This window comes from Gymnogyps californianus, chromosome 5, assembly GCF_018139145.2.
Source record: "Gymnogyps californianus isolate 813 chromosome 5, ASM1813914v2, whole genome shotgun sequence".
Taxonomy (NCBI): domain Eukaryota; kingdom Metazoa; phylum Chordata; class Aves; order Accipitriformes; family Cathartidae; genus Gymnogyps; species Gymnogyps californianus.
Genome location: NC_059475.1, coordinates 6,023,845 through 6,312,202, shown reverse-complemented (window position 1 = coordinate 6,312,202; position 288,358 = coordinate 6,023,845). Strand labels below are relative to the sequence as shown.

At 37.0% G+C, this 288,358-nt stretch overlaps 1 protein-coding gene across 1 annotated transcript; it reads right to left on the bottom strand.

Annotated features, from left to right (window-relative positions):
- Positions 1-50,875: 50,875 nt before the first annotated feature.
- Positions 50,876-260,560, bottom strand: LUZP2 (leucine zipper protein 2). Its single transcript, XM_050898228.1, has 12 exons — positions 260,396-260,560; positions 166,002-166,119; positions 164,460-164,530; positions 161,283-161,364; positions 153,745-153,807; positions 121,467-121,529; positions 118,091-118,153; positions 99,040-99,114; positions 94,862-95,026; positions 64,708-64,794; positions 52,210-52,287; positions 50,876-51,524 (listed from the first exon to the last, which is right to left on the bottom strand). Exons 1-12 carry the CDS (start codon positions 260,455-260,457, stop codon positions 51,420-51,422), a joined length of 1,032 nt encoding a protein of 343 aa, XP_050754185.1. The 5' UTR covers positions 260,458-260,560; the 3' UTR covers positions 50,876-51,419.
- Positions 260,561-288,358: the final 27,798 nt, after the last annotated feature.

The following is a 288,358-nucleotide window of genomic DNA, read 5'->3' as shown; positions in this document are numbered from 1 at the left end:
CTTAACTACAGACTGCCCATTCATTCTGATATTCACAGCCTTCAACCCACACTTAAGTGCTTGAGTTGATCTTTCACTCAAGACCTAAGGTCCTGTCTTCCTTTTCAGATGTGGTTAGAAGATGAAAGGTTGGTCATCTCTCTTATCTAGTTGTTCAGTAGTTAAAGTGCCTGTCAAGCTGATTTGGGATTTGTGTTTTCAGCCTGAAAAAAGAAATTAGAACTACCCAGACAGAAAGCAAAATGAGAAACTCTGCTCCTTCCAATGCAGCCAGGCAGAAACCAAACCGCGAACAACGGAATTAAGCTGCGCTCAGTTAGAGAAAGTACAACTCTGGCCATGATACTAAAGAACTCGTTTAGGATGAAATGAGGCTTAGATCTCACTTAACACACACGCCCCAAAATGTACAAGTACTCCTAAAATCCTTAAGTCTGAGTGTCAGGACTTACAGAGGGTTAAGGACAGAGTGAGTGAAGAAGAGCTAGTGAAACTCACCACAAACTGAGTCTAAACACAAGCTGGTTTTTTGCCTTTCTACATTCCATTGGAAAGTACAGCAATAAAATAACATTTCAGGAATAGATGAATAACCATGTGTCAATAAGAACAAGATGACATGGTAGCGCCTGGAACCGGACCCTAGCCTGCTGAACACAGAAGTGGTTTTCTTGGACATAATAATTAGTTTGTGTTGTTTTGAAGAAATCCTCTTGTTTTTCCTTCTTTTGCATCTAAGAGATGATGCTGAGGTTTACATAAAGCATGTGTACAAACACAAAATTTTAACTGGGGAAAAAGGCTCAAAAGTGCTGAAAGTTCAAGATGTCCAATGGAGAAAAGCTTAAATCACTTAAACAATTTTTAATTTTTCACCAACAGTGTTTTAGTTTGACTTTATGTTGATTTTATTATAAACATTATTCATTCTGCCCCAATATGGATTTAAAATGGGGACTGCCCTGTTAACAGTTCCTGTATGTTACAGGCATAGATACCTTACTGCATGAACTACAGAAAATGAATACTTCGCATACGAATTAGATTAAACTGTGACAGTTAATATGACAGTCAAGACAGCACCCCACTAGACAGAACCCCAGGACAGTGCTCTGTATACATGAATAAACAAGACCAGTATAAGACAAAGTGAGAGGAATTCGTACAATTGAAGGTACAGAAAGTCCTACTGATCTTCATCCCTACATATAACATCAAAAGGATTACTACAGCACATGCCGATTCAATGAGAGTTAGCACAAGAGAGATTTACATGTTTCACTGTGTTTCACCTGCAAAGTCAAAGTGCTCATCTGAAGTGATTTTAAAGGAAAGAAATTTTTTTGTTACTACAAGTTTATTGGCTAGGTTCATTATCGTCATTGTTAGGCAGAATTCTCTTCAGAGTCTTACTTATTATAACAGAATCCATAAGATGAATAGAATAATTTCACTTTTAAAGATGAAAACTGAGAAAAGAAAGAATTCTAGAGTAAGACAGTTGAATCAGCCTAAATTCCCAAGTGAACTAGTACAGATTTTCCCAGCTTGCAGATACAGCTGAAGGCTCTTCAAATGAATTATGATCTCTCAAAATAAAGAGCTAAGATCAAGAATTGCTATCTTAATGCATCTACTGATTTCATACAGACTAGAACAGTAAGTATAAAACATGTATTGTAGAAAAGGAAACCACTTCTTATTTACACCAATGGCTGTTGCAGTTCCAACTCACCAGTTAGACCCATCTCCCCTCTGTTACTCAAAAAATTCTCATCTTCCATACTGCTGCATCAATATTAACACAACAGATAATGCTTCTAGAACAATGCCTTACACCATTTGTACTGGACTTTCCCCTTCCGTCATGTATTTCGTTACATTGGTTACCTCCCACTGAAGTCTCTTTTCTTGTTTTCTCCAGGCGGATTTACTTTACCCACTCAGAGAATTCTCCCCCACAATTATCATTGCCTCATGCTGGCTTGACATTCAGGCTTTCAGCAATTGCTCTTAATGAGAGAGATTAAATTGCAGTTCATTAAATAAGTTCAGTTTGTCCTAGTTGCATATTTGTCTAATCAGCTTGCATCTTGATGAGGCTTATGCATAGGTGTGTACACAAAAGCCATCACACCTATACAGCAAATGTTTTCTTTCACATGTTCCTTAAGCCTACAAGACTTTAAGTCACTGTGTTAGAAAAGTATTATAATATCTTAAAAGTCTCTCATTTCTAAGCTTTTTTTTTAGTTTGTTTTTTTTTTTTTTCCAGTTAAGACCACAGTGACTTCTGTTTAGGTTTTTGAAAAACTCTTAGTAGTTATATGCAAAAGAAGAATACTTAGTTCATTTTCCTAAACAGCGTCAATTCTAATCGACCAAGACATGTTTCATTAATACAGCTGCTCACAGGGAAGCAAGAAAAAAAGTGTTCTAGGCAGAAATGAGTTGCATTTCAAATCATACAACTTTTTACATCTGAAAACTATACCAATTAGAATATACTTATCAAAGGATAATTGTGGCACAGTAATTCTTTTTTTTCCCCAGAAGACAGATGGTAAGAAATAGGTGAAAAGTATTGGGTGCTTCGCTAGAATTACAATGTTTTGTGGGAACGCACTATGATATCTTTCCTATTCACTTCCCAAAGATCTAAATAGTTTTGGTGTATCTCCTATGACCTATTAGGTTAGCTCCTATAATTAGAAAGTAATGTTGTATAGGTTGCGTCAAGATGATAGAGGGCTTGTTCTTCTAAATTCTTAATTAAAAATAGGTTTCTTCAGTATAAGGAAGCACAGGAAATAGTAAAAAGTTCAAAACTTGAACTTTATTACCCAGTGAACTTCATCTCAGTACCTAAAAGGAAGAGTCAAGAAGTTTAAGGGTAAAACCTAGTTTATTGCACTCTTTCTTTCTCCCTGATCTGTTAGCCATACATCCCTGCTAAATCTGACTCCTATTATACAGCTTTTAGATTTTTCCCTTTAATCTGTGCGATTACCATTTGACATGGCAAGTGAGGAACGCCTAGGGAATACAGATTTATTCTCAATATCCCCAAATGCCTGGAAAGTGGAAGCAGCCAAAGCCTGTTCAGGTTAGTTACAGTCTGTACTTTGATTAGCCATATCTGATTTGTATTTCTAGATTAAGAAGAAAGTTTCATCATCGCTTGTTTTGGGTAAGCCCTCATCTTACAGGGGAAGAACACACCACAAAAAAAAATTCAATTTAACATATAAATACTGATGCCATAAGGTAACATCAGAATAACTAAAGTCAATTAATCACTGAACAACTTTATACTTTCCAGAGGTATATAACTTATCTGTGACCTGAAGAAACACTGTAAAAAGAAAAATGCAGAGCTTTATAACCACAAAAATCTAGAGAGTCTCCAAATAGTTTGCAATTAGTATAGAGGCATTAGGGTGTGTCCTTTGTGTCTCCCCCCCCCAATATTTACATTATTTAATCCATGTCCCAAATACAAGCTCAATACTGTTTCCTCACTGGGAACTGGACTCTGACCTCAGCTTATTTTATGTGTTACACTACTGCCATTTGACAGAAGTTATAGTAGCTGTGGTTTAAGAGATGCTTTGTTGCACTGATGAAAAAGTGAAAATGTTTTCACTATTTATAACTTGCACAATTTTTCAATACTGTTAAGGTTCTAATACAAAAAGGCAAATGACTGGATTCGTATAACTAATTATGGCAAAAATGAAGTTCACAAGCAAACTAGACTGTATGGGTAGAAAACAACTCAGTAGGAGTAGCACTTAATCATCTTCTGAGGCATTATCTTGCTTGAAAACAATCTAGAGTTTAAATAAATGGGCTAAAGCTTGAACAACAGCCCAGTCTCTTCTCTCACATTTCCTGTTCATCTAGTATCTAAACCCAGAACTCACTACATTCATATTTATTAGACGGTTTGTCACGCGCCAATTTTCCCCAAAATATCATTAATGAAGCACAAATTTCCATTCACATTAATTGCAAATTAACTCTTTAAATGCAGTTTCAAGATTACCCAGATACATTTTGTGCAAAGCATGGTATTCTGGTACTACTGTTACTTGTCTTCAGTGCCACTCCTCTGAAGAGTCCATAACCTTTTGCTGATGTAAGAAGAGTTTAAAAATACAATTTACTTGGTTAGTTATTTTCTGCCCATGCAACCCAAAGACACTAGCATGAATGAAGTTCTTAAAATGCCTGTTAAGTATTTAATCTTGCTTCTTTCCTTCTCACCCCACTGAGCAGAATTGCTTTTCTTTTCATTTACCATAAATATTTTATAAAATGCATTGTACTGTTTTTTCCGCAAGACTTCAGCCTGAGGAAATATGTTGTTGCAGTGTCAGTGTTGCAGTAATTTCTCCATACTAAAAAATGGACCTTCTTTCAATTCCATTATTAAAAACTCGTTCTTTGTAACTTAAAGCAAGCAAAAAAGAAAGCATTCACCACTTCCAATCTGCACTTGCTTTCTAGATTGTTTTGCAGGTACCATTGGAACCTGTTCTCAGTATGAAATGAGTAGTATCTTGCAGTTCTCCATTTTAAAAGGCATTATAGATAATTTTAAGGCCACGTCCCCCATTTTTAAGATAGTTTTGAATTTTGTGCGACTTCTCATTTTGTGTTGCCCGTGCACTTCACAGGCAAACTCCTGGCCCTTCACCCATTTCATCCATTAACAATAACATTCAACAGAAGCAGATCTAGGACAGAACACCGTTCTTGCTTGAATGTGACCCACTTCACAAATACTCTGTGCACCACAAAGCCAGCTGTTTTGTCAGTCATGGGGTACTACATAATTTCATTAACACCATGCCATCCCCCTGTTGAGGCTTAGCTTACCAGAATCATCACAGAAATAACAGTTTCTCCAAAGGGAAGGCTTAAGGTCCACTCTCTGACAGGGGCGAAGTTCATGTGTTTTTGTAAAGCTAGACCTCACTTTTCTGGTGAGAAATACATGAATAAGTATCTATAGCAAAGGGCAGAGGAAGAGCTTTAAGAAACTGACACAGCCACAACCCCCTCCAATTACTTGTTCACAACTCGTTGCAAAAAAACAAAATAGGACCCTATCACACATAACATTTTTTAATGAATTGAGCAAGTTTCTTTCAAGGAGTCAGAGCTTATATACTTCGCTTTTTACATGCCATCTTGTCACTCCTCTAGTACTGGTTTCAGATACAGTAATGTGATTAAAGCACTTCTGTAGGATAACAGCCTACTAAGTGCTCTACAAGTCGTCTTTGGAAAACTGAATGTCAGTCACATCTGACTAATTTGTCAAAACCAATGTTAGAGAAAAGGAAAGCTTGCATGAAGCTTTGTCTACTAAAATGCTGCTGCACAAAAATATTTCTCACACGGTTTTTAAAGATGTTTCCAGATTTAGAAGAAACAAACCACAACACAGATCATCTAATTTCTGGAGTACTTGATCTCCCACTGAGAAAAAGCAAGAAATATTTTGGCAAATACTCATTTAGCAGCTACCTGCAGGAGAAGAAAGTGAACCGAATTGTTAACACCAAGACAGTCACTTTGACACAGCTCCTGTGAAATCAGAGTAACAGGGCTGATGGGGGGCGGGGGGGAGGGGGGGCATGGCGGTTTGGGGTGTTAAGAAATTGAGAGAGAAGTAAAATAATTCAGACACCCAAATTCCTCAAAGGTCTGCTTTTTGTTTGTAAGGGAACTATACCACAGGGTTCTGACAGTCAGGTACACTTTAGGCAGATTACTCAGGCTTAATATTCGCAGTCCTCAATTCTCTCAAATGTTTTATGAGGCTAGAGTAAAAGCATCTCATAACCCTAGTCCAGAGCATGCAATATTTATGATGTGCTTAGGGTAATGAAATGGATTTGATGGACGTTCTGAATGCATATATAAAGCAAGGTCTGCGTTGAGGCAGGCAAAAGCTTTCACATGTCAGCTTGGTCACCAGAATATCAATAGTGTGTTCCTCCCTTTCCAGAATAAATGAAGAAATGGCAAAGTAGTTCACTCTGCTTTTTCTCCCTAAGGTGAGACAGCAAAGTTCCTTCTTTCTACTCCAAGAAGCTTCTCCGCTCCTAAATGCTTATGTCTTATCCTCTGCATCTACTGATTAAGAGTGAATGGGAACCAAACATGATTATAGGAAATCATCTCACCCAGGCATTCTTAAAAAGCATAAAACTCACACGGCTATAGAGCCAGAGAACAGCTCTTGGAGTAAAATATTGCTTCGGTATGAACTTTTTCCAGGAGCAGAATAACACAATAGAAATTTTTTTTTTTTAAGACAGTTTTCATAAAACTGGATCAGTCAACATCCATTTCTGCCACCTCTCAGACACTTCATTTGTGGAGTATTCATGATCCGAACTGCTAAACCCAAGTTCCCCATCCGTAATGGATAATACCGTACTGCAGTATAATAGGATTTGTCCTAAACATACTTAGAATAAAACCACTGCTTGTATACACTTTTTTTAAGTGATCTTTTCTTGAAGAAACTACAGTGTTCCAGAAGACATTCTCCTCTCAGACCGATGGTTAACATTAGATGTTCGCAGCAGCTTTACTACTGTTTAATGACTTGTCAAAACACCAACATTATATATATATACTTTCAGACAATAAAAAAAGCTTTTTAGTTGCTGTCCATTTATGAAGCCAGGTTGAAAAGGGCAAGGAACATGCTGGGTACCAAGTTGCTCAGTTGTATCTTGCAGAATTAGGGCTTTTTTTAAGAATTTTTTTTTTATTAAGTGACACAAAACGATGAATTACCAAATTGTGCAATATCAGGAAGCTTTCTTTTAATCATGTTGACTCTCATACTAAAATGATGATGAAACATCATAACTAATTGATGACTTTTTAAACTTTTTTTCAGGTCTTTAGGGGTACTTCACACCATGGATGAATAGAAAAGCAAGGAAAAAACTTTTAGGAGGTAGACTACATGAAAATGTACTTAAAAGCAGTCTTTCCTCAAGTGTTTATTTAGTCTCAAAGAATCCACTATGAATAGCAATAGCTCTTTTCTTGAAATGATTTTCCAACAAAAAAACGGATTTTTCAACTTCTAAGGATCAAGTTTTAGGAAGAAAAAAACCTAGATCTCAAGGTGTGGTTTTTATTGTTTTTTCTTTCAAACTGCTCAGAAAATCATGAAATAATTCCAAAAAAGTTTCATTCTCAGAATATCTACATTATAGGGAACCCTAAGTGGGTGCTTCAAAGCACTGCACTTCTTTTCAACATTGTAATTTTCCACTGCAAACCAAAATCCAATTTCTAGCAACAACTACTCATTAAGTTGTAGATATCAGTTAAAGCTCTCCGAAATTCATTGTGACAAATACAAACAGGATTTCCCCAAAACACTTTAGAAAATATATACTTTTGTGCCATAATTGCATTTTATAAACTCATTTGAGGGGAAAGGAGGACATGTTCTACATCTCAGTCACACATCAAAAATGTAAAGGAATATGAATGGCTTTCACTTTCATAGCTGGTCCAAATTTTGCAGACACAAAATAACAGCCCAGGGGCTTTTCAAAATTCAAGGGTATTTGTTCTCCTACACAGTTCCAGCCACAAAGCAGAACCTCAAATTTGAAATAAACTCCAAATTAGAGATTATTTTCTTTACTGCAGAGTACTGAATTGAGAAAGAAAAGTAACTGTCAAGCAACATTTTTCCCCCTCAGCAATCTACTGTTTGAATTTTAAAATTCAACATGAAAAATATGGCATGAGTGGCGAGGTCAATAGCGATCACATTTCTGTAGGCAAAGAACAATTTCCTATTAACTCCTCCCTTCAAAAAGAAGGAACAAAATCAGTATTCACAGGTGTTTGTGATCATCTCTGACTTTTTTCACTTACTTAGACTACGGGATAATTTAGGTTGGAAAGTATCATTGGCTGTCACTTCTAGTCTGTCATCCAGTGCTTGTTCAAGCAGTTGCCTGGCTAAGTGTAGAATAACTCCAAGGATAGCATTATTCAGCCTCTCTGGGCAGCCTGTTCTGGTGTTTCATCATCCTCATAGTGAAGAAAACGTTATACCTAACAGCAATTTACCATTTTCTAAATCATATTCCTTGTCCCTCATCACATTACAGTGCATTAGACAATGCTAAGGTCATTCCTTAGACTTCTCTTCCTGAGGCTGAAGACACCTGGCTCTCCCAGCCTCTCCTCCTGTATGACTTGCTCCAGCCCCCTGAACATCTTGGTGGCCCACCACTTGTCTTACTCCAATATGTCAGTGTCTCACTGGGGAGCCCAAAACTGGGCACGGTACTCCAGGTGCTGTTTCAGAAGTGCTGAACATAGGGGAAGAATTACACCCCTGCCATTTACCCTGGCTAATACAGCACAATATGCAGCCAGCCTTCCTCCCTGCAACAGTGCATTGATGACTTCTGTTCGACTTGTTCACCACAACTCCCAGCTCCTTTTCTACAGCAAAACTGCTTCCTACCCAGACAGTACACTGCATGTTGTTACAGGGGGTTGTATCACTTTGCATGGATGACTTCACACAGACCTTTGTTGAACTTCATGAGGTTCATGTCAGCCCATTTCTCCAACCTGCCAGGGTTCCTCTGACCAGCAGACCCCATTATGACCAGCAGACCTGCACTTTGATCGCCCTCCTTCAGTTCACTGTCTGCAAACTCACTGTTAAGGCCACTGAGAAACATTGACCCCAGTACATGTACCGGAAAAACAGCAGTAGTAACCACCTACTACTTGGGCTTTCTACCAGTGTTCTATTCCCAGTTAACATTCCTGCCATTCATGAGCTTGAAATTGTTTCCAGTAGCACTTTCCAGCTAGAGACAGTATGAAACCCAAGCCCCAAGAAATTCAAGAGTCACCTCAGTCCTTTCTGTATAGCATGAGAGGAAACTAGTATTAAATAAAACCGACACTTTAGGAAAATTAAGTTAACAGATAGTTTTGATACCCCTTCACAAGATAAGGAGAATAATCATTGAATAAACTGATGGAAAATAAATTAATACATCTCCTAATACATTTAAGGAGTTCCTTTCCTGAATGTAAAGTAGGATAAGAAGAACTACAGATGACTAACAAACAGTGAAAGATAAGGATGTTCTAGGAAGAAAAATTGAAGTTACAGACACAACTGAAACTAGAAACAAGAAAAAAGATCCCCACAGAAGAAATATACTATTTCCAGTTCTACAACAAAAGTGTTTACCTCTAATAGATCAGAATTTTAGAGATTTGAACCTTGAATACCTTAATCTTTATCTTTGGAAGTGGGACAACACATCACAGTTGCTTTATTTCATTGTATAGTTCATTATAAATTGCTGTAGATTCTGTCCTATTAAAAGGATAAGTGGAAAACAAAGGCAGATGTAAAATGTGTTCAGTCTGTTGTCTATTGTTAACTAAAACCACCTGGAGAAAAACTGAGCAGTACATCACTCCATCTGTGAGAACTACTAAGAATTCAGGTAGTGGAAAATCTCTGCTAAAAACAATGTGGCAGGGAACCTGTATCACAACTGGATATTAAATAGCTGAAAATACAGTAGTTTTCCACATGAATTATTACACAACAAAAATAAAGTTTTTCATTGTCACTGCAGATGAATAAAATCACAATCTATCATTTTGCTTAGGCTTATTTAGAATGATTCATTTAGTTCAACTTGAGAAGCATTTTATTTTATACACCTTCATTGCAATATTAACCTACTGTTTTGCATAAGCGGTAATCCCAGTCCGTATGCACCTCCTGCGAGACAGGCTCTTCCACTCTCTCTCCTGAGCAAATTGCTGATTTCCATCTTCCTGAGAAGTGCACTTCATTATAGGCTTATCATGAATTCAATCTAACCCAACAGAAGAATGAAAAGCATTGGATTCTCTATCTCCACCATAACAATGTACACTTGAACACTTCAGTGACTTGATGTCTTGTGTTCATTCAATGAAAGAGTTTGGCTTTCAATCCAAAATTATGAAGAGGCTTTTATACTTTTGAATGAAATTTATTGGTGGAAGGCCACCTGAGACAAGGCTTAGCTTTAGTTCAGAAGTAATGCTACTTTCAATGTGATGGGTATGCAATTTAATTAATGAATTCTCATCCACTCCCTAATTAACCTGTCCGGGTAAGCTTTTGATTTATCTATCTCTGATATAAAAACAGGGATTTGAAAAATACCAAGACAAAAATGCTATCTCACAAGACATCCACTAATTCCTATTTCTTGTTGGGATGCAAATCTGAAACAGTTTTTTCCCCCCTGTGTGCAGCCCCAGACTGATAATATGTCTTTTATGAGACTTATGAAATAAAAATTCACTATACTTTTTATAAATATAAAAATTTAATACTGATCAGAGACTTCTGAGCACCCAGCAGTTTTACTTATTGCCAGTATGACCCAGATAAAATTCAGCAGGGATGACTCTACATGTTTCATAATAAAAATGAAACAAACCTGACTGCAATTATTTAAAGAAACAAGGTGAAAAGTGGAGGTATGGAAAAAGAGGATAATCAACCAGCTAGTTTAGTTCACCTATACACACAGCAACACAAGTGAAGACTAATATAGCCTTTAATACAAAATAAAGATACAGACATTAGCGTGTGGACATCTTCTGAGAAGTAGCACAGATTCCACTCATGAATGGACAACCACTGACCCCCTCCAAAACTCAGACTCATGCTGACGGAGCCTCTCACAGGGCTGACGTCGCTGCTTGACAGAGCCATCATGTACACCAGTAAGAGCGATGTCCTGGTTTTGGCTGGGATAGAGTTAACTCTCTTCCTAGTAGCTGGTACAGTGCTGGGTTTTGGATTTAGTGTGAGAATAACTGTTGATAACACTCTGATGTTTTAGTTGTTGCTAAGTAGCGCTTATCTTAAGCCAAGGACTTTTCAGTTTCCCATGCTCTGCCAGCAAGCAGGTGTGCAAGGAGCTGGGAGGGAGCAGAGCCGGGGCAGCTGACCTGAACTAGCCAAAGGGGTATTCCATACCATGGAACGTCATGCCCAGTAGTTAGCTCAGTTGGTTAGAGCATGGTGCTAATAACGCAAAAAGGTTGTGGGTTCGATCCACAAATTTCCAGTATATAAACAGGGGGGAGTTGGCTGGGAGGCATGGATCACGGCTTGGGAACTAACTGGGCATCGGTCAGCGGGTGGTGAGCAAATGCATTGTGCATCACTGGGTTCTCCGCCCCCCCCCTTTTTGTTATATTCCTTTTCATTACTATTATTATATTTCATTATTACTATTGTTAGTATTATATTTTACTTTAGTTATTAAACTGTTCTTATTTCAACCCATGAGTTTTACCTTTTTTTTCCCCTTTCCTCCTCCTCACCCCACTGGGAGGGGAAGCAGCTGGGTGGTGCTGAGTGGCTGACTGGGGTTAAACCACGACAAGCGAGCACAAAGTATGACATGATCAGGAACAGGCTCCACGACAAATCATAAATAAATCAACTTAAAAAAACAGGCAATGAGATTCATCCACAGCTTCTGCTCCAGATGCTTTGCAAATTACACTGAAAATGCATTCTTTAAGGTCTATAATGAAAATTCTCTTATCTTTCCCCTCTGAACATTAAAAAAACCTGGAAATACTGTTTATTTGGTGATTTCAGTTAGTCAGTTTACAAGGAATAAGGAAAATACTCCAATAGCACAAGGCTGCATCAAAATTTGCCAACAGGTGTGTTTAAACCTTCTGGGTGCTATAATGACAAAGACCTGGCACACAGAACAGTCAAGGCTATAAAATTAAAATTTTGCACAGAAATGTTTGCATTTGCCAGCAAAGGCAAATACTCCCCTAGAGAAAAAGTAAAATTGGAGCTGATCGAAGTGTGGGGTTTGGGTTTTTTTGAGGGTGGGGGGTGGTGGTGGGGGTAGTGTTTTGTTTTTTTAACAGAATGAAGGAATTATTCTGATGTTTGCTAGGTAAGACTCATAACTGCTAAGAATTCACTCTGGATTAGGAGTGTGCTTGCAGCCTGAAAGTACACACTTGTTTAGATGAATTTTCCACCTGCCGTTTGGATACAGTCTGTCAGTCACGTACCCAGTCCTGCAATAAAACATCCCAGGCCACCTGCCGGGGATGGTACTCAGTTCTGATTCAGTATAGACAGCATTTCCTATCCCAAAAGCATTTCATGCTATTACAATTTTAATTGTAACACTTAATAAGTGTAAAAACACTCTTCTAGATTCTGCTGTTGTATATAAAATGCTGCTGCCCATCATAAGATAGTAGCTGAGGTATTTTTAAATGTAGTATCTTGATCGGCAGGCACTAGCAGAGAAGCACAGCTAAATTTATGCAGCAATCATTACTAGAAATCCACACAAATTTTCAAGATAACATAGAATGAGGCAAAATGATTTTAAAGAGGAAATCAAACAGAAAATATTCATTCAGTTAATGCAAATGAAATATCACTGCTTTCTATTCTTGGAACATAATGAATGTAAAAGGCTATCCACACAAAGTTTTGAAGGATAAGGCAAATATATATTTCTGCATGACATCTATAGAGTGTCTTGCTTCAAAACATAACTTTGTTGCGCAAAGCTGCACATCTATAATATTCATGCATGGTTTGCTTTTCACGTTAATCAAATTTCACTATCTCTACTATCACCACTGCCAGTTAGAAAACAGAGGAAAAAAAAAGTATGTTTAGGAAAGATGCTGCAGCACAGCCTGCTCTCAGGTATCATACCCCCTCACTGGAGACATCTGTGATATAGACTGTGGTCAGTTTATTACCATTTCCACATCTGCATTTTGAATGCTATTGAGAACAAACTCCACATCAATTAATATAGACATAAAACACCCTGATTTTCCAGCCTCTGTAGTGTAAGTCTTTTTTTCCTCTGAAGACTTTTACTACCTACCTATCTACTAACTTGAAGGCTTTCTTTAACCGAGAAAGGGGAGGAAAGAAAGAGAGGTCACTCCCTTCCTTCACCCCCCTACAAGAAAATCAATTCATTCACTACAAGATTTTCCTAAAACAAGTGAAACTTGTATATCAATAGCGAGGAGATCTGGGGGAAGACAGCAGAGAAACATAGCAAAGAGGACATGTAAAGCCAAGTATCAGGGACATCAAGGAGAACAAGCCAAGCCAGGCTCTGTGCAATGAGCAGAGGGCAATTGGACACAACTGAACTAACAGAAAGCAGCAAAGGCCCCAGGAAACAGGAGAGCCAACTTCTCTCCATAACTGAGGGAACACAACATGGGTTTACAACAGCAGAAATGCTAGAAACAACTCCATTACCGTCACCAGGCTGAGTATGGTGTACCTGTTTGCAGACAAGCAGCCAAAACAAGCCTCTGCAGAAGCACGCTCCCCATCAGTCCAGTACAAGGAAAGCCTGAAAACACTGAGCTCCAAGAGGCACTGCTGAAAGCAGAGGCAAAACTAAGACTCTCACTGGAGGCTCAGCTACCTCCCATTCTCCAGCCAAACTAGAGCTGCGCCCCAGCCTCCAGCTTTCATGGGCAGAGGGCAACACAGGAGGTGGGACTTCACATCAGGGGTGGCAGCAGGGAGCATTGCACCCACCTGGATAGCATAGCTCCAGGTGAGAATCAGCATGCACTCACCCTGGTTTTGTGCTGCTTGAGAGGATGAAAATGTAAAAATATAAGAAATTAAGAAATGCTCCCCAAGTCCAGCTAGGCTTGTGCTTTGTTCCCAGCACAGGAGATAACTGGTGGTGCTCAGGTGTTTGTGCAGCATACATGGATGTGGCCCCTCTGCTGTCCCTTTTCCCCCTGTACCTCCACAGCCAATGGTTTCTGTAGAGAGTGCACCCTGATGTCCCTTTCCAGTATCTCGGAATAACCCCTTTTTTGACCCTGCTGACACTGTGCCTCCACAGCGGCCTCCCAGGGCAAACAATTACTGAAGTTCGTTAAACACCATGTACTTCCTTTCACCTGTTTTAAACCGAGCCACTGTGATTTGGTGACTATCAATGCCACGTTCACCATCTCCATTGCCACCAGGGTTTCATGAACTCAGGCACTGCCCTCTCAGCCTTCTCCACTCCTCACCAGGAATCCCAACATTTCAGGCTCTCTTCCCAAGGCAGCTGCTCTGTCCCTGAAATCACGTCACTGTCCCTTTTCTGGCTCCACAGGGACCTTCCTGAGGTGAGAAGACCAGAGCTGCTCACTGTGTCCAAGTCATGAGCACACCAAGGCTTCATACAGCAGCAAAATGATAACTTCTCTCTCGTTTTTCATACCCTTTCTCCTAGCATCCAACATCTTGATAAGGAAAATATCCAATCAAATATTGTCTTCTGGATGCAGGACAGTTAATATTCCTTGTTTTTTGACTGAAAATGTAGTGTTTGTGTATCATTCTGCTCTGCTCCCTCACATGCAGTGTGACCGACCTGTGTTTAGAGCTGTGCAGCACAAAAGTATTCAGGTGCTGCTTTATTGGTTTATAAAATAAATTTCTGGTACCCCAAATGATTAGAAATAATTTTTTTCCCATATGTTAACCTGTTAACATCAATATCGTAATTTTTAATATTAACCTAAACTCTAACTAGTTTCCAAAATAAGACTACATATGACACAAACTTCTAACTATTTGAAGAACAAAACTGAAGACACAGCTGGAGAGCCATTTCAGCCTGGCATAACATACAGAGTATTCCTCTGAAGTGGGAGAGAAAGGATTCAATGCAATATTCTGTCCTGGCCAGAACGGGAGGCTGAATCCAGATCCTCCTATCTCAATCCCAGAGCTCCCATATCTTTGGGCCATAACACACACCTTTCTTTAAATCAGGGGTCACATATTCCAGCAGAAGAGACAGAAAAAATAAGTACAATTTGCACAGCAAGAGTGCTTATGTCATACTTTCACAACCAGTGAGACAGGTACAGTACAACACGAGCGCCTGAACCTTCTCAGCAAAATCCAGGTTGTCACAAAGAATTAATTGTCAGGATGTGGAATGGACCCTCGGATGCATGTGACTAAGCAATAAACCAGTTAAACCAAAATACTTAAAAGGAAGAGAAGGACTTTGCTAACCAGTAACCAGTACATATGGTTTACTTGCAGAGAAATGAATAAGAATACGTCGATTTAAATTCCCATATGGTTCGCAGGTGCAGGCACTCACAGAATGCCTTTTTCCAGGCTGTGTGCCAGAACACGCAAGCCATATAGAAATTTTGCTCACTTGTGACCAGAAACAAACAAAAAAACCTAGCCCCACTGCAATGTGTGCTTCCTGATGCATTTACACCACGTATTAATTCATTTGATGCAATGCCAAAAAGTCTTCTCTTTCTCACCTGTCATGTAAGACCAGTGCGTGGTGTAATTAAAAATAAACAGAACAGGTGGTTCTTTTCTTTTTTTCTTTTTTCTTTTTTTTTTTCCTTTGGCTTGCATTCATATGTTTAGTTTTCAATATTTTTCTACATTTCAATAAGCCCAGGAGTTTTAATAAGATTTTTAAGTCTAGTATCAGCAGGAAAAACATCAGAAAGATATAGTGAGTCCATTTTAATGAGCTAGCCACTTATGACAAAGTTACATGTATGATGCCATGTCTGAGGATGACGTCCCCAGCTAAATCTCTATCAGATGACTGTATTGGGCCCAATACAGTATGTATTGCTTTTAAGCATACTAAGACTAAGAAAAAACCCACTGTGGTTAAAGTTTCCTGGCAGTCTTCCAGGATGTCAATGTTTTAGCTTTCTACGAGCTGAAAATCTCACAGTCTAAACACCAAGTCATTACTTGGCTCCTTCAGATTTTCCCAGAGCTTGTATTTCATAGTCCCTGGAAACCATGAGTCTTCATATCATGATAGCATACATATTTTTCAATCTGTCCCGTTTGATCATAGCTATACCTTTGAACTTCCTACTCCTAAAAGGGAGTTTTCGCATCCTGAAGTTGCTATGAAATCTTCTAATAAATAAACTGCACGGAGGTGGGTTTTTTTTTAGTCTTTTAACAAACAGTTATAAATCAAAGTTAATAATTTAATATTAACCTATAAAGCTGGTAAGAAGAACTTTGTTACTTTTCAGGGATTTCTTGGTCTGACAAGTGCTATGCTATGCCGTGTTTTATTTCTTCCCTCCCTTCTCAAGAGTTTATTCTGATTCACCAAGTGGTAAAGAGAATTAAAATGTATTTGCAGCAGAAACAAGCTTTAGAGATGAAATCTATGATTAATTTTTCATAGTAGAATTTGCTTGGGCCTTGATGCCTTCTCAGCTGCTTATGACTAAAAATAGGTAAGCACAGTTCAGTTTCTGTTGTCTGTTAAGATGTCATTGTTTTCAAAATGATGTGATTATCAGCCATAAATGGCTGGAATCAGCATCACTAAGGCCTGAAGAGACAAGTTCTGAATAAAACTACAAAAGGCAATGAAATCACAATTAAGCTTAATGATAGATTGTGTAAAATTGTATCTTAAACCAGCCTGGCTTTTTCACTGAAAAGTTTTTTTGGACAAATATTGTGAAATAAAGGAGAAAAAAAAGATATAGATCTGTTCTTCCTTCTGAGAGCAGGCTTCTCATTCTGATAAATCTTTTCTTAGGATGTTTTTGTTCAGCATCTCTCTTACTTAAGGGTTAATGCTGTAGAAATACTCACAGATAATGACACTCAAATGTAACTGAATTTGTTGACAAATTGAAAGTGGTAAGTGAAAAGTGGAGAATTATAAAACAGTTTGAGAATAATGTTTGTCCTTTCTGGGATGGCCACAATGGACAAGAATTAGAGCAGTGCTCTGCTGTAAATGAAGGTAGTCTCTGAAATCCCCTGGGAAATCCATAAACATATAACTGCCTTCAAAAATTGAGATAATAACACTTCTCTAGTTGGTCCACGCTAATTTCACATAACAGTAAATCAGCTGTTTTCTATTCTAATTCTTTTCTGTACATATAATTTCTTTGCCTAAAATATTCTTGAAGGAATACATGTCCTTGTGTAATGGATGTATAACAATCCCTGCAGTTTTAAGGCAATGAAATAATTACTCATTCTGTGGAATCACTGTTTTTTTAGTCACTGGAGATTCATACTCTGCAAAGAAGATACTTTCCAAGAAAAAAATAGTGGATAAACTAGCATGGTTATAGAAGAGATTGCTAGTAAAAACATCACTATGTGCATTTGACAGAGGTAAGTAGGTTTTGACAGCACTACCTGATTCACCACTAAAGGAAATTTAAATAAACTTCTCCTAGGTTCAGATGTCACTCACTGAAAGAACACACTCATAAATAAACAGAGATTTATTATGCTTTTCTATCTTGTGGTCTGTTTTTAGGATGTGTCAAAACCACAGTCTGGAAGAGAAATATTATTATGAGATAGTACTTCACCAAGAAAAAAGATATTGCTTGTCAAAACTCTTGCTATATCTTTAAAAAAAAATCTTAGAATTTTTAAACAGAGACTGAGAAATACATGTATAAAGTTCTCCTATAATTTTGAAATCCACAATCTCAGGAAAAGAATCTATGAAAAGAAAAATAAAACAATAACCTTAAGACATTCATTGTTTAAGTGTTCCGGTTCTTGAATTATTCAGTTTACAACACATATAATTCGTAGAAATTGATGCTACATTGTTAAATTAGACCATAAATGTGGTAAGGTAGATATATTAAATCACAATAAACTCTCAGACAGAAGTTCTGAAATTTATGAGGTTACTAAAATAACCAGATGGATTTACAGATTTTCACTTTAATAGATTTCCATCCACTGTTATTGTGGGTATTTTCTAGCTTAGGTTAAAATACATTCCAGTTCTAAGTCCTTTTTTAACCAGGTTCTTAAACTTTATTTTACTCTTCTGTCTGGATCACATTTTTATATGTTTTTATACGAATTAAGTGTGGTTTCATGAGCATCCATGACACTTTAAATAAAACAAGTTCATGTAAAGTTAGCATACATTTTTTCCAGTTTTTCTAAAGGACATGTGTAAGTAAACAGCTTGAAGTAGCTGCAACCATTTTGTATGTGTATCAAACATGGCCTATTTTATACAACTGTGGTATCTAAGCCATTTGGAGAATTAAGATACAAAGAGCCTCAAGACAAAAAAATACAATTTTCATTTTGCTGTGTTCCATGGGTAATGAGCTGCTTTCTTCTTTAGAATTAATTTCTTCTCTGAAATGCAACAGGCTTGTAAACAACGTCAACCATAGTGACAAAGTATATGGCTAAACGAAAAACAAAATACTATAGTCACACCGCAAGGCAAAAGGAAGAACCATCAATGCAATTTTTATTAACTAACATTACAATAATGCTACACGGTAGAGTACATGGGTTCTCATTAGAGCAATAAAAGCTCGTCTGCAGAATATAAATTCACAGGTACATCTGTAACTTAGCCATAACTGTAAATCTGGCTGCACCCCACCATCGGCTATAACCTCCTGCCAGCTGTTCCCTCTCACAGAATACAATTTTGTTTTCCAATAGAAAGAGAGACCTCTCTACTTCTTCACCCGCTCCCTTTTCTCCATCCTTAGCAGCTGCCCTGAATGCAGGCTGGTAGTACGCAAAGGAGTTGCAGTGGGATGGGTAGGAGCACCGATGAGGAACGTGTTCCCTCCCAGCAGCACCTACGGTCAGGGATCAAACAGCCTTGGCTGTGCTCCAAGTCCAAATGTATCCCAAGAGGGTTCACACCTTCTTCTGGGTCCATTGCCATCGTCATACTTTCCTTCCACAGCAGTGAACCTACTCACCCCCATGTGTGAAAAACTGTGAAAAAAACTTTTAAGAGAACTAAAACATCAGCAAACTTACTTTAGCCACAGAACTTATTTTGGCCTACACTATGTCTGAATTTCATTTTACTTATGGATACAGGGTACAGCAGAATTTGAGGTGGAAGATTCACTGCAAAAAGTTCTTCAGAAGCCAAAGCAATGGATTTGGAAACCAAAGAACATTCATGAACTTGAAGAAAGTGAAGATGTAGAAAGAAAACTGCAGGACATAACACACCCCACACCCCCCAAAAAAACTCTCTCAGTGAATTAAAATTAATTCATCCAATAGCATTGTCAACCTAGCATGTAAAGAACAAAAAACCACGTGGCTCCAGTCATGCCAACCAAATAGATGTAAGAGCTTCGTAGACCTAATTTCTGTACTAATCTGAAATCAATCTAAAATCGGTGTTAAATGCTGTTGCTGGTAGAATGGGAACCAGTTAACTGAAGTTTTCGTTTGATGTGACACTCTGGGAAAATGCAAAGTGTTATATATTATACATTAAACAAGCATGAAAAAAAGATGCGAGGCAATGGTTAGAAGTCACAGCAAGGGATATTCCAGTTAGGGAAGGGAAAGAAATCCACAAAATGACAGGGATCCCTCAAGTGCTGAGACAGGTTTCCCCAGGAGGAATTTCTCTCTTATGCAATCTCCTTTTTGGAAACTCAAAGTTTAACTGGACAATGCCTTGAACAACCCGAGCAGCTTTCACGTTGGCCCAGCTTTGCAGATCGGGCAGGACCGGGTGACCTCCAATGGGTCCCTCAAGCCCAAATTTTCCAAGAATTCCTTGAAAATATGCTGGACTACTGCTCACTTACATTTAAAACTTAGGTCACTCTTGCCTGTATATGCAATTCCTAGAGTTCTTATAAAAGCTGTCTACATATATTGGATCCAGCATGAACTGCCAAAGAAGATAACGTAGATAATTAAAAGGTATGTTCTTCAGTTTAAATTGCATCCACAGCTGCTTGCAATTTGATTATTACAGATGAGTTTTATGGCTCATGCCAAAGCTGTTGCATTCGTAGCACTGCCTTGCAATATCAATAAATAAAAAGAGAATGCTATATATTCTCGAGTGGATGTACTTTGGTGCTTCAAGGTAAAATTAATGAGAAATATATGCATTTCTTTTGTTATGAATAACTTAATCAGCATATCGAATCACTTTAAAACTTATTTATCTGTCAGGAACAAAATTGCTTTCCATCTCCTGTTGACTGCAACCTTAATTGGGACTGGAGATGGAGTAGAAATATTTTATTAAATAGCCTATCATATAGAAAATTACAGTTTACCATTGTATTTGATGTGTAAAGCCCTGGTTGATGTGTCTTTTTTAAGCACTAGCGAATTATAAATACATTGTAGACTGCAGCTGGTATTACTTCTTCATTTAAAGAACCACTGATGTAAACATTTTGTTCTCAGTTTGTTTTTTCTGTATTCTGCTGGCACTTGCTGAGCCACTGCCAATAACAAGTTTTAGAAGCCAACACCACTCCATACTTCCCAGGAAAAAAAATCTTCATATTTTATTTCTTAATTTAATTAATGAGCCGCTACACTTTCTCGCTGGCTTGGTTACTTTTATTGTGCATTTCACCCCTTCACTGCATGCTTAGTGTGAGGGATACCAAAGGAAAACCCCTGCAGACTGAAATCGTATGTTTATACACAGAGCAGTTAGAACACAATCCATCTCTTTTATATTCTTATTTTTATTATGTCCAGGAGAAATAAAAGCCGTAGGAGGGAGGAAATACCATAAGTGCTTTTGTTCTGTACAACCGGAGGGAGGATGGGAGTCGTGAACACCCTGAACTGTGAGCGGGACACGCTCGCGTTGCTCAAGGGAGATGTCCTACTACAAGGAATCGAGAATCTTGCTCTTTCCACATAAAATAAGGTAAGTATCAGTAAAACAAATTACTTCTATGCCTAATTTCTGTCCACTTTGCCCACTTGTACCGCAGTGTAGAGATGTCAGGCAGTTGTGACCTTGCTTTGAAGTCTTGTCTGTTTTGGATATTTAAGATGAACACTCATCTTGGATATTTTGGAAACTAGATTTACAGTTGCTTCTTCTTTGAAACGTGACTTTGGAGGTTGCTACCAGACCGTTTTCTTAGAGGAGGTGGCATTTTACTCCAGAATTACTCAGCCACCTGAAGCTGGAGCCCTGGCTGGAGGCTGCTGCTAGCGCAGCTCAGCACAGGAGGGCAGCACGCAGGAGCACAACGTTGTGTCCACCCTAACTCTAACCCTCGCCCTGTGCCCTCAGCGGCACTTGGGGCCAGGATGCTGTGGAAAATGGCAGTTTTCAGGAGAGAGGTTTTGCTAATGAGACATCAATCTAGTTGGCCTGTATACGGCCCCAAGGTTATCCTTCATGAGCATGTATGCAGCACGCTCAGCCTGTGCTGACAGGAGAAACTTCTCGGGGCTGGAGTTCAGCAAGCAATTTTGTTCATTAATAAATGATTTTTTTTCTTCAATGTTCCTGAAGGACCAAAGGATTCATTTATAGGAGCATATTTTCCATGCTAGTATGAAAACTTCTTTTTAATCCCCTCATTAAAATGCACATTCTTTATACAGAAAATGAATCTGTGGGAGATTCAACTGGTAAAAGAAATGGTCCCAGGTGATCCATGAGACACACGACAACTACACCTAGTGTGATTTAAGGAGATTTTGGGGATTATATTCTGACACCTGAGATCTTTAGAAAGGAGTTTTTGTATTCGTCTGCTCTTGCAGTACCCTATCTTGCTGTCCCTTCTTCTTCTCCAGTTTAGTAGAGGTTTCACCCTCCAGAATTGATCACACTCCATTGGTCGCTTATTGTTTTGCCTTTTACTTGTGTGTCTAGACTCCATCTTGAATAGCTTGAATTCATCCTGTCCAAACCCATGTTGTGGGGCAAATGACCCTCCCTCTGAAGGGAGGTGGGGCTGTGTCCCCCTCCCACTGTCCATTGGGAGTGTGCAACCATGTGCTTTTTCCAAGAGCAGCTCCTCAACGATTTTCTTCTTCAGCCAACGGAGGAGTTGCTCCTGACTGTATTAGCTTTAGCTGTTTGCAGAGGAGAAGGCGGGGGGCAAACAAGCACAGACACCTGACAGCCTCGTCTGCAAAACACCGTACCTGTCACGCCTGACCAGGACACAAAGCTGCTGAATCCCAGAAGTCCCAAATCGTTCCTGTCGCCTCTGGAGGGGGCTAGCGCCCTAGCAGCAAAATTAGGTGTCTCAACTACCCTCTATTAGCTACTTCACTCAAGAATTGTCTCTTTCCCCTACCTTGAGCACAACAACTACCTACATCCCCCTTCTGGGAGTTTCGCTTCTGCTTTTTCTTTTTTTCCTGCCCTCCTTCCATCACTGGAAGAGAAATTGCGAAGCAAACACTTCTGCTGCTTTTCTGCCTAATCATTTCCAGCTTTTCTAAGTAAATATCAAACAAATACTGCTAACACGTTCTTTAATGTACTTTCTCCAGTCCCAAGGAGCCATCTCAGCAAAGCCCCAAGTCATTCTTGTTTTGCTTCAAAGCAGGACTTCCAGTGATTTGCTTCTGATTCATACCAAGCCCTGATGAGAAGCCTCCCTGATAATATTAGCTCTTTTGTTGGTCTCTGCTGGCACCTTCCCTCTTCCTAATCAGGTCGTTTGGGACAGACATGGTTCTTTATGGGCTGGTTGGCTCAGGTAGTAAATAAATGCACATCTGATGTAAATTGTGAAACCAATTAAAACTGTAGTGATTTACAACATTCAGGTTTGCAATGCAGTGAACCCAAGCATAAGTCTGGATGATGATTTCCAAATGCAATAAAAGTCTCCGCTAGAGAAAAGTGTTTGCCAAAGAACAGCAGTGTTGACAGCAGAAGGAGGTCACGCTTCACCACCTCTCCACCAGTCTGATTACCTTGTTGTCAAACCCGTCTCTGGCCTTTCACTTATTGGCTATTTGCATTATCTCAATTAAACCTAAGCTTTCTGGGTCAGGAGGATGGGTCCTAATTCCAAACGCATAAATGTCACTATAGCAGCAGGTGCAGTATAATATGAAAATTACCAACAGCGGTAGAAGAAATGACAGAGAGAAACATTCCCTCTCCAACAGTATTCATCCTTTGATCCTGTGTCCCCAGCCACACATTGGTTGCCACGCTTTTATATATTTAACCCCACATACTGAAAATCTGGCTGAGGTTGCTGTGCTCTTTTTAATATTCACTTCTTTTGCACAGCTTTCAGGGTAGGATCCCCAAGGTTCAGACACGTACACGGAGTGTCTCTCAGGTCTGATGCCGGCTCATGTCTGGCATCCCAGACAATTTTGCTTAAATCAGCTGAGCATCCTGTGGACATAATTTTCACACCCAACCTAGCAAAAGCTGGCACTTAGGTGAGAGAGTATCAGTCATAGTGTGCATAGTGCCAGGCTAAGCACAGCCAGATAGAAAGAGAAAACATATAAAATGCTAAAATAAAGACAGAAACAGTGACTTGAACATTTTTGGGATGATTCTGAGGCAATCGTGTCTCTGCAGGCAGCTCCTCCTGCTGTTATTTCACTTCTGCATGCAGACGTTCTCACTGGGACAAAAACTACTCCATCATGTCGCAGGCACAGCTCTTCCTCAGGAAGAGTATGTGGAAAATGACTTATCCTCATGTACAGGGTGAGATTGTGTCAAAAGAACAGTATCTGTTTCCTCTGAAAAACGTTTCTGTCTGTGTCGATACTGTCAAGAGACGTTGGATGAGGAACATGGTTCATATGCTTATCAATAACAGGTGTTACAGCCACACTTTCGGAGTCTAATCCCAAATCCAGTAAAATCCATGAGGGTTTCAGTGGACGTAAATTAAAAAAAAATAAGCTGAGAGTATATATATATATGTTATAGTTGTTTTGGAGGGTTAAACTAACAATGCAAACCTTTCATGCTGATGAGTTTATGTATTCAAGCATGCACGTAAACAGACATAAAGCAACATACAACAACTCCTTGGATAAACATCATATTTTTTATTTTAAGTCTGTTAAATGCTTTTTTATTATTAATAAGATGTAAGAACACAAAAGTTCGATAAAAATTTACGTCTTTCTATTCCACCCTAATAAATTGCCTTGTTTTTCAGTCAGTCATCCCTTTGATGACACCATTGACTTCTTAAACACATAAATATGCTGTAAGAACAACTGGGATTTGGACAACACATTGCCTCAGATGGTTTTTTTATCACCACTGTCACCTATGGGAGAGGAAAAGAAAAAAAAAAGAGATAAACTGATAGTGAGGACAATGTGACATCGCTTTATCATGTTTACAGACTTTCTCTCTGATTCATACAGTCTCCACTGTGATTATAGTAATTGATATTGGGTGTACACTGCAGAATGAACGACAGGGACTCATAAAAAGTAACCCGACCACAAAGCACAATTCTGTTACCTTTTCTCTTTTGCCTGCTTGGCAGTTTCCACTCTCAAGGAGAAAAATTTGCAGTAGTGCTATATAAACTTTTATACCTTAAGGCCTAAGCAACTGCCCAAGACTCTGCAAAACAATTCTGAAAAGCAGAAAAAATAGCACTGGTCACACAAATCTTTTATCTGTGCTATCTTTCTGCTGCTCAGCCCCCAACGGTCCATTTACAGAGAGGATGAATTGCCATCTGTTATTCTTGTCCTTTTGACATCAGTGAAATACAAAACAGACCATACCATATATTCAGACTTTCAATAACAGCTTGTTAGAGAGCATGCAATTACACATTTACATTGCATGCTTCTTAACATTACAGAGGTACACATGGACACATGACACACGGACAAAGCCCTTGTTTTGTGTTGCGCTGCACAGATCTGGGACACGGCCACAAGCATCCTCTGATGCTACTGTTCTTTTTGGCCGGCACAGCTGCCTGGACGGTGATCACTGGTGATGGGCATCCAAGAGCAGTCACCTCCTGCATGGTCGCAGGCTGCTGTGGAGGAGGGCATCTGTCCACCCCCTCAACGGCAGCATGATCAGTTAAGCTTTGATAAGTGATAATGGAGGAGAAAGAGAAAACAAAATTGGATACTTACATTGAACATGATGAACAAGAGACTTCAGTTTGACATGTAGAGTGGTTCCCTTCAACACAAAATCACTGAGAAATATCAAAAAGGCCTTTCTAAATTGCTTTTTTCCCTATTTGCATGTACTTGCACCGGCCAAAAGCCCATCTTTGTCAAGGAAAAGACTTCTACGTTCATCTGTTGCCTTCAGAAATAACTTGCTCTAGTACGAATAAATGATGTGTTTTCCAGGAGCTGAAACATTTTGTGGTCTGTTTAACACACAGAGAACAGTGCTCTGCTGTGGGATATGTGCTGATAAGACACTCAGTTATCTGACCCATCCTTAAATGGAGGACCTTCATTATGCATCCTGTCAACAGCTCTGTGCAAAAGCAAGACCGTTACACTAGATATGAGGATGATTAAGTAATCTTCAGGAACAGTAATAGATAAAAGTGATGTACCAACATTTAGGGTTTGAGCATCATTTAGAGAGAAAAATAATAGGTGTGATATTGGGGAAAGGTCAAGAAGCATTTTAGGTTTAAGATTTAATGAAAACCCATTCATGTTCCACAGAAGGCTATAAGCTGTATTATTTTCTGGAACTCAAAAGTAATATCAGTCCATTGGCCTTTTACAACTCAGGGGTTATAAAGTACTGTATAAACCAGCTGAGACCTCCTTTTAAATGTCATACTGAAATCCGCATGTGATCAGCATGGTAGGAGTAAAATTAAGAGTACAGTAGGTGAAATTAGATGCTTTGTCTTGTTAACAGCTGTTTGCATAATGGTCTGCTGATTTAAAGGCATCTGTTCTTCTGCAGCCCATCATCCACCTCTAATACCCACTATATTAGAAATCAAGCCTCCTTTGTATACACAGTTTGTGTGTCCCTCATTTTTGTTGCTTATTTCAGTGTTGCTAACTGAGGTACTAGAGAAAATACGCTGAAATTCTGATCACATACACTGGAACAACATGAAGCAACTACCGTTTTTCACTTTCAGATCAGTGGAGTCTAATGTGTCTTTGCATCTAAATAAACTATTTGCATGATAAGCAGACATCTGTATGAAATTGTTAGCACCCAGTTAGCTAATGTCCTTCTTCTGTGGCATTTCAAATGCTGAATCTTCTGTTTCATTTTAGAAAGACCAAGCTGGTGCAATAGATCTGTTAAAAATGGATTTTTATGAATATTCACCCTATTTGGACAAACAAAGGAAAAAAAAACCTGAATGGAAAAGTGCTTAGTTTGTTTTTAAAAGATTATGCAAATGCTCTCAGATCATAGTGCATATTTTTATCTGACTTTCAATTCCCTTCTCATTGCTGTATATCTTAGAATTGTTAAACAGTTTATTGCTACGTTTTTGTTTGATCATGTTCTGCTAGCTGACAGCTCCTGGTTAATTTATGGGGCTTCAGCAAGAGTTAGGGTCCCAGCTCACCAAGTGTACGTCCTGAGCTCTTCAGGTCTTATTCTGGTGATAAAAGTCACCTGGACAAAGACTTGAATTAACAGGGAGCTGAAAAGAGCTCCAGCCACTGACTTGTATTTAATCCTTAGAGGAAATGTGTTTCTCTCTAGCATGTCTGCATTTCAAACCTTTGCCTTCAAAAATTTAATTAACCTTGATAGGAGCTTAATGGCTGAATCTCTACATGCTGAGATTAGAGTGTAACAACAGGCAGTTGCTCCAGTTTTCTGGGGAGAGCAAACACCGTAGCTTTCACTTGAAATGCAGCCCTTGAAAGCAGTGACAGCACACACTGCAAACTGCATATGCTACAGACGCAGTTTTCCATAATTCCATCTCTGAGATAACTGACATTAAAGTAGGACATATCACAGAGAAAAAAAAGTACAATAGCCATTTTCAAAGGTGAAAGTGCTTTTCTGCCTGTTATTCAGAAAGAGAGATACTAAAATGAATAAACATTTTCCCACTGGGGAGATGGTAAAAAATAACAAACATGAGGTACAGAGACATCTTTTTTTTCCATCAACTGTGTTACTGCTGAAGTGTCATTTGGCTCCAAGACTTTCCCCACTGACATTTGAAAAGCTGAATTTCAGTGGGCAAGTGTTGGGTAAGTAAGAGGAAGGCAGCGACATACCCTGCGGCTGGGAATTCCCAGCCTCCACGGCAGTGCACAGGCATCAAGTTTTGAAAAGGGGAAATTCACTAAAAACAGCACGAACGTCATTTTTTTCCTTGTTTGAAGCAGTCTGCAATTGATTTGCGAACAAGTTTACACTATATATCAAATTTCCACGTTTACTCTTTCTGATCTAATGACCTTCCTTTTTTTCCTCATTTTAACCTTATTGCTGCACTGTGTTCTCCAACACAATTTAATTAAATTCACTACCCATACATTACCTTTGAGATGAAGGCCAGAGACTGACACTGACTTCCCTTCTCTAGGACGGCCTGATTCAACACGAAAAAGGGTGGCGAGACCTCATTGTTCCACTGAAGGCTCATCTTCCTCATGTCCCCCACCTTGCATGCTACCCAGTTAAAATACAAAAACAATTTACTTCTCAACAAAAGCAGAGCAAACATCTGAAACATTTGATTTAAAGTTTTCCTAAGGCCAGTATCAGACATTCAGCGTCGCAGATTTTACCTCCCACTGGACCTGGGGCTCTGCATGCAAACGTCAGAAAGCAATTCCCTTTCATTCACAAACTGAGAGTTGTTGTATTCTAGAGAAGTTAGAGTCCAGCAGCTTATGAAAGAGGATAATTCAATTTTCCTGTTTAGTGCACATTCATCAGCAATGTCCATTGCCTCCCATGCTCCAACACAACTTCACCAGAGAATTGTGTTTTCATATGTGTAAAACCGAATTTTCTACCAAAAAAAATCTGGACAGTGTTTTGCTGAATTTGGGTGGTCTTCCTCTGGTCACTAAGAAGGGCAGGCTGATGTTCAGAGCCTCGGTCAGGATGTGAGACAAGATTCCTTTTTTAACTTATTGAACAGCTCTTTTTTTTTTTTTTTTTTTCCTTCCTTCAAGCTCTGAATTAGTTTCACATCAGCTTCAAAAAGAAATAGTAATTCAAGAATGGTCTTGTTGTCCACCTTAGCACGTTGGATGGTACTTGTGAATGATTTCTTACACAGGTATGCAAATCAAAATTTATGAAATGGTGTTTTGTAATTCAAACGTGAAAGACTGATGTGTGGATTTATGTTACAGGTAAAATCTGCTCAGTTCCTGTAGTTTAAACTAGGTCAATACTGAAGCAGTTTATTAATGACACAATTAACCAGCAACCAGGGAACGAAACATTTGCAATCCATATCAGCAACACAACAGATAATCCATAATGCTAGACTTTTATAAAAAGTTTATATGCACCTGCCAGTGTCTCAGTGCCCCTTAGCATCTCACCTGAGAGGCTGTGCTGGCACATGCACCCCAGAACCTGGGGGTTACCAGCAACCCTGCCAGCAGTGCTGGGTCCCTCAGGCTGCGGATGGGGGACGTGGCATTGCATGTGCCCGTCCCGCTGCCAACGGCCCCCTGACCCACACCCACACCTCTCCTTTGCGTCAAACTCAGCAAACTGCAATTCCCTCATGCCCATTTAACCTGGTTGGCATTCATCTTCCTCTTTCTAAGGGATGACTTCTAGGCAAATGCTTTCCCAAACAGTTGGCTGTCCCGTTCATGGTTGCCTCTCAGCAGCAGCTGGGACCCAGGAGGTTTTACCAAGGGTGGGCTGCGTGACCACTCCCGCAGATTTACCAGGTTAGTTTTATAATATAGTTTATTTTTATAACCTAGTTTATTTTTTAGGCTAGTTTTACAATTTTCTTTACATAAAGTTTGATTTAAAATGTTCTTCAGCTCCCGAGCAATGCTTTGTAAAGATTGTAGGCCAGACTCAAATGGAGAAAGACTGAATCTTTTCGACCAAATAAATTAATGAATAATTCCACGAGCTGCTCTGAAGAGGAAGGGTACATGAGCAAAACGCACTGGACAGTGCTGCAAAGCAAAGTACAATACACAGAGTGAAGTGCCACATATTCTGCAGTTAGGGTGTCTTCCAGAATGATTTTGCCTGGAGAGCCTCCCGCCAGTGACAGGACAATTTATTACCAACCATCTACTGCAAAGGACAGCTCTACATATTTCCTGGTTTTAAGTATTCTCTGCTCTACGTAGACCTGATAAAAGCTTATGCTCTGGATCAGGCACCAAAACGAATAGCAGTGGGGGGTGTTCTTTTCTCCTCTTCTATTTCAAGGAAGGGGCCTACTTGGATTTGCATAAATCTGCTTTCAAGGCGTATCTGTACCACCTTGTTCTGGTCACATCTGAGTATTTTGTCCATTCACATGGTATATTCTTTGAGAAAGAGAGACACTTCTTTCCTTCCCTTCCTATTTTCGGTTTGCATGTATTTAATGAGACAGAACAAGGAGGTGGATGTTAAGGTGCTATGTCATTTTTTCCCCAATGTCCTCTATATCCATTTTCTGCCTCTTCTCAAGCTCCTTTCTACCTCTTCCTCTTTTTCTGTTCCCTCTCCTCCCTGGCCCGAAATTTTAGTCTCACCCTATCTGCCTTTGAAGTCAGCAGCTCACAGCTCTCAACTCCTTAGACTACCTCAGCCTAACTGACTTTGTAAAAGTGCCCAGAAATAAAAGTCTGAGAATAGTAAGAGGTCATAAAATAGACTGTTTCAAACCGTTGTCTGACTCTAGTAACACAAGGCATCTTTGAAGTCTTGTAAATAACTCCTCTCACCCCTTCTCTTTCTAGAAGGAACACACATGGCAAATACCCAGTTACTTTTAGGTCTTTAGAAACATGCTCCCTCCTCTCCCCTCCCTCTTTTTTCAATGAAGTAGCATTTTCCCAGGCAAAATCTTCAAAATGAGAGTCAGTATCTCCATGCACCAAGAGGAGTGCCTATGAGCCCTTGCCAAGGAGCTCTGCTCTGCGCCTGGGAACCCTCACGCTTCTCGGGTCCACGGGGCCAGAATCGTCTCCTCACATTGATCATTTACAATTTTCCACCATGATCAAAAAATTCAGTTTTGGATAGAAATTAAATAAGCATAAAGCACCAGCATTGTCAGAAATGCGAAACAGAAAAGTCTGTGACTTTAACGGTGGGAAAGACTTGACTTGCCTGCAGTTCTGAGCAGTGATGTGAGATGGTGTATTTTCTTCTGAAGTCTTCCCCCTCCACCTCTGTCTTGGGCAAACCCCTGAATGCGGCAATACTTACGTTCCTGGAGGAACCCCAGGAGTAATTAATGATTACTCTTACCTTTGTCAAATGATCCAACATTCACATAGCTTGATCATCTCTGCAGTGAGAAATACTGCACCGTACATATACTCTTTAAATGCTGGATTAGGTTTAGACTGTTAATGTAACTAAAAAAGTTCAGTTATTTCAGCGAAAATTTGGGGGCACCCGGGTGGGTGGGAGCGAGAGCGGGGCGGCCTGCCAGGAGGTACCTGTACCTAAAAGCTGCTGATGCTGGCCGGATGGATTTAGATGCCATCACATCATGTCTCACATTAAAAAAGGGTGTTCTGCAAACTTGAAAACATGTTGGCTGCTGAAGGGGTAACTCCAATTGGAATCCCACTTTATAATAATCCATTTTATAATCCCTTTATAAAAGACGAGCTTCATGCAAGGCTTCAAGAGTTTTGCCACAGCTCCCCTCTGTCTCCTGTTTATCTTTTCCTGTGAAAAGAAACTATTTTTCAACACTCGTCACCTCACTTCCACACAGTCCCTTCCACCGCCTTGTCTGAAGGCACCTCCCAGCTTCTTAATATTTATCGTGGGTCACGAGTATGCAACACAGCTAAGAAAGGGGGAATAGTTCACACAGCAATGGTTTGGTTTCTGATCACTACCCCACAGTGAGCCCTATACTATATACAGACCGACCTCTATATAGTTGATCCCTTCATACTGACTTGTGGCTCTGTAATATGTGCTCACAAAAGGCTGGACTGCCTTGGGGAACAAATCCCTCTGAAAACCCTTTCTTCTATTCTTCATTTAGCAGATGCCTCCCAGTTTAACATGTCTTTCACAACATTTTTGGGTCTGTTACAGTGCTCTGCAAGTCACAAAGAAGACATAATAATCCTTCGTCACATATAGCTCATCAGGCCCAGAGCTGCTAGTATGCTGCTTGGCTTTGCACAGAGGCTGCACAGACCGTTTGAGTTCCTGGCTCGCTCCACCTCTCTCCTTTCTCTTGCATTTTTGTTGCGAGAGGCTGCTAGGATTACCCAGCCCTGGAACTAAAATGTACACATTTTCCAAAGACTACACAAAGGCTGGATGTGAGCTTACCTCAGGTGTTTGTGAAGGCATGCAGAATATATTTGGGACTGCTCTGAGGAATAATTTAATTCCATAAAGTTACTTCTGATCATGATGAATCATATCAAAATTGGTCCATTGTGTTTTGGGTCAGTTTTTCTCGTCTGTAGTATTTTCTGCTTCTCTGAATCATTTTCAATTGTGTAATTCTCACCCACTTTCACGCATGGGGATACAACTTACTATAATGGATATCGTCCATTAGTTTAGCTATGTGAATCTTAAGTTAAAATACCAGTCCTGACTTACCAGAATCTTTACTTTGTATGCTACTCAGCAGCAACAGAAGGTAGGTTATTTATTTCAGATTCTCATGGAAACAGCTGCAGCTGTTTCAGTGGAAATCTCTATTGAATAAGACCTGAAGCTGGATCATTTCTTTATTACTCAGGTTAGACTACTTGTTCTGCACCACTGTTCGTCAGATCAAAAGACCTGTCTGTTCTGTTTTGAAGGCAGAGTGAACGATACTGAATTTTACAGTCAGACTGTGTGTTGCTTTTTAAAACGTGCAAGTTAAAAGGAAATAGTTCCATAATAAAAAAAATTTTGATCACCTTTACCAAAGCCTTCATAATACTATGAAAGTAGAAGTAGTTTAGATGTCTTAAAATGAGGGTTCAACCAAAATAACCTAATGCTACCTGTCTGCATCCTTTCCCTTGTGTTAGGTTGCAAAATCATTTTCACTAAGCACATTTGGCAAATTAAAGTTCTTCCAGAAGGTGATAAGGGGCAGAGCTCTGCTAATTATTTTAATACAGCGTAAACCTTCATGTAACTGGATGAAGAATTTGCAGAATATAAAAATGTACAGAGCATTAGAAAGAAAGCAGCTATGAAATATAGACACTACCTATGCATAGAGCCCTTAAATTTTGCACAATGGTTTTCATACCATTCAAACTCCCCTTTTACATTATTCCTAAACACAGCATTTGAACCAAAAATAGTTCTTGTTCAACACCAGTTCATTCCATTTCAAAATAAGAAACGTTACTTCAAGTCTCTTTAAAGCTCTAAAGCAGGCTATTCTAATGCTGATGATGTGCCAAATTTGATAGGATTGAACCTACTCATAAACTAATTTCATTGGCTGGCAAAGATAAGTCAAAGACATAAATATGCTTCTTTTTTAATCACCACAAATATTGCTGAATTGTAGATGCAAATCTTAAAAACATAATCTACATCCAGCTGACAGAATATTCACAGCTCAACTCTCTCATTAAACAGAAAGATGTACTTCACTGGGTAGAGGAAAGATCCTTGGATTGTAAACTCCCAGAGAATTTTCAAAAGTCTGATTTAAGTTTCACCATTTACGCTTTCATCCTCTATTACTTTCTGAAGAACATAGGAAGCCTCCTACTGCAGGATCCAACTGATGTGTCTCATTAGGCACATCTACATCAGCATTTAGTTCACATCAGGACTATAACGTTGTTGTGAATCTCCAAATCACCTGCCCTCCTGCTGCGTAGTTTACATACCTGTGTCATCTCCAAACACAACAGCTGGATTCATTTTGGATGAAACTAAATCATAGTATTTCTCCAAAGGAGGCACCTGCTGTGCCCCAACTGCCGACGGGAATTCACTCCATAGGACCAGGTAAAGATAATCCAAAAATACGGTCCCTGAAATGCATTGAGAGTGGATGAAGTCATGCCAATGTTGGCATAGTGATCTGTACTCTTGCCTTTGACAGGTGCTTGCACCAAAGCTTCAGAGAGCACATAAGGAATTTCACACTGGACCCCAGGAACGATCCACTCAATGTCTCTTATTGTAGATATGGACCTGCTTGTGACTGTGACATTCCCTAATGACAACTTCTACATCCAAGTGCACTGCACTCGTTAATGGACAGGGCAGGGAGAAGAGAGGGTGCCAGTGTGTGCATTTTTCCAGCATTTGTATACTCCACAATTTTGAGTGAAATAGGTACAATTTTTGCATGGAAAAAGAAGGAGGAATATTTGTTCCAAGTTTTACCAACTCTCTAACTCAAGAAAAGTGCCCGTAGGAGCTCATGGTTACGGAGGATAAGCAATGAATGAGTTGTATGTTTCTTAGCTGAAGGTACTGGAATCCATAATGCACAGAGCATAAGACAAGAGTTGGCTGTGGCAGGTATATTTAGACAAGTTTGAAGCAAAGAATTTACTTTATAATTTAGAACAAGATGATTAGAAAGTACAACAAAGCTTGGAAATTGGGAAGAATTTGTGAGGTAATGTAAACATTCATTATTTTCCTTTGATGATTAACTTCTTGCAAAAGCTAACTGTGAATACCAAGGCATCTGCATAAATGTGAAAAATATAGTGAGGTTTTTTTTTTCCACAAGCGCTGAGTCACTAATAGACCAAAATAATTTGATAATAAGCCAGTGAAATGTAGGATAAAAGAAATTCATCCTCTTCCTTTGCTCATTGATGACTATAACTTTTTTTTTGTCTGAGCAAATTTATGTAATGAATAAAAATCTGTAATAACATGGTAGCTGACAAGTAAATGTACATCCTCTGGTTTTAAAATGCAATTTAATAAAAAGAAAAAAAAATTACTTGGGGAGACTTAATTGTCATTTGAACTACACTATGAACATTTAACATGTAATTGATTTGGCAGTATAGTGATAGGCCATTCTCTGAAATCCTTTCCTTAGGACTCTCCCATGGTTATGAATTTTGATCTGCAGACCATACTCCAGCAAACTGTTTGATGTCCGTGTTTGTATTACGGAGAAAAGACCGTGTAAAAGGTGGCGGAATGATTAGGGTCAAGATGGTAAGAACAGCAGGGTGAGAGATAAGGGATTTGAACATCTGACTTTCCTGCCCACTGAAGTAAAAACAATCCATGATGTAACTGATCCCCAGCTCTCACCCTCTTCGCTCTTGCTAGAAATGTCAAATGGAAATAAAATATTGCCTTCATATTTCCAACTTAATTTCACCCTGGCAAGAGAAACCTAAAAACTTTATTTCAGGTCAAAACCAAACTGACATAAAGAAATATTCAAACAAATTGTGGCGATGTTGCCAGAATATTCAAAGGTGTTTAACTGTAGTGGGAGCGTCCAAACAACAGACGTAGTTTTGAAATAATGCACAAATATTTTTTCCCCTATGTAAGAAATCACTTTCTACTGCAAGCTTTCAAGTTTGGATATTTGGTTTTGGATTACCAAAAGGAAAACATTTCTGCTTCTTATGTGTATATTTAGACTTCCACATGTTTTCTCTCCTCTTCTCTGTATGTTCCTTTCCCTTTCCACCCCTAGAACTCAGCTCAAACAAACAAACAAATTATTCATTATAGCATCCAACCCAAGAAAGCCTGGTTGCCTTGGGGTCTGAATTTGAAAGCTGGTTGACCTTTGAGTACAAGAAGGTGCAAACTTCCATTTAACCTCTTCTTCTTTTGGGGCACCTCTTAGAAGAATTCTGCAGAGATTTCAGGGGAAAGAGGCACATCAAGGCCCTCTGAACAGTTTCAGATTTCTCTTCTGTATTAACTGATTATTTTCCTGATTATTATTCCAGATATTTGAATATCTGAGTCCTTGACTCCTCCAAGAAATTTGGCTGAAATGGGCCAACAGGACCAAAAATTTCTTCAGCAGATATATACAGAGACAAAAAAGCATACTTCACAAGAACCAGCTAAATACCAGGCAACTGAATACGTCTTGCTTATCTTGCCTAAAAAACTTTTTTTAAAAAATAAGAAAAATAAATACTTTCATGTTTCTAAATGCTTTAGCTGAAAAGTAAGAATGTTGAAAAAACCCTCTAATTTCTTCACTTTCCTTTTTTTTTAATCTTAAGAAATTACCAAGTAACAAAGGTAAGCTCAAAGAAACCAGCTTTGCAATACCTATGTCATAAAACAGGAGCACAAATGTTTAATGGAATGGAAACACAGACAATTTAAAATTTAAGTGAATAAATTAAATATATTTGAGGTTTGTAGACTATCTGTCAGGTAAAAATGTTTAGTGGAATTGAACCAAATGTATTCTGGTATTTACAAACAGATATTCTTTTGCATTCAATTAAACTGCTAAGTAAAATCAAAATATTCATAGTTATAATAGAAAATCCTATTTTTCCCTAAGAATTTAGTTCAAATTAAAATTTCTGTTGATACTAGGCAACCAAGAGCTTTGGAAATAGTATTAACTCTTATTTCAAGATTCAAGCAAATCTTTGACAACTGGTACCAGAGAATTATCTAAAAATGTAGGAATTTCCACAGAAAAATACTGTCTAAAAATCTGTTGCCCTGTTCTTTGAAGCATCTGATTATGATCTTTTGTCAGCAACAGTGATTTGTGATGTAATTCAACATCAAAGGATGTTGAAAAGATAATCCATAGTAGCTCTCTGTTCCTTCAAATTTCATTTCCCTCCCTGCAGGGGGTCCAGGAAATATAACCTTCAAAAAATCGAAGGTATCTTTACAGAACTCCTCGCCATGCCAGTGCTGCTGGCCCAGCCAGTCTGGCCAAGACATTAATTGTTGTGAAATGTTTGATATGTGCATTGGGAAATTGTATATAATATCTCCACAGCTGTGCATGTTCTCTCTGATAACATGCTGTCGTCCTTTTGTTAGCATTTGTACTATAGAAATAGAGCTATTTTTATATCTAGAGCTCAGAGGAAAACAGGGATAAATATAACAGATGTAACACTTATTTCCCAATATATAATCAAGATGGGCTGTTATTATAATTGTCACAGATTCTCTTTAAAAACATTTCACATTCAGTCTCAAGCACTATAGACTCTGAAGTGCTGACAGGATAAAACTTCATTATTAATGTTGCATAAATCCCGTGTAAACCAAGACAAGCTCAGCCCTCCTAACATGCCATTTTGGGGAGAAGAAAGAACAAATTCCAGGTCCTTTAACTGCCACAAAACATAAAAGTTGTGGTATCAGAAACAGAAGAGTGCATGAATTACCGCTCAGCCTGTATATCTTCAACTGCACAATTTCCTCCTCACTGGTATGTGCCATACATGGCAATTTCCCATTCTTTCCCCACTCCTTTGCTTAATTAACATGAAAAAGATGTTCCTTTCCATTATTTGAGAATATTCTTTGCTTCTATAGATGAGGCTGTAATTAACGAGACCTCAAGAAAGGAGAAAACCAAGAAATGTGAGTCCTAAATTAATGAGATATTACAGATATTATGGATTAGAGCTGTTCAACCTTGCCAGCTAGAACAATAGCAGGGAGACAATGTCTGCTTTCTTCTGCTTACATTAAAACCATTTTTAATTAAAAGAAACAGATTGAGTGGAGAGGAAAGCTTTTCTTTTATTCCCTCTCGGGTAACCTATGATTTCGGGTTTTTTTCCTTTTTCTGCTCAAGAGGATGTTTGCCTAGCATCAACGAAGCATGTTTGCCTAGCAATGCGATTAGAGGTGACAGGAGAGAGTCAGCACTCAGAATTACCAGGTTTGACTTTTTAATACATTTCATTGTAACATCAGTCACAAGCTGCCTTCCAGACCGCTGTCTTAACCCCCCAAAAACATATGGCTGGTTTTACAAGTACTCTCCCCTCTTCCCCAGCACAGGGCTAGTGGAACGCAGAAGAAAGCATCCCTCCAGCTGAGCCATCCTTTTATTTGGAGAGATACATGCTAGGACAGCAACCAATTTAAAACAGCTCTTCCCGACTACAACAGATGATGAAAGATAAAGAGAGAAGCAGGGTGTGCCTAAAACCACCTTGGAAAATGACAGGGGAGCTGCTTCTGATGTACATAGGTACTGAGAAATGACAGCGTGAATCACCTTGCGGTTCTTCTGCAGATTGAGAAACGTGAAAAAAGAATAAAATGTGTTCTTCAAACATGCCGAATGAATATGAAGAGAGACATTGCCCATACTTTGACACCTGGTTTTAAAGTCTTATTGAACAGTAATAATAAGTATCAGACTAGAAAAGCGGGGCATTCTTTTTCCCATGCAGAGAAGGATTTTTTGTTTTGACTTTTTTCTTATCTTCTCTATATTCCCCCCTTGTGCAGCATGCTCCCCGACACTTACCTCTTTGCTGTGCAACTGACAACAAGCCTGTTACGGTGGCAGGTCAAATCTATTGCTTCCTGACCAACATATCCCAAGCGTAACCTGCTCAAGACTTTTCGTAAGGCTTCCAACTCTCATAGCTGAGAATAGTGAAATTCCCTGAAAAAAAAAAACCAAAACACACAAGCTGATCCCTCTCTCAAACCCATCATACTGTGGTTTTTTTGGTGTTGTTTTAGGGATTTTTTTTTGGTTTTCCTTTCTTCCGCCCTTCTTTAAACATTTAAGAAAAAAGGATCAGGAAAAAAAACCCAAATGTCCTCCTTTTTATTTGGACTTCACAAGACTACTGAAAGGTTTAATTCTGCCTATGGCCATTGCAACACACATGCAAGAAACATCGTCTTGCAAAACATATTTCACAGACTGTGTTGGGGACAGCTTTTTTGTATTTTGTTTTGGTACTACCTGCAGCAAAATAAATCTCCAGTATATGACTAAGGCTCCTGTGTCCTACAGTGGGAAATAGGAAATATTTGCCACGGAAGTGAACTGTCTGTCTGTTAGCATATTGCTATATATACACACCCATAGCAACATGCTCCTAGCCTTGGATGAGTAGCGTTTATGGGTTTTTAAGCTTGGTTCGCTTGGTTTCAGCTAAGCTCTCAGAAAAAGGAGGCAGAGTAAAAGCGCATACATCCCACAAGTTTTGGTGCATTGGAGCTTTACTTTTTGGAGGAAGAAAATATTTAAATTTTTAAGTGAATTCAAGACCTCTTCGTGATAGGGGGTGCAGCCAACATGATAGGTTCAAGCCTGCAAAACAAGGAGGCCAGGATACTTCTGATGATTATCAGAGCACAGCATAGTGATGTTTTCACAGATTGAAGGTTGGGTACGAATATTTCACTGTACAAGAACCTGGGAAGGGGAATAATAGTGCCAGTAAAAAATTTATGACTAGAGAAAAGCCTTTAAGTGTTCCTGTAATAGCTGTTGATTGAATTTGCAGCCTGGCAAGATCATTTTCTGTTGTGGTGTCTGGTTGTTGGTGGTTTTCCTCCAAGATCACTAAGATATGCTTGTCACGTAAAATATTTCCAATCCCACTTTAAAAGCTGATTTTTGAGAGATAACAATCTTAATCACTTGGCCTATGATTGCCTCTTTAAGTCTGTGTTACTACACTACTCGCAGTCTCTCTACTATATGAAGCGTGGAAGGGTTAGTGGGTGGGTGTGCACACATGACTTAATGAATGTATTTATGAATTAAAAATAGACTGCAAAGTATAAAAGAAATGTTTATTAACTTACTTGTATGTATCTACACTTATGTTTCAAAGTTCTTTTCTATACTCCTTCTAGCTTCATGGAATATGGTAAATAGATTAACACTGAAAGATGTAATATACACCCCCCCTCTCTTTGGCACCATGAATTAATCTGTCCTTACAGGCGTCTAATTATAGGAGTAGTTGAATATTTCATGCTTTTTTGCTTGCTTTAAAAACTATGTCCTATCTTGTTAAGAACTGCGTATTCCAAACAGGGTTTTGAACTGCCAACGACACTGTTACCAACTGCTATGAGAATAGCAACACACACATTTTTTCCTCGTTACCATGATGTAGCATTCTTACCTGGCTGCATGCTAGAAGGACTAGACTTGTATCAATTGACAAAACAAACCTTTTTCCTCCAAAGTCACTGTCCCAATTATTTTCCTTGCTTTTAGTTGTGAAAATAGAAGGCAAAACAACTCCATAAAATGAATCCAAACTCATTATTTTGTATTTCAGTCATTAAAAAAAATAGGATCACTGAGTCCTTGTCTACATCTTCTCTCCTTTACTGTTCTTCATTCAACAATTAAAATTTGGATCTGTGAAAGTTTTGCAAACCCAGGGAAACAAAAAGATTTTCTTAGCCATTTTTTTTGGTTTTGCTCTGGCAGGCTTTTCTGAGTTAGTGAATTATTTTTTTCTACATAATAATTCAAATCAGTATGTTTCCCGGAGGATGTTCATTTCTTTTTTTAAGCACATTTTTTCCTAGTTAAAATGGTATTTGAAAGAGGGAGAAGGAAATGAGGAAAGGAATGAGACAGACGTATCAATCACTGAGCAGTTTTAAAGAGCACTGACTGCATTATTTCCAACAAATACATTACATCCTGATTCAGGAATAATAAGAAATTAGATCTCACGTATTATGCATGAAATAAATCCAGCTTCCACCTCCTTTTTGATCGCCCAGGTCCATCAGGAGATGAGAAGAGTGGAAAGGCATAAGAAAGCACCTTCAGTGTACTGCAGGATGCAAATGCTGAGTAACATACAAACTAAAAAATCAGACTTATTTCAACAGACTTTATAATGTAGAGTTGTCACGTGCACCAAGGATTGGCAATGAAAACATCATTTCTAGATGCAGTACCATTTGCCCCATCAAAGATAGTCCAATGATATTAAGGTTATTATACCCTGAGAACAAGACGCAGCTGGCACCACTAAATTTAGCTGAACATTAGGCCATGTGGGAATTTCTTACAGATGGCAGTCATCTCATCGGCACTGGAAAAGGTAAAAGCAATATAATTTCATTACTTGCAGTGAGCCTTTGCCTGTCACATCTGCAGAGCAATGACACCACAAGAAGATTTTTTTTAAAGTGTTAGATTTTGCTCAGATAACATATGTCTTCACTCTGCATGTGAATAACCTAAGAAATGGGACAGTTTATCAGCAGCTAAAGCCCATATATTTGAGTGTGTTAACTTTGTGGAAGTAATGGATGTTTTATTATTAGCAATCACAAATGTTGTCAGAGCTGTAAAGCCATTATTTACCTTAGCACTGTTCATTAAGAAACATTTTTAATTAAAACTACCTGGTCTCCTTCATTAGTGACATAATGGAATTAAGATGAAAAGGGGTCAGTTTGGGGATTATTTTGTGAGTATTAATTAATTCTATTAATCAACATTACTTAACAAATTCTGTCTTGGAAAGGGTAGTTAAGTTAATAGAGAATTATAGCCAAAGTGCGAATCTCACAGTTGTTTGGTTTTAAATTTGGGAATCTAAACTAGAAACCTGATTAACAGAAGGTAAATTCTACCTGCCAAATTCACATTGAATTTTTGAGTTAGTTGGTGTTCAGATTGTAAATTCTGCCGCTCCTATTAGTAAGACATAGAAAAATACCTACCCAAGTGTCCTGGTTTCGGCTGGGATAGAGTTAATTTTCTACTTAGTAGCTGGTACAGTGCTGTGTTTTGGATTTAGTGTGAGAGTGATGTTGATAACACTCTGAGATTTTAGTTGTTGCTAAGTAGTGCTTTTCCTAAGTTAAGTTTCAGTTTCCCATGCTCTGCCAGCAAGCAGATGTGCAAGAAGCTGGGAGGGAGCAGAGCCAGGGCAGCTGACCCAGACTTGCCAAAGGGATGTTATATACCATAGACCATCATGCCCAGTATATAAATGAGGGGGAGTTGGCTGGGAGGGGTGGATTGTGGCTCTGGCATTGGTCAGTTGGTGGTGAGCAATTGCATTGTGCATCACTTGGCTTTTATTTCTCTTTTTATTTTATATTCCTTTTCATTACAATTATTATTATATTATTATTAGTTAATAGTGTATTTTATTTTACTCTAATTATTAAACTGTTCTTATCTCAACCCATGAATTTTACTTTTTTCCCAATCCTCCTCCCCACCCTACTGGGAGGGGGAAGCGGCTGTGCGGTGCTTGGTTGCTGGCTGGGGTTAAACCACGACACCAAGAAATCCTGTTCTGTCTTCAGTGACCCATGATGAAGAAAAATAGAGAAATTGAGGAAGGGTCCCAAGTACGTACAGATCTCCAAAATCAAAGATCTCTGTTACTCAGGGATATAAATGTCTAAGATGTTTAATTTTTTTTTTTAAATCTGTAAATCCATATGTATTAATCTGTAACAGTAAAACCCCCATTTTTTAATGTTACCCATTAATACCCATTGTATGGTTTTAAAATAGTTTGAAATTGCATTTATAAGATCCAGTTTTGCCCACGTATCATGTAGGAGTAAATCTAACATAAAAGTTTGTGAGATGAGACGCTTCTTTTTGAAATGTAGTACATATATGTGTGTGTTTATATATATACACACATGAGGCAGAGGAATTTCCCTTCTCTTTTCTAAACGTTTTTGAAAAGTGGCAGCTTTCTTGAGGGCTCCTCTCCAAAGTGAGAGAGATGCGCGCTCTTCCAAATTATCCAAATCCTCCTGAAGTTTCTACTGAAATCAGAAAATTGGGAATCTTTTTCTTTGGGGAGGAAAGTATCATAGCACCAAATCCAGGATAACTGTCATTATGAACGCTATTTGCTTTAAAGCTACTGCTTGCTCTGAAAAGTATTTTTTTTTCATTTTCATTACAACTCTGAAAAACTGTAAGACTGTAAGCTGCTACCAACTTATTCTGGGCATGACTAAAAACATCCAAAAATTTCCAGACTATCTTTCAGTTTGAAAAACTACCACCCTGCCTAGCAGCTATCTTTAATTAGTAACCATTAGATGAATCTTAATTCATTTTTCTGTATATAAAATCAAAATCTCAGTGGTGAATTTCAAAGGAGTGGAAACATTGCTCTTTGTTTCTTCCCTGGGGTTCTACAATAGCTACAACAGTGATCCGACAGTTAAAATTCTTTGTCATAGTGAAAACAGTATTATCCCAGAGGATGCTCGGAAATCAGCTCCCGGTTTGTGTCCTGTCCTGTTTATTCTGACCAAGCAGAGTTTGAATGTAATGTGCAAGAACGAGATGTATGTACGCATTCACTGATGTAAATGAAAGAAATTATCATCAAACTACTTGACATGCCAAATGTTGAGCTTTGCTTGTCCTTATTCATAATTAGCAGCTTTGAAATAGTTCTGAACCAGTCTTAGCATTAGTTTTTCCAAATACTAAGGAATAAATAACCCATGTATATGTTTTTTGCTGTTTTATTTAACAGCTGCATTTAAACTCATTTTTTTATCTCTCTGTATCTATCTACATGTCTAGATAATATATACATCATTAGATATATATAAATACAAACATGTAAAGAGAAGAATTCTTGATGCTACACACTATATAAGAATACATTATATATACTATAATAGAATATACTGCCTACAATATAATATAAATTATGGGTGGACATATGTATTATTATAAATAACTTCTTATATAATCTACATTATGGATGTTATATAAATACTATATATTATAGTATATATGTTATATTACTATATACTAATATGTAATATATAAATTATTGTTGGGTATATAAATATAATATGTATACGTTAATGCTAATTCTAATGCTTGTACTTCCCTTCAGGTCATCACAGAACTTTTGTTCCCAGAAGCTTCCCTGAAATTATATGGTTAAGAAATAACCTGGCCCAGGGGTCCTAAAACAATCTTGAATTTTAAAACCTACTTCATGTGGGTCCTATTTCAATCAGTAATCAACTCTTTCCTGGACATCAGTAAGTCTAGATTTTGTTTGTTTTTTTTTTTTCTTTGTTTAATTTTGGCCTATTTTTAATTTTTTATTCTTTTAGATGATATCTTCCACTGCATTTCTCAAAAATTCACTAGCTTGAACGTCAGCTGTGGCTGTGATGAATGATGAATCCATAAAACCCAGAGTAAGTCAATAACGCTTTTCAAACAGCATGTTTTCCCATATCACAGGAAAGATGTAAATAAGTTCTCCTTGTTTAATAGGCACTAAAGAAAGTGTGTTGAACTCTTTTTGTTAACTTTGCCAAGGCTTACAATTCTGAAACAGGCAGTTATGCTTGGTGTAATTTTAAAGGTTTTCATAGAAAAGAATGACATGGAAACTCCTGCTTACCACATCCAATTCTGTTTAATGTTGTCTTTAATTACAAAACAAGTGCCATAGCAGTATTTGCTCAGAAGTATGCCTGCCATGGCACCCGAGATAACACTGGGGCTCAACACTAATAGTTTCTGACACGATACCTCAGCCAGGATGTCATTCTCATCCAGCACCGTCTGTGCCAAATCAGTTGTCCAAGTTCAGTGACCTGAGGAATATGAATAAACGTACCTGCAGAAAATGTCTTTTGTCAATGGGATGTGACCGCTGTATTGTGTTAGCACCTCCTGTAGCAGGATTTAATAGCAACATAATCCTTGAAACCAACACTTCAGCCGACAGGTTGACAGCAGAAAAGACAGAAAGACAGGAAGAAGAAAGTAAGAGGATATTACCTGATGCACAAAACGAAATCCTTCTGAATGTTACATCACTTTATACTACAGGTCAATATTTGACAAAGACAGATGTTTAACCAAGTGTTTCTTGATGTGCCAAAATATTATTTGCTTGTCATCGTGTTAATCAAAAGTATTCCTATTAAGTTACAGCTACAAAGTGAGACATATACATGACAAATATCCAGGTTTCCATGTATTTGCTAACTATTATATAGTTTTAATTAAATACTCTCCAATTGAGCATTGTATAGAGCAAGGCAGTATGTTTGCAACATGCATGCGTATACACCTATGTACAACATTATATCTAGAACCTTGCTCATCTGTTTTCAGGTGCACCGGTGAACTGGCAGGACTGCATGAATAAAAGAGCAGACGTGATATTAACTTAATCTCCAGTCCTTGGGAGTGGAAGAACTGCCTGTTTTAGGAGCATTCAACACTTCCAATTATAAGGTCCTCTTTTTAGAAGCTCTTAGCTTTATCTGTTTGAATTACTGTTTTTGTTTTGGACTTCTACCCCAGGTACAACCTTTCCTTTAATTTCAGCCAAAACAATTTAACTTATGTCCAACGTAAGCTCAGGGAAAACAGACCTTTTTTTTTTTTTTTCCCCAGACTTAATAGAAAAAATCCTAATGACCTTTCAGTTCTATACCTTAGTAATGACTGGAAACATATCAAGGATATACATTTTGTCACAAGTATGTTGTTGGTTTTGTTTTTTTTTTTTGCCATATCTGCAGGACTGGAAAATTTACACTTTGAAATCTGTGGCTGGTGGGATCAAAGTCCACCAAAGTGAATTTTGTCTGTGTTCACCATTTGTGATGCTACCGCAGATTATGCAGAGTTAAAACAATTTACAGAAATAAAGGCTGCCCTCATTTTCCTAGAGGAGAAGGGAGCTTGGCGAAGCTTCGGTAGTGCCAGCTGGGGGAAAGCAAGGGAAGAAAGAGAGAGCTAGTGAGCTTGCAGACAGTCTGCAGGGCAGCCAAGGAAAAGCCTGCTGCAACGCCCAGGGAGCAGCCCACAGCACGGCTCCTGGGTGACAGAAGATTTTTCTGGGTGAGCTGCAGAGGATGGCTGTCCAGATTTCCACGTTGCCCACGTATCAATGGAAAAGTGATGGGCTGAGGACAAGTGCAAAGGAGAAGACACAGCAGCAGCAAATGGACATGTTTTCAAACTCTTTCTCATTGTGTCTTATTCAGGGGATATGATTTTCTGTATTTAAAAAGCTTCTTGTTGACCACTTGTAACAACACCTCGATTTTTGGCTGTACCATTAAGGAAAGGGTGCAGGCAGATACGTCTTAAGCTCCTGTCTGAGTGGGGCTGATGTAAATGCATGCATTTAGGAGATGCTAGTACCCACAGTTTATGTAGGTACCTAAATACAGACTGAACTGCTGGTTTTGCTAATTTTGGTCTATGGTTTCTTCTGAACGTCTGTGAAGTGTCCTCTATCTGTGCATAACCAGAAGGCTTTCCCCCCACCCCACCCAACCACCACAGCCATTTCTGACAATGATTTCAAATGAACAGTCACTTCTGTTTACTTTCATTTAGTTCAACATAACTTGGTCACTAGGTACCAATACATAATTCTAATCTCTTGCAATTAGCATTAATTACAGTATGCAAATCTATAAAATTGAACTATTAATCATGATAAAATACAAAGAGATCACTACATCATTGCTGTAGTACAAGGTTGAACATGCTGTGGAAAAATAAAATTCTCGTTATGTTTCTTACTTTTCTGAATCAGCATAAAAAGAATTTTGGGACACTTGTTTCACTGTGCAAATCAAGGTGAAAGCATTGAAGTAAATCTCTAATATTATTGTACTTGAAAATACCTTACAGAAACTTAAGGAAAAATATTTTCAGTTAGAGAACACAGTTAACTGTCAGGAAAGTTTGGTTGGTGTGATAATTTATATATGTGATTTACTTTAGGTGCGAATTGTTTCATGGCTTGAATTAAGGCAAAAAATTATGTACTAAAATATTACAGTAGAACCAAGTTCGGTTTATAGATCATTAATTTGTGTAGTCTTGATTCACAGCACCTTTAAGAATATTTTGGAAGAACAAGTTAGTGGCCTCTGGGTATGACTAATAATTAAGTTTGGTTTTTTTTTTTTTTTAAGTATTCATTCAAATAAATCGATAATTCTTGCATAGCAGTGCATTTTAATATATATTTAATCACAAGTGTGACAACTGCAGTTGACTGCTTGGTCAACTTTAAAAAGAAACACTAAAAGTAAAATTAAATGGCAACAACCAAGAAGGATTGCAAACACGGACTTTGCTATCTATTTTCATCATGAAATTATTTTCTTTTGTGTTTTTAAGTGGAGCCAAAATGGGCATTTTTCTTGTAGACACATATATAGAAAATATGAATGCTCAAAATACATAAAATAGAAGACAGGCAAATAAAATAGGTATTTCTAGCTATTATTAACTGCTTTGAGACTTTTCCAGAAATCCACCCATTTCTGGAGCTTCCCTATAAGAAATCAAATTTGAATTTTTTTCAACAGGCAAAAAAATAGTGCTAATATTTCATATGCTTCTATAACATTTTTAAATCTGAAGATCTGACTTAATATGGGATAAGATAGTTTACTTTCATTTTTTGATATATTCACATTATAGAAAGTAGTGTATGTCGTGGTTTAACCCCAGGCAGCAACTAAGCACCACACAGCCGCTCGCTCACTCCCCCACAGTGGGACGGGGGAGCAAAACCCGCGCACGCAAGCAAAGCAAACCAAGGAATTCATTCACCACTTCCCATCGGCAGGCAGGTGTTCAGCCATCTCCAGGAAAGCAGGGCTCCATCACGCATAATGGTTACTTGGGAAGACAAACGCCATCACTCCGAACGTCCCCCCCTTCCTTCTTCTTCCCCCAGCTTTATATGCGGAGCATGACGTCCTATGGTCTGGAATATCCCTTTGGTCAGTTGGGGTCAGCTGTCCCGGCTGTGTCCCCTCCCAACTCCTTGTGCACCCCCAGCCTCCTCGCTGGTGGGGTGGGGTGAGAAGCAGAAAAGGCCTTGACTCTCTGTAAGCCCTGCTCAGCAGTAACTAAAACATCCCTGTGTTATCAACGCTGTTTTCAGCACAAATCCAAACCATAGCCTCATACTAGCTACTATGAAGAAAATCAACTCTATCCCAGCCGAAACCAGCACAGTGTATTATATCATTTGTACTAAAGTACTCACAGAAGTGAGACAGCTTTCCCAAAGCCACAAGGTCAGGCGGAGATACAGAACTCAGTGTATCTTATGTTTAACGTTCTAAGACAGTGAGAGCCTCCTCTTTTTCATACTGAAAGGAATTCTTGTCTAAATAGACAAGTCAGTCCTTCTGACCACTTGGTAACACATGCATCTGAACTGGACTGCCACTGTAATGTTCAGCTTTTCATAGCCCATTGCTATTAAAAAAAATACAAACTTAACAGGTTATTGTATAACTAAATAAAAAACTCCCTCTGTATATAAAATTCAGTACGAAAGGTTAACAATGGACTGGATTTCACTATTTCAATTCTTAAGCAGGGAAGCACTAAGATTTATTTTCATGCATCCTGATGATTAAAACAGAAATAAAATCTAATGAAATACATATGTTCACTCCAGCAAAATGATCTACCACGTTCTACTGCAGAAAATGACCCATTTTAAACACAAATAGGCTTAAACATTTTTATAGCTTTTCAACATGAAAATTAAAGGAATTTAGTGTTCTACTTTTATATACAACCATTGCCTTGATCTTTGTCATTTTGGTAAAGTGAACACCTCCCAGTTACAAATTTTATAATGCAAAGTAATATTTGACCATGGATGAAATTTTGCTCCAGAATTTTAATTTACGTACACACTCATATATGTATATGCATATTTACATGTAAATTTATGTATATACATATATATATAATATGCGTGTATGCTTACAAATATATATGCACATAGATAAAGATGGATAGAAAGAGAAATTAATTCACAGAAGTCTATTATGTAAAAGAAAAATTGAAATGGAAGTTGAAAGTTTGAAACAATCTAAAATCCATCTCATACTCTTACAAAAGAGAATGTTTGGCCTGCTCTTAAACTGGAAATTAAATTGCTTTTAACTGCTAAACTTTGGAATATCTAATAGAAAAACGTTTTGTCTCCTTATGTGTAATCCTTATTTGCAAAGAGAAGGATACGGTCCATGACCTGGTTGCCAGGCAAGTGCACGGAATTACAAAACATTTTCTGAAGATGTGCCGCCCTGTGCTATGATGAGTCTGCGCAGGGAAACAGACCCAGTGACACGGTTCTCTCCGAACCTGATCATAAAAGGGTTTTAGAGTATTCCAGAGAGACCAAATAAGTGCAACTGTGACTTAAATTGTATAGACTGAAGTTCATTTATGACCATGTTCTTTATAATGTTGAGTAACTACAAGTCAGAGGAAATAGCAAGGTCTGTTTAGCTTCATCCCAGCACTGGGATGTGAAACTACTCAGTCTCACAGCTGGAATGAAAGAATGGTTATTGATCCACTGAGGGAAAATATACACACCTTTGCTAGTGACAAGCAATGTTAATGCTGGGAAGCATTATTGTGAGGGGGTTTTTTCCTTTCTTTTAAAAATCTTTGATTTACCACACAAATGCTTGTACATTCCAATGTCCTCTCTAAAATATTTTTTTTTCTTTTTTTCCACATATAAATTGAAAAGAAGTTTCCTTTCAAACTGAAAAGATGTTAATATGTTTTTGAACTGTAGTTCTCTGAGATACAACCATCAAGGATAGATTTCACTTTAAATGTGTACCAACCTCTCAATACAAGACTAGAATCTTCAGAACAGCAATATTTGTTAAGCCATACCTACAAAATATATCAAATATACCTACACCATATACAGAGAAAAGATTAATTTATCCATCATTTTTCTTAATTCTGTATCATTATGTGGATTATTCTAAAAATAGTAGTTATGAAGATAAGCAGGGATTCCCCCACTCATCATCTTCAAGAAGTGAAACCGTTAATCACTCTGAAAATGAGTGGCAATCAATGTCCCGTCAGAAGGTAGTCAAGTAATCCTCAAACTAGACATAATTGATTTCTACAGCTTTAATCAAAGCAAGAGGATTAATTCTCCCCACCGACATTTATTCAGTTCTGTCTCACCTGATCTTCACCGTCACCTAGGAAAAGGGACATACAAAAGTGACAGCATCCATGCATGCAAACATACCTCAGACCACGATCCCATGGCTAGAGGAAAGTTTCTAACAATAAACCTTTTGGAAACAAAACAAAACAAAAAATAACCTCACAACACCCCACCCACCCCAATATTTTGTGTTGTTTTTCTGATGGTAAACAGATTTATTACATTAATTCTCTGGTGGTGAAATACCAATTAAATGATGCACATTCCCAGAAAGCAGAGGGCTGCTCAACTATTCACTGGTTTCATGTATGTTAAAAAAGATAAAAAAATAACAAAAGCAAGCTGGATGGTTGCTGACTTATAAAGTACATTTTTTTCATGTTGTGGACGCCAACCCCAAGCCATCCGTTGACACAGCAGTAATAAGCAGTTGTAACAATAGTAGATATGCTGTCAGCACTGCTGAATTCTTTAGAAAGGTGAAACGAATGCCAGGTAGGACAGCTTACCTCATTCCTCTGGGACACATACGTGAAGATCCATGTCCTTTCTAGACAGATGACTAAAACCGTTTCAGTGACCTTTTCAGCCCATACCTCAGATATTTCAGTTAAGGTGTGCCATATGCAAAGAAATGTTGGTTTTGACATAACCAGAAATTAGCGCCAGCTGTAGATATGGCAGGATCACAAGTCTCTCACTCACTGAAAATTTTGAAATACAGCAGACTGTCTTCAGCCAGGTTTGTGGTGGCTATAACTGAAATGCAGCAAAATGTCTACATTTTGTGGGCAAAATAGCCCACATTTGCCTGAAATAAATTCATATTGTATTTGATAGGTACGATGTGGTGATGATTGATTTTAGGATACAGATGTGAAAAGCCACATCTCTTTTCTGATTATTTTTGTGGCCAGGATTTCACTTCTTTTGACACTTAACATGGATAATCTTTTCTTTGATAGTAGTGCAACTTTGTTGAGCAGTACTTTGCCATCGTTTGGTCAGCTCATGAGTTTCTTTTCTTTTTAAAATTGTTGTAATTTCTCCAGGCAGAGAAACCTACCATTCTGCAATATCTACCTTTGAGTAGAGGAGCATATCCAAGACATCAGGGTGAAATATTATTCACGCTGTCAAGGAACAGACAGCTATTGGATGAGACTATTGAAGGATAGGTAAAATCTTAAATGCTAAAACTGAAGCAGAGTGCACCACTAAACGAAATAAAAGATTTGTCTATTTGCTTTTTAAACTGATTCAAAAGCAAGGAAAAGCAAACTAATATAAGTAAACTACTTTCAGTCTAGTAAAAGTTGTAATGTGCCGCTGTGTGTAGTAAGAGGAAGGTGGGAGTTTACACGTTACACCTGCTTAAAACACTTAATGCAAGAGGAAAGCATAAAAGCATTGCATCAGGTGATTAACTGTTCCTAAGGCACTAGTTCTTGAAAGATTTGCATCTCAACAAGATGAGGCATATGAATTCCTAAATTAGACCAACAATGACATACACATAAAGAAGCAAAAGCATTCGCTCTTCCTTCTCCTCCCTTCCTTTCTGCTTTCTTGTCCTAGGGTGTGTGACCCATGAGAAACTGGAAGAACCCTAGGAGTCACAGAGCTTACCCCAACCAAAATGGTCCTCTCTGCTGGAGTGACCAAAGGCCACCTGTAGTGGACAAAATGGGGTTTTACCATTTAAAGTATATTTAACCTGTTGAGAACAGCACAAATATAAGGGATGGAACTGACTTCCCATGACTGGTACCCAAGCTATAAAATTGTAACTCAGTTCCACCTGCAAAAATTTTTGCTTGAATCCTAAAAGCTGTGATTTCTCTATCTCCATCCCTCTAACTCTGCATTTCTGTCAACACTTCAGTGCTCAAGAATGGACTAGTTGTGATAGCAGTTAGAAAAAAAACAATCAACCAACCATCTTTTATTGTTTAAGGAAGCAGTTTTGAAATGGTATTACTGAAAGCTAAGTATACATGGACCCTCACTGTTCCATTTTTACAGTTGCTCTTATGAGTTGTATTGTACTTCAACTATGTTTACACACATATTTTTTTTCCCCATATTAACTGCCCCTTAATTCTTAACTTGATTTAAAACCTAATCTGCCATAAAGGTACATGAAATAGAACAGACTGAGAAAATACTTGAGAATGGCTATTGTTTACAAAGAAACTAATTTATAGTACGCAATTACTGATCAGGTAGAACAAGAGTTCGAAAACCAGACTGTATTACAAAGCATTTCTTCAAACATCCATTTTGGATTATTGCTGGAAGGTACTGATTGGTCTATTCTAGACTAATTTACAAACACTCATAAAATAGTGAAAAATGCATGCTTTAGAAACCTGGTACATTTCATGCCTCTGGACTAAAAAGAATATGAAGATGGAAGCAAGTGATGGGCATTTTTAACGTAGATTAGTAGTGCTTAGAGTTTTTTTTCTTTTGTACTAACAGACTCTTCAAATTTTTTCTCATTTCTTTCAGGTGATTTTTTATCTTCGGGTTTAGTCCACGGAGGGCTGTGCAACTTCTGTTGAAGGTGAAAATAGCATCAGTGTAAGCATTGCATATTTGATATGCACATACATAAGCAAATAAAAATGTTAAAAATCCATGGCAATAGTGCACACAGAGCTGTATTTCTGTTCAACTGATGTACCAGTCTTAAACTACTATAACAGAATATGGTATTCGTCAACTGCATCTAAAAAAGGATTCTGATCTCTAATAAAGGAAGCATATTTAACAATCTTTGACAGTACAAAACCATACGAGTCTGATGCTCCTTTATAATCATGGCGATTTTTATCTTTTTCTCTTGGTCTATCAAATGAAGAGTTCAGGTGTACAACTTGCTTAAGACTTTTCCGTTGGTAACATGGCTGCATACAGCTTCACGTAATTGCAGATATATAATTATCTTGGAAATCTCTCCCTTCTCCTGTTTCCAGGGCTATGGACATCACGTTATTAAATTAAGTCATTTGACTACTAGGATAGTCCAGTTCTTCAAGTATTAAACAGTTTTGCAAATTGTTACCAACCAGAAGCCATTTTGAACAGATGAATTGCAATGAGGTGCAGTCGAAGTCTGAACTGAGAAAGCAGTTCTGTCTCAAAAGCATTAGTGTGGAAGGCATAAATATACTTCAAGTAATTGCATGCTTTACAAGACCTTTTAATAAAAACATGAGAATTTCTCAGAAACAGAATACCTGAAAGTTTGTCTCTGTTTCTGCTGTCTTCAAACGAGATGTTGAATTATTGCGATTTCCCAAACACGTCTTACCAACCTGTCAACACAAATGTCAGAAATAACTACTTTGTATTTTTTCCTAAAATATTAATGGTTTTCCTAAAAAAAAAAAAAAAAAAAAAAAATCGCAGTGTTTTTTTTAGCCTAGTTGATGAAATGGAACAAAGTTCTCATAGCTAAGCGAATCCCATATTCCCATAATCCCTATAATAGTCTAAAGTGGCTGCAAGTTTAACAACATTTATCTAGCTTTTTTTTTCCTCATGTTTAAATCTCATCACAAATAGTGAAGTTTATTCCTACAGTGGTTCCATGGAAGAGACAAGTAATTATAATTATCTGTTATGGGTGAGGAAATAGTAACAAACAGCTGGAAACTAGCATTACAGTTAGGACTTCTCTATTACTATTCTCTTGTCTAAACTGCTAGATCTCTTGGGTATAACAATCCCTGAGTGGGGAAACATATAATAATTCCCCGAATGGGGAAGTCAGATGACTCTCTAGGTACAGAAAAGCTTGTTAGACTCATCGTTGTTATTTTATTCCAGCAATAATGCCATTTTCTTTGCCAATGTGCTTTTTAATATTGGGGAAAACAGTTGAACAACAGAAATAAAATTAATTACACAGTAGATTTTTGAACCAAAGAGATCTCGTGTTACGAGTCTTAAGTAGAGATTTACCCAGCACTGAAATTTCTGCTGTAATTAAATTAAAGTCCCTTCAGGAGTGGGATTAATGATGCCATAGGTGAAGAAATTAAAATGTGAAATACAGTAAAATATTGATAATCTTTGGTCATTACTTTAAAATGTGTTTACATTGGAATTTCTCTACTTGTTTTGCTATTAAAACTGATACATTTAAATGGAGTGAAAATAAATGAGGGGTTTTTTTTAAGTTTTAAGTCATCAAGACTCTTTCCAACATAACAGTAATTTTGTCTATTTTAAATTTTAATGTAACTCTTCCTCTGAAACGTTTCCTGCTTAGCATAAGCCCTTGAAGATTTTTGAAGCTAAGTCAAGCCTAGATAAAATATTTTTTACACATCAGACATAATCGAACATATTAATGAAAAAAGGTGAAAAAATCATTAGTATATGGACATGAGCTTTGCTCATAGGAATATGAATGCAAACATGCCTTCAACAAGAAACTCCCAATAATATCCACTACAAGGTTTGCTAGCATTTCTGCAACTTTTTTTTTTTTTTACATTATGGTTGATAACTTTGGTCTAGGATAGAATAAGCTATTTGTGTCTAGGACAGCAAAGGAATCATGAACAAAAAGAAAAAAAAATCTCTAAATGGTATGTTTTGAGGCATTTTTTTGGACAGACTCTTAAGAAAACAAAGTAAATCTGAATTCATCCTATAGCAGCTTAAATCGCAACACAATAAAAACTGCCTCACTCAGCAGAGAACACTGAAAATAAACACCCTAACATGCAAATTAAATGTCAAAAAATTTTATAAATATCCTTTCAGTAGAAATGACATTAGATTGGAGTTAATTAAAAAATAAGAGATTGACAAGGGGGAAGAAAATTCATTAAGTTTTTGCACTTGAGAAATTCTGACAGTCCCTTGCCTGTAACAAAGCTGATCTATGAACAGGTGTGAATACAAAAATGAAACATGTTATTAAGAAAACTATTTGGAGGGGAGACAGCTGCCTCCCTCCTGAAAGTTTCTAGAGAGATGGTGGTGCTGCCAAGGATTTTATAGTACTTCAGGGGGGCTTTAGTCATGTTTAAGCTACTGAAGTGAGCCTCTGAGATGGTGCAATTGAAGTGATTGATGGTGGGACTCTTTTTCAAATTTTTCCCACTATACACAATAGCTAATACAACTTGGATTAATACTACATTGTAGGGAATAATCAAGGTAGCATTGATAAAAAAAACCCTATTGATAAAGCACCTACTCCTCCTTTTATGAAAAAATCAAATAACAAATGGTTTATGTTCTAGATGAAGACTAAAGAGTGAGATGACAAAGAGTAGAAATTTTTAATAAAATTTTGATTATTCAAAAGCTTAAATGTGTGGTCCTGGCAGGACTTGTATTTTATATATTTACTAGTGAGCTAGATTAAAAAATATTTTCAGCTTAGTCATGTTTAGAAAAGTTTGAGGGTTTCGGAGACTTCTAGGTGAGCAGCTTGAGGACAAAAGTTGTTACAGGTCAAAAAAGGAACAGCATTTCAGGTTGTGTAATGAAGAGGACAGAAATAATGCTAATGAAAGATAAGATCATTTACAAATCCGTAATTTACTCTAACTGTACATACTAAAAAAATTCAGGTAACCTGTTTCACCAAGACAATACATAGGAGATACGAATCCAAAAATATTAATTGAAATTAATAAAAATATAGGGCAACCATTTAAGACATATACAAAAGAAGGAAAAAAAAAGGTTGCCTTAGAGAAAATAGAAACTAATGATAAAAACAATGCTTTATAAGTGACTAATCTTTCATACTCTTGTCATCATAGACTAGATAACAAAGGCCATCTTGGTAGGAAACAGCAGTGAAGATTTATGTCTATAGTATTTCACATTTGTTCACTCACAGTTGTTTTCTTTTTAGTTACACACCATATGGATCACTGTTGGAGAAAGATGGTAGAATGGGACATTTTTCTAAACAAAGCAACTCCTATGTCTTTCTGTTGTTAAAGCGTAAAGCATTCATTATTGATTCCTTGTCACAGTGAAGCCTTGTATATCATTAACAAGCAAATTACAGATTGAACAACAGCGATGACTTTCAATGTGCGATCAGTCAACAGCAGTTCAATAGCCAGAATTGTAACCAGTCACTATGGATGAGCTGTATACGTCCACTGGCTCTCGGCTTTTACTCAGTTCAGTTCCTAAAGCCGAGACAGATGGGTATAACAGCATCTCCTGCTGTAACTCTAAACTGGGTTTAACACAACCTAAACTGAATCCCGTACATATACACCCTCACACATATATACAAACACATGCATATATAGATACACACCTCTGTGTATATTTATGTGCTTATATATACGTATACACACACAGGTGTGTGTATGTATATGTGCAGGTATATGTATATATAAACACATACATTTACAAACATACACACCCCTCCTTTCCCTCAGCTAAAGACCACCTCAGACAAATGGGGAAATATAAAACCAATGCACTAGAATACCTTTCACAGCCATGAGTGACATACAGACAAAAATAGCCAAATATTAAACTCTTTTTTTTGCTAGTTCCCTCTATGCCAAGTGGTAGAAAGATTGTTTTGTTTGCTCTTCTATGCGAGCCTCTCTTTCTGTCAGATTCACTCCTGTGAGAGGTACACTAATTACAAAAATACAGAATGATAGCTTGACATGGTGGAAACTAGCAAAAAGCAGAAATAATTGCTTTCAGAAAATAAAGGGGCTGAAATGTTGTCAGCGTGGTTTTTCTATTTTATGAAGATGAGATTTTAGAAGTGCCTGCTGGAAGAGATACTGGGATTTTGCCAAGCTTTGAATCGAGATTTCAGCATATCAGGGATGCAAGGGCGAACTCGTACCTGGGTGCTTCTCCCGCAAGAGCCGGTGCTCCAGCTGCCCTGTTTGGAGGCGTGAGGGTGAGGAAGGGGAGAAGACTGGGAAGATGCCAACTCTGAGAGCCTCTATGCAGGACACTTACGTTTCCAGCTCACACACAAACCCTCTACGCCACGGAATAGAGCAGAGCGCACCCTTACCCCTCATAACTCGCTGTCTTCACTCCTTGCACCACCAAGGAGGAGGAAGGCCGGTACAAACCGATACCCCCCTCAGCGTACGCTTGTACAGAGATACATACACCTGCGCAGAAAGCAGCTTTCCCCATTTCTGTCAGAGAAGTTCAAGTGCTACTCTTCCAAAGAAGGAATATATTTTAGAAAAATTATTACTAGGAAAGCTAATAAAATGCTAAGACTGTAAGAAAAGACTAAAGACATCCAGGTAGAAACAATGGTCAGAAGGTAAAAAAAAATGAAAGACAATAAGTCCCAGAAAAAAAAGGTCTCAAGTCAGTCTTGTTAGTTTAATGCAACTCCATCGACTCCTCTTGTACCATCATAACAAAGCAGGTTGTAATTTAAAATCTTGTCAGCAATACTTCAAGGATGCTCTGTTTTTCATGCCAAGTGTAACACGACATTTCACAATATGGACTGTTTCCCCTGCTGTTGTGCAGAAAGCTGTATGGAGAGGAGTGGGAACATCACACAGAAGATGAAGGAGTTTTGTCTGCACATAATCTCTATTGGTCACAGGTAAGTTTTACATCTGTGCTGGCTTCATGGGAGGGCAGGGAACAGGCACAATGTCCTGTCACCATCTGAACAAGTCCCAGCTGACTCAGCAGGCAACGCAGTCTTATATCTCAACCTCAATGTAATGATTTAAAGTTTGGAATAAATATGAAACCATTTCTTGCCTATCCCCCTTCTTAGTGTTTCCAGAGAAGTTCAGCCAGGCTTTTAAGCTACATACCAAAAATTTAAAAAGATAGAAAAATTTCTACTACCCGGGGGAAAATGAAGGCACTGTGTCTAGATGACTGCCCTTTGTCCCGTAGCTAGTGTCTTTCCAGAGATCCAGAAGTGTGGTATGTGGCTCTAGGGTCAACATAATAATACAACATAATAACGTTGGTTATTTTCTTATTTGTGCCTGAAGTGACAGGTGGATAAAGAATGCAGATCAAAAGGCAGAGGACATGGCAGAGGTGGACAAGACTAAATACCTGCGAAGCTCTAAAGTAAGGATAAGATAATTCTACATGCATGCTTTGGTCTAGCTGAAAAATATTGATGAACAAAATATTGTGACGTTAAAAACGGTGCAAATTATTGTTAGCATGGTGAAAAGACGTCTTTTAACACAAAATCATGATAAAAATACTTCAGCGTACTGTTTTGCATTTAATGAAACTGACAGCAAAAGAATATTCTAAAATTCTAACTTCCTCACCAAAGTCTATTTTCTGCCACTGGCATTTAGAACAAAACGGGCAGTTTATCCTTAACTACATTCTGTGCTTTCTTCTGCCTTCCTTTAAGGAGACTGAGGGTGGCAGTTTCAAAGGGAGCTGGGATGGTAGACTAACTCCCAGTCCCATTCAGAAACACAATCCCCATGTTCCCTATATCAATACACTACTGCAGCTTCAAATATTTCACAAAAATCCCATGTGGCGTACAGGCATTTAAAACACAACGCAAGCTAAATGCATTTTTACACTAAATTCTCAATTCTCCAATTTCTCATTATACTTTAAACCGATGTTTTAGAGATTCAGTTAGTATTTGCTCTATTCATTGGCCACAAACAATGCTTACCTCACCAGGTTGGAAGGAGCCTTTAGACCATTTCATTGTTTTCCTCACCCAGCTAAGCTTAACACTAAAGCTTTAACTGCAACTGTCACATTTATAGGTTCATCAGAGATGAAGAAGGATTCTGCTATTGATATTTTCTTCAGTTCCTAAAGACTTCTCAATCAAGTACATTTCGTCCTAGCTTCATTAGCATGTGCCCACACAAGCAACCTCCTTTTTCTAGACTCAGGAAGCAAACCTTCAATACTTATAAACACAGTCAGTATTTATCCAAGTGCATGGTTATTAAGTAAATGATGACTAGTCCTTGAAGTAGTTTTATGACTCAGAGCAGTGAAACAAGACAGAAAGATGTATTTCTCTGAAGCTTAGAGTTCTGCCTCCTCTTTTTTCCCCCTTCCCTAGTATTTCCTTATTTTAATAAAAACTATAATAATTTAATGTGTTGTATCTAACCATTAGTGACAGATCCCAGAATATCACCAATGAATGAATTAATTTTACAGAATAAACTCTATGTTTTATGTGTGGAAGCATTCTTTACCTTGCCATTAAGTTGTTCTGACTGGAATTTCCAGTATGTCTGCCATATATTTTGTAATTATGGGCATATTTGTAAGACAAACATTATATTCATTAAATTACATATACTGAATTTTTATCATAAAACATCAAGAAGGATCTAATGTTTGAACACTCAACTTTAAAAGCTCTAACATATAGCAGTCAGAATTCCAAGTAGTGAAAGCTAAACCTTTCCCAAGGAAAAGGCTTCAGGAAAAAGAAATTCTGGAGAATTTTATTCAAGTGTGTTTGATAGTTGGCCATGCCATTTCACTGTTTTCACTGTTATTAACTCTTTTCAAATTGCATAGTTTCTTCTTATTATCTCTTTAAAATTTAGCTTGGCCAACATTTACAATTTTTATGAGTAAGCACAACAGAAGTCTTATTACGATTTTCTTCTACATGGTAGAGAAACAGACCAAATGTAGTGATGTTGAACACTTGTTACTTGCTCTACATAAACTTTAAGAAAAACATTAACTATCTATAAAATAAAATTTTCATACAAGTGCATTTTGCCTTAAGCAATACATTTTGTATATACAAGAGGAAAAAAAACATTGAGAACAGTAAGTGAGAAATTTGACAAGATAGAAAAATTGAGGTGAGGCATATGTCCTGAAATACTGTGCCACCTTTATTAATTTAGTGTGCAGTTTGATTAACAAAGTATCTTTGTATGAAATTCTGGTTATAAAATATCAGCTTGATCGGTAAAGTATGCAAAATTTCAGAAGTTACAGTATTCAGTTCACCTAGTCAATTATACAGCAGAGCTGGAGAGGTTCACAGCTGGATGTATAAATTATAAAGGTGGATCAGCGAAGTGTGCATCTTCATTTAAAAAAAACTTTCAAAAAGCCAGTTAAAATTCAGCATGTCCCTTGGCTATTAAACTATGCAATTTGATCCACAAACCGCTGAACAAGGTAACTAGAAGGGTATTCCACCGCATCAACACAGCAAATAAGTGGCTTTATTGCTCAAATAATCATCCAACGTATCACAAGTGGACAGGAAATGAAGAAGTTTAAATAAGTGATATTATATTCAGCTTTTACAGTTAGAAAATAATTCTGCTGCTGATAAAGGGTATCATACGGATTTAGTAGACCAAACATTGCAGCTTCAGCATTCCTTCGCATCACTACAGACCTTCTTTTGGCTTCAGCGGGCACTAAAGCAGATACGCGGGATGTTTGTAGAGTAAAATGGAGGAGAAAGTACTGAGCTAGTTCTGAAGAAACTAAACCAGGTACGGGAGAAAAGGACGGCACGGTTAGGTCAACTGACAAACTAGGTATCTTAGTCGTCATTAGCCAAGTTAGGTCCACAGTTTATTCAAGGACATGTTTTATCAGATTTGCTCATGAATTTATTACAGATCTGTATTTCAATCTCCTTTCACCCTCATTGTTTAGAGGAAAGATATGGAGCAAGATGTATGTGAAGCGTGCATGTACGTTTTCGTAAGACACCTCTGCAGTTTTTCATATCCTTCTCCTATTTCAGAGCACAGTGTACTGAGTGGACGGTTAAACTAAGATGATGTAACTTCTTACGACCTTCATAGTCCTCATTTAGGGAACAGAATTACTGAATTCACTTTAAGAATTTTATCAGGCTGAAAATTTGTTATAATGATGATTTCTTTTTCTCTCAGTACTCCCTTGGGAAAGCAATGGGAGAGTACAATGTGATCAAAGCTCTGCAATTGAAACTGATAGAGAAAAATGAAGCAAAATGCTGTGGTTGCTTAGAAACATGTACAAGTTTTGCTCCAATACTCAGTGTCCTTTGTCACTGAATGATTAATGAACATGCAGTGTTTGTTTACTGCAGGAAATTAAGGCAGTAAATAAAAGCACTATCACTTTTATTTATCGGAGAAGACTCTACAAGGACAAAGAGCAAGAAATCTAAGATGAAAACAGAGAACAAAGAATCACTTGATAAATTGTTTGATGTTTTAGCACTACCAAATAGGTGGTTTTAAATTACATGTTACACGCATAAGAATTATTTGATATGAAAAAGGGACAAAGTACATTCTGGTGTAAAAGCCAAAAAAAGCTCCCAAAAGCTTTTGAGAAGAGGGAAAATGGAAACGATACAGAGAAAAGAGCTCTGCAGAACTCTGGTTCTGCACAAAGACTTTCAGGAGCCAGTCATAGGGAAAACATCTCTGGACTAGACTAAGAAAAAACAGTATTGACAAGATTCCTCTAACAAAATAATCATCATCATCATCATCATCATCATCATCACTTAAATAATGGAAACTTTTAAAATAAAACGGAAGTTAAGATTTTTTTGGTCTTTGACAAATTTCAGATGATTTGAAATAATCAAGATGATGTATTACAGGATGTCGTACCTACTTCTGGCTGCTACAGGTCCCATGTCAAATTTCATGACAGCTAAGGTATCAGCAGAATCTGATTTCAAAATCAGCTAATATAATCTGGCCTGCCTGTATCCAATTTGTAAACAAATCTTCATTTGTATTCATTCCAATGTAAACTACATTAATCGTTATGAACATGCATAAAACCATAAAGAAGAAATTGCAGTAGGATTACAAACTTGAGACAGAGAGAGGGAAGCTTAGCCATACAGATTAAAAAATATTGGCTGAGACCAGCAACTAGCTATTTCCCTTTATTTTTTGCCTTAACAACTGAAACATTGCATGTTCTTCTCTAGTCAGTCTTTACTACAGTAATTCTTCCAAAACATAAATCACATTGTTTATCGGACAGACAATCAGAGGATCTTTGCAAAGCTCTGAGAAAGTGTTGCTGGAATATTAGGTTTCTAAGCAACATCTTAGTTTTAAGCATATTCATTAAGGTCCTGGTCTTTTATCTTGGCCCCAACCTTCATTTATTTTTCTTAAACAAACTGTACATGAGAACCTGTCATCCAGGCTATACTTCCCTCACTGGGAGTGTAGCAGCTGTAAAAACTTCTGATAAAAACACACGCAAACACACACAACCAAATAACGATAAAATTACAAGAAAAACTCTAATGTATTCCCAAGTCTGGAATTTTCTCAAAGCGATAGTGTTCACAGGTACAAATCACAGCTTTGTACTATTGAAGTAATATGAACCTTTAGGAAAATAAACTGCTTCTAGTTCTTTCAGGATTTAAGGTGGTATCTCTAAAGTCATCATATGAAGGTTAATTGTGGAAAGAGATATTTTTAGTTCATTCCTCAAAACTAATTAATTTGAATTCTTTCTTGTCTCTAAAAAAATATATCTGTTAACATAAGATATAAAAAAAAAATAGTAAAAGGTGGGAAGAGGTTGCTAGCCCAATGTCATCATCTGCACTGTTATTGTGTCCCATGCAGTCCGTGTTCAGATGGACAGTGCGTGTAAGAGAAAGAAAAAAAGTTTCACCTTAAACAACCAGGAAAATTACTTTACTCATCACTGTGAGCAACCCACAGGACAGTAAGTGGTCAAGGTAGGTCCTTAGACTTGTAAAATAGTTGGAACAGTTGTGGAAAATGTATTTTAATGCTTTAGTTCTCTTTGAAAATTTTACTGCTTTTGTTTAATCAGTCCTTGGCTTCACAAGAAAACTTTCCCATTTTCATAATTGAAGTTTGTGTGGTATTTAAAGTGAAATCAGAGGATTCCAACAAACTGGGATGTTTTATTCTCCCATGACAGGCTCAAAATGAGCTGTTGTTGAAAATTCAAGTGTGGAATGCTGGGAGGGAGGACAGATTTCTCATAAAACTTCATGGTTCAGTGTGGGATGGTAGCATAGAAATGGAGAAAATTCTCTGAGAAAATAATTATTTAATGTCCCTCTGGCAAGAAAATACAGTACTTTGAGGCAGCCACAATTTGAAAATTAGTATTTCTCTCACATATTATGTATATTGTGTATTACCTGAGCTATATTCGTAGATCTACTCTTTCACTTTTAGGACCGGACTGTTGCAGTTTGTCCTGCATGCCATGCTGCTGCACGATGCAGGTTGCTGCTCTTCAAAATAGCTCCTGGCTGCGTATTGCTTTGCAGCTATCTGCACAAAGAACTAACTCCTGGAATTCTCTTTGAGTCATACCAATCAATTGGTTTTGTATTAACAAAAAACAAACTGAACATTTTTTATTTCCAATTGAACATGGAAATAAATAAAAAAAATATATACCTTAAAAAGTCCCACTTAATGTAAAGAGAACATGTCTTCCCGCATCTGTAAGTTTTTTAATTACACTGGAGATTCTGTTTCTGATTGGGATAAATACCACACTATTTATGGCTTCCTTGCCTGGAGGTGTGGCTGTCCTAATAATCTTTTTTGTAACTTGGCGCTCAAAGCCATTCCTTCAACAGACACTGCAAGCACAGCGCAGTGAAATCTTTGTGTATTAGTGTGAATCTTAGATTGATTTTTTAAAAATGTGAACAGAATGGAACTATGAATATTACATAATACCCATTTTTCAGTTGGAAAATGAATTTATAGCAGCAACATATTTAAAAGCAAGATAAGACTGATAAAACTATTGCCTGCTTAATTTTCCAATAAGGAACATTATCTAGCAAGGCACAATGAATTTAAATACCCCTATGGTATGCTTTCTCTAATTTTACTACTTTTTCCTCCATACAGGAGGTTTTGTCAAATACAGACTTAACAAATCTTAAAGATTTAAAATTAAAGGAAATGTGAGTCCCATAGCATATAAAATTGGTCTTAAAATATGGTAATTGAGAGGTTAAATGATATAAAACTTAATCCTATTACTCAAATTTAGATATATAGCCTTATTTCTTTTTCTTTGAATTATAATGCTACTTGGATGAAGGTAGGGAACAGGGTAGATTTTAATTTAACTTGAAACATGAAAAATAGTTCGACTCCTCAAGACTTCTAACTCCCGTTAGAGCCTTCTGCTTTCTCAGATTTTTCATACCAAGCAGCACACCATGCTGACTAAATGGCTAAAAATACTAGTTGCTAGAAGCACAAGAAGACACCACCACACCCTAATCAAAATAAATAAATCCTTGATTTTATGGAAAAGTACATCTTTTAGGTGTCTTCCATTGCATTACTTGATACAGAAATTAAATTCTCTCTTGGTTTGTGAAACAACCTTTTTTTTTGCTCCCTGATTTAATGTATTCAATTCTGTAAAAAAAAGTTGGTTGAACCTCTTTCCACAAATATTCAGCCTAAATAAATTCAGCCTCTACCTAAAGTAGCCTATATTCCATCAAACTGTCCATAACTTTCCCAGGTGGTAACCAACCTCTAGTCATAATCTAAATGGAGTTCACTCCGACTTCAGAATTTTACATCTTACTCTTTCTTCTCCTTCAATTTTTATTAGTAAGAAATGAAGTTTACTTCATCTTTAGACGTTAAGAAAGGTGCACAAAAGCAAATTATGGACTCTTCTCCTGGATACACAATTTCTCCTTCTCTCTGCCCCCCTCCAGAGGATGTGGCAGAGGGGAAGTCACTTATAATTGATAATTAATAAAACTAGTAACATAGTTGTAATAAATGCATAATATATAATGCATAATATATACAAATTTGTTGGATACTGAATTATCTGAGATTTGTTTTCCAAACTTTTCTTCACATTGTTACACATTGCTATGCTTGCTACCAGCAAGTTACCCAGTTACCTCCACAGGAGTGTTATATTTGGAGGTAGGTAATGTGTTCAGTAGTTCTTTCAAGAGCTGTTGTGACAGGCTTTTTCCTGCCGTCTTCTGTATTTCACCTGCAAATTAGTCAAGGTAGCACTATACTTTTTGGACTATTGAGCAGACAATGCACTCTCTCAACAGATTTTCTCTCTCTCATTCTTTCTGGTTTTTCCTGTTTTATTTGTATCATTATAATTGCAGCCATAATACATGCATTGGGGATTTCTGTTAACAGCTCCCACCATGCTGTTTGAATGAGAGTTTTGCCTCAGTAAAAGTAGCAGATTTAGCTTTCTGTCAGACGTATCATAAGAAAAACACAGCTTGTGGCTTTCCTAGACTGACAGTGGACGAGATTACATACTTTCAACTATTACGCTGTCACTTCTTACATCTCCCCGAAGGTTTTGTTTTATCGAATGAAGCATCTGTGACAGCTGTGCCTGATTCTTAGTGGAAACATTATGTAAACAAGGTTCTGCATCTCACTGTAATGCAGCAACTCTTCAACCAGGAACACGCCAATTCTTGAAACAGTTAAACATCAAATCACATCTTTTCCACTGCTGCTCTTCCTGCAACAGCTCTACAAGTTCTATTAAGTAGTCTTTAAAAGAAACCCAGAGAGTATACCTGCATAGATTAACAGCGAAGAGCATTTGCTCCTCAGCACTTTAACGCAGAACATAGCTGGCTTATAAAATACATGTAGCAGCTAGACTAGGAAAAGTAAGTCACATCAATAATCGCCTAAGGCATTAATGTTTTCATACAATCCAGATCAGACCCTGATTTCTGGGTGAGCTAAGCTTACATCTTGAGAATCACACTCCTGGATGCTCTGATTTTCTTCCTTTCTCAAGGCCACGTGAAGATTCTCTTTCTCTGCTGAGGCATTTCGCTGGACATGGGAAATAAAAAAAGAAAATAAAATAAACAGTTAATATAGACAAAATTTCAACTAAGTGACATTTGAAAAATCAGGATAACGACAAAAAATCAAGAGGCCAGGTATTGCAAACTGTTAACTACTTTACACACTGCATTTTCAGCAAATTTTATAAGGGAATGTTTTAATATACAGCCTCATTAAAGCACTCCCTTGTAAAGGATTAATTCCATATAAGCAATCAAGACTTTCTACCTGAAAATTTACCACGCCAAAGTGACTTGGTGCTATATTGTTTTGTACGTTACTAAGCAAGATCATAATGAAGTACAAGTTAAATTACCTTTTCTTTTGTGCAAACATTTGGATGGGAGGGGAGTAAAGGAGGAAAAAAAAAGCATTTTCAGAACTCATATTCCTCTGACTCTTGTGGATTCTGGGAAAGATTTAGGCCCTGAGTTGAAGCCGTTTATGAACTACTTTAGCTTACTTCATCTGTCTACAGTCTCTCCCTGCTGGAACCGCACAACATTGTGAGCTGGAAAAATGTGTTTCATTTCATGCCTTTCACTTACCTCCTTACACTCAAAATGGGCCGCTATATGGGGCAGTTACTCTACAATCCAGGCTATCACTTTATATAAGCAGTGAATTTCCTTCCACTGAAATATTGGCTGTTTTAGGCATGTTTTTCCACATTTCCTGCAACTTTTAAGGTTCAAAGGGACATGAACAAGAAGAATATGCACTGCTTTTTTTTGTATAGAGCTTGCACTATATTTATACCTCAGTATTTTTTCATTTACCTCGATAGCTTCATAATTTTGCGGCCTTAAATACTAGACCATGGCATAACATAACAAGGAATTATTTCAAAAAGAAATGACCCATATAATCTGGAAAAGGTATTGCTACATTAACTGGATATCCTGATACATGTATCATTGCTTGTACATCACAACTGCATACTCTGCTGAGACATAAAGTAACTAAAACAGCTGGATGCACCATAATTTACTGATAGTCATGAGATGATCGTTATGACCACCACCTTGTTATTCTTAGTTCTGCAGAATTATTTGTTTAAAAAGCATTCGTCTTCCAGTGTCTAATTCAAAGTCCACTGAAATTCATGGAAGGAACGTAAATTACATAAGATTTATAAGTGTTTCCAAAATATACGATTGCTAAAAAAACCCCAAAACAACCAAAAGAACCCCCCAAAACCCAAATCAAAACATAATGACTTATTCTTACTCTGATACAATATATTCCCAGAAAATAATCAAATTTTAAAAATAGCATTGATGAGCCTCTCTTTTTGTTATAAGTTTCAGATCATGAAGAGTTTATAACTATCCTTAGGGATTTGGCTTCCATCAAATTGCCTGCAAGACATCTTGAAACTCCTCAGGGGAACGGGGACAGGGAACAGATCGAACCCTAATTTCTCTGCAAAGAAAAGTTAGAACTTCAGACACCAGTTTTGAAAGCTTGAACCACCCTTTCCTCGTGTCACTTATACTGCATTGAATTACTAACAAACACACAGGTTTAAAAAATAATGGAGAACAGGAGAAAACAAACCCGGCTGGTTACTATTTGCAATATACTCTCTGTTTAACAGCTCTCCAGTGAGGAACTGTTAGTTTTATAGAGCAACTGACTACTAGAAAAAGTGATGAGGAGGTGAACAGATTAAAAAAGATCAATATAAATAATTGTTTTGTTAAATAATGAATGTCATTTCATACCTGTATTGAGTGATTTGCATGTTTGGACTGAAAGAATTATTACAGTTCTGCAAACTTAAATTTCTTCCCTTTGAATAAGAAAGGCATATGTACAGTGAATGATAGTACACACATTCACCTAATTTCTTGTCTACCTGAACCAGTAAATCCACATGGGATGCCAGGAAAACCAGCCAGCTTGAAGCCTTATTAACTCAGCAGAATAAATGCCTGTGCATAGTGCCTCTCGTTTCGGAATTTGATTCCTGCGCAAGACTGTACCTTAGCAAATTATACACGCAGTGTATATACCCAATTTGTCAGCATGTTGTACTCATTTCTACAGAACAAGAGGAAGTTTGGGATTTTTAGGTGAGGCTGTCATGAAGAAAGTTCTTTCCCACTGTTCCATTTTCAAATGTTTACAGCTTTTCCTACCTCTAGGAAAGTGGAAAACGAAAATTTCCAATTCTCATCGTCTTTAATATTCAAAATAATGAAGTGCAACATTATATCCTAGAAGTCTTCCTCTCTTTTATCTCCCAAAATGAAATATAAGATTTTTCGAGATGTTTCAATTTTCATATGATTGCCTTAACCATTAGGATCAGATTCTGTAACAGCCTTTAAAAATCACTTGCCACAGCCGCACTTCTCAGACACCAGCCAAGCTAGGGAGCAGCGACAGGTCTGCTTCATTCCCTGTCTGGTTTCTGATTGATAAACATCGCATCCCTTCAGCTATTGCACAACCATCATCTCCAATTATTTTTCATATTGTTACCCTAAGCTGACATTGATCTGCACGTCATGAGTTCTAGTTTAAAACACCACCACCCTTCTCACAGCGGCCAAAGGAGGATAGCAGAACAGAGGGCAAGAAAGTGTCTTGCCAGGCCCTGGCTGGGTCCTGTAGATTTGAGTTCTGTCCTTCTGGCCAGAATGCCACAGGGCTTTCTTGCATCTTACGTAGGTACTTTTAATCTATAAAATTTTGATACTAAGACTGACTTCTTACATGGGGGGGGGGCGGGAATCAAAATAAAAATTAATATTTTTAAAGGCTTATCTGTTTGCTAATGATGTGGGAGTCTTTGAGGTAGACTTTGCAAACAAGATCCTTTGTGATTAAAAATAATCTCTCCTAATAAAAAATGAATATGCTATTATTTGTCTGAATGAAGCCTATTTACTAGACTGACAGCTTACCTAATAAAAACGCCATCAAGTGTTCCAGAGTGAAACGGTTTGGAAACAGTTTCTGAACTCCTTCCCAATTTGCTTAAAGCTTTCTGAACCCTCCCCAAAGCTTTTCAATACAGGATTTTGCATGCGAACATTTTTTCAAGGATCATCAGCCTTTTTATCTTTTTTTCTTTGAAATAATTTAGAAATTACAGCATCTTCCTGGTGAGACCTTACAAGCTTGACTAAAAACCAAGTTTGCATTTCAGATACTTTAAATAAGCAAAATTGTTTACAACGCATTTAACGTATATGCTTGCAGATGAAACTAGACTCTGTCGATGTGAGCTTTGCTTGCAGCAAAACTTGCAGAATACTTATGACAGAGAAGCAAGCCAAACTCATTATTTCTTTGAGTTCTCTTCCAAAGTCTGCACTGGAATAAACGACAGAGCCCAATTCTGCCTCATGCCTTTGATATTTCCTTCAGTTATGCTTTATATGTTTTTCATTTCTAGTACCAAACAAATTTTCTTCTCAAAGCGTGCATTATTATTATAATATCCTCATCTTAACTGCTAAATAAAACTGCAAAGTTAGGTCAACTGAACTCCATCTTTCAAACATTTTTTTGACTTCGATATGTAGTTTGATTCTTTCCTATATTATAAATAGACTTCTTCCCACATGGCTTTTTGGCATGACTGCACAACTCTTACTCTCTAGCAAGCATTTGTTCCTGTGAGATGCCAGAGTGCTATTGACAGGACTGCTTGCCAGATGACCTGCCAACACAAATATGGGTTCCATCAACGCATTTATTTCCTGTTACTTAGACTCTCACAGATTATTCTTTTCTACACTAAGGGTTTCTAGTGATATTCAATTTCCATGTTAAAAAAAAATATTTAAGGCTACTCATACTGATCTAACAAGAAGATTGCACAGCATTTTGAAAGTAAGCAAACAAACTAAGCAATTTCTGGCAGAGCGCAAGTTCCCGATACCCAAGGACCAAAATAAAAAACCCAGTTCTATGAAAGCCATGATGATTTTTCTCTAATGATGGGCAATGTGCTGATATGCATATTCATAACCTGTTTTGATAAACTTTAAATGCCGAAATATTTGGAGTTTGCCAGAAACGCAATTTTTGCTACTGAAGGCTTCACTGGCCCAATCTACAAACATTCAAAAACTACCTACAGCAAAGACTTGCTAGGCTGTCTTTGGCATGCCTGCTGCACCTGGCTGCACTTCGTGACATCCATCTGGCACGGTGAGTGAGGCCAGTCTCAGAGACACCCCCCCGGGCTGGGGGTTGCTTCCATTCAGCCGTCTCCACTGAGGTTCCTAAACAGATGGTCTGCAAAGGGGCTACAAACAGGAAACAACCAAGGTCTGAGTCATCCCTGCTTCTCAGCGCACTCAAACAGTTTGTATTCTTCTGGGAGATATCTTATTCCTTTGGGATGGAAATGGCTTGTTGTCATGTCTAAGAAATCCAAAATTGCTCAAAGATTTGTAGCACTTACTGTGAAAAACTAGAGCAGTTTGGTATGTAGCAGGTGGATGAAGTTGTCAGAGCTTTTCTGGGCAAGGTGCACAGTGCAAGAGCCAGAAATATCTCCTTTCCAAAGTCAGTTCTGTCTGACTGCTCCTGGAAACCAGCGACTGTCTGTATATCACACGTGCACACAGGCCAACTGCCACGTAATGCCTCGCATATTTATTTCTGTCAAGAAAAAGGTGTCAATCCTATCACCTTTTCCTTCCCCCCTCTTTTTTGAGTAGCACCAAGTGCAATTACGGAAGTTCACAGCGGCGTTTTGAATTGTATGATAGACTTTTAACTCACCCTCCTAGCCCTACAAATTTCAGACATTTTAAAGTAATTGAGTATCTATTATATCTTTCCACAACAGAAATTGCAGATAAATATGTATTAATATCTATGTATAATATAAAGGAAATCATTGTATCACATTTCTTTATATCCTGACTTTAAAATCTTCCACAGTTTAACTCACATGCAGAAATAAATGAGAAGTCCAATTCTAATAACAGTAGTCACCCTATATATTTCTATGATAGTGATGGTCATTGTATATGCGTGTATATATATTTGTGTTTGCAGTAAAGGTAACTAGCTTTTCTCTATTGCACAGTCAATATTATTCAACAATTAGTGGGAGAGACATAGCTCAGTTTTTATTTCTATTTAATGCACATCTACAGAGTTACATTTATATAGGGCAATTCTTCTCAAACGATTGCAAATCCTACAAAGTACCAGATCTTTAAACTTCTACATACTGTTTCTTAAGTAAACAGAATTGTCCTTGATTATTTTTTTTTATTTGCACTATATTCAAATATCTTTAAGGTGGAAAATAGCTGCTTACTGGTATACATTATACCAACACTGAGCATCGAGCACAACAATCAGAAGTTTTGCAAGTAATCTAGGACAACCTCACTACCATTAGAAAGGAAAATTGTTGGGACATCTTTAATATGGACACCAAAAGACCACATTTTCTTTTCTTCACATTTCACATGCGTTTGTGTTGGTTGTAATGGAATTTCTCCAAGATGAACATTCACAATAATCTCAAAGGGCTGAACATCCATCAGAGGGAAAGGACTTTTTCTTTCAAACAGATCATTTGGGATGATAGATATTTAGATGTTAATTTCCTGAATCATCCTTTTCAAAACATTACTACGAGTGCAGAATTTTCCCTCACACATGCAGTCGCCTCCTAGCAGTATATTTTGTTGGACATAATATCTACATTATTGTTTTAAAATTTTTCTTTGTTAAGTGTTCTGAGGTCCTTCCTCTCTTGAAAAAAACTACTCTAAAAGAAAAAAAAGAATTCAAAAAGTCTCATTTGTCAAGAGTTAGGGAAGATATCTTGAAGTTTTCAAGCACTGTTTGTAGTATTTCCTACTACATAATTCTTCCAGTTAAAGTCAATCTCCTTGTGAAAAAACTAGTTACTAACCACCTCATACCAGTGGAACTCATCTCTAATTGAACACGCTTTCTACATGAAAGCCAGTACAGCGCTTCCTGAACTCCAGAGAGCTGGAGGATGACAGTCTACTGTCAGAGACTAGAGCAAAGCACCCTCTCCTGGGGAGTCCAGCACGATGTGCAGCAAACTCACAAATGTGCTCAAACATAAGAAAGAAGCACAGAAACAGAGGATGAAAATAAGAAAAGGTCACCTTCCCCTGGTAATATACAAAATGCGTTTGCATTTACAGTATGGAGTGGAACTCCATTAACTACACTCAGGCATCTAGTGTTTAAGTTGATAGCCAAATGCCTCCAAGACAGCTGCAAGGGGCTGGTAAAGGAGGCAGGACTTGTGGGAGAGCAGTGCCCCTCTACAGAAATAGCTGGAGAGCTATTCTAGGGCATCTAAATAGGCAATGGATGCCAATTTGAAGCAATTCCCAAAATACCTAGCTACGCACAAACAAAAAGAAGCCTCATCTGTTTATCATTGTGCTCTGAATTCTGCTGTTTTTTTCTAACACAGCTTATTTTGAAAGCGTTGCATATTTCAGATAATTTAAATACATGTTTTCTAGTAGAACCTTAAACCAACATTTTCAGTTGCCTCACTTTTCCTTGTAACAACTGCAGTTTCTTGTTTGTATTTCCATGCAATTGAGGGGGAAAAAACCTCATGAAAATGTATGCACAATCCTTTTCTCAGGATCAATAAAAGCAGCTCTGTGATAATTCACTGTACCTCAGTTTTCAACATGGAGTCAAAATGATGTATTTACTTATATTTAACTGCAAACAAGATAGAGGATATCTAAGTCACATGCTTTGAGAAGATTAAGCAAAAGTAAACAAAACAAAATTCTGGTAAGATTATACAAGAGAGAGATAAAATTACCTAAATTAACTGAAAACAAAATCTAGAAATACTTTTCCTTGTACTGACCTTGTGAAACCCATAAATAATAATCTACATTAAGCTGAGGACAAAATATCACCATCTCCTTGTCACACAGCAGACATGCATACGTTTGTATGAAACATGAAACAATGAAAAACTGAAATTATTGGAGTCAGCTGTTAAGTAGGCTGTTCAGGAAAATTAAACGCTAAAGAGAACCCCATATATCACACAATTTTGGAACCTAGTGAGGCTAAACATTTACAGTCCAAATTATATTTTAATCAATAATGACCACCATAAAAGAATCTAAGTAGTTCTAGGTAGTGCTTAGTGCACACATACCCCACATGTGTGCATATATAATGATATATAATTTATAAATCTAATATATATCATGATATATAATCTTGATATAAATAATATATTAATTTAGATATAATTGCACGTGTGTGTGTGTGCACAAGTGTGAAAGAAAGAGATAGCATAAGATTGAGATTAAATATCACCAGTCTAATTATAAAATTAATTTTTTAATCAGGTCATGCTAATGTCCTGATTCTTATTCTTCCTAACTGACAAGATAAAAAGAAAATTCAATAAACTATGATATTAAAAGGTATGTTTCCAGTATTTAAGGAAAAAAAAAGTGATTATTTTATAAGTCCCACAGGGTGACAATCTCATGAGAGTTAGAGAAAGTGATGGGTTTGTTCTTTTTTGTATGTATTTTCCTATATTTTCTTCCAGAAGACACAGTTAATGTTGAAAAAACTGTTATTACACTTGCTGATGTTTAGACTTGAAGGTCACTGCAAGTTCTCTAGAGCACGCACTATTCTTTTCTGTTGGGTTTGAGGGGTTTTTTGACAGTAACCATTTTATATTTTCAAATACTCTGTGGCTAACAGAGTAGACGTTCACTTGCACAAAGGACAGTATGGAAGCAACTTCCTGGTGGTTTTTATTTTTAACAGGAGTTGAATGGCCCTTATGTCTTAGAATAATTCCTACTAAAAGCAAGAAAAAAAATCTACTTGTAGATGGCTCATGATGGCTTACAGGAAAGAACAGAAAAATTAATCAAATAAACTATTCACTGTGAAGCACTTGTTCCGTTCTAAAGTTGTACATGTCTTGAATAGCCTATGCAGTAGTTTCCAAAGTAAATGTTTATAACGCCCACGCTATCAAGTGCTCTAAATAGAAATAAAGCAGAGAAAAGAATGACAATTCTACTCCCCACTTTGCAGAGCGTGGAACAATAGGATTGACACCGATACTTTTTGAGTTTGTATAAATGTGTAATAATCTGAGAGCAGAGCATTAAAAGCTATTTGATTACCCACAACTTTTTTAGTCTCTACTGGTTCACTGTAGCAATTCTATGTTCTCTTGTTTTATGCTTCACTCTTGTGTTACTACAATCTTTTGTATGAAAAAAATTAGAAAAAGTTAAAACAATAAAAGTACTTTAACCTTTAATAAATTGGTGTACTGCAGTTTACATCTGTTACTATCTCTAAAGCTGTGAATACCTCCATATACCACCTCCCCCCAAAACATTGTTGGTCCTAAACAGCTTATGCTTAGACTAATTTTACTTCTCTTTCACATTAATAGGGTGGAGAAAATCACAACCAGCCAAAGAACAGCCCGAAGTCTAGAACTAATCAGACAGCATTTCCTTAAGGCTCTTGCAGCCATGGAAATCTTTAATCACTCCCATTAGATATATATAAGACCTAACAATAACCCAGCAAAATTTCAGTTTGGGTACATTCTGACAAGCTAGATTTGCTCTATAAGGTCATTCTGGCTGCCAGATTTTTCTAGCTTGCATTTTTTTCAGCGTGCCTCCTTATGACTTAAAACCAAACTACACAAACAAACAAAAATCGTTTAAAGTGCAGTTTGAATCCAGTGATAAGAGAACTAACCTGTATAAGTCTGAAATCTATTAGTAGTTTACTGTGGAGGATATTCAAGTGCATTCTGTGTACAGGGCAATTCTTCTACTGCCATACACTTTTGGGTGATGAGAACTTGTGCAGTGACAAGAAAGATTCTTAATAAAAAAGACATTTGTAATTTTCTGCAGATAACAGAACTGAGAACTGCAGCTAAATACATACAGAAGTCTTCTGTAATGTAAGAAAAACTATTGAAATGTGAGGACAGATGGCATTCCGACATTACTCGAAATGGCACTGCATCATAACACCACCACCAAAACCAGCTATTCAACTTTGAGGGTCACTGAACACTAATGTTTTCAAAATGAGTCCCAATTACAAAAGCACCTGTGCCCAGTAAATTTATGCTAATCCAAAGAAAAATGCAACATATTTAGCATCATGAGTCGACATAATTTCTCATTTATTACCTGTAGTAATTTAGCCTATTGTTTACCCACTCTATTTTAGTAGAGGACATAATTGCAAAGTGAATTTAAAGGACACTTGGCTTACATTCTACCAAAACCAAACAGGTCTTTCTTTGCTAAAAATATCCAGACTTGTTATTCATATAGCAAATTTAAACAAAGTATGCTAACATAAATACCAGGCTAAAATTTGTATATATGTAAGAATCTGTAAAATGAGCCCATAGAAATGGAAATTGCATCTTGTCAGTAAAATGCAATACATGATTTCAGTATTATCATCAGCAAATGGCAGCGCATTCCATAAGAGAAGCCAGTGGAATTGGTAAAATATTTGCCTTATATGATTATCTGTTGGGATTTTGTTTGTAACCAGGTAGGTGTTCCCACAGCTGTCTACAGCTTCTGTCTGACTTTAATCATTTGGCTGATATGTAAAGAGGAGAAAAATATCTTTTGAAAAACATCTCCTATTTTACGAGTGTATACCAATATATGAAAGTTTGTGCCTTAAAGAACAAAAACTAAATTACACTTCATATAATTCAGTTAGGAAATTTAACAAGTCCTATTAGATCGCTTCTACTCCATCTGTAAGCGTAGCTTTTGTTAATCCTGACTTTTATAGGTGAGAGAAATGCTTTATTGCTATACAATTTGCTTCCTTTGAAGTTAACTGGGCTAATGATACAAACATTTTCTGAAGGCTAGTGCTGCCTCTAACGATGTAGTGAAGTGTGAGCTGCATACACATTACGTATTTTGAGGACAGCTGACTGCTGTGGGAAAGCTGTAGATAACACGTTAGGGGTTTGGTCCTGCAAACTCCTAGGCACCACCATAGCAATTTCAGTGGAAGCTGAGCAGGCTCAGTGCTTTACAAAAAAGGGTGGGATTCCTATAAGACATCCCTTGCCTCTATTTTTTTTCATCCCCAAATGCAGCCTTTTTCTATGACCTTTCTGTTCTGAGATTTCCCTTAGATTAATTTCCTATTCTGCCTCAGATTTTAAAGAAAATGTTTGTGTAGTACTACAGGCTTTCAGTCCTGAGTTCAGATCTCATGGCACTACGGTTAGGTCACTGGGTTACCATGAAGTTATGCTGCAGACTTTTTTATAATTCATCTGATAGTGTGTCGTTAAGGTCCACAGACAGCCTTTACATAAATATCTCAAGAGAAGTGGATCCTAAAACCTTTATTTATATCATATAGGCATGTATATGTCGTTGGATATATTTAAGAGCATAAAAATATCATTGCTAAACTGCTTTCAAGGCACTTTATTGCACCCAATACACCTAAACCTATATTACTTAGATAAAAGGAAAAGTAGACTAACCTCTAAAACGGCCAAGGAAAGAATTACATTTATTACTGAAGGCTCTATGCAGTTGGCCTAGAAATATGACTGGATTTGCCACGTAGCACATCAAGACTTTCTTGAATTATTGTGCTGTTAAAGGACTTAGTAATAGACTTCTGGCATCCGTATCGTTAATCATTTGTATTTCAATTACAAAGATTTAATTTGCTGTTTCTCTAAGTCAAGCAAAAGAATTGGGGGCAACTTGAGAAATAACTGGGTTTGGAAATAGTAAAAGCTATATCTACTTTTCATATCCTGTAATTATTCAAAGGATCAGTTCTGTGGAATATTATCTATGCTACAGACCTGATACAAAGCACTTAGATATCAATATTTTTCTAATAATTTTTTAAAAGGCAGGATTAGCTCTACTATGTTTTGCTGCCTTACACTAACAAAAGTGTCCTTCAAATCTTATTTCTGAGTACATTTTTGAAATCCAAAAAAGAGAGAGTAAACTTCAGCATGACTTTCAGGGTCTTCTATGACTGTCTGGCAATGTATTACATGAACTTTATTTCCAGGAGATCTTTCTAAGTATAAACAAGAAATTTTAAAATTTTTTTCCACAGCCCACCTTGAAGACAAGAGTGCTGAGTATGTAACTTGAGACTGCAGAATCCCCTACAGCTCCTCTCAGTACTGCCAGAACACTCACTGCATTTCTGGATATTATACTTTCTACCTACTTGTACTGTCCCCTGCAAAGACCAATCCAGATTGATAAGCAATTTAGCAGTCAGAGTAGCTGAAGGATTACAAGGACAGAGATACAGAGCACTATCTGACTGACCTATGCAAATCAGAGCCTTAGGGTAGCTGAAAATTCATCGCCTAGATAGTGCTGCTCATTAAAAAAACCAAAACCAAACAAAAAACCCCCACCCTAAAAAGCCAAACCACCCCCCCAACCCAGAAATTAAGGACGAGATGTCAGAAAGTGTATAAAGAAAAAGGCAACCAGTGTAATACTAAAAAAAAAAAAAAGAAAGAGGCATTAGAGACAAATTATAAGTAAAAAAGAGCAAATATAGTAAGTTTTGATAATGTGTCTGCATGTGACTAACAACAGCAGATAAAGTTATTCATGCGATGTTGTCTCCATCTCGTCTCCCTGTTTTTAATTCTTGCTTGTCATATCATAGATTGAAACTTATTTGGAACAACGAAAAAGTGCGGACCTGATAACAAACAGCATGGTCAAAATAGCTCTCCTACCGTATTTTGCAGCAGACAGTGCCCCTTATTTGACAGATGAGAAAACAGAAGTACCGCATGGCAAACTGCAGGATCACTTAATTAGTGAAAATAATCGGAATAGAACTTTGTTTCATTCAGTTGCCCATGCTGCATTTTACATGGTTTACCCCACACAGGGACAATAAGTGAAATAGCAGTCCATCAAAATTAAGAATATTGTGGTAAAATACAGAAATAATTCCATCTCCAAACAAACACAAGTATTCTTTTAGGTCCTAAACATGTGAAGTAAGTGAATACCTTTTAGTCTTCCTGAGACTTCACATGCATTTAAAATATAAAGATGGGAACAGATATAAATCAGGATGGCAAGTAAACTGCAGTTTACATTCTGCATAGGAATATCAAAACTTTAGAAATATGCTATATTAAAAAATTAAAAAATTAAAAATATCCAACTGCAGAGCACAAATTGTACATCATTTGTACAAGTACTATACTGCAGAGCAGGGTGGGTCTGGACTTTCATTTGTATTATGAGCTAAGATATCTACCACATCAGTATGCCACATTTCTCTAGAGCTCCTAGCACTTTCAGAAAAAAAAAACCCAACAACTGAAACTTCTTCAATAAATAATATATACATTTTAATCTCTAAATGATGTATCTGGAGATTAGCTGGGTTTTTTAATGTCTTCCTAATAGAGATTTAGGCTTGCTTGCTGTGATTGGAGATCTCAGATCAGCATGTGTGATATAGTACACTGAATATACTGTAAATATCTAGGTACTATGTTATTGTTTGAGGATGAAGGGTCACCTTGACCAAGTCTGATTGCTTTTGGCACTTATGTAACCACTTTACTGCCTTTCAACAGAATTTTTACGCAAGTCAGTAACTTTGTTTTGTAGATTACTTCAAACAAAAGCTAGCTGATGTGCTTCTGCTATTTTTGGCTCTAAGTTCACATTGAAACAATTTTATGCAGTGCTACCGAGGCTAGTCTAATCTTAAAATCATGCATTTGATATAGTGTTTGTTCACTTTTTGTCTCCCACTTGGTTTGCAGTGGGAGTTAGACATTAACTTTTTCTTTCTGTCTTTGCAGTTCTCTAGGCCAGTGCTCTGCCACATTGTGACAGAAACACAAACGAAGATGAACCTTGGAATCACCAAATTACATATATTGTTTTCAAATGTCTCATAATTTAAAACTACAGCTGTGCTAAACTTCATGATGGTCCAAACTATGATATTACATTCACAACTGGAAAGTGAGAGGAAGGCAGTTCGTTCCCTCAGGTTAACATCTGCACAACTGAGCCCAAGTTCTAGCCCCAAGTACTGAGCCAGACTACTCCGGCTCAGAGTACTTCTCTGTATTCTGGCGTTTGTAATTTATTGGATAGCAGACAACACCAACATGTAAATAATTAATTTGTAAGGTACTCTATAGTCACTGTATCATCCCGCATGCCTTTGGTACTCATTCAATAGTACAGCAATTTAAAATGAATAAACAATGAAAACAATTGCCTAAACTCTGCAAAAACTGATGAGTGTGACATGCTACTAAAGATAATAAATATCTCCTTTCAAACTTTCAAAGGGAAACAACAGCAGCTACAAAGTCATCTTAAGTACAGACAAACCAAGCGTTGCTTCTTCTGTACCCACACTTTCAGCTGGTCAGTGTCAGAAATGTAATAGTTTTTCCACTCTGTTCCCAGTGAGACCTGAACCTGCACAATTACTTAAGAGTTGGAAGGATCATGGGGTATTCTGACTCAGATCCTTAATATTAATAAAAAAATAACCAGTCACCTAAACACAGGAATATTGATACGAATCAGCATAGATACTGATACAAATCAGCTGAGAAGCTGGACTGTGTTCCTGTAAGATGTGCTATCAAGAAAGGACTATGTTCAAGGACTGTGCAGTTCTAAGGCATCTTCAGAATGAGTCTAAAATCAGAGAATTATCCAAACCCACAATATAAGACCGAATCAATTATAGCTATTCTAAAACAACTGGAAATCTCAACGAACTTTTAAAATAAAGGAATAAAAAGTCAGAAAAGTAAAACTTCCATGTGGATAAAACACACCTGCAGTTTTGATTGTGTATAAGATGCTTCCAAATGCTGTCAGACTATTTGTGTTTTTAATGTAAATCATCCGAGGAATCCCTTACGTTCAAAGGGCTGTGGAGTACATGGAAAAGGAATATCTCAAATTGTGTTCTCAACAAGAAAAAAAATCTTGAGGGCTTGTAATCAATTTTTAACAGGTTTGCTCAGTAAATAATGAGCACACGGTCAAGACTTGGACTTCTAAAAACATGTAATAGTCATATATACCCTTCCTCCATGGGAAAACTTGTGAGTGAAGAGTAGCATTCTCAAAGTTTAAGAATAAGTACGGTGGATTTTTGTTACACTTCTTTTAGTAGGGAGAGCATTTATAGATGTATATAGATGTTGGGCAAAACACAGAATCTTGTGTTGTGAAACTAGATTTAATCCAAAAGCTTTTCTTATTTCTTCATACTGGTGCCACACACCCTAAGACACAAAATACAGAGGGACACTGGTTAAAGAAACCGCACTGGAAAGGTACGTGATACACACGTAAGTGTCTACTTCAGCGCCTCTCCACGAATATTCTGCCAGTATTTGACAGAATAAAACTGCTAAATGTAAGAAAGGACTGCCTTCAATTTTTATTTTCCTACCCTTGTAAGAACAGGGGGGAGCAAGTTTCCTTTGGGTATTGGTCCTCCCTTAGAAGCCCTGAATGGCAGGAGCAAGGACACCACTTCCAGCACAAGGCACAAGGAGAGAACAGCTCTTTTCTCCCTACAGATAATACACCCACGCTGGATCAGTGACAATTTAGGCCAAGTTGTCAGCTAGTACAAGTGCGCTGCCTTAAAATCATGAAGGATTTACTCCTTACCCTATCCACATTTCTTCAGTGATGAGGTACTCCATAGCCCCACATTGATCTTTTCATATGCAAAATAGTTTACAAATAATAAACTCAAGCTTTCATATAAGCTTTTTTCTGAATCATGCACAATTCTTAGCCATCTGAATTCAAAGGCATCCTTAAAGCTAAAAGGTTTCTCTCCCAGTGTTAAATTATCAAGATTATTTCACTTCTTTCCACACTTCTACATGGGCTTTTTTTTTTTTTTTTTTCCTAATTCCCTGAGTCACCCATCCCTTTTTCATTCAGCACAGGCTTTTCACAGCAAACCAAGATTAAGCGAAGTTTAGATTTGGAGATGTATCAGATGAAATCCAATCTGTTCATCTGTTTATCACTTTTCTTGTTGTGACTAGACTATCTGCTAAATATGAATATAGATTTTCTTCAGGTAACTGAATAAATTTGAGCAATTGCCTGTATGAGCAATCACAATCCCATCTGCAAATACATTTTGTTGCTCTTCTGTGTTGGATTCAATGAGCAGCTAATGGAATTCTGACCCAGAGATGAGGCATCTCTAACATTCATCGATTAAAACAGTTTCACAATATGAGTATTAATAACAATGACCAAATAAATTTTCCTCTTATTAACTTTTTCTGTGAGATAAGCTACAACCAAAAACTCATGACAAGTTTGTTGTTGGCAGTGGGACAAATTTTCTTTGTGCTGTGCGTGAATCACTGATGTTGCTTACTGTATAGACACAGAAGAAGTCATTGTACACAAGCACAGAGGAACTTTCAGTGCTTGTGAACTTTCAGTGGTTATTGAAAGGCAGATTATTTGATGAGAAAAGAGAAAAAGAATATGAAATCACTATAGGTAAATGCATATAGTAATAAACTTATCTCTGTATAAACACACATATAACCATTGGTATTTTCATTCTAATTGTACTTGATTGGTGACAGATCTGGGTCACTCGATAAATAAACAATCTTTACTTTGGACCAAGAATATGACCTTGCAATATAAAAATAAAGAATCAGCAGCCTGTTCAAAGCCCAAATAATTTCAGTTTAACCTAGTGGTTGATATTTCAATTACAGATGTTCCTTCATGGCAGACTTTGTGACAGGAAATTGAAGTAGAAATCTTATATTTTCAAGAATAAACAACGAAGAAATATAATAAATTCTTCTGGACTTCATATCAGGAGCCACAATATAGGAGAGGTGATAAATAAGAAGTTCAAATAATTAAATGAGCCCCTACTTCATGCACTGAAAGTAACCTCATAGTAAAACAGAGTAAAGGAACTAAAGGTATTAGCAAAAATCTTTTAAGTACTCCACAGAGGTTTAGAGAAATTATGTGCAGGGGGTGGTGTAAAGGTCGTAGATGTGCTTTGCAGTTGTATTTTTATTTGAGTTCTTTAAAGAAAATAGAAGCACTAACAACAATGTTGGCAATACCAGGAGCAGGGGAAGTGATGGCAAATATAGCAGGGGAAATAGAGGAAAAAGATGTTATACTGTTGTTTTTTGCATTGTAACTCCCAGGTCTGCTTGATACATGTGTGCTTCTATCAAAGAACGGGCATTTTAGAAATGTACCAAGTTTTTTATTGCACTGTTTAATTAAAATATAAGGAAGATTTCCTATCTAAAAGGACTTAATTCCTTTATTGCCTGTAAGTTATTAGTTGTACTCACAAGCATAGTTTACCATCTGCTCCTGGCAAATGGGGCTGTACGTCCCTCACAGGTCTGCTAATATCACAAACATTCATCTCCATTCCTGCTGAGAGCTTTTCTAATCAAGCAACTAACTACTGGAAAAATCTAAAATAGTCCTTTAAAAAAACCAAAAAACCAAAAAAACCAAAAAAAGCAGCAAAGGCTGTAGAATCTGCCTACAAAGCAAGGAGAATCAGAAAATACTGAGCGGCATGTCGCGGGGGCTAGACAGAGCTTGCTTTAAACCAGCTAGGCTGCTAGTTCTTGCTTCTTCAGCTGTTTCTGTTGTCTTTTCTATGAGCTGAAGCTGGACTGCTGTGGATGCTCAGGATAGCTAAATTAAAGACAGCTGGGGTTATTGTTTGTACTTTATTACTGTAACGAGAACATAAATTTATGAAGAGAAAAATAAAAATTGTAAAGCCCTTACTACTCTCTACAGTTATGCCAGTGTATGAAGAATTATACATTTCAGTCCCTTTCTAATCAATATTTGAAGGGTACTAAAACTGCAGAAAATGCATTCCTGCTAGAATGCCATCACATATTTCCAAACTGACGGTTACGCAGTCATGTTGGTATGATGCCTAAATAAACAGCACAATAGTACTTGTACATACATTCAGCCATGATGAATGCCATTATCTGTAGCTTATAGCACTTCTGTTCTGGAGGGTAAGTACGTTTTCTGACAAATTATAAATACCTGAGATGTATATTTGTATTCCCATAAATACAAAGTGTTTTTAAAGCCATTCTACAAAATACACATAATCACCTAGTACTCCTAGGACTCTTTGCATAAAGTGATTGGTGAAATATTAAGCAGGTAGTTGTCATTAGAAAATCTGAAATTAAAAAAGAAAATTAAAAAAAAAAGGATTATATTTAGAAGAGCTTAAGTTTTGACATCTCTACCTTTCAAAGTTTTCCATAATTCTTGATCCTATGCCTAATGATTCCTATAGCAAATAATTTAGGATAATGAAAGGTAGTCTAAATCCAAATTTCATCAAGATAGTGGCAATCTTCATAGTAGAGAACAGGCAGGATTTACAACGGAAAGAGGCAGCTGTTGGACATACTTTTTTTTTACCAATGCATGAATTTGTTGCCACATCATTTCTTTAATCACAATTTTTCTTAGTAACTTTTGACTTAGTAGTATGTCATATGCTTATCTGTGTCCTTTTTCTTCATCATTTTGGGCTGTTGCCTGGATTACATGTCAGTATGTAATTTGCCAGGGCTGCACTGAAGGCAGCTGTGATATATTGGCTTGACAGGGAAAGACATTTCCATGCAGGCACTCAGAAGTACAAAATGCATCATTCCATGAGTTTGGAAAGAGCTTAACTCACATTAGTCCAATTTAAATAATAAATAATAATGGGCTGGACAGCAAAGTCAGGCGGCATTTTTCTCAGAGCAGTAGAATGCTTCTAGGAGCATCCAGCTATGATGATACAATATGTCAGATGCTAAATTATTCCATAATGAAATTTACTGTCTTGGTCTAGATTTTGTCTGTTCAGCTCTTATCTAATATCTAAAAACCAAAATACGCTTAATGGTAATAGAGAATAAGAGGTGGTTATAATCCTGCCTAGCTGAACTAGATTACAGAGGGAGAGTTACCTAGCTTTTTTGTTCTAATGAATGTCCATGTAAGAACAGGCAGAATATGGACTTCAGTTTACACTGGACCATAACATGCAAGATAGGAAAGAATGTCTGAGTTATGTGTTTATAAGTCCTTTTTGCTGAATTTCTGGTACTGAGGACGTGGATGAAAGCATTATTATGGAGTTTTTATACAAGTGGTAAACTGGTAGAATAAAATTTTCAAGGTACACATCAAAATTTTTATAGAAAACCTTTGTGGCAAATATCATGCCAGGTGAGACTAGATGTCCACAAGGGTTTCTTCTGTCCTTAGTATGTATGACAACATAATAAATTGACAGTGTAAAGCAACTTTCACTGATGCCGAAATATTACTCCAGCATGGTATCAGAGACTCGGGGTAGACAGCAGAAGTCTATTTTTTGAGTGGCCTAGTTACTTGTGAACACTTATGTCTAATGCCAGAATGCAATTAGCTCACTTGATATGGATCATTTCACTTCAAATTTCTTCTAATAACCATTTGTTAAGCAGTAATTCTAGATGTCTATTGTAAATGTATCTGTAGCTAAAACAACAAGAGAAGGAAATAGATTTAATTAGGTTTGAGAAACAGAAGTTTTTGTTGGATCATCATACATAAGTATTATTAGAGAAAAAGCTTGTTAATATGTTTATACAAGTCAATTACCTATATTACATTATATCGAAACCTATAATTTCACATTCCCTTAATAACAGCTAAATTTTACCATCATTTTTTCTTATAGAGTGGGCAAGTTCAAGTACCTAATATTTTGTAGTATGCAAAGTTCAAGGATGGCTAGAGAGATGGGTATACACTCAAGGGTACAACTACATGTATAAATACACCTTCTACTTCATATATAAATACACCTTCTACTTCTTTTCATTTTTCCACCATTTCTAAAGTTTTAAAACAGACTATCGTTCACTGCAGAGGAGAAAACATCAAAACTTCCTTTTATAAAACTATTAAGATACTGAAGCATCTTAAGGTGAGGTTTTTTTGATGTTATAATACTTAAGAAACTGAAACAACCAAATAAACACATTCCTTCAATAACAGTCTTGATTTTCTACAGCCATCACAAAGGAAAAAGCAATTAGCTGTGGGATAATGAACATTGTATAACATTTCTTACACTTCAGAGCAGCAATAATACACACTGTCAGAATATGCTTTATAGGCAATTACAGTCTTCCCAGATGAACAAAGCAGCTAGTGAGATTACAGTTACAGACATGAACATCTGTATTTTCAGGAAGACAAAGCCAAAGATGCCCAACCCCGGAAGAGTTACAGACCCCAGGAGGACCAACTCTGTGAAGCTGGAACCCTTCTGAACCATGAGCCAAGTTTCATAAATGATGTCACTTGGAGAAATGCTTTTCCTTTTGAGACTTTGACTTTTTTCCCCAATCATGCCTTAAAAGAGGCTTTCTTATTGATTTAAGAAAAGGTAGGAATCCTGGTAGAGGAAGCTTCTCCAAAATAAACTCTGTTTGCTTCCAATTATCTGTTTCTTTAAGTCTCTTCTTATAAAGACAGCTGTTCTTATTAAAAAAATACCTGACAATACAATTACCATCATGACCACAGTTCCATCAACAGAGATGAGGACTACTATTTTTCAAAAGATATGAGAAAATAGGATTCCATAAATAATCTGTAAACTACCTCAAAATATTTAGTAATAAAAAAGATTCAATAGTTATTTATTATATGACTCCATTTTTCACCACTTCAAACATTCAATTTAAGCACCATCCATTTTACTTTTAAGGATTTGAACAAATATAGGCTTGATACTAAAAGTTTTTTTGTTTTAATTGAATGTCTGCTTTTCCATTATATGAGAGCACATTCCATCAGACTATGTTACTTTCTCATTGACAATAAAATAACATTTTATTTATTACTTTTTTATTTTACATTTTATTTATTATTATTTTAACATAAAATAATAGATGTAGAATAAGGGGGAGCTTAACAATTCTGGAAGATGGTGAGACTTCAGGTGTAGGCCAGTAGGTGATTTCTTAAATTGCTCAAGACTAAATTGAACTTGAATGCCTTGGGTTTATCACCAGTCCATTCTGCATTTCTTACGCTTTATGATTCAATGCAATGTTTTTAATCAGATTGCTAGAAAATTCCTATTAATGGCCAAAATGCCTAAAGTCAATCAATATTTTCTTTGTGAATATTTTCCAAATCACTTCTTTGCTCAGATCAAAGAAAAAGATCACTTAACTATCTCTAATGTTTCCCACTTGGCTCCATATATGCATATCAAGTGAAACTTTGTAACAGTAGGTTAATAATACATATATTGTATACAGGATACCCGCATTAACAGTTTTCAAATAAATCTTTAATATATCCTTGTGTAGCAAAATTCCCTTGGGAGTACTTTCACAACTACGTTCAAGTTTGTAAGCCACTTAAAATGATTAATTGGATCCTCTGCACATTTCGCGTCTTCTTTTACACGTAACATCAGTAGAAAAAAGTGCTAATACTAACAAATCTTAAAATAGGTTTACTAATGTCCAACTGCAAAGGCACATAAATTCAGTTTTGTTTTCATTGCTCACGTAGGCATATTATCTAACAGAACATGTAACAAACGCGTCGGCTAGGAAAGTCACAAGATAAAACAATATGTTACTATTTTTCTGCTAAATGCAACTTTAACTAAAATTAGAAATGCTGTACATTTCCCCAGTCATCTCCACTGTCACTGGGGGTGGGGGGGAAAGAGAGAGAGAAACATTAAAGAAACCATCACTTGATATGAGATATGAGTAGGTGAGGAAAGATATCTCTAAAATAGTAACATCTGAAAAGTAATTAAGAGGAACTTCTCTTTCTCCCTTTTGATACAGGAAAAAGACAAGTAAGCTTGTCCAGAAAGCTGCTGAACATCACAGCAAGCCTGGGGCTGCTCTAGCACAGGGCCTTGGTTTTAGGCTGAAGCAGAATTTGAGAAGATGGATGTAAGCTGTCCGTGCTAATCCCCAGGTCCATGCAAGACCATTAGCCATACCTAACAATCTGTTTTTTGATGTTATTTAAAACATCCCTTAAGAAATTTAAATTTGATATACTCATATCCCTTTTCAACCACTGTCAAGTGGTAACTCACAGTATTTTTGAGACATATTATGTACTAGATTGCGGGAGACTTTATAGAAACATCTGATAAGTAAAGGCATTAATTAAAAAATAGGATATTTGGAGTGAGACTTTGGAGTATTTTTCATACACAGGCAAACTGACCTGCAGTTAACAGCCACAAAAAGTGCAGTAATAAGTGGTTACCAGTTACCTCGTCAGCCCATTAGCCCATTGCTAATTTCAGAGTTGAACCCTGGGGTAATGGGCCAGTCTGGCTACTTATACTCTGTAACAAAGAGGGGTGAGGTCAAATAGTTAATGAAATGAAGATAATTATAAATGTCGTGTCACTAAAACTTGAAGGAGAATGATCTTCTTTTTGGGTTATGGACTAAATAAGAGATGCCAGGTGCTTTTTTTCCAATTTCCCTTGATTGTACTCAGTTGAAAAAAAACCTCTAAAACTAATTTACTATCAAGATAATGTGCTAATAATGAAGACTTCTTTAAAGTAAGTAATAAAAGCAAAGAGTTTCAGCTTTCAATTTAATGATCTCTGGTGTTAAACGTTTTCCAGCATGTAATAAAATTTTATTAAAAATCAGTCACTGAAGAAAAAGGGCTGTAGAAAAAGTTCCGTGGAAGCTTTCTGAGGCAACAGCAAAAACATACTCAATCTGAAGCAAATTCTGGAAATCAAAGATATGACGAAGAGTTGCCATACTCTTATGAATCATCATTAAAAATAATACAAGACTATGGTTGGCATCTAGTCGATCATAATGAGAATAAAAGTCTATAAGCCCAAAGAGAGCTATAAAAAGCAGAACAGGAGAGGCTTACGTGAAGAAATAGGTCATGCTAGTCATGCTTCTGCAATTAAATTACCTTTTATCTTTATAAAAACAAATTTCTTACTACATTAGCCTTACAGATACTCATAGTACCTGAGATTTCTATAGTAAGTACCTTAGAAGGAGACACTTATTCCTTACTCTCTTTGAAATTAACTTCTAAAACAATGGATAGTGTCATTTTTCAATGCTATTTTATTCTCGTAATGTTTATGCGTTAGGAAAAGGTTATATGATTGTCTGTCATTACTGTGGAATACAAAATGTGGCTGACTCTGCATTTACTAATTGCCTTTTTCTAATTATGGTTTTCCAATCCCTGTGCTGAATGCAATGATCTACAGGTCACTGAAACTGCAGGTGTCAGTGACATCTCATTAACTCCGACAGAAGCAAAGTTTGAGGCAACAAAAGTAGAAAAACACTGAGGTACCACAGAGGATGACTTCCTACGGCTTTAATGGAGCACAAATCTATTCACTGCCCTCAATGCCCTTGCTGTTTACTCATAGCTGACCACAGATATTATATTTTGTGCCCTTAGGTTCAACCTCTGTTTCCTCTGATAAAGTTATCAGGATACACACTATTTTTTTTTCCTCATTTGTGAGCATACAATTAATTTCCAAATAATTCCAAGCACGCCATGCTATATCTGTGTTGGTTTGTATTATCCTGGAGCTCAATTAAATGAAAAGTTTTGCTCTATGTGTTTTTCACAATTACATAGAATTTTCATTTACCATAGCAGCCAACAAAACAGGCTTAATTTCTGTTTAAAACCTGTCATTGTTTCCAGTCTAACCTTATATTTTGCAATCTTTTTGAAACAGAACCATTAAAAAAGATGCCTCAGACAATACTGGGCCCTCTGCTCTCTGAAATTTGAATGTTCTTTTTAAAGGGAAAGAAATAGCATAATGAGGTTTATTATTCTTAAGTATAAGGAAGGAATAGATGTCAGAAGAGAATACTTAGCTAGACAGAATGAGAAAATAATGCTGAAAAGTTGTAAGTTAGGAGAAATGATGATGAGTATTTAGCAACAAAGAACAGAAGAATGAAAGAAAGCAGGGAAATAGAGGGAAAAAACCTGAGTACTAGAGCCTTTCTCTGCCCTCATAGTCTGAAATACCAGATAGATGCAGAGAATGATTCAGGCAACAGTGAGGAAGTACACAGCAAAAAACTGATGGAAAATTGGAAAAGAATAGTCACAAGTATTTTACATTTTAAAGTTTTGTTTTTCCAAATCCACAAAACAGAGACTATGTTACCAAAAAGCATATATATATTGTGAATTTCAGATATCTGATTCATTTCACTAATATCTTTTTAAATTCAGACTAGCATCTTTTGTTTTTCAGAAGTCCATTTGCTCATCTTTCTGCCTCTGGGGTGGGGTTATTATACAAAAGACTTGAGGTGCTTCCTGACATAATGCCATGATGTCAGTTTGAAATGTAATGCCTAAAGAGAAATAACTTCCAAGTTATGTTTTCAGCATGTTATACAGAGGTCACCCTGAGTAGAAATAATCAGACACATTAGAAAAGCTTTCAGTGTCTTAATCTTTCCTATAAGGACAAAAATAAGTCCATAATTACATTTGTGTTGTTTCACAGGTTCTTGAGCAAAGAATTTGCAATTGATTTCTTCAAATGGTCAAAACTTTCATTTATACTGGAATATTATGATAAATTATATGAACGGTAATAGCTCTGATTTTAGAAAACAGAAATTATTTCCTTAAGTAATTTGTTCTGATTTCTTGACCTACAAAGGGAGAGAGATGAGATGATACATTGCTACATTCAGCTGGTCAATTTTTCGTGAATCTGAAGCTATTCTGTTAGTTTTCTAGGATCTACAAAAACATTCTTAAAAGACAATTAAAGAAAAAAAACTTTGTTCAGTCTTCATAAACATGGATTGGGTCCAGCCTACATCTTCCAGACATTTCTTCATTCCTTCAAAATATATTTGTATATTTTGAAGAAAGGTACATATATAACTATATTTCTTTTTTCAAATTTCTAGTCAATTCTATAACTATAATATCCTACAGTATTATCAGTAATATGATAATTGTATAACTAGTATTTAGTACAAATAACTAACTATTGTATTATTATTTTATATAAATATTTATATCCATCATTTCTACTTTTGTAGAATGAAATGGATAAGGTCTAGAGCCTAGGAAATATTCTGGCTTCCTAGATAAACCATAGATCCTTTATAAATAAGTTTTAAAAAAAAAACTTCAAAACCTGTGATTAAATTAGTGAAGAAGCTAAGACTCTTGACACTACGATCATCTTATTATTTCAGCAGCCTTGCTCTGTGTCTGTAGTAGATGCCCACTATTTATGCACTCAGAATAACTGTAAGCCTAAATTTAATCTAAATACATTATTTCTGTACCAACACAGAAAACTCAGCCTCTTAATTTCCTATATGGCCATTTCAAAATGTTTTTCAGAGTCTACCTTATTCTTGACCAACTTTCCAGACTTGTACCTTCTTTGAACAGTCTCACAAGCTCTCCTCATTCCTGCTCCACGAGAACACTTTCTTAGGCTTAATAAAGATGTAAAGTTCCCCAAGCCTACTTTGATGGGGAATGAATGAAGTACTTATTCCAGATAAAAGGAGGATGGCCCACAGTACTTTAACCTTTCTGAATTTTACACTGATCAATGTATGCTGGAGTCCACAATATCACAATATATGTGAGGCAGAGGCAATGGCTCCTTGCAGCAGTTTTTACCACAAAAGTGATGCATTTTCTTGTGAGATCTTTAAATCTTTTAAAAATGGAGTGGTAGTTCCCCTTTCAGTCTGTACTATACATTTCTACAGAAGGATAGTTCTCATTCTTATTCAGCCTGTATTCCCTCCATCAAGGCTAGGACACTGAAGTGGCACACAGGTGGTCTTTCCACCTACACAATGTACAATATGAGAGGGGGTGTCATTCTTCACAGTTTGAAATTCATGTGTATTTCCACTCTTAAAATAGTGCAGTTCACAAAATACACAAAAACCACAGGGCATTTATAATGAAGGAATTCATTTGGGGATTACATGAAACAATGGTTTTGCATTAGGCAAAAACACTATAGAGCAAACTAGTCACTATTATTCTGGTATCTGTGTCACTGTGTTCCCCATCATTAGTGTACTCGACCTCGCTACTGGAAATAGACTTTTCTTCTGTTTCACTTCTGATTTTGGTTTGCCATTAGTTTTCCACAGCGTTACTAAAGCTCATTTTGTTGCATTTGGAGCACAGGTATCTTTACGCTGCACAGCCAAAGATATTTGAATGACAGCTATTATTACAATTTTTTTTTTAATAAGGTATAATGTTAACCTTTTTCAGAAAGAGAAATTAAAACAAATGGAGTACGAATGCCTTCCATCTACTAACTCCATATAATTTCACAGAGTTGTTTGTTATGCCGAGATACAGTAAGTGCAGAACATGCCTCAATAGGAAGTCAGTACCAGTGCTCTGATTCACGGCTTATACGAACCCACATTTCCCACAGCAGGTAGCCTAGTAAAAGTTACAGGTTCCATCCATTAACAATATTCTTTAAGTACCCAGGTCCTTAGGCACTCATCTGGAGATTAAAAAGGAAAGCAGAGTTTCAGTCCTCCTCCTTTCTCTTTCCTCATCACCTCTGTAATGGGAATGAGGCAAGGAAACTGCTACAACAAAAGCCAAATCCGACAACTCTCAACTAGTTTGGAAGCATTTTCCACTGGCAGAACGCAAAATGGTTATTGCTGCAACATCACAGTGCAAAAGAAACTATATAACAAAAATAATTGTTAACAATCCAGGAAGTCAAAGACCTCATAGTTCAGGATTAATGATCAGCCTTCTGGTTACGCTTGGTTTTAGTTGTTAGTGTCACTGAACTTGTGTGCACAGAGCCTGTGCTGGGTTTGTGTAGTGAGGGAGGGGCTACAGGGGTGGCTCCTGTGAGAAGCTGCTAGAAGCTTCCCTGGCTCTAACTCGGACCCGCCTCTGGCCAAGGCTGAGCCAATCAGCAATGGGAAGAAGCTGCTAGAAGCTTCCCTGGCTCTAACTCGGACCCGCCTCTGGCCAAGGCTGAGCCAATCAGCAATGGGAAGAAGCTGCTAGAAGCTTCCCTGGCTCTAACTCGGACCCGCCTCTGGCCAAGGCTGAGCCAATCAGCAATGGGAAGAAGCTGCTAGAAGCTTCCCTGGCTCTAACTCGGACCCGCCTCTGGCCAAGGCCGAGCCAATCAGCAACGGAGGTAGCGCCTCTGTGATAGCATATTTAAGAAGGAGAAAAAGATTCCTGAGGGAGAGAGTAAGATGGAGGAAGAGAAGAAGAGCTACAGTAAAAAAAGAGAAGAAGATGGAAGAAGAGGAGCTCCAGTGAGGAGAGGAGTGGGATGTGAGAGAAACAACCATGCAGACACCGAGGGCAGTGAAGAAGGAGAGGGAGGAGGTGCACCAGAGCAGAGATTCCCCTGCAGCCCGTGGTGAGAGGGCAGGCTGTCTCCCTGCAGCCCATGGAGGTTAACGGTGGAGCAGAGATTCCCCTGCAGCCCGTGGAGGACCCCATGGTGGAGCAGGTAGCTGGCCCTGGAGAAGACCATGACTCTGTGGGTGAACCCACGCTGGAGCAGTTTGTGGAGGACTGCAGTGCATGGAAAAGACTTGAGTTGGAGAAGCTCATGGAGGGCTGACCCCTGTGAGAGGGACCCCACGCTGGAGCAGGGGAAGAGCGTGAGGAGTCCTCCCCCTGAGGAGGAAGGAGCGGCAGAAACAGCGTGTGATGAACTGACAGCAACCCCCATTCCTGTCCCCCTGCGCTGCTGGTGGGGAGAAGGCAGAGCTATCAGGAGCAAAGCTGAGCCAAGGAAGAAAGGAGGGGAGGGGAGAAGGTGTTTTTTTTAAGATATGGTTCTATTCCTCATCTTTCTACTCTGATTTGGTTGTTAACAAATTAAATAGGTTTATTTTTCCCCAAAAATTGAGTCTGTTTTGCCTGTGACCATAAGTGGTGAGTGATCCCTCCCTGTCCTTGTCTCAACCCGCGAGCTTTTGTTGTATTTTCTCTTCCCCATCCCGCCGGGGTGGAGGAGTGAGCGAGCAGCTGCGTGGTGCTTTGTGGCTAGCTGGGCTTAAACCATGACAGAACCCTAAATCCATTTGTAATGGTCAATGCTGTCAGCACCAGTATAGGTGTTATGACAGGTAAAATGGTTTTGATGTGAAATATTAGTGCCAATTCAAATGGTAAATTCTGTATTTTACATTCTTGTACATTGTAATTATTAACTCATTTAAAACATGTCACAAAGCACACCTCAGACTGATACTGCTTTTGATCACTTTAAGGGAACTTTTTCTATGGTTTAAATGTAGGAATTTCCTATTACTACTCACTCTTCCAAATTACTGAGCTATCCAGAATAACAACTTTTTTGCACTGATTCAGGCGCTTCTATGCACTGATTTTTTTTTTTAAACCTGATTTATGCTTCTTTATAGCACATTCTCTAGAAAGACCAAAATACCTCACTAGGAAATCAATTTTTAAAATGAACCTTCCCAAGAAATTTGGCAATTTGCTTTCCTAATTATCCTTTCTACACCATGTTCTTGTGTTAAATATCCTCTACCAAGCACTCGGGTACTATGGTTACCAATTATGAATACAAATATACAATCTACTTATTTGCCTTTTTTTTTTTTTTTTTTTTTTTTTTAAGCAGGAAGCACCTTTCAATGGATTTAAAATAAGTTTGACATTTTTAGAAAGCAATCTTTAGGCTGGATGAGAATATCTTTGAAATAAGATATTTACCAGACAAATCCTTTCTTTCCTGAAGGTGAAACTGCTGCTTCTCAGACATGACAAGACGCATAAGTGCTGCTCATCTGAAGTTCCCATTTTTACATATGAAAACATATTTAAGTAATCACACACATTTATATTAAGCTAAAAATACTAGCCTGCTATATCAAAATGTTTATGCAAATCTAATTAAAAAAAGACAGCTATACATCTGTAGTTAGACTTAGTTGGTTTGTAAGAAGAAGAAAAAGCCAAGGAAAAAATACATAAGAATAGATGTCATCATTAAAAAAAAAAGCCTTCTGTAACACAGCTCAAGTGCAGAGGGTGTAACTCTGGACTGACTATGATTCTTTGACAACCTATTTCACAGTAGCAGATTTCAGTGGTTTTATAATCACAGATAATGCATGGATTTATAATAATGAGGTGCCAATGTGTGGAAGAAGAGGATTGCAGACCATTATTTTCTCAGACATTTTCATGGCATATGCTAAGTGCAGAGAAATATGAGCAATGTCTATTAAAGAGGCAGTCTAACTTATTCAAGCACTTTTCGATACAGAGGAGTCAATGCTAGTTCTCAAAGGGCTGGAGCATGGAAATACTGATACATTTTACAAACAGGAACATTAAACACAAAAGCTATATGATCATGGAAAAAAGAAGGAAGAGTATTCTGTGTTTCAGCCAAATATCAAAAATCTAATCTCTACACTGTATTCTCATTTCCTTCATTGTGCTACAGTAATACCTGTAAAACCAAGGAGACCTCAAATACTTCAAAGGCTCTGAGCCTGTACCAATCTTAAACACAGGCACAGTGGCTTGTTGGGCCTTATCCTTCAGTACACTTATGCTTTCATGACAGATGCACAAACACTTCCAACATGAAGAGAAGGACAATAAGAACAAGATAGACAATTCTACAGCCACATTAATTAGGAAAAATGTGCTCCTGAGATCCCAGAGTGAAGCTCAGTCTGCATGACCTACAAAAGAAGAGTCCATTCTCCTGCAGAACATAGAACCAGTGATCTTAATCTAAATAAGCACTAATACCCCCATGTGCTGCTATTAATTAATACAGTGCTTTATTTCCAGAGGTAGTAATTTTTGGAATGAAGGTTTCTTTCTATAAAACAGTTATTAAGGAACCGACAATCATTATTGTAAGAATAGCAATGTGAGATCCAGTTTTATAATTATATTCTGCTTTCTGGAATTATATTTCAATTTTAATTACCTACAGAAAGATTACTAATTTTTGGCTTCAGCCTCTGTACTAATAATGAATATCAACAGCTGCCGTGTAAAAATTACAAATTGGCTATGAGTTAGCAATTCCTATTTATATTTCAGGAAAGAGTTTTGGAATTTAAGGAGGACATTGAAGTGTCCTTCAGTCATTCTTCTGTAAAACTGCCTTTTTAATTGAAATCACAGATTTCTTCTAGATTTATTGAATCAGTCGAATACATGAGCAAAATGCAACCCTGGAGATGAAAATTATCAGGACAGTTGTTAATCACTGTAAATCTTGACTGTATTAAAATGCTTGAATCTATTGAATCAAAACACTTTTCATCAATTCTTTTTCCTCATGCTTTCTACTAAACTGCCCTTCCCATCTTGCATGATTGGAATATTCTCTATGGCCTATTGTCAATTCCATAGATCCCTTTTGGCAAATTTGATTTGGGTGTCCCAGACTATTTTATGTTTTTATATCAGTCTTTTTCACTAAAAAACCATGATAAGCAAAAACTGTCTTACTGTTCAGTGCTATATTACCATATACTCACTATCAGTGCCTGACAAGTAAATAATCCTATGAATTAGCATCCTCACTTATTTTAGATGCAAATCCATCTTCCTTGTAGATTTGTTATGCAGGCATGGTCCATTTAGCAAGTGATAGACAGAATTTTGTTTCTCAGCAAAAAAATTAGCTGCTTCTCAACTTTAAAAAAAGTTTATTGACATCAGAAACAGGCTTAGAATTATCCTCAATATTCAGCCTAATCTTTCAATGAATTTACAATCCTCCTTAGTTCCAGTTTGATGCTCTTACAGGGCAAACTTTCAAAGATGTTTAAAAAAAAAAAACGAGAGAGAAACCATACCTTGGTGCTTGTCACTTGAAATGGAACTTTTGAGTCCTTTGTAACTGGGGATGTCAGCTTCTCAGCTGGTTTTGAAGGGATTAGATTCATAGCAGGAGGCTGATTGTGCAGAACGGAAGACAGGCAAAGCTGCACAGTCTCCTTCAGAGCTTTCAGCTGTGACTCCTGGGGAAAATAAGAAATCATCAGTTCTCTAAGATGTGTTATTATGAACAGAATTGCTTGCTTTCTCTCTCTGCATTAAACCCAATATTTACGAGCAGCTGCTGCTTTTTCTTAACGGAAGAAATTAAGGCTGTTTAAAGCAGGTTTTTTATATGATTAGGTTACTGTGCGTTACCCACCAAAGGGCCTAGAAAGTCATTGCACTCTTCCCTTTCCTCCGTGCGGTTTTATCCACATTGATTATTGCAAATAATTATTAAATATTATTTTATCTGAAACAAAAATACAATCTACCAAATATCATACAGTGTCCAGACTTTTACATATAATAGTTACAGAGAAGTAAATGTTCACAAGTATTGTAAAGACACAGACTTTGCATGGAATTTTGTTTACAACGTTCAGAATAATTGGTATTTTTCCACAGGTTATAAAGATTGATTTTAATCCAACAAAGATAACTTCCCTCATGAGCATATTATGCTGTTGCAGTGTATAGTCTTGTCATCTGTTAAGAATATCATTGTCCAGATCCATTACTGTCCATCAAGCCAAACTAAAACATTTAAGCGGTGAAGTGCTTGCAACTCACGTTAGAACACTGCTATTTTACTGACAGAAATACAGATAGATGTATTAATGAAAATAGCAGTCTGTCATCGAAATAAACTGAGACAGTAAGAACAGTGAGATAACTACAGCACTGAGGAAATGTCATTTTAAATCTTTGCTCCATCACAGCAAAATGCTTAAGAGTCAAATGTTAGATATTGAGGTAACTTCCTTATACTCATTTCAGGGGGAGTTAGGCAGCATTTGGCCTTAAAAAAAAATCTTGCTTTTATTCTTTATATTAAGAATGTACTTATAAATATAGGCTACATCAGCACACTTCAACCTTCAAAGATTTTTTTTGAAGATACATAAATCAAGGTATATCATGGCAAAAGCTGATGCAAAATATATGTATAAGTAACATTACACACTACATATTACATATGTGAAATATTACATATACAATAGAAAAATATTTCACAGTTATACAAATCCTAAGCAATGGCATTTGGCATACACCACCTTGTTTTAGTTTATTTGCTAAAAAAGTATTTTTTAGAACCCGACAAATATTCCATGTTTTACATCAGATAAACTTCCCCTGAACTGGAACCAGGGAATGTATCTCACAACTGGGAAAATCTGAGTGTTTCTTTAAAAATATACAAACAAAACCAGTTAGTAGGGTACATTTCAATGGTAGTATCAAAGACAACCATAAAAAGACTATTAATGCACAGCACAATAAGGAAAATCAACAAAATAGGAGATGGAATGGAGTTTGGTTTGTTTGCAAACAGACAAAATTGAATGTCTTTCCCTTAAGATGTGTGCAGTGAGGAGGAATGCTAGATTATCATCAAAGAGGACAGCACTTCGTATGAATTACTTATTAAAATGTATGAACTTGGAGTCAGACTGATATGTCTCTGACCTAATGGCAGTGTAAAAGAGAAAGAATTACTTTATCCATCTGACTCAGGGATCTTTTAATTTCTAATTGACAACAGAAGATCTTAGCATACTTCTTTTCATGTAATATGTCTTTTCCCCTACCTTTTCAAGAAGTGACTGCACAAAGAACATAAATCACCATTTGACATAGTCAAAATAAGCTCAGACACCAAACTGGCAGAAGTAGCAGACTGACTAATTTTGCTTGAAGATATGGACTCAGCTATTACAGCGCTATAAGACTGTAGTGCTCCCTGCAGATCCCACTGATCTGAAACATCACTCCTCCCATCCAGAAATCCCTCTGGATAGTTTCTCGTCCTCTCATCTCCCACCCCTGCCATCCAGCGCTTGTTCTGCCTTGGCTACAGCCAGCCGTTTTGCCTTTCCCAAGCTAAAAGCAGAATAGGTTATTTTGTTTTCATCCTGTGGGTAGCAAAATTCAATTTTGACTTTGCTGATAGGAGATGTATAAATGGGCAGCACGAGAGTACAACTTCAGGAAACGCTATTGGAACCAGGGATGTCATTTGACGGAGCTCTCGATAACCTTGCATAGATGTGATTGTGGTCAAAATAGGCTGCTTGCTGGTCAAAATAGTGCCAACATATGACACGTCTTCAGTTTTCCCAGATCTGTTTATACTCTTGTCGTGTGGTTGGATTTAATACAGAATAATTTGGGCTGTGGTAACGCAAAATTTGTCAGTCTTCAAAGGGTCCATCATGGGAACCAAAAAAGTTCTGTAGTGTAAACAGACTTGTAAGAGACACTAAGTCCACTGTCAGCACAAATATTTAATAGAAAATTCTGATACCCTCCCAAAAGAAAAATACAAATTAATGCTTATTTATTCGCACAGTTTGAGATATGATCACTCAATTATTCATTTCAAATACAGCTCATGTTTTAAAAATGCACATTTCTTTACACATTGCTTCCATTCCTCTAGCTGAAACTATGTGTGCTAATGTTGTCAAAACAGTTAAGGCCAAGTCTTCACTGAAGTCATGGATGGACCATTGGCCATTTCTAACTCTTTTCAGTTCATAGTTCATACAGAAAAGCTCTTAACCAGGGGAAAAAGGTACCTACAACTTAAATGGTCTTATTACTCTGCAGTTAGACTAGTCAAACACGGGTATTTCTAGTCTCATAAAACTGTCTAGCAATTCTCACTGGCATGAACTTTGTCTTTTTCCTTCATTTCCACTGCACTTCCGCAGCATGTAAGCAATGACGCCATCCAAAGACTCTCTCAATGATGATTTGCAAGAAGATGACACCGGGCTTCTGGTAAGCCTACAGAACCATAACTGAGCTCTAAATTAAAATTCTATAATATTTAATAGGAAAGAAACAGAGGGTCAGAGAAGTCAGTTGGGTGTGCTGCAAATCCCCTTTTAATTTGCAGACAGAATCCCTTAATAGCATTCTCATTAAAAGTTCCTGATGTCAAGTGTTCTTTGCTTTCTCCTTCACAACTGTCTGCATTATAATGAATAACTGCATTTAGGAGATATTTATGGCAAGTATTGCTCTCTTGCCATTGCCACAGATAGCAGATTGGCACTAGTGAGAGACCAGGTCTGTCAGTATTACACCAGCAAAGAAAGAACATGCTTAATTTTAAAATTAATATGTGGAGCAGTTCAGTTCACTGTACTAACAAGAAACACATGATATATCACCAGATGCACACACAGGTTTGAATAATGCTACTGTGAGCATTGCTTACATAGATGACATTTTGCAGTGCTGGATGCAAATCCTCACTCAAGAGGATGATTTCAGTGATTGCAATATTGAATATTAAAGAAAAATGCTTTCAGTCCAAGGGGCATACTTTTTAAAAAATGTCTAATGGAATCTGAAAATACTAGAAAACCAAACCAAAAAAGTAGTCTTTGATAGCATATTGAAGTTTTTTCCTTTCTGATAAACTGCTTCCCTATTGCATGATACTTTGTTCCCAGCCACCCTACATCTAGAAGAAAGTTCCCCTGTTGCACAGCTGACAGGAGTGAACGTTGCTTTGTCCCCTTCCTGGGATTCCCCACAGCCTCCCTGACACAAGTGAGCACCTCTGCCCACAGAAGAGTTAGCTCTGTCGCATCAGTCCCACCCTAACAAGAGACTGGCCCATTTCTATACTGCATCCTGCTTGGAACTGTGACTAAACCTCAGACAAAAATCATATCGGTTACAGGCACATTCTCGTTAGTGTACTTTTGCACATAAAGAATAGTAGCATTTGGCTTGCTGTGGGTTTTTGAGATGTTTCTTTCTAATTTGATTGCCCTCCTCTTAAATAACTTTGCAGCTGTACTTAACTTCATGCATCATAATTACTTCCACTGATTTGAGTAACATTACTCCCAGGTACATGCAATTAAGTATGCATTTAAATCATTGCAAGACTTTCATTTGTTTTTGTCAAATTACACTGAAACATTCACAGCTGATAGAGATAAACATGCTCACATTATGTTACACTTCTTACTTTGTCAAGGGCTGCCTTTTCCAATTCATCTTTTGCAACTGCTAGTTTTTGCTCCAGATCTGTTAGCTGTTGTGCCTGTGGGAATAAAGAAGAAAAAGCTAATGCAATCTACAATGCATTTTTTCCCCATAATTTTTCATGCAGTGCCTGTGACAGAGGAAAGGATATAAATTTTACAAGTCATATATACGGATTGGGTCAGAATTGTTTGCAAAAAGACCAGGCCTCAAGGGATATATTTTTTCCTGAGAAAAAGTGTATTTTTATGTGGGAATTGAGCTCAAATCTGCTCCATTTATGTGAACATGAGTTTACTCAAATTTCAAAGTCAGTAGCAAAAGCAATTCCATAGTATAAAGTATTCAGAATTATGCCATAATATCCCTCTGGAAAATTCAAAGTATTCAAACAGTTTTTGTTATTCTGTTCATTTTTCTGACTTCTGTTTGTAATTTGAGACACCATTTGTAGTTTTAAACATTGAGATGTTAACATTAACATAACTTGGCATAAGCAGAGAAATTAGAAAACACCCAAATGTTCATGCGTGTAGACACCTTATGAAATGCTACTGTCTGCTGGTATACAAGGGGTTAACTCCAGATTTGTTTCTCCATCTCCTTCCCTGGAGATATGAAAGGAAAATTCACAAAACAGCTAGTTACACAACTACACAGTGAGAAAGCATTTTGGGAGATTTGCGTTTGAAGTCAGGGTCAGGCAAGCGGCCTGCACCCCGCACGGAAGGACTGCTGGCTTTTTATATGACATAACATTATTTTCCTGCATAGTCCTTCAGGAAGAGATCTGGCTTTTTACAATGTGTGTGCAATATATTGAGTGCAGGGGTTCAGAAGATGCTTTTAAATACTCAGTAAATAAAGACAATGATTTTCTCTCCCCTTCCCTAGGAGCTAGATACACTCAGACAGACTGCTCGCTTTAGGGAAATACATTCTCTGCAAGAACTTTCCCTTTTAGGGAAGCAGGAGCTCCCAGATTCCTGCAGGTCTCAGCCCTGTCATTAACAGCACGTTACTATGCAACCAAAAGGAACAAGGTACAGGTTTCTGTTACTGTTGTATTTGCAAAACCAGCCCACTAGTTGTTTTCCCTGTTCATGAAGGGAACCATAGAGAAAGACACTGGACTAACCAGTTATCTTTTCCCTCTGAAATTCCTATTAGGTAATGCACATTTTGTGCATACAGAGTAATTGGATGAAGTTCTCATTTGTCAGGTAAAGAGCAACACATTCTAATTTTGACCAAATATTTGCAAGCACCCTTTCCCTCAGCACCACCCCATGCTCACCAGGTTTCTGAAGTTCATCCCCAGCCAGATACTATTTTCTTGCCAGACTTTTCAAGACCACATGCACTCTGCTGACTGTAGCATGGCTTAATGTACAGCCACACAATATAAATGCTGTTTAGCGTAAACTCTACAAAATGTGGTTAACTTGGTCTCTGTGCTGGGGCAATGACCATACTTCCAGCACATATCATAGTTGATGTGTATTAGCTTAGGCAAGCCTGTAGTCCTCAGCAGATACCTCAAGTGATGTTTAGTAGCATTAGGCATAGGTTGTACTGGCTGATAAAACAAAAAAGCCTGGAATTTTCAGTTCCCTGCTCATGTAAAGAACTACTTAGTCGCATTTTAAAACAGGATTAGGCATTTATCTGCGGATTTATCAGAGCAGCCACAGTTTCATTAGTCAAAACCATGTACCATTAGGCAATCTTGCTTCAAATCAGAAGTCAACTGCTTCCTCAGATGTGGGGAAGTCTCCCGTGAATGCAGTCCCTAATTTCCACTGCATTACGTTTCTTACACCCGATACCAGTCACTTTCACACACACAACACACAGCTCAGACCACTGGTTTGGTTCCTCAGTCTGGCAACAGAGCATCCAGTACAGAAAGAATCCTTCCATTTCATTAGGATTTGCAAAACTTAACCTGACTTATCACTGGCTTTTTAGAGAAAAAACTTACTAACATATCAGAATTTTTTCTAGAGTTCAGTAACATTTGCATTTATTATTAATATAGTACATAATATCACTCACAATAAACATGGTCCCAGTCAATGTTTGAAAGACTGAACATTAAGCTTGGCTCTGACGCAGAGACAGTTCTCATTAGATACCAGAACTAGACCAAGTAATTTCTCACATCATTAACATTTTAATTATTGCTACTTATTAAACTATTTTTACAGTACAGTAATACAAATTAATACATTTTCAATTAATGAAAAGAAAGATTTGAAAAACAGTATATATAACTAAATAATTTGAATTGCCATTAAAAAGCATATTATACAAAATAACGTTTACATGATAAATGAGAGGCCAGGATGGTGTCTCTGATGGTGTGCATTGCTAAAGGATTGGAATCACATGGAAGATGATGGGTTGCCACACGGTGTGGGCCAGACAACTAGGCAACTTCTCCATTCAGCACCATCTGTGTTACGGTTTAAATCAGTGGAATACCAGAGCTAAAGTTATGAATTTCAGGGTGTCTGGTTTCCTTCAACACATGCATTATGTAGGCATCTGAAAATCTGGGTAGTTGATAGAAAGCAGGTAATGCTGGTTACAGGTCACTGCTGCTTCTTTCCTTGCAGGGGAATGTCTGGTGCTGTATAACACATTGTACTCAATGAAACTGCAACCATATCAAAAATCAAGTTGGAGGAAAAGTGCTTAATTTCTTCAATTGCTGCCTGCTATTATAAGGAATTAAGATATTGTGATAACACTGCTCACATCAAGGAAAACATTTTCAGTTTATGGTGAAAAGGTATTCTTCCAAAGGACGGGTTCATATGTATTAATAAAGTCTTTCTGAATGCATCATTTATCAAGACTTATTCTTATTTTTGGTAATATTGTCATGTTTTGATGGACTAACTTTTTCTGTGACTTTCATGTATATTTATTTTATTTCACAGATTACTGAGCCAATAGGCCAGTGATATCAATCCGACTGACATCAAGTGAGAATAAAATCCTGGCATTAAAAATGCATTTTTGATGAACCACTCACTTGAAAGTAGTGATATTTATTTACATCTTAGTCCCAAAACTGCAGAATAATCAAATTTTTTTCTGAAAATTTTGATCTATCAAGGCTGAATTCATATTGCAATAGTTTCACTGATGTTTTAATTTAGAAGTTTTTTAGGGAGCCTAATTCAATTAACGTGGCTTGGATACCGAATAAAGAAAAAGGACAAAATACCAGTAGGACTACACAAGGCCAATTCTGATAAAAGTAAAGAGCCTTTAAAAAGCACAGCCTGGAAAAACTTAAAAATATTAAGTTTCTCTTAGGCATTTTTGTAGAATCAGGTCTTACAGAGGAAACAGTGAGATAAATCATTTTTTCATCCTCTGAAAGGGTGCACTGAGCAATTACTGTCAGTGAAGTACACTTTTCTAACTCACCTAAATGAATGTACTTACCTTTATTCATGGTGAATTACATTACACAAAATGCCCATATTTAAATTCTTCCAGGCATAAATATAAAAAGCAAAAAGAAAAGACTAGTCTGATTTCAAGCAGACAGAGAGAAATTAAAATTGACAGAATTTTTTATAACGAGTAACTGAGACTAGAGAGAATTTCTGCATATACAATAAAAAAATGTGAAGGCAATGCCTACATGTCTTTGGGATGATGACTTTGAATGTTCAAGAATTTATAAATATCATATCAATATAATATAGGTAGTTGAGATGTTCATATTCCTCAAAGTCACGCAAAAGCAACAAAACGGGGGGGGGAGAGAGAAGTTTTGTAGTCTGAAAAACAGTGGCTAGAAGCTTTACACTTCTCACTTCCTTAGTCACATCAAGAAAAAAAACATTCACTGGTGGTCTTTTGTGTACCTTTGGAGAAGTTATAGCTTTTGTTTGTTCTAAAAAACTAATCCTTTCAATGATCTTTCTTGGAACAAACATACTCACGTAAATACAATGAATAAATTACTGGTAGATTATGTATTGTTGATAACAATGTGGTACTTTACAAATAAGCTCCAAATACAGCTCCTTTAAGTATTCTTGTTGGTATTTTACCCTGAAAAGGTACATCTGAACTTTCTTCCAAACCTGGCTAGTCCATACGCTCTTCCACAGACATCTCCTCCAAGTCCTCCCATTTCTACTCTACCTAAAGCTTCTCACCCGTGAGGTGAGTTACTAGACTTTTCCTGAAGGTACAGATCAGCAAAACCAGGCTGTGATCCTATTTCTGTGTACGATTTAACAAACCAAATAGCACAATGACTCATTGGGGGGAAAAAAAAAAAAAATCCTATTTCCGTCTGAGAAGTGCCAGAAACAGGACCGCTTAGTACGATCAGACACTGGGCGTGCTGCGTGGGTTAGAGGGAGGACAGAGGGAGTGGTGCCCACCTTAACATTTCAGTCTTATTTGATCACTGATCTATTCCATGTTAATAGCGGGATATGAATTCCACCCCCCGAATAATTAAGGGTTACGGTTCAGGTCAGGCGGGTGGCACGGCTGTACAGCTATTACAAATACTGCACACTTGTTAGCACAGCCCAAAAATGTTTTTTGAAAGGCATTTTAGCATTTCTTCCCCAGAAACATTATACAGCATGTCAATGTGGAATATAAGGTACATAGCGATGGCTTTTGCTGTTGGTGGTTTTTTTGTGTTTGGATTTTTTTTTTTTTTTAAACTTGTAACTGCTTAAAATACTCAGGAAAAAAACCTACTCCATTCCCTTTCTTTTCCTTATACAAAATTTCAAAGGGTTTTTTTTTGCCAGAAAAGGCTAGGTTATGGCTTCACGTTAGAAGGATTATTCACACACGCAGAGATAAACATAGTCATGACCGGGTTTTCTTCACTTCAAGGCATGATAAATTGGGATTTTATTTGATTATTACAAAACTTTTAAGGATGTATTGTATTTCGTACCAAGGATTGCTGTTTATCGAGGACAAAATTATCACACATTCTACTTAATTAGAAAACATGATTGACAAAGTGATGTTTAATCACACATTAAATAGATTGGATATTCTGAACTCCATTTTTTCCTGCATAGACCTTAAATACATGTTTAAGAAAAAAGGTAAAATATTTACTGTACAACTTTTTATTCTATAATTGATTATATTTTCTAACTAGGACAACTTTTTAAATTGGAAACCACTTAACCGGAAACTTGAATAAATTATCTGGTAAACACAATTCTACTGTGCTTATTCTGTGAGCATTATTTGTATCTTGGAAAAACAGAGACTTGTGCTTCTAAATTGTACTGTTTACTGTAGCACAAGGTGTTAAATGTAACTGAGAACAACACTTTTTGGCAGCTATTCCATTTTATCAGACATACAGCAAAACCCAGATGTTCAGCAACATCTGAATTATATTTCAAGCACTTACAACAAGAAGAAGAGTCAGTTAAAAACACCATTTCTGCAAAGTCTCACAGCTTGTACATTTTCTTAATGCTCACTACTGCCACAATACTTTTATCTCTCATCTGTGACTATTCTGGATGTACATTAAAAAAAGGAAATAAGACCTTTGTGCTTTTTTATTAGCTGAAATTTCACTTTTCCTTCCCCAACCGTCATACTTTTCCTTCACATAAAACTCGTTACAATGAAAGCAAAACAGCAGTTCGCTGGGGGTTTAGTAAAGTACTCAACCTCTAACTAAAGGAAAATAACTGTTTCTCTGCAGAAACACGCTCAGAGGATGCGCATGAAGAGAAAAGCCACATCACTCACCTTTGCGCCTGGTCTGCCTTTTTATCTCCCGTCGGGGATTTTCCTCCCTTCAGATCAGGCCGAAGTACCTTAGGTTTTAGCACCAGTTGTTATTTGCAATGGATACATGATTACAACATGATTACAACAACCTGCTGCTCTTTCATTTCTAAGTCAGTCTTCCTTAAACAACTGTATTGCTTATTTTAGCAGTAAGAGAACAAACACGGAGGGGGTAAGCATTTTAAAATTTATGTTAGGCATACCAGAATGCTCCACACCTCTGTCAGTAGCGCACTGGAAACATTTACTTCCTCTGTAGACGATTAGTTCACCTCTTGCCCAAAGCTTCAGCTTTTTGGTTTTGGGGCTTCTTTCTAAGATTTGACCATTCCAGTCAAGAGTGTAATTCAGCCAGGAGAATACAAAGCAAAGAAAACAGAACTCGTGTTTCTGGCAATATCACTTAACTTAAAAGTGTTTGTCAAGAGATAAATTCTTAAAACTTTCCACTTTGAAAACATTACCTCATATTCAGCTGATGAATAAAGTAAAACCCAAAAACATCCAACACATACAGTATTTATTAACACCAGCATATTCATTATTGCAAAGTGCCTCCAAATCAGCCAACGAGTAATACAGAAATTTCAAAAACCCTCCCAAAATGCAGATTAAATTTGTTGTATTTATTTTGAGAACTTCACGCTGCAGATCATCATGTAGATGGCTCTGAATTTGCTGTCAGCAATATCCCAGAAAACAGGATCAAGCAAGGGGGAGACTAAGTGATGCAGAACTGTCCTCTCAAATAATTTTTATTTCTGTCTGGTTTGGAACAAATGCTGAGGTATTCAAAATTGCCTCTGCCAGGAAGCACACGCAATTTGGGACATACATGTCAGTGTGCTCCAGACGCTGATTGCCTGGAGCCAGATGATCTCCCAAGCGATCACCCCACAGCATGGTTCATCAAGAAGCCGAAGGGCCAGGAGCGTGGCTGGTTCTGGATTTCAATGTGTGCCGGGTGTCACGAAGGACCTGGTGCCCAAGACACCACCTTGGCTGCTCCTCCGGCCTCTCCGGTTCCAGGGAAAGCCGATGAGCATGGGCACTGTGGCTGGTGCCTGCTCTGCGTTTTCACCATTTGTCATGTTTGTGCCCGACCATTCCCTCCCTTAGTGCATGGAGGCTGACAGTACGTCTTGTCCCAATATCCTCAGTACAAAATGTCTTCAGTTCTAATATTTCAGAAAAAGACATTTTTCTTGGCAATTTCTACAGCACCTGCCACTGCAGAAGCTTAAATGTTGAAGAAAAATGGTTGCACCAAAACAGTTGCTCTCAAAGTGTACTTCTGGCATTGGCATTACTCATACATCTTGCCCCCTTTTGACATATAGCACATGTGTATCCAGATCCATAGTTTTCATAGAAAACAGTCCCTCTTTTTCCTGCTACGTGTTTACACAAGATGAGGCTTTGACTCTTCTTTCAGCTTCTTATATGTCTTTCCCTCAGTCGTATTTTTTCCTCTGATCTTTGGGCAGTTTGGAATTTTTCAATACTTTACATAACAAAGTTTTTAAATTTTTCAACCCTACCGGGCACACTCAAAATCATTATTATAATTAAAGCATTTGGAAAATGTCAGTCAGAGTCCCAATCCATTTCAATTTGATATCAATAGTAAACCTCTCCTCATTTTAGCAGGAGCTGGACCAGGTCTGTAAGCTGATTGAATAGCTGTACGCTGCCAGTTAAATGTGGAGCTGCTGCTGCTAGATTTAAGTAACCTTGTCTCACGCTGACTATTGACTAGCCTTGTCTCACACAGTAACTCAGACTAGCTATTTAAGACTGCATTACCGTCTAATGCAAGTCCATTTCCTTAAGGCCACATCCTCAGGGCCATATAGACACTTTTAAAATTGGATTTTTCAGTTCATTAAAAAAGTTACAACAATTTTTCGTGCTCAAAACTGTGTTGTAAAAAATGTAATGACAATGAACTAGTAGATCTGAATTACTGAAACAATATTCACATTTCGCAAATCTGTGATTTCTAAAACGGCACGAAACCATTAAAAAAATAGAATAGTAGAAGGAGATTTGTTTCAATAAGGATATGAATGAATTATGTTAATACATAATCCAAGGACCTTACTGGGAAATATATATGATGATATCCCTCCACCTTCTTGTATGTCACTTATCTCTTTATATTAAAAAAATTCTCATGTCTGCAAATAGCCTGTGAGTATTTTTCAGCAGCCGATTTTGTCTAGATCTTCAGGCCCCTCCTGTGTTGCTAACATAATGTGCTAACATTAACACATTACTAATGATTATAACATCATAGCAACAACATACAAAATGCTAAAATACGGCATTTGAAATGAAAATATGCACCAGCAAAAAGATGCTAAGGTAAACAGTGACATCTACTTCCTAAACAAAACACACATAACCTAGATGAGACTTTCTACACACATATTTGTCAAGGTTGTGAAAATACACTATACCACCATTCGGGGGGGGGGGGGGGCGGAATTACTTACTACAAAAGAAATCAAATTTAAAAAAAATCTTGTGCTTCATGAAAACAAGAAGTACTCACCATACAGTGATAAAAGACTATGTAACAGAAGATGACGAAATGGTCCCCATCCTAACTGTGTTATCTCGACAAGATAGCTATCTGAAAAGTAATCATGCCATCTCTTACCACCCATACATCAACTACACATATTTATGCAACAGCCCCAATATATTTTACAAAAATCAGCTAAGCAAATTTCAGTTTCCTGTCTCTCCCAGTGGCCTCAGCTTCTACTGAGAAAAACAACTCAATAATATCCTGTCTTAAAGCATTTTTTTACATCCAATAAGTAGCCAGATCTAATCACAAATACTTGATAACCTGAAAACCAAAATCATACATCCAGTGGGCAACATCCAACTGCATATCTAAAAGTGTACTTTTATTGTACACATATACAATACAACATATTGACTTGATCAAGGGAAAAAAAAAATCAACACAAGCTTTATAAAAAAAAGCATCATAAGCCTTCTCACTTGGAATGAAAAAAAATCTAGCAGTTTCTAAGACTGAACTACAACATGTAGCAAGAGCTATAGGGATCCTAAACCATGAAGATTAAGTCCAACACTCGTTATACTACAAAGTAGAAATACCTCAAGGAAGATACAATGTCTTATTTTAGAGGTCAAAGAAAACATCAGTTCTCACTCATGACATATTAACCCATAAAACCCTGCACAGCCAAGCCCATCAGTCATCCACCTCGGGATGCAGCCTGCCAGATTCATCAGCAAAAAAACCAAAAACCTGACACAAAGTTCATATTCAATCCTATTATTCTCAAAACAGCAAAAATTGAATTCTGTAAAATTATCACATTCTAGAAATCCACGGATAAATAGAATAATCTTCATATAACAACAACGTCAAACATGAATAAAATCTACACTATACTTCCATTCCCTCAGCCATCAATGCAATTGCTTTGAGGAATATACTTACAATTTTCTTCCTGACATCCTGATGACTTTCAACAAACAAGGATACTCCTTGAAGAAAACACACCTATTTTCAAGCAAGTCATCAAAGTAATAGCTGTAACATTATCACACTGCAACATGAAAATTCAGCTCTCCCTACCAACGTGCTCCTGGCTGTCATACATCACCAGATACAGCAACTTCTCTGAAAGAGTATTAATTACTATTCAAGCTATTAAACATATAACTTTACTGATTTTGTAATTACCTTGTATTGAAAATGCTTTGAAAGAAAAATGTCATCAATCTTTCTATCTGGCTTTGCACAAACCAATGTATACAAATGAACAAATGAAATGCAAACCACTCCATAAGTTCTGGGCTTGTAGACAACCTGATCTGCACATGTAACCATAGATCACTGCATCTATTACTCACAATGTTTAGTAATATTAGCCCAAAGATGATAATTCCTGAGCTAAAGATTAAGAAAAGCATTTTGCAATACTTGCAGCCGTGGTGCTGTCTCCTACACTCAAAGACCTTCGCTACAAGAGAACAAATCATAGTTTGAAATAATTACTCAAAATAATACTACCGAGGTCATCTCTCAAGGTCTGGGGCAAATTCCATGATATCTTTCATAAAATCATAGAATACCAGGTTGGAAGGGACCTCAAGGATCACCTGGTCCAACCTTTCTTGGCAAAAGCAGGGTCTAGACAAGATGGCCCAGCACTCTGTCCAGCTGAATCTTAGAAGTGTCCAATGTTGGGGAATCCACCACTTCCCTGGGGAGATTATTCCAATGGCTGATTGTTCTCATTGTGAGAAATTGTCCTCTTGTGTCCATTTGGAATCTCCCCAGGAGGAACTTGTACCCATTACCCCTCGTCTTTTCCATGTGACTCCTTGTAAAAAGGAAGTCTCCATCTTCTTTGTAGCCACCCTTTAAATAGTGGAACATGGTGATAAGGTCTCCCCTAAGCCTTCTTTTCTCAAGGCTGAACAAACCCAGTTCTCTCAGCCTTTCCTCATATGGCAGGCTTCCCAGTCCTTTGATCATCTTTATGGCCCTTCTCTGGACCCTCTCCAGCCTGTCCACATCTTTTTTGTATAGCGGGGACCAAAACTGAACACAGGAGTCCAGCTGTGGCCTGACAAGCGCTGCATAGAGTGGGATAATGACTTCTTTATCTCTGCTGGTGATGCTCTTGTTGATGCATCCCAGCATCCTGTTGGCTTTCTTTGCTGCAGCAGCACCCTGTTCACTCATATTGAACTTCTTGTCCACCGGGACCCCGGGTCCCTTTCCACAGAGCTGCTCCCCAGCCGTGTAGATCCCAGCCCGTGCTGCACTCCTGGATTATGTTTTCCCAGGTGCAAGACCTTACATTTGTCTTCATTGAACTTCATAAGGTTCTTGTTAGCCCACTCTTCCAGCTTATCCAGGTCTTCCTGCTGGGTGGCTCTCCCTTCCGAAGTGTCCACTTCCCCACTCAGTTTGGTATCATCGGCAAACTTCATCAGGGTACGCTTGATCCCATCATCCAGATCACTTATGAAGGTATTAAACAGTAGTGGGTTTTGGTGGGTTGATACGTGATTTATTTCCACCACCACTGCCACCCCTTTTCAGCCAAATTTAAATGCTATGGTACACAGTACCTCTGTTTTTAGGTGTAGTCCTAAACTTTTAGACAAATTGTTTTAGGCAAAAGATAATTTTTCTCTCTAATACGACTCTGTCCAATTACCAATTGATAGGAGTTTTCACTTGATTGTTTTCTGTTAGTCATGGTTGTGCATCTTCACTTTTCTTGCTTTAGGAAGTGGTATTAGGCTCTAAGATCTAAGTTCCTTACAGACTCAGCAGAGTGGATGAAGAACTTGAAGACTGGAAAAGAATACGTGTGATACCCATCTTCAGAAAGAGAGAAATTGAAGAGGTCATGACTTGTAGATCCATTAGTATAACATTCATTTTTGAAAAGTACTGAAAAGAATAATGAGACTATGTCTCTAAGGGACAGATTTTTATTTGGTATATATATCATTCATGAACTGAACAATGAACTAAACATACACTCATTAAACATTCTGGTGACATCAAACCAGAACTCTGTGTGTCATAGAAGACGGGATTTATCTAAATTTATCCTGACAAACTAGAAAAAATAGGATGACATTCACTAAAGACAAATATAAGATGCTAAATACAGACAGGAATAATCAGTTAAACAAATATAGAATATAGAACAGTAGGGATGAATGACTCAGGATGATATCACCACTGAATATGTCATGTTTTTGTAGGAAAGGCAAAGAACACTGTGGGTACAGACTACAAAAATCCTTTTGCTCTGCTCAGCATGAGTGAAATGTCCAGCTAGATTTCAGTGTCCATTTTAGGGCACTGCAAATGGACAGCGACCAAAGAAAACAAGTTCAGATGTGACTAACATGAAGCATTAATGGTGTGCAAACATGTACTGAGAAGTAAGAGAGGAAAAAAAATTCTACATGTATTAATCTAAAAAAGAACAACACTGTGAGAGACAGAGGGTAATAATCTCAAAATATGCAAAATATTGCTTTAAAGGAAGGTTTGGTTTTTTTTTTTTTTTAAATCTATTCTCCAAGTCTATAGGAGATAGCATGATAACTAATTGGCTTCAATTTCAATAAGGGAGATGCAAGACATATAAGAAAACATTTTCTACTACTAAGGTTAATAGACTAGAATAGACCAAAGCAGCAGAAATACATAGAGTTTGAACTGCTGCAGGTTTCTAAAAAAATTAGATAAGCATCGTAAAAGAATGACATGCATATAATTGAACCTTCTTTGGAGTCAGAGAATACAGAACATCCTTTCTATTTTCCATAGCCTCCTAAGAAAACAGTTTTTGCCAGAACTGAACCAGTGCTGATGGGATTGCCACATATGTATAAGAATTTTTGATCTCAGTAAATACAAAGTAACTTTTCTTATTTATGTATTTAAAAGGAAAAGTCCGTAAGAATATTTTCAGACTTTTCATTTCATCGTCTATCAGAGTCTGCATGTATTGCAGGCATTTTTCATTTCATCTTCATCCTTTGTAAGAAAAGCAAAGGCTTTTAGGAAAAATAACCTCAATCCAAAGAAAAATAACCTCTTTTTTGCTAATAAAATCATCGAAGAATAATATACAAACCACAGTAGACCAATGAGATGAAATCTATCAAATAGAAAACATCATAAAATAAATAAAAAAATAGCTAAAAGGAGGTTCAGTTTGCTACTTTCTACTCATTCATTCTTCATTTCTGACAAAGTCAAGGGAAAATTTCTAGAAAACATTTTCTTATCTGAAGTCTTTGATAGTTATTCTCTCAAAACAATATGCTTAAAAATGTTATACATTAAGCGTGTAATAACCAGTAAGTCTCCTCTTCCAGACTCTATTCAGTTGTTATGCAATGAGCTGAAGTCAGTCTGTAGCTTATAGAACTTCTTATCCCTAATAAAGTCACTGGTTTAAGGTCTCTGCAAAAAAAAAAGTATTATCTCTAATATTTTGCATTGCATTTATGTGCAATATATATGCACCAATGTTTTATAATAGTTTGTCTTGTTTTGTTTTGTTTCTCCTAAGCAGCATTGCTAAATTTCCCAAGGGAGGTCGCAGAAGATCCAGATGCTGAGGAAACATGTTGGATGAATAAACACGCTACAGGCTAGAGATCCTGTCTGACAGCAAGATGAGTTCTAGTATTCTCGCAGGGAAGTTGATACGACAGGCCCATAGGAAACCGCCCTCAGTTTTCTCTTATCATCTCCTTTTAACACTGAGCTACAGAAGTTACATTTAGCATTACAGGGCAATGTAAAAGCAACAACAATAAGAGCATTCTTTTTGTGCTAAATAAATCAATGTATAAATAAAGTTTAAGGAAAACAATGTTGCCTTTTTGGAAAGTTTTCTGCAAGGAAAGAAGGAGTTTTGTGGTACTTTGAACATAATGAAGAATCCTTTAAAATGTGTTAAATTGATTCATTTTTCAAACATGCAAGGCCAGATGAATTCTGCAGTTGATAACAATTTTAATACAAGCAGGTGTTTCATGGATGAAGCGAATGTACATTTATGAAATGGCTGGATTTCGGTCAAGTCTGACTGCCAAGTGTATACAAATAGTTAGAATTGTATTGGAAAACCTCAAACTTTTGCATCTTCATACACGTGCAAGCACACAAAGCACTTCTGTAAAAGGTTATCACAAATTTAAAATTACGTAATCAATTATTTCAAGCCCAGACAACAATTTTAATGTTCAAGTTCTCTGGTAAATCAGGTCTTTGGCGGTTTTCTGGGGGTTTTTTGTTTGTTTGTTTTTCTTTAATCATTTCACCTCTTTCTCTGTAGGGAATGCAGAATCTCGTAGTCTGTGTTACAGAAATAAATACTTTGCAACTCCGGGAAATAGGTCTACTGTGGCATGTAATTAACTGCTGCTAATAAGGAGGAAAACACATATGGTGGTATCAATTTTGCTTTAGAGGGAGGAAGGGTATAACTATTTACCAATCGCATCCAGTGAGTATAATGTGAAAACAATTTCACATAGTTTTGCTTTTCTTTGACTCTATTTACCATAGCAAATGCATGGTTTAAAATGATTTTCACAAATCCAAATAATGAATTGATTGGTGTAGCACTATGTGTTTCAAAGAATTTGGAAAATGGTTTTGACTATAAATGTCAGTTTAGTTAAGTAAGTCTTTAAAACATGTCGTTTGCTCCTTATATATAAAGTCAATTCAGGTGTTTCCCAGACAGAAATACTTTCTTGAAACAAGTCCTTGAAAGAAAAAAAACCCCACATTATTTTTAACCTGCCTTCTCTTTCTTGTACAAGTTTGTGTAAGCGGTTATAAGACAAGCCTAAATTTGAGATGTTGATACGGTACTGCTTAGTCCTTTAGAAGTATTGAGCGCTCAGTACCTGAAACACTGGTTAGGAGCATAAAAGAGAACTGAAGTTGAACGACAATCTTGCTCTTAATTTGTGATGCTGCACTTCACAGAAACATGTGAGTTCAAGAGTACCACCACGGAAACAAGCTAGACCACTGTGAGGAGCAGCGGAGGTTGTCAAGCGTTGGGAGCAAAGTTCTCCTCTTCCCTCCCTCCCTCCTCCCTCTTCCCTACCCTGTTCCTCTCTCCAGGTCACCCCCACTAACCTCCCCACCTGCCTTCTCCTTTCCCTCTCTTATTTGAGCACCTCCGTCTTTGCTGTTTCCTGATGCCACTCATCTCCCAGCCCTGCATTTGTCTTCCCAGACATCCTCTTAGTTTGACACTATTACCTGGGCACCTGGTGGCTCTAAACATGTGGAGAGGTCTAAGGACCTCCCAGGGCCACAGGCAAGTGGTTAGTCGTTGTGTAAATATCCACCTTGACAGCTACGCTTCAGGAACCGGCCACGTCGTGTACCCAACTGGAGCAAACGTGGTTTGCTCTTCAGAGGAAGGTGCATAATTATAAACCATCTCACTCATGGTAAGACCATGTATGGAATACTTATTAGCAATTAACTAATTTGTTGTAAAGCAGATGCTATTTACTTGCTTATTTAAATTTAAATTCTACTACAGAACAAAGATTAAGTACATTGGTAGGCTAGGCGTAGGTAGCTGTTGCTCACATTTGAACTTTTTTTTGTTTTTTAGGACTGTCTATCAATATATTTTGTCTCAGAATTTAAATGACAAAAGGGAAAACAGATGAAGCAGTAGACGAAATTCATATTTCTGAAACTCTGAAGCAGAATCCTTGGAAATTCATCACAAAAACAGTAAACAAAGATGTACTCAAGCCATAACAATGAACCATTCTCACCTTGTACATTTAAAAGAACGATTTCAAAAATATAAGATACTTGTATAAACTGATAGTGAAAGTTATTGCTAGATTTATTTTTCTTCATCTCATATTCCTATCAGACACACACATATGTTTGCATTTCATGAACAAAAAAACAAATTATTTTTAATTCTTTTCTAATTTACTAGATCATGTGACTTCTTCTAGGACAGTATAGCCAAATGATGGGAAGACAATTAATGAAGGAGTAATTTAAAAAGAAGTGGTTACGAATGCCTGAAACAAATGTAGACCTCGATTTAGCACAGCATTTAAACTTAAGAGTACTTCACCGAATCAGGGGTTTATGACCATAATTAAATTACTGCAATTAAGAGTGGACTCATTCAGAACTAGTAAGTACCTACTTACAAAGGCAGCTATAACATTAAGAAGCTTGAGTGAAAATTTTTATTAATCATTGCTTATTTTTCTCATTATAATACAAAGCAAATTTCAACTTCTGATTTCAACCATGCTGCATGGTTTAAGGGACTGGGCTCTGACAAAGAGACAGGAGCTCAAATTATAATCTCAGTAGAGATACTGACAACCTCTATAGCCTTGAGTCCATCACTTAATTTCTGTGACTCTCATTGCTTATCTGTTATATGGCATTATATGACATAGAAAGAGGGAAAAAAATATAAATACATACACACATGCCACATAATTAATCAGCTAGATTACAAAACACTTTAAAAACATAAGAAAAGCAAATACATGCCAAATATGATAAACACGTTATATTTATTACCACTTGTTAAGTTACTGTCACACAATGTTAAAAGTGGATATAATTTACCAATTCACTGGAATATTAAAGGAGAAAACTGTCTTTTTCCCCCACTTCCTCTTCCTCTCCCACTTAATCCCCAGAGCTGTAGTCAGTACAGAGTCATTGACAATAATAGTTATCAGAATTTAAGAACTAGTTTCTCGATGTTGATTATGCAAAACAAAAAGCGAACAACCCCTCCCTACTTACTTCACATATACCTGCACAATTAATTCCACCACAGTAAGTAACAGTTTAATGGGCATGGACTGAAGCATTCCCTCATGCCCTTTAGAAATCTAATACCCTGAAGTTTACATCCTTCTGGTGAACTGCTACGAGAAGGTTGCAACATTCAGAGCTATACAAAGAACAGAATTCCATAAAGTTCTCAGTAAGGCACACAGAAAATGTAAGATTTAACAGGGTGGGAATGCGGTGGAAGGGGGAAAGGGTAGAAGTCCTGTAACATGCCAGTAACTAGCAGCCAGGAGATTATCACACATACCATTCATGCTCTGTGCTGTCAGAAGACTATCCATCCACTGTTTTGATCTTTTATCAGAAAGAATCAGAACTTCACAGAACAGCCTCAACAGCAATAACATGAAATCTGTTTAGTTTCTAGTATCAAAGCAACTAGAAATGAAACACCACCTGTTCTTGCCCAAACCTAGCAGCCTCCCTCTGATCAGACAGATATTTAAAAAGCTTTCCACCCTATACCAAATGGCTTCTACTCTGTTCAGTGTGTCTATCTTCAGACCTGAAACACACACACAAAACAGCACACTGAATCTACCCTTTCCCACATCTCACACGGTTATTTAGGAAGATAGCATAAGCTTGCTGTTCCCTTTTCTTCATAAATCAAATTTCATCAGTCAGGAAGAAGATCAACAAATAAACCTGATAAAAAATATTTCTGGCTACACATAAAGGATATACCAAATTAGCAAATCAGGCAGTCAATCTCATACAGAATTGCACACAGTCGAGAGACGTTTCAGGTATTTGCACGCGCAGTTCTCAGTACATGGGACTTTGGAATCCATTTCACAATTCATTAACATCATCCATCTAAAGTTCTCAAAGGGTTTTTAATTACATTAGTTCATAATTTCCCTAAAAGGCAAGTAACATTTTCCCTATTTTGCAAGTAAGTGCATTCAGAGCAGAACTCACCCTACGTAACTTGGGACGTACAGCTGAGCTGGTGGCCCTAGTATTCCTTCATAATCAAGAACTATGCCTATTCAGTGTAGGTCAAGGAGTTTAAGGCATAATTCATGTGGTCAAATGCAGACATAGTCTTTAGGAGAAGATAAATTGCCCAGACTCCCGCAGCAGTACTGAATAACTCTCCAAGGATTAGAAGCGGAGCCTACGGTGCAGACATCCATATCCAGTCAGATGAGACCCGCTTCTATTCACATTCACACTAGACGCATTGCCTCTGTTATAACACAAGTAACTCCCTCCCCTCCACCACAACCCCCTGATCTTTGCATCTATAGCTTAACCACTACATTGTCATAGTTTACTGAACTAGGATCAGGAGAAGGTAGATTTCGTTTTATGTATGCCAGTGACTTGCCGGACAGCCTTTCCCATTTGTTCACTTACTACACAACTTACTACACAACCTAGCATAATTCAGATCTGCTTTTGGGATCACTGCATATTAGCATAATGAAAACTACAAGTAGATAGGAGTACTGAACAATCCTTCTGCTTCAGCCAAAGAAAACAAGCTTTCACACCCAGGCAGGATTAGAAGTTATAATCTTTTCCTCTGTTCAAACTCTCAATTATACCTAAACTGAATTCAAAGAAAAATGTGTTATTTTTGTTAATGCTAGCTGGTATTAAAATTTAACCACCTAGATAGATGTATAATGTACCTAGTTTTTATCTCTAAATCTGTTCCTCTGGTTTGGGTCTTATGATGACCAGAAATAAACAAGCTCAAAAAAAACTTGGAATCAACTTGTGCATGAAAAAAAAGAAAGACCCCCCCCCCCCCCCCCCAAAAAAAAAATCACACAAATCACACTGTGTATTTTAAATGGCCTACGTTATTCTGTCTTTACAGTGCTATGCATACAATAGAGAGAGTTAAATACTTCCAGAAGGCAATTTGGACCTCATATTGAGATGAATTACTTTGTAAGTAATTCTAGCTCTATTGGCTTTGAAGATGACTACTTATCTTCATCCTTTATGCTGGGAATAAAAGCACTACTCAATTAGCAGCCTCCAGTCAGGTGACCTGAATCTCTCTCCTCCTTCTTTAACAAGGATTAACTTCTCCCTGTGTTAGCAAGGACTTGATGCCCTTCAGCAAAATGTCTGTATGTTTTGTCCTCCTCCTTCCCCACCTCTCTTTGGTTTTTTTCAAATGTGCTAGCTAGACAGGCTATTCATTTCGATTGTATAAGCCACAGACATTTCAATTTTTTTATAGAAGCTTCAGTTTTGGTAAAGATGTTTCAGCCTATAGCAGGAATTTGGATCCAGGGACCTAAGGAACATTCCATTGCTCAAGCTCATCACAAACACAAAGATTTGCTTTAAGTGTTAACAATAATTGACATTGCCATGGAGGACTGCTAATCAAAGAAAAAAAAGAACCATCTGTAAAATATTCTATTGTACAGTTAGAAAGATGAAAACTGTGTTATAGAATCCATGGAATAGGGCAATAGGTTTTGGTCACCGGCAGGAAACTAGAACATTGCTTTATGTGAACATGTAAATACAGATATTCATAAACTAAATACTTACCACTGCTTCTGTCTATTTAAAAACAAAGACACCAGACCACTTTTTAGGCTTTGAATCTTCTCTTCCTTGCCCCAGAAAGCAATTTAATAAAAGGCACTGTCCCTAATTACAGTATTATGTCTGTCTGTGGTGCTTTGAGCTCTTTTTGCTGTGGTGAGAAGGAAATGATTCCTTAGAACTACAGTAATAAAGACAGCTATCATACTCCTAGATTACTTCAATACTATATTAACTCTAATACTTTAGCTAACTATAGTGAAATAAAACTTACCTTAAAAATCAAATCCTTTTTCCCATAACGAAGCTCTTTCAGCTGGGCTTGGATCTTTTTTGACTGAAAGTGAGGATAATAAAATCGGGGGGGTTATTTTAAATATTCACTTTTAAGATCAGAAAAAAAGGTAGCAAGTTCTGACAACAGCAGAAACTAGATCGGCTTTAAAATGCAGAAAAATAACCAAAATGAATGTCAATTGCTTTTCCAGGGTAGCATGTCTAAACCAGGCGAAAGTATCAAGGGAAATGTAAAAAGGCACTCACCTAAAGCACATACATGAGTTAGTACTATTGTGAATAGCCGTTTGGCTTACACATTTTAGACAAGAGATGTTATTAATACTTTCCAGGAAGCATAACTGAAGGCATCACCTTCAAAGTAAACAACCTCCTTTTTCTTAGAGGGAAAAATGTTCCATAGCATGGCACAGGTTCTTCTTTGTAATGACCAGGGAGTTCCAGGTGGCATCCAAATGAACTAGGTTCTCACTTTGTGACTATGTCCTCTAAAATAGGTATAGTTATGCTGATTTATATCTGCTTAGGATTATATTTATTTTAAATATTGTTAAATTTCTCCTTAAAATAATTTTAAGTATATGGTCTATACATTTTTTATTTATTTAAACAAAATGTAATAGAAATGGGTTTTTTTATACTACACCCAACTATCCAAGGAGCATTATTTCACCCTTTATCTAAGGATCCTGTCAAAATAATAATTTCTTTTTAATAAAATCCACAGTCTCAACTGATATTCAATAAGTTTTCTTGCATTAGTTAATGCCAAATGTTAAGAACTCCTTGGAATGGATTAGAAGTTTATTCCACATTTATCGAAACAGCACATCCATAAACATAACATATTACAGATGGAAGTATATCTTCCATGAATTGGAGGTTTTAGAAAGATTTGATATCTTTCCAATTGGTGCAGTCAAATTCGGTGACAGACTTTTGGGAAGGATGAATGAATCTAAAGATAAAATTTTAGAGCCTGCTTTAAATATTTAAGAGGTAAGTCCAAATTGGTTATTGTATTCTGCAAAATCTGAAACAAATAGCCAAGATCAGTTCAGTTCAATTCTTTCTTCTGTAACTATATCTGCTGTTATGTCATCTACACAGCAGAAAGTGCCAATAGCACTGTCCTCTGATCTGGACAATGCAATCGGTAGAGCTATGGAATAATTAAACATGAATTAAAGACCAGAGAGAAAACCTTAACCAACTATAATTATTCTAGGAGTTGTGCTTAAGAAAATACACAGTCTCTGTGACATACAAGGTATCCAAAATGGCTACAGAGGAATCTAAGAGTTACAATTAAGGTATCACTCATTTGCTAAATCACAAACCTGTGATGAAATTAAGAGTTAGAGAGCTAAATGTATTAGATGCATAATATAAATGACTCAAAAGCACGTATATGACCTGTAATTCTTTGTGATAAAATTTGGCTGTTTTGTGTTTTTTCTGCACTTCTAGGGAGAGGACTTACAAAACTGACACCTTTTAGTGCAGTCAGCTGGATAAGATCATCATTAGACACAGGTTGATAGCCATCTCTGAACCACAGCATCTGGGAATATTTCCCTGGCACGTGCCCCTTTGTGTGTCCTGGGAAGCCCGGGGTTTGCACCACCCTGCCTTCCTCTCTCCAGGGCTCTGAATTCTCAGAGGAGAAAACCCAGCTATGTAAACTGTGCAGGATCACAAGCATGCTCCCGTCTATGCAACTAGACGACAAGGAATCACAGGGCTCACTAAAACTGTTTGCATGCAGCCTGAGAGAGCAGAATGAAGCAGGAGCTTCCTGGTAGGCAATTCTATCCATGAAGGTTATTTGATCTAATAACTAACGGGATACTGATTTCACACAGTTGTTATGCTTGGTGAGCATAGTGCTTAATTAAAGAGCAGAAAATACACTGCAATTCTCCAGCTGACACCACCTAAACAACAACAAAAAAAGGATGCTTCTGTAGCACCTTTGCTTGTTCTAATGGCACTAACCTGCTTAAAAAACACAAATTTGCCAGGATGATTCATAAAGTCTGAGATTCTTAAGGTTTAAAATACACTCACAATCTGTTGCCTTAAGTGTTAGTTAGCTTAGGTTTAGTTTTCTGAAATTGTCTGACAGCCAGGCTTGTCACACTACAATAAATTTAATATAATCTTAGGCTTCACCCTTAGATTTAAAGACATTTATGTTGCAAATATTAAAGGAGACATAATTAGGGAAAAGATCTTCAAGTTAATTACCAAACGTTCAAGATGTTATGCAGCTAGGAAAAACAAACTTGAAAAAGAGGGGAAAACAGAAAGCTGTGTTGCACACACTGCCAATTTTTTAAGCAGTAAACAAGGGAAGAAAATATATTTGTATTCCTATACTGTGGCATGTTTGAAAGCAACAATGGTGATATAGGAAGATAACATAGATTTTGACAAGCTAGAAAAATAATGCCCCAAACCCCCATTATTTCCTACGCATTGAGGATTTCTCAGGAACAGTGGTTGCAGATCTTCAGTTAGGCTAAATAGCTAATCTAACTAGGAATCACTACTTTGACCTCATAAATTTTGACCTCTAAGTTAAAAGGTAGAGTCTTTAATGAAGAAAACACCTGCAACCATAATTATGAAAATTTTAGTCAGGAAGAGAAGTTTTACGCTTCTGTTTCACTCTAGCAAGGTGCAATGACTTTCACAGAAATTACATATGCAAAAAACCATGACCAAGTCATGTAAATGAGTAAACCAGATTCATATATAGTAATATTCTCTTTCATGAAAAGTTAAATAGCTAAAGGGACTGCTCGCATAAATGCAGTTACTTGTACGTTTATGTATTTCCAAAAAATAGTGCTTTTCTATCATCAACTATCTTTGCTAGCTTGCTCTTCAGTAGAAGGGAGATTTCTTTCCTTCTATTCCATAAAGTGACCCTTTTTTCCTTGAAGTAATGAAACATTCTAGGAATCAATAATAATAAATCTTTCCTGACTCTATAAGTTAATTTCAAAAAAAGCATTTAGCTATTCCCATCTTAGTTTAGGCATGGAGATCATGGAAAGGAAATACGTTTTATATATGTTATAGATGTGCAATATACATCTACAGAGCTATAGATACTTTTCATAAGCATGCCCAAACTTTATTTTAGTTGCCTAAAACTTGAGTTTACAGCTCGCTTTTTAATACATTTGAGTTGCTTCTAGTGAAGTCACAGAAATGAGAGCGCTTTAGGAACACTCACCATAAACACATAGTATATAAACTACACCAGAACCTCAGTACAAAAGACTTTCATGCAAGTTTCTTTTGGGTATGTTAGATTTAGAATAGAGAGGAACCTTACTTACCTCTTCTGCATGAATACCACAAAGCTTGTTTCCTGACAAGAGCTTGTTTTTGAGGCTTTTGTTCTGAGAGAGGAAAAAAAAAATACAGTTTTATTACTGAGAGTTACTGAAATATTAAGAGACCCTTTAAATATTTGATCATATTGGTTTTATTTTATACATGGATAACACCTTCAAGTCACCAGCAAAGACACAGATAAGAAGACAAAATAGATGCATCATGGCACAATATTCTCTCTTACGGAATTCAAAAAGGCTATGCCTTTGCACTAAAACCTGCTTTCACAGGAACAGGACTGCACATAGAAACCTTCCAAAACACTCTAGCAACTGAAAGCAATTTAGATTGGATATGCTGAGGTAAAAAAAAGAAAAGAAAAAACCCTCTAATCCTTACCTGGTGTCAACTGCATAGCTCAATACCATTTTCAGTAAATCATTATAACAACTGAGCAATAGGGCCAAGATCTCATCACTCAACCTTGATGATCACATTCATGGGGTCTTCTTGCTAAATATCATAATTTAAAACTGCAAGTAATCAAAGACTTTAGAAGGTTAGCTACCTGATAGTATTTTGCCAACTCAATATGCTGTAGGAGTTTTAAATGTATTTCTTCTCATTTTCAGGGAAAATAATAAACCTTGATAAAATGAATTTTCAATAGTCTGGTAATTCTTTCTGCGCTCCTCACTCATATTACACCATAATTGATGGTCAAGGGTAAAGATTTCTCTGCGGTCTGGACATCTTTCAAAACTGTTCAGAAACGTAAGTATTCGATAAGCAGATCTTCAAGTGCTGAACAGAACACGCTTACACTAAAAAGAAATGAAAATAACACCAAAACCAACTTCTCCTGTGCTAACAAACTGTAAACATACATACAGAAACCTAGCCCACCACATTTCAGGAATGTATATTTATTACTGAATAGCAATAGCTTTCTTGAACATAGTGCACAAGAACAAGCTGTCATTAGAGAAAAAACAGTAATTCCATCCAATTCAAGTTTAGGTCCACATCCCACTGAAACATTGGAAGCTTCATTTCCAGAATTAGAAGCTTGGAGTTTTTGTTGAAAGAACCTTTCTTATTAAAACGAATGCAAAGAAACTAAAATTCGATTTGAAACCTCCTTTGCACAATCCCAAAATAAGGAGAAGATATGGCATCATTTCACACATTTCACTGTTGCTATCTACCGTGCACCAACACAGACCGCTGCAGAAACAATAAATCTTTTCCAGCTGTTTGACACGGGCGCCCACAGCTCCGTAATGCAACAGAAAGGAACTGGGATGTTACTTTGAATGAGACAACCCAGATTCTGCCTCGCAAAATATGATTTGCAAAGGGCTACAAGAGAACAAATGTTGCTCTGATAAGTCTCACAGTCGATTACTTTTTGTTCTTTATTTGAAAATGACGTTGTAGCTCATCACAGAGCAACACACCTTATTGTACTAACCACTGTAGAAATACAGAACAAGACAACTGGCTCTGCACAAAGGGAATTGGGTAGCAGATGCGAGACGAACAAAGAGAAACCAAATAGAAACCAAAGAGATGAAGCACACCCAACACATCTATTGCTCACCAGGGGCACATCTAAAGAGCTATGTTGTACAGTGATCACATGGTAGATGTGACTGGTTTCACATAAAAGATCAGCATCACCTCTTGGGGTGATGGCCAAACAGATGTGCCAAAGGCACTGCTTCATTAGGAAGTTGCACTTAATTAATCCAGGAAGTCAAGTCATCACTTTGTTTTGACTAACTAGCTTCATTATCCTCCAGTCCCCCTACAGCCTGGCGATGGTTGGTTTGGCTAACAGACTCTATCCGTATTTCAGAACCAAAGTAAGAATGAGTTGTAATCCTTACTTTTTTACTCATTTATCTTCCTTTGCCAAGCATAAACTACTATAAGAAATACTTCCATTAATACATTAACAGTTTGCAAGTAACTTCTACACGTGCTGTTTTGAGAAGACCCTGCAGTAACCCAGAATGTGAAGAACTGAATGCCTACCACCTCGACGGGACACACATTGTATTAGATGGTTGTCACAGTTTCCACATTTTGTGCCAAAGTAGCCTGGCAAAAGAGTATAGTTAAAAGAATTTGTTCAAAAACAAAACTTGATGAAAGTATTTTAAGTTAGGAGATGGACTCCATTTTGGAGATTTAGCTAGGTTTAACAGGATTTACCAATCCTGCCTGATTATCCAGTCTATTAGCAGCAAAACAAACACCAGGGTTACCAGAATGCAGGCAAAGTAGTAATGATCTAATCTGCACTTAATAATGTTTTTAGAAATGAGAGCAAGCATTAAAGGTTACAATTATCGAAAGCATAATAAGTAGCAGGTTGTCAGAGGTAGATGACAACTTCTTGCTTACAATTTGAGTGATTTTATGTTACTTTGCAAATCACATGTCACTGCCTAAAGTAGCTTTGCATCTTGATTAATAGTGATAAATTTCCGTAGCAGAATGTGAAGTATCCCAGTAAAAACATGTGAAGTATAACAGAGCCTGGTTTGATCGGGATTCTGAATTGAATGTTGCAAAATGAAGAGTCTGATCAGGTACATATTCTGTAAGCTTGTTAGAAGGGGCTATTAAAAATCAGATCAATTAATCAATGAAATTTTTAGGTTACAAATGCCTATTGAGTCAGGACAGAAGTTCTGACTTCTAAGTCTTAGATAAGGATTCAAGATGATGCTTCTTATTTTCCGATTAAGCATCCTTCAAAGAACAACAACAAATAAGTTAAACTAACTAGAATTTTACATGGTTTTTATTTCAAATATTTCATTTGTTATAAAGTACTTTAATGGAAACGGTCTTGGACATTTCAAGTTTAAAAACCAATAAAAGTTTAAGGAATTAATTACCTATCTGTAAACATGTCTTTGATATCCTCTTTTACAATTATATAGAATAATGATTTTAATTAGACATGGCCTTTTGGATTTAGAAAAGGGTATAGTTATATTCAAACTAAATAGGTATTTTAACGTATTTGAACATCTTAGAAAGCTTATAGCACAAACCGTTAGCTGGAGTGTTTGCATGTAATCATATCATTAAGCCAAGTTACTGTAGTATCTAACTCTTACTGTACTAAATCTTTTAGCTCATTTGCACAAGTAGTTTCAGTGCATCCCTAAATTCAGGTGCAGAAAACTGCTGTTAGTGGTTGCCACATGCACAAGAATCCTGTTGTCTCCTCCCACGCAGTCAATTCTTACTGTCCTGGTGCCTACACTCAAGAAATAGTACCACATGTGAGTACAGTGTCTATTCTGCGTCCTCCAAAAAAGTGAGAACTCTCAATGACAACTTGTCAGATTTGTTAACATATTCTTCACAGAGCTTCCATATTGAAAATAGAAAGCTTTCTGCCTCATTCTTAAATAGATTTGTCAGTCAGTCCCTGGGCAATTTTTTTCCTTTCCTCTTATACTGACATAATGTTGGCATATTTTGTTTGGGTTCTGATATCATTTTCAATATGAGAGACCAGGCTTAAGGGAAGCTGAATTCCTTATATGAACATTGACAGTAACCTTACATTTAGGTTGCCTAAAGATCTCCCACCAATATAAAAGCACATAAAAGAAGCTGTAGTGTCATAGTTGTTTTGCCAGCATGCCTTTGGAAGCTGCAAGGAAAAAAAAACCTTGCTTGCTGGCTAGAGGGGTATATATTCATTTCTATTCCTAACTTTGGAAAGTATTCCCTTCACTTCTGTCATTTATTCTCCTGAATCAAAGGCCAGTAACCAGCCAAAATAATCACAAAACATCTGAAGAGATGCACCCATATTATTACAAAAGCAGCAATCCCTACCACGACAGACTGAGCACATCACCTCTCCAGAGAAGGCGGAGAGAGGGAAGAGTGACTACCTTAGCATTCTGAGAAAACAATAACCATGATGCCAATGGTCCTTTCTTTTCATATTGTTAAAGAATTTTACTAACCTTTAGCTCAATAAAATTCAGGTCTCCTTCCCTCTCCTATCTCTTTCTCCCTACAATATCAATGCATAATGGCTGAAAGGTGTGACAGTGTTTTTTTAGTAATTTTTTTTTCTTTTTTTTAATTCCCATCTCCCTGTTAGAAAACTTGGACAAAGACTTAAAAAGAAAAGCACAAACTATACACTTGAAAGCTCAATAGAAGCACTTTTACAGTTGCACCTTTACTTCCTTCCTTTTCTGCAAACTCATTTTATTAAAATAATTATATAGCTACATATTGTATTTTTCATAATATCCCCTCCTTATTTAGCGTATACAATAAACCCCTAATGAGGCAAGAGTCACGGTTTATAGGCATTGATAAATGTGACAAACTACCCCTGGGTCCAGTTTAAAGGGGTTTATTATCATTGTAAATCTGAAGTTATGGGGATTAACATTTATTTGATGTATCATATATTCTACTAACAGAAGGGTAAAATTATGCCACCTATGTAAAAGGCACAAGTTTTCAGATGTCATTTCTTGAAGTTAGGTTATCTTGACCTCTGGCCACACAGATGAGTGCTTTAATACTCTTATGTTTATGTTTCACAATTTGAAACACCAGTATTGCCTCTTTGAAACAGCATCAGGATCTCAACCCAGGATGAACAAACTGTACAATGTAGACATTATCAGTACAAAACAATTTAGTTTCCCTGCTAGCCTTTGAAAGCACAAGAACGCAAAGTATGTTCAAGGAAAGAAAATCACTTTCTCAGAAAATTATTCCCAACAATCAACTTCAATTCAGACATTTTATCTGAGGTCTGACGGCGGTTGTTTGCTGTATACAAGATAAATTTGGCTCTGCCTCCGCTTGATGAATAGCGCAAATCAAACCATGCTGAGCCCCTGCTCATCATTGGAACATTTCTCTCTTATGTGCATCCTATTAAAAAAACAAACCCAAACCCAAGAACAACAGAAAAACCTGGACTCTGCTCAGCAGAAGCGTCAGGGCCAATTGCCAAGATGAACTGTTTTCCATCTCCTGTTAAACCAAAGCAGTTTACTGCGCCCTTAGGAGGGAAATCAGAAGACAGCAACAGACCAAAATCAAATATCTGGACTTATCTGATATCACAATGTACTGGTACCCATTTTGCTTTGCATATTAGCTTTGCATTTCACAATGATGAAAAATGTTTTATATAGCATGAAATAGTGCGACTGCTTTAATCCCAGCAGGGTTGGCTCAGCCCTTCATCTTTCTGAGACACATAAACTGAGTTTCCTGCACTCTACTATGTGAGGTTTTTCAGATAAGGCCTTAAGAACTGCAGTTCTACCTTGCCTTTATGGTCAGTCAAGACACTGTGATGTTTTGTAAGATGAGTTTGCCTTGATATTCTTGAGGATTTTCGAGTCTCTTTTCCCCACAGTTTTTCAGTGGTCAAGTGTGCCGAACTGCTGGACTCCGCCCCATCAATGTATTTTAGTACTGACGATGCATATATGATCTGCATGCTTTTCAGATCTGTCTGGATCTAAACTCAGAAAGCATCATTGTCCTTCTAGCTCTGAATTCCTGGGAAAAGCCCACTTTCACCATGGTCATGCTTCAGCCTCTCCGTGCCCAGAAATGGCCTCCGACACCTCTGCCCGCGCTGTATTTAGGAGGCACGTGCAACACCCAGAAGAGGGTTAACCCAGCCGAACTGGGTTAACCCTGGCAAACACATCACACTGCTGCTGCTATAAGCTTAGACATATTTGGACTTTTAATGTCCTGTTTTGTTGGTTTGGGTTTTTTTCTGTAACCTGTCCCCCTGCCTTACACTCTTACATTACAGATAAAGGCATGTAAGAGCAAGCTTCCCCAAACAAACAGTATACATTTCTTTTCCTCTGCATATCTATCCCTTCTAATACTAGAGGCTGCCATTTTTTCTCCTGAATTTCAGGTGGTCCAGCTGAGCTGAAGGAGTTGATAAGCAACATATGAAAATCTTCTATTTGAGCTTTTACCAAGAGTTTTGTGTTGGGTGCCACAGGACACAGGTACAACTATTTAGAAGCACACTATTTCCCTGAATGCCCAGGCACACAGGGGAAGCAACAACACAGTCTTGTAGTGAACTGAGCACAGACTTTTGCTGTTTAGTTGAGGAGTGCTGTGTCCACAACTTCTTCCAAACATTAATCCGGAATAATTTGTGCGCTTGGGAAGCACACAGAGAAAAGGAAGAGCAGAATCAGAAATATATCTAGGCACATAGAGCTTCCTCCTGAAAAAAACGGGTTTTGTTGGTATCCCTTCATCTTTGTGCATATAGGACAATTATGCACAGCAATAGCCTAACGTTATACGTAAGTCTCCACTCTAGCAAATAAGCAATTCCTTATGTCTGAGGCACAGTATGTCCTACAGTTGTGCCCTATATAATCCCATTGTGTAAAACTGAAATGCAACGATACTATCTTCTATCTGTACTTTATCAGCTATCTAACATTTGCCAGATGACAACACCGATAACTTCAGGCACCTGCTTCCATATGCACCACTGCTACTCAAGTACTGCCTTACATGAAGTTTGTCATGGGTGGCCTCTACTATTGCTGTGCATCACCTCCAAATCTCTCCATTAAGGAAGTTTTGTTTGTTTTGCACTAGTGAAGCAGCATGAGGCTGCCTGAAGACATCACTTTGCCATGGCTATAACCACGGTTTTGCTGCATCATAAAACACTTGCTATAACAATGACAGCACAATGTTAAATGAACCAGAGTAAGGAGATAAAGAATAATAATAACAATAATAAAAAGAAGAGTATACATTTTGAGTATTTGGGGTTCTTTTTCCAATCTTTTTATCTCTGTAAACGTAAACGTGAGAAGGTAAATACACATATATATATTTAAAGTCATGACAAGCTAACACAGTGCAGCATGTTGGATTGAATCCATTATAGACAGTAAATTTTTAGTCACATTCCCACCTGATGATGCAAAAAAACCTTGGAAGCATAATACAGAAAAAAACTGTAACACGTGTTGAGATTTGATTCCATCCAAACTGTGGAACAGGCGTGTAAATGTGAGCCTGCCTACCACTCAAAGGGAAACTGCAGCTTAGAGGCAGTCAGAAGTCTTTCTTTAGCTAAAAAGTGCATTTCATTGGTTGCATAACAATATTGTTACGCAAATACAAGGTAACATGTCTTTGATGTAGCCTTCCTCATGCACATGCTCTTTTCTCAGAATCTTTTCATATATTTCAACTTTTTCATGTTGCCACACAGAAAGTCTAAACACTGGCTTCTCCGTAAAAGCTCATCCCTACAATAATTAATGGTTTAAGTGGGATTTGTGTCTCTAAAGCACAAATCATTGATAGCTTGCATTGAAAATGTTTAATGTTAATGTTTAATGACTTAATAGGAAGGTTTAATTCACTGTCTAGTTGCCATCAGTAGTAGTATTTGCATCACTCAATTGTCTAGATAACTAGTTGCAGACTAAACCCCAGTCGTCCATAGATAGGTAGCTCTCCTTGCATCTGAGACTTCATTCAGAACACAGGTAAGAACAGGAGTATCAGACTAGTGTGAGACTATTCTCCCCTGCCCAAGATGAAGTGTTTAAGTGCTCTTCAAAGGCAGTTGGATTTAAGATGTCCTCCACCCTTGTTAGTCAATGACAAACCATTAGCATTCTGAGCAGGATTAGAGAACTGCTGCTGTGTTTTAAACCTTTAACATGCTATGATTTTCCATAGCAGTCTTTTATATTAAAAATGTGTGATGGGATCTAAGGAATCAAGTCACTTTAGGGATCAATCATTCATGATTATTATTAGAAATACTTGTGCTTTGAATTCAAGAGAAATTCATAATGCAGTTATTAAGTCACCAGCTATCTGGCAGTCTCTGGGACTAGCTCTTCTTCAGGTAAAAAAAGTGGCTGAAAAGCTCTTTAAAATTCTGATCAAAGATATTAATTTTAGTAATTACTACTATATTTAAACTACTATTTGCACTACATGTAAAGATGTGAGGTTTGTTTTTCATTCTTTAGCCTGTGACCAGCAGGTCAAGGGAGGTGTTTCTCCCCTTCTACTCCACTCTCCTGAGACCCCACCTGCACTACTGTGTTCAGCTCTGGGGCCCCCAACATAAGAAACACTTGGACCTGCTCGAGCAGGTCCAGAGGAGGGTGATGAAGGCTATCAGGGGGCTGGAGCACCTCTCCTATGAAGACAGGCTGAGAGAGTTGGGGTTGTTCAGCCTGGAGAACAGAAGGCTCTGGGGAGACCTTATAGCAGCCTTCCAGTACTTAAAGGGGGCCTACAGGAAAGATGGGGAGGGACTTTTTACAAGGGCATGTAGTGATAGGACGAGGGGTAATGGCTTTAAACTGAAAGAGGGTAGAGTTAGATTAGATGTAAGGAAGAAGTTCTTCACTGTGAGGGTGGTGAGGCACTGGAACAGGTTGCCCAGAGAGGTTGTGGATGCCTCCTCCCTGGAAGTGTTCAAGGCCAGGCTGGATGGGGCTTTGAGCAACCTGGTCTAGGGGAAGGTGTCCCTGCCTGTGGCAGGGGGGTTGGAACTAGATGATCTTTAAGGTCCCTTCCAACCCAAAAGATTCTATGATTCTATTTTGAATTACGTGTCTCCGAGTCACAATAGGTTTTGCTCTACAGCTCTCATCTAAGGTGAGACTTATTTCTTGTCCAGCCCCCACAATTAGAATCACTTGGAGAATGATGCTAACCCAGAACGCTGCAATTCATTCATGGAGAACAGTCATTTGGGAGCTATCCTCATTCCTTCTGTTTGCCAAGTGGAGTTTAGAGTTTTTACTATGACCTGTAAGCAGCTTGTCTCTCCGTGCTATCACCTTCGTGTACCAATAAAATAAAATAAAACTAAAAAAAAGCACTGGGAACAGATCTGCACTGTAAAAGGAAGATTATAGGGCACTGATACTTCTCTAATACCTGGGAACTTGCTTCACTCTTCCTTAATCCAAAGCTTTTCTTTTTATCTGGAATAACTGAAATTTGGCAACTTTTCACACTTGCACTTGAACTTTCACACACGCATCTGAATATTAATATTCTGTCAGAGTTTGCAAATAGTATCCACAGAACAAAAAAACTAAAAAATAAAACAAAAACATGTTCCTGAATGACTATTACTGTTTATAGGGTTAGGATGCAATACCAAATGTTGGTACATGCAATCTTTTCTACGGATGTTTTAAATAGTTCAATGGGGAAAAAAATTCTTTCAATCTCTCATCACTCAGAAACAGTGGATTTTTATGTTACAGCAATGGAATCAGTGTACTGGACCAAGTATTTTTTTTTTTTCCAGGGTGTTTTTCTTTTGGATTGCAAGGGGTCAGTGCCATTTATTTTCCTTATCTCTGAGTAAAGATAGCTCATGATGGGAAAATGATACACAAAAATTTTTATTGAACTGATTTAATTTTCAATTACATCTTTCCAGTCATTTCAACAGGACTTTGTTATGGGAAAGCAAATGCCATTTCTAATTCTTTCCATGTCAGATATCCTAATTAAAAACATAGCAGCACACTAAATACAGAATCCCATTTTACAGAATTTATATCTGAAATGAAGGGTAATTGCGTATGCCTTGCAGGATTACCTAGAGAAGAAACCTGACAATTCTTTGATCTTTCCCTTTGGTAGAGGTGGCTGAGTGCCCCTGGGGATGGTTTGTGGGATCAATAAAGCAGAACACCTAGTTAGGGAGATGTTAGCCTGAAGCTCCTTCTTTTCATTTGTTTGACATTTGTGAACAGAACGGTTAAAAGAAGCTGGTGCTGCTGCAAGCTGCAGGTTAGGCAAAAAAAAAAGCAGCTCAGTGAGAGCTCTATTGAAGCAAGATGACAGCATGCTGAATGTGACCAAACACGTAAATAAAAATAATCAAAATGTAAAACACATTTCTGACTTTGAAAAAAGCAAGCTCCTCTGTCACTAGAAAAGTGAAGGGTCATACTGGTTACATTCTGTTCTACAACTTCACTTTTTCTGCTGTACCAGCAGCGGGGGATGAAATGCTGCATTAAGCATATTTTAGATCCAGAATTGTCAACATCTGTCTTAAAACATAAATGGCATAGTTATGAAAGGAGAAGGCCAGGAGATGACTAAGGAATACATTTATGCTGCTTTCTGTGGAGTCGTATCACTCAGGTTCGCTTTAATATTAATAGGCTCTGTCTCCTGAATTCTCTCAGTGGCAGTGCACTGAGTATTTGTTGTTACAGAACTTTTTGGCCAATATATTAAATTTTTAAAAGAAGTTTTGCAAGTACAATCCACAGACATGTAAAATATACATCAGCTGTTTTGAAGAAGCTACTACAATATCTTTCAGTCGGGAAATTGATATCCCTGAGGCAGTTTTACTGGATTGACTCACATACTAAACATATTTCCACCATGCTGTGCTCGTTCAATATACTGAGAGATAAGTACCTACATAATAGGTACTAGATAATACCTTCTTCTCGCCTCTGTCCTGGTATGGTCTATACCGACTTGTAGAATACAAAGTGATTTCCAGAAGTATCATACTTTTCACATTAGGATATTTCAGCACTTTCTAAAATATTATTTTTAATTCACAAACACTATCACCAGTGCTACAAGGTTTGAAAGGTGAGACTTCTGTAAGGGTCAAGTTCGTATTAGGAGGCAATGCAATGCTGGCTCCATCTTTGGAACTAATGAAGTAGAAATAAGTTCACATTCTCTTATATCTTGATAAGCAAATCATGGTAGCAATTTACCACAGTCAGCATATGTGTAGCAAAACCATAAGCCACATCCATGTATCTTCAAAACATCAGGAGTCTAACCTAAACACCATTCACTGTCCTACTATATCAGGTGCAGGCAGCAACACAAGCTCTACCTATGTTTGAAGCTGGCAGGACATGAGATATCTTCAGCCTTGAAGCGGCCCAGTTGCATCAGCAGGGAGACTGTATCGTTTATGAGCAGCGTGGAGTAAATCAGTAAATAGCTCACTTAATGCAAACGTAGGCACAGGACAGTTTACATGGGCTATTAGGGGTATTCTTACTCTACTGGCACAGAACTCTAATCCAATCATCATCAATCTTTAATTATTTCCTAAAAGTCATTCAGTAAGATGAAGAGAAGTCAGGAGTAGGATCTAATTCAGGGCACCTGACTGACGTTTTTTGAAGCATTAACACTATTTCTTCAGGAATCGTTGACCTACCCATGATAGTGAACTTACCTTTTTATGCCAGGACCCCTCCCTTGGGAAGGGAGGAGGAAAGGAGTATATCCTAATTTAAACTGAGCTATTTTTCCATGTTATTGAACAGTGTTTCCCCCTATTTAAGCTCAGTACAGCAATACAAGATACACATACTTTGTGTTGGGCTCCTAAGGGTTCTTATGGAAAAAAAAAAAAAAAGGCTCTGAGTACAGCTTAAACTTCTTTGGTTTCTGAGAGTAAATAAGATATATCTATAAACTAAATACTTTCAGAAAAAAAAACCCAATAAATAATATTTCAGTGAAAAACTGAAGAAGTTAAAGACCATCATAAAAAAAAGTTGAAGACAACATTTCTTAGTACTTATAAGAGAGCCTAATCAATCAAGAGGACATGGGACATCCTTCCTCTAAGAACACCTGGAATAGAAGGTGATCTGCCTGGTCATCTGCTAATCAATTCCTATTTCTGACAGGAATATCTCCTTTTCATTTATACTGCCAAGAATATGGACTTGAGTGAGTATCCCAAAGTCAAGGGAGGGTTTCAGTGAGACTTGGGGTTATGCCCTAAAATGTTAACAATTTAATATTAAAAAATAAACATTTTCTTAGTCATTTTTAGAAGTATTTTATGTGATAATGCAAAGTTCTTTGAAATAATTCCCACAAAACATATGTCTCTGTAGATAAACTATCACATTTTTTCATGTTGATGACTTGATTCAGTATTGATGTTCAGCAAAGGACAAAGGGAATTTGTTGATCATTTACCTCAGAATATATAATTAAATGATAAAGATTGTACTATGTAACTGTGAAATTACACAAACCACAATTCTAAATTACATTGAAAAGGACAAATTCCCAAATATTAAAGTATCAAAGCACACGTGTTGTTTTCCACTCTGAATCTCTGCCCAACAGGCTATAACATTTGGCAAAGACATACCTCCAAAAATTGGCAGTGAACTGTGCCTACAAAAGAAAAGCACGTACTTCCTTTTTCAGAAAAATGCATTATTAGTACTTTGGTATATCTTTTATTATACACTGAAAAGTAAGGCAGTATTCAAAAGAAGTCTTTTCCTCTCTAACCAGACTGTTAGTCTTTACTGTTATCTCCTGGCATCCTGCTTTTGTGCACATTCCAAATGTCATCTATTATTGATAATGTTCTCTGAACAGCTGCATTGAGGTGCAAGCTGTGAAAAGTAATTTGCCTCAAAGTACTGGGGCCATTTACTGTATTTAAATATCAAAAAAATATTCTATAATTCTTGATTAACTTCGCATTTTGTTCCATATTGTTTCTGCAACAAAACAAGTTTCAGACTGCTTGATACCAAAACTTCCTCTAAACCTATTTTCGTAAATTATGTCATAATCCTGTCAGTTCAAGTTACTATTAGCAGTATATGTCAGAACCTCAGCCACGAGTCCAGCTATTTTGCAATACTTAGCATGTAGAATTAGCATCCCTAAACCAGCATCTTGCCTTTCTTTGCCATACTTTCGCCTTCCCAAAGCAGAGAAGAAATGGCAGAATATATTTCATTCTGATCTATTTTAACTATCCTTTGATGATCTTTGATGAGTCTTGATAAGACCAAAACCCTTAAATTTCTAGGGAAATTTCCAAAATAAAAAGACAATGTTTCAGCCCATCTACTAGACTAGCTTTACTTTGGTGACATGTCAAGTGTAAATGTACACATTGCATTTTGTACATAGTAATGTGTGTAGTTACACTGCAAATGGTGTAATAAAGACAAACGAATTAGAAGAACAAGCTTGTGATATCAATGATAAACTGTATGCCTTCAACTCCATACACGCACAGAAGGAGAGGTTAGATGGGAAAAGCTTTGCCTACCTTAACCTCACAGACCATGCATTAGTCATCTGACAGATGTAAAGATCTGTACAGTCAAAAGATGTCAAGACAAAACATGTTTTTAAATAGAAAGCAAACATAGCCATGAATAATCTGAAGCTGAATCTGCAATCTTGCAATTACATGGTTATGTTGTACAGGTCATATAAATCACATGTTGTTTCCAAGCTATAATTTCAACAACGGAAGACTCAGACATTTTGGACGGGAGCCATCAATTAGTCAAATGGACTGCTTCACATTCCCAGATACTTTATCTACCAGTGATGGCCCATATATGCAGCTGCTCATGGTGGCCATGAAAAGGAGTCTAGATTTTCCCGAGACTACTGGTTTTTTTCCTCCCTTGCTTCAGATATCCAAATGAAAGCCATTTGGAAAGCACGGCAAGACCTAATAACAGAGAACAGAACATGAATGTCCATGGAAATTGTAGGATTTACTGACCATTCACCTCCTGACAACAGCCAGTATCTGTAAAGTAGGACTAAGGAATTATTCCTTCTACATCAGGTAGCAATGAAAAAACCTTGCTTTCAAGGCCTGACTTTGAAAGCTGTGTTAGCAAACTATTTAAAATCTTCTCTGAAGAAGTTTGAAAGGAACTGCATGATTTTACATCTGTCCTTGAATGGCATCACAGTTTAAAAATATTTAGAACAAAAAGCATACTTCGGTAAACAATACAGACAGTAAAATGATGCTGTGCTCTTACCTTCCGGGCTAGAGACTGCTCTGTCTTTTAAGGACAGGAGAGTGGTTTGCAGATGGAAACTTTCTAAGTCTGTTTTTCCTTCCTTTACTTATTGCAAAAAAAATCAGTATCAACTGTCAATACGCTATCACTCAAAATTGTATTTAACTCAATACTTTGATAAATGATATTTACAAAATCTGTTTGGCTGTGTTTTCTGTAGCTTAAGTGCAGTCTATGTACATTGGCAAGGTATTTTTAGGACTGGAAACATGCTTCATGAGAAACAGAGGCTTGCCATGTTCTAGATTTATGATCTTTGTTATTTTGCTGGATAGAATATAGGCATATTAATCATAATAGCAATTATTTTGATATTGATTCAACTAAACCTTCACAGGATCTTTCATGCTAAAAACAGAACAAAAAAAAAAAAATCTGTGGAGTAAGAAAGAGATAGCTCTTCACTTCTCCTATCTCAACATCAAAGCCACTAAAATATTCAGAGGACTATGAATGTGCATAAGGAATGTTTATGTTCCTGCTTGAGATTATCATGATGCAAAATGTTTTGCTGAATGTGGTAACTGATGCGTAAAATTACATCCGAATTAATGCCTAGTTGCACTTTCTCTGGATACCTTCTGGATTCAGAACTAAGATGGGAAAACACTACATGCTGATGGATTGGAAAAATCGAAGAAAGTTTATGCATCTGGAGAACTATCACGAATGCTTTAAAAACCTCATCTGGTTGGGACTCAAATGTTGCACATCCCAAAATAAAAAGAGGAAGGCAAATCTATCCTAAGAAAGACCAGGAAAACCAGAAGAGAACCAGGAAAACCAGAAGAGACTCAGACAGATAGTCTATCCTTTGAGGACTGCATCAGTATGTGCAATGTCAGTCATGAGTTGAACGCATCCCCTGTCCCCAGACATCAGCTGGCAGTGGTGGCTAACCACATCAAGTACACACTGACAAGATAAGTGATGACAAAGCTATGTATAAAACAAAACAAAACTGTAGGACCAAAAGGAGGAGAGAGGAAGTAATTAATTTGTCTGTCTGGTGATTTAAGAAGACTATGCACCAGGTCCATCTTTCCTGCGTAGAGCCTTGAATTAGCAAACATGGAAATTTGCATGCAGCTGAATGAAATTTATGACTCCACCTGAGATTTCAACTCTGGGAGCTGGCAAATGCAACCATAACCATGGAGAACATCGTAGCATTCTCCCAACATCAAAGGCTTCACGATCCTAAAGGGGTCTGTTATTTGAATAAAGTACCAGGAAATGCGGCAAAGGAAAATAAATGTCAAATACACATTATTTATCCCTACAATACATTAAGAAAACCCATGCGCACACACAGAAGCAAAAGATATGAATGATACCTCCTCTACAAAGGCAGGGAGAGGTAAATGATGTAGAACAGCCCAGTACTGTTTACTGCTCCCAAAAGAGGAAAAGGCTTACACAGAAAGCAAAAGGCCAAGGGTGTCAACTATGTGCTCATTAGGTGCAGATTCTGGAGTGACATGAAAACAGCGAAATAAGCTAGTCAGAGTCAAGAAAAAACAATAAGCACAAAAACAGTGCAAAAGATCCGTATTTTCTTCAACATGGATCCAAAGAGCTGCTGTAAAGTCAGGTGGCTTAACTGAAATTACTTAACCGAATTACACTGATTTAATGCTAAGCAAGTGTCAGACAACAGGTCTTATTGGGGCTTGTGTTTTTCAACGTTGTATAAAATCCAAGTTGCAAACAAGTCACACACAAAAAGATGTAACCGCACAGGTAAATACTTTCAATACACAAATGCTTGTTCATCTTCTCGCTCTCTCTCGGCTCTCTAGTCCTTCAATCCACAGTATTAAAACCTCATACGACTAACACGGTGCTTCTGGCAGGTCTCAGCCTCACCAGCATTCAGCAGTTCAGCAGCTCACCTTCACCTCACAGACTCACAAAATGAGAGCTGTCGTGTTGCATGTCACTGAGATTGTGGAAGATATAAGCTTGGCCCCTTTCTTAATGAGTGCAGATCCAATACCACATAGCTATCTTTTCAAAGGGGTGCTCTAATCCCAGAATTTTTGGTATTTTAGGGTCATGGAAGGAAAAGTGTAGAAATTTTAATCCCCTCTATAAAAGCTTTTCTGTTTTGCACAAAATACATAAACATTCAGGACACTTATTCTAAGAGACTACCCACAAAAATCTGTGGAGGATTAATTTTTCATCCTTTTTTTTTTTTATTCAACCGTACTTTATATTTCAATACCTATTAGATTTTTCCTTTTTATTTTAGTTGAAACTAAGTATTAATGGGTTTGGACAAGAAAGCAAATTTGACAGTCAGCAGATCTCACATTAATACTTGTCTTGGAAAAGAAAGGATGTAAAAATGTAATTTACCCAATCCGATGATATCAAATAGAATATTAGTCTGTCAGTCATAGGCAGGCAATCTAAGTAATGCATCTGCCCAGCAAATTTAATAACTTCTATGCTCATATACTTTTCAGAACTATCTTAGAGATCTGGCTCTAGGTCACAGAAGGTGTACTTCACATGAATGCTTTTTAAAGCTACAGCTGACTATGCATACTATTCAAAAGTGGTATGTTTTTAACTGCAAAATATATTTCAATATTTCTGAATGCAGCTGGATTTTCAGAGGAGCAATCTTTTAATGAACTTACTGCTCAACAGTTGCATGTCTTGGAATCCATAACTATTTCTCAAAATCCAAATCCCACATCAATGATAAAGCTGTGTCATTCCAAATTCCCACAAGTTCAGGATTTAAATTCATAGACTCATAGACTCACATTTCTGGCAAATATGAGTAACTATGCTTTGAAATACTAACAGCCAAGACATGACATAATCCTGATCATAGAATGGTTTGGGTTGGAAGGGACCTTAAAGATAGTCTAGTTCCAACCCCCCTGCCACAGGCAGGGACACCTTCCCCTAGACCAGGTTCCTCAAAGCCCCATCCAACCTGGCCTTGAACACTTCCAGGGAGGGGGCATCCACAACCTCTCTGGGCAACCTGTTCCAGTGCCTCACCACCCTCACAGTGAAGAACTTCTTCCTTACATCTAATCTAACTCTACCCTCTTTCAGTTTAAAACTGTTACCCCTTGTCCTATCACTACATGCCCTTGTAAAAAGTCCCTCTCTAGCTTTCTTGTAGGCCCCTTTAGGTACTGGAAGGCCGCTATAAGGTCTCCCCAGAGCCTTCTGTTCTCCAGGCTGAACAACCCCAACTCTCTCAGCCTGTCTTCATAGGAGAGGTGCTCCAGCCCCCTGATAGCCTTCATCACCCTCCTCTGGACCTGCTCGAGCAGGTCCATGTGTTTCTTATGTTGGGGGCCCAGAGCTGAACACAGTAGTGCAGGTGGGGTCTCAGGAGAGTGGAGTAGAAGGGGAGAAACATCTCCCTCAACCTGCTAGCCACACTTCTTTCGAGGCAGCCCAGGATGCAATGGCTTTCTGGGCTGCAAACGCACATTGCTGGCTCATATTCAGTTTTTCAGCCACTAATACTCCCAATTCCTTCTCCGCAGGGCTGCTGTCAATCCATTCATCGCCCAGCCTGTATCTGTGCTTGGGATTGCCCTGACCCATGTGCAGGACCTTGCACTTGGCCTTGTTGAACTTCACGAGGTTCGCACAGGCCCACCTCTCAAGCCTGTCAAGGTCCCTCTGGATGGCGTCCCTTCCCTCCAGCGCATTGACTGCACCACACAGCTTGGTGTCATCGGCAAAGTTGCTGAGGGTGCACTCAACCCCACTGTCCATGTTGCTGACAAAGATGTTAAACTGCACCCGTCCCAGTACTGACCCCTGACGATGTAGACATTAAATCTGCCAAGCCAGGCAGGTATGTGGTCCTATTCCCAATTATACTTATTATGTTTAACACAACTGATAATATCTCCTTTTAGTGTGTTTAAGAATTGGTCCTACTGATTGTTCTTTGGAATAATTGATTCACCAGAGAAATAAGGTATTTGGTAAGTAAGGAAAGGGGAAAATAAGGCACAGAACAATCAGCATCTTGATTAGGGGTTAGTGAAAAAGAATAGCCAACCAAGCTATCATCACCCACGCTGCAGCAAAGTCATCCGTCTCAGAGGTGATGCTGATATCACGGCTTAACCAGATAAGGGAATCAGCAAACACTTGTGTACTTTAGGGATCCTGATGCAAAGCTCAACAGATGAAACTAAATGGGTCTAACTGTCCAAATACTTCTCAAACTTCTGTTGGGACTTTAAGATGGCTGAATCGCCTTTGCTGAGGCCTGAAAGTAGTTATACAGCTGCAGATTTGATTAGTGGTTTATTAAAACTAGCAGGTACAAATACTGTTTTTACAATGATATTTCTAAAATAAGAAGCCCAGTTCCTGAGATTATTAAAAAAACCAAAAACCAAAAAACCCACCAGCAAACAAACCCACAACCAAAACCAAACAAACAAAGACAGCAGAAGCTAAACATTTACTTTCGGAATCACAAAATAAATGCATTCGTGTCCTTAAAAAACTTTCCTTAAGATTTCTACAAAACAAAATGGCTGCAGCCCCTATAAAATCCACGTGATTCCTCTAATCCACGTACCAAACAGCAATAGTCTCATTCTTTTAAGCAAATGGTCTTGAATTCTCTCCATAAATATACAGTTCTGCTTACAAGCTTGCAAAAACTAACAGTACTTCACATTACAGTGTTGAGTGTCCTGTCCGGCTCCTCCACTCACCTTTGCAAGTAAGAGAGTTACAGCATGAAAAATGTAGAATACTATTTTAAAGTCAACCTTAATTGAATGGAACAAAGGAATATCACTTGGGCTGTATTAAAAGTATATGTAATCAAACTTTAAAAGAAGTCTGAATTAGATCTCGAAATATACACTCTAAAGCATCACTAACAATAATAGAAGAAAAACCCCAAAGGTTAGGGCAAAGTTACATTTTAATGTCCTTCCTTTTAACACTTGCAGGACACTTCTAGTTACACTAGAAAGACCAGAATGACTAAAGGAAAATCAAACATTTTCCAAAGGAAAAAGTGTGGACAGTTTAATGATTAAAAATAATTAACTTAGAACTACTCATTTCTACATCATTCGTTGAGCTTAAACCACCATAAGAATTGGGTATTATTTTACAGAAATTTTAAAGAACGCACAGCAACCGTGCAATCTGTAGTACACAAAGTGCTACCCAACTGATTGTTTTCTACACTGTACTCGCTCTGTGCAGAGGATGCAAGTTGTAGTAAGCAATGCAGTGCAAATAAGATTACTAAGAACTGCACATACACACTTGCCTCTTTCAAATGTAAATAAGTTGAGGCTTTACCCAAATGATAAAAAAAAGAGTTGACAACGGTCACTGGAAATCTACATCAATGAAGAGAAAAATATTTACAAGTATTTTCCACCTAGCAAGCGTATTGGTGAAATGCAATGCCATAATACTGCCTCTAATTTATCTGTGCATATTTTAGCAATAGAACTAGATTTGCTTTTGCTTGTTGCACCAATAGAAAGTTCAAGAAATTTATTTTTTCGCCTTTTGCAGCCACAGAAAAACAGTCACCCTCTGACCCAGAAAAGGATGCAATTAACTATAATCATATGAGCCAATTCAGTGAGCCAATTCTTGTGTGTTGTTAAAACGATGCTTAAAGAGCCAGCATGAAGCTTAAAAAAAAAAAAATTCTGATTCTGTAGAGTATATCAAAGAGGCATACTATATAGATAGGGGGCTTTGCAGAAGTAGTTCATGAAGACTATTGAATCGTTGCATCCTTATATCTGTCTCAGCAGTTCTGGGTTTGACTGGTTCTTGGCTATGTCGTATTTACAGTTTTGCTAAAAATAATGTGCTCTTCACAATGAATTTCCATGCCACATTTTATCTTTTTGTAAAAATTAAAATAAGGTGACAGCATTGTAAAAAAGAACAAAAAAAAAAAATGGATTTCATAACAAGAATTAATTGCTGCCCCATCAGGCATCTTAGTGAATCCCCATGCTGATTCAACGAGACAGACATCACTATAGGAAGGAAGCATTGGTAAATAGCAGATCGCACCTTTTACCCAAAACTAATCAGCATCCATTGAACAGCTACAGGATATGAATTTCACGCCTGGGTGCTAATATTCCCTTGATCTAGTTAGGCCCATTTTTTGGCAAATGAAGGAGGAGATCCTAACTCTCAGGTTCCAGATCTTCACTTCTTTTCTCCTGAGACTTAAAGTTCATCAGCGTAAAATCTACAGTTTAAATGCTGAGTGCCTAGCATTGGCCAAAACAAATACACAAAAGCTCATGGTTGTAATGCACAAATGCACAGCAAGAAAAGATTTTCTAAAAGCACAAATTATGCTATTGAGAATTCAGGGAGAAAAAAAAAAGTCCATTAAATTTAATCTGCCTACAGACTCTATGCAGCAGAAAAAATGAGAAATTTACAGCATAGCAAGCATTTGATTTAATACAGACAATACATGGGAATTACCTCAGAAACTTAATGGGATTCATCTGCTCTCCGTGACTACTGAAGTTATGCAGCAGAGCACAAGCAGAGAGGCTGACCAACCGTCCATCTACTCCTACTCGTTCATTTACGCCAAGCTGAAGCCACAGCTAGCCATCAAACAAGGCATGATGACATGTCTCCTGGGAATTTTGTTTTACACAACTCTTTTACTATCTCTAATATCCAATATTTTTTGCTGTCCACATACATAATTTTAAATGGAAAGCAGTTTCTTCTCAGAAATCGACAAATTCAAAATTAACAAAAGATAATCCTACCACCTGCATTCACCCCAACAGGAAACATCCTTGTTTTCATCACAATTTTTTCTACCATCTTGCTTGGACCTTTGAAACACAAGTAAACAGCCAAAAAGAACACATACCCAAACAGAAGGAAGTTGTTAACGGCTATTCTATTTCTTATGAAGATGCTTCAATTTCTGGCTTTTTATGGCATCCAGGGATTTTTCTACATAGGAAAAACTCCTCAAATCCCTTTTCATGCCTCCCAGTGGCACAGCACCCAAAGCCATACAGCTGAAGCGTACCGTGCCCACTGTTGCGCAGCACAACCCATGGTCTTCCACTGAAACATTATTTTACTGTGCAAGTAGACCTGTCCTGGTAACCTGCTTCGCAATATGGGCCCTGGCATAAAATCCTTCATGTTTAAAGGTACTTGTTCTTGCAGAATACCAGCTGCCCATTGTCAAAATTAAGGATGGCAGGCTGGTGCTATTTTAAGAAAGACTAAATGGATACATCTCCATAAATTAGTACTTGAGACAATTGTTGAATCTAATTTAGAAAATGGGGATTTTCTAGCTCACTGCTATCCTGAAGTACTTTAAATTTAAGATCAAATTAAATCCTTCAGTAAATAAGCAAAACTCCACTGAAATCAACTGAAAAATAACGTTATGTAAGGACCAAAAAATCTGCCACAAACAGAATAATTTGAGAGTGACATGGGAAGATTTTAAGTTTTGATACAAGAAATAAGATCAGCAAATCAATACCAGAAAGAGAAAGGTTTCCTGCGCACATCCAGAGAAACTGAGCCATTACAGTTTTCAGTGAACCAACTGCTGGCATTTTGGTACTTTTAAGCTATTTTTTAACATCACGTTATATTCTCGTACACACATAAATATGTTTTTGCATATATATGTAAAGAGTGTTTTTGATTTAAATGTACACACAAATACATACATACAAATACACACACATACAACAAGGAAGTAGATACCTGACACATACAGGATTAAATTTATAGTCTGAAATAGAATAACTGTTTTACATTTGAAAGAAAGTAATTTCAATACATCAAAAGACAGCACAGCTTGTGGATGAACCATATGAATCTGACATTTTTACAATTTAGGTTTTTTTAATCCATGCAGACCTTTCCTGAGTTCATGTCGCTATTTGATAAAATACTACTCAGATCCTTATGCACAAAAGAAAATTGAGATAAGACAACACCTTCCGGAATACTTTAGGCAGCACCTGCTTAATTAAACCCTTATAATTTCACTTCAGAAACATTTCCATATCTATTAAAGTCTGCATGTTTTAAATTGTTTACAAGACAGAGATCGTTAAAAAAAGGGAGTAATTCAAGCATTATTGTAGTGGTTCTTTTAAACATTTTCAGTTGTAAAAATTGTGAAATTAAATTCTGAAGAACAGAAGATTCATTCCATGGGAAGGCTTTTACAGGCAAACTTGACAAATGGGCAAAACTATTGGGACAGATATGGCAAAGCCACTTCAAGGCAGTCTAATGAAAAATGTATTTTTAAATTATAGCATAGCTATAAAACCAGCTTTCTTAAGATCAATACAGTACTTAAATGACAACTAAATAAAATCAATGCAACTCACTCGAGTTATTATGCCTAAAATTAGTAACAAGTCTATTGATCTATTTAATATTTCCTTCTCCAATAACATCTGCAGCCCCAAATATGGTTGAACAGTGTTCAAAAGGGAGCGTGGGAGAGAAGACTCCAGAACCAAGGCGTTTAAAATGTTTCTGGATGACAGAAAATTGGCAATTTTGGCCCAAAATAGAACAATTTTTACATTTCAGACTCAGTATGATGTTGACTGGACACTGAGGGTGAACTATTTCCTATCACTAGAGTAATATATAGTGAATTGCTGCAGTGATTTTATAGGAAGAGGCCAGTCAAATTTGAGAGTGTTTTCTTCCCACTGCACTGCATAATCAACATTTGCACATTTTTAAGGCAAGCAGTTCCCTAGCAAGGCTGAGATATTTATTAGGAAAAGTGATACATAAGTATTTGAGTTGAACAAATTTGAACATCCCTCCTAAGCCCGCTGAATTTTTTTGCGGGGACAAATATGTCTGCATTTGAAAATATTCCAAGGTTTCAGGCTGAAATAGATGCAAAGTAGGTGACAACCAATTCTTTTTGCTGTCAAGAAAAAAGAGTTTTATGTGCTTCTAATTCTTTTAGAACAACATGGTGGGGTCACATTACAGCTGAACAGCTTGTACAGAGACCTTAGCTCAGGTAGTAACATGACCGACAACTTAGGAATTTTATGTGAGGCTTTTTTCTAGAATAATTCTAACATGGATTTCAGTTAAGTATTTTGTTATTGTTATGTTTTTATCCTCTTTGAATATCTATACATAATTGGAATTATCATTCTAAATATTGCATTTAGTTTGATCAAATTACAACTAGAGGATAATGAGTCTCAGGAGAGGACTATAATCTTTATAAAGTCACATGCTATCAACCCTCAGTCGAAAAATACCTCACCATATAAAGCTGACATTTTCCAGCTACATCTCTGCTTGATTAAAATTAAAAAGTACAAAACAACAGCAGTCTAGTTTAATTTAAACCTCTGAATAGCAAAAAATATTTTAAAAAACCACTTTCTGCTCCCACTGAACTTAGCAAATAAACATCTGTATTCAACCGTATGATCCTAAAGAAAATGCAAACACTCCAAGCCTTCTCCATTGAAATCAAGGGAAGTTTTGTATGGTGTACCATAATATGATTAATTTGGGGTTCGCCAGACTTTTTTCTCTAAATTCTTATTGACTTTCATGGAAATCTAGTTATAACTATGAGAGCCATGTCCCTGCCAACTAATCTAGTAGTCTGAGCTTCATAGTCTCCAGAGAGCTCTCAGCCCAGGACAGGAGCATTCCAGGTGCAGCATAACTTTACCAAGCAACTTTTTAAGTTAATAAGCCAAGTGTATTTTTATGCCACATACCCCTTTATAAATTCTTATACTATTAAGTACTATGTGGTGTTTTCAGAGGCAAAGAATACTCTGATATTGAATTTGGATGACTCAGAGCTCCTCAAGGGCGATCCCTCTTTTTTCATCCTAAGTGACAAACATCAGTAATTGATAGCATTATTTGTAATGATGAAATCAACAGCTCGTCTTCTCTTTCTTTATGAACCATGGAAATTTGATTATTAAATGCTTTTTTATTATTTCATCTAAGGATAAAAATCAATAGTGTCTACTCAAGATTTTGAAGTATCGAATTACATTCTTTTTTTTTTTTTAACCACATATACCATTGTTACTTCCTTTGAAGTGGTCTTTCCACTAGGTAATTTTAACATCTTGCTACTAAAAGCAAAGTTTTCCACTTGTCTGCATAACATGAATAAATAAGATTAGCACTTTTCTTTTCCTGTTTGCCAAAATTTACACTAGCTTCAGGGCAAGTTTTACACTAATTATAAAATTTCATGTACGCTTAAAGTTCTCTGGAGCTTTGCTCTGAGCCACCTTGCCCTTGAGATCTGTAATGCTGGAAAACACTGATTTGGATAACGCTAAGATTCACAAAGCTCTCTGGACAAGTTCAAAGCTCAAAGATTTTAATTAGGTTACATGCTGCCCCTGTTGCCTGGTGAAGCTGCAACAGATGTCATTGAGAGTTGCGTGTGCAAAGGACGGGATACAGCTCTTTTAAACTTTACTATTCAAGGTAATCTCTTATACTTCACACTTTGCTGCCTTTTTGAAATAAGATGTAGTGAAGGAACTACTAGGACTTTCTATTCTTAACCCTTAGTTTCAAACATACTGATTATACTTGCATAAAAATAAGACAAAAAGGATCATCAGAGATCATCAGAGAACTCTAGCACCTCCCTTATCCCAAAGACTTATACAATCTGATCTTTGAAATGTTTATAGAAGTTTACCTTAGACACTACCACATTATGTAGCATCAGTATCCAGGAGCACTAATTACCAGTAGCAATTTCCTATGAAAGGAAATGAATGCACAGATTGGAAATTACTCTTTCTTTTCTCCACGGATGATGTTTTGCTACAAATGACAATTGAAAAAGACTAAGCTTGAGGGATAAAAAGCCTATTACACAGATTTGAGACTAGATGAGTAAGAAAAGTAAAGAATTCAGACCCATTTTGGAATTTTAGACTTAATGAAGGAATTTTAGACTTAATGAAGGAGGATGTCAGAAATAAGAATTTAATAAAGTGTCCTGGGCAGAATGGGAAAACTGAGTAAAGACATCAGAAAGACTTCAGCAAGATTACAAAAGAACACTGCTATGATTTTCAACACTGCAGTTAATTGAAAAGACAACAGACAAAGAATATTGGGCAAAATCCAAGCAGACAGTTTTCTAAACATTGTGGCTAAGTACAGGATGAAAAGAGCGCCCTAACATATATTTAATCTTTTCATTCGTTAAGAATACATTTTACCTAAATATTTTTATTGAACATCTCCTTCACTTTCTAGTAGCTCATGGCTGTGAATCTTTAAACCCTGGAGCTGGATGTAAAGAATGAATGGAGAATCCAAAAATATGGCAGTCCCTAGGAGAGAGGGTCCAGACATAGCAGATCCATTATATTCCCTTAACTGATGCTCTGATTCTGATTATCACTCAACAGCAACTGAGAAAATGGGTCCTATGCTCTTGGATCTACAAGGTCAGGAAAACAAAACTTTTAAAAACAAAAGCTTATTCAAACATTCACTGAAGTCGCTGCTGTATCACTATAAATGTATCTCACTGACAATCTTGATGCAGTAGGATTTGTTTTCTGTATCATCTCATATACTGTCCCCTAAGAGCCTTTTTCAACTGATTAAACTGCATTTCCACCTTTTGCTTATCATATTCATTAAAAAAACCTCATAGAACAAGTTTAAGCAAATTATTTTTTAAAATAGGACTTTATTTTACTTCAAAAGAAGGTGTAATCAATCAAGAAACAATACTGAATTCAAAGCCCTTCAGCAGAATATGACATCTGAAGCTGCTCCTGTACTCTTCCTGCTCATTCACCTTTCCCTGGGCAGTGCCCCTGCCTCTGACACTTGTGGATGTTTTCTGAACTGTAGAACCAATGCAGTACTCAAAGAGGGAACAGGTCTTTACCCAATTTTCTTCTCAGGGGGACAGGCTTTTATACTTCAAATAAAAAGTTAAGTTTTCTCTGCAGAGCATGGAGAGTGAAGAACTACAATGTCCTCCTTTATAGAGTATCAGCATACAGTCTCAAAGCCTTAAAATTTCATTTCTGCTTCACTACAGGAGGTTTCTTGTTGGTTTTTTTCCCCACCATAATTCCATGCAATTCGATTGAATTCACCCTGCAGGGCATGAAATTCCCTATAGATCAGGTGAGACTTTAAACTGCTGTGACTTTACCTTTTATTAGTGCGGCTAAGCACAGAGAGATTGGAGAAAATTCTGTTTTAGGATGATTTACTCGACACTAAAGCTATAACCACAATTTATACATGAATAGAGCAAAAGTATTGTTTACAAGGTAGTTATTTAAAACTGTGCTTCTTAGCAAAAAGAACACATATTACTGAGAGCTACAGTCAAATTCATTTTCCACTCCTGGTTTACTTTGTATTGCCTGCACTACTATATATCTTTTACGTAATTCATGGTTTTCAAAGTTCTGCCACAGCCTAAACAGCAAAGAAATATATTGCCTGATATAAACCACTGGATCAACTTTATAAATACATAGGATTGTTGTAAATCTGTAAAGATATTAACATACCTTAATGTAGGTATACACAGAGATATTGTAAAACGCTTTGCGCGAAGATAATATGACAAGCTAGACAGTCATTTCTTATCTCATCAAATGTAATTAAATCGTTTAAATAAAAGCAAACCTTTTTTTATACACGCTTCTAAGTCTAATGTGAGGCAACTATAGTGTCCATGTGACAAAGCTGAATAACATTTCACTACCTTTCAGTAGAGAATATACACCACTTATTAACTTTTAGGGAAAATTCCTGACTCATTTATCTCAAGGAAATCGCCCAAGTGTACATCAGCTAGGACACTTACCTTTAACTGAAGATAGCTTTTATAGGTGTACCAGGAGGAAATGAATGACAAACTAACAAAATGCACAACACACGTCAATGCAGAAAAGACATTCATTTAAGAAATTAATCCATCACGTATATGCATACTCACAATTGCACCACCCAAAACGATCGGTTCTGAAAGCCAAATAGCAATTGTTAAGACCCATGATTTTTCTGATATAAACAAGGGTTAACACAGTATCCTGCTTTAGCTTCATTTTTAGAGCAGTTTTGGCATCATTTTCCACAAATGATATTTGACTGACAGAAGTGAGCCGCTCACTCTGTAACAGGCCATCTCCAAAGTGACAATTTTTAAAGTATTTTATACATATTCTATTTTACTCTACATTTTTTGCCAAGTTTCTTAGCTCCACCAGTGCTTCTGAATTTCCAAACCTCTTGGTTTCTTTGTCAATAATAGAAACTTCTCAAAATAAGAGCTTATCTGTTTACATGTCAATTCTTTATTAGAGTACATTAACACCATCCACACAATGTTACAGCTGGAAGTCTGACAGATTTTTTCTGGTATTGCAAGAAACACTTAGAGACCTCTAAAAAAGACAAGATTTTCAGACACATAATCCCTATGTGCTCTATCTGGAGCTTTTTTCCCTCCACACCAGGGACTATTTTTCTTGTTAACTGTTTTTTCCCAAAGCCTTGAATGGCCTGAAAATTTCCTTTCAGTACAATGTCCTCTCCTCACATGCTACATCACAGCTGCTGCATTCAGTTGGAAGGCTGTTGTTGTCTATTCCTATCTCCGAATTGCAAAGCTGAATGGCGGTAGGGCACGCGCTGAAAGAACAGAACTAAATCGGGAATTATTTTTACAGTCATGGAAGAGCCTGAGATTGCAAAATTCACAATTTGCCAGTACAAACTGAAGGTGAATGTGATATTTGAAAGAACAAATGTAGCTATGAAAGGAATTCCATTTTCATTATCTGTCTCTATATATCTGTATGCAGATAGCACTTTTAAAAAATACATATAAAATGCTATCAATTATTTAAATATATAGCACATTCAATCTTACAAACAAGATTTTTAAAAACATACTGTATATTCAGTAATTGAAGGCAAGAGGTAGATAACATAATGTTTCCTCAAAATCATACCATTTAAATTCAGTCAAATCTTTGTCAAAATATGACGTCCTTATTGAAACCCTCAAAAACAATCATTGAAATTCCAGAAAAACTGATATTAGTGGACTTACTTTTAGGGAACTGGCAAACATAGTACAGAAGTTTAATAGAAAGCCATTAGGTAGGTATAGCTATTGGTTCCTTTTCCACACAGTAGCTGATGCACAGAAGGACTAAGCAATGCTCTCAAATCTAATTTCTCTCTCAAGACAGGTTTAGTTGACTGAGCCAAGAACAGAATGCTGGAGCTTCTGATTTCCAAGGCACACTAGGACTATATTGCTTCTTCAATCACAAGTACTATTCTGTGTTTCCTCCTAAAATAAGTGCAAAATAAACAGTGCCCACAATCTTTCCCTACAGCTCTTGGAACATCTTGCAAGTTCACAACGTAAAAAAATGGAAATATTTTAGGTAACTTGATTAAATTACAAACAAACAAAAAACAGATCACTTGTGCAGACTTTTCCAGTATTTATCTATGTGAATGTGTTTGGATAAGGTACTAATAAAAGAATGGCAGATACATCATCTGAATGCAAGCACTGTCAAGTACTTGCATCAAAATTTTTCCTGCTTTTTTTTTTTAGCTACATATCATTGCTGCTTTTAAATGTACAGGTGTGCAAAAACCCTTGTGTCTTGGGGAGGGGGGCATTTGGGTGGGTGCGGGAGGTGAGGAGGAAACAAGCCTTTATCGCTTCTCATGCAATTTTGAAAACTTAGAAGACCAAATCTTCATTGCATTTTTTCTACTCTTCATTTCCTCTTTGCTGCATATGATATTAAGTCTCTTTCCCTTAGTTATGTCTTTGTTGTTATACTCCTTCTGGAAGATTTAATCGTTTTATTCCCACATCAAGTTTGAAACATTCGTAGAAAGTACCAGAAGGTTCTGTAGTTCCATTTAGAGCATCTAGACATTAATTCACTATTTCCATAGAGAAGAATGTGGCCTTTTGCTTCTCCTCAGTAAAACTTTCCCCCCCCTCTTTTTAATTTTATGACCTAAAAGAGATGAGCAATATAAATCAGACGGATCTTCTTGAATAACTCCAGGAACATTTGAATGATAGTTAAATCCTATGTAATTTGGATATATGGAGGAGGAAGGAGAAACAGGTGAGCTAGACTAGAACACACATCGCTGAAGGCCTCAGGAAAGGGGAAATTTGTTTTATTTACTTGATGTGTTCTACTTCCCATCTAAACCAGTATCTCTAGTTTAATCATTGCTCTACTTCTAAGGTTAATTATACTTTTTCAATATGCTATTTCTTTTTTGCATTTTGAGAAGCCTCTATCACAGATGCCCCAAATAACATTTATACAGGACTCTAGAAACTGTTCACTCAGTGATTCACTAAACCCCTATCCATCTTCTCCGCTGTTTTGTAGACAAAGTACTTCCCTAAAAACTCAAAATCACAACAAGGTGTGGTACGATAGTGGAGATACATAACAAAAGTACTCCTTAAATATTTATGCTCTCATAAACGTTTACATTTTTAAATTACATTTTACATTTTAAACTGCCACTCAGTTTACATTTTTAGTTTTATAAGTAAAATTTTATACTTTTTTATATTAAAATAGTTTATACTTTATTTTTGTGTACTTTTCCCCTGTGTGTTTATCTATTCTCTAAGGATTTGCCAAGATATTAAAGAGAAATCATAACCTTTTTCATTCTTCATACAGCGTAGAGACCCCAACCAGACTGAAGCTTCATTTAACGCCAGACATGTGCAATGTGACTGAAAGAAGCTACACAGTAAATGACTGCAGCCAGCCCTGCAGCCCCCAAGAGAACACATTTTTCTGGTTTGTTCTCAAGGGTTTCCTTGGGCTGAGTTCAAGAGGAACTAATGGCAGACTGTTTGCATCTGCTAACAAAGTGCAATAACAGGTACTACTGTGGTAGGTCAGCAATACACACATAAATCCAGCACACAGACTTTCAATCTCATGAAAGAGTACTATATATAAATAAGGCAAATAGTAACAAATCCTGAAAGGAACAGTCAAACGACCAAAAAACATACAAACTGCCTAGAAGCTGTTAAAAAATGCTGTATTAGAAGCCCCTAAAACCTTGAATGACTCTATAAACCTAAGAAGGCTACACAGGGAACAACTCGGAATTTAGAAAAACTTGCTGAAGGGAGGAGAACAGGAAATGACATAAAAAAAAAAATTAAAGTTAAACATAAACAGCAAAGTAAGAGGGAATTTGACAGTGTAAGAAGTTGTGGAGGTATCCGATATCAAAAAAGGACTTAGAGAAATTAATGGACAGCAGGTTCATAAACATACGCTACAGGGAATAGAGAGGGATACATCTTCTAACATCCCAAACCCAGTGATTGCAGATGCTGTGGGAAGTGAGGCAGGCTCGTGTGCTCTGCCCTAATAGCATTTGCTATTGCCATTGTCACAGACAAGATACTGAGATTGATGGAGCATTGAGCATTTCTTATGTCCTTGTAATTCAAAAGATGGGAGAAGTCACACTACTGTGCCACACCCAGACTGCCATCCACCAGATCATGGTGACTCCTGGGGCTTGCCACTGGCCTGATTTTATTTGTGATGTACCTTCACTGATCTCAGGTACCCCAGAATTTCACCTGACTTCCTTTTTCTTTTTTCCCTAAGAGGAAGAGAGAAACACAGATGTAAAAACACGTGTGAATTTGTACATCTGTGAGTATCCAAGTCAACATATCTATGTTTTGAATTGAAGGAATGTTGAGCGTTCTTAATTGCCCGTTCATTCGAGGCAGTGATGGAGATTTTTAGTCACTCTGCAGACTGACACACAATTGGAAACATAAAACTGTAGGTATGCAAGTTAGATGTTTCTCTGAAAGACCCCATGATAGGCCTAAAACACTTGCAACACCAGTACATCCAGTTTACCCAGTCAGCTCTTGCAACTTCAGACAGGAGGGTATCAGGAAATAAAATGTTGCTGAATCGTTCCATCTTTGAATTGAGAAACAAATACTTAAGAAACAAAAAGAAAGATTCCTTTCCAAGCAGGTTTTCTAAAATGTGCTATAAATACACTAAATATTACAGAAGTCTACTGACCAACCTAAGAAAATCATTAACAGTCAGATGGTTTGAATGTTGACTAACGAAGTATTTATTTGTGTCCAATAAGAGACAGGATTTTTTATGGCTAGTCAATAGGATCGGACTGATATGATTTATTAGAATTAACAGGTTCAATTGCAAAGCATCCAATGATCACAGGTGGGAAAAGAAAGCAAGGCAGTTGTGACTGTAAATGAAGACAACTGAGAACGTGGCTTAAATAACGTTAGCAACTGAAACAGACAATATTTCCTTTGTGAGTTAAAAAGTAAGGTGCACTTTTTTCAGATTGACCGTATATATACACACTCATAGACCAAAGACATCAGAGATCACTTTAAGTAAGTGCTTTAAGAAGATCAAGTTTTCATACACATCAAACTCAGAATAGTTTAGAAGAGTAAAATGTAAGAATTGAACAGAACAGATAAAGACAAGAAGCCTGGTTGGTAAGAGAACAAGAGACCATTTGAATAAAATATTTTCAAGTGCAAAGTTCTTTGCAAAATGAAGCAATGGAAAGGGAAACTATATCCTGATTTAGACAAATTTTTGGGGAGAAAAAGATAAAGAGGAAAAAAATATTATGCTGCTCAAATGTTTTAAGTTTCTATTCCAAGATGAAATTTTTAAATAAATTCAGTTTAATACCAAAAAAATTAAATAAGAAATGTTTTATGTTTTATTTGGGATTTTGGGATCAATCTGGGATTAATATTCATGACATGTAAAGCTTAAGAAAACATTTTAGGAATGTGGGGTTTTAAAATTTTATTAAGAATCTCAATTCTGAGATAGTATTTCCTTTCTCCTCCTCTTGCTGTTTATTTTTAAAGCAGGTAATAACACTATGGATAAAGCTTCACTGTGTATCAATAATCTATAGAACTGAATTAAGTATTGCTTTCTGAAAAAGCACAACTCATAAGCACAGCAAAAGTTACAGAGGTGTACTATGGACCTATGCACCAGTAGCAAGGAGTCAACAGTTGCGTTCAATAAAATACTATTTCTAAATGCACACCACCATTTTTGTTTGCTTTTGTGTTTGGAGTATTTCACTGGAGCTTTATCTTTCTACTACAACAACATGTGTTTTAAATATGAAGCCAAACCATAATCTCTTTCAGTGTAAACTCTGAATGGAGATGACAATTAAATGTTCGTCTTACCTCGTTTTGGAGGTCACGGATCATTTTGCTCTTCCTTTCCATTTCAGTCTTCAAAAAGTTAATCTACAAGTTTAAAGAAATGCTGAGTGTGAGTTGTTGAAATGTACCTAAACGTCAGTTTAACCAGTAATTATTTTTTCACTCTACTCACAGCTTTGGGAAAAAAAAATCCAAAAAAACTTCTGCATATATACGAAATTGGTATAGGCCACAGTTAGGTATTTGCTAAATCTACAAACATTTAGCATAGTATTTACTAGAAAACTTATAATCAAGAGAAGAAAATCACTGTACATAAATAGACTTACTTTACTTTTGCACCAGCAGATACAGTGTTTATTTTTTGCAATGAAGTCCGACGTGATCTTCAAAGAACTAAGGATTTTTACAACAATATTAACTGATCTTATGATCTAAAAATTTTTTTACCCTCTAGGAACACAACATCTATCATAGCAGGTTTCTAACACAGTTATTTGATTTGAATGCTACAGTACTGGTCCTAATGAGATAAACCCCTTGATTCTGTGAAATAAAGTGTATTGTATGTGAAAGCATTCAAATCTGGTCTTTAGTTCCTATTTAATTCAATGACTTGCCTTGGAAAGTAGAAATTCCAATCTTAGTTTTAAGATTGAATTTAATCAAATGCAGTTTAAAAGATTGTTTTTACAAATCAGCCTAAGTTTCTTTCAGGATGAGCTTTCCTTCAGGCTTATGGAACACAATGGGAGAAAGGAAGATGTAATTATAACAACTAGGATTAAAAGAACACATTCCTTTCCCTTTGAAGGAGGATGCTCTTGGATACCTTAATTAGCAAGATACTCATCATATATACCCAATGCCCTATGCTGCGTTCTCTCCCCCATTGATAGAAAGGTCTACCTACGTTCATGAGAAACTACAGTTGTTCTGACATTGCAGAAGACTTAAGAAAAATAAAACTTCTGTAAGAAAACAGATTTAGATTATAGAGACATTGACCTAGAGATTAATGGTTTGGATGTCATGTAGATAAAAAATGACAGTGAATCTGCATGATATGACAGCTGTTCTTAGAATCATGTCCACACTCAAGTAGACAGATGTCAGTAATTTAAAAAATATCACTGGACTTGACATCACTCTCGTCTGTATCAAAAGAGAAGTCAGAGGACTCTATCATCACTTAAGAGAGAAAAGTAGGTAAGGGGTCCATGAGAGTAGTGCCACCTGACGTGCATAAATGGAACTTCTTTTGCAAACTCTTCTAAAATTTTGTCTAAGCAGTTTGGTTGTGGAAATACTAACTCCACATCCAGCTACCACTGAGGGTGAGGGTGATGTTTTAACAGAAGATGAATATATTCAGCACTTGCCTAACAATCATGTCCACAAATACTGAAATTTAGTTCATGTATACTGTATGATAAATATGAAGATATTGCACAACAAAAAATAAAGGTCACAATCAAAATATGAGATCAGGATTAACGGGATAAAACATAAAATAACTATTCACATGGTGGGTTTTGGTTTTTCAGCTGTTCAAAAGATTTTCCAGCCTCCATTAAATACTGACAAAAATAATATACTGATCTCCATTAAAAAGTGTTCCCTTTCTTAGTCCTAACTCTCAAGAGAATATTAATATTCCTTCAAAGCACTTCACTTCTAAATCTGAATATATATGAAATAATTGAAGAGATATGATACCAAAATTATTATCTGTGTGCTCTCTATACATAGCTTGTAAGTATCAGCTTGGATCTTCTAGGGGAGAGATATTTAAGACACCACAGTAATGTTAATTTAACCAGCAATCTATGTTAGTTAAACCAGTAATCTTTGTTAATTACTTTTCATACACACATGCATCTGATATCACTGATATGGACATCTTAAATAGTGCAAACTTACTGGTTTAGCTCATCAGAATAATTAAAAAAAAATTTTTACATCCCTTTTTTAAAAATAATACCAATATTAAGAAGTCATTCATTTTTGCTTTCATATTATAACAGCATTTTTAAAGCTCTTCTACTAAATCTCTAACTGAAGAACCACTTAGTTATAAAGGACAGCTATAGAGAGCTACATAGGAGGGATTTATACGGCTTGGCTGCTGGAGCTAATATAGAGATAACCCTATCCATTTAAGTGCATCTATGTCTATAATTTCATGCTTTAAGGCAGATCAGTCTGTATCAGACCATTTGCATGATGCTTTTAGTCAGTCCCAAGGACAAGGCATAACACCATTTTCCAGAAGAGATGTAAAAATTCTGCTTTCAGTCACCAAATCCTGATAGCATATTAAACAAGAATGGACATTGATACCCAGCTCTAAATTAAAAGGCACAGAAACTGAAAAATGGAAACTAAGAAACTTTCTACATCTCTTTCTCCTTTCTACCCACTCTTTGTTCTTGTTTGACATTCACCTCTTTCCACATGTTGGCTGCCTTTAATTACTATCTAGCTCTAATTATGAAAATACATAATGAAAATATATTGTTCTAAGGCTGAACTTTGCAATATTAAGCAAGGACACTGCTTCTGTCTCCTGGAGACAGACATCCAAGGTACTCAGAGCTCTGTGTGTTTCAGAGCTCATTACGTTTATTAAAGGCAACAGCTTCCATCCAGTGGCCTTTACTCACAGCAGTTTGTGACCTTGAAATGTTCAAATTAAATTTTCCCCCATCGAAATACAGAATGCTTTAGCAGATGGCAGTGATCTAATTCTAAGAGTCACACAATAGTTAGTTATTCACTACAGACGAAGGATGGAAGAATACCAATATAACATCATTACCACACAGTCAAAGCTCAGCTGTATGCTTATTTGCTTACCTCCAGACTTCTTGTATCTTGCTCAGCACTAAGACGTGAGCAATTAAGATGGGATTGAAACACATTCATTAACATCTAACTATTTTGGCAATATCTGGAAATCCTAACGTACTCAATATTACTTTTCATGGTTTAATTTTCAAGTTATAAGGTAGGAATTGATTCCAAAAGCCGGAGAGAACTGGTTAGGCCATTACCTAAAACATAGAAAATATTCTTTCCTTTGGGAAAAAGTGTTCTACAAAGTGTTAAATACTTTTAAAAGCAAAGCTAAATATATTTTTACCTACCAGGATTTCTTAGATGAACGTAACTTTTAAGCTGTAAGTTATATTTTAATTAATAAAACAGATTTTTGTCAAAGAGACATGTAGGACTTTAGGACCTGTCATAAGGGCTGTTACTAAACAAAATAAATTTTTTTGAAGTGAAATGAACATCTGATCTTTTTATTAAAAATACTGAAGGCATGAGTTTGTGATGGTTCTTAAGATTCTTGTTTGGTGGTGGATATCTCTGAACTAAATTCCCCATATTCTGTTAGTCTTTTGTTACTAAGAAAAACCCTACTAATTTAAAAATAGCCATATTGTTTACCGTTTATTTTTACAAGTCATACATAATGTGTTACTTAATTTCATAGTGAACACTGAGCGACTGGGAAAAAGGAATTTACACAGACACATTTTCTCCTTTATTTTTACAGACAGTACTATAATTGTATTGTCAAACAATTCCATCACCATGTCTTTTTAAAAATTGTTAGCATGATACAAAATGCCAACAGGAACAAAATGTAAAAGGCAGACTAAGCTTATTCTACTTAGCCAAACTAGTTTTTAGTATTTCTCTGTTTCATTCTTTATTTTCTCCCTCATCCAGAGCTATCCAGATCTTTCTATAAGCTTTAATTGCAGTTAATGGGAAACCTCGAGGTCACTTCCTAAAAAAAATAATTATTTCGTAAGATACAAGCTGATAGCATGAAGTACAGTCAAGTGAAGAGCCCTTCTCCAAAAAGCTCTAAGAGCCTGTTAACCTAATGCAGAGATACAGAATCACTACTTACCTTATTTATTCAAATTCACTGGAAAAAAACCACTTTCAAGTTACATGTGTCATTTGCCCTCTGCCTTTTCATTAACAAAAGTGAAAATTAGTCCATGGTCCCTAATCCTGTTTCTGGAAGAAGTGGTTCCACTTCACATTTAGAGATACAGCTTGACATTATTAATAAATTTTTTCACTGCATAACAACCTATTATAAATTGCTTAGGTATGTGATATTAAATGCAGAACAAAAAGCTCTGTCAACCTGTACCAACTGTTAAAGAGGACAATGGGTTATTTGGAATTCTGTCTTACACATTTTATATACATGTTGTATAACTAAACCCAGTATGGTACTTCTGACTAACAAGTTCTATCTATTTAAGAAATGCTTTTTGATATACAAATAATCCAGAGTTCTAGTGTGAGATGGTCTGTAGAGAAGCTCCCTCACAACCCAAGGCTTTCTGGAAGACTGTATTTGACCTTGAACTTTGCAACACAGGACTACTCTAAAATTTAAACCATCCTTATCATAACTAGTATTCCTCTGCACATTTTACTATCCCAGATAGAGCAGCTGAAACAAGAGGCATAAATTTATCCGAGGTCTGCCATATATTTTCTAGAAAAGACCTGTCCCAAGACAGACTGCTGCTGTTCTTCATATGTTAGTGCTACAGATGCAGAAGACGGAGAACCCAGAAAGGGAGTGTTCACTCCTGCTAAGGGCCCCCAGGTCAGTCCTCAGTGTGATTGGTACTGTGAAGAACAGAAATGTCTTTACACCTCCTTTTTGTTTCCTCAAGCCTGAGTTGCTGCTTTTACCCTCAGAGAGTTGTTACTACCTAGCAGCAGCTCCACTGGCTGCTCTCTGAGAGACTGTACCCACCAACACTTCAGCAGATCCTCAGAACAGCAACTTTTTAGCTGCCTACCATTCTTGGCTTGTCTAGCCTTAAAGGGCCAAAAAAATGGATAAGCATGCACAATAACACTGATAACTGTTTCTAATGAATCATTTGTGCAACTGAGAGTGAAGAGTCTTGCCATACATTGCACAAGATGCGGATGCAAAGTGTAATGTATTGCGGTGGCGTCTCCTTTGTTCTTTTAGTTTGGTCAGAGTCCTTGAATACTTTCCAGGTTATTTTTCATGTAATTTGACTTAACTCTTGTAAATTCTTACTTACACTTTGGCATTTACCTAATAAGGAACATCTTCAGGCAGGTGTTCCCTGTTGAATATATACAGCCAATTAATATAAAGTAAGCATTGTACTATGCCTCCTTGGCAAGTGCAGAAAAGAAATATGTATTGCCAACCCCCCTCCAGTGTTTTATTCATTTGGCTTTGAGAAATGTAATTCTATTCTTATTTACTCTGATGAAAATCAAGATTTACTTCACCAAATCCTGTAGAATAAAATGTGCTTAAATCGGATTAGAAACAAGACTCACAATTCATTAAATTAGAATTAAATTCAAGCTCCCATCCTCTAGCTAGGCTTGCCTCAAAGTGCCTAGACCTTCTTTCATAACATTCATATTGCTTTCAGAAAAATGTGAAACACATGGAGAAACCGGGTGTAAAGTAACCCTGTGTGACAGTAAAATAATTTATTTCCATTTCATTGCAGCTTTCATCTGAGGATCCTGAAGCACCTTTTGAATATTCATTCAGTCTCAGTGTATTGGTGAGCTTCATTATATACATTGTACCCTGAGGCATAAAGAAATAAATGTCACAAACCAAGGACACAGTTCTGTTTTCCTTAAAATCAGTGGCAAATTTAATATTCTATTATCGGCAAGTTTTAGAATACAGATCAAGAATTCAGTTTCTCTAACCAGCTGACAACACTCCAAGCCAAGTTCTGTTATACACTCAGATGGGTTTTTCTTGGTTTCTGCACTAGGTAGTACTTTTGCTTACAGTTAACAATAGATTTTGTTTGACCTGCGTAGAACAAATCTTGTGCTCTTCCCAGTGCTAGGGTGTGGACTGGATTTAGACACGGCACTGCTGCTCAAGCTAAAAAAGCGCTATATCACAAAGAACAACAGAGCCAATAATCCATTCACTACATCTGAGATTTATTTAACCCACAGCTGAATTAGTCTTGAATATCAAAATCTAATACAGAGATTAAATAATGAAATACGTTTTCCACCTTTAATTTGTAAGCCTAGAATTCATTGTGCTGATAAAGGTAGTGGGAAAGTATCCGTGCACCTGAAAAAAGACATCTTTTGACCAGCATGCTCTGCGTACTTAGCAGAGACAACTAGGTTCTCATTTTTTCTTATTTCGGGACTATATATCTGGCCTCAGTACAAAACCTTCTTAAAACAAGTGCAATAGCTGCCCTGGCTATTGAGAAAGACCCCCAAAATGCATTATCCTTTTCAAGTTCAATACAGCATTCAGCTTGCTTCTTTTCTCCCCTCAAGAGCAAAAAAGGGGTTTTGTTCTCTAGACAAAATTACAAGTAACAAAAATCCACTAAGTATATGTTGTGGGGGACACAAGAACAGGTAAAACAGTATCTTTACCCTTCAGACTTCTGAGCAACAAAGGGAAAAAAAGTGTTTTCAAAAATCATGTTAACTGAAAGAAACCTGCAAAAGGAATACTTTAGTTCAAAATCTACATTGTTTCTAATTAGAAGGTAGCATGTAAAACCTGCACTCTCACATCTTGTTCACCAAGGGCGTAAAGCCACATACTAATCACATTCATACAAAAGAACGCATTTGTAAGTATTTGCTAAATTTAGTGATTATTTTTAAACATCTGTCTTGGAGGAACCATTGTTTTGTGAGCCTGGAAGACAGTAAAATCTTACTAAATAAACCAGTATTTATCCAATATGAAACTAAAAATAGATCTATAAACCCTTCTAGCAGCTTGTTTTCAAGTCCAGAATTAGAATCACAGAACACTTGAGGTTTGAAGGGACCTCTGGAGATTATCTAGTCAATTTATGCTCAGTGGTGTTCGTGTTATAGGAATACTACTAACCAACATATGAAAAATTTCCTTTTTACATCTTAGAATTAAACAGAAAACATGATTCTACTTTTTTTTTCTGCAATAGCAAAATGTGGCTATTTATGCCCCACAACATTACAGTGCTACACAAAAATCCAACCAGTTGTACAATTTGTCCAGAAAGAGAATTTTGTTAAAGAATGAAATCTTAATGGGACTTAATACCTTCCTATAGTGATAATGAGATCTACTATGGTCAACATTGGACACTCCACTATCTATTTTGTTGCTGAAAATCGGTGGTGATTCCAAAAAAGTCAATGGGTATATGACAGTGTACCTTGGTATAGGTGAGACATGAGGTCCATAAAGATAACCTCATCAGGGAAAGGACTTAGGCCCAAGTCTCCAAAAGTGTATACAGACACCTAAATCCCACAGAAATCAGTGAAGACAGGGATCTTAGAGCTTTTGAACATACAAACTTTTTTCAGCTCCTTTCTTCCAAAGCTTGTAGAGTACTAACACATACTTGAAATCCAAGTTTTTTACATGCGAAGTTATTTGAGCTAATGACAAATTCTCAAGGCAGAAGGATTAAAAAAAGACAGAAGAAACAAACAAAAATAACAAAAGAGGACAGGGAATCACTCACGGTAGCCTGCTGCTTTTCTGCTTTCTCAGCTGCCTCATTAAGCTGCTTTTGAAAGGCCTCCTGGAGAGATTTCATTTCTTCCCTAGTTTGTTGAAAACACAGAAGACAAACTTCATCACAAGTGTCCAGTAAGAAATAATTCTTCAGATTCAAGAAAAGGCACCTTTAATTATTCAGAGTAACAGACAGATGTACTGTGTCTATGAGTCTTGCTAGTAAAATCATAATGACCCCATGAACTATAGTGCCAACACAAGACAAAAATTATCTATGATGGAAATTGGCCACCTTTTACATCTAGTGAATAGCCTGCTGTGCAAAACATCTGCCAGTGTATAATTTCTAGCAAAAAGAATTGGCGCCAAAAAAGTGAGGAAAGTGGGCTACTGAAAACACAGCAAAATGGAACCATACTGTTATCAATAAGAACTAGTTTATACCCACCTTAAAATAAATAAATAAATAATGCTCTGATAAAATTTAGCCTTCACCTGGCTCTTTCTAGAGACAAGCAACACAAAATTCAGTAGAAGATTCTGGCACACAAGAAAAAAACCAAGAGGGCAATTGCTTGGATTGGGCTTTATTTGAATCAAAAACCCCCTTTGCATTACTGATGCAGTCAGATAATTTCTCAAAATTGCGAAAATTGCTGTGGGCTGAGATCCTCTGCTGGCCACCTCTTTCTGCCCACAGCATATGACACACTTTGGAGCTGTGGCACATTAGAAGAGTGACATATTTCAGACCAGCTGCAGAGTTTTTTCAGGGCTGTTGCTTGCATGGATAAACCTTCACAGAGGACCAACACAGAACTGGGTTTACACACAGATAATAATTTAGCCTAGAGAAAACTAAACTGGAATGGAAACCATCTAGTTCATACAAGAACAGAACTTGTGAGCTGCTGGATCATCTTTCTTGTTAGCTGATAACTCTACTACTTTTAGCAATTTCGGCAACATTAGTACAGAACAGATTTAATTGACATAGCGATTGAGCAGCATGAAACCAATGCACCATCAGCACAACACAGCTCTCTTATCATACAAACAGATGTGATCATTTCAAAGTGCTGATGGTGCACAGAAAGAATAAAACTTGAGACATCATAGTAAGCGACCAATTTTTACTTGCAACTTGGGAAGTCCTGAAGAATTCACACAAAAGGGATTAAAAAAAATTAATCTAATCTGAAGTCAGCAGAACTACATCTGCTTACACAAGCTGAGATTCTAGCACTCTAAACTTTACCGTATCATCCATCATTGCAGAGAATAATCAAAGCAGTGCTCACAGACCAAACACAGCTTACATTTGTCCAAAGAAAGAAGATCATAAGATTAATATTGGGATATATTTTGAATTTTGATTCAAATACAATAGATTTAAGCATAACACTATGGTCACTGTTCTTCACTTACTCCAGATGAAGTACAGCCTGAGGCTCTTGGCAAATAAACTGTAACCCTTCCTTAGTGAAATTCTATGAGGGAGATTCCCTGGCAAATTTTTAACATCTCCTTCTTACTCTGAACTTCCACACCTCTCTGGAAGTGAAATCCAGTAAGCCTGTAAACAGCTGTCAAGTACCCGTAGTAGCTCCAAGGCATTTTCTTGGAGTACATTGTAAAAGCCTTTTATTTTATGAAGGAGGGTGAGGGCTGCTCAGCAGCACACTGCACCGATCCAGGGTCTATCTCTGGGAGCTGCTGTTGTGCAGTATACTCGATAGCTGAACCCCTTAGAAGCAAAAGTCAACATGTACTTTTGGGTGGACCTTGAGAGACTTCAAGGGGTGATTTAAGGGGGAGATTAGAAAGAATACCTGTAGTATGTAGTAAAATTTTCCCTTAGCAGACTCAATTTTCCCATCTGCAACTAAGATCTATTTACTAAACAGTCCATCAATACTTTTAATCAATTAATCTATTTCATAAAAGCTGCACAGCAATCAAACCATTACAAAAACCACATTCATGTATGAAGGATGGAGTCTGTGACAAGGGTAGCTGTGATGCTGAGTCTTATACCTTCAGTTGCACCCTAGCCATATAACATGTAAGCATTTAAATAGGACATTAGCTGAAGTCTTGCTTTCATCATTTAATAGATTTGTCTGGAATACCTGAAAGATCCTCATCTATCTGATCCTTCCCTATCATAGTAAAAATGAGAACTTTTATGGGTATTGTATTATGAATCTTATTTGTTGTGTATTGAAGAACTGAAGGTCATTTTATCACAAGCCTTCTCTATAGCAATGCAATTTCATATGTACTTCTATTAAATACAGTATCAGCAATAAGATGGCCATAGGATTTAAGTATTGCATTTCTAACAGTGAAAGAAGTATGACCTTAATAAAGTTTTAAAATATTTTTTTCCGAAGGAAAAATATGAAGCATTCATTATATAATATTGTTTCAGTGAAAGTGATCCCTATATTAGTTATGTTTTCGTGTTATTAAAACTCTATTGATGTTATTTGTTGCTCTGAATTCCAAGAATTAAGAGAAGTAGAATGATGAGAGTTAACTTGCGATGAAGCACTAGGGGACTTGAGACTAAGGACTAGGCTGGGAACTTCCATTCCCAGCCATGGAAACTCATTATTTCTTAAGTGCTCCATGAATAATTTGAAGTGAATACTTCTCTCTCCTCCTAACTGGCTTCCTCACAGATATCCAGTGCAAGTATTCCTACATTTGCACAATGACTAGTGATTTTGAGTGTCTACATGCATTAATATTTACTTAAGAGGCCTGAAGAAATATATATCGTCATCTCCAAATTCAGAGATTGAGATACTTTAATAATTTAATTAACTGGGCATTACCATCCACTAATAATTTTCTAAAACTTCTGATTTTCTTCTTTTTAAGAGAAAATTTCATGACTAAACCTTCCTGAGAAATTCAAAATCCCTTTCTTTAGCAGATATCTCACTATAGCATTTTAACATCTTCTCCTAACATATGTCCAATATCAGCAAATACATCATTTGTTTCAAAAACTTCCCAAAATAGCATTCCTTGCCCTTATTTTACTGCTATACTCAGCAGACTCTGGAATAGAGCAGTGTTTATAGATTAAAGTAAAAGGAAAGATGGAATTTCCTAGTCTGACAGTTTTCAGTCTGCAAACGGAAAGAGAAGGGAGGAGGTGTGGTCTTACCTTTGCTTTTGGCCCAGTTCCAGAAGCTTCTGCACATCATTTTTGGCCGATGCTTCATCATTTTTCAAAGACTGATAGCAAAGGAAGAACTCTATTACCAAAGAGATCTTTAATATTATTCATCTGTGAAATGATTAATTTGGTCCTCTTTCATAAAAGGCTTCCAGTGAATTACAGATATTACCACTTGTGAGAAACAGAGGAATAGCCTGACTTTTCTTTTACCATATCTCAGCACAGCTAACTGTACACAGCTGTTTTTCAAATATTAAATGAGAGCTAATCAAATAAAATAAGTAGATTTAGAAACAAACAAATGACTAAAAGTGTTAAAATTGTAGGAAAAAGATAAGTGTATATATACAGAAGGTAATACTACAGCTCTTTGCCTACATCTGGATCTCTGCAGTGTTGAGTCTAAAATTTCTCATACTATAATTTTGCTGAATACTATCTTCAACAGTGCTGCATAAGAAATCCCATTCTAAAATAACTTTGTTACAAGGAGAAGCACATTTCTCTAAAAAGTAAGAAGAAAACCCCTACAATAATAGAGTGGTAAAGCACTCAAAAAAAAAAAAAAAAAAAAAAGAAGAAAAGATTCAAGAGTTCACATTAATTAGAACCAGAGAAGTCTGGAATATAAGAGAATGTAACATTTTAATATAATATAACACAGTACTGATACACAGTACCAGTATTCTTCTGTGAAAAGATACAGGGATTCCACTCCTTACATTTTTCCCATCTAGCTTACATCAACATGAAGATAAAAATGCAATGTCAGAAAAATACTGTCCATTAAAATGGCATGAAATACAGAGACAAATCTCAAGTGATAATGAGTCTGCATGTTTTCACTAGACCAACAGACTATATCTGGAAAAGATGGGCGTGCTCTTAAGTGAACATCTGGTGGTTTCGGGACCTCAAATCCAGAGCAGGATTTTTAATCTGCTTTTCACTCTGAGGAGCTGATTTGACTCCAGAGTTAATCTGACTGCTGCCCTTTCAGCCTACCCGTGATACCCAAAAGTTAAATGCAGAAGTGTCTCAGCTTTAGCTGCAGGCTCAGCTAGCACAATTTGTCAGCTAAACTTGTAAAGTAATGCCCTGCGGTAAAACCAGTCAGTCCATGTAGATGGCATGTCAGGTAGGTAAAGTGAGCAGCTAACCTAGGCTAAGTATATGTAACTTATCAGCAAAGATGCAGCCTGCAACAACAAAGGAAATCCTTTATAGCAGCTGCGAGGACAAACGTGTGGTAACTCCACTAAGACAGCTTATTCTTTTTCCTTTCCTTCCTTTTTTGCTCTATTTTCATATTTTCTTTATTTTTTTGAGTAAGTGGATAAAGGGCCCATCTCATTAGGATTACATTTTCCATAAAAACATTGGGTTTCTGTTAAGTACAAGATCAACAAAATAATAATTATTTACATATTTAAAAAAAAAAAAGAAACCCACTTTTTTGTAATAAATAGATATCAATATGAAAAAGTCAAGCTAAGTAATCGTACAGAAACCAAGACAGAACCTAACCTGGAGGTTTACTTTAATTCCCTCAAGTTCTTTAGAAGTCTTCGACAGTTGACGAAGGATATTGCTCCTTTCCTTAAAGACTTCTTTCAGCTGTCTTTCCAGTTCTTCATAGCCCTGTCTAATACAGAAAATAAAAGCATGAGATCTTCTCAAAACATTACTCAACGCATTTTAAAACAGTCTTAGTTCATCTAAATTGAATTAATTCCAACACTCTTTATAGATTCCAAATTGGAGTGTGTCCCCCTGTTCACCTATATAACAACTTGATTTTTCCTAACGTAGACAAATAGATGTTTTATATGTCAAAATGATGTGCTGCATCTGAGTGTGCAAATTATCAGATTGAAACACTGCAAACGGTGTATTGTCTGTGATGAACAGGAGACAAAAAGGATATATTTAACATGAGTGATGGTACATAGCGTGAGATTTTTCTTGTTTCAAAAGATATTCCATGCAAGAAACTAAGCAAAACTTTGAAAGTCTGAAGTTTTGTGACATCCAGTAATTTGAGGGAAGGATGATTCAAATCTATTTTAACTTTGTAAAATTTATTTTATGCCACAATTTCTCCACACTTAAACCTCCTTACAGTATAAACTAGAACTGACAAATATGCTAAGAGGAATCAAACCTAATTATTAATTAATGGATAAGTCAAAATCCTATCCTTTTCAAAATAGTAATTTTTATTTGGAATGTAAATATACACGTTAAAGTTTTTATAAAATCCACAGTGAAATAAATTCAACACATATTGGTTTAGATTTAATGAAATACAGATCCAACTCTCATACTCCATTTCAGAAAAAAAGCAAACATTACAGTTATTTCTAAAACAACATACTTCTTCGTTTAAAATTGTCATTTTGAGGAAGACAGATCAGCGAACTGAAACATCCATTCTTCCTACAGCTTAATATTTTTTCCCCTCTCCTTGCTGTACCTCTGGTTCTAAGAAGGAGGAAAAAAGAACCTCAACTCTGCCACACATCAGTATTATTTTATTATCAGATCCAAGACCTTGAAGTTAAACAGGAATCGTAATGCTCCTTTAATGGATTCTGAATACACACTTTAGCAAAGAAATTCCGTAAAGCAAATTAAATATGCTATCTAATATCAGTCCTATCTATTTTAGCAATAGCTTATGAAATAAGACAGATTTATGAAAAAAGAAAATTATTCTGTATTAAAAGATACTTTGGATATGTAGAAGAGACGAAAGTGAATAAAATGTCTCTTTCATCAACGCAAGACTTTAGGCAAAGAATCTTAACATTACATTGAAGTTTCAGCAATAATTATATTCAGCTTTGACAGAATGTTGCAAATTAAAAAGCGTAGCGTTCTTTGAGTTTGTATCTCTAATGAAACACAAAACATCTGCAATTTCTGCTTGCTGCTGCAAAATAAGAACTGAGATGTTCTGGTCTGCAAAGTAGCACCCAACACTTTCAGCGAAGATTTTCAGCACAATTGCTAGGTCAACTGTTTAATTTTACAGCAGAAGTTCTCTTTTAGAGGAAAGTTGAAATGGAAAAGAGGAGAGAGATTCCGCCCCCCCAGTTGTTAAGTTTTCCCAGAATAGTAAAATAAAAACTACAATCTTTCTAATATGTTCCGTAGCTGGTAGTTAAAAAGCTCAGCTGTCAGTAAAATATTTTATTCTCTTGATAAGTTTTGCTTCTTCTTTCAATATGTGGATGAACTTTATTTCAAGAAACTGTGGTTTCAGACCATTTTGATTGTGTTCATCCACCAGAGGAAAGGAAAAACTGCAGATCTAACGGGGGAACAAGAAGTACCTCTGAGAACAGCCTGTGTCTTCTCACAGTCGAAGTCAGTGTAAGGAGATAATGCCAGGACTCAGCTATGCTTACCTACTAGTAACTAAACAGCACTCATAAGTAATCTGGTTATCCTTGATACGGATTACTAACGTTATTAAGAATAAATTATCACAATTAGAGGTCATGGAGTCAAGCTCATCATGGGTTTACAGGAAAATCTATATGCCAAGATTATGAACCTTCCAGAATTTAGCATTGTTTACATGGAGGGTTTGGTTCAAATTTTTCTATCAAATTGAATGAAAGAACCTATATGAATTAAATCTAGCTAGTGCTAGAATACCTAATGAATATTAGCATTCTGGTCGTTACATGCAATGTAAACAAAATCTCCTGCATTAAGTTTTATATAGAAACACCTATAGTTTTTTTGTTACCATTCCAGCTATGCGTGATTTTAAACAAGGTATACATCACTGTAAAAGAGCTGGCTCACCTCAGCAGTAACAACATTATGTGTAATCAGCCTGACAAGCTTCAGAGAATGCTCCCATTTTAATTTGCCGATGAACAGAGGTCAAGGAGGAATTTCCTCCTGCTAAAGTAATCAGGTAGTTTCAATAAGGTCATCACTTCCATTCCTCTTTAAGCATTACAAAAAGTGTGCTAGGCTTGATGGTCTCTTTTGCCACTGAAATGTCGTGCTTTTGTTTAAAGTTAAACCCTGCATTTAAAAAAAATGACCTGCAAGTGGTAACACGCTGTTTTAACGATCACTTTAAAGTAATACCCCCCTCCAATTCCAGTTTAGCTTGAACATTTAAAGGCCATCTGTCCCAAGCAACCAATTATGCTGCCCCATGGGTATTCAGCTGGCACAGGTTTCACTTTATTGTCTTGTAAATATTGATACATACCAATTTGCATAAACTAGAACATTTCGCGAATTTTTAAATTAAATTTAATATAAACTATGCATGCACTTATATTTTCCTTTGTATTATCTTTTATGACACACTGGGCAGGCAGGAGGAGACAAAAAACCAACAACCAACTTACCACAGCGAGTCACAAACCAAACCAAACCCTCAGAACTATTAGAAGATAATATAAAAAAAGGAAAGAAGAATGAAGATATAAGACATAGCTATCAGATCTGTTAACTATTAGGTCCTCAAAGGTTTTTAATTCTAGACAATATTATCTCTGATATCAAGCTTTGACTCTTAGCTTTGTGTCCAAGAACAGTGCCCATGTATTTGAAGACAGTAAAATGCAACTCTGCACCCATGTGATAACCAACAAGATCAGCCCATCTATTTTAGTCACCTCAATTTCTACATTGCAAACTTGCAACATTTAGACCAACAAAGTGCAATTCAAGTGAAAAGATGTAAATTTGTAAATACAGTGGTCTAATCATTAATCACTTGGATTATTCAAGAACTCTCATATTCTCCCACAGAACTGAATATAACTTCACTTTTACACTTCCTTAATATTAACAGTATTCTCAGGATTGGCTTTAAGGAAAGATCCATGGTCAATTGGTCTTCTTATTCTTCCCTTCTTGAATTCTAAAAAACCAAATTTTAGTCTCCCATGTATTTGATAAGCACTCTTTGGAAGATTTTGCACACATACATGCCATATAATTGTGAGTATGGATAGGCAGGCCACTCTAGAAGTAGTAAAGTCACTGTTCCACATCAGCACACCAATACTCTGCAGCTATGCTATTATATGAAAAGCATAGTGTATTTTCTGAAGCTAATGTTAGATTAAAAAAAAATATATATTTCCACCATGACATACTAAAATTTCTTTCATATTTGAAAGCACATCAATTACAAAACATATAATCACAAATACAGAATTTTGTCCTGATGAATATCAGCAAACTCCTCTGAATTTGATTAACTAAAAAGAAGATTATTTTTCTAATTAAGAAAAAACCTGCAAGATGTAAAGCAATTGGACCAGATATCAACAAGACTTAATCAGCATAATTCCTCTGAAGTCAGCGATTTAAATTGTAAGAACACCTAATCTATATCTAGGTACCTGCCTGAATGAAGCATATGGATCTTTCGGAAGGATGGCATCATCCCTAACCATGTGGGAGAAAGTGAGAGAAGGAACTTTAATAGGAAAAGAGTGAAGTGTTGAACTCAATGACAAATTATGTGGATGTGGAGGGAGAGTGGATTCTTGCAGCCAGAAAAATAAGCTCTATACTGAACAATTTGCTTATGCCGAAGTTGGATGCCAGTTTTGTACTACAGGACAATTCTGGAAGAAGCTGACTCAGTGAACGTGACATGTCACCACTGTACCACCCTGCCATAAACACCATGAAATCCCAGTGACTTTCTGAAATCTTCCAATCCTCAAAAACTGTCAGGGTTCTCTACTCATTTTGCAGTATAATTATGTGGCCAACATGTGTTAAACCCATTCCTAGGAAACCCACTATGTAATTATACACAGATTAAATCTGTTCTCTGAATATTAGGTTATACCAGTTACATCATTCTGCAAAATAAAGTGTCATTATCAGCATATCCACCTGGGATTAAAATGAATATTTATCATTTTAGCACATGAATGTGCTTTTAAAAATGTTCATTATGAAGCAGAACAATTTAGCAATGCTCTGCATGTTAAGGTCATCCATAGTACTCTAATTGCAAGTTGTTTCGCTTTTACCGTCAGCCTATTGATGTAGTGTCAGTGTAAATTCCAATATAATTTATTTTCAAGGGAATGATATTCACTTACAGTTTTAAGCTTAGTCAGCTGTTTTGACTCTTCTATTATTCTCACTGACATGATTTAATAGATTATGGTAAACATTGCAGCAGATTCTAATTTTTGGTATGCAACAGGGACAAATGTCTAGTAACTAGAAAGACCTGCACCCCAGAGATCACTCCACCTCTGACTGTTATTTCCTTAAATATTAGGAGTTAAGCTTTTAGTCTTCAAAATAAGGACTGAGTTTATTTCTCACTGAATAATACGTACTGTGTCAGGACAAAGAAAAATTGATTTCTTTTTCCCACTAGGTTTACAAAGCCTGTCTTTGAAATAAAACTTTTATAAAGATTTCAATTATTTATGGTACATAAATGTCCCTGACTGAAAAAAACCCCAACCCTTAAAACAAAAGAAAAAATTGGAATACAATCTGCAGTTTAAGACAAACTTAAATAGATGACTCTTTCAGCAAATCTGTTGTCAGTTATATTATTTAAGCCACGCTTTTTAAAAAACTTTTCTGCTCTAATTGCAATTAATAGTTTAGGGCATTCTACTGTAAATTCTAAGAAAATTATGTGAGATGATGACGTCACAGCCTCATGCATTTGGCTATTTTTTTAAAGCAGCAATAGTTAAGGAAAAAGTATACTGTATACCTTTTCAGGCATCATAAATAGTGAATACGGAGTACCCTTGCAAAGTGCACAATTGCCTACGTACTAAAGCAATCTTTTGAACATAGTCTTGGCGGCAGATGTGTACGCGTGAATGTGATTTATATTCAAGTGAGAAAAAGATTCATCACAATTCTAAATCAATGTATCTGAAAGTTGAAGATAATAATCTTTAAAACTGTAAAATAAGCAAACAAGATGGAAATAATTTATAATGATAACAGAGCATTGTAAAGCTGCTTTTTCTCTCTTTCTAAATATGAGCATTTTTATGCTCATATTTAGAAATTCAGTGGGAGGGAAGTAATTTATTAATAATCAACAAACAGAATGATCAGGTTATCTAAATAAAGTATGCAATATATAGTATATATTTAATTACAGTGTATATATATAATGTACTATAATAGTACCCAACCTGAGTTTCAACTACTTTTATCTGATTTCAATCAATTCTGAATTAACAATTACATTTGGAAAAAAATCATATAAGCATTCAGCAAGATAAGCTCTTGCTGAAATCCAGCCTTTGTCGGATACAGCCGTTCTCCATACTCAAATGGTATTTACATTATCTGTTCCGTATTTCGGCATTATCTAAACATTGTGTTTCAGACTTGGGGCGGGGGGCAGGGAGGAAGAAAAATGAACAGAAAACTTGGGGATTTAGGGTGAGACAAGGAAAATTTTTGTTTACCTGACCTTCATAATTTGTGCAAAATATTTGATTGGAATGTTTCATCCCTACCTACTGAGACTAATACATGATCTTGTGGTCCAGGCTTGATTTATTAACAGTTCAAATAAAAATTACATTGTCAGTACATATATGACTGCTTAGGTAGACTTAAGTGCCCGACCTATTCTAACTTTAATAGCCCACAAAATGGTAGCAGTGCTGGTGCATTTTATTTGGTTTCTACACAGCTAGCAGCTAGAGAATCAGGCCCTTTGCATCTATTTCCTCTTATTTTTTAATGCGCTCATCGTAAATAAATCAAAACAACCTAGCATCTTTTTGGCAAACTCTTGGCTGCGTAGAATCAATGACTCATCAGGGAAAAGAAGCAACTGTCAGTTCCCATCAATGAGTAAAGGAGCAAAAGGAGATCTCTGAAAACTTGCAGCTGGCGTAGATGCTTGGCCCCAGGAAAAGAAACAGCAAATTGAATCATCATGAATAACATGATAATGAAAATAACGACCCAAAGAAAAAAACAGCTTGTATTCATCCACTGAAAAGTGCACAGGCTACAAAAGCAAAGAGTTAACATCATGAAGAAGGAGTGTACAAAACCCTGTGATTGACCCCACAGAAAAATAACTCCTCCTCCCAAACGTACAGATAGGTGCGCTGAGCCTTTTCTCTTCTTCAAGCTATCATTCAGTAGGCACTTCACCTAGAGCAATAAATCCTTACCGGATTTATACAGTTATAATATGGAACAGACATCTTCTGGAAAGGAAGTTATTAAACTCTTCACAACTATTCAAATATAGACTGCGTAAATATGGACTTGTCCTCTGTATGTAGAGTTCACTTTTCACATCGGTTCTACAGGATTTAGTCTTTAATAGGAAATCCATTCTCACCAAAACCATTCTTTTTCTGATAGCTAACGTTACCCTTTTCAGTTCTGATATTCTTCATCGTTTATATCTATAATACTGCCTTTGGTCTGTTTTTCTACTGCACATCTAAAACTTTTGACTATGACCTCAATGTTATTACCCTTAAACACAGTACTGTTACACTAGTCTCCTCAGATAACCAGCAACGCTTTTTTCCAACGTCTCTTACAATACAGTCAGGTTAATATTTCTGTCTCAGCTAGCTGTATAATTTAATCTCCTAGTTGTTTTGGAATTTTACATTTATTCTGCTGTTTAATAAAAAAAGAACCTACTAACATCATGACATCTATAGGAAATTTCATTCTCTCTTTCTGTCTAAGCTGTTGTCTCAGTTGATACAAAATTGAAATATTTCTACTTTACTGGACAAAACTCAATGGGTATCCTCTGAAAGTCTATTTCACTGTTTAATAACCTAATTTAGTAAAGTTCACTGATCAGCTATAATCAAGTTTTAGAAATGGAACTTGTAAACTTATTTTTTTTATTAACCCAGAGGCAACAAGATGAGAAATTAGTCCCAGATCATTTGATTCTATATACATAACCATGCACGCACACACACAATGTATACATATATAAACATGCACACAACTGGGATGTATAAACCTAGGGCTAGTGCATTTCTAGGCAGAGACATGCCACAGGAGTATTCTTTTTAAATTCAAGCTGGAATCCTATAATCATGCTAAGAACGTGCATAGTGAGATCAGCTGGCAATATGATCTAGATTTGCCAAAGTCCGCTCAACATTTCTACTGGCTGTGGAAGGGCAAACGACAAGGTATAAGGTTAGCTAGTTAAATTAACTTCTCCTACTCTATTTTTAAAAAGAAATGTGACTTGTCCTAATGATAAGCTACCGACTTTGTGTCATGTGGTATTTCTCAAAAATCTAATACTACTAAGTTAGATTTATTGCATTACTAAACCATACCATGATACCATGATTTTTTTTTTTATATATTAGTAAATCGTTATTCAGATTAACATCTTATGAAGTCAGGATAAAGGTAATACAAGTAGTTAGGGGACTTAGGTGCTTGACTAACCCGTCATTTACTACCAAGATCCTAGACTCCTCACCAGTTGCTACCCAGCACCAGAAGCACCTAAGAATCTTCTGTGTTACTAGAAATTAAATCCTGACTCTGCTGAATTGCTCAGAGACACCAAGAAAAGAAAAAGGAGGCGTTGAATCCATGGCCTGGTGACTAAGCATGTATCTGGTTTATGGACAATGCAAGTTAAGTGCTGATCTTGTGAGTATTTGTTAGGGCAGGGAGAAAAGCCAAAGCAATGAGCAGTGTGAAAATTAGTGTTCTCCTGCACTTACGGAGACCTGGGAGGGCCTGGAAGTTGTATTGATAATGTAAACTGTAATGAGAAAATGGTTGTGATTTCTGCTAAGGGAATCTAAAGTCCCTTCACTGAAGTGAATGCTACAAAGGTTCCCAAAGAAGGCAACCTGGACCAGCTGCACTCCGTCAACACCAAGGGCGTCCCATTCACACAGCTTATTCACAAAAGTTAACTCCAGCCTGACATGGGCTAATCCCCTTATATTTTGTGATATTTCATGGAGAGGAACAAACCCTTTCAGAGAGGGAACACAGTGACTAGTGACTGAATCACTCTCTGGCAAGATTTGTCTCTCCCACTGACTGCAGAGGAAGCCTAGCAATAAGCATCATCAGGGTAATGTTTTCTGTGAAAGACTGAAGACGGAACAAAGCTGCTGAATGTAACAACTGAATTCAGCCGGTACGGTAGTAATTGCACAAATACCCAGATCGCAACAGTAAACCAACAAACACAAGTGTCGTCCTGACAGCAGAGTAGTGATACCGATAAAGACTGGCAGGCTGCCCGCTCACACCAGGGCTGCTACCGCGGGCTCACTCACGTCGAGCAGCCTCTGCTGCCCAAGCCTAGTGACTTGTTAGAAAGGCATCACCTTTGAACATAACTTTAGTTACAGATTTTCAAAATCTTTACTCTGCTTAAGAACTTAGAGAAGCCATATCTTCACCTCCATTTCCAGTCCACCTCTCTCACATGTTTGAGATAGTAGGTATTAACAAAATAATTTGGTTATTAGCAGCGGAAATATATATATGTTAAAATTTGGAAGAAAGAAATTTCCTTGCTATTTAAACTCCTACCATTACAAAATATGATTATATTAGGATTGTCTTGTAGCAACAAATTTCCCAATTTTTTTCCCAAATATTCCCAATTTCCAAATTATTTATTTTTGCAATTTACCAATTTCCAAATATTTAAAGTTGCTGTTGCATCCTAACTTCTACATTAGTTCTGCTCAAATGTGAATAAAACAGTCTGTTCAGTATAATTCTTCCTCTATTCTTTTACATGCTCTGGGGCTAATGTGATTCAACCTAGATAATTACAAAAAATAAATAATAATATTTTTCAAGTGAAGAAATGAAAAACCCCTCTATTTGATTAAAATTGTTCCAGACATTCTTACAGAAATTTAGAAATTCAAGAAGAAAAAGTTTATTGAATATTATATTGTCTTCTCCTGCTGAGACCTTACTGTTCTCTGTTGTACAGTTTATAGTGTTTCAGCCCTTTAAGTTTCACAACGGCTCAAAGCCTTGGAACTTCGGCCACCACCTCTGGGAGGTATTTCCACAGGCTACCAAAATCAGAATATTAAAAAAAAAAAAAAAAGTTTCCTGACTTTCAGCCTATATTTTCCCTTTTTCCCCTGAATCATGGAAACTCTTGCCAACAAATCTGTCGCATCCAATTTTACTGCCTCCTTTTTCTCCTTCATGGTGCTATGAATTAAAATATGCTAGGCACATAAAGAGTAGGGACAACCTCATGGTTGGAAAGGCATCAAATGTAAACAACTTATTTTCTTATTGTGTTTTGTAGGCAAGTCGTATGGCTAGTTTAATACTTAGATTTTTGTTTATGCACTTTGACATCTGAGATTAAGGAATATCACCAGTACCAGAGTCCTATCTGCTGCTGAATCTGGCTGACCTGGAACGACTGAGTGTATTCAGTTGCAATCAGAGAATGGTAGGTCTGCATATCTTTTGCTTTGAGGGTGAATATTTCTTAATTTTCATTCAATTTTCAAATCAATTGAGGGATATCTCACTCTAAAATATTATTTCAATATGTCAATATATCACCAAGCCAAACCATTATTACCACAAGATATTAGTTAAATAATTGCATATTAATTATATGATTCCCAAATGATAGGGTGTAAAGTGTGCTACATTGTGGACGTCCCACAACTGTAAAAAGAAAGAATTAAAAAAAAAACAAAAACAAAAACAAAACAAAACATCAAGAGCATGAGGTGAACTTGTCACATAATTGGTGCTACTAAATAAACAGGATAAAATAAAGGATAAAACTAGCATAGATATTTTCAACACACTGTTGGCAAATCCAAAAAAAGGGCATCATAGCACACCGTTGAGAGACAGTCCTGAAAAGAGCTTCGGCTCATTACCTGACGGTCAGCATTATGTTAAATTGCCTTCTGACTAGATTAGAGTGGTAGCAGAGCAAGCACGTGTCTGTCTGAAAATGGCAATATCAATAACCTGACAAAACCAACTTTTTCTTTCTGCATAGAAATTGTTACAAAAGCCACGTAATATAAGAAGTATATAAAAGTTCTTATCCTGGCTCCCAGACTTCAGTAGAAAATTTGTCAGTTTTAGTTGACTCTTCTGACATTGCATCCTTGGTCTTACAATATTAAAGCCTCATCCAGGGGAATACCAGAATCTGTCCTGGACTCCTGGTAAACTTTCCAAAACTATCTGGGGGTAGCTTGCCTGCAGTAAACCTCCTCTTTTTCGTTTTTTTAATCCGTCTGCTAGATAATTATACAAAAGAAAAATCCTGCAAATCCCTTCACAATACTAGTTTTTAAAGGAAACACAGTAGGAATATTCTGTTATACCTAGCAGAAGGACTTCTAGATACTTGTTTTACTCAATCTCTCACAAAACGAGAAAAGCAAAACCCAAGCTCCTTATATGCATAAATCACCCGCTCAGCAATTCTGTTCGCAGGTCTGTCCTTGTGCCTGCTCTTCACCCCTTTATAGTGGCATTAGAACAATAAGCAGAATAGACAGAAACAATTGTATAAGTTCATTTTCTGCCAGAAAGGACACCTTTGAACAATTTACCATTAAATTTGTCTTTATGGTATCAAACCACCTTTAACTTTGTTCACTCCACTATGAAAACAGATTATCTCAAGATACTATTATCCTGTGCTTGTACAAAACACAAGACCATGCATGCTGCAACTCATTTCTTTAGGATCTTTAATATATGCAAAAATAGTTGAAATAATTCTTTGTTACTTTTTTGTTTGTATTGGCATAACGATGATGCTGTTCCGCTGACACATTCCGGATGTCTTTTTCACTTCTGATTATATAAATTATAAAAATCATTCTCCACATCTTGAACTTTGTCCTCACTAAGCTTCAAACACTTGCTTAAAATACTCATAAATCCTAATTGTGTATAAGTGCTGTTCTGGATAAAAATCCATGTTCTTGTAACCTGTACTCAACTGGAGGCCTCTAGTCTGTTGAGAACAATTGAATTTGATATTGTTTCTACTGTATTAGGCGTTCTTCTTGAATGGTACAGATGTACTGAATTTCTATTTTAAATACAATAAAATAGTAGCCCCAAAATGCATTACTTGTTAGGGTCATATATTGACCAACTAACCAAAACTGTTATCTTGACTTTAGCCATAACGTCACTTCATTTGTATTTCTCAATGTGATATGATCATCAGGTAAAAAAGAAAGTAAAGACAAAAGACAGGCAAGCTGAAGAGAAAAATACAGCTGTATCTGCTAAGGATCAAGGTATGGTCCCATAGGAGAGAATGTGGTTTGTACAAAGACAGAAACAGGACAAAAGTCATCAAGGGAAAAGAAGATATAGAAGCAGCAGAAAATAAATATGAAGTTCTGAAGAGCAAACTGAAATCTAAATGAGAGTCAGAAATATCTGAAGAGCTCAAAAGAATTGGCAAGTCCTGGGTAAGCGATGAAGAGAGGTAAATAAAGAACTTGTGGTCCACTGCTGTGTCTCTGACTGCTTAACAACAAAATACTGCTTTCAGCATAATTTACATCAGGGAAATTTGGAGTAACAAAATGTAAAACAACCAGTGAATACAAATTATGAGGAATAGACACAAGTGCCTGGGAAGCAAGAGAACTGGCAATTTCAAAAAGATGTTACCTTCCGAAACATTAAACAGAAATGCTGAAAACAAAAAAAGAAATTAGGTAGATTTTAAAGAACAAGAAATGCAAAATAAATGAAAAGGACATAAAAGCAAAATTATTTCTCTAACACTTGCCAAAATATTGCAAATTTGTATGAGAGAGATATAGTCCTCTCAAATTCAACCACAGAAAGTTATCCAGAAATAGCTGTATACAGAAAACATTGCAATATATCACAATATCTATCTACTTTGTGGCTCTCCTTTCAACAGATGATATACAGAGCTATGTGTATTATTTCAACACTTCTTTATCCTGTGAAATGCTTCTTTCTGTTTCCCTCAAGAATGTACTGAAACTCAAGTTTAAAAAAAAAAAAGTGATACATAATAAGTTAAGTAACAGCTGCTATTCCCGTTGGACCAACACCTAAAACCATATTGATTTTTCTCTTAATAAAGTCTGTATGAAGTTAGTCTTCATACAATTAAGCTTAATATAATGTAATTGTCTAATAAAAACTGCCTGTGATATTTTATGGCTTGACGATTCATCAGTAATATATCTGAAAAAACAGAACAATGTGTGAATGGATAGAATCCAAAGGATAACACGATAGATCAGCAAAATAGGCTTGCTTTAGTTTTTTACATTAGGTTTATTTATATATTTTCTTGGAAGACAAATTTATATTTCCAAAAACTTGGATATAAAATTTTAAGTTTATAATAAAAAATTTAGCTTAGTAGGAATTACACTTACTAATCACCGTGTCGTCCATCCATTCTGAAACTTATCTTACTAGTGTGTAGGACTTTGGTGAGATTTGGAACAATTCTTAAAGAAATCTTTGGTGGTTTTCACTTAACATTTCTATTTCAGAAAACACTTAAAGTCTATGAAAAAATGTTACAGGCATTTGCTCCCTTCTTTCCATCAGTGTTCCCACTGTGTTTACTCATCCAGTGCCTAAAGCACTTCATAAACACAATTTTTTTTTGTTGGATTTTCATCTATCATTTCAGTATCTGAATAATCCAGAACGTGACTGAGTCATTTTTTTCATTGGAGTAAACATCCTTAGTGAACAGACAAGAATGCCACGAGAGAAAAAGAAACACCAGGTAATGAGACACTCCTAACCTCAATTTATTAATCGGACTAAGCAAGGGACCGACCGTGTTAGGACGAGCTTCACACTCACGGCCACACCTACACTCCATACATTTGCCTGAGGTGCACCCCAACTGCCACTCCAATGAGTTGGCACAGTCGCGCCCGGGGGAAACACAGCGCTTTCTCCAAAGGGTCTCAGTGTTGTGCACTGGGCAGCAGATGGGCACCAACGCGTGATGGTTCCCCCCTCCCTTTTTACATTGCCTCCTCCCCAGTCTCTGCTACTGGTTGGTTTTATAACCAGGTGTCAGTACAAGCCTACAATCAAATCAGCCCTCGATGATACTGTGGGTATACCTTCCAGCAGTTTCAGGTATTATTCTGCTGTTATTTGTTGATCCACAGACCATAACCAAGGTTCATCACACTCAGTTCCTGTTTGCATCGTCCTGTTTGCCAGGGCTCACTACGCTTAGTTACTCAACTCTTGATCAAGACAAGGTCATGATGCTCCTGTGACAAGGAGGAAGGAAAAACTAAAAGACAAACTATGGGTGTATGCCATACTTTCAATTGGACACTGATTCCATAGCAGCTTCATCTTTAAATGACTTGGAACAGTGCAAAAATATCACTAAATTTACAACTTTTCCCTTTGCTTTTTAGAGACTCTGTGGGAACAACGGATATCCGAGAGGTTTTTCAAAGGTCACAGTATAATTTATAATAGAAAGCATTATCAAGTGCAAATATAAATGTTTCTATCCCTTCCCACTACAATCTTTTTCATTCATTGAAAATGCTTACTTTCTGAATACACCATAATGAGAATTACATGGGGAGGGAAGAAACAGCTAAATTTACCACATATAGAATGCAAATCAAGTGCTAAAGAACAATGTTCTTATCAAATTTCATGCAAATCTGTGTTTGCTGTTGAGAAAATCCTGCTGGATTGCTGAAAAGCAGCTATGGTAATAAGCAGATATAAAAAGCAAATGCTGAAAACAAATGCCCATCTCACTTCCTACAGACTTTCCTTTTCTCAGACACTAACTCTTCCCTCAGCCTATGCCTCCATCAGTAGCCAGCACCCGGTATGTCTTCTAGATAGAACAAAATGGAACTTCACTCCAAAGTTTTCATTTTTATCAGGTTCCCAGTCATATAAGCACTTCTTCAGTTGCATCAAGAACTACGTGAACTAAGCCTGCTCAGAGAATATCTAACTGACATAGAACAGCTGTGCCCATACATTCATTTTTTCCTCTCATTCCATATCTGCTTTGAATGACATTTCCATTGCAGATTCAATGGAAGAAAATGCTACGTAGCTAGCTTCTTCATCAATACACTTGGTGAGATCAAAAGTTTCTTTCCAAGAATGGTACATGAACATGCCTGAAATTCGCCAGATAGGCAAACCAAGGCGGATGGTTCAATATATTATATTGAATATGTTAATATTATATTTATATAAAATTAATATATAATTAAAAAGTAAAGAGTTCCATTCAAAAGATGTTCAGGAATTGAATTAAAATTTGAACAACTCTAGGCACAACTTCAAAATCCTCCTAATTCCCCACTCAAGAAAAATAAAGATCATGGAAATATCTAGGACAGCTAGTCAGCATGTATTCTCATCTCTCTGAAAACTGTGCTCCTATGCAGTAATATGCAAGGATTTACCTACATTAGGAAAAAAGGTGATGGTCAAGCTGCACTTAAATATCTCCTGTCAGTTAAGTAACTTATTTAAATAGCTTACACCAGTTAGTTTGAACCTATATTCAACTTCTTTCTGATAATGGCTTAGTCTTGAGGGAGCTGAAAATGTTAATTCCTTTTCTGGAAACACCGAGAACTTAAAACAACTGAGGTTTTTTGCTGTTACTGGACCTCAGATAATGCAGACAAAGTCTTGGAGAAGATCCTATCCCCCAGTATAAGTACTTGGCTTGAAAAACCTTTCCTACTGCACTTGGAAGTATTGCTGAAGAGCAGTCTGACTGTGAGAAACTATCGAAGCTTTAGCAGAGATTAGTTACAAATTCCCACAATCAAAGTGAACAGTAGTCAGTCTTTCAGGAGGCAGTAAAGGAGACACTTCTATTTACCACTACACATTCCAAGAAGGTTAGAAAATGAGTATAACCTATATAACCCAACAGCAATTTAAAGGGTTTATTGATTTAGCTTGTACCTGAACTGTGGAATGGTTTCCTCAAGAGGAATTACAATATGAGAACACTTATCAAGGACAAGTCCACTCTTTTTCAGAGTGATGTATTTTGCCTTGTAGTATTTATACCCAGATGTTTAACCAAAGCAAATATGCATGAAGGATTTTAATTATAGTGAATTACAGTATTACTAGATATGAGAAAGGATTAGTTGCTTACAGGGTGAAAGTTGTATTTGACATATCCATTTTATGATTTGTGCTGACTACTAAATCTGGGGTATTGACTTTCTGATAATACTATCATTGTTTGCTCCCTCCCCCAGTGAATGGTTTGCTATTCTGAAAAAAACAAAAAATCAGAAAGTAACAGCTGCATTTTCAGACCAATTGCTCCTTCCACCTGGTGCACTTTCTTACATGAAACCAAGAAAGGAATTGTACACAGGGGAAAAAAGCCTTTGTATGTAAAAGTGTACATATGTATATCTAAAAATCCACTGAGCCAAAATACAAGGTATTTTCCTCTATATTTCTTTTTCTTGGGGACCAAATTGAAAACACTTGAAATCTTACAAAAACATGCTTTTCTAGTTATAAGTACTATTCATTATCATGGGAAGAATCTTGTATTTATTTCAGTAACTTCAGAGAAGCAGAGGTGATGTAGAGCCTTGATGATATATTTACGCACTCCCAGTTGGGAGAATTTAGAAAAAAATGCCTGCACATACAAAATTACGAATTCCTATGTAGCTCAGAAATCAAAAGTGATATATGTGATAAAAGACTTTGGATAGTCATACTTCGAACTCCCATGCTTCACACATCCATTTACACTACAAGCAACACCCAGCACAATTGTGCCCTCATATATGTGCAGAAATGCCAGAGTTAGGAGGCGTGAACTCTAAAGCATTATTAAGATCAAAACTTGAAGAATCCAATTCTTACAGGCTTGCTCAAAGTCCAACACGTCTTTCACCTGTATTTCTGTTCCCTGTTCTGGTTGCAAGACTTGGCCAATACCCACATTTTTCAGGAAGTAATCATCACACTTGTCTGCAAGAGCTTATTTATGGCATGCAGTTCAATTACTGAGACTGTTATTGAGATCAAATAACTGAAGCACAACAGTAGCAAAAAGAGGTGGCAGACCATCTCTAACGGGCAGGACTATTCTCTGGACAAACAGAGATTATTTTTATTTGCATACAGTACATCCTTACCCATATGTCAGGTTTTCAAAAACTATGCAAACACGAAAATAGGAAAGGGAGTTGCAGCACATGAATTACAGCAAAGAGACCAACTTAACCATTATGTCAACAGAGCGGTTGACATTGACCTCAGTGGAAGCTGCATTAGGAGCTACATAATGATCTATGTCTTTCGTTTGGATGAATACTTACATGTTAATAATTTGTGTTCGCTTAATATTAAAAGTGGTTATTAATTAATACCAAAAGTCAGGCTTTAAAGTCAAAGTTGGCTGGGCACCACACCCTCATAATAAATATTTTGTGGCAATTGTTGTAATGGAAACTCTTTCATATGAGTCAAGAGCTTCCATTCTCATAGGAAAAATCCCAGATAATTCAGCACATTAAGAGCAATAGGATTCTAAATATTTTAATGGAGTTCTGCAGAAATTATGCTATGTATAGAACCCTGGAGTTTTCCAGTAACACACTCTCCAGTAACAAAATTAGACAAACTGAATTTTATATACACATCTTCTAGACTTGAAAGGATAGTACCTTTTGCAATCTACTTCAGTGAAACAGATCCAAATGTTTGGTAGCATAACATTTAGTGTTTACATTATAAAGCTAGTAGCAAACTCACCAAGTATTACATAGTCTTTACACAACTCTGTGATTGCTGTTTATCTTACTATCTTTTGTTTATATTCTAAATAAGAATTCGGAATTCTTATGTTTATGCTTCTTTTGTGATTAATTTCATGAAGGGAAGGGGAGAAAACAATAACAATTTTAGTATTCATTCACTTTTTTCCTCACAGCACTTCATGACATGAAATAGTCATGAGAAGTGTGTCTTCCTCTATCAGCTGCACAGGTTTGACTTTATGAACCCAAAATATGATGGCATTTCACTTGCTTTCCTTATACAGCCTGTTAGCCTAAACTGCAATGTCCTTTCTTAAAGGGACAACTATTAACTTCTAACTATTTATATCTGAAGTAGTCTTATTGTTACTAAAGCCATTCTCACTATTATTAGAGCTGCATGTGCCTACACAAACCAGGGACTGATGCAACATTCTGTGGTGTTGGATCACCAGAAGTTTTCCAAAGAGAACTACATGCTGCACTCAATAGATCATCTTCTGAAGGTACCCAGGTTTTTACTTCAAACTGGAAAAGTATGAGACAAGGGAGAGCACAATACTAAATGATACAGTGTGAGTAATTTCAAAATTATTTTAATTTGATCTGATTCTTTAAATGGCTCTTACTGGAAAGAAAAAGTAGCAACGAATCTACAAAACTGAAGGAGAAAGAGCTACATCCCCCATATTCAATGGCCCACTTACTACTATGTAGGAGTTTTTGGTTCATATCATCAACTACTTAAGCTCTTATCTCTGACAATAATGTAAAGCAACCAGGTTGCCAGGTGCCCACCAAAGCTGCCCTATCACTCCCCTCCTCCGCTGGACAGGGGAGAGAAAATATAACAAAAGGCTCGTGGGTCGAGATAAGGACAGGGAGATCACTCAGCAATTACCGTCATGGGCAAAACAGACTCGACTTGGGGAAAAAAAATAATTTAGTTTATTACTAGTCAAATCAGAGCAGGATAATGAGAAATAAAACCAAATCTTAAAAAAGAAAACCTTCCCCCCACCCCTCCCTTCTTCTCAGGCTTAACTTTACTCCTGATTTTCTCTACCTCCTCCCCCTCCAAGCGGCGCAGGGGGACGGGGAATGGGGGTTTGGGTCAGTTCATCACACGTTGTTTCTGCTGCTCCTTCCTCCTCAGGGGGAGGACTCCTCACACTCTTCCCCTGCTCCACCGTGGGGTCCCTCCCACGGGAGACAGTCCTCCATGAACTTCTCCAACATGGGTCCTTCCCACGGGCTGCAGTTCTTCACAAACTGCTCCAGCATGGGTCCCATCCACGGGGTGCAGTCCTTCAGGAACAGACTGCTCCAGCGTGGGTCCCCCGTGGGGTCACAAGTCCTGCCAGCAAACCTGCTCCAGCCTGGGCTCCTCTCTCCATGGGTCCACAGGTCCTGCCAGGAGCCTGCTCCAGCACGGGCTTCCCACGGGGTCACAGCCTCCTTTGGGCATTCTCCTGCTCCGTTGTGGGGTCCTCCATGGGCTGCAGGTGGAGATCTGCTCCCCCGTGGACCTCCATGGGCTGCAGGGGGACAGCCTGCCTCACCAGGGTCTTCCCCACGGGCTGCAGGGGAATCTCTGCTGGGGCACCTGGAGCACCTCCTCCCCCTCCTCCTTCGCTGACCTTGGTGTCTGCAGAGTTGTTCCTCTCACATCTTCTCACTCCTCTCTCCAGCTGCAATTGCTGCTGAGCAGTAACTTTTTCCCCTTCTTAAATATGTTATCCCAGAGGTGCTACCACCGTCGTTGATGGGCTCGGCCTTGGCCAGCAGCAGGTCCGTCTTGGAGCCGGCTGGCATTGGCTCCATCAGACATAGGGGAAGCTTCTAGCAGCTTCTCACAGGTGACACCCCTCCCCGCTACCAAAACCTTGCCACGCAAACCCAATACATACAGGTAACACAGCAGTTCTTGCTGATGTTGTTCACACTTTATAGAGAATTAAGTATTTATCATGGTAAGAGTACAACAATCCCATCCCTCATGTGAATGATTCTTTCATAATGAAAAAAAGAGAACCATTCTCAATGTATTAGCCTATTTTATACAAAGTAAAACAGCTATAAACGGGATTGATGGGTACTTCACTTTCTCACCTTTCGAAGTAACTAATTAGCTTCATATTTCATATGTTAAACTTCAAAGGTAGTACAAATCTACAGCCTGCATAACACAGATAATACTTGAAGGATTTTGTAACATTGGAGAGGGGGAAGTTAGGAAAAAAGAATTATAATTTATTTGAATGGTGGTGTTGTTTGGCTAATGAATCAAAAATAATTATTCATGCTACCTCACTACTTTTAACCCATATTCAAAAGTCTATGTTTAGAAGTATGAGATGTTTAATACAGCTTATTAGTTGTAAAAAAAACCTAACCCAAGAAAGGAGGCCGAGTTTCCTTTCTGGCTCTCGAGATTGTTTGCTTTGTTTTGACACATTTGTTTCATTGCATGTGGTAACACCAAGAGTCCAATGTACCTTTAGGGTAAGAAAAGAGAATGTCACTTTTTGGTTGATAAATAATTGGGCTCAATCACCTTTCTCTCTTTAGGCAGGCAAGACCGGAAAAAAGTTTTATGAAATCAACAGCCAACTTGCAGTAGATCCTGCACAATACTTCTGAGGAGGGGAGAAAGAAGTCTTAGCTCCCTAAAAACGTGTTTGTTAAAATGGCAGTCGGTATTGGTCCGCGGGGCCCTGCTAAAGTTGCTTTGAGAAACAAGCGTAGTAGTAATACTAATTCCTCCTCAGGACCCTCACTAGGCATACTGCTAGGAGAACGGTAGTTTTGCCACTTTGTGCTCATGTTTTACATCAGCCCTAAGGCGAGACTACCCACTAGCATAAGATGGCACAGTTCTGTTGAAGGCAACGCGTTTGACAAAGTTCTTTGTTGAAGATAAGTCATTTTTTAGGTTCTTTTCAAATTAGTTCACCTTTGCTGCTTAGCTATAGAAGACTAAGGAGGAGAAAGGACAGGTGGACTGGGAGCAGCCAATTATTTTGTGTTTGCAGCCTAATACCTATCTATACTCACAACCCTGAAGCAAAAATTCTTCCTTAACTACAGCTGATTTCTTGGTACACACTGCTTTTATGGGGTCACTTGCAAAGATTTCTTATTACCCATCATTACTATGACAAACCTTTGCAAAACAATCAAATATTGATAACAAATTTAAAAGAAAATTTAATTTGATAACAATTATTTTTCTGTCCATCTTCTCTTCAACTTTTTATTTTAAGTTATTATTTTATTCCCAACTTTTGGAGGCACTGAAGACCTCCATACTGAAGGTGTTCCAGGCATGTATTTACTCCTGACAGACAAGGGGATTCTGAGAATGAACCAAATACAAAGCAGTATTCTTTACGTCTGGATTTCAGTTGTGGGACACCTCCAGCTTCTGCTAGCTTCCCAGTGAAATACAGTTCTCTCCTACATCAGGAAATAAAGTGTCTAGGCTCAAAAGGCACTATTCTGTACTCAGATCTACAAATTAGAAAGCAAAGTGCTCTGTTTCATTAATTAACAGCTACAGGAGAGCAATATTTGAAGCTGATGTCCGTCATAAAATCTGCAATCTGGATTTTGGTATAGTTCAGAATTGGCCATAAAATAGTAACCTTCACCTTCTGTAAAAGATACCGAATGAGTCCCTCACATGTGGTTTCTTAGATAGCTCCTCCAAGATAATTTATACAGCGTATAGGTTTCTTTGGGGAAGGAAGGGCTGACGCTGATTATCGTAAGCACTCTGCTCCCAGTGATATACTAGCATTTTTAAATAAAGGCTGTACAAAAGGGGTTCACTATTACAAATTTTCACAGCTTAACGCTTTCAAGGTACCTTTGGCTAGTGTCATACATCCAAGGATTAGAGAAGGGGTGTGGGAGAGTGTTTTCTTTTTAAGAGGAGGACAGCTGTAAGGGGTTAATTTCTATTTTAGCTTCATCTCTATTTTTTTCCAAGTCTTATACCCTTTGTTTTAGTGCTGTATTCAGAAAGGTTATATACTTCCCTGAGAGGTCTTTGAATACTGCCAGTTTCCAAGGATATATTAAATTCTCATCTGTTATCAGTCACATTGGAGTCTGCTTTTTAAAGTCCAGTATTAAGTTCATATAGTCTAGTTTAAGTATTTTTATGCTACCATTTTTAATGTAGCCAAATTGAAGAAATTATGATCACTGAAACCTAGGTGTTCAAAAACTGATGTCTAATTCATCATTCATGGTTTGTTTTCTACCGCATAGTCTGAAATAACCTGTGAAGCTAAGGCTCTTCAGCAAACATGGTTCAGAGGAAAGAAAGAAAAGAAAAGGAAAAAACAGTACTGATACGGTTCTTTTTCTGGTGGGGGGAGGTGGGGAGCCATGTTTTAAATTGTTTCTAGCAAAAACCCATCTAGCTGTCTAGTTAACTGAAACTCTCCCTGATGAACACGATATCCTCCTCTACATATTTAAGCTTTGCCCTGTAAAGCCTGTTTACAACTTATGCTTAAGCTATCTTTGGCAAAGCTATTTACCTTATGGAGCGTAGGTTTTTAATTAGAACAGAATGAAAAATATTTACATTAAACAGACAAAACTGAGTGGAAAAAAGAAGCATCTGGATCTGATGGCTTTAATTGTGAAATCTTAACACAGAATATCTTTCATAGAAATTGCTTTTGTTTAAGGAAACAAACTCAAAGAGCAAGCTTCCTTTGCTCTGTAATATGTAGATATCGAATGCAAGACAGAACCCATCCCTGGTCCTATAATCTCTTGTTAAGCCTACAATATATATTTTTTTTCCCCACAAAATTTAACTCATAGGAGTCCAAATCCAGTGAAGCAGCCTGTGCCAAGTAAGTCCACCCACGGTACTTTCCTATCTGCTTCTTTTCAAATGCTTTCTCTGAAAGTTGAAAACTGCCAAATGGTAGGAAAGGCATCATATTTAAAGTGCACAGAAGGACGATACATACAGAAAGTGGAATCCTTGGACCTCGAGGCCTTTTTTGCAGCTACTCTCTTTACACACCAGTGGAGCAGAACTGTGAGTACCCAGGCAAATCCCTGATGTAAACACCATGGAGAAAGAGAAAAATGAACCCTCATTTAAAAAACAATGCAATGTCTGGCTCTTTTTAGCAAACATGATTCATTTTACTTTTATAAACCCCTGAGTGCAACGCTGCTGTCAATCCCAAAGATACATTTAAAGACTGATAGATGATCTAGTATTATGCTAATGAGTTCTTCTGCACTTTCTTTCTGTTGTACTCAGTTCATACACGTGCTCTGCTGTCCACAGCCCACCAAGGAAGGTACATAACACTACCAAGGAATGTATATAGAAATTAGTTGCCCTCAGCATTCCAGCAGCTGAACAGAAAATACAAATGCACTCTACCCACGAGTTAGGAATTTAGTATCATTAGCTTTATGCTGAAAGGCACAAAGGCTAATTTTTGATGCTGTAATCTGTTATTTAATGATTCAGATCCTGGTTGTCTAGTACTTTGTACATAAACCTACTCCAGATGTTCTCAGCCTGCAGGTTCCTGGTAGTCAAGCATCTTGTCTCCTGAGGTATGAACAGACTATTTTTATTATTGTTACAATTAATATTCCAGGTACACTGGGCAAACATAGATTGACATCTGATATGAATTTAAACCTCAAGGAACTTGTTTTTATGTTCTATACAGTAATTAGCTTGAAAACTGACTATGTTGTCATTACCACGGTAATGAATCATACCTTCAGAGAACTATCAAACACAATCAAGGAGACTAATATGATACTATGCGAATTATGACTCTATAAGCCTCCTTTAAGATCAAGCAATTATGATGGGGACAAAGGTATGAAATATAAATCCATATAATTCTCAATCTCTCTTTTTTTTTTTTTAACTTAGAAAACTGGAGATTGGCAGCAGAAAGAAATGTAGGCAGTATTATTTCAGCCTCTATAAACAATGTTATAAACTGTTTCCAAATAAAAATGAAGCAAGATCCATCAAAGACAATGGCAAACACCACTAAAATGACAGCCTTACTCAGCGCTTACACTGATCAAGGAAAACATAAACTTTACTGAAATATAGCAGATTTCTAAGGCATACCTAAACTCTGAACTAAGGAGAGACTAGATTTGTCGATTACTGTTATAGATCTGTAACCTGTAACAAAAACCATCTCCATCGCAGTGTTGACCTAGAAGCATTTATTTAAAGTACCATCTATCTTCCAATCTAATCTTTATTTTCTACTCCATACTGAATACACATAGTACTTACTAACTGGAAAGAGGAGCAGCATCTGTCAGGTAATCATATAAAAGAAAGCAAACTAAAAGAAGGCAGAAGCAGGAGCAGAATAACAGGTTTAACATGTAGTTAAAAGGAAAAGTGTTTCATCTCCCCCAAAAACGTTCCAATTTATTGCAAAATCTAACGAAAGAATATTTTTTGAGTACAAGTATCCCCCTTATTTTTAATTATATGGAACAGACATATATAAAGCTTCCTTTAATGAATTTTAACTGAAATCCTATTAATTTCCCCCTCCCACTATCGTATTTTTCCCCTTTCACCTATTGAAAATGTTTGTGTTCAAAAATTCTCCCCAAAACACTAATCATTTATGTTCATAACGTTTATCACGCTAAAGTCAATTGGATGCTTGTAATACCCATGTAATGTCACTTATATTCCTGGTCTCTCTCAATCAAACAGTGAGGGGAAACAGCTACCTTTGAGAAAACTGAGAACAAAGTTGCAAGGTCAATAAGTATTTTTGATCCTTTTACCCATTTTTTATAAGGTATGATTTGATCAGATAATTTATTCTTCTTTTTTAACCTCAGTAAGTAGCCAGAATGGTAGATATTCATGAGCTACATTCAAGTACAGAAGAACTGACATGCCACTGGAAATGACAAAATATTGATATCACTTTCTTATAGCAAACTGTAAAGGAACAAGTCTGTCCTGATTTTGCTCTGCTCTATGTTAGAATGAAATAAGTGACTATTAAGTTAGTGAACATGCACCAGAATTAAACTGACATATGAGATAATCAGGACTAGACCATATACAAGACTGACATCTAAATACTTTTTGTAAACACGATCATCAAGCCCACCAAATCACCACAGGGAAGTTTAATCTACACAGCTATGTAAACCGGCACATATTTGCTCTGACAGCTAAAGTTGCTTTAAAAAAAAAAAAAGTAAAAAATTTTTAAGTCATCACGCTAATCCTCAATATATAAGAACCAGTCCTGTAACAGCTCGCACTATCCTTTTGCATAAATTTAAGACCCAAAGACATCCCAGTAACATTTAATCATCACTAAATTATCATATCTCGTTCCTCCATTTCCCTTCTTGGCATGAATAATATCGATATTAGATGTATATGAACAGAAACTTTTTCCTATACAACCATCCTTCCAGATTTCTGCAACAGTGAGAGGAGGTTAAGGGACTGAATGTAAGTTCAACAGCAATACCTTCTCTGAAAATAGCTGTAAGGCTATAAAACTGACCTGGACCTATTGTACAGATTATTAAAGAATCTGGCTTTAAAAAAAAGCCCAAAGAAAATTGACTTTCACACAGGACTTGGCCCCTGAAAACTGAAGTCTCTTTGGATAATTCAAGAACATGCTGAAGCAGAAACACTCAAATTCAATAATGAAAACATTTTCAGAAGTACTGAAGTTCACCTATGTTGATTCTAACTTATGAATATAACATTTGGATATGCACACAACAGTTGCATTTTTCTGTTAGTAAACAGGATACTCTACTTAAATGCATTCTGGCTTTCCACAGAAGAATCTTGTTTCAAGAACTCTGTCCATCTCACTAATTTTCCTTTTTTAGAGTATGCTGACATTCTGAATTCAACATGATCACCTATTGCCAACCTCTAGGAAGGGTGCTCTGCAGCATGGCATGGGAGAAATACATATGCTAATAAATAATTGCATGATATTTCACATAGACTCTTCAAAAGCACTGGTGTTTCCTATAATTCCTATTATTTTCCCTGTCAGGGAACACACACACACACACACACACACATGTATATGTATGCATATACATATACACACAGATACAACCACACCAATAACTGCATGTATGTGTACGTTTATGTCAAAGGATTTTTAAGTATTTTTTAAGTGTCATCATTGCTATCACATATTTCCCATCCAACTGTCTCAAATATTTTTCTTGTTTCTGCATTGATTTTTAGGTACATCATAGAATTCCTCAGAGCTTTTTGCATTTTTATTAAATTATTTTTTATAAAGTTCTGATGGTTTCAGTTACTACCCTGCTACTCACCTCATGGGTATTCTCAGTTCATATTTTGCTGACAGGAATACAAGACTTGGCTTTTAAACACTCATTCTGCATTTAGAAAAGAAGAAAAAACACTGCAGTATTTGAGGAAGCATATCATAAACTAGAACCAAGTCAAAGTAGAAACATTTTAGCTGTGTGCCTGCAGATATCAGAAAAATTAGTTCCCTGTCTTCTGCCAGAGAAGATCATGCACTGCTAATGTTTTTTCTATAACCCTATTATTCCTTTACATATATTTACAGTTTAAAAAATGTAGAGGGAAGCTACCATATTGACAGTTTCAGGCAAGCAACCATTCAGCATTTGCTTACGTTAAACAGTCATTTCTATGCACCTATTTGTCATTTCAGACATATATGAACCTCCTCATGCACAAGAAAATGCTCTCACAAGCCCTGATGACTCACTCCTTCCTTGAAATGATGATTTGTAAAACATTCCCTTGTTTATGAAATTTCTAGGAAGGGCGGAAACAAACAATGGACCAGATTTTCAACTGATGTTACCTATTTAAGTGAAATCTGTTTCTTAACGTTTGCCTTGAAAGATGTGTTAAACACCAAACAAGCATCTAGACTGAAAATAGCCAATAAAATTTTACTTACAAAAATAAATATTTTGAGAGACCTGAATCTGACTTTCCTATTAGCTACAAATATTTCTTTCAGCTGTTCTGTTTGCAATTATGAAATGAAAGACAAATTCCTGCAAACAGCCTCCCTTTCAACAAAAAAACATTTGGAAAAAATCCAATGTTTTTATTCATACACCATTATTGAAAGGATACTTATCATAATGCAAGAATAAAAACGCACAATGTAAAAATATTACATATATTGAATGGAAAAAATTGAATTATACAGAATTTTTTTGTACTTTTGAGCATCACTTCACACATTTGTGTTTCATCATGGAAATTAAGAACTTCCAGAAAGGTGACTTAACTCAAAAAAACATTGATTTCAAGGGCATTTGTCACTTATCATTTAACTGGACTGGGATCTTGGATCTGAACTCAGAATTTTCCTTTTAAATCTGGTTTCATTATGTAATAGTTTCTTGACAGCCGCCCTTTATATTGAATGTTTTTGTACAAGTATAAATGTATCACCTCTTTCAAGAATCACATTGGAAGTCAAATGTTTTACATCTCATGAGTTTTCTTCAGGTTAAATAAATAAATTGAATCAGAAATTGAACTGAAAGCTTGACCTTGAAGTTGGCTTTTCATTTCTACAGCTCTCAAAGGTACCACAGTATCAATAATTTTTTGCTTAGATATAAGTTTAAGTCAGGAATATCTGCATGTTCATTCAGCAGAGAATCTGGGAACTCCACTTCTGAAATAACTGAATCAAAGAGTCGCTGTTTCTTTTGCTAGGGGCTGTCATGGACAAAACTGTCTCAGCTTGGGCAATTTTTACTTAATTTAATTTATTGTTAATCAACACCAACTTCTGATCACTGATTTGGGTATTGGGAAAAGAGGGGAGCATTAAAAAAAAAAAAAAAAATCAAACAACTGCTTCAGTAAACACTCTTCCTTCCTCTCCCCCACACTCATCCTACACCAAGCATCTTCTTTCCCCCACACCTCATCTCAACTTTCCTTATTCTTGAGCCATCCCAGGCACCACAGGAGATCGGGGGCAGTGCACAGCAGTTTTCTCCTGCTGCTCTTTGCTTCTTGGTGCTTTTTCTCTGCTCCAGCATCAGCCCTCCATGGGCTGCAGTCACTCAGGGGTGTTCCTGCTCTGGTATGTGTGGCCCACAGGCTGCCATCCCTTTGGAGTGTCCCTGCCCTAGTGTGGGTGATGCACGACTATAGCCCCTTCAGAAGTGCCCCACTTTGGCACTGAACACCTCCTTCCAAGAGCGCATTTCCAGCCATCTTTACAACAGCACATCTTCAACAGCGAACTTCCAAGACCATCTCCTCCACATCTTCAACAACATCTTCCTGCCCCTCTTTCTCAAATACTCCTGAACAGGGACACTACATACTCCCCTAATAGGCTGCAGCATTGGCATGCTATGGGGTGTTTACATCAAACTTGGAGATAACTGGAACCAGCAGAAGCAGCACACAGGAGTTTCTGGCCTCCTTCTACGCAGGGCACTCCTGCAGAGCCCTTCTACCAAAACCCTGCCAAATATGCCCAGAGAAGCTGGGAAGAGTTTAATAAATAGTCACTAAAAATTGGTTTGCAATTTGTTTAAACAAATGCTCACATAACGGCTCTTTGAAGCAGACTAAATATACTTACAATATAATACAATAGATAACATGCATTTTGCTAGTTTGGTTTATGGAGGTTCAATAGAAGTTACAGAGACTGGCTGCAAACTGAAGCCATGTCCCCCACAACCAGTTAAAGCAATAAGAGGCACTGGGTAGAGCTTGCTGAAGTCCTTCACGTTGCCTACTAGGCATGGCAACATGCCAGCTTCAATTAAGCAAGTAATGGTTAAGCCTAGAATATATTCTTTTGAACTCTCAATATAGAATCATAGAATCATTTAGGTTGGAAAAGACCTTTAAGATCATCAAGTCCAACTGTTGACCTAACACTGCCAAGTCCACCACTAAACCATGTCCCTAAGTGCCACGTCTGCATGTCTTTTAAATACCTCCAGGGATGGTGCCTCAACCACTTCCCTGGGCAGCCTCTTCCAATGCTTGATAACCCTTTCAGTGAAGAAACTTTTCCTAATATCCAGTTGAAACCTCCCCTGGTGCAACTTGAGGCTGTTTCCTCCTGTCCTATCGCTTGTTACTTAGGAGAAGGGACCGACGCCCACCTCGCTACAACCTCCTTTCAGGCAGTTGTAGAGAGGGATAAGGTCTCCCCTCAGCCTCCTTTTCTCCAGACTAAACAACCCCAGTTCCCTCAGCCGGTCCTCATAAGACTTGTTCTCTAGGCCCTTCACCAGCTTCATTGCTCTTCTTTGGACACGCTCCAGCACCTCAATGTCCTTCTTGTAGTGAGGGGCCCAAACCTGAACACATATCCCCTATCTCTTCCCCTCCCCCCCTTCTTTTGACAGGGGCATGGAGAGGGGTGGGAAGAGGTCCTCTAAAAGACAAAATCCTTCTAGATCTAGAAGGAAATTAAGATTCCTCTTAATTTCCCCCCTCCTCATTTATTTCACCAGTATATGTCAGCAAGATCATCTTTGACTCAATCATTTACAATAGTTACAATACATAAATGACTGCTTATCCTACGTATTTCACCTGCCTTCAAAATGAAAGCTAGAGGAAGAGATAGCATCGTTTTAGACTGGTTCATCATGCTCTAAGAAAAAAGTTTGTAATGTTTTACAGAGTGGAAAAGTGATCTTTTACTCAGAACTTTGCAAGCTTCTATTTTCATCATATTCTTTTTCTCACATTTTATGATGTTCCTAAAAGTTCAGTGAATGGCAAAAATACAGATAAAAAAATGGATTAGAACATCTGAATTCAAAATAATAATGATGATTACAATTATTTTATTTTACGTATCGTACAGATACTCCTTCCTCTGAAGTGGCCACCACCAAGAACATAGGACTAGATGCATCTCTGCATCGTTACAGGATGGCAATTTCTACCTTCTCATGTTTATAAGAGTTCAGAAGCATGTGAGACTTCTGGCCAGAATTTTAGAAGAGACTTCAAGGTGACACTTGAGGAGATGCTCAGATCCATAATTGTTTTGTATTTCCTATATGTATATTCACTTAATGATGATCAGCTCTAGATTGAGGGTATAATTATTCCACTGATTAAAAATTAAAACAACAATTAAAAATTAGCAATTAACATTTCCTAATATGTCAATACATAAGACACGTTATCAGTGTCACTGCAGTCATAACCTAGCAATAGTTGCAGCAAGTGCAGAAGAGGTCAAGAGCTTATAAACCAGGCTTAACTATTTTTTGAAAGAACAACTGATTTACTGGCATCTGATTTAATTTCTTGCTTATATTGAGTTAGGAATTAAAGTGCACCTAATACTCGCGTTCCCTAAAGAAAGCACTATAAATTATCAACAAAGTATCCAAATGTAATCGAGATACCTGGATAATAATCATAATATATTTTTAAAAATATATAAGCTTAAATTCAAATATACTGTTGATATTCAGAAAAAGAGGCAGTTAGAAATGCCAGAACAAACTTTGGATGGGATCATCTTTGATTCTCTACAAAAAGAGCTGAAAATAAGAAACAGCATCACAAGACCTAGTAGAGCACACATGCTGGGGGCAGGCCTAAAAGTATGAAGGCAAGTACTTTAGGATTCTCCACTACCAGTTAGAGTGCCTTACAGGACCCTCTTGAGGAGGTAATCATAATTGACAGCCATCAGATGCTGTATTAAAAGGTACACCTCTGACAAGTGCAGCATACAACCCATGTTTATTGATGCTGACTAAAATGACATTTAGTATTATTTAAGCTCTTTTGCAGGAATCATTTTTTACTCACTAGGAAGAATACAGGTCAGCTACTATATGGCAATTACAACAAGAAAACGGATAAAAATCAATTATTTTGAAGAAAGATTTTAGAAAACATTTGAAATGTTTTCTAAACGTTTCATATAATGCAAGAATCAACCAGATTTATGATGAGTAAGAATAATCTAGAAATTCAGCCATCGTGCTTAACATTGGAAATAATATAACAAAACTTCAACTTCCTTTCACAATTCCTGACTCCTTGTAAGACTTGCTGATAAATTTAATATTTGTACTGTTCTTCTGAAGAGGCTGATTTGCAGAACTGGCAGTTAAGGTTAACTCAAAGCAAATGTCATCAGTTCTGCAAAGGAATCTGCTGAAGAACCCAGGCCTGTGTGGCTCTGCATAGAGAAATAGCTTCTTCAAAATTTGATAAGCAGTACTTTAGATTAATAATCTCATAGCATATTCAAATTATCCTTAACAAAAGCAAGGGAAAAAAAGCTCTGTGAAGAGGGAACATCAAAATTTAGGATTTCCTGTCTTTTATGAAGAAGGTTGAAAAGTAGCCAGCTGGAAAGCAGCTTTGCAGAACAAGATCTGGGAGTTCTGATGGACACCAAGTTGATCACAAGCCAGCAACGAGCCCTTGAGGCAAAGACAGCCAAGAGTACCCTGGGCTGCATTAGGAAGAGTGTCACCAGGAGGACGATGCTACTCAGCACTGGTGAGATGCAACTGGCATGCTGGGTCCTTTTCTGTGCTCCCCAGTACAGGAGTGACATGGACATACTGGAGGAAGTCCAGAGAAGGGCTCCACTGGGTTGGAGCATCTGTCATAGAAGGAGAAGTTGAGAGTTGCTGGAGAAGGAGAAGCTAGACAGCTGGGACTGTCTAGCCTGGAGAAGGCTTATCTTACCAATGTGTGTAAATACCTGATGGAAGAGTGTAAAGAATACCGAGCCACACTTTTCTCACTGGTACCCAGTAATAGGACAAGTAGCAACAGGCACAGGTTGAAATACAGGAAATTCCAACTGAACGTAAGGAAAAGCTTTTTAATTGCGAGAAGAGATCAGGTTGCCAGAGAGCTTGGGGGGTCTCCATCCATGGAGATATTCAAAACAGCCCTGAGCAACCTGCTCCAGCTGACCTTGCTTTGACCAAGATGGACTAAGGCCATCACCAGAGGTCCCTTCCAACCTCAGCCACTGTGATTCTGCAAATACTCTCAAGAAGATAAAGATTTTATTAGCTTTCATGAGTTTTTATAGAATTCATCACAGCATCTCATCAGACAGATACAGGAAAGCATTTTCTACTGTCACGCACCCTGTTTTTTCCACACAAGTGCAGAGTTTGAAGTAGTGCTCACAGAATAGGTTCCCTCTTCCATAAATTTCAATGCCCAGAGCCGTACTTTGAGGGTTCCCAAACTCATTTCATTTTTATGCATTGTTTCACTAAGCAGATATACTTTCACAAAAGACAAGTGAAAGAGGTTTAAGACACTTTATTAAAATTGTATTTCTACTGCAGTAGGAAATGAGTTTCTTACACAACTTATTTTGATGGAATTTATAGACATGATGAGATCTACACATGATTTTCACTTGTATTAAAAAAAAACAAAACACCAAAATGCAGAGCCAAGGTACGAAACACAAGACAGACAGAGAAAACAATTAGATACTTGAGGAAGTAAAAAAAAAAGGGGGGGTAAAGCTTTTGCTTGCTAATTTATTTTTTTTTTATCTGTACAGAAACAGACACTTTCCTGAACTAAAGGAAAAAAAGTAATTTTACAGAGAAAGTTGAAAAAATCCTTGGCAGTTTTCTTCATTTGGAGAGGAAAAAAAATACAACACTTTCTTGACTGAAAATGTAGTTAATAAAGGATACATTAATCTTCCTGAAACACTTGGCAGAAGGAAAAATATACAGAAATGCCGGTCCTTGGTCATTTGAAAGTGATTTTCCATCAATGACTGACTTACTGCAAATACAAGCCAACTATGTTCGTATAATTGCCTGCAGTTATCACCTATAATATACACACTGTTTTAAATCAATATACTAATTTATTCCATATTATTCAAACAATAATGACAATATCTTTTCTTCCTTTATGATACAGTCCCAATAAGTATTGCATTTACATAATTCTTCAGAGAAATTGTCCTAGTGCGCTACATTTTCACCTATTTAAATGGATCATTGACTTCTAAGAAGTCAGAAGTTTCATGTATGTTTTAATTGACTTTCTTTGCTCCCCAGATAAAAGCACCACCAAATACTTTAAGGCAACTTTGATAGAGGTCTGCTTTGGCTCAGTATGCCTCTTCGAAAAAGGGCCTGCGAAAATCACACTGTTCATTACAAATATCATCCTCAATATTCAAAGCCTTCAAGCAAGCTAGGCAAAGCTGTGACTACTTCCAAATAAGAGGTTTTGTGTTGAACCCAGTCTTTCTCCAGATGCATACTACTCCTTATTCTCTTTAATAGCAATTAAAAAATAATGTGACTATGAGGGAGAAAGACTTCCTTGCACAGAGCATTTGCAACTATTTATGATAGTCTCATGAATCCTCAAACAATTCTAACATGTATGTGGAGAAACAAATTGCAGATACACATAACTAGAGTTACTGATTTTAATTTCTTCAAGTTTCTCTCCCCTTTTTAGTCTTGTAGAAGTATGATTTATGAAGTCGCACTTGACATTTCAGATTTGATCAGGGATGGGAATTCATATTTTTCAAGTTTTAAAGGACTCACTAAAGGCAAGTGAAAAAGAAAGGCCTATGAATTACTTTTAACAACATTACTACGGTTCAGCCAAGCTCTGTATCATGAAAACCTGAGTAACAAAACCATTTGTCCAAAAGAGATACAGAAATGAAAGAAAAAAGAATAAAGGGACTAAACCAAAACTGGGAACTAAACTAAGAGCCCCCAAAAGGTGGTGGTGTTGGAGGTTTTTTTAAAAGCAAGATAGTACATAGATATCTCTAAATATTTTTTTCCTAGAGATATTAGTCTACATCCTCACACACTTTTCAGTGCAGCTATCCAACCCAACACTCCCCACAACCCTCAAAAGGTAGGATATATAGGACAACTTTTACATGATTCCAATATTTTTTCTTTGACACTTAGGCTAGTGACAACCTTAACAGATCAAGCCTTACACCACACAACCAATGACATTACGCTGCTGCTACTCCCTCCTCTTAGGGAAGCAAAGGTGTGCTAATTATATCTGCAGCTATTTATAAACTCTGATCCTTTCCTAGAATGTTCATCAAGCACATTACTGAGCTGTAGCATGCTCTCAAGCTTTGTGCCAAGGTTATATTCGAGCTGGTTGGTGCCTCTTATCCAGGAAACAACCAACGTCAATCAGAACACCCTGACACCCTAAAAGTCAATGATCCATTTTAAACAAATAAAAATCTAGTGTGGTATGACAGATTAGAGAGTTGTATGAATTCAGACTAATACTTACTGCAACTGTATTATAAATGAAGAAAGGATACTTTTATAATTTCAAAAAATATCTAAATGGCTAGGAGGCAAAGTTCATTGAGAATTTCACTCCTAAGTCATCTGATTATCTTAGAGCTTGTATATACCTGAACACACACATTTCCACATATAGATCCTTCAGCCTGGAAGCTTGTTTCTAGCTTCCTAGTCTTGTCCCACTCGCTCTGAAAATAGACTCTCTAAAAATATGATGCAGATGATGCCTCAAGAAGTTTCTGCTGTTTTTGTTAAATGGCAATTGGCTTTCAATGTCTTAATGACTTTTTTTTCATAACTAAGTCCTCTGCAGAGTTAAACTTCTTTTACTATTATACTGAAATGCAACAGATACATCGTAGAATATCTTTAGAATGGAAGTTTCATCAACTTTTTTTTTTTTGTCTCCTGTTAAGAACTTAGGTGTTTTTTCTTGGTTTTAAACAAACATTTCCAAATATCATCACAATGAATACCCATAAAGGTCGTAAACTTTAGAGCTTCTCAAGTCCCTATAGTTTTCACATTTACAAGGACTGCTAACATGCACTTAAGCCCTTGATACTCCTCCATTTTTAATGGAGTATTTTATATTTTTCCCAGATAAACAAATCTAAGCCATCATAACGTCCACCTTTTCATCAATTAGAAAACTAAGTACTGTGTATTAGGCACAAGTCCATATTCTCCCGCAATTTGGATGTCAACAGTAGACATATTACCTGTGGTATTTAACATTTTATTTAAAATGCAGCTACTTCTTCCATTAGCTAGCATTTCATTATTTACATTACACAAATGCAGTCAATATAAAGCCAATGTCTGCTTTGAGGGTTAATCATTTTGGCTTGTATCTCACTCCTGTGCTATGAACTGCCACAGCACAAAACCAGTTGCATCATTTATTAGTTGGCATTATTCATTTCTTAATGCCTCTCCCAAAATCAGCAATACATTTTTGAACACATGCTGGATAAAACTAACAAAAAAAGTCACCTGAAGTAAGAATGCTTTCATAGTTTTCCGAAGAGTTTAAACTATATTCTTTGTTAATTATTAAGATCCTTCAAGTCACACAGGAGACTAGCCAGAGCTTCAGTGCTCTGTGGGTTACTTTTCTGACTTTAGCAGGCGCTCCATCAGACTTTAACCTTGCTAAGCTTATGACAATCTCAATACATGCCACTCTGTGTGCAACATACTATGTGGCTTGTAACACTATGGGTTAAAGGGATGTCAGAATGCTTGAGAACATGATGCAAACTGCCTCTCAAAAATGTAAAATTACTATGTCACAAACCAGAGAATGCTACAGTCCAGACATTTATTTAAATTCCTTATAAATCAAAGTAATTATGTTACCATTCTGGCTAGTTATTTTCAATCTGTGACATTATCCCTTTAGGTTAGATGCATTCACCCATCATATGTTCAGGGAAATAAATAACCTTTGAAAAATTAACACTTACTTTTTCATTTAAAAAAAAAAAGTAGGTGAAACAATCTTCAACTCTTGTAAGAGCAAATTCCTATAGGAAAAGTATTACTCTAAGCAGTTAAAACTTGTGACTCCTATTTTACATGTCTTAAAGAACTGTGACAGTGACACAACATCATTAGAGAGGATAGGAAGTGCTATATAAAAACAAACATGCTCAAAATCTGTTTCCTTCCATTTTCAAGAGACGCATCAAGCTATTATTTGTACAATGCAAGAGCAGTGAAAACATTTGACACCACCAGGAAATAAGGTTATGCTCTGAAGAATTTCCATCAAAAGCTGTTACAGGCATAAGTGACTCTGCAGGCTATGTTAAGACTGAAATTATGTTTTTCCCATTTTAATAAAAGTAAGTTCAACGGGTCAATAGAAGAGCAAAGATGGAAGTAATGGCACAGATAAAACTTCAAGAATAGAATGGAATTAAATCCTTGTGTTTCATAATGGCATTCCCAAAAAGCCATAAAACCCTCAATTTCACTGCTGTGAACTGGCATGTATTAAAAAGTACATGAACTGTCCCATATACACTACTGAAGTACCATCATTAGACCACATTTGCTAACACTTTAAAAACAAACTGCAGCAAAGAAAATATGTATAAAGACATATGTAATCAAGTTACACATATATTTTCAAAACTAAATATAATTTACAATAAGAAGAACCTGCAAATTTTCCAAGTTTATGACTTGAGTAATGATTAAATGATTCTGGCTTTTAAACAATGTTTTGTTGCAAAAAAAAATTCTGTAAAAAAATCTGTTATATGTAACGCTTAAGTGAATTAAAATGACGGTACCTTAAAGAATGTTTTCCTGCTACTAGTTTAATGCACTTGACAGCCTAAGGTAATAAATTCCTTTTTTATGTAGATCTTTTAACCAAGTAAATGGACAATGCTATCACAACAGTATTGTGCTGCAGCTTCCTATCAGAAGCATAGCTTTTAATAAAATATCACTAAGTACCACAAGTATTGCATTTTTTTTGTTTCAGTTTTCCTTGTTTTCAAACTGAGCATCCATTTAAAAACAAACATTAAATTGCAAAGGTCTGTTTACTGTGAAATCCCATGAACTGAATATGTTCACTATTTCTAGACGTGCAAGAGATCCCTGTATGGAATTACTCTCATCCGTTCAGTAAAGACCTATAGTGAGCTGCTCAGTGATTGTACCATAAAAATATCTACATTAATGTCTACATTTCTGAGTTTCTGTAACTTGAGGTCTAATTCTGTATCTAGTCATGCCAGATTTATGCCAGGTTGTACATGATATGATTTCAGAAGTACTAAGACAATCAATTACTGCTCTGACACATCTTAGTCGTCTTGTGTTGGTCTCGACAGAACTTCTGTAACAGTAGGGCAAAATAACATCTTACAGAAGGCAGTCTGTTTTTGCTTCTATTGACATGCCTATCCTGAATATTAATTGGCAGTTAGTTACTCTTCATAAAAATAAGTCTATTGGCCAAAAGAGGAATTTGCCTGCACATTATTTGCACAGTGATTGGCATGTGAGAGAAAGAATAATGAAAACCCTGCCATGTGAAGAGCTCTTGTTAAGGCTTTTTAAATTAAAAGCTGGATATTGAGTTTGTAGTATGAGGATGCACACATACAAACGTCCTTCAGCCAATGATGATGGTTGCATATTTTCATATTATTTTTAAAAGGAATTTAAAATAGCACCATCTAGGAGTACGTGCAATAGAAAGAAGTACAGTGGAATTCTAACACTTTGATACATTTTACAAACAACTAGAGTCAGAATATCTGTGGTTATACTAAATAAAACAGAAACACAATGCTGTCCTGTCTTTTTTAGTTTCAGGACCATATTGAAAATATCATTAATCTTCCCTTATGCAAAAAAAAAGAAAAAATACCCACAGAATTATCTTAAAAAAAAAAAAAAAAAAAAAAAAAAACTTCCCAGGTTTCTTTGGTTTTAATTGGTTATTTAACTTTTTAATCATAATCTGAGAACTTCATAACAATATTTATAAAATTCCTGTTGAAATGAATATACATACAGGAAAATAAAAACTTTGTCAAATTATCACCTGGAGAAGAGATCTTTGACATTCTTTATGTGTCAAATAAAGATTTTCTACACCCAAGTTAATGAAAACAACAATATATAGGAAATACCATTCTTTCCAGTGCAAGAAAATGACATAATTGACAATATCTTGCAATTATTTTTAGATCATACATATGCATGAGCTGCATAGTTGCAGCAACAATCCATGACCCAGTATCAAAAATGTAGGTCAGAGTTGTAAGGTACCAGATGTTTGACACACAAATAAGTAGAAGTTAGATACTCTGATACACTTGACCACTCTATAACTAAAAGGTGAAGTATAAAGTACAGTGAGTCTCTAAATAAGTACAGAAATCATCTCCATAAACCAGATATCTTTACTTTTGAGAAGCTACAAAATTTCAACCTCATCTTTGAGTAGGATTGCCATTTAAAAGACAGCCAGAGAATTAATACAGATATGGTAACACAGATTGAGCAGCACAGCAATGCCAAAGAGCACTGGAGGAGAGTAAAAACAGAGACACAGACATTGTGCTCCATTCTAGAGGACGAATTTGAAGGGTTCTTGTGGCTTTTGGGGGTTTGAAACCTATTTTCCTATGTAAGCACGTGTATCTCATCAAAGCAGAAGTTTGAAGGTAATGCCTCAGGAAACAAATATTTCATTTGTCATCCTGTTCGTCTTGTTGATCACCATTTCCAAGAATTTGCAGTAGAAATGAGAAACAATAACAGATTGACTAGACTGGAAAAGAACTGCAAGTCTCTTAAACAGATTTGAGTCATTAAATATCTTGGAACTTTAAAAGTGTTAGTTTTATGACTACAAAATAGAGTTCGTCTCAAAAATAGCGGTCTTCGACGTTTAATCATTCCAGAAAATACGCAAGACAGAAAATTAGGATAAGAAAATAAATCAAGAAAGCGATGTTCCTGATGCAAATGGAAAGCTTTGAAAATATTCCATAGTGCTGTATTTTTATTTCCACTCTCAGTGAACACTCACATCTCTGAGCTTGCTTCCGACAAACTTTTCCACAGAACAAGATAAAAAAGCAAAACGCTGGAAGTAAACAGCCTCATAATGAATTTGTTTTCACATATCTCTGAAAACTGGTAGACATTTTAAGTTTGCTTAAATGCTTCATGAAAGGTTTTTTGGTTTATATTAATTTTCTCCCACTCTGAAGGTATATAGCCTAAATGTGAACTCTAAGAGAAGGTATACTTGCTCATACTTTTCAAAGCTAAGTGATAGGAATGCACACCACTGTGCATTTCATCTTCTGAAGAGACTCAGGAAAAGTTCCTTGGGTATGAGTCTGAAATGGCTTACGTGTCTTTTGCAGATAGGTACTTCTTCTGCAGAACTGGGATGCCATATTGGAAACAGAAAAGGTTACTAAAAAGGTCTCAGTAAATCACTAGGAAATAAATGAGAAGGAAGACAGTCTCCACTGTTCTCTACCTTGTGCCATCAGTTATACACCTGTACAAGGAGAATTTCCATGCTTTTTAATCAGCCTAGATTTATACTTACTTTGAGCTGACAAAAAACCCAAGAGCTGTGCCTAATACTGTTATACATAAAGCTCATTAGTCACAGATGCAACAAAGTCTTTCCCTCTTCCACAGGTTCACTTTGTCTTGAATTCTTCCTTCTTTTTAATCAAGAGAATACAATGCAAATAAACCCCACCAAAAAAAAAAAAAAAAGCATTCAGCATAAAATCAAAGATCCAAGTTTTCTAAGTAACTCAAGATACACATATTTTCTCTCCATGGTATTCTCACTTCATTGCATCATACAAGTGAAAAAACTCTTTCCTGAAGTACTGGTTCTTTTTCTATAGAACTTTGTTTATCATTACTCCTTCCAATACGCACTACCATAAAAAAGTGGTAAAAAAAAAAGATTATTACAATAATCTATCATCTAGATAAGATCTTCACTTAAAATTTCCTATCTGAGGAGCTCATAACTACTGTTTTATCTCAGACTAGAAACATAGAAAGAATAATGTTTGTCCAAGCATAGCAGCATCGCCTTTCTTCTAACATATGAGCTATCAACCTTACATATGACCTATGGAGTAGTTTTTGCCATTCTCTCCCCCCCCCCCTTTTAATATAAAATTAATTCAAGTAAGGCCTTGGAGCAACATACAGCAGCAGAGTTGCTATAGACGATGGACTTTTTTCTCCAATTCATTTAAAACTAAAACAATAACTGCAGTCTCCTCCAGAAAACAACAGCTAAAGTGTAATACCAGCATCAACAGATAAAAAGAGACATCTCATTCACTCTGCTGCTCTCAACCATCCCAGAATTAATAGTTCTGGCTGAGTAGCTAAATAAGCTAACAGGAGAATAGCACTTACAAGAAAAAACCCAAAACCTCCTTTCCCACAGGTATCGAAGCAAGGAAGCCACATGTATTAAATGTTAATCTCACCTGAATGAAGCTTTTCATTTTGATCAAAAATACTGAAGTAAAATTTTTGGCATTTCTGATTCAGCATTTCATGACACTTTTTAGTTCAATTAGTCTAGTTTGATTTATTTTTGCTCCAGAAATGGTGACAAAGCTAAAACAGAAATACTGAGCTGCCCAGTGTATGCAAATCTTAAGTTTTAAACATACTTTTTCATCTACATGGATGACGAATGTTCATATGTTTTAGAGCCAAATGAACAAAATGAGGGAGGCAGGTTTGATTTTTTCATGCTCTCGTGCTTAATAATTACTCTTGTTTGCAGTTTCTGGCAAATTTTCAGATTTAAATGGTTTGTGTTTGATTGACAAGAATAAAAATCTGAAAGTAGGAGGCACCTCAATGTTCTCAAACTCAGATAGGGTATTCCCCCCCGCCCCCCCAATAGTAATGGTTCCTGTAAGAATCAATGTGCAAATATATACATGCCCGTTATCAGCTACTTTATAAAAGAAACAGCAGTTTGATTATATTGGTCTGGAATGGGATTGTCCAAGCCTTTTGACCTATGGGCTGGGTGCTTGTTCAGGTACCTGTCTGTAAACCAGTAACGACGTTCCCACGAGTCCCTGGCCACAGAACACGTGGTACCCAGGTATGCCAAAAGAATAGAGCCCTGGTGCCAAGAATACAGAGCATGGTATTGGATGGTAACATGACCTACATGTCCTTGGAGAAGTAAAGCAACTTCTACTGGAGAGAAGACTGAGAGGTAATGAAACAGTAGGAAGACTACAGAGGGAAGAAAAGAAGAAAAGCTACTCACTGCACAAGCCAAAACGGAGGCATCAAAGTTATTCGTATTTCTACACAGCTAATTACAGTGGAAATAGGCATGAACAACAGACTTTTTTAGTTGGCTAATTTCTGCCATAGATACTAAACTATGTGAAAAAAACATAAAGGAGGAGAAGCACAGAAGAAAAGGAGCTCAGAAAAGGCCCTGAGCACCCTGAAAATACTGAAGATTATCCTTGCTTCCAGGCAGGAATGTGCAGCACTGTTCTCTCTTACTAATCACACCCCATTTTTTGGTTGGCTACCAAAACAGACTATGATGATACAAATATAACTGACCCCAAATAAAACAGGAAAAAATTACAGGAATAGAGGAATGATTAAAAAAGTTCAAATCTTCATGAAAAATATGTTTAAAAATAAAGATAGAGAAAAAAACATGGAACAAAGCCTAAAGAAGTCTCTCTATTGGTATACTACTTTGGCAACTTGCTGTTGTATAGCAACTGCATTGTCAGTGATGGTAACCTGCACCTAGCCTTTACCCCACCATGACATGTTTCCATTAGCATTTCCAAGCTATTCAAGTAAAAGCGCAGATAATAAAAATCTGGTTAATTCTGATATCATATAAGGCCAGCCAACAGTGTACAGGGAATAAGAATGGGAAAATGTGCTCAGAAATGTTGGCTCACTTGATGTACTTGGTCTCTAGGTACTACTAGAAAACTCCGCCAAAACACATGAAACTCCAGGAGATCCAGAATCTTTTCATCTGCAGAAGCCACTTGGATGGAACAGGTCTACTTCCCTCTGCACAAGGATGTCCCTAAAACACTTTGCACCATGAAAGCTACTACAACTTTAGGCATCTCCTTTAATGTTTTCCCAGTGCCATTTACCACAAGTGGAAAAAATTGAATACTGTGTCAGAGTGTTGTAGACTTAACTTTACACTCTAACCTACATTTCATTGCAATATGTAAGGAACTTTTTTTTTTCCTGAACAGTTTGGAAAAAATGTATTATCGTCTAAGTACAACCTTCTTCAAAGAGATGGAAAAGTAGCGCAATTACACAATACCTAGGTCATTTTGAAAATTATAAGTTAATTTAGAACAGTAATAACGAATAATTAAAATACATTAAGTGTATAAAGTACAAAGGAATATAGGTTTTAAAACCTTTTGAGAAAATTAATGCCTTTTCTTCAGTTACATTAATATAATTCAGGGGAGCAAAGGGTTGTGCTTTTCATGGCTCGATTCATTTAAATGAAAAGTTACAGTCTAGGGAAATTTCAAATCAAATTTTACCAACAGAGCTCGACCTCACCTCTATTACCAGCCATATAAACGAGAGCAGAAATTTCCTTTTTCTGCTAGGGAACAGCAACACCATGTAAAATATGGAATCAACTTCTTCAATCGTTAGAATTCATTAAACCACTGTAGCTAAACCAAACAAGCAGAGGAACACACAAATACATACTACTTCTCATTAATAAGGTATAAGATTGCAGGTTGAAAATAGTTCCTGACCCAACGTGACTGGCCAATAAACCCCTACAATGAGAGAAGGCCCAGAGGTGATGGGCAAGGGCGATGCACCCGTGAAGCTCAGGGAACAGTACAGGGTATGACTGCCCACAGCTGTTACAAAAAGAGCTGACTGTCAGAGCACCAAGGGGAGCAGAGGGTGGTCTTCTGTTTTAGATAAACAGCTTTCAACAGTTGAGTGGATCAACTGACTATATCACAGTTGAATGGATAACTGGTGGTATAAATGTTTCTCCCTGAGTTCATTAAAAATGTGTGAATGCCTGAGACCAGCATGGGGGGAGAAAACACGTGGCTCAGCCCAACACAGAGTATAAAAAGTGAGCAACTAACAAAATAATTTCAAAGAGAGCAATGGGCTTGAGATGGCTTCAACCCACATATTGCTTCCCGGTGACAGGACGGCCAGCATCACGACAGGGAGCATAGTATAGAGACCGATAATAGAGATTACATTGGTATTGTGATTAACCTGTATATTGCAATTGCTATATTTTGCTAAGTATAACTTACAATTGTATTGTGATTTCTGTATATTGCTGTATCATTCTGCCAAATCAAAAATCCTGTGTAACATCAAATATCTTCACATAAGTAAATTTGATATTAAACAGTATACCCTCTGCACGTGGAGTATCTAGAAAAACCTGGTCAAAGTATTGGACTCTGGCACCCAGACAGAGATCCGTCAAAGCCAATATTTCTACCATGAGAGCAAAAACTCACTTCCCCTCCACAGGGAAGACAACAGGCTACTAGTCCCTGAGGGTAGAAGCAAGGCAAGTAACACATAATACACAAGACTTCAACAGATTTGCCTAGATCCTTATAGCCAAATAAGCTCTGAACACAGACCTCGTGCAACAGTATGCAACACCATGCAAATATAAGGACTGTGGTTGCTAAAGCGCTGCAGCCTAGTCAGCAGCCCTGCCCCTCAAACAAGTTCCAAAGTTCCCTAGAAATCTCAGCACTAATTTGTCACATCATAGCAAATACATGCATTAATTCTCCTCTGGTTCTCTTGATTATCCCCTTCTGGGTTTGTTGTTTTGACATTACATTGGATCTTGTTTTGTGGATATATTCTAGTTCTCAAAAGCTACAGTTTTAAGAAATGAGGAAAAGACTGGCAGAGATGTTACTGGGGTGCAGTTCAGGAGAGTAGAATGATTTTCTGTCTCATTGAAACTGTTTCAAATTACAGCAGTAATAGCCAAAACTTTCCATCTGGTAAGTGTTTGCTCAGCTATATGACCACAGCTGGTAGCTGCAATTGTGGTCCCACCTAGTAGATACAAACACATGATCAGGAAGATTGTGTTATTCTCAGCACTCTTGCCGCCTCAATAAAGCTTTGTACTTAGAGCATGTCCTCGATTCAGAACCAGTTCCTCAGTTCCCTTCTCCTTGTTCTAGTATCTGAGAAGAAAATTAAAAGCAAGGCAAGCGAGAGAAATAGCTGATTATCATTTGCCACTTCTTGTCTTTTGTTATGGGTTGTGGTTTGTTGTGTTTGGTTTTTTTGTTTGTTTTTTTTTTTTTTTAAACACAAGTAGCAGGGTTCAGACTTCCAATTGCTTTTCCATTAAATGAATACAAATAAGAAGTTTTACACAGGAAAGACATTCCAGCACTGTCATAAATTTTCCTGGACCTATTAAAAAATTCTTAAACACTTCCTGATCGTTAGAACTGTGCTGACTTTCTTTTGCATGAATAGTTCTAGGAAGCCTTTGCTGTCATCCAGAATCACTTGTATAAAAGCACAGATGAAACATCCCTAGATTTCTAACACCATTTCTAACTCTCTTACTTTCTGTGGCACAGTCTCTTTGACTTCTTATATCACTTAAGTATAAGTTATCCCCCCTCCTCCAAGAAAACAGCAGAACTGATTTTTGGCATGATATTACCATCCTGCTAGTTGCTATGCCTTTTTTCCTTCTTTCTGTCATTTCTCTTTGGAGTAGACAAACGAAGAAGCTACTACTTTGTGGTTGCACAGTAGTTAGCACAAATGGGACTTTATTCTGACTTTGCTCTCATCATTATTTTAAGAAGATAAAAACATTATTACTATGATAAAAACATTATTACTACATATAGAAGCATACTCTATCAAACTACTCTAATAATAACTGACATATCTCAGTGTATGCACCATGCTTTGCATCACAGCACAGGCTGCTGTCACTGATTCTGTGAAAAAAGGATGGTACCAGAGCTTCCTAGTTCGTCGCTTCTCTTTCTTGTGCGTACTATGAGCATAACAGATAAACAGCCAAAAAGTCACTTATGGTGTTTCCAGCCATTATCTTCTGGTTTTAGTAGTGACTTTGTAATAAAGTTTCAGCAATTTCAGCAATGCGTGATATGTATTATCAGATGGGCCTTTTTTCTTTTTTTTTTTGAGATTAGAAAAGAAGCTGTTTGAGAGTGAACTTGAGCTAAAGATTTTGCAAGCAATGAATCATTTTGAGAAGAAATTTTAAAACACTGTCATTTTTATTAATGGAATAAACAAGAGAATATGGCCAATGCTTTCAGTTTAGCATGCAAGCCTACCACAGGAGAAAGCATACCTTCCTACTCACCGCAGGATGAGTCTCAGAATCAATATTTGGGACTTACTTTTTCCCTCCATTTCATTGTCAGCATCCAACAGCTTTCCTCCTCTGTAACTGCAGCTACTGCATACTGAGCACTACTGAACAGAGAGTTAGCTCTGTCTGAGCTCTTCTGAAAAACTGACTCTTTGAGAAATCTGAACTGTGCAGAAAAAAATGGGAAAACTGGCATTGGTGACTAAATTGTATCATTTTCTCATCCAAGTAATATACAATGTAGGCAAAAAAAAAAATATTTTAACCAGCAAACTGTGATGACTTGAAGCAAATCCACAGGCTTCTCCTATATAGTTACTAACTAAAGAGCATTAGAAATAAGAGATGCCTCAGCGTGTGCTCTGAATTCTGAAGAGAACAAATGCAGGACTGGAAGTTCCCTGTGTCCTCCCTACACTCAATGCAAACTCTGTACAGTCAGGCCACTGCCGCGCTCAGAACTGAACGGGATTCATTTTCATTATGTAAGAGCTAGTTCTATTCTGATTCCCAGGCATTTATTTTTCATATTTTCTTTTTCCATGTCTGTGAACTGCAGAAGAGCAAGTTTATTCAGAAGTTAGTGTTTTTAATCTCAGGGAAAACGCTATTTTTCTGGGAGTCTTGGCTTCAGAATGTTGCTTTCATTTTTTGTCAGATGCTGTGCAAGTGAATAAAGCATGGAAAAGTGCGAGTAAATTCAAGGAGGAAAAGGAAATAATGGTGTCCTCTGAACAGGACAAGGGATCTGCATTTCAGAGAAATGGCTCTGATGCCTGGGGTATTTTCACTCAACACTTTGACCGGTGTATTTATCTCAAACTGCCCGAGATGGTCTTTGACTATGGTTCCAGAACACCCAGTAGAACTTCAGGTTTTGCTGAAGTAGGTACTGCTTTATATTCAGCTTGGATTTCATCCATTCCAAGTGGTTAATTCCAGGGGAAGAGCATTTCTTCTCCTAAATACTAACTTCTGTATACTTTTATGAAGTTTATTGCCCCATAACTTTCAAGACAACATGAAAGCGGTTCCTCCCCAGCATGCTTGAGTATTCATCTCTTTGTTGAAGGACTGCACTGAGATGTAGTAAGAGGTTTTCCATTAGTGTGGAAATGCCTCGTTCATCTATTAGCTTAAAAAAAAAAAAAAAAAAAAAATGCTGAGCTTTGGAAAAAAGGCTTAGGTTGTCTAAAACAATTTTGTATCAAACCATAAAAAAGTGGCCTTGAAGAGTACTAGTATTCTGTGAAAAAGGACTTATATTAACAAAAAAATGTCTCAGAGCTCTTGACATCCGGAGTATATTATTTTAACAAAAGGAAAAGTAGTGGCTATTTCACTGAAGAAAGGTGGACATGTTTTGATTATTCTGTTATGCAACAATTTGAGGGATTTTGTTCATTTTCTGCTTTAAAACAATATATTTAATCTCTTGATAAAGTTTATATCATTTCTTCTTCTAAACACCTGTACACCTGGATACAAATATTTTTGAAGAACAAAGTTTTCTGAAAGGAAAGACTATTTTGAAACAGATCATCACTTATCTCAAAATTTATCTAGAAAATTGTGTCATTTGTTAGTCACAGTTAATTATTCTAATCCTTACCCTGAAGATGCCGTGCAATCTGGGAACAAAACCCACAGGGTTTAAATAAACAATCACACAAATAACAAAAGATGGACAACACAAAAAGAAAATAGAAAGTCCTAACTTTCCAGGACCTTTTAGAATGGGCAGATAGATGCACTTCCTAGAAAGAGAAGCGCTCAGACTAATAAACCATTGCAGTCTGAGCATTGTAAAGGTAGCACTGGGACTGTTGATGTGCATTTCACATAGCAAAAAAGTATGCAAATAATTCTGTGAATACATAACATCTCTTGACAGATGGGAATCGGGACTGGTTTGGGAGTATTTCAGGAGCTGCTGTAATTCTAATGAACAAAACTCATGAACTTCAGGCACAATACTGAGAATAGAATGGAGCAAGCTATATTGATGAGAATATTATAGATGTTTGGGTCTTTTAACTTAAAAAAATAAAAAAAGACAGGAAATCATTGGTTTTTACAATAAAGCTTGAAGCTAGGTGTTCAACGAAGATGATATCTAATCTTATGCCATACAAATAGGATCAAGAATTTAAACAGCCCTAGTAGCTTTAAGATATTTATAAGACGGAACAATAACTTCAGATAATGATTAAAGTCAATACAGGAAGAACACGGGATTGAATTTTTAAGAATTTGCACCTACAGTACTTCAATTAATCAAAATCATTGTTTAGCCTACTATTTCTCTTACTCATCCACCCATGCTATTGGGTAAAACCATTAAGTTCCAGAAAAAGGAAGAATCCTAAGTATTTTACAAATTGTTAGAATCCTCTGTTGTGATAAACAGATGAGAGACAATCGACAGAAAGAAGAGGGTGAGGTGGGGAGAGGAAAGATACTCCTGAAATACCCATGTGGCTGTAAAAGGCTAGAAAGGAGTTTCTAAACAGGGCCTCATTACTCCTCGGGAAAGTGTTGAGCTCCTGTTCTTTTTCCCTGAATTCATATGAATAAGCTATTTTGAAGGCATTGCTTAATATTACCAGCATATTAATGTGTCTAAGAGTTACTGTTCCACTCCCCTGCCAAAAGACAAATTTTCGAAAAAAACAAATATCTATGGAAGGGGACAAAGATCATGGAAACTCATGAGGAAACATCACTCACCATATAGGGAACCCTGGATTTAGAACAACCGCAGACCAGAGAAAGAAACCAAAAATGAGGAAATCTTCTGTTTATCTGAGTGATGCAGTGAAATGTGAGACGGCAGGAAATCTTAGGAGTAGTACTTCATTTGATTTTGATTGTAGTGAATCACTACTGATTCACAAGCAAGCTCCTAGTTTGATTTGTATACACCCAATTGAAGCAAAGAAACCTGAGCAGGTACAGCTGTATGAGCTACACAAATTAGCTTAGTTCTTCACACCTGTATACACCTAGCCTATTTCTTCACATTTCAGATAAATACAGACAGTCATCCTTTATGGAAATAAAAAATCTTTTCTGTTACACGTGTACATGCAGTTCTTACACTAGAGTGGATTTATTTTGACTGTAAACTACATTATGCTCTAATCCCCGATTAAACAATTCACACTATCTCAGATCAGCAAAATAATAAGCATATGGTTAATCTGTTGGAATATCCCAGTTTAGCACATGCTTAGTTGTGCTCTTTCCAAATATCAGGGCTCTTTGCATGTAACAAGCTTGCCTTAATTCACATCTCCCATGTAGCACGTCCCGGTGATTATGACTGCCCTAACGTTAGGAAAACATATGCTAAAAAGAGACAGGCTACATCAGATAGAGGATGTCTAACTATCACAGTCAGAGGAAATGTGGGGCTGTTCCAATCTCTTTCTATTATTTTCTATGAGTTATTTTCTTTTACTTATCTCTTTTCCCACTGTTTACAAACACATGGAGTGTTTACAAAACCTAACTAACTTACTGAGACAAATTTACGCAATAATACATGGGCTGGATTATTTCAGATGTTCACTTAAACTGGAACATCAAAGTGGAACTTGGAAAAGCTACACTGTTATCTTAATAAGTTTGATATTTCTTCTTTCCATCAACAAATATAATTACATGCAACACAAGGACTTTGCAGTTTATCTACTCTTAGAGGTAGTAGTGGGTGCAAGTTTCTCAAATTAGTTCTATTGAAACTGATAGAAGCTTAAAAGCACAGATTTACTTTAAAATTAGTGACAGTAACCTTTTCAACATTACAAATAATCCACATTTTAAAATGGACATTTGCTAATGTGAACTATATGTGAACATATATGACTTATACACCATATGCCTGAAAGGCAAAAGAAAAAAATGTCTAGAAAAGCAATGTAATGAGTTTCCTTTGCACACTTCAACCAAGAGAGATTCAAGTCAGTCAATAGGTAGACAAAAACCCTAAAGGCAACAAAATCCCACCTATGGAGGAATTTGCAAAGCGATTGGAATAAAGAGAAAAAAAAAAAGTCGATAAGCCAGCAAATACCATTTCCAGTCTGCCAGGGAATTTGCCTGGGGCACAGTAAAGCACCAACACCGCTGAATATTGTGCAGGAACATAAATCTACCCTGTGAATGCACACTTCATAGTCCATAGATTTTACATACTACAATAAGGACCCAGAGCATCTCACTGAGAAAGTCAAGGCAGGTTTTGAGAAAATGGGGCTTTTGCTATGTTGGGGAAGTAGCATCCCAGGAAAGGACTTCTGTCCCCTCATAAATTTATCATTCAATGCAGCAATGTGAAGAACTTGGTATCTTCAAGCTGGAAGAGCAGCAACCAAGAGGAAGCACCTACAACTGGCTCCCATATTCCTGAACGCTAAACACATCCAGACAAGAACTTTGAAAACAGGAGTCAAAATAATCCCATTTTTACTCCTCACAAAGAAATGAGCAAACTAGTTAAATAATTTTAGCCCACAGGAAAAAAAAAAAGTTTTTTTCTGCATCACTGAGGTAATAAATCATTGAATATGGAAAAAATAGTGCCATTATTTGTAAGAGATAATATATCAAAGAATATATTTTGCTAATGAACCCTTTTCAATTAATAAATATGCAAGAAATAGTAAAATTTAGTATGGGAAGTCAAATTAGGAAAGCTCATTAAAATCTGTAAATCTGTTACAGACACCTAGTGTTGAATAATTCATCAACACATTTACTATAAAAACCCATGTAAATTACTTTTATCACTGGCCTAATTCTAATTTTTTGTTTTGTGAAGGGATTCTTTTTTTCTAGCATAAGTCTGAAAGTTTAATTGCAAATTGATTAACATGGAGCTTTGCTAATTAAATCAGCTGAAGAAGATTTAGGCTGACACCATGCTAGGTGCTCAAATTAAGGGACTGTCCCATTGCATTAAATATGGTGCATTTATCATAGATAAACTAACAGGCTGTTAATTTGAGCTGACAGATAATGGAGGAAGAAAATGAATCTTTACAGTATTGTGTGTAATGGATACACAGCTCTTTTACTACTAATTGTAGCTTTACACATTTCTGAACAATTAGAAAGGGTTTTAATAAAGTTGCTGTCAGTTTGAAATGAGAAGAATAAAATCCATCACTAGTACTTTGTTTATGTGACCAAAGATCTGCACATATTTCAGTGTTGATAGGCTGACTGTTAGTAAGTAAGAAACCTTAGAAAAATCCATTTAAGTTTAGAAACCTTTGAGTGGAGAGTGTTAATAAAATTAAAGAAACTGGCTGTATCTAAATGAAACCTTATCTCTAAATGAATCTTTATTATCTGGGCATTATCGTCTAGATGGTGGTATTCAGTTAGTATAAAGTGCACAAGTTTCATGAACTCAGTTGCAAGTTCCTTTAGTTTTCGAAGTTTCTTGGCACTGCCAAATGCCCATATAATTCTGCTTTCAAAGTTATCAATATGAAAAATTATCAAGTCAATTACTAATATAGGTCTGGAAATTCTACTTAGATTTCTCCACTGGAGCTCCAAGTCCCAAGTAAAGAGATATCCAGGAAAGTAAAACTGCTTCATCAGCTCAGACTGCCAACACCCTTTACTGCAGTTGAGCAGAACCACCAGAGAAGCTCATGAACATCCCACCACCAGGAAATCACCCCGACAGCATAGTTTAGCTATGGCCACATGCACGCTGTAGCCAGCAGCACAGACCTGGTTTCAGACCGAAATCACACGTGCACAGATGCAAAGGGGTAACTCCGTAAGACTCAGCCAGTATCAGGCATCATACTGCTATGCACAGAGATCCCACACATGAACATGGCAGCAGGTACACAAAGGAGAAATGTAATACCCCACACGAGTATGCCCCAGTAGCTACAACATACAAAACATACCTTGGAAGTTTTTGCCTCTCTCAGTTCAGATAAAATACATCACAACATGCAGCACTGGAAATGTATTTGGAACTGATTTACCAGGTCCATACATGGACCTCAATGTCAAATTGGTTAGCTTAGCAAATTAAAGACAACATCAAGGAGCATCTTTTCCTTTCTTTTTTCCCCTGCGGTAAGTTTAAGAGAGACTGTCACCACATGACCCTCTCTCCTTGTTCATGCCAGCATCAGTGATTATGTAAAATCAGTCACATAGAAAGAGAGGATCAGGGTTTGGATAAAGCTTCAGCAAGATGACTTCCTTGATACGCCTCATAAGCAAGTACATTAATACATACATAAGAAAATGCACATCTGAAAACAGGAGAAGCATGACACTGTTTTGATATCAGATTAAGTGCTGGCTGCTCACAAAATTGCTGACTTAAAAGAGTAGCACTGCTACTACCTAAGTAATTTCAATCAAAATAGCTGTCCTTTCACTTGAGAAATCAACCCCTCCTCTCACCCAAAAAAAAAAAAAAAAAAAAAAAATTAGATGAAACAAGAACAGTCACTTTAGAGTATATGAAAAATGCTCAAGTGTTTGTATAATAAAATCTCTTGTTCCCCTCACTCTCCTTCCAAATGACTGGAAGAAAAAGGAGAGCAAAAGCCCAGTAGTGATCTTAGGTTAAGAGCAGAGATTAGTAAGGATATTAATATCATATAATTAAGACTAAAAATTAGTTAAGAATCTGTATCTGAAATGAATAGTACTTAATCGTTAAATTTTGCCTATATTTTATAATACTAATGCCAAGTGTAATCTTATACATGGTTGTCATGGTTTAACCCCAGGCAGCAACTAAGCACCACAGAGCTGCTCGCTCACTCCCCCACAGTGGGATGGGGGAGAGAATCAGAAGGGTAAAAGTGAGAAAAGTTGTGGGTTGAGATAAAGACAGTTTCATTCATCAAAAGCCACGCACTCAAGCAAAGCAAAACAAGGAATTCATTCACCACTTCCCATCGGCAGGCAGGTGTTCAGCCATCTCCAGGAAAGCAGGGCTCCATCACGTGTAACGGTTACTTGGGAAGACCAACACCACCACTCTGAACATCCCCCCCTTCCTTCTTCTTCCCCCAGCTTTATATGCTGAGCATGACGTCCTATGGTCTGGAATATCCCTTTGGTCAGTTGGGGTCAGCTGTCCCGGCTGTGTCCCCTCCCAACTTCTTGTGCACCCCCAGCCTCCTCGCTGGTGGGGTGGGGTGAGGAGCAGAAAAGGCCTTGACTCTGGGTAAGCACTGCTCAGCAGTAACGGAAAGATCCCTGTGTTATCAACACTGTTTCCAGCACAAATCCAAACCATAGCCCCATACCAGCTACTATGAAGAAAATTAACTCTATCCCAGCCAAAACCAGCACAATGGTGCTTATTCAGCGACATATCTAGTCAATACAGAAAGCCTGCATGCTTCTGAATTATTGAAATTCCATAAAGATTAATTTTTTGTCAAGCACCTCGTAACTTTCACATGAGGTGCTCCCAATATGCTCCAAAAAGTGTTCTCAACAGGAAGTAAAATAATTGCATGTTTGCTTACAAGCAAGGAAAAAAAAGGTTATGTGGCTAAGAATACACTATAGATTTTCAAGAAAGGTCAGAGACCTTTTCAAGACCAGACTCACGATTAAAATCAAAATACACTATTGTGCTAAACTTGAGAATTCATGCTTCATGAAACTCTAATACCCAGGAATGAACTGCTACTTGCCCAGTTTTCAGGTTTATAAATACTTACAACTATTGTCTTGGTTAATTGATTTACCTTGCAATAATTACTCATTATTATTGCTATCAGCTGGACAATACTTCAAAGCCATCCTCACTAATGAAAATATCTTCCAACCAGATCAGTCCTCTGCTCCTTTCAAAATAAACTAAATCAACACCAGCTAAATGTTAACTGCACATGGAAGTGCTTACTGCCTTTCTCCTATGCATCACCTCTACAGGAAGCTACAAAATTACTAAGATTTTGTGGGCTTTATGCAAACTTGCTCCAAGATGACAGTGATTCCAGCTTTCAGATGGAGTAGGGGCAAAACAGTAGGCATTGGGAAAATGCCATTAGCCTGGAAAATCTCCCAAAGCTTCCTTTCCCTTTTATACTACCCACAGAAAAATTTTATCATGCATCATAGATGGTTGGACAGAGTGTCCAACCCTTTTCTTAGAATAGCTTTTAGAGGATGCTAAGGCATTCCTGTAAGAAGAGATCCTCAATCATGCCTTGAAATTAAATAAATTGGACCTTTGGAAGAGATCATAGAAATAGTCCACAAGTTCTGATTTGCTTACTCTCCATAAGCTGTGTTTTGCAGTAGGCATGTACAGAAATGAGACAAACCATTATAATTTGCAGAAGTGATTAAACTGTTATTGTTGGATTTCACCCAATAAGTGATGCTTTTCAGAGACTAATAAGCATTCTTGCAAAAATGAAGAGTTGTTGCTTTTCCAAAGTTGACGTCATATGTGCTAAAAGTGACACTGTGCCTATACCTCATTCTTCTGCTGGAAATTTAGAGAAAATTTCTTCCTTGAAGAAATCTTAAAAGGTTTATCATACCATAAACAATCACTAAATTTTCCAAATACGTGCACGCACAGAGTCTGGGATCTGACAAAATCCCATGTAGGGAACCCTAACCCATGAAGGCAAAAGAGCAAACAAGAAAAAAAAAAATACAAAAACACGCACAACAAGTCTTCAGACTGACAGGATGACCCACTGCAATATTTACTTGGTAGTTTGGTATAAATTCCCTAGCAATATTTATGCTTTTCACAGTTATTCAGCACCACACATTTATGCTTACATTTTTATCTCTCTTTTTCCACAATATCAATTTTCCTGATCTTTGTTTACAGAAGGGTGTGATTATTAGTAGGACAGACTTCTCCTTTCACTTTGTTTTTCCCTCTCCTCATGTTATTAATTTTAAATATTCTTAAACAAAGATAAATTAAGACACTGATAATGTTAATATACTACTAACTTTTGGTCAAACCTAAAAAAAAAAAGAAAAAAAGCAATATGCTTTTAAATCCAGATTGTTTGACTTTTGCTTTTTAATCCTTTTACAGTAATAAACTGATGCCTTCTCTCTTCCATGGTAGGTTGATGGTATATTTTAAGAATTTTAATTAGATGGCTAATGCAGTTTAACTCCTGCATTTGTCACTTTTGGCAATGTCTGGTTCTGGATGCACTGTGCCGTTATGCTCATTAATTGCTTACTGCTCATGAAACAACACATCCTGAGCTCTCATCTTCATCTGTTCTTTTCATTCTTCACCTCCGCTACTCAGAGCATTAGTCTTAACTTCCAATCTTTATTGAAGTTTTCAGCGTTTCAGGCCTGTGACTCAGGATGCAATTGCATAACTTTTATTTGTGTCACCGAACAACCGCCGTTTCAGATAATCTCACTGCCACTGCGTCACTAACAATTCAGCAATATGAGCTGGTTATGTGGGGTTTTTTGAAGCTATTTTTCTTGTCACACTAAACTTTTCTGCTGTTTGTTTTTCTTTTTAAAATCCATGCTGGATAAAAACCATACAGCAGTCTCAGCCACCTATTAAGATCATCTTGCTTATGAATGACAAAATCTTTTCTTTGTGTTGCAACTAGATTCACCTGAAGTTTTCTGTCACCTAAGTGACAGGTAGCACGGACTTAGACTCTTCACCACCACATTGTATTTAGTTTGCGTATGTTATTTCCCTCTGCTCTCACTCAAGAACATCAAGAACAAAGTGACCAAAGACTTTGCAGTCTTGGTGTGCTCATGCAGAAGGTGTCTAATGATATCCTGCAGAGAGAGACAGTACACATCAGAGAGCACCTCAGAGTAAACAAGAAGTTTCTGTCACTCACCAATTGCTTTTTCTAAGGAATTTTTGTACGAATAATTTGATGCAGGCAGTATAAAGTGTGCAGTAGAATACACAGGAAATAGGACAGACATTGAGTTTAAAGAGTTTACAACATAATTCTACATTGTCACACACCTGTAGAACTAAATCTATTTTTATAACTGTGACTGAATAAGTGTTATTTTACTATTTGGGAAACAGCATTACCTGTAGTAACACTCAAACATTTAGATCCCAGAAAAATAGGGGTGGAACTTAATCAGGACAAATCCATAAAGAAGTCACATTAATTTGTAAGCTATGTAAAGTCTATTCAAATTTGTTACTAAGGAAGTACTACGGTTAACTACTTCCCGCTACTATTATTGCATTAGTCTTACCAACCAACCAGTCTGTATTTAAAACAAGCGATCGTTAGAAGTCAGTCAAAGAGTTTTCAAGATACTCTGTTGAAGACATATATAGCAAGAAAACATTCAGTGTATGCTGAAAACATATTCTGACTTTTAATCTCTTTTAATGAGCTTGTGTTTCATAAAGCTGAGAACAAAGAGCTGTTGTAACTACAGCTGAGCTTGTCTGGTTTATGATTTAAGATAAGCAAAGTTTATACTGTTTCAAAAGATAAGCAAAATCTAATTGGACAAATGCAGTACAATCATCAATGGAATAAGGTGTCTCATTGATAAATGTATTGTTATTTCCAAGCCTTAGAGATTAAAGCTATTAATTTCTGATTTTGTTTTTCCTGTAATCAAGGTTCACAGATAAACAGGTGGAAGAGAACTATTTCTAATACACACAGTAAAAGCAAGATAAAGACTCCATTATCATTCGTTGCTAAAAACTAACAGCTCAGGTATTCTTTCTGCTTTACCATCCAAAATTCAATTCTTATTATAGTCTATTATTTATTTGTGCCCAGAAGTGCCCAGAGGATTGAAATTTTGACATTGATATTGAGGCCTTTATGTGAAAGGCACAACTCCAAACACTATGAAAAGTAACTATTTCTGCCCTACGTTGCCTAACAGACAAATCACGAACTACAAGCAGGGCAAGAGAGGCATACACAAGTGCATAACTTGCTCAAGGTCAGACAGCAGGTCCATAGTAGAGCTAAGAACAGGAATCAGGTCTCTTGATATCAACTGGAGTACCGTATTTACTAAAATAAGCTGATCAAGTGTGATGAAAAGGATATGTCCTTTTTACAACGAAATTATTGGTAAGTAGATAAACATTCCAACAGTATGTTTATGATTAGTAATCATTCTTCTTTCTGCAGCCTTTGAAAGCTGATGGCACAATAACAGCACTACATAAGTCTTCTCTTTTGTAAAGCACGTACAAAAATTACAGTTCCCTTGCATATGAAAGGCCATTGACTTCTAAAATAATGTCATTGAGAAAGACTACTAATTTGTAACCTTGGCCATCAAAACCCATGCATTGTTCTTACTGAATGGCAATCCTAAATTCTCAGGCTTTATATCTTCCTGTATACTAGTATTACAGGGGACATGGCTTTAATAAACTAACATTTCTAGTACTTTTCAGTAGAGAATATTACCTGACGATAATAGCAACTCAAAACATAGAAAATGCCTTCATTTTTATCAGGTGTTTAAAAAAACAAACCCAAACAAAACACACCCCCAAAAAACCACCAAAAACCAACAAACAATCCTTGTAAACCACAGCCATGAGAAATCACTAAGAACCCTCAATCAGAAATTATGAATTGTCAAGCAAATGGGATATTTTCATTTAAAATTATCAGACTGGAACAGATTCTAAAGAGACTTCCAGGTTTACAGTTGCATATGGAAATTTTGATTTACATTATAGCTACATACACACACACATTTTGTGTTATGGTTTTATCATACTACAGTGGAGCATATTCCACCTCAAAATATAGTGTCCTGCACTTCCGTCCTGTTTTCAAAAAGGTTGGCCCCAATTGCTCTTAATTAGAGGACTTAAACCTACAAAATACTTTATTCTTTCCTACGTAGTGTACACAATGTATAGCTACAACTGAAGTTCTATTCTGAAGTAATATTGGGAGTGATGGAAATGTGGGGTGATCCCTTCTCGATTAGTAGTCTTCAAAGAAAGTGTCTTGCTAAGAAAGTCAATATTCCACTGTGTACAGAATTTTTTATTTGGAGGGTTTGTATGAATTGAGCCTTAGCGTTATAAAGGGAAGTTAAATTGTCCTCTTTGAGTGCATGTCAATTACAAACAAAAATATGTAATCATCTATAGAAGTCAAGTTCCATGCACAGCTACTCTTTTCTCTCTCTCAACCCCACATATTACTACTACTATTTATAGAAATCTTGCATGCTGTTATACTCAGGGATCAAGGTTTCCCCAGATGCTGTACAAGTACCTAAGAATATTGCTACTCCACTGAGATCACAAGCTAAACAGAAGAAGAAATTACCTCAGTTGCACAGTTGTACTACTTACCTGAAAGCTAACATCCATATTAATAGTTACTGAGGTTTTATCTGAGACAGAAAAGTTGAGACAAATAAGGGGAAAGGAGATAAAGATAATCTAGGCAAGCTTTCTGGAAGCCCATATTACCTGTATTGCTTTTCTATTAGAATATATTCAGGGGAAATTAGGTATCGTGTCTCAGCCAGCACAGCTTCTTGCTCAGTACAGTTTTACTGGTGTAAGGTATTTAGACAAATCCTCTACACTAGCATAAAACTGTAATATATGTATGACACAGCCAAATTCATATTTAAGAGGACGCATTTCTATACTGGGGTAAACTGTATCTTTACAAGTCTCAGTAGCTACCCAAAAAGAGATTGTCTGGTCCAACTATACTGATAGTTAAATGCCTTTTGTGCAGAACATGGTTTGAGCTTTTATGGGTAGTGGCTATATAATCTAGGGGTAATGGATGTCCTGACAACTGCTTTAGAGTCATCTCAAAACAGATTCTGAAATTTTGAGCATTTCTGAGAATGTTCTTTCCCAGCCTTTGTTTGATTTATAGCACTACCTACCTGTATAGTTCTGTGAATCTGTTCCCCCTACAAAGGTTAAAACATAAAATGAAAAATGGATGTGCAAACATTATGTATAGGTTTTCACATCACATTCTCCTAGCTGTGATTTGTACTTGTAAAGGCATTCCTCTCTCTGCTTCACTGACCCTGGAATAAAAATATTAAAAGTCCTATTCCAATGTTTCTTCACATGGTACTTCATGTCTATAATGCAGGTGCTACATAAAGAGATGTAGATCCCTGTAGATGAGGACAATTCCACTGACATCAGTAAGAGCAAACTTGAGCAAAGGAAAGTAGTCTCAGACCATTTTTTATTTTCTATTTTATTCTACCATGAAAAGTATTTTCTCTTCTACTTAATTACAGGTTCATGTTTGTTAATCACACCACACAGATTTCTCACTACAACTGATGAAATAACAGATTATCTTTTCCTTTGAGAATGCCTGCCAGGGAATAACAAGTTTAAAAAAAACCTAAATGGTACACAAACCCATTGCAGACTTCTTTAAAGTAAAAAAACCCTTGGTATCAACTCACACAACTAGTGTTTTTGTTTAAATTTATATTTTTCTTCTACAGTTCTTGGTTTGTCTGCTTTCCTAAATAGCACATGGTTTAGGAACCTACTTGATTATGCCAAATACTAGTGTTATTCATTCCTTCCTGCAGAGCAGCACTGAATAGGCAGACTGCTTGTGTGGATTTTTCTACAATTTACTTGCCCGTTTCAGTGATGCTCACTTTCCTGTGTGCTACAGAGTCATTTGAATGCAAAGCGCGTAGACTTCTCTATGTAGCATTGTCAGAATCAGGATGCAATTTTTTTTTATTAAAACACAGAGTACAATTCCTGTAACCCCTAGCAGCCTCTGTTAGCAAGAAAGTGAAAAAAACTTCATTTGAGATGTGCTACTGGACAAGCAGGCTGGGATTTCTGTGTGTGTTTATAATACGTATTTGTTTACAGCTGCAGAATCTTACTACATGTGTGCTCTAAAGTTACAAGATATTTCTACTCCTCCACCTCCCTGCAGAAATAGCTAGCATAGGGCTTGTCTTGTTTAGTCACATGGCAGGCCATCTACACCCAGTTCTTTCCTGACAAGTTGTGCTCAACTTAGTTTAAAGGTCTACTCACATTGGTAGACAAAGATAAAACCTGTGCAGCTACTGCACAGATATAAAATAATTCTGCTAAAAGATCTGCTGTACTTGCATATTTTGTCTGTCTGTTCTTAGCTCTACAGGGTCACACAATCTGAAGGTCTTGGTCCCCAAAATAGGGATAGAGCAGCTCACCAGGCAAGCATTTACACACCATTTACTTTGAAATCTTCACTGTTCACTAACCTCTTCCACTCTCATACAGGAAGAAAAAGCATGAGCACAGGAAATTCCACAAGTAGATAGGGCCTCATGTCATCTTTCTAATGATTTCTCCCATCAGTGGATACTTCTCATTTGCGACTTTCTATTGTCAGAAAACTTGGTAACACTTTGAAGACCCTCCTTATTGGCCAAGCAATATAATTTTCTAGTAAAATGAACCATAGAAGCCATAAAGAGCTGGAAACCAATACATGTACATGTAATCAAAAACCCAGCTAGTCAATATATATATGTGGTCCTAATTAAACTGCTCAATATGCTAATACCAGTTACTAAAGTACAGTCATGACATCTGACACCTTCTGGGTGAAAAAAAAAAAAAATTAAAAACAATTAACACTTAGTAAGATATATAAAAGATGCCTTTCCAAAAGATGAGATGTTTGAAATCACCAGTCAGACCACAATATTTTTAATACTGCACTTGAAAAACAGGCTTATATCTTAAAATTAACAAGCAAGTTTAGCTGGCATCTCAAAATACTCCAGGAAAGAAAATCTAGTTTTTATTAATTCCTCTGCTTGGTTTTTTTTGTTGTTTTGGGTTGGTTTTTGTGTGGTTTTGTTTTGTTTTGTTGTTGGGTTTTTTTGCCCCCCTTAATAGTTTATGAACAACGATTGTTCAAGGGTCAAACATGCCCTCACTGTAGATGTCTAGATCAGAAAATAACTTGTACTTTTCGGAAGTTCTAACTGAAAGCTGTGCTAGACAAAAAAAAAAATGAAGTTACTGTTTTATCTCAGACTAAATCACAAAATCCTGGCTATTTTCCAGATTCTGAACTGGCTGCAGCTTCTAGATAAGCTGGCTGAATGGCTAAATAACTGCATTCTGTAGCCTACAGACCTGTGACCCAGAGCACGTTGCTCTAAGATGTTTGCTCCATCTAACCTACAAATATACTTTTTTCTAATTGCTCATTGAGGAGAAAGGGGAAAAAGAGACAGAAAGTGTTTGTGCCTCAAATAAGTATATTTTCTGATTTGAGAGACACCAGAAAAAGTGGTATTCAACTACCCATATTTAATATTACAATGCTCAAGTCACCATAGATGGATATCACACAGCAAACAATGGAGTGATTTCCGCCTTTCAGGAAATTTTTTAGAACATAATCCATTTGCACATGAAAGCCTAAACGTCACTTTAGAGGTATATTGCTAGAATACATAGCATGCTTTAACTTTTTTTTTTTTTTTTGAGAGCCAAATAGTCCACTTCAAAAAGCTCTGGCTCCAGTGACCATATGCACTTAAATTGGAGCAAATCCAGCCAATTCTATGTATAGAATCAAATTGTTACCAAATCTCTGTGTTTCCAACAAAATTCTTTTTTCAGTTTCTTACGAATACACAGTGATTAATCTGTCAAAATGAGCTGTCAAACTTATTTTCAGTCATTCACATCTAGTTACAGAAAGTAAAAGTTGAATCTTAACATTTACCTATAATAAAAGTTTATAAAATTTATAGGTACAAAATTTCTGCTTCAAGAGCAATGATCAGAGTAAAGAGGGATTTTTGCATACTTACATGAATCACATTTCTAACTAGTTTTCTGCATTAGCTGAGGCTTCATAAAGTGAAGATTTCTGAATGCAACTTGACACTAAGCAGGAATTCAACAATTAAAACAAATTAATGGATTTGGGTTTTGGGGGGGCTTGGGGTTTTGTTTTTACTTTGCATTAATCACTTTTCTAAGTATAAACATACAACAAATTACTATGTTCTACAATACACATTCTCAACATTTTTAATCTTACTAAGTACTTTTAGCTTCATTTGCTGATTTCTTCTGTCACAAATCACAAGTGCATACTGAATTTTAAACATTACTGCTTTTCCATTTTTTAAAATCATAATCAAACAAAACATGCAAGGTGAATGTCTCTAATTTAGCATGTCTGTGACCAATACATTTTCATTTGTAGTCATTACTCATGCCATCTGGCTTGATGTGCTCATTAATAAATGAAAAAAATTCTGTTGCATTATTGATTTTAGATAGTTGATTACTTTCTTCTCCCTGAAACTATCAATGTTATGACATCGCTTTACATTTCATTTTTTTTGTACTTCATAGAGAGTCATTGCCAAATATTGCCACATAAATCTTATTCTTATATTTTCCAACATACTTGCTTGACTCTCTAATACAGAATTTACACTATTCAGGATGAGTTTAGAAAGCAGGCTGCTCTATTTCATCAAGACTTCCTGCTGTCAACAGCAACAACTGTGCAAGAAGTTACCTCTGCTTTGATTGCCGCACTGTCGCTTATAATTAACTGGTTTTGCTAAGCTTTAGCATTTTTTCTAGCACGGGGGGAGATACATTATTCATATAACATATAAACTACCTAAATATCCTTCAGCTGGTAGAACTGTGGAAGAAAGCTTGCAATGTGCATATTTCATGGGACGGTTTGGTGATATCCATTGGTTTTGACAGCAGTACCGTATTTTAAATATTTCTAACTGCTTCACAATGTAGTTTCAACAAATCAACACCAGGAAACTGAACTGGCTTGTCCAGAACCAGAAACACTTCAAAATACCATTTTACTGCTCAAAGTAACGCATGCGTCATCTCAAGACTCAGGACCTAGTTATTACTCTTCTGCTGCCTGCATTGATGATCTTCGTGTCTGCTCATTCTGCCTTAATCTCTTGACCATGTGCACTGGTTGAGGACAGTGCCAAGACAAATCTCTGCAAACACACACCAGCTATGACCGATTTGGTGACACCTTCAGTTGGACAATTAGTTTTCTTCTAAGACAATGGTAAAGCATAAGAGGCTGCCTTTTTTGCGGGGGGGACTCAACACTTCACTGGCTTCCACAATCAAATTTGTACTCCCTATGTCAATTTTCAAACAAAAAAATCAAAGGTCTTTCTCATTTCAGGTTTTAAATTTGGATTTGTCGTGTGTTTCTACTAATGTAAAAAGCATTGCACCAGCTATTATGGGTAGAGTGAAATAAGTTTCTGGAGGCTTAATGTTTTCATTTATCACATTTGTATACAATATACATATACAAAGTAAACCAGCTGTTGTATGGCTTTGAGTACTTCCCTAAGAAAGCATAAATAATTTGATTCCCTACTAACATTCATTATAAAAAAAGTAAAACTTCACTTTTCATGTTTAACCAAAATCACTTTGGGTTTCAAAACTGAATTTTTTAACAGTTTGTTGAGTATAAAATAAGGTCTAAATTTTAAGTCTCAATATAATGTTGAGCAATAATTCTTCCTACTCCGCAAACTATTTTTATGAAGGTCTTTAAAACACATTTGTATGGAAAATATTATAGGCCTCATTTTTAAAACAAGCTGCTTGCATAATTCCGAGCTTTATGCAAGGTGGGTAATTGTGTTTCTTTCCTCATTCTGTATGAAAAGAACAACTGACCATTCTGCTTAAGTGCACTATGTTCTCACTATTATTTCAATCCAAATGTATTCTAAAAGTACGGGGAATGGATTCTGGACCAGAAACTACTATTTTTCTGCAGTAGAATATAGAGATATCCAATTAACCCTGAACCAAAAGGTTATTTTTTCCTGTACTCTATTATTCTCTCAAGAGATTAAAATGCCTGCAGTCCTTTATGCAGTTAATTTTATCCAGGGTGGTTTTCTGAAAGGAAGTACAGAAGAAGAGCATACAGAATGAAACAGGTGAAAACAAAACTGGCTGGCTGGCCTTCTATTATTTCTCATATATGAATTTGAAAGCCAAAGCACATTTTACATTAATAGAGTATTCTTACTGTAAAATTAAAGCTAATATGGAAGACATAAACAAGATGAAATGACACATGGAAAGCCAAAGAAACAGCAGGTGCCACCAGAGAATCACAGCAGATGTACTGCTGAACGCTTCCAGTACTTCCAATGTACCAAAAAAACACAAGTACCTGAACTGTTTCAATTCAATTTTCTGGCATAATTTTACCAATTCAAAAGAGTCAAGTTGCTTAAGCTTTCAGTGAGGCTCTAAATATACTCAGCCTTATACTAACTCACAAACATACTTTCAGAGAACTACATTACTTCCAGAAACCACTTGTATTAATACCTTTGAAGAAAAAAAAGCAAGAAAAAAAAAATATTCAGCTTTCAGGGATCATTATCTTTGTTAGCCATTCATTAGATAAGAATTCATTAACAACAAAAACCTTCCAGACAGCAAGCCCTCCCTCCACACAGCAGAAAAGCTCCCTCCAAACAAACCCCAAAAAGCCAGAAACAACACAACCCTCTCCAAAGAAAAGAAAACAACCAACCAAACAAAAAAAACACTTCCTGGCAAACCCGCCAAAAAAAACCCACTCACCCACCAGAGAATAAGCTTCTGCCAAGTTTGGTGTTTGATTTGTTCTTTTTTTTTTTTTTTTTTTTCATTCTGAAGTGAATGCATTTTCATCCCAAGAAAGTTCATTAACCCAGCAAAAATTCCCTTCTTTTGTTTAGGAAAAAATGTCTTAAGAGTAACTAGGAAACACTTCTGTGAAAAGAAGCAAGACTTATTCAGCCAACTGACTAAGCACTAAGTGGAAAGGAGGAAGGCATCTTGGAAAAAGCTGTTTATCTACATCAAGCCTCTCTCGTGCCAAGTCAGAATCCCCATTTAAACTTTGATTACCTTCATAGCATATATCTGGCAACAGTTAATTTGGTAATCAAGCCCTTTTTCTTGCCCTCTCTCTTCCAAAACTGGTTGATTATTTAAGAAACATGGGAACAGAAGAATATGATGCATGTTATTTGCAACAGTCAATCTGTTCTACAACTTTGACAGGAAAAGGATTAGAACTGACCCATTTTTGCAATGAAGGAAAGCAGCGCTGATACATTTCTGCACCATGGCAACCATAATCTGCATTACCTACTTATGAAAAAACACAAAGAATACCAAGTACCCATTGAAAGTTTATACTCTTATCGATATATGATTAATAAAAATGCTTTCTAACGCACACAAAACTTCTGCACATCTATCCTCACTTTCAGGTCAATATCTCTACTCCCATTACAGATAAGAGCATTAAAACCTTGCACGGGGAGCTAATAAATACAGTTATCAACTGTTCAAATAGTTCAAACAATTTTTTTTTTAATTCTCAACACAAGTGTTTCAATATGGACGCTTTCATAGACAAAATTAAAGATAAATTTTTATTCCAAAGCAGAAGAAAAATTAATAAGCCCCCATCAGAAGGGATTATTAAAAGCAGCGGCCAAATCCACTGTGGAGCAGAGAGCGTGACATTTTGATTTGAGACAAGTGAGGTACTGACCAAAATAGCCAAGCATCCAACAGCAACAAATAGAACTTCAAATCTTTATGTAGTCTTCATATTTTCTCTCTTCAACTTTTAAGTACTCTCTATAATTTCTCTTCAAGAATTTGCATATATTTAATCTTTTCTCCTCCTGATATAAATACATTTAGCAAAACATGTTCCTAGAAATGACAAAAATCATCTGTTGTTCTGTTGCCTCTGACACAAAGGCTTGAAAGATAGGAGTCCACTATGAAAACAGTATGGGGGAGAGGAAAAAAAAATCTTCCTGAGTAATTTGTTTTCATAAATATGAGTCTACCCGTCTAAATCAAATTTCAAAGTAAGGCATACTCTCATGGTATCCTTCAAAGACTACAATCTTGATAATTGCTTAATAATCAAAATTTATTAAACAAAAATTGACTGAGATACACACATTTAAGTCTAGCAAGTTGCTCCTGCTTGATGCTGAAGAGGCAGGCAATGTAACTGCTTAGTCAATACCAAATATAGTATGGCAATGATGTGACTTTAAACCTGAGGATTAGTTTATCCTTGTGCACGTAAGCCGAAATCATTATGTTCTGTATTAAATGCACAATGATAAATACATATTAATGTTTTGAAGATTTGTTCTCCCTGGCTCTTGGGTGGTTAACAGTTTTAGTAGAAAATCAACATTAAATATTGTGACACGTTTAGTCATGGTCATTTGCAACCCTCATGTAACATTTATGGAACCTACCAGTACTCGCAGTACATAATACTAGTAGGTGAGAAGCAGTACAGAACAGAACTGAAGGAAGATGCTACAGCTACTGAGACAGGCAGATGTTTATGGTGAAGCTATAGTACAAATTCCAATGCATATTTATGTGAGAATGGATCTACATAAAGCTTTTCTAGATAGAACTTCATAAAATCTAGCTCTTAAAATCTTAACTAGATCTTAATAAAATGCACAGTACTAACTCTTTTAATAATTTTCTGATTCTCAGACAGTATTGAAACTACTCCTAAAGGATCCCTAATGCAAAGGAGTCTTATGAAGCATAAGGAAAGTATTTTTGTACTGTAGTTTTTTTATACCTTTTATTAGTTATATTTACTTTTAGCAGTCTAGAGGAACTGTATGTGCACATCACACAGCATTCCTATACAATAGCATGAATAGAACAAGAGTCAAACAAAATTCAAAGACTACGTTGAAATAGTTTTAGAAAAAAGTTCTAATTAATTTGATCTCAACTACAGCATATCAAGTTGTAAGTCACCTAAGACTGTACAAATAGCTTGTGACACACTGTATGATTCTGGAATTATGGTTTACAAGACATCTTTGACATTAAAAAACCAGAATGATGTTAATTCATGCTGTCGTTTCTACAGAATTAAACCTCTTACTCTGTAAAATTCCAAATCGACTATTCAAGGCCAAACCGGGAAAAAAAATAAAACATCTAATTGATGTTTTATGATTAATCATTTTGATTAATGATTCTATGAATTGTCTTTATCAAAACCCTCCAATCTGCCAGTTGCCCTTATCTGTGGTTTCTATGTGCTTTCTACATATAACTCTGCTCCTGCCTGGACTTCTGTCTTATGTGTTATGAGCCCTTCAATGGAGTTGACTAAGATCGTAAAAGTAGGCTTTCCTCTTACGCTTAACTAGTGAATAACCTAACAGAGGCATCACAAGTGAGACATACAAGTGGCAGAAGAGGAAAGCAGTCAGGTATTTAGGACAAAGAAAAGAAATATGCAGTGAAAATAACAAGAGTCTGAACAAACCTTTATCTGATATGAAAAGTAGCAGCAAAAGAAGACCATTATTAGACAGCAGCAGCACACAAGTACCAGTACCTCTCTGAGGTATTACAGAATCTCATCAATACTCACATCATGAGAATATCTGTCACAGTGTGGAATACAGGAAATGGACTTACATCTATACATATAGTATTTTTCAACTATTGTTCTGTTCTTATGTGGAAAAAAGCAATTTCATCATTATTCCTGTTATCAATAAAAGTTTGTTTGCTTTGTTTCATGCTCGTGTATACTCTAAAGTCTGCAATATAAAATTTGAACCCTGTTACTGAAATGTGGTTGACACACATAAATGATTTGAAAGAGTCCTACCTTCCCTAATTAGTCCTCTTCCATGAAGTACTGGAGTCTCCAGCCTAATTCAGATCTCTTGAGATCCCTAATAATGCACGATTTCACAATAACAACCTACAATGCAGTCCAGAGCCTGCACAGTCCTGTACACTCCAACCATCTCTCACTTTTACCTTCTTCACAGTCGCAGGCATGTGAGAGGACACTCAGGGAGAGCCGAAAGCTTGTTTCCACTATGTCCATTTATTTCTCAGAGGTAGTAAGACCCATTTATTTAACACACCACCATCACTCCACTTTTCTCCGTGCAGTAAATGCACAAGTACATTTACAGTTCAGACAAGAGAAAACCATTCGTGTTAGGGCTTCTTTCCTTCGGACCACATTAGAATAATTCTTACTCTTATTCTCTGCTACAAATGCTCACAGAGAATACATTTTATATTTACTTCCTCTGTGAATTTTGTTTTACTTAAGCAATAGTACTAGTAAAAACAGTTCTAGAAAATAATTTAAAAAAAAAAAGATCATCAATAATTGTGACCAAGGAAAATTAAATTAACAATTCACAGAATGATGTGTGTGTTTTAGGGGCTGTGTCCATCCATAAATGAAACCACAGGGAGTAAAAATCCTATTGCAAATATCTGTATTTATCATTTCTTACTGATGTGAAGGACGAGTATTCTTGTTTGATATATTTCAGGTGCCAGTCAAGTTCTTCTATTGGGAGCTGAAATCAAGTTAGAACTTCCTCCCACTGTTCCTGAAAGCCTATTATGAATCTTGTACAGAAATTGTGAGGCCAAGTCAGTCTCAGTGACATGATTTGAACACCTTTGATAACAATATATGTGACTTTGCAATTGCAGTTAGGAAAAAGTCCTTTCAAATGCTTCAACTGTCAGTGAAAGAGGCCACAGAGAATAATGCACTGAAAGAAACAGAATGCAATCCTCTCTCCTTTAACTGTATGAGCCACTAAGGCTGTTACATGTGACTAAATTCCTGAGGAGCAGACACAGAAGACTGTGGTTAGGTCCCAAACAGAAAGTTTATTTTTAAGGTCATTTATCACTCAGTAAAATCAGTCTTCCTTGAAGTTAGTGTTTTTTCAGTAGATAAAACCAAGCAAACTGTCACTGGTATGGGATGTTAATATCACTCTCTACCTGTTTTCTAAAGGTATAATAATAGGGTTTCATAGAAGTATGAAAGGCAATGAAATCGGGTTTACTATTTGGTGTACTTGCTAGTGTTCCTGGCAATCAATAAAGATCAATCCTTTTAGACCAGTCATCTGATACACTTCTATCCAACAGATTATTTTTAAAAAGAAGTATGCATATCTTAAAGATATAGAAATAACCTATACTAGCTTTAATGGTTTTATATTTCCTAATTCACTAGACATTCACATTAGACTATTCATGTTAGACATACTTCAAAATTTTGATCAGCACAGAAAAGCCACCTACACTATTTGGTAAAAGAGAACTATTAATTTCAATCGGTCGAAACAATTTTTTTTCCAAAGTGGAAATGCAGTTTCTGAAAAGGAGAAAACAAATCAATTTCTTTTTAGTCAATAATATGGGTGGATACAGTAGATTTAGGTACACACTTTTAAGACAGCAAGTAAAAATAACAAAATCGAGTATTCTGCTATACTGTGTATTCTATTGAAAAAGAAAGTTGAAGCAACAGTCAAATAGTTTTCCTTGGCATGAATTCTTAACCTGAAGTCTGACCTCAATTTGACTTCAGTTTTATAGCCAAAGCCCTGCCCAATTATCAGCTGGATATCTTTGTGACCAAATAGGTTTGTCTCTAACATGGATGATATTGTACAATATCATTTAAGTCCGCACTGAAATGGAAAGTGGCAAGAAAGTCTGATTCATACCGTCCTTTAAGTAGTAACTATATATTTGTACTGAACAAATATAACTTATTGATCTAATGGCATATTACTCGAGAAAATACAAATACATTTTCCTTAATAGTTTTTCCCAAGCCAAATTTAACTACAGCTCTGACTTACATCTGGAAAGAAAGAGATGAAAAATAGCTTTGATGTGACATTAGAAAGTAACAAAGAGGGAACAAATGACTCATATTTAGTCATTCCTTTATTTCCATTGGATGGACATCTATGTCGTGATTTTAAATTCATAAGGAAAGGAATTATTCCACTCCTCAGAAAAAAATTTCCAATTACTTGCACTGCACATAGTAAATCCAAAGCTAATTTGCTAACATCAAAGATCATTAACCATACGCCAAGTCCAAAACCAAAGGGTTCCTAATTAATGTCGAAAACCTGAGAAAGCAGGTCTGAGCAACTCTTCTGTACGATAGCAGTCTGAAAATTCACAGTGCGTAATTCTGCTTTTGTCACTCAGTTTCTCCATTTACTTGTTGTAGGAGAAGCCGTTTAATGTGCACTGTTGCATATGCAATATTGTGATAAATGACCGAGTCCCGAAATAATACGTTAACAGGAACTTGGTTTATTAGCGAATAAAGGCAAGCAAACAGCGCTGGGTGCGCGGGGAGCCTGGGCTCTACCAACACGCACACCTACAGACAGCAGCATATAGCGTTTATAGTTTATACTCTTACATATTTAACAGGGTGATGCGATATGCAAATTGTCCTTCGCTTCGTATTAAAATGACTTTTGCAAGTCCCTTTCGCATGTGCACTGCCTCTTGGTGGTCTTGGGCGGGGGTCTTGGGATGAAATAAGAGTCTTCCTCAGCGACCTTTATACAGATTTTTAAGGTTGAACTCTTCGCCTTCTTATCTCGTGCAGCGCGTGTCTTCTGTCATTCCTTCTGGTAATCAATCAATCGTCCCCCAACCGGTTTTAAGCTTGTACCACTTAGAAACTTCCAACCCCATAGATAAAGGAACTTCTGCAGTTTGCGATTACACAATCTTCCCCGTCAGGGTCCGCAGTTGCATTAAAACAATGGTGCTTTCACTCAACTATGTCTTCATATCTACATGAACCAATCCTCCCTCTTCTATTCTGTTTTTACTCACACGAATCACATTCACATTTCTCACAAATATTAACAGTAATTGAACTTGAAAATATATCCTCTCTGACTGCTGGCTATTTTGTTGGGATGCATCTGCATTAAAATCAACCAGGAGAGCAGGCAATTTAAAAATTGTTGGATTCCTGAGTTTAAAAGGCAGACTGTTCCATGGTGAACTCACTTAAAAGGCTTACCCCATCCTCATTACTGCATGAATTCTGTGCAGGTTAAATGCACAGCACAAGTAGCAGTTCAACCAATTTGCTATTTTTTTTTCCTTGACTTGACCTCTGTAGCAATTTCACAGGTCTAAATCTATAGTGTTAATGAAAAATTATACAGGCTATATGCATGTTTGACAATTGCATCTGCAGACTTTGTTAGTATGTTTGCAATTATTTTTTTTTCTTTCAAACAGTAAGATCTCTCATCTAACACTGATTTCTGAAGTATATTTACTGTTATTCTTTCAAAGGAATAACTTTGTAAAAGATTTGTAGCCAAACAACATGATAGGGATTACATGTATAAAAGACTAAAGTGAATTTTGTACTTCCATCAGGTATTAAGTCATAAAGGCTACGCTATGGGACCATCAACCGCTTGGTTATCTTTATAGTATCAAATTAAAGTAAAAAAAGAATTATGTTTTTTAAACTGTAAGCATTCTAAATAACACTTTAGAAACATATTTCACATCATTCTACAGTACATAGAACTACACGTGATACGAGAGTTCTTGATCTCTCCCCTATGGAACCAGAATAAATACCAGTTTCCAAAGAGTTTCTCAGACATAGATTTTATCATTTAAAAGATACAGAGAAGGAGAGGTACTTCCTACCATCATTTTATTGTCAGAAAACTGAATAAAAGAGCAGCTAATTTGCCCACAGTCATAGATAGAATCTCTGAAAAAGGAAAAGTTACTTTTGATTGGGATTTTTAACAGAGGATTGCTCAGATAAGCCTGGAAACAATCTCAGGTTGTTGCACACTACAGACAGAACAGACAAAGGAGTTAGGATAACTTTCTCCACTTCAGGAACATCATGATTTTCTCAATAACATGAGTAAAAATAAACCTTTGTCTCAGCATATCTGATCCTGCCCACTCAGAGACTACATACAACTAGTAGCCAAAAAAACCAGCAAGAATCCAAATAGCCAAATTTCTCTTGATGCCTCATCTTCAGAAAACACCTTATGAGCTAGATATTACAGGAGACACTGAGAGTCACCGCAGATCTTTGAGATAAGTTTACCCTTGTTTAAGGTACAAGTAATTCAAGCAAGTTGAATTACAAGTAAGGCCTGCTGTACCGCTCTTTTTGAGTCAGTTGGATGATACTCCATCTCAATCAGATATGCTCACACTTTGTAGGTAACACTTGGACCTCACATCAAGCGTTACCAAGGCTGATGGCACCTTTCTAATGTTTGCACTCAAGGTTCCCAGGCTGCTTGAACTACCAATATTGGGTAAAGAATTTTTTTTGTCATTTTCACTAGGAGTGGTTGCAAATATTCTTCAGTGTGAACTCTGCTACCATAACTGGGATTATCCTAGCTGTGCTAGGTCTCTTACGTGTGATAAAGTTTACATTTCAACTTTCCTCAGGACTTGCATCAAAATGCAGTTAAACTTTAATTTGCATAGTGGTACTTCTACTTCTTACCTACGTGCTTGCATTTCTGTTAATATCAAACATAAGCATACTTTGCTGTTCTTGAAAGCACATTTTAAAATATATTTATTTGAACATTCCCTTACGGATTACTTATGTATAAAACACCAACTCCCTAGAACATCTGGGTGTTAATTCACAACAGGAAAGTTGATGGACAAGTGTCTGAAATGTAACTCAATCATAGAAGCTGAAACCTTGTTTTGTCTTCAGTAAAACAAGAAACAAGCTTCTATTTTGCTATTACTCTCAAGTGTTCGGAAGGATTCATCCAATAAATGTTTACACACAGTTCTTGATAATAGGAACAAGTTCTGATTTCAGTCAAGTAAATGACATGGTTTCTTTCTGATTTCAAGCAAGACCAACACTCAGTCCACAAAATATAAAACCAAAGTATTACTGTAATAGTGTAGTTTCATTATTTTCGTTGTTTTTACTTATGCATATATGGGGGCTTATATCAGATGCTTAAGAGTCTCTCTAAAAACCGTTAATTTGCCAGATTCAAAACATCGCTTGTTACTGCTCTTCCAAAGCTTTCGGTTTGTTTGGTTTGTTTGGTTTTTTGGGGTTGTGTTTTGGTTTTTTTTTCCCCAGGAAATACTGTGCCCACTATTACCAAGTCAAGTAACTTTGCAACAGAAAAGAAACAAGTGATGAAGTCTTAAAAGTTGTACCAATAAGATAGTTTAATACTTCATGATCTTCTGTTTCTGTAGTAACAACATAAATGTTTCACCACGGGCCTATAAAGAGAAAATTAAAAGATGTACTACAACTGCAACACCTCACTTTAAAAGTACAAACAGATCATATTTAACAAACTGAGAGGAACAAAGCCATGTTCAATACAGGATCAGGTCCCATCTTTTCCTAGGCTTTCTTAACCACATTTATTTTATATTTCGAATTTTCCATTACATAGTTATTTGAGACCATCTCCTGTTTAATGAAATATTGAATTGTTAGCAATCGAGTACAGTAGCTTGACAAGAAGGGTGATTTTTTTTTTTTTATAATAGGCTCATAACAGCTTAAAAGAAATATGATTTTGAACTACAAAACTCCAGGGATAATTCTGAAATAATGTAAGCAGCAGCTAATATATTACCAATCTCTACAGATACACTAGCTAAGTAAAAATAATTATGTAATTTTCATTCACAACAGGATTCTTTCTAACACAATATTTTGTCCTGAAAATTATATGCTTAATCTGAAATGTCTCTAAGTTCCAACTGATGAGTTGCAGAAAACCTACATGATGTCACCACATGTTAATTGATGCAAAATTGCTTCCTTTATAAGAAATATTTACCGCGTTTTTTCATTAAAGAATTCAACAGTAACCTACTACCACTGAATTTCATCAGAAACTATGTTTCACTAAAACATGTTGTGCATTAATGTTTTATAAAGGCACATACTATTAAACTATTTCCATCCACTGATGTAAACTAGAGGCTGCAGGAATGAACTAGTAAACAATCAAACATTTGTGATTGATTAGAAGAGGTGGGCACCAGTCCTTTCTGGGTTTTACAGTCTGCAAGTCGCTATATGTCATTAAGCCTCAGCTTCCTATTGAATCTCCAAAAAGAAATACCTCAAGAGAAAAAATCCCTAGGGCTGAAGGGAAAAAGCCTTTTGTTTTGAAATGTAAATTAGCTGCTATTTCATTATCGCCTCCTTCAGTGGAATCAGATTATCAAAACTTGGAAATGCTAACTATTAATTTTTCATTTTAAAAAAGTCTGGTTACTCAAAGTTAAATATCATAACCCTGTAACATAAATTTTGATCCAAAGCTACAAATACTACACTATCTTGTGTATATATAAAATGACATAAAGAGACAAAGATGAGGTAAGCAGTATATATTTCAGAAAGATCCACATAATTTCAATCTAAAGTCTACTAACGTTCCTCAGGAAGAACAAGGGCAATTCAAAATGCATTTCAGTTCTCTCCTACAATTCTTCCTTGTAACTCAAAGGAAATACCCCTTGAGGAATGTTGTTTTTAAGGAATAGCTAATGACTATATTCATACTACATTTTACACTCGCAAAATAAAAGATGCTTAATACTGTTAAAATTTCTAAGTAATATTAAATTTCCCCCCCCCAGAATAAGTTTTAACTGACCAATATTTAAAAAATTATTGGTTGGAGACCACAGTTTGTTTTCAGTGTCTGCAATTTTTTACTTTATATGACAGAATTATTAACTTCAATGGGCTCAGCCCTTCAAGAGGAAGGCCCCAGAAAGGCACCAGGTAACTGATTGTACTTCCATCAGCGTCAACAGCAACACTTTCCGTTATTTTAGCTGAGCGTAGTTAGGGCGTTATGAAGATGGAGAAACAGGCTTTCGTGGAAATATTTCTTACAAAGACACATCAGTATCTGAAAGGCACCATTTCATCCATACCATTTCCCCTACAACACTCTCCAAAAAATGCTGACTCAACTGGTGCAAAGGCTTTCTGAAAAGGACTGCATCCATGGTAAAACTATGTCCTTCAGTTATAGCACAGGCTTTCATGACAAAGTAATTGAAGTATAACAGCTTCTTTACTGTTTTGTCACAGTGGGATTCTGACTGAGTTGGATTGGGGGGGGCGAGGGGGTGCAAGGATAGAGGGGGACTGCAGCTGGAGTGGGTTTTGACTTTAACATGATGCTGAGAAACAAAATAGGCAGGCAAATGCACACTGACCACCTTCAACAAAGCAAGTAACTTCTTCCTGGTTTCACTCGGGCAAGCATTACTTGGATAGTACTGCCAACTATTGAAAATGTCATGGAGTAACAACTACCCCAAAACGATATTTTGTGTAGGTTTGATTCAAGATCCATTTAAAATGCAGCATCTCTCTGCTCCTCAGTTAATTTCTGCAGATCATGTCTCCTGAATGTTTTTATCTCAAAAGAGCATAATTTTCTTTTTTTCTGCTTCTAAATAGCATAACTTTTGATGCCTTGCTCTCTACAAGTTTTGCTCGTTATCCTTCAAAGCACAGCTGTAATGAAACTGCTCAGATTATTCTGTCAGCATTTACCAAAAAACATTTAGAAAGGTCATTTCCTAAGGCCAGTGGAATAATCCAAGAGGAAAACAAGGATTCTTTTTCATCAGCATGTCTCTCTCAGCGTTTTTATGATAGAGTCCAATCATTTCCATCACGCATTCGCCTCATTCAAAACCTTTCTCCCTCATCCTCTTTCCATAAGTTCCTTCGGAGGGAAAAATAGCAGCATGACGTTAAATGCCATAAGGATAACTGGGATTCTAGTGCAGACAGACAAACTTAAGACCATCTGACAAGTGGGAGCACAGCAAAACAAATGTATAGGTACAAGATCCAGTTCTCTTAGATCAGTTGTATTTGCATGACACTGATCCTGGGTTGAAATGCATCCAGACAATGCTCTATAGCTAAGACAAGTACATTTCTGACCCAATATTTCAACTCTAGTAAGGTAAAGTATGAGAAAGTAGTAAACTGCCTTTTCTGCCATTTTACTGGAAAACTCAAGGCATTTATATTCCTTCACTATCTGAATTAGAGAAACACATGCATACAACTTCATGTTTCAGTTCTTCCTCTATCTTATTTCTACAACTCTTCCTAGAAATTTTATGGTCAGTCTCAAAGGAAACTCCAATACTATAACTCAGTCTTTTACAAAGTCACTTGTTTCCAGATCTCTATTTTTCTGTCAAGCAATGTTCCTCTTCATCCTTCACTACTTATCAGTTCCTCCAGAGGTGCTACTGCACTTTGTCTCTGTTACCTGTTGGAAATAATTCCACGGCATGATGACAGCTTATTTCTACGAGTTACCTTTTCAGCACCACTTCCTTCTCCAGGCACCCTCTGAGCAGATCTTTCACACCCACCGTAAGACTCTCCAAATGCACAGGTCCTAGACATCCTGCTTCTCTTCAGAGCTGCATAAACCATCAAGCTTAAACCATGGGAGAGCAACAAACAGGACACACTCCTTCGCATCCCCATTGTTTCAGTTGTGCTTCATTTACCAAGTTCTTCAACAATTCATGCTTCAGCTCATGCAGGAATTAAAATCCAAAGTTACAGTCTTGCCTTCAGAGAAAAACATTTGTTTCTCTTTTACTGCAGTGTGTCCAACATATGCTAGTCATCTAGTGAAACCATGTGAATCTTTCCTGACATTAGCATTTAATACATGACATCACTGAGTATCATAGCACTGTTAGAGAAATAAATGGGATTTCAATCTCAGCCTTTCTCACTCCACTACCTGCCTTCTCTTCTCCTCTTTCCTGAAACTGCACTGATTTTCTATCCCTATTCCTTTCATCCTATAATGAAAGCTAAACCAGAAGTATTTTCAACTCAGTTCCCTGAATCTAAGATAATTTAGTGATTCAGTTCTTTCCCGTACATTTCCAAGACCCATGGACTTGAAGCGTACAATACTGCATACTACATTGGGGGGGGCCACACACACAAAAAAAACATTTTAAAAAATTTTCCTCCTAGCCAAAGCCAGGTTTGAAGGCAAAGGCATGCACACTGAAACTGAGTGATACAGAACGGAGCTGGGCAAGGACTGCAAGGTAGCATAAAGGTAGTACTGCAGTACTGCTGCACTGTAGCATTTTTACTATATACTAAGTCTCAACTGCCTCCATCCTACCTTGTATTTCCCCTCAAGCACTGCATCTTAAATCTACATTCCGCTATCCCCAATATACCTGTATACATTCTGACACTGCTAGGGGAAATCTGAGAATTGTTATTTTCACATGGCAACACAAAGTCATGTTTTTAATTAGAAGAGTTTCTCTCTTTCCTGACACTCAAAGGGCAGGCATGGTAACAACTACAAGTACATCAGACTAAAAACTAACACAGCATCAGTCATAACATTACCAAAAAAAAAAAAAAAAAAAAAGATGGCACAAGCCAACTGATAGCAATACCTATAAGCTTAAGTATGCACAATTCACTCAAAGAAAAAGAAACACACACTATTAAGCAGGAACTAAGTCAATACAAAGGAAAAAGAGATTGCAAGCCTAAAAGATACAAGTCTTAAGAGAGAGGTTACTGGTCACCAGAGTACAGGGGTAAAACAAAGCCTCGCTTCTAGCTTCAAACCATGCTCAATACAGAGCCCTACAGCCCTGCTTGTTTAGTCACTGTTTCAGTAGCAGCAAACATTAAGCATTCCGTACAACGTGTAAAGTAAGTTCAGAAAACACTGAAGACTATGTTTTAGTGCTCAATATATTAAAAACAGTAACAGCAATAACAGATTATAAAGTAAATTACTCTTAATTTCAGAGTCTTCATACCATTTGCTGGAATAAACAGAAATGGATTTCCACCCAAATTACCTTAAGGTTGTCAAGATAAATACTTGCTTCTAGTGCTCTCCACCATCTTCACCACTGATTTAGCATCAGGGAATAATACTGACAGCCTAATCATGTTTGCAGATTTTGCAAATACTTCAACAGGTAAAGGGAAAAAAGTATCACCCACAAAAGCAGACTCAGCTACTACAGTTTACTTTACTCTTAGCACAAATTTTCTCTAATAGTGAAAGACAGAGAGCGATTAGAAAGAGCTGTATTATCCCACATAACCACCTGATTTTCTCTTCTCCATCTCCATGTCTTCTGCCTGCTGCAGAAGAAATATGGAACCTTTTGGAAGTAGCTGTGCAGGTAAGAAAGAAGGCAGGTAGGTACTAGATTGATCGATATCACACAAAGTGAATACAGTCTGGAAGGGTGGAAAACTGCACACAGGCTAGAACATATTCCTGCATGAGGAGTCTGGAGGGAGCTCCTCTTTATATGCGGCAGTTACCTCAAAGGGGCTAGTTTAGTTTCAGAAACAAGAGGTCATCTAACATTATTATTTTTCATGTTTGACGTTAAACATGGGCTGTTCTTACACAGCTCAGCCTAAGAATCAAGTCTTAAATACCGATTTGGATCAAAATGTTGAAAGTGCTAATTGAATTGGCAAAGATACAATGCTCACAATTAAAAGATGGCTCCATTTGGTTAGTGGCCAGATCCATAGCTGGAATAAAGTTGCAGATGCCAGCTGATGATCTGAGCCAGTTTCACTCTGAAACACAGTACTGCATTTCTTTCTTATACATTGGAAGGGACTACAGTGATTCTTACATTGCAGTGTAGTCACTGACCTCAGACAGTGGCTCTTAAATGGGGAGTATTGTTTTCTTCTTTTGTCAGTGGCACAGATCCAGCCACAATTTAAACATTAAAATATCCAGATTCAGTTTTCAACAGAGCCATCCTTCAGCTATGATGTACAACTCTTCCTGTTGACGTGCAATGTCCAGTTACTTACAGATACACACATTATTCTTTTGAGTTGCCTATTGAATTCTAAGATAAATTGAAGTACAGCCTTGCCATGCCTGTATTCCTCACTTTTGCACATTAGAAGGCATATTTTTAAGTTGATCACTACTAATTCGATGAGTGCTGGAACATTCTCTCAATCATCGTTTTTACTGCTCGTGTTATGCAGAGGAGTAGCAATATCCTATGAACTATTCTCACTAGCAAACATTAAGAAAAACAAAAGGAAAACAACTTTTAAAGCATCAAAGGCTTAAAATATTCAAGTGACAAGCAAACTAGAGTTGTTAAAGATGTATCTGGGACACTGTAGATTTCATAGGTGTCTCACAACTACTGTAATACCCATTCAATACCAATTAAGGGCAAACATTACAGAAAGTCATACATATCACTCAGAAAATAAATAGAAACCCCACAAACTTGCAGAATGTCTTTTATTTCACCGAATGAGATGGCTCTCAGAGAAAGATAAAATGAGGTTAGGTAGGACTGCTTAGTATACCTGAGTGCCCTTGTGTGTTTGGCAGCAGGATGCCATAAAGTGGGGACAGTGAGAACACACGGTTAATTCCTGTACTTTTTATTCAAATATTCAAAGTTATAAAACTGCTGAAGAACAGTATCCTTCAGGGTACCAAACATGTCAAAAGTACAAGGGGAAGTGGGAAAAGCCTGAAAGATTGCTCCCATAGTGACAGTCACTCTGATCTGTATCAAGAGTCTGCCTTTTCTCCTCATAGTCCCAGGATCAAGTAAACAAGATGCAAGAACTTTTTCCATAGGTCCTGAACCAAGAACAGCAGAGTAAATATGCTAGCAGGTTGTAAAACAAGAAACTCATTGAACAAAAAAGGAGACAGATCTGTATATTACACACTCCACCTTTACTGTGGTTCCATAGACTTTAAAGTGAGTAGTAAATCAGGTATGCATTAGCAAAAAAAGGCTTTAAAGAAAGAAATAAAAACTAGGATTCACTGTATGTCAGTATTTCAAGGATCTAAATCATGAAGCAAATTTAAGTAAAACCTCATACTTATGTTCTTCTAGTGGGGGATAATTGAAAACAACAAGTATTAAAAAGCCAACTGTCTTTCATACACGAAGCCTTAACCCAGTGTTGTGGTTTAACCCCAGGCAGCAACTAAGCACCACACAGCCGCTCGCTCGCTCCCCCACAGTGGGATGGGGGAGAGAATCGGAAGGGTAAAAGGGAGAAAACTTATGGGTTGAGATAAAGACAGTTTCATAGGGAAAGCAAAAGCCACGCATGCAAGCAAAGCAAACCAAGGAATTCATTCACCACTTCCCATGGGCAGGCAGGTGTTCAGCCATCTCCAGGAAAGCAGGGCTCCACCACGCGTAATGGTTACTTGGGAAGACAAACGCCATCACTCTGAACATCCCCCCCTTCCTTCTTCTTCCCCCAGCTTTATATGCTGAGCGTGACGTCCTATGGTCTGGAATATCCCTTTGGTCAGTTGGGGTCAGCTGTCCCAGCTGTGTCCCCTCCCAACTTCTTGTGCACCCCCAGCCTCCTCGCTGGTGGGGTGGGGTGAGGAGCAGAAAAGGCCTTGACTCTCTGTAAGCCCTGCTCAGCAGTAACGGAAACATCCCTGTGTTATCAACATTATTCTCATACTAAATCCAAAACATAACACTGTACCAGCTACTATGAAGAAAATGAACTCTATCCCAACCAAAACCAGAACACCCAGTGAGATTTTCTGTTTTAGAGAAATTAGAGCTAAATATCAAAGGCCGAATTGAAAAATAAACTGTAACCATCTTGTCTATAAATAAGAGAAGAATTCTCCACCCAAAAAATCTTTGAGTGTTGTCTTGGTTCTGTCTTTGCTAAACTGAGTGCCAATGTCTTATTCTCTTTCTTGTTCTCTTTCCATACGTGCTAGGAGGATGCCTCTAGGAGTTTTATGTTATTCTAAGAGTCATGGTGATTCAGTGAACTCAGTAGATAGTACAATGACTCCAAAGGTGTCAGATGGGTGTTTTTGTTAGTAATTACTGAAGGTGATCAAATAATTGATTTAAAGCTACAGTCTGTTATGAGTTTTCCTCCAGTAGAACCCTGCCAAGCCAGGTAACATTCCCAGGGCTACAGGTCTGCTGAACAAGGCAAACTTCTATGAACCTGACCCATAGAAACTGCAATACAATAAAGTTTTGATGTTGTTTTTTTTTTAAGCTAAAATATCTTAGTTCATGGTCCTCCCTCATAGGTAAGATGCACTTACAAATCTGTTGCTATTTCCTATAACAGAGAAAGTTCTATATTGTTTGTTCCACTAGTATTTTGAAACCATGTATCAAATTCAGCCTTACATACACTATAATACAGGCACTTTAGCTGCTCAAAATGGTTTCTGTATATAAAAGGAAGTCCTTTACTCATTCTCACAAAAATAGTAATTCAAACCAGAAGCAGGCAAAGGACTGGTGCAGTGTGAGGGTCTAAAAATGGATTCACTTAAGGCTGGAAGTTTATTTACTCTGAAATCGATTTCATTGAAGTATCCCATGGTCACATGGGAAGAGGTCTATAGTTGTGAACACAGTGGTCTTGTGAACATGGCCTGAAGTTTTAAAACGTCTAAGCAACTGTTAAGGAAGCAAAGATTAAGGGTGAGACAGAACACATTTCTAACACTGTAATATCCATTTAAGTAATCACTTCATTTTTAAAGTGTTTGTGAGTTGCTGCGGGTTTTTGGGTTTCATTTTGTTGTTTGGGTTTTTTTTTTAAGATTAATCTTTAAAAGATTGCATCTTGATGTTCACTATGAATATATATATGTTTTCATAGATTACTGAAAGAGTTATTGTCTTCTATTATTCCTGTTTCAACATCTGGAAGACAACTGAACCTCCAAAACCAACCTCCACTCCTTATACATATCCGAGGTTGTAGCAACAAACATTCATTATACAGGTTTAACCAGGGAGAATTTCAGTTTAGTTTAGCCAGAAATGTACTGAACCCACCAATTCATTTGTTTTTATACAATTCTTTTTTTCCAATACTCCAAATGAAGCTGCAATGGAAATCTGGATCTTCTGAGTATTTTAAGAAACAGGTATTTACATGAGCATATTAAGAATGGTCCTTGGACTACTACCAAGCTGAAAACCCAAATCAAATGAAGCAGTAGTGACCCTAACCATGTCCAAAAACATCCATAGCTGCTTTTTATGAAGGCAGGATTTCATCCATTTTTCCACTTAAATCAAGTTTTATATCTTAATTCCCACACAGGCTTTTGGAGGAAGAGAATAAAGGAAAGTAAATAGAAAAAGAAATCTTTCCACTTTTCTCCTCCACACAAATAAAAATTTGAAGCCTAACACAGCCCACTTCATCAATTCCAAATTATCTCAATTGAAAACGATGCTGTAAGGCATAGTAATGATGGTAAAAGAATGAACACTGTTTTTTGCTCCAGTCATCTGTCTTGCAGAAGTTAGTACTACTATAGTTTGATACAATTTTATAGATCAATATCTTCTAATCCTAGTGGTTTCTATAAGCATATATCCTAATTGTTGACTGAAAGCTTCCATTACTCTCTTCCTTTGAGGAACAGTGTGCTGTAACACGGGTCAAAAGGCTAAAGTACTGCAACGAGAAAATAATCATTAAAACATCCATTCAAAGACAGCGTTAAATCCTCAGTCATTGTAAATCTGCATAAATACAAACATATTATCACAGGATGTTACTATTTCTACTATTTCTGTAATTATAGTATGATTACAGTATGGTAATAGCAGCAGCTCTCAAGAAAGTAAATAAGTAGTGAAATGCATATTGATTAAATGTAGTTACCTGTATATAACAACTGATATCTGTCCAAAGGAGAATAGATTGCCTAAATTTTATTAACAATTTTTTCCCATAATACCATTGCCTTGTCATTTATGCAGTTCCGTATCTATGATCACAAATCACTTTTTTAATGCCTTGTCATCTCTGTGTGTAAAAATTGTATGAAGACTGACATTCTCATTCATTATCAAAGGTAATACAGAGATACCTTGAAGCCCAGCTACCCCAAGTAGTGTAAGCATGATTTTTTATTATTTTTTTTTAATCTTTTGCCTCAGTTTATTTCTTTTTATTATTACTCAAAAGCAGATGCAGGATTCTGCTCATCCCACCTATTGGTCCAATCATGCTTGAAATCCAATTTTACAAGCCGAGTCATTTTCAAAAGCACAACTAACATTTTTAGCATGGATGTAGAGGTTATATGAAATGCTGCCAGTTCATAAAAGGATTTGAGGCCTGAAAAGATTCAGATCTTTCTCTAAAGTAGACCTGGAGGGGTTTGCCATGCAAACTTTGCAAAAGCTTCAGAGACAGTTAAGAAGAGAGTATGCAAAAGCACCCACTGTTTCACATACATAAGGGAGGTGTTTGGAACAGCCCTCAGGATGTGTGTCGTGGTTTAACCCCAGCCAGCAGCTAAGCCCCACGCAGCCGCTCCCTCACTCCCACACCCCCAGTGGGATGGGGAGGAGGATCGGAAAAGAAGTAAAACTCGTGGGTTGAGATAAGAACGGTTTAATAACTAAAGTACAAGAAAATATAATACTAACCACAATAGTAATAAAATATAATAATAAGAAGAATTGTCATGAAAAGGAATATAACAAAAAAGAGAGAAATAAAACCCAAGAAAAGGCAAGTGATGCACAATGCAATTGCTCACCACCCGCTGACCAATGCCGGAGCGGCGATCTGCCCCTCCGGCCAAGTCCCCCCTGTTTATATACTGGGCATGACATTCCATGGTATGGAATATCCCTTTGGCTAGTTCAGGTCAGCTGCCCCGGCTCTGCTCCCTCCCAGCTCCTTGCACACCTGCTTGCTGGCAGAGCATGGGGAACTGAAAAGTCCTTAACTTAGAATAAGCGCTACTTAGCAGCAACTAAAACATCAGAGTGTTATCGACATCACTCTCACACTAAATCCAAACCACAGCACTGTACCAGCTACTAAGAAGAAAATTAACCCTATCCCAGCCAAAACCAGGACAATGTGTCAGATGCTGCTGCTGCTGCAACAGGAGACTACACTGATAACTCAGCCTAGCTAGAAAAAACCCACCAAGGTAACAGGCTGCTGAGTAGGCATTTAACACAACACCAATTTCTCAAATTACTTTTTCAGTAGTGTTAGACCTATGCCATAATGGCAGCAACTAATGGGCATTATCAACACAAATATAACATTTTGTTGAAATGCAAGGAATCTACAGAAAGTTTTTATCTTTTTTACACTGAAGTCCAAGACTGTCCAACCGAAAGACTGCAAAAGTGGAAGTTAGCAGAATAATTCCAGATTAACGTATTTGCCAGAAACAATGCTTGACTCTGGTATAATTTCTTGCATTTGAAGGAAGTGGGAGGATATAAAAAAATTAAAGCCCGATGTTATCTGTAGAAATAATTTGATATTTTTATCTGCAAAAAGTGTATCCAAATTTGATGCCTTAGCTGTTGAAAAAAGATTCAGCTGTTTTGAAGCATATCATTCTATACAAGCAGAAGTATACATATCGTTTCAAGCCACTGAGAAAAGATAGCCAAAACCCAATTTTTCATACTTCAGTATGTGTCTACAACTAGAAATCCTTTACACACAGGCACACACACTATACATATTTATGTATTTTCCCTTGAGCAAAAGAAATCTTTTTAAATTCAAAAAATACACTAATGGAATTGGATACAATTTTGCAGTCTTTAGTTTCTTTTTATCAGCACCCACAATGATGTTTTGGCATCTATTCCAGATGAGGAGACTTTCCCACTGCCACTCTTTTTCATTAAATTAACAAGAAACAGGTAAGAATTCTCTCCGTCCTCATTAGTGTGTGGCAAGTAATGAGTACTAAGGAGTTTTCACACACACCCACACACACACCCCATCTATAAAACAGCGTTACCTGTAGAACACTGAAAGATTTACCCTTAAGTTAGCATTAGGTGTACATCATTTATGAGGTTTAAAGTACATGGAGCATAGGTATCTGTAGCATGAGAGGAATCTGTTTTATTGCCCTAGAATTGAGGTGAAAGTGCTAGCTTTTTACTGCTTTCTTATTAGGAGACTGTTAAATGATATTTTAAAATAATTTTTAAGCTTTTATTTTAAAGAATTAAACCTACACCAGTACCATAATTTCTAAGTCACGAGCAGTAACAAGCAGAGCAGAACAAGTCTCCTTCCCACCAATGTTTTCTCACACTCTACACACATAGCGGGTTTTTTTTCATCTTTGTACAGAAAGAGTAGCACCTGGATGTAGCTAGCCTCTGGGAAGATGCAGGTAAATAGAGTATCTCTAAAATAGTATCAATACTCCAACTTATTCATTCACCACATAATGTCCCTTTTTATCTACCTCCTTCTAACAGATATCAAAATTAGTCTGTTTCCCCATCACCCTCCTTTGATATCTTATCTCATCCTATTCCGTTCCAGAACGGCTATGGCAATTTCTCACTTCTGACTTTGTATAGCAAATCTTCCCAACAGTTTCCCTGCAAATCAGGTGGCTGGGGGGATTGCTTGGATATGTATGTTTGTTTCCAGCTTAGTCACCAACTGAATTGCTGAAAACACATCTACTTATTTCTCCAGGTGTGTCCTTGCAAATATTCGCAAGAACAAAGGTTCTGTTACCTGTCTGAATATTCTTCTACAGGAATGGCTCAAGCTACCTTAAGGATCCTTTCATTCCCTAGAACGTGGAAAGATTTAAGGCAGATGAAATTATTCCATACTGCTTCTTCCAAGGTTTTTTCACCTTCCTCTGGTGAGGAACAACCACTCTTGTCAACAGCACATCATTCTACAGGTTTAATCCAGTCCGACAAAAACTTCATGTTCCTGTAATGACTAAAAGTTACTGGGAAAGGTTTTCCATTACACATAAAAGTACCATTTTAACATGTGATATAATCATCAAGCTTAAGCAGCAAAGAAACATATGATGACCCTACAGTAAAGAAGAGTGAATGCTATAATAGTTAACCCTGACTGCAGTATCAACTTCTGTACATCACCTATTTGATAGAAATGGGTTAAGCCTTTCAGATTACATTTTATAAGCCAGTGATGGGGATTCATCTCATACAAAGGGAACGTATATTCCTTAAACACTTAGTTCTGGTATACATGTCCTGTATTTCCTCCTAGCTATTTCAGAAACTATTTAAATTTTGTCAGTCTAGGTATGTATGAAACAGGCCATACCACATGCTAACACATTAAAACAGATAGAAATGCAAGTTTTTCTGAGTCCATTTGAAGAACTGATTAGTATTTCTTTAAAACAGATTTTACTATTTAGTTTTTACAGCAATTTAATTCTTTCTGCTCCCAGGAACAGACAACAATCTTCCCTTGAGCCAAAAGGGCTCCAGCTGAATAGAAATTAGGGAAGGAACTAGGATGTTTGAAACAGGGACAAAGAGGGAGGTATGAGTTAAAGAAAAATATTAAATTAAATGTCTGCTTTCATAAGCTTTCCTGAGCCAAATACAGTACATCTGTGTATACTGAACAGCAGATAGTTGTTTTACAAGTAAATAAAAAAGCAGCTGCAGAGAAGTCTCTATTCACTATCTATGCACTTGAGGAGTGTATTTTTTTCATACATCATTCATGTATGAGTGCAGAGATTTCAAAGAAAGCAGTATTTGAGACTGATTTTTCACCAAATTAAACAGCACAGGCCACACCGATTGCAAAGTTAGAGATGCTTAATGAAGGAAACAGAAGGGAAGCAGCAATGCTGCTGTGGGTTCTGCCCCCCCTCGCCCCATTGTCATCTAGGCACCATGGTTACAGGTTCATTTCCCAAGCCTTACCATTTGCATTAAGCCAAATAACTTTATTCCTCAACTGAGAGTGAAACAAAGCAAGCTGCAAGGCTAGATTTTCTAAAAGAGGTCAGGATGGATTGCTAACAATCATGATTATTTGGTATCCCCCATACACATCAGCAGCTAAATAACAGTCTGATTTTCAAAGCATATAGCTCTTGTTTACGTTCAGATTTTTACAAGGTTAGTGCAGCCAACATGCTGTCCCCTTTTGAAATTCAAAAGGCATCAGATTAGACTCATTCAGCTCACTTAAAGAAAATCCACTGCAGATTATAGGTATTAAGCCTTTCTAAAATGTCGGGTCCCTTGGCAAACCTTGGCTCCCTTCATGGAAGGAAGAAGAAAACAAAACAAAACCAACAAAAAAGCCACAGTGCCTATTTTCAGAGAAGCGCATGACAGGAACTTCTGTACTCTCCATAGAATAGAGGAGTAGATCTGCAGCGGGGCTGATGGACTCTGCCAGTCACTAATAAGTAAGAATACAATGGCTATGTTGCATATTTTGGCACAGAAAATAAGAATTAATCATGAACTGATTGGTTTCAGCAAAGCAGCTCAAAGGTTCGCCTACTTACTAAACATAGTTGTTTGATTTGCACCCTGGCTGAGCTTCACCCCATCCTGAAAAATATTTCTTTACAAAAAAGCTGTAAGCGAAGCAGTAGTAAAATTGATTTTATTTCTCCATTTTCAAGAGAGACATTCTCTCTGCACATTGAGCACACACTTCATTACGCTGCATCAGGAGGAAGAAACTTCCTCAGCAGACAATCTAATGCCACCCAGAGCACAGCTGCTTTTCAGTCTTGTCTGTTCAATTTCTCCACACATTTTTTTCTTCTCTCTTCCACATTTCAGTAAAATCTCACTTTTTTTTTTCCTTGTTTGCTGCCACAGGCTAGCCTGAAACAAACACATGACTGCAAAATCATTCAGACATGATGAGGACAGTGTACATAAGGTGGACACAGCATATTACTGGGCTTATTGTCACTCTAGGTCCCCTGGTTCGCCAAGCAATTCTGAGGTACGAAGTCACAGCTCCTACTTCTGTAGTCATTCACATCCACAAAGTCACAGAAACACCTGAAAAGCAGTATCGAGAATCCAACAACTATATAGTACTAGTGAACAACCACATTTTGTTTACCACTTGCAGCACTAGGTAATTTGTCTTCCCCTTCCCCTCCCCCTCCACTATCAAACCAAGTTTTATAAAGACCCATAACAGCTACTGAAAACATGTTAAAGCATTATACTATAGTGAAATTACAGAGACCTGTACCCCACCATAAACCCCTGTTTGCCTGTCCTTTCACAGAAGGTGTTCTGATGCTCTCTAAGCAAGAACACAGTAGCAAAGCCAGTGACAACACACATCATTGGGTAAGAGTGTGGTGGCCTGCAAGAAGTTTGCATGGAGAAGTTAGAAGGATGTTCTGCTGCAGCTCCATCCCCAATTAAAAGGGAAAGATGTTAGTTCTGCAATTAGATGGGATTCAGCAAATATGCACTCAGTTTTCTAAGTGCTGCAATTTGTCCAACAGTGGGTAAATCTGTTTTTCAACCAGCTTCCACTTTCATAACTGGCAAACGAAAAGGAAACCTACCTATTTCCTACAAGGAAATTGTGAACATAAATCGACCAAATATGACCATTCATAAATAACAACAATAAGAATATGTAAATGGCTGGAAAAAATAACAATTTGGGTAAAATACACTAGCTGGCAGCACACTAGCCTTATCTTCCTAAGATAGCACGTGGAGACAAAACACACCACAATTTTTTGACACTTCTGTACTCCTTTCCATAGGAGCTATCAATATCAACAAGTAAGATGCTGAGAAATTCTATACGGACCTATTTCTCCAGCTTGTAAGAGTCACACACATTGATTTCTCTCGTGATTCACTGAAGTATTGTTTGTTTCAACAAATACAACAGAGACTTCAGAAGGAACACTACAAAAAACATTGCTAAGATAATACACAGTAAAAGTAAAGATTAATAAACATGGGATTGATATGAAGCGATAAGATACGTAAGTAACAGCACAAGAAAGAAAGGGAGAAAAATCTATAGTAGCACACAAACCCTCCTATTTGATGCAATGTCATATTTATTCTTCAGCATTTCTAAAAGGTACTTGTCACTCTGATGTATTTGAAATGGCAAATACAACAATACACATCTTAAACCTTCACACAATATTAAGATTGAAGTATCTTGAAGTATGAAATATCTTTATTCTTTCTGACAAACATATTACTTGTCTTCTATACAGAGAATATTTACAGATCTGACCCTTACAAGACAGCTGGTGCACCCATTGTGCAAAACTAGACAATGAGAAGAAACACTGTTTTTGACAAGTGGCATAAATGAGATTTATTTGTCTACAGAGTGGTACATTATAAGGATTACTATCTGTAAACAGGTTTCTGTTAAATATAGAAAATAATATCGAACCCACAATCTCACAGAAAGAAGGATTACACATTTAGGTTAAGATATCCTTATATTCTGCCCCAGCTATAAATTAATAAATGAGAAAGAAACAGGAAAGTGTCAGCATTATAATTTCTCTGAACACAAAGAATACATTAAAATGTCAAAAGTAACTCCACAGCAAGTCTCCTGGGCAGAAATGCATTATACGTAGAATAACAAGCAGAATTCCAACTGTTCTATTACATTAAGACTGAATTCTACAGATCCTCAAGATTTACCTGAGATCACATGGAACTTCAAGAATATTTTAAGTGTAGATTAGATCAAATCTAAAATAAGTCTTTCCTGAAGGTTATAAAAGTTTTTAGCAGCATCTTTTCTTCCCCTCCCCTCAATTTTTTTTTCTTCTTCTTCCTTTCACATTCCAGAAATCAGAAACATAAATGACAAACATGACAAAAGAATCTCTTTTTAGTATTTCTGGCCAAACTGAGAAAGACTTTCTTTCTGGATTTCTAATTTAGGTTGGTGAGCTTAAATTTGTGGAACACTTTTAAATGTTTTAGCCGAGATAATAAGATAACATACCAAGCATACCACTTCCAAGGGCATCATTCTTAACCATAAATTAGCCCTATCATAACAGCAGAAAAATCCCATAAAATTTAAAACTTTTGACAAAAAAAAAAGATTTCTCCCCCCCACCCCCCAAGTGCAAGACATACAGAGAGAAAAAATGTGTGTTTGCCCCATTGTAGAAGGGCTGCAAACATGGAGAAGCAAGTCTATTTTGTAAGGCTAGCATTAAGAATATACGTGTATATAAACACACATATTCTTATATGTATATGTAGTTTGGGGATTCCCAAACTAGCTTTAAGCAATCTCATTCTGATGCCAAAGAATTCCACCTACAGCAGGTTCTTGTTTATTTTTTACACAAGATAAAAGTACCACACCCACCTTGTTAAAAGCTACCTTGAAACTCTCTGCACTAGCCCGCAGCCTGCAGATTCGACGTGGCCGTGTACTCAAAGGAGGTATGATTGGCAACTGCGCTCATGCCAAGAAAAGGGTCTCTCATTTTGCCATTGCCAGTTCTGCAGTCTGGCACCAGCACCCCTGAGGCCATGGGCTTCGTGCAGGGGATAGAAGGAGAAGAAGCTCCTCCTGCTCACACATCTGGTGGGTTGGTTTGGTTGGTTGGTTGGTTTGTTGGGGTTTTTTTTGTTTGGGTTTGTTGTGGTTTTGTTTTTTTTGTCTGAGCGGGTGGTGGTTGTTGGTTTTTGGGGTTTTGTTCTTTTTAAATACATCACTGGAGCTCAAAACTTTTCTCCCAGAAGAAGGAAAAGGCTTTGTTTCACCAAGTAGCTTCTAGCCTGCTGTATTAGGCACTTGCTTATAAGTCATCAACATAAAGCCATCAAGCTAAACACATTCCTTGAAATAATGGAGTTGTGCCACTGGTAAATTCTTCCTGTTATGTTTAAACACAGTCCACAACAAAGCACATGGTTCTTCAGGTACAGTAAGGTTGCAAGCCATATGTTAAATGCCACTTCTGTACCTCAAACATAAGTCCTTACGAGCCATTAACCAAACATGCATCATCATCCACATTGATAGAAATCAGAAAGCTTTCATGGCCCAGAAAACTCAGACAGCAAAAGTAAGTGTGAAAGGAATTCTAAGCAGGAGACAAATGATAGAGTTAATGCCCCTGCATTTCTGGAAGAATTCAGAAAGCACAATATTAAGATAGTCTCTGTTATCCATCAAACCTACAGCAAAAACGCATCATCTTTTCCGCTAAAGAAGTAGCCTACTAGCACTCTGCAGAGTTCACCTTCAATCACAGGGGAAAGGAAGGACACTGCTGGACCTCAGCCCGAGATCTCAAAAGTGAGAATCGCTTTTGGTTACCTGCTGGAGCACGTAACAATGGTGTGGCTACGGCCGATGGCATTAGCACACAGTGAGCCTCGTTCTTCCACCTCAAAATCTAGAAAGAAGGAGGGTTCCCTCTACTCTCGTATCAGTCTAAATGAAAAACAGTTACTTTCGACATCTGATTATAGCCCAAATAGTGTTTCTAAGATGGGAAAGAGCTTAAGAACTAGAAACAAGGATTTTCAACGTTCTCCCCCCACGCCCCAGTATAACAACATCAAAGACTTTCCCCATTATCTTTCCTCAAGTCTCAGACCGAGTCCTTCACACATCTTTATCTGAGAAGACAGAAAGATATTAGTATTTTCATATTCCTTAAAACATGATTACCAAAACCAACAAACGTAAAGAAAATTGTCGACCTTGAAAATATGTCCAGGGAAAAAGCAAGCATTTAAGTCAGGTTCTCGTGTTTAATAAGGTAAGTGAATTCATTATATTTCTATCACTTCCAACAATAGACATACACCAGATCAACACCCGTACCTTCATTAAGCAACATCCACCTACCAGAAATGAGCAGACTACTTTTATCCTGCTACAAACTGCAGAGGAGGCATTCTTCTGAAGCCAATGAATTACACATTGCTTCGTAACATCAGTGTAGTAAGACTGACAGTGAACTGCACTTTCAGAAAAACAACCACCAGCCATTTTCCTGCCATTGAAATAATATAAATTCTACCTTTTACAGCCCTGTTTTTGTACATCCATTTATGAGTTGCTGTAGTAGTAATATTATTATTGTTACTAAAGTGCATCTTGTTGGATTTATGGTCCTGTTCTCAGCTATAAAGCATTCTACTTCAATCAAGTTACTCAATGTCTTGCATCTTTGTCATATTTCATGTGTGGACAGCAAGGAATTCGCCGTCATAGAAAAAAAGGAAAGCTTTGTTTCACATCAAGCTGCTTCTAAGGAGTCAGATTTTTGTCATTTGGACAAAAAAAATTGGTTGGTGATCAAAGACTAAAGTATCCAGCCTTTCAATAGTAATGTTCAAGTAATATTCAGAAAACTGTCCTTTTAGCTAAAAGTAGGGAAGTCTCATTAGACAAGATAATCTGGACCACAGATTACTGACCCCAATGACTGACTTCATGCAAGCATTCCTTTCTACAAATAGTTTTCCAGTCAGAACGTTTAGGGGTGTATGGCCACAAAAGCACACAGGTGGCTACAGAATCAGACCCTGAGCCTGTTATGCCCTATGTGCTCTCACTGAGCACTCGGTACAGTGGGACTCATTTCTGAAGTACTATGAAAAAACTATGCTGTCATCGCATAGTATGAAAAAGGTAACATGTACACAGCCATCACATTAGATCTGCCAAAACCAAGATGTCCAAGGAAATACAAAAGTGGACACGAAAACACAAACTTCAGAATGGTTTTACCAAGTTAAATTCACCTTCAAAAATGTTCCCCTTAACTTTTTATGAGACTGATTTTAGAGCAGTAATTTTTAATTATTCCATCAGAACATATGTAGTTAACTGGACAGGCAAATACACCTCAATCTTGTTACCTCTTTAGCACTACAACCAACTGGAAATATGATTAAGAGTCACCATTGTGTCTCAAAGTCGGACCAAAACCGAGTTTAGGTAACACAGAAAAGATTGTTAATTTCAAAAACATGAACTTTCTGTAATTGGATAGGCATTTGGTTCATGCATGTGATTTTAGATCATGCTGAGAAGTTAGCTGCATACAGTTCTGAAAATCAAAAGTTAATAATGAACACAACCTTAAAAGTGATAGCTGTGTATTTTCCTCTTTTTAACAATACTATAAAATAAGAAAAGATGACATGCTGTGTTAACACAGTTGAACTCATCAATTCATATTTGTTTAGAACTAGGCTAGAAGACATGCTGAGGTCTTCCAAAACTATCACCATGATATGATGCAAAGAAGATGGCATCACCACATGACAAGGAACAAAAAGCAGCAGCTGTCCACCTCTGCAGCAAGTACTGTGCTCACTGATTTCAGCACCAACGTATGAAATGGAGATACTGTGCTTCTGTACACTTTAAAAAAAAATAAATCCTCATGATGGGAAACTTTCTGCCCTGCAAGGTTGATGCTTTGCCTTAGCCAAGCAATTTCACACAGCAGGATATTAGACCCTGCTTTTTGCAAACACAACTAGTCCTGCAAACCTACCCTGTTTGGGTCCAACCAATGAATTAACCATACATTTACAAGAAATACTACCTGCCACAGACAGAATTGCCTTCTGCTGAAGGAGATTAAAGCATAATCTCTTTCCAGTAGATGGCATATTGATAGCACTGTATCATTTTTTAAACTTCCATCATGTGCTGTTGAAAAATTACTCTATGCTCTACACAGCCAGTTAAAAGTCAAGTGACTGAAAGCAACTGCTGAACAGAGTAGTCCAGGACTTCTATAAATCTCCAACTCTACAGTAGAGTTGCAGTCTCCTTTTTAACAGGATGACCAATCTGGTATCAAAAGCAAAACTTCACTTTGCAACACATACTGTACTTTGGTGGCATTTTAACTGGAATTTCTCTCACATTGATCATTTTCACCTCTCAATTACACAACAACATAAATCATCATGTGCCACAAAATTATACTCTTAGGAAAGTATATCCACTCCTTAGAGTCATACTGTTCATAATTAGTATTCACATGCCAGCTTCAACTTCTTCATATTCTTTCCAACTATTTTTTGAAAGGTGGAGAGGGACTTGAATTTTTTTTACAATTATCAAGAACGAGCTACAGTTCATTTTTCATACCGGTAATATTTTCTCAAGAAGATGAGGACCTGCTTTTAGGGCTTTACACTAGATACCTTGTCCCAGTTTAGTCCCCTGAATGTTCAAGTAGTTTGTAAGACACTTCATAAAACCAATAAAATGTGAAAATTTAGAATAGTTTTCCACATCTCTTTTCACTACAGTTTAATCTGCACAAGTTCATGCAAGATACAAACCTACATCTGCAAAAGCTGCCTTGGTGCTTCCTCCTCTTTTTAACTCTGGCATAATTTAGCAAAGAATGCATCCCTCTTAAATGAGTGTAAAATCATTAATCTGAATTGACAAGAAGTTTCACACTTGACTGCTGGTGAATGTTCTTTAGACCACTTATTACATCAGAAGGGATAATTATTGAATCACAATATATTACAATTTTCCTCCGAGTGTTATATTTCAAAAAGCATTGGAGTGGTTTGTATGGACTGGCACTGTTGAGTCCCTAAATCAGAATTGTTGCAAAAAAAAAAAAAAAGTACCCCTCCCTCGCCAAAAACAACCCCCTTCAAAGGAGTGAAGTAATGGAGTAATTGAAGCGGTTTGATATTCCTGATTTCTCCCTGCACTCGGGCCTTTTCCCACTCAGAGATTTTCACAGTTATTATTTGCCTGTGTCTGAGTGTGTACAGAGATGTGCTCCTGCTGTACCTGACTTTGAGTACTTAGCAGGCACACTTTTTTTTTTTTAAGTCTCAGTGAACAATTAAGGTTCAAAACACGCAGTGCTTCTACAAAAAGCTGCTTCGATGCCGATTTTACAGGAAGAGACCAAGAATAAGGGAAAAGACACATTTCCCTGATAAATGTGCATGCATACATCCTCTGATAACATGCTCTATAAGGTACTTATTACTAAGTCCATAAACTTCTAACACAGCAGAGAAATACCACAGTCAAAATTTGGGCTTGATTTTCTGATTAGGAACTGGAAGTTTAGAAGCCTGAACTGAGAGCAGTGTCATTATAACAGATCTGCTCTGTACCCAGAGCATTAACTTTCCATCTGTGTACATCAAGACAACGGGATAGAGTGTCTCAGCTTCATCTTTTCTTTGCTGAACATGTTATGTCTACAGCATGGAGAATATACTATCTCTGAGCAACTGAGTAGTACACAGTATCCTATTAGAACACTGCGTGGTCAGAACAGGTTTTATTTTTAAGCTGCAATAGATTTTGTTCATATTTTCTCAATGATTTATTATACTTGCACAGAAAGGAATGCTTCTAGATTGCAGCAACTTTTTAACACGTTTCCTGGCATTGAGATAACACTGCAACACCTCACCTGCATTTCACAGTAAAAAAAGGCAAGCTCTAGGTCTATGTTCAGGTATAGAAACCTAAACTGAGCTGAGATTGTTCAAATGTTTATATTTTTTGCACTCTATAAGGGAAGACGTTAGCATGTTCTCAGTTTCAGTTGTTTGGCTTCCTTATTTCCAATGAAACAGAGTCTATCTGTTTTTAGTGCTCTATATATAAAGCTTACATTTGTTAGTCTTGTTACATCACACAAGCTGTGGGTCAACTTATACAGGAGTAGCTCTTTTACATCATAAAAAAAAAAAAGCCTAGAGAGCCAAGAGAAGACTCGGTATCTTTCAGAGGATCGGGAGGGGGAGGGGGAGAGATAAGAACCAGAGAAGATATCTGCTCTAAACTTCCTACCCCAGTAAAAGCTGAAATCTGTATTATTTCTCTTGAGAGCACTGAACGTAAAAAAGCAAACCAAACAAGAGAACTCTAAGCAAAATAGCTCTCGGTACTCACCTAGCGCTGAAGACCAGCGCAGGAAAGAGAGGCAGCAAGTAATAAGCAGAGATGAATTTCATACTGGAGCTCCTCTGTTTGTTCCGTTCCTCACTATCCTCTTCACACCGGCTCTTTCCCCCTCTCTTCCTCTCTTCTTCCAGCAGCTCCTGAGCCTCCCCTCGCCTCGCCTCGCCTGGGGAGCTGCCCGCCCCGCTGCGGGAGGGTCCTACCCCCGCCAGAGCAGACAGACCGACAGACCGAGTAAGGCAGGGAGCCTCCGAGCGGGATTTGAGCTCCGGGAGTGATGTCACGAAGCACACACAGCGAGCTGCCGCCGCCGTTGCAAGCCCACAGCCCGGCCGCCTGCCTGCCTGCCTGCCTGCCTGCCTGCCTGCCAGGCGCCGGCTCCAGCCGTGTCCTCAAGGATGTGCTGGTACCCGGCGCCTGAGCGGCGGCCGGGGAGGGATGAGCACACGGTGCCTGGCGCTTCGCTCTAAGCTTACAGCGGAACATAGCTGAGAAATTCTTCCTGGAACCGGGGGGGGGGAACAAAACAAACCGGAAAACTACAGTGAAACCACCACCACTATTTTCTAACTAGAGTCTTTATTTGAAGTGAATCTAGACAAGACTGATGATACAGAGGCAGGAATTGTTTCAAGTAGGTGTCAAGTTGCAGATCAGCCTGCCACTACATCTGGAAAGGCATCATTTCTGCAAAGCAAGAATTCACAAGTCGCTGTTTCAATTAGGTATTCCTTCACCCCAGTACCACACCAAGTTGAAGGTAAGAGCAGAAATAGCTTCCAAAATGGTATTTTGAAACATTGATGTAATCTCTAAAAGCCCTTCATCACCTGAAGCAACTGATAAGACCTTCAGAGCAATTAGGACTGTTTTTCCTGCTTTCCGCATTTGTATTTCACTTGATCTTAATGTTGATTTAAATAAATCTGTGTTGGTTAAAGGTGTTTTGAGAATCTAAGTATTCCCTACCTTGACACAAGTGAAGCTCATCTGATGGCAGATCATATGAAAGTATAACACTTAAACAAGAATCATCTTTCTATGCAATACAAAAAACCAAACAAACTTGTCTACAAGTGAATGAAGTGTGATCATCACAAGAAGGAGTTTTGGTCATCTGTGTGCTTGTCTGGTCACATGAAAGGCATCCAGAAACTACATTATACATCACAAGCATAAAATAAAGTTTCCATAGTTTAAGCTGGTGTGTCATTGCATTCAACTGTTTATTGAGGAGTCATTTTGGATTCCATCAGAGCAAATAGAAATTCATCTTTTGAAATGAATGGAAACCTTTTTGAAATTAGTATTGACCCTTAATAAGACATTCACATGGCATACAAATAGAATTAATAAATTAAATTATCGGTTACATTCTTCAGTAGCAAACTGAGAGGGAGGGGAGAGAAAAGAAGAAAAAGAAAAGGCAATGTACATAGCCAAAAAGGAATAAAATAATGTATTTCCAACTCTTCTTCCTTGTATCCCAACTCTAGTATCTTTTTTTCAGCACACCTGGCAGCAAGTTCTATTCAACCACATTAATTTAAATCAGCATTTATTGTTATTTTGATGCTACATACCAGCATGAAAGAACAGTTATGTTACCATGGATACTTATGATAGAATAGGAAAAAGGTCATAAAAAGTGCAGTCGGCTTGTCATTTTCCAGAAAAAGCCAACCTTCCCAGGCTACCAGGCACCTCACTGTCATGTATCAGCAGCTAATACTTCTTCCACCTTCCTTTTATGTGCACACATACAGGGTGGAATGGAGGGGAAGGTACTGGTGCATCAAGGGAGTAAATTATGCCTGATGATGCTGAGTGAGTTTAAGAAAACTCGTGAAATTTTGCAACTTGAGGAATTATTTTTTAATTCTACTACTGCTCTGCCTCTTTTTTGTTTTGTTTTGGGTGGGGGGTGAGGGGAATAGAGAGGCCTACTGCTAAGTCTTGGTTCCATCTCAAGGGTTTCACCATGCTTGCATGGGAGAACATCTCCACAAGTGGTTTAGTGGCTCCAGTTCAGGTAGTCTGCAGCACTGTAGCTATATCACCCAGACATCACATTATCATTCTTTGCATAATTTCTCCACCCTGGTCAGAACTCATTGAACAATTAGGAACCTTTTCATGCTTACCAACACTTAGTCCTGCTCTGATGCAAATATCCTATAAGGACTGTCACAGCCCAGTTTCGGCCTATGAACACCTCAAGGGCTTGGTGTAGAGGATCTGTAGCAAGCTTTCCCATCTCAGGTCAGGGCATGGCAGTGGGTGCTCTCAATCCACTTGGGCACAGCCTGCACACAGCCAGGCCGTTAGGAGATGGCAGCAGTGGCTAAGCAGGGATTGCAGCAATTGCAACCCTCAATGTTGAGATACGCACAGATAAAATTGTATCACTGTGAAGAGAAATGCTCAGCAGTGAATATAGGTAGGACAAAGGGAAAACCTGCGTATTTAGGGGCAAAATTCTATAAGTAAGGACTGGGCACTTAATCTTAAATGCTACTCTTGTCACACTTGATTGTGCTCAAGCTGTTTACCTGAAGACATAAAAAAGCATCCTTTTTTCCCCTCATATTCAACTAACTGACCTTGATCTGGAGCTTTCCATTGTTTTGAATGGTTTGGGGGGGTTTGTTTTGGTTTTTTAGAGGAGATGTATTTTAACAGCGTAAAGTACATCTTAAGAAAAGAATAATATATTTATACCAAAAAATGGGAGAGAATTGTTTGCAGATTTTCTTAGACTTAGACTGTATAGACAATTTGTTTAGTGCTGCATACACTTAAAGCAAGATCAAATATTAATGTATAACAACTTCAAAGACTTTGGATAGAAATATTCCTTATAAACACGAGACATGTGGAACTCTTAAGAAATATCATATTTTCACTCTTATAATTAAAGGCTTTCCATTTCTTGGCATCGTGGTTTAACCCCAGCTGGCAACTAAGCACCACGCAGCCGCTCGCTCACTCCCCTCACCCAGTGGGATGGGGGAGAGAATTGGGAAAAAAAACCCCAACCAAACCAAAACAACTTGTGGGTTGAGATAAAGACAATTTAATAGGACAGAAAGGAAGAAAATAATTATAATAATAGTAATAATAATAAAATTACAATAATAATACTAAAAGAATTAGAATATACAAAACAAATGATGAACAATGCAACTGCTCACCACTCACTGACCAATGCCCAGTTAGTTCCTGAGCAGCGATCCGCCCCTCCCAGCCAACTCCCCCCAGTTTATATACTGGGCATGATGTCATATGGTATGGAATATCCCTTTGGCCAGTTTGGGTCAGCTGTCCCAGCTGTGTCCCCTCCCAGCTTCTTGTGCCCCTCCAGCCTTCTTGCTGGCTGGGCATGAGAAGCTGAAAAATCCTTGACTTAGTAGAAACACTACTTAGCAACAACTGAAAACATCAGTGTGTTATCAACATTATTCTCTTACTAAATCCAAAACATAACACTATACCAGCTACTGGGAAGAAAATTAACTCTATCCCAGCGGAAACCAGGCCACTTGGCTCAAATTTATTGACAGTCTTGCTAAATAATTACTCCTAGTTTAGCAAGCAGAATTATATATCCTCTTTTACAAATAACCATACACAGAAAATATAAATAAGAAGTAAACAATGGAACTATTACTGCAAAATTCCAAGGCATTTCAAACACTAGTTGTCACACGAGTTCTTGCAAGTTTGGCTAAATACACTGATAGCGTAGAAATATCATTGCCTACTTTAGAGAGGAAAATGAATCAACTGTCTCCCTTTGCAAAATACAGCACAAGCTTATGCTTGCCAGAGCAGAAAGACATCCACTTATGCCTGTATTTATGTAGTAACTACTATAGCAGTGTTGTGAATGAGTGGTTTAGATCACTTAAAGAATCACCGTCAAAGGTATTAGCAAAAGGTGATTTTAATGTGAATTTGTAAAAGTGCGACTTAAAGTTCAATGGCAAGGTTCACTCTATTACTTACTTCATGGAAGAAGCACACAAAGGAAAATCGAGTTAGAATGATTCTCACAGAGACTGGAGACGCAAAAGGGTAAGGAAAACCTCCCGTTGAGTCATGAGGTTCAGAATGGACGCCCTTGCCTTCTAAACTCCATCTCAGAGAGGAGCCTAGGTGTGGCTGGATCCAAACTTAGTCTCAGACTTGGACAACGGTTTATGCCTACTAGAAGGGATACAAAGGGTAAGGAAAATCTCCTGTTAAATTACTATGCCTATTTGTTGGGGAATGAGTGATTATGGATCCTACACAACTTTGAGGTAGCAGCAATTTAAGATTTATTAACACTGTTACGGTAAATCACAAGATTAGGTTATAGGATTTTTAACAATACTCAGCCAATTATCAGAGTAATTTAATAAAGTTTGGTATCTGCATTACAAAGTTTCCTAAATCAAATCACACACACACACACAAACACACACACACAGATATAGATGTTAACCTATGATCAAGATTTTTCTCTCTTTGCCAACTGTAACAAATTATTGGTACCAAACGATCTTTAAAACCTCACGAAATCTAATTGTAGTCAATTACTCACTATTCTCCTTCTTCATCATTTGTCAGCAGATGATCTTTGACCCCTTCTTCTTTGTCGGCATCTATCAGCAGACAATCTTGGAAATCCTTGTGAAATCTACCCCGAGTTGCATCCCAACTCAGGGGGAGAAACTGGGTCACAGCCTGCTGCGACCCCCCAGAGCTCAAAGGGTCTCACTTAGGATCACTATTTATAGGGTCGCAAGATGACTGACTTTGGTCAGTATATTTCCATTCTGGCCATAATTCTCGTCAAGTAATTCTGGCACCTTCCAGGGTGGGCCATGATCCAAGCAGCAGGAGTTTCAGGTACGGTTCCAGGCAGCAGGAGTTTCAGGTACAGTTAGGGAGTGCCTAATCGTCCTAACTCACTGTACCGTAACCAGGACAAGAAAGTACCAGATTGTCCACTCACTGCACTTGTAGCCAAAACAAGAACACAATGTTGGCTGGTCCTGACATCGCAATGTGGCCCAGGGGGTCTGCACCACCACAAGAGGGGGTCCTAATTTTATTTTCATTCTTTGGAAAGAATGGTAATAAAAAAAGAAATCATGAAATGATGGCATATATTATATTCAGTTATTTTGAATACATACGTGTTAGAGAGAAATTTCTATAAATATACTTAAAGAAGCAGACCATTAATGAATCTTGCTGTCAAATACTAGAATTCTAAATGTTGAAGCCTTCACAAGACTTTGCACAAAAGACTTTCAGAAGAATAAGGGCACAACCGTTGGAAAAAAATATAATGCATTTTATTTCAGGGTACTTTACAAATGCAATTGGTGAATTTTTATTTGTGAAAAAGACTACGACTGAGGTAAAGCTATGGGTAGAACTCAACTATCCCAATTTCATGTCCAGTGCTCTGTGAAACAGACTACATTATGATGTAGATATTTTATCACCACTGCAGTGCAGAGAATGCCAGTTTTTAGTGTATATTTATATATGTGCGTGTATACCCATATATATACACACATACCAATGCAAGTGTATGTATATTTTTGTTGAACTGAAGCACCATTTCATATAACTAGAACAGTAACTTGATACATTTTTGTGCTCTATACAACATACTGCATTTCTGCATCTTAAAAAGACCAGCCAGACACACTGAGTTCCCAAGTAATAATATGATCTCTGAAATACAGTGTGAGAAATAGCATCTTAAATAATGGCGGAAGTACAAAACCACAGTACTCTCTTCTTAAGGATAATTGTTGTGAGCTAGTTAACGTTGCAGACCTCAGTGATGCAAGATGAGTGCAAGCAGAGTTCTGAGACAACAGTACTGCTTGAGCAGGAGCAGAAGGGACAAGTGACTTACAGGAGACACTTCTTCAGCTCTTATTCACATTTCTCTCACCCCTCAAAGAAAGATTTCACTTTAACTTTGAAAACAGATTCAGCATTCCTTTTCCCAATTTTTCTCCTGCTTTTCCCACTCCATCTTCTCATTCCTTCCCCCCCCAGTGGAGAGTTTCTCTGCCTTTGGAAATGCTCCTTGATTTAACTAAACTTTTAATAAATCTGTTAAGCTACTGAAGGGCAAAACGTTCTTACCAAAATAGGAAGGCAAAGCGTAACTCTCAGGGTGAAATATTTCAATATACTGGGTCTAATATTTCATATCCACATGTACAAACACAATCAGCACAAACACATACATAGAATTAATGCATGCAGCTCATTACTGCTCTTGATTGAAACCTGACACATTAACAATACCACTTTGTGAGATAATAGGTTTGGGGTGACTGATTCCCAACTCAATCTTCAACACGCATGCTTTTATAAACACTGTGGGAATCCACTTAGTCTGAATGGTGAAGCCCTGGAGACTTCCTGAAGACTTGCTTGCATGGCAAAGGAAGGTTCATGAGTGACAAAAGTGTGTAAGAAGTGTGGAAGAGTTTCTAGCAGTTTCTTCTTTAGGAGTGCATAATTCACTTTCATTTAATAGTATGTATTTCAGGTGAGACAGGAGATTTATTATTACCTCTTACAAGTATGCACATAGCAGAAATATTCAGAATCACAGTTAGCTAATCCATCTTTCACAGCATCTCAGAGGAAGTCTGATATGACATCTCAATTTTTTGAAATATTAAAAAATAAACTTCTAGCAGTAAGTTTAAATACCATATCACGTAACAAAACAGAATACTAGCTCACAATGCATTGATACATCATCTTCATTTGTATTCAGCTAAAACAAATGATGCAGCTGCCTAAGAATAGTGCCTAACTAACTTCAGCACCGAGAAAAAAGGAAAAAAAACCCTGACTACCACAGTGCTGGAATTATAGCTTAAACATCAGAGTTGAGTAAAAGCTGCTGCAAAGGTCTCTTTGAAGGTCGTTTAAACTTTGTAAGAGATTTCCAAGGTAACCCCTTTTAAATCTAAGAACCAGCCAATTCAGAAGCAAGTTCATTAAAATAATAAAGAAGTAAATTTAAGTAAATTTAACCTCATTGTTAACCCTGCTTTTAGCAGGTTAGACTTCCAATGCAAATTATGGTTTGAACCTTTAGCAAATATATGCAGCCCACATAGGTTTGCTGTTAAAGTACAGAGAAATGAGCAATCTCATGAGCACATGATTACGGAAAAAAAAGTTTGATTTCATTCTACAAAACAGCTCTTTTTTTCCACTGTTCAAAACAGCAATGATTAGGTATTTAATATTTAACATATCTGGGCTGCCTACCTTCATTCTACACTGAAGGCCTACATTTTATGTAATATTACAGCTGCAGTAATTCTGGTAGTGACAACAAGACTTGGTCCAACCACTACGTACATGATAAGAAGCAGTTCTAGGATCTCAGTAAACAGAACAACAACAAAACCAACTCACTCGGGAATTTCTGTACTTCCCTGTATTGACCACAGAGCCAGCAGTGCTGAACTTCTTCATCCATAAATTTACATTTAAATTTGTATGTGGTACAGGGAAGAGAGAAAGAGAAGAAAACAGTACAAGGGAAATCCAATCCTCTACTTCTTGCTGCCTAAGTTGTGCAAGTACAAGAAATAGGATCAACCCTCAACATCTACAAAGGACCTGCAGTATATTACTTGGTATTAGGAAATTAGAAACAATTTTTTTGTGGAAGCTTCTGCTTTGGAAGCTGTTACAAATGTCTCTCCTTATACATCTAAAACAAGTCATCCCTGATAACTTGTAGATGCTCTCTCGTGTGATGGTGTTTATTTAGACTCCACTGTACCAAGCACTTCAAGTCCAAGGTTTCAGAGAGACCTCTTTCATTTTGTAGCTACAGGAACTGAAACTTAAATCAAACACGCCACCAGGTTCACCAAGGTCACTGAAAAAAGGGAGTTAGGACATCTTCAGAAACAGTGTTTCAGTCAGCAGTCTTTGACATTAAAACTCCTTTTTTAGCATCTCAGAGCTGAGGTTTGCGTTTATCCAGCAGACACCTCAGGGCAAATCTGCCTTCTCATACCAAAATCCAACTCTGTTGAAGTCAGCATTCATTTAAAACTGAAGGCAGAAAAAATATGTGCATACCAAGGTCGTTTGACAATCTACATACAGGTGCATTAAAGAATTATTTATTGTTTAACTCAGAAATAATTTCTTGTTTAATAAACACTGTGTTAAGTTGGATAAGTTTGACTTTTATAAAACAAAAGCTACTTGATAATCCATTCAGACAAAATAAAAATCATGTCCCAAGAAAAGATGGGTTTTTTTCCATTTCTGTGAGACTAGTTGGTTTAAAAACTGAAAAGGCTAGGCAATGGTATTTCAATAACATTCTTAACAAAACAAGGAAAGAATAACAAATTTTAGTCACATCCAAGTAGCCCTGGAGAGGTCAGGAATCATTCTTATTGGTTTCACAGTGGATGGACTTATTCTGGGTATCAGGTTCAACAGACCTCAGAGTATGCTAAAAATTGCTTTAAGGACTTGTTCCCATTTTAAATTACGTATTTTTTTATTTTAAAATCAGTTTGGAGTTCAAGAGGACTTTTCTAATGCTTTTTTGGTACATCATATAAGGTTGAAGTTGTCTGATAACAAACAATGTTTTTTATTGTGGAAGAAAAGTCTTTAAAGAATTGTCTCCTCTTAGTCAGAATATAGCATATTTAGCACCAATTCTTTTAGCATCAAATTCATTAGAGCATCCAAAAATTTTCACTTAAAAATTGAGACACTGATTAAAGGTCCTTTGAAAAGCTGAACAAATGTTTTTCGTTAAAACATTTATAGTCTTTAAAACATTTATAGTCATTTAAAACTTTGCTCCCTTCTTCCCTTCCCCCTTCCCCCCTCCTTAATTTAAAACAGTAAAGGTAGGCTGGTACCTATGCTTAGATGTAGGGTAGATGATCTCTCCCAGTATATTTGGATCCTAACTGACTACCAGTTTTTAAAACAAAAAAAAAAAAAAAAAGAAAAGAAAAAAGAGCCATGTGTAGAAAGAAATTAAATCCAATTAAATCAGTTGTAAAGCATTTGGTCTTCTACAGCTATAATGAGATTGAATGTGATCCAAGAGAGAGTTATTACAACGAAGTCATTAGGATATTTCACAGTCTTGAACTTTACAAACATCCCAATCCAGATGATCCAAATATCAGAGCTGGTATCCATAGTACTCAGACTCCTATACCCAAAGTACTTAAGCATTTTTGATAAATCCACACATAATTTGATCACCTTTTACCTGTTGGGAACCTACAGTGTGAAATAATTTGAGACACTCGGGGAGGGAGGGGGGTGGAAATCACACAGAGAAGCTACTGTTGATAAGCTTCTCATAACGAATCTTGCATTATAATAAGTATTTCTGACTTCATGTTAAATAACATCAGAAGTAGTCTCTCAAAAGTATAAATGGAGAGTCAGATAACATGCAATATAATGACTAGTACCATAGAAGATACACACATAAACCATACCTATATCGTGTCATTCTGAAACTGCTATAGCTGTTTATGATGATCATAAATATGTTTTCCACTTCATTCTATACTGGTTTGCTTTACTGTGTTGTTTCATAATATACAAGTTGTTATAGTGTTTTTATGGCCAAATAGAGGTTACCTTAAGAGACTGTGAGCAAAGGAGAATCTTCCACAGTTTCTTTACAAAGCTACAAATAGAATATGTTGCAGGCCCTTATTCACACCAGTGGTATAGATATGTGCCTTCCCCTCTCCATAAAGAAGTCTGCATAACTTCTCTTAATAAAGTAGGAATGTAAGGCTTTAACCAATAATTAGATTTCCTTGATGAAATAATAAGAATTTCCTAATATTTTGAACTGTTTTCTGTTATACCCTATTAAAAACCTGATTTTTGAAAAGTTAGCAGAAGTGCAGCTCTAATTCAAAATTTATTAGATATGACAAGCATTAAGATTATACTATCAAGATCATATCAAAATGTCATTAATACAGAATTAATGGGAACTCAGTGAAAATTGCTATACTCTATCAGCAGTGAGATTGTCACACTAATAGTATGTTATAATTGCACAGTTAAAAAATCTTGCAGATCTCTGCGTTATAATGGAACAATTGCACTTTTTTAAAAAACACAAAGTAAGTACAGTCTGAAGCAGTCATGTCAGACTACCATGTCACTATGTTTATTTTCCATGTTAATTGTATACACACTTAGCACATGTCTCATTAATGGTCTAAAACATACAGTCCACACAAAGGCATGGTAACGAACAGAGTAAAGTATCAGTCAAGCAGAGCAAACAAGTATGACCGGGACACTTTTGTTCCGTTTACCTGAAAAACTTCAGATGTTAACTCATTGCTTTTGTCTTCCCGTACAGTGCTGGGAATCACAGTAGGAAAACAGCATCTGTACTTCTCCACAGCCATCTGTGATCCTATCTACAGTGAAAACTGAAACATGCATTAAAAAGTAAGCTCAGAGCTGAGATACTGAGCTCATGAAAACCCTTATGGTTCCACTAACTACAGAGAAACCACTATTTTATATTTTCTCAAAATATGGCCTAAAAAGCTTTCATAACACTTAAGAATTATCTTGTATTCTCTTTACTGATCTGCAGTTTCAAATTAAAGCCAGTATGTATATCAAATTAGACACCTAAGTGGCAAACATCAGTCATATTTTAAAAGTACTAGTACAAAAAATTGAACAATCTTAATTAATGTTATCTTTCTTTAATTTCAAACAACATTAAGATTGTTTAGGAATCTTCCACTGGTGCAATTTTTCAACACCACCAAAAAAAAACCAGAAAAAAAAGCAGCTATTTCAAAGGGGGGAAAAAAGGTGGTTTTATGATGGCATTGAATAACCACAAGATTTTCACATTTACTCCAGCATTCCTCGCTACCAAAAGTAGTAAAACAAAAAAGTTATAGTAGTCCTAACTTGTTATTTACCTTACAAGAATTTCTTCTCCATCTTTAAACAAAAGAAATCAAACAGAATTTCCAAGCAGCAGCTTACCGTAAGATTTCTTGTTCTGTTCACCTTTTCACGCCACTGTTAGATTTCATCGAATGCACCATTTTATCATCATTATTAGGAATCTGCTCAAGTATAGGGTGTGCCATATGTCACCTACGAGGTCCTGGCTTCAAAGGATTTACCACAAATTTGTCAAACTGTAAAAAAAGCCTTAAAAAATTTGCTTTGGGTGGTTAACTTGTGTCAAATTTCAACAGACAGTTCTATCTAGTATCAGATAGAATTTGATTCAATGAATGGATTTCAGCAGACCCCCGAGGCTAAAACTGCAATCCCTAAGCTCTCTGTTTTTCCGGCTCACCTTGCCACCAAAGTGATACTGGAGTTTTGAAATACTTCCAAACCACATTCCCCAATTTCTTTTCTTTAGATGGAGTAGAACGTAAAATTATTTTCACATAAATACAAAACTGGTTATAAACGCAAAAAAGTAATTTAAAAAGAAGATTTAATAAGCCTGCTTTTAAGGTAGCTGAAAACCTAAAAGACTAATGTGGACAAATGTAATGAAAAAGGCAAAGAGAAGAGCCCTCTCCTGCCACATGGAGACTGCTGCAAGACAGAAGGGAAACACATTCAGAAGTGTGAAAGGCACCATCCTGTGCACACTCCTTTTGTGAAAATTTAAACAAGCAAAGTAGGCAAGATATCAAAAAGCAGAGTTCAGACATATTTTCCAAAACCCAGTTGGAATTCCTGTGCTTAAGTGTAAGCTAAAATGACTGCAACATAAATCCTATGATAACCAACTAGATAGATATACAGATTTTTTTTTTTCCTTCCAGATAGATACATTTTCTTTCTACAGGAGCATTTTGCTTTATTACTTTCAGTCACAAATATGAGCTTTCACTCATTCATGAGCTGTCCTTTCAGATTTTAGGAGAAATATCTATCCAAATAGGCACGTGTGAATCACTGAACAGTAACACAGGAACAACGCTTACCTCTATAGATCTTTTGTCCATTCCCTCTCCTCTCTAATCTAGTTTTCTACTAGCAGAAGTAAAAGGAAGATGTACCAGTACTAATGGCTGGAAAGCTCAACTGGAGAAACAAAGAACGACACAAGGGACTGTCTGGCAGGACACAGAGCTACAAGTCAACCTCTATTCAGTCAGTTTATGGCTGGGTGCATTGCTGCTTTTCTTTCAAGAAATGTGGATTCTTGCAATGGGGAATACATCTAACAAATGTTCTTGTTGAATAACTACTGGCTAGAAGGTTGGAGAAGGCATATGATTTTTTGTCGTAGCAATGAACTGGGTCACAAAAAGCTCATGCAAAGAACGTTGGCATTCAAGCAAACCATGCAACATGGCATCTACACACGTAACTATGCAGCTTTCAAATCCCATTCTTTAACCACAATAGGTTCTGTGGAAAAGTCATTTATTTGAACTCTGCATGAGGTAGGATGATTTGGCCCCAAGTACACTGGCATTTCAATAAAACCCTCTAGAAAAAGTGCTTTACAGTGTAATTCACTGGAAAAACTGAGTCTTCGTTCTGGCCTAAGCTGAGAAAAACTAGTGAGTACCTACCATGATATAGAGCACTATACATTAAGGGCACTTGAGACTTTTAAGCCACCTCTGTTTAAAATAGAGACGAAACGCATTCAGGCAGAACTGCAAAGGTGACAATACGTTGCTAAACCCACTGATACTGAGCTTCCTAAAGGTCTGCTTAAAGACACATTTCAGCTTCTGCACATTTTAAATACATAATATACATGTTAAATACATAATATACAATTATGAAATCATGTATTCAAAACCATCTGCTCCTATGTTTTCACCTGAATTTGTGGTTATATTCACCTTCAAACATCACCTTCACTAAGAAGACACCAAAAGAAACCAAGCGTTTCTCTGACATTTCTAGCTCCATCTTTCTGAAGTTGTATTCTGCGTCTTTCTCAGAGGGCAGATCACTCTGAATTTAAGGCAGTACATTGTTTCATATTTTTAAATAAGCTGCTGAGAGATTGGTAAAGCAAGAGGCATACTTCAAATGGAGCTCATTTTTTGTAGCCAAGGTACCCAGCATAAGGCCGGCCTATATGAAGAAGACTGAAATGGGAAAATTAAATTAAGGAAAGCAGGAAAAAAAACCCAACAGTAACTGATTTTTTAAAGATTTTATTAAAAAAAAAAAAAAGTAGAAGACCACATTGTGTGCAAACCTATTCTGACATATTTCTGCTCATCTTCTAGTCTTGTATTCTGTCTATGCTGGAAGGTATAATGGAGTGTTTTGTTTTGTTTTTTAAATAAAGCAGCAGTTAGGGAAGGAGATGGCTGAGATTCTTGGAGAGTAAGGTTGAAGTATCATGTTACTGTAGCCTTAAAATTAAATAGTACAGTCTCTCTATCCCTTCTCAAATATCGAATTTATAGCTAAATTGTCATCAATACTGATTTTTATTTTGTGACTCTCCAAAGGGTAAGTCTATTACCAAGATCATGCAAATCAAAGTATGCAGCAGTATATTAGTATTTAATATCGTCCAATAAAGGGATAGGAAGTGAAGAAAGGGTTTGTTTACCATTTCTGAAGTTAAAAGAATTATCAGCATGCAACTCATATTGTACAGGGACTTTCTTGGCTGGTGATTTTTACCCATAACAGAACAGGCATGACTGAAAGATTAACTCGCTCAATACATCATTTGAGCATTTCTACTGAGATTTGTTATTAATCTAGGACAAACCATGACATTTTAAATCTTCACCCTGGCTACCCTGTGAAATCTATTAAATTACATCTTAGTTTATGAAGAATTTTTCATATAATCCTTCAGCTAATCAGTTTTCATTAGCTAGTGAAGGCTAATGTATAAAAGTGCTAATTTTTTAAAATCAATATTTAACCATGGAAAGTTCCATAAATACTAGGAATAACTTTAAAAATTGGTATGTATCTACAAAATGCGAATTAATACTTTGTGTTCTTCTTTAGTTTACTCATTCCCTTAAGAAACATCACAACTTATAACATTCCACATTAAATAGTTAAATCCTCTACAACCAACTTTCCTGTATTTTCTTTGAACTTTACGCTTTTGTACTCAATGACCTTTAATGTTTGATGGTTCAAGACTTTCCCGTTGTAGTTCCTTAATTTGGGCTTGATTCTGTCATAGATTTTAACAGAAAGAAGAGGTTTTGCAGGTCACAAACCAGACATATAATCATCTGCTTTTCCCTACCATCCCCAGCTGTCTGGCAACTGCCTGTCACACAAAAATGTTAATTGCACAATCTGGTATAGCACTGTAAGTGACAAGGTGAAGCCCACCAAAAAGTTAATTTGATAACAGACTAGAGAGATGAGAGTAACATCTCTCTACTCAACAGTGAGAACCATAATACATAGGATTTAGGGCAGTTAGCTTCTGTTTTGTTGTTTGCTGTCCTCTGGGGAAGATGCCTTCCTTTACCAAAGTCTTGCAAATATCACTGTACTGACCTTTAAACTCTTCAAAGCCATCACGGACTTCTCCCCTTTTGCATCATTCCACACAAGGAACGACTCAGCCTGCTTCAGAATCGTTAATAGTATTGAACACAAAAGTCTTCAAACCATATTTTTACAGTTACAGATTATCTTCAATACACAATACTACGTTGTTTCTCCCCAACCTTGGGCAAACCTTTAGAACTATAATTTCAGCAGGCTTGACTGAGCCTGATTGCAGAAACATTCTGAGGCACGCAAATATTAGATAGCTTAGGTAACCACAGTGGCTTTTATGTAACAGGAGACTGAACTAGTGTACTCATTCCATTTTTCCATTCTATCTATTTAAATATACTCACACTAAGGATAATTACAATGTCTTAAAAACAAAACAGCTCAACCCTGCTATTATGCTATTCTACCTTAGAGAGGCACTTAATTCCACTCCAATAAAAAGTCACATTTTGTGCATTAAACTCACTATTTTTCTTATGAAGCAAGCGAGAAAAATAAACTAATGTAAAAATGCAATAAACTAAGCTCCATTGGGTAGCTCTTTGATCTCCTGAGTGGTTTGACTATTTCTAACCTCGAAGCCTATCTACAGTGACAAGTGATCTAGCCCTTTGCAAAGAAGTCATGCACAGAACACAGAGATGAACATTGCTTATAACACAAGTGTTTGTAATTTAGGTTTGATATCCCTGCATACTTTTATCCAGTTTGAAAGTCCTTTCTGAAATCGCCTATCCACTTTGCTCAAGTTTCTACAGATTGAGGTTTTCTAAACATTATTTTCCATCATATGCAGAATAGTACCTTGTCGGACTTCAGGTACTCATGCTGCATTTCAGTCTACAGCTCTTGTTAGAAGCAGACAGAGCTAAACAATATCCAAAGTCTGATACATGCTTTAGATGCTGCATACCTACATGTTCTTTACTTAGAAAAATGGTACCATGCGGCATTCATTGAACCAGCAGCCCCAATCCCAAACAAAACAATTGGCAGGATTATGCCACGTATCAGACTCATGAACAATTTTAACAGTATCTCTCTTGTAATAAGAGTGTATCAGCTTTTCCAAAGATCAGAAGCTATCTAATGGGGGGGGGGGGAGGGGGGAGTGAGGTGGAGGGGGGGCGACAGCAAGGGCACAAAAGAAGACTTGAAGAAAGGAATAAATTTTGAAGTAAAGCCTTAAAAAAAAAAAAAACAAAAAAGACCAAACAACCTATGGAGAAGCCCAGTGATCTCCATATGTAACCATTGTTAAATTATTGTCCTGGTTTCAGCTAGGACAGAGTTAATTTTCTTCCCAGTAGCTGGTATAGTGCTGTGTTTTGGATTTAGTAGGAAAATAATGTTGATAACACACTGATGTTTTTAGTTGTTGCTAAGTAGTGTTTCTACTAAGTCAAGGATTTTTCAGTTTCTCATGCCCAGCCAGAAGGCTGGAGGGGCACAAGAAGCTGGGAGGGGACACAGCTGGGACAGCTGACCCAAACTGGCCAAAGGGATGTTCCACACCATGTGACGTCATGCCCAGTATATAAACTGGGGGAGTTGGCTGGGAGGGGGGATTGCTGCTCGGGAACTAACTGGGCATCGGTTGGCGAGTGGTGAGCAATTGCATTGTGCGTCACTTGTTTTGTATATTCTAATTCTTTTAGTATTATTATTGTCATTTTATTATTATTATCATCATTGTCATTATTTTTCCTTCCTTTCTGTCCTATTAAACTGTCTTTATCTCAACCCACAAGGTGGGCTTTTTTTTTTTTTCGATTCTCTCCCCCATCCCACTGGGTGGGGGGAGTGAGTGAGCAGCTGCGTGGTGCTTAGTTGCCAGCCTGGGGTTAAACCACAACAAATATGTGTTAAAACCTTTGCACTGTTTGCCTTAACTTATTAAGCTCTTTACAGAAATGCAGATCGCAGAAGTTAACCTGATTTTGAACAAGATGATACTGCTTATATTTTCCATACGGCCTTGCAGCATACCTTCCAAATCCAACTAACAAGTTACTGACGACAGAAGGTAATTCTGTGTATGTGATTTATGCTGTTTTTTCTCCCCCTTCTTTAGTCATTCTCTTTTTTGGACATTTATTCTCCTCAGCCACGTACCAGCTATATGTCTTGCTGCTCACAAAGTAGCAGGTCATAATGAATAAACACTGCCTCGTAACTTCCTCAGAAGAGGCACAGCTCTGTACCAGTCATCTGCACAAAAATCTCATTGTAAATAGCATCTAAGCAAGCGACAGATGTTTTAGTGTAACTAGACTACCAGGGTAACATACAGGTTTTGTCTCCTCCCCAACTCCAATTTAGCTTTTTTTAGGCTGTACTAACACAAATACAGCTCCATCAAACATCAATGTAATTGCCTGTCAATTCTTCTCTCCTCCTCCTCTTCCATTCATTCTGTCCAAGTGTGTCCTGTTCCACCCCCACCCCTTCCCCAGCAGATAAATAATTCTCAAGACGATTTTTGCAAAGAACACATTTCCTTGATAATCTTAGAACATGTACAGAAAATATTTATGAAGTCTAAAGGGGGCCTACAAGAAAACTGGAGAAAGACTTTTTACAAGGGCATGTAGTGATAGGACAAGTGGTAATGGCTTTAAACTGAAAGAGGGTAGAGTTAGATTAGATGTAAGGAAGAAGTTCTTCACTGTGAGGGTGGTGAGGCACTGGAACAGGTTGCCCAGAGAGGTTGTGGATGCCTCCTCCCTGGAAATGTTCAAGGCCAGGCTGGATGGGGCTTTGAGCAACCTGATCTAGTGGAAGGTGTGCCTGCCCGTGCCAGGGGGGTTGGAACTAGATGATCTTTAAGGTCCCTTCCAACCCAAACCATTCTGTGATTCTATGATTCTATTTATTACTTTGTAAAAACATAGAAAGTAACCATTAGTGAGACTTCCACATATATATATAAATATATTCTATATATAAATCTAAAAGATCTAATGCTATATGTCATCTCGACTTCAGCACTTTACAATAGCCAAACATTAACACATGCAAGATGAAAACCAAATTGTACCAATTATTCCAGGATTTTGCAAGCTTGAAATTGTAGTAGAGCATAATCTGTCATAATAGAGCTTAAAAACATAGGTATCACTGCAGCATATATTTAGAAACATGCTTGGCCTCAAATATGGACTGGTCCCAGAGGCAATACACTTCATTTCAGAGCTTCGTCTTTCATACATATTCTCAAAGCCAGAAACTAGAAGATAACAGTTCCTAATACAGGAACATAAAAACATCATTTAGGTAAGACTGCTATAGAATAATCTTTGGATAGTTGCTTGTTTGGATTATTTCAGAAGAATATTTAGGAATCCCCATGCAGGATTCCTAGGCAGGTTAATTTCAGTTAACTGTTAAACAGTAAGCCTGAGAAAGGAAATTATGTCCAAGTTAAACAAACTTGAAAACCTGTATTTATTTTTTTTAAGCTAATCTAATAACAGTTACATTCATTCATGCTCAAACCTTTTTTTTCCTAGTCAATTCCTTAAAATCTGACATTCTGCAGAAATCAGTTCCATTAAAAAAAGGTTGTATAAGAAAAAAATCTCATTAAATGGGTATTAAAACTCATCTCAAACTCATTAATTTTCAATTTATTTGATTTACTATTCTTATGCTATGTCAAGGAGTAGCATAAGTGCACTCCCACCATAATTCTTATAAAGTAATTTTAATGATTTAAATGATTTTTTTTTTCCCATTTGTATCCAATTCCTTGTTTTCTGGGGGCATTGGTGAGCAGTTGAGATGATTACTGCTCTCTTACAGTAGCAGTAAGTACTTTTCCTGTAGTTAGTTTCAGACCTACCAGTTATAAGTTTATAAAATTTTAATATGCAGATTTTGATCTCCATTTGTCAACCCTAAATCTGCCAGACATCTGCTTCTGTTGACTTCTTCTGGAATAGCTTCCCTGTTCTTTCCAAATGGTCTGTCACCTACTGTGACAATTTTTCTACCACCGATTAATAAACCTTCTTCAATCATTAATAAATCTATCTTTGTGCTCTAAGTCCTATTCCAAAATGTTTTTTCCCATGCTGTAACCAACTGTTTAGTTTTTTAAAGTCTTTTTCTCTTAGCTTGTTTTTGATCCATGAAAGTTACCTACCACTCACATAAAGTCAATTTATTTTTTTCTCCCTTTAAAGCCACTTAGAGGGATTTTGCCAAGGCTTTTAAGAAATTGAGATATTATTTATCTTCTACTTTATCTAATTTTTTTTAATTCTTTTTTTTTAATAGAGATGCTTGCTTAATGCTGTGGCTGAGCAATATACAGAGTGGCCCAGGACAGGGGGAGAATGCCAAGATGACTTCTCCACCTACTGATCCTGAGGCTAAACTAACGTAATTCTAAGGAACTCAAGAGCTAGGGCTGAGGCAGATCATCGTGGCCATGTTCTCTGCATCAGCTGCAAGAGGGGCTGGGAGGAAGAGGGAAATCTGCCTCTATCTTCAAAGTGCTGCTTCTGGTTATGACCAACCTTTATATTGGACCTCAAGGATCAGAGTCCTTGAGCCACATAAAAAATAGCCCCCGAAAGGTGACACAACTTAAAATTCCTAGACTGACTACCATACAAAATTTCACCCTTGTATCCCAGCGTGAATTATCATATCAGGATTTGCAAATGCCTTCCTATAAATGCAAGACAAAAAAACCTAATTATAAAATATTCCTAACTTTCTAATACTGAAAAACCCTGGAAATTAATTCAAAACACAGCTTTTGAGGTTAAGGGCATTCTTCTTTGTAGAAGCATACATCAGGATTTCATGAAGTTGCGGTGACTAGAAGCAGTGCTGGATATTTAGCTTCACAAGATAACAGATTCCAGTAGCGTAAGTCACGTCTGTATTCATAACCCACAGCTATTCAGTGAAAGAAGAGTAGGATGAGTTCATCCCTGACACTTCCGTAACCTTGATTCTCAGTCCACCTTAAGTCATCAAGAGATGGGAAAAGGTATTTTCTTGATTATTCTAGCAATTCTAAAACCCAATAATAAAATAATTTTCCCATTCTTAGATACAGGGACAAAAGATCAGTAATTCACAGCATGGAATTCACAACATGTGAATTACAGGGTTAATATGACTAACGTTTACAGAGAAAGATACCCACTATTTTTGAACTAGGAAGGCTTCTTTTATTAACTTAATTTTATTATTAGTTCAACATGCTTCATCTACAAGACGTTATAGAGAATTTAATTGGTTATTATTTCTGGCAAGCTCACACATTCACAGGCTAGTTTGATCCTTGTCGCACAATACAAACATAATCATTACACATTTTATTAGATTTAATGATTAGGTATGTGTTTTTCAAGCACAGACTGGCACACTGCAGAGAATGTTTCGTATTTCAGGCATTAAAAGTACAACTTTGATCACCATTTGATGGGTCTTACTTATACCTATTACCATCATGCTGCAAAGACGAGTGCTGGGGAATCTTTCCCATGGATTTGCCAGAAAGCAGGGAAGCAAAAAACAAAACAAAACAAACCCAAAACGACACACACAAAAAAAAACCCAAAACCAAACAAAAAACCCCCTCTTGTCTTCTGCTGGTTGGAAACCTAAGTAGACAGCCTCGCTTTATGCGCATGTGAAAAGATAATAACAGGAAGTAGAAACTAGTCATTTATGTCTGAAAGAAACATTCATCTTGAATTTCAAAGATGGGAGGGGAAGGCTGCTGCCCCTAAAACACTCTGGAGTACTTTGGACCAAAATTTCTGGTTTAGTTTGTGGTGAGTCTGCTTATTTTTTTGGGATGCCTGCAGCTGGGGAGGTAGCCAGCCTGCTACGTTCAGTCAGTGAATGCTGGTAAAGGACACATTTACGATAACTGTAATTTAGCTAGCTTGGACCAACACAGTGCTTGGCCTTACAAGAAACAATTTCAGGAAAACAGGTTAAGTGCTTTTTTGTTACCATCCTGTTGCACTCCATGCTACTAATGCCACAGAGTAGCTGGCTTCACCCCACCCCTGAAAATCTATCGTCCTAGTCCAGGGCAGACTTTCTGAGGGCTTAAGAGTCTCATCATTTATGTTTACACTAGGACGTTGTTGACACTTTAGAGAGTCGATTGCTCCAATCATACTAAAATTTAGGTTAAAGGAAGTACCTACCTTAAAGCTCACTTGAAAACCTCAACCTTTATTTCTTTCAACAATAAATTGCCTGAGAAAGGAGAAAAATCTTCATAGTAATATTTCAGTAGCTTTAGTCTCAAATTAAAATATTTTGTAAAGATTTTGTAAACATGATTTTCAGTAAAGTCTTCTTTTTAAATATATGATTAATGCCAGGATCCCAAGTGAAGGTTTTTTTGAGCACAATGGTAACCAATAAGTCTTGTATTTCTTAGCTAGGAAGCTACTAAAAAGGAAAACAAGGCAGAAGGCAGCCCTAAGAAGCTAAGCCTTCAGAAATTAGTGGAGAATTGTGCTCATAACCCAAAGGGAACTTGTGAGGGGGGGGGAGTCTCTATAGAAAATTAATCTTTGGTCTCTAGTTTTCAAATGTTTGGCCTTGCTCTCAAAAATACTTTCTGCTACCTATTCATAAGGTTAAGCATAGAGAACATCAGACTAAGCTCAGCAGTACCACTCCATCAATTTATTTCATCCTTGATTTGGATTTTCTTACAGGATTGAAAGGCCCTGTAGGTGCACTGCATTGGCTTCTCTGACACCCAATGGAGAAAAGCTACTGTGAGCCAGAATCATAACAAATGTAAATATTATCATTGACTTAGTCTATATTATTCACCTACACAGCTAAAAAGAACACAGTAACCCAACATCCATTCTATAGAGGAAATAACTCAAGTGTCAAATAAACAAAGAACCTCTGAAACTTAGCTTTCTGAGATATCTTTCTGTCTAAATTCCTATATGGGAATCGAGTGGACTTCACAAAGGTAGATGGAAAGCAACTGCAAACTTCTTAGCTTATCAGTGACTTATCTATTTCATACCACCTTTTTTTTCCTAAAGGAATGAGGATTCTAACAGCCAGTATATTTCTTCCATGGCTACATAAACCACCGTGGGTTTGCTGTCATGCTTCAGTTTCAGTACATTATAATTTTTGTACTTTTTATTTCATCTTCATTAATTTTCAAGTCCCTTGACACCTAGGGATATATTTTTTTCTTCATACTTTATCAGTCTCAGACATCTTGTGTAAAACAAAGCTAGTATTTCCAAATTCTTTGGTTAACTGAGACCAACAATCTGTCTGGTCTCCTGAAGTTAATTCATAAAATCTTTACCAAATCTCTTTATGAAATTACAATTATAAGATCAATCAATAATGACAATTGCTCTGATTATTAACGTACTTTCTGCTTCAACTATACTTTAATTCACAAACTTACTGATCTGTTATGTTACAGGTATATGAAACCATTTTCTAGCTTCTATTTCTCTTTAAGGTGTTGCAGTACATGCCTATTAACCCTAAGAAAATGGGATTATTTTTGAAAGAATAGTTGGGTGATATCTCCGAATTTTTTCTTAATGTGTCTACATTTTTATCTATAGGTAGAAATGCATGCATATATAGAGCAAAAGTACATTCCTATTTCTCATTTTTCACCATTTGAGGAGGTAAGTTCAGGTCTACCTGTCAAAACAGGCAAGCGTTACACCTCCAATCAACCACAAATCAGACACAACAACAACAAAGGAAAAATAAGGAATTACTTCCTCTCATGATGAGGCTGGGTAATTTATTCATTCATTTTAAGTTTTTTATTCTTTACATATGAGTATTTATGTCTGTTTGATGGAATCACTAATGTTTACTGGAAAGGGTACTCTATTTTCCAACTCTAAATATACAAATTTTTCAGCAGCAGGCCAGAACAAAGCCACAGCATCACAAAAACACTCACTAAATTTTATCCACAGAAGGACGTTGCATGCACCTCAGTTAACTTATCTTGAAGTAATACTCATTGGCTAAAGCATTCAGCCACTTAGCCTCTGCAATTACTAGAATATTCACTGTGACAAATATATGTCATTACTCATCTCCTCATGGAGAGGAGAGAGTAGAAGACTAACTACACACTGTCTGCAGTTGAAAGATTCTCGGTGATGTATTGTTGAGGAGCGGTTAGACAAGACCACTTAGGTTTAGATCACAGTAGAGGCACTCCACTCCCAAAACTGAGATTTTTCAAATGTCTGTGGGAAGTTTAACTTTCAGAACATACACAAACATACCAATTGACATGTTCCACAGTCTCCAAAACTTTCACCTGTAACTAGGTTCAGTATCAAATCTATTCAGATCTACCTGCAGAGCAGTCTGTGTAAGCAAGCTACGGTGCAAAATCTATCTTGCTGTAGCAGTACATACCACTCTTAGAAGCATGTCTCTCTATGCCAGATTCCTTGTTTTGCATCAAACTACCTGAAATATTCCTCTGCCACACTGAAATATCCTGCACACCACCACCCCCAGGTGACCTGAACCTCCATGCAGCATGCAGCTTCTAATGCAAGTCATATAGCCTGAAGACTCAGCAGAAATCAAGTTCTCTGCAAGGCTTTGAAAGCCAACCAATTTACAGGTTCATTTATGTGATACTGTTGTTTATCTGTATAATAGAAATGTTCAGTAGATTAGTGTGTAAAACTCTACACCTCCATTCCAGTACAGGCAAGTGTTTTCTGTGTGCATGTGTTGAAGGCTTTAAAGGGAACTATGTTCATACATTTCTGTTCCTTCTGAATAATAATGCTCCAGTTAAGAAAGGAACCTTCAACTGTCACTTAAATACTGATAGGATTTTCCTCATAAAATGATATTTTAATGGGTTCTAATTGGCTTTATTTAACAGTGTATTTCACTATTGATTACTCTTAGTGCTGCTGTGTTGTTGCACAACGAGACATGATAAGCAGCTTCTTTTCCAAAAGCAGTTTGTTCAAGTTAGTGACGAATTTTTCTAATGTGCAGTCAAGCAATTAAGGAACAGGCTCTCGACTGCTCCAGCAGTTGTCACTCTCTTGCAAACAGCTAACACGAATGCTGAATAAGTCACCAGAAAGAACTGCAAACTTTGAATTGTTCTCCAATATTCAGGATGGATGTTTGGGAGATCAATTACACCTGAATTACTATCCTGAAAATAAATACACATTGCTGGTTCAATTATCATGTATCCTAAAACACCACAAAGAAATTTCTTTGCTCTAAGTAAGCTCTTCCTCTTTCTCCTTCTACGTATCCCTCTTCTCGGGGAGGAATTCCAGTCATCAGGTAAAAAAAATAAAACAAAAATATAAATAAATAAATAAAAATCACGGAACTTTAATCAGCCTAAGGAAATTGCCAGCAGTTAAGAGACTTGCAGAAGCAGTTGTTACTCAGGATATTCATATTCCAAAAGGTAGGAGATAATCTAAAGTTAAAGTGGGTTTGGATGTTTTGAAATTTATCATTGCCTTTCTAAAAAAGGGTGGGGGCCATGGGGAGTTGTTCAAAAGAACCTCCTTGCTTAAGGGAGCACTTGCTCCAAGCTGATACTTCCTTAGATTTTTTTGTTTCAGTATCTTATTTTTTGTTAAAGTTATTCAGGATCAGATTGAAGTAGTGCCAACAAAAATACTTTGAATCTCTGCTCATGTACTTTACCTGCCATGGGAACTAGATCAAATTGCTGATGACTACAAACCTGAAGTCTATTTAATTTACAACAGTGTGAACCATGTGTGACAATGCTAACTTCCTGTGCAAATCTCATAAGCTTTCTACAACTTAAAGCTCTGCAAACTGCAATTTAAAGGTACAATAGTCAGCTTTTTCACAAGAAAAAAATGGAAAAAAAATTAAATGCTAGTTTCAATGTGTTCTCTTCACTTCATAGCCTTAATCTCTTTACTATTTCCACAGAGAAGGAAAGGAAAAGTAAAACATTTGTTTCTTCAGTTCTGGCACTTCGTATCTTTTATTTCATGTAACTAGGTGGCAGATCTTGAATAAAAATCCCTGCTGACTAATCCACAAATAAAACAAGGATGAGCTTGCCTTGAGAGAACTGAGGTTGACACAAAAAGTCTAAAACTTCCCTTATGTCAAGTTTTCAGGAAAGGGACTGTTCTTTATGTTTGAAGACTTGATATAAAACAAGGTGTTGCAATTTTATCCACACACCCCCCCCAGTGATATATATATTAGTCAGCTAGACGCTAGAAATGAAGTTCTATAAGAGGGTACAAACATTAACTGCATGAATCATCATCAGGATGCTTAGGGAATTTGAAACTCCAAAATTCTACAGCCGGAGGCATTCACATAAAGTCTGCTAGTGCACAATGGAGACACTCAAGTGATGTGACTAAGTCATCGGATGCATGCATCGTCAGATGCATCATTCCAAGTAGTGTAGATGAGTCATCAGATGTGTAAGTCGCAAACTTGCATAGAACAGGGACCACACTTAATTCAAATTACTGGGCAGTATCTCGGTATGGTAAGAGTCTGTGTGCAGAATCAAGTCCTTTCGAGAGTTAATTCAACAGAGACTCAGTGAGACTGAGAATAGCAGAGAATTTCCTTCCTGTATAGCTTTGGGCAAGCCTTGTTTTCCATTTAAATTCTTTTAAAGCAGATTTCTTTATAGACCTTTGAGATCTATGCATTAAAAATGCTATAATTTTGCCACTTTAGTCATCCTCTTTTACTCATACTTCTGAGAAATATTATTATAGTGTACTTCAGTACAGCTGGCTTGGAAACAAATTTCCTATTCCTAATATGACAGTAAGAATTTAAATGTCTTTCCTTCACTATTTCAGTCCATGACAAAAATTTTCCACTAAACTAGAAACAAGTTATAAATTTTCATTGACAATTTTTCAAAAAGTGTGAATGGTTTAGTTGTAACTTTTATTCAAATCTAATTAAATTAGATATAGTTAAAACCCAACAAAATACAAGGGAAAAACTTATATATTCAATAATATGAGAAGAAATAAAAAGTTCAACACCCCTCCCCCCCAAAAAAATCAACCCCTGTACTGTTCATCAACTTATCTGTTGTATACTATGTCAGTTGATAAGAGAGTGCGTATCAAATTTGTGCTTTTAGCCGATTCTATAGTGCACAGATACATGTCGTGGTTTAACCCCAGCCAGCAACTAAGCAGCACAGAGCCACTTACCCCTCTCCATGGGATGGGGAGGAGGATCGGGAAAAAAAAGTAAACCTCGTGGATTCAGATAAGAGCAGTTTAATAACTAAAGTAAAATAAAATATAATATTAACTACTACTAATAAAAATATAATAATAGTCATAATGAAAAGGAATAATCAAAAAAAGAGAGAAATAAAAGCCAAGAAAAGGCAAGTGATGCACAATGTCATTGCTCACCACCCGCTGACCGATGCCCGAGCAGCAATCCGCCCCTCCCGGCCAACTCGCCCCTGTTTATATACTGGGCATGATGTTCCATGGTATGGAATACCCCTTTGGCTAGTTCGGGTCAGCTGCCCCGGCTCTGCTCCCTCCCAGCTTCTTGCACACCTGCTTGCTGGCAGAGCACGGGAAACTGAAAAGTCTTTAACTTAAGATAAGCGCTACTTAGCAACAACTAAAACATCAGCGTGTTATGGACATTATTGTCACCCTAAATCCAAAACACAGCACTGTACCAGCCACTAAGAAGAAAATTAACTCTATCCCAGCCGGAACCAGGACAATGCATTAATGACCTCTTCCGCAACTCAGAGGAAGGTTTTTTTCTGTCATTAAAAAAAGCCGAATTGTTCTTCACTACAGAGAAATGTCTGATTTACTAATGGTGTCATTTAAGATCACAACTTGGTAAGTTGTGTCGATCAAGGAATTGTATAGAGGACTTCACTTTATTAAAGCCAAACAAAGCAAAGAAACTTTTGTAACAATAGAAAGCATGACTACTTCTGGCATGTTTGTATGGAGTGTTTAAAGTGTAAATCAAGTTAAATATATATAGTTAGTGTATAGTTAAATATACACTATCTAGATTTACTCATTTTCTCCAAAAAAACTTTAGTGTACAACACAGTAGATGAAAACTATTAACTCTTGCAAAATTGCTATAAATAACTTCATTACACTGTCTGATTAAAAAAAAATATTAATTTCCCTTCCATTAAATCCAAAGGTAGTTTCACTCCTACTTCAGTACTGCAATCATTAGACTAATTGCCTTTTCATGGATTTAAATTGTTTCTACATTTCCATGAGTTACTCTGTTCAGTATTAGGGGGGGTAGGTTTTGCTTTCATTTTTTGTTAAACAACACAGTAATCCAGCATACGAAACAAGTCATGAGGACATAAGAATAGTTCCACAGACACGTAGACCATCCCTGCTTCTGACAGCGATTGGAAATGGGCATCTGAAGAAGGACCACTTAAGAACTTCCCCCAATTGAAGTGCAAGCCACTGAAAGCTGGGAAGAACAGACCTCCTAGGTCTTTACACAGCCCTCACTGGATTTCTCTTTCAACAGCTTTTCCAGGGCTTCCTTGAACCCACAGACTTTCATCCTAGTTGGATCGATTTTCCAACACGACAGATACTGCTCATGCTTTCATTTACTGTAGTTCTGCTGCAATCACCTATTGCAAGACTGACCCATGACTATCCATCAAAAAGAGGAGCTGCTAGCTACACAAAAGCACAGCAGTTAAGCACAAGGGCCACCTTACACCACTTTCAGCTATAGCCAGGACCTTTGCTTGATGATACTTGGGCCCACATTTGTCCCTCAGCTTTGCTTCATTTCTGTTGACAGAAGCCACTTTTGCAGTACAGTTCCCTAAGAAGCATCAAGCTGCTTTTAAGAGCAAACTTATACAACACTGTATAGTACATTTCTTACCGTTTCTTTCAAGTACCTTGCACTGCATGCAATAGCTACCATCACAGCAAACGAGTACTTTGTGCTGGCAAAACCACCCTTAGACATTCCCAGTTTTAGTCATTCCTCCCTCAGTACACAGTGCAGGAACAAGAGGATGATATTTATTTCTCTTACAGATAATTTGATAAAGTATTTCAGTCGGGAAGAAGGACTGAATTGCCAGGTTTTATTACACTTGAATTTTAATACAGTCTTTTATATATAGTTATACAGATAATAATTTTAGGATTTTTTTTTAAGACAGAGTCAATAACAAATATTAAGTACAATACATGACACCAAATCTACATACTGCAGCATAAAAATAATAGGATCTAAAGCTCCTACACCATGCCACATTCCTAGTGTAATAGCTACATGGAAAAAAAAAAACCAACACTGACAGCTAGC

Bases quoted from the DNA above. Each gene is read 5' to 3' on its own strand.
- LUZP2 (XM_050898228.1), bottom strand. From the start codon at position 260,457: ATGAAATTCATCTCTGCTTATTACTTGCTGCCTCTCTTTCCTGCGCTG. The intron at 153,808-161,282 runs GTGAGTGATTCC...TTAAACTTGTAG, and splicing joins CAGAAAAGCAGCAGGCTACC to ATTAACTTTTTGAAGACTGA. The intron at 51,525-52,209 runs GTATTCTGTTTC...CACCTTCAACAG, and splicing joins AAACAGAGACAAACTTTCAG to AAGTTGCACAGCCCTCCGTG.